This window comes from Diospyros lotus, chromosome 10 (assembly GCF_014633365.1).
Source record: "Diospyros lotus cultivar Yz01 chromosome 10, ASM1463336v1, whole genome shotgun sequence".
In the NCBI taxonomy this organism is placed as follows: Eukaryota; Viridiplantae; Streptophyta; class Magnoliopsida; order Ericales; family Ebenaceae; genus Diospyros; species Diospyros lotus.
In genome coordinates this window covers 30,859,006-31,120,793 of record NC_068347.1, presented here as the reverse complement: position 1 = coordinate 31,120,793, position 261,788 = coordinate 30,859,006, and the positions used below count along the sequence as shown (strand labels likewise).

The 261,788-nt window shown below is 36.8% G+C and overlaps 30 protein-coding genes, 1 long non-coding RNA gene and 1 pseudogene across 44 annotated transcripts; 17 read left to right on the top strand and 15 right to left on the bottom strand.

The window, feature by feature from the left end:
- Positions 1-2,495: 2,495 nt before the first annotated feature.
- On the bottom strand, positions 2,496-5,871 carry LOC127811696 (ATP sulfurylase 1, chloroplastic-like). The gene is made up of 5 exons (XM_052351820.1): positions 5,088-5,871; positions 4,157-4,562; positions 3,733-3,993; positions 3,539-3,625; positions 2,496-2,958 (listed from the first exon to the last, which is right to left on the bottom strand). The coding sequence occupies exons 1-5, from the start codon at positions 5,807-5,809 to the stop codon at positions 2,818-2,820; spliced, it is 1,617 nt and encodes a 538-aa protein (XP_052207780.1). The 5' UTR covers positions 5,810-5,871; the 3' UTR covers positions 2,496-2,817.
- A 17,083-nt stretch (positions 5,872-22,954) lies between these two features.
- Positions 22,955-26,713, top strand: LOC127812049 (meiotic recombination protein DMC1 homolog). Its single transcript, XM_052352329.1, has 14 exons — positions 22,955-23,026; positions 23,127-23,209; positions 23,843-23,934; positions 24,013-24,084; positions 24,187-24,225; positions 24,428-24,485; positions 24,581-24,626; positions 24,757-24,802; positions 25,272-25,333; positions 25,463-25,529; positions 25,614-25,706; positions 25,789-25,857; positions 25,965-26,043; positions 26,370-26,713. Exons 1-14 carry the CDS (start codon positions 23,013-23,015, stop codon positions 26,567-26,569), a joined length of 1,020 nt encoding a protein of 339 aa, XP_052208289.1. The 5' UTR covers positions 22,955-23,012; the 3' UTR covers positions 26,570-26,713.
- A 54-nt stretch (positions 26,714-26,767) lies between these two features.
- LOC127812051 (transmembrane emp24 domain-containing protein p24beta3-like) lies at positions 26,768-33,483 on the bottom strand. Its single transcript, XM_052352330.1, has 4 exons — positions 33,124-33,483; positions 29,645-29,831; positions 29,296-29,403; positions 26,768-28,500 (listed from the first exon to the last, which is right to left on the bottom strand). Exons 1-4 carry the CDS (start codon positions 33,340-33,342, stop codon positions 28,367-28,369), a joined length of 648 nt encoding a protein of 215 aa, XP_052208290.1. The 5' UTR covers positions 33,343-33,483; the 3' UTR covers positions 26,768-28,366.
- Positions 33,484-34,915: 1,432 nt separating this feature from the next.
- Positions 34,916-37,815, top strand: LOC127812284 (perakine reductase-like). The gene is made up of 7 exons (XM_052352686.1): positions 34,916-34,975; positions 35,740-35,910; positions 36,219-36,422; positions 36,479-36,651; positions 36,810-36,906; positions 37,025-37,178; positions 37,444-37,815. The coding sequence occupies exons 2-7, from the start codon at positions 35,779-35,781 to the stop codon at positions 37,620-37,622; spliced, it is 939 nt and encodes a 312-aa protein (XP_052208646.1). The 5' UTR covers positions 34,916-34,975; positions 35,740-35,778; the 3' UTR covers positions 37,623-37,815.
- Positions 37,816-39,137: 1,322 nt separating this feature from the next.
- On the top strand, positions 39,138-42,310 carry LOC127812283 (perakine reductase-like). Of its 2 annotated transcripts, none has more exons than XM_052352684.1 (7): positions 39,138-39,393; positions 39,813-40,001; positions 40,590-40,793; positions 40,976-41,148; positions 41,261-41,357; positions 41,603-41,756; positions 41,934-42,310. In XM_052352684.1, the coding sequence occupies exons 1-7, from the start codon at positions 39,334-39,336 to the stop codon at positions 42,122-42,124; spliced, it is 1,068 nt and encodes a 355-aa protein (XP_052208644.1). In that variant the 5' UTR covers positions 39,138-39,333; the 3' UTR covers positions 42,125-42,310. The 2 variants fall into 2 exon arrangements, with proteins under 2 accessions (XP_052208644.1, XP_052208645.1); XM_052352685.1 differs by having other exon boundaries at positions 39,144-39,393; positions 39,831-40,001; positions 41,934-42,308.
- Positions 42,311-48,085: 5,775 nt separating this feature from the next.
- On the top strand, positions 48,086-48,830 carry LOC127812330 (early light-induced protein 1, chloroplastic). The gene is made up of 2 exons (XM_052352758.1): positions 48,086-48,232; positions 48,317-48,830. The coding sequence occupies exons 1-2, from the start codon at positions 48,086-48,088 to the stop codon at positions 48,716-48,718; spliced, it is 549 nt and encodes a 182-aa protein (XP_052208718.1). The 3' UTR covers positions 48,719-48,830.
- LOC127812329 (heat stress transcription factor A-7a-like) lies at positions 48,777-51,112 on the bottom strand. The gene is made up of 2 exons (XM_052352757.1): positions 50,687-51,112; positions 48,777-50,030 (listed from the first exon to the last, which is right to left on the bottom strand). Exons 1-2 carry the CDS (start codon positions 50,984-50,986, stop codon positions 49,428-49,430), a joined length of 903 nt encoding a protein of 300 aa, XP_052208717.1. The 5' UTR covers positions 50,987-51,112; the 3' UTR covers positions 48,777-49,427.
- Positions 51,113-59,350: 8,238 nt separating this feature from the next.
- Positions 59,351-61,040, bottom strand: LOC127810937 (acireductone dioxygenase 1). Its single transcript, XM_052350569.1, has 5 exons — positions 60,964-61,040; positions 60,753-60,840; positions 60,542-60,636; positions 59,892-60,131; positions 59,351-59,793 (listed from the first exon to the last, which is right to left on the bottom strand). Exons 1-5 carry the CDS (start codon positions 60,973-60,975, stop codon positions 59,665-59,667), a joined length of 564 nt encoding a protein of 187 aa, XP_052206529.1. The 5' UTR covers positions 60,976-61,040; the 3' UTR covers positions 59,351-59,664.
- Positions 61,041-65,170: 4,130 nt separating this feature from the next.
- Positions 65,171-69,117, bottom strand: LOC127810920 (VAN3-binding protein-like). Its single transcript, XM_052350532.1, has 7 exons — positions 68,692-69,117; positions 68,212-68,322; positions 66,910-67,330; positions 66,426-66,656; positions 66,295-66,344; positions 65,977-66,034; positions 65,171-65,798 (listed from the first exon to the last, which is right to left on the bottom strand). The coding sequence occupies exons 1-7, from the start codon at positions 68,986-68,988 to the stop codon at positions 65,584-65,586; spliced, it is 1,383 nt and encodes a 460-aa protein (XP_052206492.1). The 5' UTR covers positions 68,989-69,117; the 3' UTR covers positions 65,171-65,583.
- A 7,782-nt stretch (positions 69,118-76,899) lies between these two features.
- LOC127812298 (uncharacterized) lies at positions 76,900-80,459 on the bottom strand. 2 transcript variants are annotated; one of them, XM_052352711.1, is made up of 6 exons: positions 80,201-80,459; positions 79,884-80,039; positions 78,040-78,123; positions 77,820-77,945; positions 77,506-77,604; positions 76,900-77,301 (listed from the first exon to the last, which is right to left on the bottom strand). In XM_052352711.1, the coding sequence occupies exons 1-6, from the start codon at positions 80,304-80,306 to the stop codon at positions 77,219-77,221; spliced, it is 654 nt and encodes a 217-aa protein (XP_052208671.1). In that variant the 5' UTR covers positions 80,307-80,459; the 3' UTR covers positions 76,900-77,218. The 2 variants fall into 2 exon arrangements, with proteins under 2 accessions (XP_052208671.1, XP_052208670.1); XM_052352710.1 differs by having other exon boundaries at positions 79,884-80,045; positions 80,201-80,458.
- Positions 80,460-88,014: 7,555 nt separating this feature from the next.
- Positions 88,015-90,599, top strand: LOC127812296 (protein IQ-DOMAIN 19). Its single transcript, XM_052352708.1, has 4 exons — positions 88,015-88,870; positions 89,051-89,287; positions 89,496-90,170; positions 90,261-90,599. The coding sequence occupies exons 1-4, from the start codon at positions 88,388-88,390 to the stop codon at positions 90,279-90,281; spliced, it is 1,416 nt and encodes a 471-aa protein (XP_052208668.1). The 5' UTR covers positions 88,015-88,387; the 3' UTR covers positions 90,282-90,599.
- LOC127812297 (uncharacterized) lies at positions 89,059-93,107 on the bottom strand. Its single transcript, XR_008025847.1, has 3 exons — positions 92,939-93,107; positions 92,729-92,827; positions 89,059-89,204 (listed from the first exon to the last, which is right to left on the bottom strand). It is a non-coding gene; the product is annotated as an uncharacterized LOC127812297 (long non-coding RNA).
- A 391-nt stretch (positions 93,108-93,498) lies between these two features.
- On the bottom strand, positions 93,499-104,175 carry LOC127811753 (hsp70-Hsp90 organizing protein 2). The gene is made up of 8 exons (XM_052351913.1): positions 103,906-104,175; positions 98,940-99,033; positions 98,812-98,862; positions 98,547-98,720; positions 98,205-98,384; positions 97,511-97,630; positions 94,633-94,766; positions 93,499-94,026 (listed from the first exon to the last, which is right to left on the bottom strand). The coding sequence occupies exons 1-8, from the start codon at positions 104,043-104,045 to the stop codon at positions 93,963-93,965; spliced, it is 957 nt and encodes a 318-aa protein (XP_052207873.1). The 5' UTR covers positions 104,046-104,175; the 3' UTR covers positions 93,499-93,962.
- Positions 104,176-108,041: 3,866 nt separating this feature from the next.
- Positions 108,042-110,217, top strand: LOC127811751 (leucine-rich repeat extensin-like protein 6). Its single transcript, XM_052351911.1, has one exon. The coding sequence runs from the start codon at positions 108,057-108,059 to the stop codon at positions 109,929-109,931; it is 1,875 nt and encodes a 624-aa protein (XP_052207871.1). The 5' UTR covers positions 108,042-108,056; the 3' UTR covers positions 109,932-110,217.
- Positions 110,218-111,308: 1,091 nt separating this feature from the next.
- LOC127811752 (40S ribosomal protein S3a-like) lies at positions 111,309-114,352 on the top strand. Its single transcript, XM_052351912.1, has 7 exons — positions 111,309-111,426; positions 111,541-111,588; positions 111,738-111,843; positions 113,005-113,142; positions 113,239-113,424; positions 113,682-113,882; positions 114,080-114,352. The coding sequence occupies exons 1-7, from the start codon at positions 111,416-111,418 to the stop codon at positions 114,173-114,175; spliced, it is 786 nt and encodes a 261-aa protein (XP_052207872.1). The 5' UTR covers positions 111,309-111,415; the 3' UTR covers positions 114,176-114,352.
- LOC127811750 (protein NETWORKED 1A-like) lies at positions 114,074-121,781 on the bottom strand. Its single transcript, XM_052351910.1, has 4 exons — positions 121,744-121,781; positions 121,365-121,627; positions 115,937-120,762; positions 114,074-115,547 (listed from the first exon to the last, which is right to left on the bottom strand). The coding sequence occupies exons 2-4, from the start codon at positions 121,465-121,467 to the stop codon at positions 114,525-114,527; spliced, it is 5,952 nt and encodes a 1,983-aa protein (XP_052207870.1). The 5' UTR covers positions 121,468-121,627; positions 121,744-121,781; the 3' UTR covers positions 114,074-114,524.
- An 8,101-nt stretch (positions 121,782-129,882) lies between these two features.
- Positions 129,883-136,686, bottom strand: LOC127811749 (protein tesmin/TSO1-like CXC 3). Of its 4 annotated transcripts, none has more exons than XM_052351905.1 (10): positions 136,402-136,686; positions 134,486-134,646; positions 133,726-134,392; positions 132,365-132,828; positions 132,200-132,268; positions 131,167-131,347; positions 130,988-131,083; positions 130,794-130,860; positions 130,539-130,608; positions 129,883-130,436 (listed from the first exon to the last, which is right to left on the bottom strand). In XM_052351905.1, the coding sequence occupies exons 1-10, from the start codon at positions 136,519-136,521 to the stop codon at positions 130,091-130,093; spliced, it is 2,241 nt and encodes a 746-aa protein (XP_052207865.1). In that variant the 5' UTR covers positions 136,522-136,686; the 3' UTR covers positions 129,883-130,090. The 4 variants fall into 4 exon arrangements, with proteins under 4 accessions (XP_052207865.1, XP_052207866.1, XP_052207868.1 ...); XM_052351906.1 differs by having other exon boundaries at positions 129,884-130,436; positions 130,539-130,605; XM_052351908.1 differs by having other exon boundaries at positions 130,172-130,436; positions 130,983-131,083.
- Positions 136,687-141,377: 4,691 nt separating this feature from the next.
- LOC127812205 (homocysteine S-methyltransferase 2-like) lies at positions 141,378-147,236 on the top strand. The gene is made up of 7 exons (XM_052352575.1): positions 141,378-141,693; positions 143,694-143,750; positions 143,853-144,082; positions 144,986-145,115; positions 146,234-146,437; positions 146,541-146,612; positions 146,885-147,236. Exons 1-7 carry the CDS (start codon positions 141,517-141,519, stop codon positions 147,059-147,061), a joined length of 1,047 nt encoding a protein of 348 aa, XP_052208535.1. The 5' UTR covers positions 141,378-141,516; the 3' UTR covers positions 147,062-147,236.
- A 355-nt stretch (positions 147,237-147,591) lies between these two features.
- On the bottom strand, positions 147,592-178,539 carry LOC127812204 (DExH-box ATP-dependent RNA helicase DExH16, mitochondrial). Of its 5 annotated transcripts, XM_052352573.1 has the most exons (16): positions 178,231-178,537; positions 177,186-177,309; positions 176,906-177,027; positions 176,592-176,782; positions 176,006-176,146; positions 174,221-174,343; positions 158,363-158,440; positions 157,772-157,940; positions 156,024-156,136; positions 155,748-155,828; positions 154,281-154,346; positions 154,091-154,155; positions 149,251-149,296; positions 149,018-149,134; positions 148,144-148,235; positions 147,592-148,062 (listed from the first exon to the last, which is right to left on the bottom strand). In XM_052352573.1, the coding sequence occupies exons 1-16, from the start codon at positions 178,346-178,348 to the stop codon at positions 147,948-147,950; spliced, it is 1,761 nt and encodes a 586-aa protein (XP_052208533.1). In that variant the 5' UTR covers positions 178,349-178,537; the 3' UTR covers positions 147,592-147,947. The 5 variants fall into 5 exon arrangements, 2 of the variants coding, with proteins under 2 accessions (XP_052208533.1, XP_052208534.1); XM_052352574.1 differs by lacking the exon at positions 148,144-148,235 and having other exon boundaries at positions 178,231-178,539; XR_008025838.1 differs by lacking the exons at positions 147,592-148,062; positions 148,144-148,235 and adding an exon at positions 149,574-150,130 and having other exon boundaries at positions 149,034-149,134; positions 178,231-178,539.
- Positions 167,799-170,249, top strand: LOC127812203 (uncharacterized). The gene is made up of 3 exons (XM_052352571.1): positions 167,799-169,506; positions 169,590-169,708; positions 169,805-170,249. Exons 1-3 carry the CDS (start codon positions 167,811-167,813, stop codon positions 170,207-170,209), a joined length of 2,220 nt encoding a protein of 739 aa, XP_052208531.1. The 5' UTR covers positions 167,799-167,810; the 3' UTR covers positions 170,210-170,249.
- A 5,839-nt stretch (positions 178,540-184,378) lies between the features above and the next one.
- LOC127810867 (type IV inositol polyphosphate 5-phosphatase 7-like) lies at positions 184,379-189,472 on the top strand. 2 transcript variants are annotated; one of them, XM_052350445.1, is made up of 14 exons: positions 184,379-184,808; positions 184,909-184,996; positions 185,331-185,399; positions 185,507-185,591; positions 185,680-185,784; positions 185,877-186,741; positions 186,850-187,043; positions 187,327-187,435; positions 187,555-187,703; positions 187,946-188,192; positions 188,305-188,352; positions 188,834-188,890; positions 188,983-189,141; positions 189,233-189,472. In XM_052350445.1, the coding sequence occupies exons 1-10, from the start codon at positions 184,779-184,781 to the stop codon at positions 188,163-188,165; spliced, it is 1,914 nt and encodes a 637-aa protein (XP_052206405.1). In that variant the 5' UTR covers positions 184,379-184,778; the 3' UTR covers positions 188,166-188,192; positions 188,305-188,352; positions 188,834-188,890; positions 188,983-189,141; positions 189,233-189,472. The 2 variants fall into 2 exon arrangements, with proteins under 2 accessions (XP_052206405.1, XP_052206404.1); XM_052350444.1 differs by having other exon boundaries at positions 188,295-188,352.
- Positions 189,473-193,543: 4,071 nt separating this feature from the next.
- On the top strand, positions 193,544-199,365 carry LOC127811953 (proteasome subunit beta type-2-A). The gene is made up of 3 exons (XM_052352174.1): positions 193,544-193,807; positions 193,927-194,050; positions 198,852-199,365. Exons 1-3 carry the CDS (start codon positions 193,650-193,652, stop codon positions 199,170-199,172), a joined length of 603 nt encoding a protein of 200 aa, XP_052208134.1. The 5' UTR covers positions 193,544-193,649; the 3' UTR covers positions 199,173-199,365.
- Positions 199,366-200,104: 739 nt separating this feature from the next.
- On the bottom strand, positions 200,105-201,237 carry LOC127811955 (non-specific lipid transfer protein GPI-anchored 20-like). Its single transcript, XM_052352175.1, has 3 exons — positions 200,802-201,237; positions 200,628-200,654; positions 200,105-200,519 (listed from the first exon to the last, which is right to left on the bottom strand). Exons 1-3 carry the CDS (start codon positions 201,133-201,135, stop codon positions 200,308-200,310), a joined length of 573 nt encoding a protein of 190 aa, XP_052208135.1. The 5' UTR covers positions 201,136-201,237; the 3' UTR covers positions 200,105-200,307.
- Positions 201,238-202,323: 1,086 nt separating this feature from the next.
- Positions 202,324-203,588, top strand: LOC127811795 (non-specific lipid transfer protein GPI-anchored 5-like). Its single transcript, XM_052351967.1, has 3 exons — positions 202,324-202,898; positions 203,055-203,116; positions 203,233-203,588. The coding sequence occupies exons 1-3, from the start codon at positions 202,574-202,576 to the stop codon at positions 203,284-203,286; spliced, it is 441 nt and encodes a 146-aa protein (XP_052207927.1). The 5' UTR covers positions 202,324-202,573; the 3' UTR covers positions 203,287-203,588.
- A 6,284-nt stretch (positions 203,589-209,872) lies between these two features.
- Positions 209,873-211,975, top strand: LOC127811018 (FCS-Like Zinc finger 8). Its single transcript, XM_052350696.1, has 3 exons — positions 209,873-210,518; positions 210,638-211,445; positions 211,744-211,975. The coding sequence occupies exons 2-3, from the start codon at positions 210,649-210,651 to the stop codon at positions 211,823-211,825; spliced, it is 879 nt and encodes a 292-aa protein (XP_052206656.1). The 5' UTR covers positions 209,873-210,518; positions 210,638-210,648; the 3' UTR covers positions 211,826-211,975.
- Positions 211,976-215,553: 3,578 nt separating this feature from the next.
- LOC127812027 (uncharacterized) lies at positions 215,554-216,522 on the top strand. The gene has a single exon (XM_052352285.1). The coding sequence runs from the start codon at positions 215,790-215,792 to the stop codon at positions 216,102-216,104; it is 315 nt and encodes a 104-aa protein (XP_052208245.1). The 5' UTR covers positions 215,554-215,789; the 3' UTR covers positions 216,105-216,522.
- Positions 216,523-220,659: 4,137 nt separating this feature from the next.
- On the top strand, positions 220,660-223,347 carry LOC127812133 (uncharacterized). The gene is made up of 4 exons (XM_052352462.1): positions 220,660-220,873; positions 220,950-221,177; positions 222,546-222,621; positions 223,136-223,347. The coding sequence occupies exons 1-4, from the start codon at positions 220,790-220,792 to the stop codon at positions 223,162-223,164; spliced, it is 417 nt and encodes a 138-aa protein (XP_052208422.1). The 5' UTR covers positions 220,660-220,789; the 3' UTR covers positions 223,165-223,347.
- Positions 223,348-223,484: 137 nt separating this feature from the next.
- LOC127812131 (late embryogenesis abundant protein D-34-like) lies at positions 223,485-227,179 on the top strand. 2 transcript variants are annotated; one of them, XM_052352459.1, is made up of 5 exons: positions 223,485-224,303; positions 225,443-225,584; positions 225,699-226,284; positions 226,415-226,705; positions 226,837-227,179. In XM_052352459.1, exons 3-5 carry the CDS (start codon positions 225,955-225,957, stop codon positions 227,008-227,010), a joined length of 795 nt encoding a protein of 264 aa, XP_052208419.1. In that variant the 5' UTR covers positions 223,485-224,303; positions 225,443-225,584; positions 225,699-225,954; the 3' UTR covers positions 227,011-227,179. The 2 variants fall into 2 exon arrangements, with proteins under 2 accessions (XP_052208419.1, XP_052208420.1); XM_052352460.1 differs by having other exon boundaries at positions 225,438-225,584.
- A 131-nt stretch (positions 227,180-227,310) lies between these two features.
- Positions 227,311-228,304, top strand: LOC127812132 (transcription repressor OFP12-like; annotated as a pseudogene).
- A 2,597-nt stretch (positions 228,305-230,901) lies between these two features.
- Positions 230,902-234,634, bottom strand: LOC127810903 (uncharacterized). Of its 2 annotated transcripts, none has more exons than XM_052350495.1 (2): positions 234,370-234,634; positions 230,902-234,275 (listed from the first exon to the last, which is right to left on the bottom strand). In XM_052350495.1, the coding sequence occupies exon 2, from the start codon at positions 234,118-234,120 to the stop codon at positions 232,903-232,905; it is 1,218 nt and encodes a 405-aa protein (XP_052206455.1). In that variant the 5' UTR covers positions 234,121-234,275; positions 234,370-234,634; the 3' UTR covers positions 230,902-232,902. The 2 variants fall into 2 exon arrangements, with proteins under 2 accessions (XP_052206455.1, XP_052206456.1); XM_052350496.1 differs by having other exon boundaries at positions 230,902-234,045.
- Positions 234,635-235,477: 843 nt separating this feature from the next.
- On the bottom strand, positions 235,478-243,267 carry LOC127811406 (FRIGIDA-like protein 4a). The gene is made up of 3 exons (XM_052351247.1): positions 242,180-243,267; positions 238,145-238,320; positions 235,478-236,186 (listed from the first exon to the last, which is right to left on the bottom strand). Exons 1-3 carry the CDS (start codon positions 243,075-243,077, stop codon positions 235,695-235,697), a joined length of 1,566 nt encoding a protein of 521 aa, XP_052207207.1. The 5' UTR covers positions 243,078-243,267; the 3' UTR covers positions 235,478-235,694.
- A 1,958-nt stretch (positions 243,268-245,225) lies between these two features.
- Positions 245,226-259,988, bottom strand: LOC127811407 (uncharacterized). 2 transcript variants are annotated; one of them, XR_008025677.1, is made up of 4 exons: positions 258,932-259,988; positions 250,803-251,110; positions 245,506-245,975; positions 245,226-245,381 (listed from the first exon to the last, which is right to left on the bottom strand). XR_008025677.1 is itself a non-coding variant. In XM_052351248.1 (3 exons), exons 1-3 carry the CDS (start codon positions 259,807-259,809, stop codon positions 245,620-245,622), a joined length of 1,542 nt encoding a protein of 513 aa, XP_052207208.1. In that variant the 5' UTR covers positions 259,810-259,988; the 3' UTR covers positions 245,445-245,619. The 2 variants fall into 2 exon arrangements, 1 of the variants encoding a protein (XP_052207208.1); XM_052351248.1 differs by lacking the exon at positions 245,226-245,381 and having other exon boundaries at positions 245,445-245,975.
- Between the last annotated feature and the right edge of the window lie 1,800 nt (positions 259,989-261,788).

The window sequence follows — 261,788 nt, the reverse complement described above, 5'->3', positions numbered from 1 at the left end:
AGAGGTCAAAAAAAGGAGTATAATTTTGTTTATCCCTTTAATGAAAATGAACATAATTTTCCTCAAAAACTTAACAAGTCTTTTTATTTTTTTTTCTCTTTCTTATTTATCATTCTCTCTTCTTACGTAGCAAATCTTTATTCTCACGGCCTGTCTCTCCTCTCACGTGCACAATCGTCGTTGCATTCTTGTCGTCATGGAGAGAGAAGATGTAACGACAATCAGCGAGACAATGTAACAATTACAATAGTGAGAGAAAAGTGATGAGAGGCTTGCTAAAAAAAAAAAAAGTACATAAAATAAAGAAGAAATTTGGTATTGAATCATGTTATGTGTATATCCATTTTGTACATTTTAAGCTACATAAGGGGGTATTATGATCAAAATACCCTGCGTCTCTATATGTCTTATGAAAAAAAATTTGTCATAATATTCCCTTATATAGCTCAAAATATACAAAATAAATATATCAATAACATTTTACTTTAATATTAACCTCACGACATGAATGGGGGTTACTTTACTCCGGGTGGACAAACAAAATGGCAGTCCCAAAAAGGTGTCAAATAAAGAGGCAGCTAATTTCAATGTACTTATTGCTTTCATGTAACACAACACGAGAGTTGTGGTTGTTTTACCATATGCACCCCACCCATTGATGTGATGTGTTATTCGAACTGCCAATGTTTTTCAAAGTCACGTGACTTTGAAAAACGAGTTTCAAAATGATTCTTTTCACCCCTCCCTCCTCCTCCTAGTATAAAACAAACAAAAGCTTCTGAATTCTGATTTTTCCTTAATTTAGGGTCCCCTCCCCTGTTGGCTTATAAACAAAAGTATTCTAAGGTTGGTTTGAGGAGGAAAGTGTGTGTGTGACAGCTCCTGCTACAAATATTTCTCTTTCATAAATACCCAAAGCTAGCTGTCAGTACCCCCACTTTCTTTTTTTCAATAGTTTGACGAGTTATATAACAGGTCGGCTGCCTATAGTTTTAAATAATGTTTATCAATTTCAACTAAACACAATAATAATACAAGAAAATAATATATTAAATTTTAATTTTATGAGTAATGATCGCAGATGTCGATGTCATCAGTCATGTACTACATATTTTTATTAGAAAATAGGCTAAACAGAAAAGACAATAATACATAATTTCCTTAACCTTCTCAATAAAGAGGTACTACATAATTAATGACACCGTCATCAATCATGATTCCTAACATTATTCTAACTTTATTATGTTGAATTCTTCGCATATGTTTTACATCGTCGTCGGTTATCTTAAAATAAGGTCAGTTATTGTAATTTTAACATTAAATAAATTGATTTCAAAATCTATTCCCAAAAAATTGTTTGAATTTTAACATTAGAGAGGGATGGAACAGTTCGGTCGGCCAGAAACAGTCTGTGATCGAAGACCCTCAATTTTTGACATTACACGAAAAAAGACTCCTCCGTACAACCTAGGTTATTAATCCTACAAAAGGAAATTAGCATGAGCCCAACAAGCTCGGTCTGTTGGGCCGTGTCATGTCTAGAGGCCCAACTACATTTAACAAATCTTAACAAAGAAATAATATTTATATTTTAAAATAAATCAACAAATTTATCTGCATTGCTTTTATTGTATTTTCATTTTTCTTCTACGTAAATTGATTTTGCAAATTTAGCGGCAAATACAAATCAGTATCATCCTGGATCGACACGTGTCTTCCCCGGGAAACACCTATATAGGCACGTGTCATCTTGGAGCAGTGAACATCTTTCTCTTTCTCTTTCTCATTCTGGTACTTGACACTTGACAGTATATTTTCGTCAAATAATCCATTTTCATGCATCGCCATGTTGAGTGTTTCGCAAATGTTAAAAGAGTCTCTCTGCAATCTCATCCAGCCTCATCGTGAAAATGACAGCGATCCCATTTTCCATGGCAGGGTCGGCCTTGGCCAGAGCTTCGTCAGCAGTTTCAGTACGGGGGCACGACCCGGCTGACTTGCCGAGGAAGACTCCGCCGCCGAGGCAACGGCCGTCTGCTCGTCCGGTACCGCCTTCAGAAGTCCCGCGGACCCCGAATTTCCACGACTTCGACCGAGATTCCCCCGGAAAGAGGGTTGATCCGCCCGATGTGGTTCCCGACCCGGTGCCCAATTTTCCTGACCCGCCGGGCCGGACATATTTCCTCTTATGCTTTCTGTGTGGTCTTTTCGTTCCTCTTATGCTTTCTGTGTGGCTATCAATAAAGTTGTTTTTCAATGAGAAAACAGAGCTTATACATTGTTTTTTTAGATGATAACTTTGAATCAATTGCTGCTGGATTGGTTCATGGGCTGGATTGCGACGTTTCAAAGACTTCTTCTTTCTCCCAAAAAGCCAAATGTGTACAGCATGCTTTTATATATTTGATTCGATAAGTTTTACGCTTACTCTTGATTATGATTACGTCCGAATCCTCTTCGAACTGTCTGGATATAACAAACGTGTAAGACATCCAAATGATGATGAGAGAGGACAAAACTAGCCTTTTAGATGCACCAGATACATATATCTTTGTGAAAACACAGTTCAGTATGATACAATGTGCACTCAAGTGCACAATTTCAAGCTGCCATGAATGGAGCTCTAATCACAGGTGGTGAGGCAGGCCAGGTCTAGTTAATCTGTTCCAGTGCCTCACATGATTTATTCAAGAGCTGGACACCGTGTCCACAACATAGAACAGCAAACCAACCACACATTGGAGATAACGCATATTTCAAGTTTGTCCCAAACTGTTATGATGGACAATACATATATTTTACTGAGCAAATCCTCCTCTAAGCAGGCACAGGTTCTGCTGGGAGCTTGCCATTCTCCACAGGTACCAAACTGTCATAGTATTCTACCAACACTTGCCAGCCACCAGGGCTCATAAATCCATCTGGCGGATTCTCGCCGTTCTTGGCAAGTGCTCTCATCTGCCAAATGCAATCAATCAATCATGTGATTTGTCATTTTACTGCATTCTCATTCCTAAATTCCCCCCCCCCCGCCCAAACGTATTTTAGCCAAACTACGGGTAGGAAAGTGTTAATTGTATTTCTAGCATAATTAGGCTACTATTAAGGCTCTGTTTGATTGCATTACCATTAATTCTAAGTAATGATTGTTTAAAAAACAAAAACCACCCCCACCCTCTTGAAAGTTTTAAATACTTATACCATGCACATATTTTCTATAAAAAAGTTAAGGGTGTTTGATTATTTTTCTAGAAAATATATATAATAATTACACATGATTATACATTTTCTATAGCAAATATATGCTATCAAACAGAGTCACCCCACATAATTACACATAATTGTTTTGAGTTCGAGAAAACTGTGATACAATACAGTTTGTGAGACATGGATACAAGTTATTTGATATTGGTCCAAACTTTTCTAAGCCTATCACCCCACGTGTTTGAGACTTAGTTAAACGGCTAATGTGGGTCAAAGCCTAGGATGAGAAGACCCTAATGACAATTGAAACACATGGCTCGGCTCAGAAACATACCTTGGTGCCCGAAATGAAGAGAAAATCTTGGGGCCTTGAAGGGTCAAAGAAGGCCATCTTACCCTGAGTCCTATCATATGCAGCCACCTGCAGTTTTAAACAACGGTAATGAATATTTGATGGTCACAGAAACTTAAATGGGAAGAGTGTAATCAAGGAGATGCGTAATAGCTATATATGAGCGGCTTGCGTACCTTGAAAGGCAGGATGTTTAGCCTCTCCAGTCCAGGAGCCATGCTCAGCACCTTCTTCCCATGGTAAGCATCATATAAATCTCTCTTCTCAACAGGATGGCTCATGCCGGCGGGATCACGACCCACAATATAGAAGTTGGCACCAGCATTTATCCGTGCTTTTGCGTGCCACTGCACCTCTGTAGGTCCGGCATAGAGCATGGGTGATGGGAATATAGAGACCACGGTTGTCTCAGGATCAAGAACACCATCCTCAAGAACCTGAGAGAATAGGCAAATGGCCGATAAAAATCAGTTGGGGCAGGAGTACAAGGCATGCCTGGCAGAGATTTCCCAGTTTCCCTAATGTGAAATAGTTTCCCAAAATGGCAGAAATCATACAAAGAGTAAGGTTTATGAGGTAAAAGATAAAGGGTGAATTAACCTTTTCGTGCTGCTTCATTCGCCAACTAAGAGGAACATCATCGGCCTTTGTGAACCCTCCCAGTGGATGAAGCAAGAGCACAGGGTTCTCATATCCCATCTGAAGAAGACGACGCCGCGTGTCTGTCATCAGTAAGGCGTGGCCATTGTGCACGGGATTCCTGAGCTGAAAAGCGAACACTGCATCGGCATTACGCCGTGTGAATTCCTGACGAAGTTCTGCAGGGGACAGCCGGAAGCGGTCAAGACCATCGTGGTACTCTATTGGCTCTAAGACCTCCAAGTCTCCTCCTATCAGCCAGTCTCCAGCACTGGCTATGGCTTCCTCAACATAAGGTAAACCAGGGGCAGTGCTACCCCAACATCTTGCTATTCGTTCTTCCTTGTTATGCCTGTAGATCTCAATACTGCAGAATACATTGCATAAAGCTTTAGGCAACTATAACCTAAATGGAAATTTGCCTGATCTAATCATAAGAATTCCAATACCATCAGCACAAGTAGAACAAGATCATTGCGCTGGAACATGTTGTTTTCTTTAGAGAGCTAAATCTTAAGCAACACAAAATCAGACAAAATCATTGCTGCCAAGCCCCAAAATCACTAGCACATGGAGAAAGCTGCCTAAAAAGAAAATTCAAATAGAAAATTGAAACAAGTCTAGGTTCTAACTTCATAGAAATTAAGACCAAATCGTGCCCTCAAAAAGATCAAAATTCAAACAGAACTGTATAGAAGCAAAGTCAAAAGTCTTCATAATTGTTTAAAAACGAAGCACCATATCACATCTAAATTAACTACCATATATATGTGTATATATACCCATTTCAGTTGCATTATGAATTGTGATATGACAATTACCATATGCCTCATATAAATATCCCAAAACTATCAGACTCTGAATAACTTTCGAATGACCGCAATGCCCTTACTTGTTAAGAATCGCCACCGGGTTATCCCCGGGGTCGAACAAAGCCACCGAGGTGGAGCCGCCAATCCAGCCCTTCTGGGAGTCGTCGACGGCGAGGACTATAGGCACCGACATGTTTATGACGGAGCCGCTGTCGAACCGGAGCGAATTGAAATGAAGTGTTTGGAGGAACTCGGACTCTCTCATGAACCCCTTGAGCGGGCTCGCCCAGCCTTCGCTGAGCACGTGGACCCACTGCAGATCGACTCGGGACAGCTTGATTCTCGGCATGGACAAAGCTCGCCTCTTCTTCTCGTCCCTCTGCGACTCCTCGACCACGAGCTCCACGAGCCTGCCTCCATCCGGCTCGATCAACCAGCAAGAAATCTGAATCTTTCGGTACGACGTAGTCCTCAGCTTGAGGGCGGGGAGAAGTGGGTTTTTGTGGGTTTGAGGGAAGGAGAAAGATGGGCTCGGGGTTTTGGCTAAAAGGGCGGCCATGGACGCCATTGGATGTGGAGAGTGAACACTGTAAGTGGAAGCTCTCTCGCTGTCAATGGACAGAGAGAGAGGGAGAGAGAGAAGGGCAACTGGCAATAAAAATGTTAGGAAGTTACATCGTGCATGACACTGGGATGGACTCTTGGCGGAAAAGTGTGTTGGGTTGGTCTTGTCTTGTTCCCCTGCACTGTGGCTGTGGCATTCCTTCATCGGTAGATAAACATGCACCAAACCAAACACCATTTGGACACAGAGATGGAAAGTGACGTAAGCCTTCACTTATTTTTTCTCCATTTTGAACTTTTGCCTCTTCCGTGGCCACATTCAGATGCAGCTATTGAAGGTCTTGAATGCAAGAGTAGCTTCTTTTTTTTTTTTTTTTTTTTTAACTCAGATTTCAAACATTGCCAACTAATTTTGATAGAAAATGTCTTTCCTCTAATTTGCCCTTCAAGTAAACCTAGATACGATCACAGCTTATATATACAGTAAAAGCAAATTTTCAAGAAGCGACTATCTTATTTGTAGATCTTCCATTACATCATATGGATGGAATCCCTAGAAAAGTGATAAGGCACACTAAGACCCTCTCTCCACAAACATTCAAATCTTCGATATCCCATTTCAACTTTCAAATATTTTACTATTGCGTCATACCAATGGGGCAAACAATAGTGGCTTCTTGAGAGGACAGTTGGATGATTCTCAACAATTGGTATTATTAGGGCAACGCAGCAGATTTTTTTTGGGGGGTATTTTATTAAAAAAACAAAGTAGAGGCTTTTTATCCAAATGGGCTGACTGCAAACCGGCCCATAATGACTGAGTAGAAGTGCATCTACATGGAACCATGAAACTTGTTCCAGTTTTTAACTGGGCCTGGCCTATCTAGGGGTGGGTTGCCAGATTGGTGCAAATGTCATATCCATCCGTGCTGTAACATGCCACGGAAACAGTCAAGAGAAGAGGGGATGGCAAAGACAACTTTGAAGTTACAAGTACATCTCAACTATGTTCACTGCTATAATTGTCTCAATTAATGATTGGTTCCACTACCAGAGGATGAAAGGATAAGGGCCCACCCCAGCCCTTCTAAGGCTTCAACAATGATGGGGTCTCTCTCCCTAGGTATAGCTAAAGTACAAAATACATTCCCCTTTGAGCTAGGAAGGCGGAAGCATGGTCTAATCAAGCATGGTCTAATCAGTCCTCCCTCAAATTGCTCTGGGTAAACCAAATTGCTTTTTTAACTTGGTCTTCCCAGCCATTCATTGTTAATGGAGCTCACACACATATTATTAGTGCTCTCGTAATCTGTTTACAGTGAAGTAACCTAACATATGTAATAATAATTTATAAATCATGTGTTAGATAAATATATAAAATTTATGTACACTCAATTAAAAAAATTGTTATATTCTCTTGCCCATAAGCCACTGCTCGAGGGTTTGCTCCCTGAATTGTAACATTCGTTAAGAGTTCGAGCTGGCTTGCAATTTTAAGAACTCAAGGTGCTTAATCCAAGCTTATTGCTTATAATTTTGTCCATATATAATCACTAACATGATTTTTGACATCACTTGTAATTGTATGAATTGGTGCTTGATGCAAGTGAATAATACACTCTTAACAGCTTCTGTGTGAAAATGAAAATTAGGGGTAATTCTATGGTGCCAAGCGGGTACTGATGATAGCCCTTCGATGTGCATCGAGCTCTCTTGAGTTGCACAGTATCCCTACACACCCCCCCCCCCCCCCCCCCCCCCCCGGGACCGAATTGCACCACGTACACCCTTTTGAGTACCGATACCCAAGGAGGTATTGTTGCAATCCTTAAAAGTTTACATGCATACCAAGCAAAAAGAAAATAAAAATTAGACATATGCATAAACATATATAGTTTAGCAGTTAAATACATATGCATAAACATGGTTTAGTAGCTTCTACTGCTTCTCAATTGAAGAACTGAAACAAAAGCAGCAAAGGGCGCTCTAAACTAGCTCTTGCTTGTGCTGTCTCCTTGAATGTTTGCCTGTACGAAGTTCACTTTCTAGCTGTTCATAGGTAGGTGTGTGAAAGAGAGTGCATGAATGTGTGTTCAATATCATGCATGCGAAAGAAAAGGACCATACAAAACCCTAGAAAACATGCACATGCTATAGACCCAGAAACACATAGATCAATTATAAAGCTGTAAACATATGCATCCATCATGACTCTTTTACTCCATCCCTCCATAAATTCTCAAATGTACTGTAAACAAGCTCAACAATCACAACCTTTCTTTCTGTATCCATGAATTATCCATATATACTAGCTAAAATATAACAAGATTTTCATGATCAAACTCTGCAAATGCACTTGAAATATACAGAATATATTGCTGCGATGAAAATATCATATATTTTTTCATCACGAAAATAAGATCATATATTTAAATTTTGTGAAAATGGTATTTTTTTTACAAGTTACGTACAGAAACAACCTTCACAAAACGAAAAATCTCGTATATTGTGTACATATTCAAGATGTGTCTGTCCTTTTGCCTACATGCTAATCAAAATTAAATTAATGATTCGATGAGGGTATTCTTCTAGAGCAAATTACATCATTGATTTTGATCATAAACAACATGCAGTTTATCTAGATAGATCAACAACCTATATATACTTTCTGAAGCAGCTGTAACCAAGTGCTTGAAAGTGAGAGAAAAAATAGGAGCTTCTGGTAAGCCTCATGGCTATATCGGACCAAAAGCTGTTCCTGTTTGATTTATGTCATTGCGGGAAAAAAATTATATCTATTTTAATGATATTTCCCTTTCAGCCATTAAACGGGAGCTGCTAGCTTGATTCACGCACGAGAAAGCCATAGCTCACAAGTGATTCTTTTACCTGATCTCATTTATGAATGAGAGTGACACACAGAGAGATGCCCAGAGAGATTTTGGAGAATGCAAGGTAACTGAACATCTTTCAAGTCCTTGGGTACTGAAGGAGCATGAAAGGTATATGGAATCTTGCCTAAATGAAACTTGCTCAAAATACAATGAAACAAAAAGAAACAGATAATTTTTTGTGCTGAATGATATGGTATGATGCTTTTGATTTTATTCAAACCAAATTAAAGATCTATAATTCTAAAATAAAATAAAATAAATCATTACTATTGATGTGGGCTCTCATGCTGTTCTTCATATTACACCAATGGATGTCCATTCCTATTTCTAGATTTTATCTCCAAATGGAACATGAAATACAATTAATTGATTCGTAAATGTTATCTCAGAGGCAATGATATTGTTTCCTTCTTTTCTTGAACCAGGACAAATTAAAAGGTATGCACATGCACAATAAAATCTACAAGATGCTCATCTGCATACGTCAGATCTTCACAAATAAGACAAGGATTCTGTTCTTACATGTATTACCCAGCCATGTTTAAATGCTTTGACATGTATATATATAAACTTTAATTTAATCTAAGAAATTTCTATTACTGTTGCATAATATGTATATATGATCTATACAAGTTGCTTAACGAAGTAAACCTTGGTTTTATGCAAGCCAAAAAAAAAGAAGAAAATAAACCTTGTTGTAATATTTTCAGTCATGAATACAACACCATAAATATCTGAATATTTGATGCAGGAAGCAAGCAAAGGCTCATCTTGATGCCTCCGTCCTCCACTATCCGTCCCCCTTACTGTGAATCCAAAGATAAAAGAAAAAGCAAAAGAAGATTTTTTCTTTCTTTTGCTCGGCAAATACAAAAGAGATCGAAATGAATGAAAAGATTAACAATAATAAAAACCCAGAAGGGAAATCAGGATTCAATCGCGGAAGACGATGAAAGTTTCTTTTATTTTTCTGTTGAATTAGAAAATAGGCAACGGTTCTGAGATCTCTCTCTCCAGATTGACATAATGTTATATTTACAGAAAGAAAACTATAACATATATATAAATATATGTATATGTATGTATGGCAGAATTCATCAGAACAACGAAGATAGAGGACGAAAGTTTGAAAACAAAATTATTGGCAAAATGGGCACCTTTGATAAATCGGCCACGTGTCTTATGACTTCGATGTCGTAAACCCTACTCAGAATCAAGCCAAGATTCAATCATTAAACAGTCTCGAGCATTAAAGGTCAATATTTCAAAACTACAGGAGCAGAAGTCCCGGAACTCATCTCCCATTTTACTGTAGATCCGGATGAAAGGAAGCATTCAACTCAAGGCCTCATAGAAATAACCTTTTTTCTTAAACACACACATAAAAAGTTTTAAGATTTTTCTGATTTTCTTCTGCGTGTTGTTCACTTCATGGAAACCTTAAACAATATGCAAATCTTTGAAGCATCATCATAATATTAAACCAGAGATGCAAGGCCTACGCATCATCAATGACAATTGCAGTACGGAAATCCGAGGTTTTCAGAGGCTCACCCCCCGAAAACATGAGGCGACGTAGGGATCTTGGAATCCCCAAACTACTCCGAGACACAAAAATCTTCTCCTTCGAAATGTACTAACAATCTGGGGATGAGTTTTAAAAAAAAAAGAAGGAAAAACCACAATATATTAACTTTAGGGTCCAAACTCTTAACCAAAAGAGAGAGAAAAAGGAAAACAAATTAAAGAAGGCAGAAGAGAAAATAGATCAAGAAGATGAACTCAACTAGGAGATTACAAGATTCGTGCATACCTAGCTTTTTGAGGGGTTTTCGAGAATCATGTAAAGAAAGAGAAAATTAGGGTTAGGCTGAAACTAGGGTTTTTCGTGGCACCAACAACAGGTGAAGCTACCACATGATCTGATCTTTCCTCACCCAAGGAGGGAGGTTGAGATCATGCTGGCAGCTTCAACTGGTAGTGGTGCACGATAAGCAGAGAATGCGCCCTTCCTTGCCAGAGTAGAGTAGTAGGTCATGGAGAAAGGGATACCTATACTCGCTCCTAGAGGAGGGGAGGATGGGGTGGGTATAAATAGAGGGTTGAGGCAGAGGAATCAGAGGCAAATTATTGAATTTTTGTTGGAGAGAATAGGTTAAGAGATACCTAAGCTATTATCCTCTTAGTTGGTATAAATTACATGAATTCTAGCTATTTGCTATTTATTTATTTTTTTTCACGTGAGATTCGATATACGAGCGATTTATTTCTCATCATTTATTTTTATTAATAATTTTTATTTTGTATAAAATCATTATAACTAATATTATACTTAAGCGAGCCGTATTATATTAAAGTGAGTCAGAGTCAAGTGTGGTCCATTGTGAAGCCAGCCATGGTGGTCCATGGTGATACAAAATTGATTATTGTCACGCCACCACCTCCACCATGCAGGTTTCAGACATGTTAATGAGAGTTTCTATATATTGTAAGAGCATTTATTAACTTTAGGGTTTGGATGGGTGGGGGACCCTTTCATCTCTCTCTCTCAGTCTCTCTCTCTCTCTCTCTTTTCTTTCATTTGAGAAAAGGGGCATCAATCAAAAACCTGAGCAAAAAGGAGAATGTTGACACTGGAAGTTAATGGGGGGACCATAGCTTCATCTTTGCATGGCTCCATAGCTGGTGCATAATAAGGGTTCGCCCAAAAAAGAAGAAATCAAAGAGCATCCCAGCAGAATCTCTCTCTCTCTCTCTCTCTCTCATTTCATGCCTTTTAAGCAACTTTTATTGGCTCAGTGAAGGTGGGGTTTTCCTCCCAGACTTGCCATTTGTTAGATACTTCTACGTCTGATTGGTGCCAGCTGCTGCACAGTGGCTAGCCAGTTATTGCAAAAATTTGGCGAAAGACATTCAGAAAACTAATGACCTGGACTCAATAAATGATCCTGATTTTCTTTTTTTCAAATCCTTTCCTTTTAATTTGATTTTATTTCCTTTAACACATCAAGATTCTATTTGACAACTCCTCAAATTTAAATTAGATAATTAAAGATAATTGAGAGCCCATTTAAGATAATAAAACCCAATTTTATTATATATATATATAAATAGAGATAGGAATAAAGGTGGGGATTTCAGATCCATTTCATTAGAAGTATCGGTTATAAATAATTAAGCAACACTAGCAAAGTTATCAGCAAATCATACCTTAGTCTATGATGTTCTTTGATTGATTTTGAACGGGAATAACTAATTATCTATAATTATGAAATCTTTTTTATTTGTTAAGTGCCAAATATATAGACAATAACCCAAGAGTTGTCAAAGTTAAGAGAGTGTTTTTTTTTTTTTTTAAATGTTTTGGAAATAGGGGCAATCTATAGCTAGGTATGACTTTTATCAAGTAGGTGAAGCATATATATATATATATATGTCTCACACAGACACGCAGAGAGGAATATTGTTTTAAGTAATTAGAGCAGATCCGCTGGCATAGCTTTTAAGATTATATTTGTGGATTAGGAGACCCAATTATTCGCTTGATCATTCATCTAATTCTTTAACTAATTAATCTCTCTCTCTTTGCTTTTACATTTCTCATTCTCTGGGAAAGTATGTATTCCGTTTGGCGATCACATTCATCATATATATATATTCCTCATCAAACAAAATATCCATATCATGCGCCCATGCATAAATTCCTTTGCATCTCACTTACGTACCTCCTCCTATATAAACAACTCCAATAATTATATATTCATCACCAAAAAAGCTTTGCCCCATATATAAAGACTCATGTTTTATGTCTTGACTTTAGCTCCCATATGATGGCGTACGTACGTATACTTTATTGTTATTATTTTTTGGGTAAATTTCAATTAATATTTCTGAGATTTGATAAAAAAAAATAATAATAATAAAGACACTTACTTTATAACTCGAATTATATTTTTCTCTCTACTGTTACTTTATAGGTGTTAAAAGTTTTAATATGACAAAAATTCGCGAAACATTTAAGGAGAGTACCGTCAAATATTAGAAATATCTCTATTTTTTGTTGAATTTCAGAAATATTAGGTATAATTTATCTTATTTTTTATGTGTATTGAATTGGGCCTTTAGTTTGATCTAGTGGTAGTGCATATATTTAGCTTTTTTGTTTAGTCTTGGGCCTTTATTCTCTAAAATCAACCAAAAAAAAATTAAAGAAATCGAATTATCCCATTATATGGGCATACGCACGTTGTGTTAGTACTATTACTGTTATTATTATTTTATTTTGTTAAAGCACGGTGCATAGGTACATGACAATCACAATCCCTCTCTACCAATATCACATTACGTCTTATTTCTCTTTAAACTTCAAGACCTTAGTTATCTGTATTTGCTAATTAAGGAACATGATATGAAGATACGATGATCCGAGATGAAACTGATGAAAATGGTCACCAAACACAAGCTAAGCTAGCTATAGCTGCACCAATTTTGAAGGAAGTAATATTATATTCTCTTTTAAAGCTTCCCCTGCAACAACCTTCACATTTTTGGAGAGAACGCACCAACTTTCTTGACATCATCCAGCTGCTGCATTATGCAACCATATAAGCTTTGTCATCACTGCCTTTGTGGGTACGTACGCATAGCATGGACGAGCTGATGATACTTGGAGCGATGGCGATCAGAGCGCCGGTTGGACAGGATGACGGAAGCGGCACCCCTCCCTCCATCCGAAAGAGACAGTTCGCAACTAATAATTAAGATGACCGACTTTAGGATTTCATACATTAAAATATGAAAGACTTTTGTCGCGTGACCCACTGACTTAAATCTCCTCTAATTACTTGTTAAATTTTTTATTTTATTTTTATTTGACAAGTTGTTAAGAGGGACAAAACCTGTCCTATAATGATACTTATATATACCTCGAATGGTTGTTTTGCGAGGTCAATAGAGGTTACTTGCAACCCATGCCATGCACCAAGATTATAGCTCAGGAATGTTCCCCTAAGCTAGTAGCGATTTGCAACCAAACCATGGCCGACAGTGACGGCATGAGGCAAAACTCGCTGCAATTCACCTCAAGAATCCCAATCTCTTTAATTAGTCTTTACCCCCAGCTTTTGCCAAAAACTCATCAATAGCTCCAAAAATCACCATCTCTGCGTTGAGACTTGAGTCGAATCCGAGTAGTGGGATGAGGAAGAAGTATAATTAATGACTGAGATCAAGTGGTGATAGATGACTTTCATATTCAAAGTAATTAGGGAGAGGATACCGAAATTGTAAAGTTGATTTGTTAGGTAAGTGGGGTGTTTGATTTATAAGGGAAATGTTGGGGCTGAATTGAGATTGTGAAATGATTTTGTATACGGAAGAAGAACGAATCAAATATGGTATTGGCATGCAAGTAACTAAGTAAGATCTGCATATCATTTAGAAAACTGGGTACGTAATGCCTCTATATATATATAAAGTATAAACAATTCTTTCAAAACCCATGAGATTGAGAGTAGTCATTTGAAGGCATGGATGGACACTTGTGGTAGAAAGAACACAAAACAAAAACACTATTTGTCTTTGCATAAAAGGGAAGATGTGATAATGCAACCATACTTTCTTTTTAGGGCTTTATTTTCCAATATTTGCTTCACTACTCTTTCATCTTGTCCACTTGTAAGTGGGGGGAAATTAAATACGATTAAGATATATATATATACACATACACACTATACTAATTATATTAATTAATATTATATTTCAAACTTTATATATCATAACAAATTCGTTATTGTATTTTCCAATTTTTCATTAAATACATTTAAGAAACTTATGTGTCATACATTAATATAAGGGCAAATAGCAAATAAAAAAAAAACTCAAACATTTTCGCGAATTTACAAATTTATTCAAATGTTTCAATTTTGTCAATTGTATCCTGTTGGCTCAATTGAAAGCAATTTTATCCAACACCTTAAATCAATATAGAATACGCGTATGTGACAAGTTACCTATCATAAATATATATATATATAAGTGGGATCCATATGTATAATTTTATTTTTATTTTTTTTATATGTGTATATATGAGTCTCACTTTTAGATATATATATATATATATATTATAGATGACATGTTACATTAGTAATGACACAAGTCTCTTAAATTAATTTTAAGTGTTGGATAAAATTATATCTATTTGAGTCAATTGAAATATAATTGTCCGAATTGAAACGTTTGCATAAATTTGCAAATTCACAAAAACGTTTGGGTTTTTTTTGTTATTTTCCCTTAATATAAACTTTAAAATTATTTAATGTTAAAATTAAATTAATTGCATAATTAAATAATTTTTCATGGTAATTTATGTTAATAGAATTTGATAAAAAAATTAAAATAGTAATTGAATTTTAACAAATATTAAAATTTAATGTTTATAACAACTCCCATCAACCCTTTTAAACCTCAATAATGTAACCCATTTAAACCTATATTGGGAAAAATTGATACATTCAAAGAATTTGTCAGTAAAATGATAATGTCAATGTAATGTGAGTATATATGTGACACTGGTGTCATTTTTGGAGTTACATATACTTTATTTTGATATTTAGAGTGATATTGTACATTGACATATTATATTGCATTTTGTATCAATATAAATATATATTACATTAATAGAGAGTGTCACTTCAAATATCAAAAATAAGTATCTAAATAATATTTCTATTATATAAACATATATTTTGTAGTTATATCTTAACCCTTTTAAGGATCCCATATTCTTAAGTATTACTTTGACGATTTGTTCTAACAAAGAAAAAGTACTTTTTGTTTTTTCTTGGATTTGTATACTTATCGTGTTGTTTATCAAAAAAAAGGGTTAAAGAAATATAATTTGCTTTAAAAGTATATCGGGAAAATTGATATATTTATAGATAACACTTTGATGGGAGCGTTTGGTACAGGAGAAATTTTAAAATTCTTGAGAATGTTAGGTTGAGAATCTGTATTCTCATATTTGGTATAAATTTTTTATAAAAAGAATCTTAAAAAATAAGATTCTCGAAAATAATTTTTAAACAACTTTCCCACAAAAATATTTCTATAGGGGGGTTGGAAATAGGGTTGGCAATGGTTCGGTTTGGTTTCAGTTTTTGCCAAAACCATAATCAAACCAAACTTAAAAAATTAAACCGAAACCAAACCAAACTTAAACTACTGAAACCAAAACCAAACCATTATCCATTTGGTTTTGAAAATTAAAAACCATAACCAAATTATTCGGTTTCGGTTCAATTTCAGTTTTAACCATGATTTTTTTAATTTAATCCATACCAACAAACAAAAACAAATAGCATTCATAAATTTTTTTGATAATTTCACAACAAACAAAGATAAATTCTAATAAAGTTACCTTATTCTTGCATAAAGTTATAAAACTTCTTGGATATAAAATCACATCTCCAAACCTACAATCGTTAAAATCAATAAATTAATATCTGCATAATTAAATTGTAATTTAAACTAAAAAAATTTAGCTAGGAAAGTTAATACCTTCATCAACAACATTAATATCTTCTTATTAAATTAATGTATATCCATCTGAAATAAATGAGCCAACTCCATCTAACAAAAATATAAATATAAAAAATAAATTAATATAAAAATGTTAAAGTCTTAACAATGAAAAAATAACTAGTAAATGAAATAAATTCACCTTTTTCCACTTCACTTGACAACCAACTTTGGGCACACATCAATGCTTCTATTGTCTTTGGATGAAGTCGATTACGATGAGGACTCACCAGTCTCCCACTAGAACTGAATGCCGACTCCGAAGCAACAGTAGATACAGGAATAGCTAATATATCTCTTGCAATAATTTGCAAGGTAGGATACTTCACCCCATTCACTTTCCATCAAAGTAAAATATCAAACTGACCATTATCAACTATAACATCTTCATCCAAGTAAAGGTCCAATTCAGTTCTGAAACTAGTAACTTTAGTAGTTTTCCTCTTTTTTGGAAAAGATTGATATTCATAATCAAAAGAAATGAAATTCTCTCTTGGAGTGACACTGACACTCCCATCCAATGTACATTCTTGGTTATTCACGTCATTCACTTTGTTCTTTTTAATGTAATATTCCTCCATCAAATCATAACAAAGGTACTTGATACTGCTAATTTGTTCATCATAGTCATAAGGATAGACCTTAGGAGAGTAAAAGTTAAGAAAAGTCATCTTATACCTAGGATCTAACACTGCAGCAACACTCATCAACTTATGAATCACATTCCAATATGCATTAAACTCATCTGACATGCTTTTTGCCATTGTACTAATCACTTCATTAGGAGACTTGACCCATTCATTCAATGTCAACTTAACCTTACAAATTATTGGAAAGTACATATTAGCAGTTGGATATTTTGTCCCAGAAAACAACTCAGTTACATTATAAAACAACTCTAATCTATCACAAACATCTTTTGCAGTTTCCCAATCCTTGTCACTTGGCACATTCTTATACTGTGATTCAAACAATTTAAGTCGAGGAAATACAGATTTATAAACCAAAGCAGTTTTAAGCATCAAATAAGTATAGTTCCATCTAGTAGGACAATCCAAACCCAACCTTTTAGCATAAGGCACTTTCATTTGTCGACAAACGTCCTCAAACTTTTCTATTCTTTTTGGAGATGCTGTCCAAAAAATCACACTTTCCCTCACATTATCAATGGCATGCTTAATCACATCTAAACCAATCTTAACAATAAGATTTAAGATATGGGCAGAACAACGCATATGCAATAAAGATCCACCATTCAAAAGACATCCAACATTCAATTTTGCTTTAATCTTACCAATCATACTATCATTGGTAGAGCAATTATCCACTGTAATTGTGGATAATCTTGAGTCCACATTCCACCCAAGCATAGCATCAATTAACACATCCGTCAACACATCACTTGTATGAGGGCAAGGGACATAGATAAACCTAAATGACATACAATTATAAATTATTAGTAAACTTAAAGTTTAGAACTACAATTATCAAATTTAACAACAATAAAACAATATACTAAGTTAAAAAATACTTGTCATACCTCAAAATTTTACTATGCAATGTCCAAGACTTATCAATGAAATGTCTTGTAACAGCCATAAAACCCCTTTTTTGGTTACTAGAAGTCCACATATCCGTTGTAATAGCCACTCTACTGTCAATGTTTTCAATCAAACTCATCACTTTATCCCTTTCTTCACTATAAATCCTCATGATATCATTCTTCAAAGTATTACGAGAAGGACACTTGAAAAGAGGTTGAATGGTACTTGTGAAATCTTTGAATCCACTATGCTCCACCATCGAAAGAGGATAATCATGCATAATGATCATCTTTCCTAATTTCTCTCTTCCTTTTTTTTCATCATATGGACCGAAAGAGATCTCTCCTTTCAAATCAGATTTTATAAACATTTGCCTTATATCTCCTACCAATCTTCTCTTAGGACACCTATTGAGATGTTGCTTCATAGTTAATGTACCATTTGTTGATTTATCCGCAAGTAATTTCTTACAATAGTTGCATTGAGACTTAATTTCTTTATTAATGACCACTCTTTGAAAATGTTTCCATACATCACTTCTAGTCCTATCACCAATTTCCTTATCAAAAACATTTACCTCTTGAGAATTCTCCACCGGTATTGATTGATGAGTTTGTTCAACGGACGAAGATCCGCTCACAAAACATTGTTGTGTGCTGCCACTTTGCGAACATGCCATATTCTGTAAAAATTTGCACAAAAAATACAACAACCTCAACAACAAATCAAGCATAAATAAGTAAAAAAAATATGACCAAAAAATAAAAAAAAAACATACCAGTTATATGAGAGCCGAGAGGTAAAAGGCGAGCAAGAGGGTGAGCGAGGGCGAGCAAGATGGCGAGAGCCAGAGGGCAAGCGAGGGCGAGCGAGAGCAAGAAAGGCAGAGTGCGAGGGCGAGCGGGAGCAAGAAGGGCTGAGCCCTAGTACGAGCCGATAGGCAGCAAGGGCGAACAAGAGGGCGAGAGTCGAGAGGCAGCAAGGGCCAGCGAGAACGAGAGGGGTCGAGCAAGAGCCAGAGTCGAGAGGCAGCGAGGGTAAGCGAGGGCGAGGGCGAGCAAGAGGGGTCGAGCCCTAGCACGAGCCAATAGGCAGCGAGGGCCGGCGAGAGCGAGAAGGGTCGAGCGAGAGTAAAGGCAGCAAGGGTCGGAGGGCAAGTGAGGATAAGCTAGAGGAAGAGAGGGAGAGAGAGAGAGGGCGAGCGCGAGCAAAAGGGGTCGAGCCCTAGCAAGAGAAAGAGATAGCCAGCGAGGGCGAGCGACGGAGAGAGAGGGCGAGCGAAGGCGAGACTGCAAGAGCAGAGAACAAGGGCGAGCACGATCGGACGAGGCAAAGAGCGAGAGGCAGTAAGGGTGAGAGAAAGCTAGAAATGAGAAGAGAAGGGTTTGTGCGGGGAAGGAGAAGAGAAGGGCTTGGGTGGGTTCGCGGGTTTATGGGCTGGGGTGGGTTCGTGGGCTGGGCTGGGTTTCCCACTGCCCCTCTAATATTATATATATTATATATATTATTATATATTCGGTTCGATTTGGTTCGGTTATCCACACAACGGTTCGGTTTCGATTCGGGTTTTGGTTTGGTTTTAGTGAAAACCATAACCAAACCATACCCAGTGAAACAATGTTCGATTTTTCCTCAAACCAAACCATTACCCAGTCAAACGATTTTTAACCGCGTTGACCGGTTCGGTTTCGGTTCGGTTCCCCACGATTTCAGTTGCAATTGCCATCTCTAGTTGGAAATTCAAGTTTCCCATGAACTTGAGAATATTTTTAATAAATAAAAAAATTAAAGCACCCATTACCCTTTTATAACCCCATACAAATATATTATATATATGTAATATATTTATATTAAATATATTATATATACATATATGTATATATTTATATATTATATATTATATATTATATATTAAATATAAAAATATATTATAATATATTTATATTAGTTATTATAAAATATTATATATATTAAAGTACATATTCATACAAACATATATATTATGTATATATATTATATATATATACATGCATATATATAAATAATGTGTAAAAAAAATGATATTTTTTTGACTTTCTAAATATATTGTAGGTCTCAATATTTTATATAATAGAAAAAAATTATCATTTTTATATAAAAAATTAAATAAGGATAATTTTAGAAAAAGAACATGAATTCTCAAGAATATTATATTTAAATCAAACATAAGAATATAACATTATCAAAAAAGAATACTGAACATTCTTGAGAATGTTTAAATCTAACCAAACATAAAATTGCATAAATCCTGAGAATTAAAGATTTTCAAGAACATTTTCAAGAATCATGAATTCTAAAAATTTAAAAACTCCTCCCGTACCAAACACCCCCTCAAAGTAATGTGAGTATGTCACTATCAATTTTGTCATTATCAACCCTTTTAAAGATTATTAATATATACCTTAAGCGATGACTTTGGCTATTCAATTTGATAAAGAAAAAGAGTTTGTATATATATATATATATACACTTTCACATTTTTATTCTTATATTTTCATATTTTTTCATATAATTATTTAAATTTTTTATTATTTTAATTATACACATGTATTTACATTTTTAAATTAATTTTTATTTTTATTTTTTTATAATAACTCAAATTTTTCGTTATTTTAATTACACCATTGTACTTATTTTTTGAGTTAATTTAATCCATATACTTTGCATGTAAAAAAAGGGGGGGTAAAATGAGATGAGTTAATAGTTTATAGGCGAGAACTTTGACTGATTTGTTAAGTTAAAAATATTGTCAGCAACTAAGTTCTCGTATTATTTTATTTTTTTATCAGACATATTATGATCTTTTAGACATGATCAAACATGAGAGCATCAACCTATTGAAAAATATTGCAAGCATTACATGTTTGCATTTTTTTACATGATTACAAGCAAGGGAGAATCAATGGTTGCCAAATACAACTTCAGGTTAATAAAGCTACTACTTTAATACTCCAAAAAATAGATGAAAAAGTGAGAATAAGTAGAAAAAACCAAAGAGAGATAAAGAGATAAAGTGCTTACTTATCTCATTTTATTTTTTTATTTTTTTACACTTCAAAGTATAAAATGTTAAATTAATTCAAAAATATAGATATAGGGATATAATTAAAATAATGAAAACTTTTAGTTCCCACATGAAAAAAAAAATAATTAAAACATAGAGGTTAAATTGATTCAAAAATATAAATTCAAGAAAATAATTGAAATAACGAAAAATTTGAGTAGCTACACAAAAAACAAAAAAAATATAAAAGTATAGAGATAAAAATATGAATTTGTCGTATATATATTTATTCAAATAATCATCAAACATTTTGAATTATTGTTTTAAATTATTATAACGAGTCACATTAATTTGTCACATTTTCTATTGGTAATTATTTTTTTTATTAATATCTTAGAAAATATCTTTAGGATTTAGGATTATAGTGGAAATATTAAAATACATATCTTAATCTTTGTTCTTACTATTGAGTAGGCCTTTAATTACCATTAATTATTCGAATAATATTAGAAATCATGACTGATAATATGTCATTAGTTATGTGGTGCATTTTGAAGAGACTAACGAGTTTATGTGTCATTATTTTCTCTATCTAACACCTTTTATAATAAAGATGTGACACATGATTGATGACATTATTATTAGTCATGACTCATAAGATTACCCTAATCATTAAAGATTTATTTTTATAATATCACTTGTGTAATTTTAAGCTTAAGATAGTTTTTTTATTTTTATCTTAAAATAAAAATTAAATACAACCTTTGATAATATAATTTTTCCTATTTTAAAACCTTGAAAATAAAATTTAAAAATGATATTTGATAAAAAAAAATGTTATTATTTATCATATTATTTGTCGATGTTTAGAATTAGTCGACCATGATTTGTAGGCCCGCAATAAAAAAATAAGTCAAAAAGCAAAGAGGAGGAACAAAATATAACGTACATGGAAAGTTTTTACGTGGTTCGGCCAAAACGATGCCTACTCCATGACTGTTCTCTAAATATTCCGGCAGAGTAATAGTATATCATTCTTGTTATTTTACAATGATATTTTGACCCCTATTTATAGCGATGGGTGTTTATATTTGCATAAAATCTCAAAGTTGAAGGATAACATCATGGAGACAAGATGTCCTTATCAATTTCATAAAACTAGGAGTGAATTGCTCATTACTAAGGATCCGGTTTGCATTAGATAAATTAGGTGAGTCTCTGCTTCCAATTGTTTTGTAGCAATATTATTGCACAAACTAAACGGTTAGTTTAGCGAGCTGGAAGTATCGTTGGGAGTTCGCTTGGTTGGGCCTGGGAGTTTGCTGAAGCTCGCTTGGTTCCAAGATCTGAGCTCAGATTTCAACGATGTGCAAACTTGTTCTAATGAGCTCGACTTTGGGCCTATTGACTTCAGGTGATTGGGATAGCTTGTTGGGTTAAGTCCAACTTATAATAAGTGATACGAAAAATATCCATAACATTATTAAATATATTATAGTTAAAAATTAGTTAATAAAGAATTTTGTTTTATACTTTCGTATCAATAAAAAGATTAACTAGTGTGTTAGCTAGTGAGGTAACAATTGAATAAATATAAAAATATGGCTGGATGAACGAGTTTTAGAGACAACGTTAAGTCAATTCGTTTATTGAATCAAAAGAATTGTTCAAATTGAATAGATCAAATTTATATAAAAGATTGAATCAAATTAATTGAATAGATATTTAAACCGAATAAACTGAAAAAACCTAGAAGAAATCGGAAAAAACCTAACCAACTGAAGGAATTGATAAAAATAAAAAACTCAAAAAATCAAACTGTTCAATTGGAACAACTTCTATTCTTCTTCTGTTTTTGCCGACCGATTGGTCAAAAATGTTGTCGTTTTTAACATTTTGGCCAAATTAATTATTTTTATTTTTTAATATAAAAATTGAATCGATTCAAAATAATTAAAATTATCAAATTTAAAAATTAAACCAAATCAACTCACACCTAACCAAATTAAATCGATAATTTCAATCAATTTAATTCAATTATTTCGATTTAAGTAAAGTATTACTCACACTTAACGAGTTTTACGGTGATTTTGAAACGTTGGAAATTATATTTTAGCATTTCCCTTATTTTCATATTTATGATCATTTGCAAATGCATCTTACTGTTGAGTAATGCTATTCAACCAATGAATGTCTGCCACATCATGTTGCTACGCAGGAAATAAACACGGAAACGGACTCCACGCACAGATTAAACCGATTGATAAAAAATTCACTCCCGCCCTATATAAACTCCCCATGCCTCGGAATTCAAATTCTCGCTCCAGAACTCGCCAAACCGAATTCCCCTTCTCTCTCTATCTGCACCGTGAAGTACTGAAAATGCTTGCGCTCAAGTAAGCTCATCTGTCAAATTCACCTCTTAGTTTCATAATCGCATTGTATTGCAATTTGGATATAACAATTTTTTGATTCTCTGTTTGTAATTGAACTCAGGTCGGAAGAGCATAGCCAGTTACAGCTCGTCGAGCGGGAGGAGATAGACGATGAAGAGGACTTGTTCGAAGCGATAGACAAGCGTAACTAAGAAACGATTATCACTTTGTTTCTGTTTTTAATTCTTGAAATTTTCGATTACTTCTCCTTCTCACATTGTTTTTGTTACACTATTTGCGCTTGGAATGAAGTTCGGCGAGTTTTGCACATGAAATTGTTGTTCGATCGTTTAGACATTATTCAACATTCTTTTCTCTCCCTTGCAAATTCTTCTGTGACTCTGTGTTAGTCCGAAATTCAATTATTACACAAGCTCTTCATCGTTAGATTGATCTACACATTTTTGAGATTTGAACTTAAAATACTTTTTGTTCACAATTTGACTATTATTTCATGGATGCTTATCTTTCGTGATACTTGGATTTCTATCGAGACTAGAATAACCTTCTGAGCAGCTTTCTTTTTTGTCCATATTAATATGTCGCTCTCGTTTTACATGTTCAAAAAATTTGGATCTGCGTGATCTCTTTTTATGCTTATTCCTTAATGACTTCGCTTTTTACACGCATCTGGTCTTGTCTTGTATATTCTTACTGTAAAATCAACAGCCGTGATTAACTGACTGCTCTTGTTCTGCAAGCATAAACATGGATTTGTTTTAATCAAATAAAATTTAGCATATAACTCTGTCTGTTTGCATCCTTACCGGTTTGTAGTGATTTCTCATGGAATCAATGCTGGGGATGTCAAGAAGCTTCAAGATGCCGGTATCTACACCTGCAATGGATTGATGATGCATACTAAGAAGGTACAATTGACTTCAGTCTACTTTATGCAAGGTTTAGAAAGTTTTGAGCGCTTTGGTTACGATCAATTCTATTTGCAGAATTTGACCGGGATTAGAGGGTTATCTGAGGCCAAAGTTGATAAAATATGCGAAGCTGCTGAGAAAATAGTGGTAAGAACTTCAATTGGCGAACACAACAATCCTATTTTAGTTAATTATCGCATTCTTTGATTGTTACAGCTTATAATAGTTTTCTCCATCTCATTTTATCAGAATTTTGGCTATATTACAGGAAGCGATGCTCTACTTAGAGTAAGATTTTAATCCTCTCTTGCATTCGAAGATAAAGTTCACAAGTGAATATGCGCCTTGAAATGAGCAAGTTTAATAAAATTTCTGTGAAAAGAAAAAAGGAATATGGGAACAATGGCACACGTTATTGACTTTCACGAGTTGTTGGATAAGTTTTTTGTTGTACGGCTGACCTGATTCATGTCTCTCTTTTGTTATACAGAGAAAGTCAGTGGTCCGCATCACCACTGGAAGCCAGGCTCTGGATGAACTCCTGGGTGGTAATTTGCGATCTTATTGCTAATTGATTGGCTATTTTATGTTTCTGTAATTAGTAATATTTGTTTTGACAATTTGTGCCGTTGGATTTGCAAAGGCGGTATAGAAACTTCGGCAATTACAGAAGCTTTTGGGGAATTCAGGTAAGCAACACTCTCGCTGCCTCACATTCACACGTTATTGCCTTTGCCTAAAGGCAATCATATTCAGTCTCCAGGGAATTGATATCTATTAATTTGGTTCTAACTGTTTGGTTATCTATGATTGGATCAGATCTGGGAAGACACAACTAGCGCACACACTCTGCGTTTCTACACAGGTTCCTTTCTAGACCTGTTGGGTTTGATGTTTGCAAATTTTGAGTCGGTCTGTCTTACAGTCCATTTGGTATTTCTGCTGGAAATTTTGCTCATATGTAGGCCTACCTTCTCTTCTCTTCAAGCATCTAAAATTACTCTCTGCTTCCTTGGTATCGTAGTGGATAATCGAGATAAGCTAAGTATATTGCTTGTAACATTAATCTGGCTCTTCTGTAACCCAAAATATCTACGGCATTAGAATTAAGGAGGAGCATTACATACAAAATAACCTTCTTCTAATTGTACATAGACTTGAGGTGAAAATTTTGTTCCACAAAGACTTTGGGATCCTTTCAGCAACTTCGTTTTGCAAAAGCAGCGGGAAAAGTGGGATGTAACCGTTCCTTACCAAATTATTTACTGTGTTAAGGCTAGTATTGGACAGTCGAGAGTGGTAATTAAATTTAATCATTTTAATTGCTTTTGCAGCTTCCAACTAGCATGCGAGGAGGAAATGGAAAAGTTGCATACATTGACACTGAAGGAACTTTGTATCCCTTCTGATTGTTCCCCAATATTATAGTGGCCTACTCTACCATAAGAGAAAGGACCGGATCAGTTATTCTAGAATCTCTCCACGTAGTTATCGTGCGTTCCCCTTAACGAAATTCACCTTGCAGCCGGCCTGACCGAATAGTTCCAATAGCTGCAAGGTTTGGCATGGATGCTGGAGCTGTCCTTGATAATGTAAGCTCCATATTTCCATTTCCAAATCAAAAATTGGAGTGCTGAATACTTGAAAACATAATGTGAACTTTTTACACGTTACAGATCATTTATGCCCGTGCATACACGTATGAACATCAGTACAACCTACTTGTTGGTCTGGCTGCCAAAATGTCCGAGGAACCTTTCAGACTACTGGTGAAAATTATCCATGTGATTCCATTACTGAATTTGATCCCCGGTGGATTCTTGTGATGTTCATTTATGTTGATCCTTCCAGGTTGTGGATTCAGTAATTGCTCTGTTTCGAGTGGATTTCACTGGAAGAGGAGAGCTTGCAGAGCGCCAGGTTAACACCGTTTGTTCCATCTGATGTCACTATAATTTGCAAATGTATTCTAATCTTTCTATTCAAGCTAAGCCCCATCGGTGACACAAGGTGATTACCACTTACAGCAAAAGCTGGCTCAAATGCTTTCCCGATTAACAAAGATTGCTGAAGAGTTCAATGTTGCAGTCTACATGACCAACCAAGGTATTTCTTCCTGCTATGGTCCATGAGTCATGTCATAGACCTGCCACAAGAAAAAAAATTTAGGACCCCGACTTTTAGGATATCTGCTCGATTTAACATGGCTAAATGGATTTATTATTGTATGAGTTGACAAAATAATTGAGCAATTTTAACCCCATAATTCTGCCATCAGTGCAAAAGCCTTTGAACAAAGGATTCGTTTAAACTATATGGTCCCTCTGGATAACAACAGCAATCTATGTGTTCTCTCTAAGCATCCACATATTTCTGCGCCTTGATTGCCATTGTCCACAAGAAGCTTGATACGAAGGAATTGGTGGCTGCAGTTATTGCTGATCCAGGAGGCGGGGTCTTCATATCAGATCCAAAGAAGCCAGCAGGAGGTCATGTGCTTGCTCATGCTGCCACAATCAGGTTGATGTTCAGAAAGGGCAAAGGTGAACAGCGTGTCTGCAAGGTATTCGATGCCCCTAATCTGCCGGAAGCTGAAGCAATATCCTTCGCCTGTTTCTCCATTCTTGCTTAATTTTATCTTTCATCATATAAAGATCTTTTTAATCATTTGCATCTGTCCTTCAGCAGTGACCATTCTGTTTTATGAGCAAACAGGCAACCTAGAATCATGCACTGCCTAGTGCCATTTTAGGTATTGGTCATAAGCAAAACAATCACTTCACTTCCACAATCAATATCCATTTCTACAATTACAGTGGATGATTCTGCAGCTTCTTTACAAAGTTGTTCTTGACAAAAGCAAGTCTTTCAGATAACGCCAGGAGGAATTGCGGATGCGAAGGACTGAAATTCTCCTTTTTGTTCTTTAATACCACCAAATGTTAGTAATTTTTTTTTCCCACTTCCTGAATCTATTCAGAATTTAAACGTTTTCTATTTGCTTTCTGCTCGTAGTTGAGATTAGAGTACCGTACAAGATTTACAAGCTTTAAATGTCAGCTGCATAAAAACGAGCTGTAACGAGCTGTTACTGGTAATTCTAAAGGATGTTGAGTTAACAAATCCATTCCCTTTGACCATTTTAAAATAACAAGATGTCATACAGAAAAAAAAAAGTAATTTCCCATCTACAACCCCATTGGTCCAGGTGAAAATTACCCGACAAATTTCCACACATTCATTTGAAACGTTCCAGCTGGACTTGGTTCTTTGCATATAGCACCGAATTTCTTTGCAGCATAAACATAAAATATTCTTTAAAGCAGCAGTCATCCGACACGAACATAACAAGAAAATGGCAGTGGAAAACCACTACTAACAATAGCATCCACTGATAATAAGTGTCACGGCCTTGAATATATTTACCACTCCTATGCAGCACTTAAACCATTTTTCCATGTCAATTTAATTTTTACATCTAGTTAACATACAAATGAAAACTAAAAAGCTTGAAAATAAAAATGGATAAGAGAATGCTCCGTCATTTCCCTTAATTCAAATGACAATAATTGAACTAGGGCAAAAGCTTTCTCTCGGGCAACATACAGCTTTCTTCCCCTATCATTTGCCCGGTTAAACCCAAGTGGCCTACCTCTCTTTTTGGTGGGCATTTTTTGGTGATCTCTTCCCTGTTTTGCCGTGCATTAGGATTGGTGTATTTCTCTCAACCAGCATGCTTCGCGGTAATATTGGGCTTTGTTGCCATCTCTAGATCAAAGGAACTTCAGATTGACATTAATTGCCATACGTTTGAATCTATTGCTAAATGAAGAATCAACAAAAAAGAAGAATCTAAGGCAACCCTAACAAGAATGGTGCAACCATATGTCAGATGCTACCATCGGAGTCCAGATCTTTGGTATTGAAACACCCGGAATCCAAAATCATTCAAGAATTATCAGCGAACTCCAGGGCGGATGGGGATCAGAAATGGCTGAACCCCAGAAGGCATAATTAACTACGGTGAAAATACAACAATAATAAAGTGTTTCATGACTGATACTTCATACTGGGCACAGCAAATTCATGACTGATCCAAAAAGATTTTGTGCGAAAGCTTGAATCCACTGCCATTCCTTACTAACAAAGACACATTATCTGAATCACCCAGAGTATTCCACGAATTAGATAACATGCTTATAGAAACATTCTGCCAATAATAATAAAATAAAAAAAGAATGAAATCATATGCTTCTCTTTTAACTGCAGATGATACTTCAATTCTATCAACTAAAAAACCTGCGGCTGTGAACAAATGGTACTAGTCAGCATGTGGATTGCGACTCTGAGCCGTGTTTCACTAAATTATCAAACTTTCCAAATACTAAATGGTTAATAAACAGTAACCCTGAAGATTCATCCCAATGCCTCACACCCTGTTGTAAGCAACTGACTTACTGAATAGCTGACGTATATATGCTGCTTGAAGCGTACTCACAAAGGCCAGTAAAACGTACTCTCCAAATGTGTAAAAAATGACACGCTGCCGAGTGCTCTCATTCGCTGCAGCAGAAACAGACTTGCAAGATAAGTAATCACACAAGACAAGAACATGTGGTTATTAACCATCAGCGGATCAAAAACAAAGAATTTTATTAATGCAACTTGGTGGTGATCAAAAGCCCCAAACGGCAGGAAGCCCTTAGTTTCTATTGCATGTGAGTCAGAAGAAAGTATAAAATATGCTTACAGCATACTGCCGACCAACATAACGCAGTGAATCTAGTATAAACTTAAAACCTCCAATCTGTCAAGCTTGGGGCAAAAGAAGATTTCTTTTGTGTGTGTGTGTGTGTGTGTGTATATATATATATGCATGTAGTATTTCCCTTTTTTTCCCTTGAATAGCAGTCTTGCCACATTACCAGCATTTCAGCCGAATGATATAGTTTACTTAAGTCTTGGCTCTTGACAGTTCTTTCTTCTGATGTAAACTAGTTCGAATAAACCATCTCAACTAAACCTTTTCCCAGCGACAAACTAAGAAACCATAACATCAATGTTTTTGCAATCCTTCCTCTATATATAAGTAGGCATATGGTAAATAAAATATCACTCTGCAATCAGATGAAGGGTTCATATAACCACATGACTAAACCCAAATGCCATGCATACAGAAAATAGAAGATAATATGACTTTTAGGAAGACTTCTAGCGACTGACGACAAGGTCCTGAAAGTTGAAAAATTCCATGAATGCATTACAGTACGTAAAATTCCAAAATAATATCCACAGAATTCCAAAACCAAATCAATTCAAGTGGACCGTTCAAAATTTTCAAGAGGAAGAACAGCTTACTGCGACGGTGACGATCATCACGTGCTTTCAAATATTTCTGCTCTGCTGTTACAGTTTCCAATGCCTCCCTCAGCTCAGCAATCTTAACATTAACAGAGCTCAAATGTTCTGCAACAAATCAGCATGTAAAGATTAAAACAGAACGTGACAAACAGCTCCTTGTGTGCTAACTTATCATAAAAATATGAACCTCAAACATGTTTCCTTGAGAACATGGTTCAATGAGCAGCCAAAAATTTTATAACCACAGGTGTAATACTATTCTGCAGTCCATAAGTAGTTACCATGAATGAATATGCAATATCAGAATATCTTGGCAATAATATAATTACAGAAGAAGTGGACTGACCATCTTTTGCAAGGTTATGTTCATCAGGAATGTGGCCAACATGTATGTAGAACGTGACAGTCTCTGGTGTTGCATGAGGATTATGAAAACAAAATTTATACATTCCACCTCGTGGGGCCTTGAACTCAAATTTGTCCTCACCTGTCCCTTTCAAAGTGTACACCACATTACCTGCAGGAGATGTCACCTGTCAATGAAAACCAGAGATTAAAGAAATTTCAACAACTACTTCAATAATACTCAATACCAAAATATAACTCACCACCAAATAGTGCTGTTTCCATAAAGTCTGAACTATGCTCATGTCAATACGAGATAAATGCTCACATAAAGTTGTTTGTACAATGTGCCAAGGACCAGTGACCAGCCTTGGTGAAATGGATTTTCAGTCCCATGTATATATGCATTGAACTGGATGTTGGCAAATGGTCAACAAAATTACTAGTGAAACAACCACTGTATCTTCCAGGATCAAAATAAAGTTAAATGGTCTGCATCATTTCTATTAAAAGGGTAATAATGAGACACTGTAGCTTTCTGATTGATTGGTAACCCAGGATTTTTGGAGTGTTGTTTCATCTGGTGGGTGTGCATTGGGTGATGCCCACCTCAGTTCTAGATCAATTGCATGATTTTGGCAAGTTACTCCTTTCCATGTCATGTCTCCTCTAAGGAGGGATTGATTCATTATGCCTAACTACACACCAAAACTTCCCATAAGATTTTTTTTCTCCATGACATCCAATATCTTCCAAAACTAACAAATCGACCAGCTACATTTTCCACCTACAACCGCCTCTAGCTTCCTCAATCTTTGATTGAAATCTGAATGAGAATGAAAGCTTTGCCAAATTGCACTCATCAAGATGTCAATGCTTGGTGCAGCAGTAGCAAATTTTTGCTTCTTTCCTGCAGACCACACAAAATGTGTATGAAGATACCCTTTATTATCTTTCTTCCATGCTTTTGCTCATATTTTAACATGGGAATCCAAGATTCCCTCAGCAGACTGAACAACCATCTTGAAGCTCAATTCTTTTATACTGCAAGAGGACAAGCTAGCTGCAGTCTCCCCAGATCTTTGCACTTCATCTTGTCACCTTCGTAGAGCAAGTCCTCTTAGACACAGTCTTCATGTTCCACTGAAATCGGGAGCACCAAGATGTCCCACACAAAGCTTAGCAGAGGAACAAAGCCTGAGTCCAATAGGTCCACCAATAAGAATACTTATTGGCAAGATTATTCTTATTGGCAAGATAACCAAATCAGAGTTTCCCTTGAAAGAAGATAAACAATCTGAATTGGCATCTGATGAGACATATGCTCTTGGCATCTACTCTAGGCTAGATGGAGGTCAGGTTTCAGCCATTGTGGAACCTGCAGAACTTTCTCACCTCTTCCCATGCAAGTCGGATGCCAAGAAAGGAATGGCAATTGCCGAAAAAATCAATGTGACAGCATTGGCAGAGAAATCTGTTGAAGATGAACCTAAGGTATAAGATAGCAAGCTGGAAGCAAAAGATGCGTTTAAGGAAAGAGCTCAAGAGGAGCAAAGAAGGATGCAGAAGGAACAATTGAAGCGGACTGAACAGAAAAATCATGATGCATTGTAGAAGAAGATGAATCAGATAGTTAAAACAGGGATTGGATGAAAAATATTGGTCAATCTACTGAGATTTCTTGGGGACAAGAAATCTTTTAAGGGCGAGCGAATGTTATCATAGTTGTGAAAGGCGTGCCTCAAGCGCAGGGGGTGCTAGCCCCTGTGCCTTAGACCCCCCAAGGCGAGGCTGTCTTAAAGAGGCGCATGCCTATCTGTTGAGGCACTCATCTCAACAGAGGTGAGAGGCGTGTCTCAGCAAAGGCTCTCATATCTTTAATATATATATTTTTTTAAAAAGTAAAAAACATGAAAGAACCCAACCCTAAATACACAATGGAGGCAGACCCAAAGCCTTGAAAGCCTCTCTTCCTTCTTGCGACACCAGAAAGTAGTTCACACTTTTTCTTTTGACAAGATTGGCCAGCCGGCAATGGAAAAGGACCAGCTACCACTGAAATAGGTATGTTTTTTCTTTTTCTCTCTCATCTCATCCTTCTCTTTCCTTTTTTCTTCTATTTCGACTCTGCCTCCCTCTCTTGCTCTTTTTTTTTTCCTTAAAAATTAAAGATTATCACTATTATTAAGGGGAAATGCTGCCAATTTTTTTTTACCTTTTGTTTTTTTTTTTCTTCAACATTTTTCCTTTTACAATTGTGGGTATTAGTTCATCTGAGTTCTTATTTTTTTTCAAAATTATACATTTTAATTTTCAGGTTTCTTTTTATAATCAAAATTTTATAATCTTCTTCTCAGTCAAAGATTAGTACTCCTCTAACACTTAGAGATGAGGAGGAAGATATTGATTTTGAAGAAAAATATGAAGAAGAGGAAGACTTAGCAAGTGACCAATATAATTTAGATGATGATGATGATCAAGAAGATCATCTTATGATTGATGATGGATGTTATTATTGTTGTGCTTATTTTATTGAACTTTTTTGTTTGATCATGAATTGTTTATGTTTGAATTTGATGATGAATACTTGTTAATATATTATATTTTGTTTTTATCCTTTTAATTTATCTATATTTTATTAAATTATATTTTCTTCTCCATGCGCCTCGCCTTGTGCTTCATGCCTCAAGCTCCAAGACCCCGTTGCACCTTAGTGCGCCTTGTGCCTTTAATAACTATGAATGTCATGACCCCAAGGATATAATAGTAAATATAATAGAAATTGGTGTCGGGTAACAAAGATTGAGAGCAGTTGTTGAATTATTTACAGTTATGGGCTAAATTACGGTTATAGGGTAGTGGGGAAGTAGTGGATTAGTGGTAACTGCTGTGAAAGAAACCTGGATAGCCTATATATATTAAGGTATGCCAGATTACCGAAATTATGAATGAATTATCAAGAATATTATTGAAGTCTTCCGGTTTCTCCCTACTTTCTGTCATATTTCCCCTCCCCCATCATTTCTGTCCGTTCTGCCTATTACCCTGTCTGTTCTCCCACATTTCTGTCAGTTTTCTTCCTCAATTGCAATTCTATCTTCAAAGGAAACATCAAGTTAGGGCTAGGATCCTGACATAAATCTTGCGGTGAGATTGGTTGGTTATCTTGCCTTTAATTCCCATAATATTGACAGCAACAAAACCCATCTAATAAGAACCTTCAAGCACAACACATGGAACTAGGGTTCATCAACTACATAAGCATATATTTTTTTATACGCTTTTAATGTCCATCCTTTCTCCTTTTCCTGCCTTTCCCCATTCCCTCAAATTCAAAAACACAAAAACAGATCTGGCCAATTTTACAGAAAACAGACAGAAAAACAAAGATCCAATCAAATAAACCAAGAAGCAAGGAGTCAAATTACTTGAAGGTCACGAATAGGAGGAGATAAAAGAGAGAGAAGGGAGGGGGATTACGGTGAAGTCGAGGCCGGGCTGGCCGGAGACCCAGAAGATTTCGTGGTCGACGACGACGAAGTTGCCGGAGATGATGTCGCCTTCGTAGATAACGTACTCGTAGACGCACTCCTCGCGTTCCACTGAAATCGAGAGCGCCGAGAGGTCTCGCACGAAGCTCAGCAGCAGCAGCAGAAGAAGCCCTATCAGTGCCCGATCCTGAGTTTTGGTGACTCTCATTCTCAATCCACTGTCAATTCCTCTTCGTCGTCTTCGAAGAGAATTGGTTTATTTGGGTTAAAGCCCCTCTCCCCTGTGAAGAGAATGTGAAAGCTCGGGTGTGGCGTGGGAACTGCCAAAGGAGACAGTAATACGGGTGTGAAGTTGAAACTTGAACCGATGCCGCGAGTTAGGACGAGACAGTAATACGTTGCCATTGTAAAATTCTATTCGCAGCCATTTGTGTGCAGTTACTTTTTAATATATTTAAAATAATCTTAAATAAAAATTTAATTTTAATTTCGATCCTCAACTATCCACTATTATGCAATCACCTAGCATTGCACTTTCTTTTCATTAGTCAAATTTTATAATTTATTTCATATTATTTCATTTTCACAATCACAAAGTCATTTTCTTCCCACCATAATAGAGAAGTCACTTATTCTTTGTTGTTTTACATTCATCGTTACTTAATCATTTTTTCTTCAATATATCAGTCAATCAAAGTTCTATTATAGATGATTACATTCAAATGTTGAGAACATAAGCAGACTTTAACAAGAAAAAAAATAAACTACATAAAAGAATTACACTACAAATCATTCGTTGGACAAGTAAATACACGAGTTATAGATTATATTTAATATAAATTACGATAATTCTCCTTTAATTTGCCATAACTATAGAAACACCCCCTCACGTTTTTTAAATGACATTTACCTTTGTCTGTAATTAAAAAGTGGTGACAAAATTATTTTTCTCTCTTAATTTGGAAAAAAATATAAAAAAAATCACCGAAGCTTAACCCTAAAGCATCTTTAGGGCTTAAAGCCAAAGCTCTTGATTTGCAGAGGAGGCATGGAGTAGAAGCTAGAGGTGTCAAAAGGGCCGGGCTTTGGCCCGGCCCGTTACTGTTCAAACGGGCCAGGTTGGGCCAAAGAAATTGGGTCCACGGCCCGGCTGGTGGCCCGTTGGGCCCTTATGGGCCAGTAAGGCCCTTACTCGTTTTTTTTTTTTAATTTTGTTATTCTTTAGTAATTATTGATATTGGATACTAAAAAATTTAATTTCACAATATATATAAATAATAACTATCAATTTATTTAAATTTTTTAAGTTAAATTTTTTATATATTTAAATTATAAATAAACATTCTCCTTTTTATATGTACATTAGTTTTCATATCAATTCACAAGAAAATTTATAAGACATATAGAATTTTGAAATATAAAATGATGAAATAATATTTAAAACTTAAGAATTAAGATAGAAAATATTTTAAAAAGAAAAAAACTAAATTTTATATATGTATTATTTTGATATTTATATATGTATATATTATATGTATTATTTTTAAAAAATTATTTAAAAAAAAAAAGAAAAAAAAATGGTCGGGCCCACTGGGCCCGGCCCGCTAGGCCCTATGGGCTAAGGGCCCGGCCCAGCCCTCTAGCCCACGAGTTGGCCCGGCCTGGCCCCTTTGTAGGGGGGCCGTGGGCCGGGCCGAGCCCTATCCATGGCAAAAAGGCTTAGACCCGTTTAAAAAGTCCGTGGATCGACTCGGGTCAGACCGGGCGGCCCTTTTGACATCTCTAGCAAAAGCCACGTATCCCAAATCCCAAGAGTGAAATTGGGCACTCAAGGCTTGGAGGTAGAAACTAGAACCCTTTTGTTTAGAAGATGGGTTTTCTCTCAATCTTTTGCCCAACAACTATCAAGATGACAACTTTGAAACACATTACCCACCGATTTAGTTTCGGCAGATGAATTGTGCCCTTTCTGTGAGTCTAGATCGCAAGAAACATGGCAACACCATATGGGTTTTTGCTCGTTAAATTTGGGAAATGGAGTTTTGAAGCTTGCAGCCTCTCGTCTGCAAGCTCTAAGAATTTGTACTGAGATTTCTTTGCCTGTAGGATTTTGGTTTAGTGTGATTGGGAATTCACAGTTTTGAGATTTTTTCAAAGTAGATTGGATGGGAAAACCGCTCTTCCCTGCTCTTTGGTAATTCAATTCCTCTTTGATTTCAACGAACTAAAAGAATAACTGTTTGATAGAAAAGCAGATTCTCAGTTTAGTTTCCATGAATACAGTTGGAATAAGAAGCAAAAAAGTTGTTTTCAGAACATGAAGTACAAGTGTGTTTTTAAGCTTTAAGTTATGGATCATGTGTTTATCAAAACTCCCCTTCAGTTTCAACTAGAAGCCCTGTGGTTCAAATACTTTATATATACAGGGATCACAATAGTTTCTCAGATGAGCCTTATCTGGGTTTTTGCTCAGACCTAAGAGATCATATGATAATCAAAGGTAGTAGTTAGTACTGTAGCAAATTTTACCTCATTGAAGTGGGGCTAAAAATAGATAGAGAACAAAGAAATATTTCCATGTAATGGTCTCCCTTTTGTCCTCCAGGTTTCTAGATTAGGCTTTGGATGTATTGGGCTTTCTGGAATGCTAAATGCTCCTCTCTCCCATGAAGCCCGATGTGAAATTATAAAGGAGGCGTTCCACAAGGGCATCACCTTCTTCGATACAGCAGATGTCTATGGAGATGACCATGACAATGAGATTGTGGTCGGTAAGGTAGTTTCCTTTCTTCCTTTCTCTTATTTTCCTAGCTGTATGGTGCCTGATTTTCTTGACCTGCATTAAGGATTTGTAGTACGAGAAGGTGAAAAGCAGAAGGAAGCATAAACCAATGTTGGAATTGGCAAACCAAAGCTGCTAATTAACTCTCTGTAATTGGCATAGATTAGATTCTGAGTTTGCAATATGCTTGATTTGGTTAGACCTTGGTGGCTGTATTGAGACATTCATCTCCTGAGCAAAATGTCCTCTTGCTTGCATTGTATTCCTGAATTATCCAAAAAATACATTTTTCCCCCTTTCAGGCACTGAAGCAGCTTCCTCGAGAACAGATTCAAGTAGCCACAAAATTTGGCTTTTCAATGTCTGATGGGAATCGTTTTGTGATCAAGGGTACCCCTGACTATGTGCGGCAATGCTGTGAAGCAAGTCTTAAGTGGCTTGGCGTGGATTATATTGATCTTTACTTCCAGCATCGCGTGGACTTGTCTGTGCCAATAGAGGATACTGTAAGCTTGAGTGAAAATATATTTTTTTACCTCTTTTACTTTGAAATGTGAGAAAGATGGGGGAGCTGAAAAAGCTTGTCGAGGAGGGAAAAATAAGATACATTGGGTTATCAGAAGCCAGTGCAGACACAATAAAGAGAGCAAACGTGGTTCATCCTATTACTGCTGTGCAAATGGAGTATTCCCCGTGGACTCGGGAAGTCAAAGAGGATATAATCCCACTTTGTAGGTGAGTTTGCTTTATACTCTTTTTGTGGCAATATAAAAGAAAGTCAGCACTAGTTCATTGTGACCTTAAGATCGATTACTGACTTGAAGATGTTGAGAACATATCAGATCGGCTATCCAAACACAACTTTTTAACTTCTCTTGTTTTCCCAACCACAGGGAGCTTGGAATTGGGATAGTGGCATATAGTCCCCTTGGTCATGGGCTCTTTGGTGGGAAGGGAGTTGTGGAAAATTTATGCAAAGAAAGTGTTTTGGTATGTCTCTCTTTCTTTCATTCTTTCTCTTGTTTGCATTCAGTTGTATTGTCATAGACACAGATGATTCCATTGTTGACGTATGCTTCTCATACTTCATTTAACGTCTTCTCCACAGGCTATGAATCCGAGGTTCATGGGTGAGAATTTAGAGAGAAACAAAGGTATATACATTCGTGTTGCAGACCTGGCAGCAAAATGTGGCTGCAGCCCTCCTCAGCTCGCTCTGGCATGGCTTCTACATCAAGGAAATGATGTAGTTCCCATCCCTGGTATGATAAGCTCTCTTTAAAAATCATCTAAAATCATCTATTTTTCCTGAAATCAGTTTATATAGGAAATTCAATGTCTCCAGAAACTGGCACATTTCTGTATGCCAGCATTTAATAATTATTTCGACATCTTCTTCTTGATAGTTTTAACTGAAGAGAGTAATTCGAGAGAAATTACTTGTTGGTCGCCTACCTTACAAATGTTTTGCAGAAAACTAAGCATATGGAAACATTTATCATTTTGACTGTGATTATATTTATACAGGGACAACTAAAATTAATAATCTCAATGCCAACATTGGATCTCTGGAAGTGAAGCTTACACCAGGAGATTTGAAAGAAATTTCTGATGCTATTCCCATGGACAAAGTGGCTGGAGAAAGGGTGCCCGAAGAATTCTCTAAGTACTCTTATAGGTCTGCCAATACCCCAGTAAAAACATAACTTGTAAGAACTCGTGTTACATACATGTTTTCATTACTTAGGGTTGGTGTTTGGCACGGCAATAAGGTTGTTCCATGATAGTATGAACATCACAGACTCGAGAAGAAAATGGTGGTAGTGTGTATGCTTGTAGTTTATTTAATGCACAGAGTTTGGTTATTTGTGGTAGTGTGTATGCTTATAAGTTTATTTAATGCACATTCGAAAGATAACACTTCCGGGATTTTTTTTAAAAAAATGGTGGTATGGGCAGCCCTTTGGTGTTGCAAACATCCAAAATCAGAATTGGAAGGAGGACAAACAACTTTTTGGTTTACTTCAGCCAAGCAAATTGATTGTCTTCAAACTGTTCATGCTTTCTACAAGGCATGCGTAGAACAAGAACAAAAGATGGCAATAAACCAGAGGGTATCTGGACAAAAGACCTAAATTTTTTTTGGGGTGTTAAATTATTTTTGTTTTACTTTATTTAGTCAAGGGTTAGCCGGTGAGAGACGAAAATAGTTAGTAGATGCCACCATTGACACATCCATATATTCATATACATATACGTATATATATATATATTATAAGAAAAAAAGTTTGATTATAGAGATAAACTTTAGATTTTACTTGGTATTTGTTTTTTTTTATTAGATTTACCACACTTTTTAAGAATTTATATGAAAATTTACAAATTACCTAACATTCAAAATCTCTCCTTTTTTTTTTTTTATAAAATCTCACTAAGAACTAATAAGTAACATGTTTGCAACCCTAATAAATAACATATTGAGATTACTGTTCTTGCATGGTCCTCCATCGTTCGTGCCCTCAATTTCAACAAAGGAGATAAATCACAAGTTGAGATTTTGTTTCAATGTACAGAATAAGCAATTGAACTCACAATCTACTAAGATTAATCTTACCTTATCTTGGTCCAACCACTTGACTTGTGTTGTAAGGGCAAGTAACATATTTTTAATTATAAATTCTTTCAACGGGACCATCCAAAAATTGTGATTTAGTCAACTTTTTACTAGTTAAAATTTTTTAAAATTTAAAATAAATTAAAATAAAAGTATAAAATTATTTTTTTGAAAAAGATATTCCCACAAAAATTTATACAGATCATACACCAAAATGATGCGACAGTGTTGTAATTATCCACCATTCTAATGGGTGTTTTTCTTTGCAAAACAAAAATATAGTCATTAGTCGGTAGTATTATTTTTCATTGAATTTTTGTATAAAATTTTTATTCTCACTGGTTTTGTATTTAAGATAAAAAGAAAGAACGAAGCCTAAAATCAACCCAAGTGATAGAGCGATTGGATTTATAAATAAGTATCCTTTTTGTTGTGAAAAAAAGGCCAACTCTTAGAAACCTGAGAAGCTTGGAAGCTTCTAGTATAGTTAAATAGAAACAGACAAATAATTTGGGGTTTGGTGGGTTTTGTTGGAGTTGGTTAAAGTTCCTTTTCCATACCAAAAGATGCTCCTTCTCCAATTCTGTATCGCATAAAGATATAATATATATGCACAAAACCAAATTCACAAAGCAACAATTTTGAAGAGTGGGAACCTTTCAAATGATGTTGAATTAGCTATATGTCTATTCTGAAAAGAAGAAATTAAGCCTGAAAGAGCTAATTCCCGCTTCTCTTGGTAAGGTTCTCAGTTCCCTTTTACTGTTGAATTTTCAAATAAGCTCTGGTTCCTGTGTGAAGGAATGGGAGACACAAACAATATCCAGATGCCAAGAGTGAAGCTGGGATCTCAAGGGCTTGAGGTAGCTTTGTTCTTAATTTCTCTCACATCCCATTTCAAGAAAGCATTTTCTGATTATTATTATTGTCAATGAACCTGAAATGGACAATTTAGCCTAGAACAGGACTTGACTCTTGCATATCTTCAATTTATTGGAAAAACTGGTCGATCTACCACCACCTCTCTATGAGGAAATGTTAATAGAAGAATTTGGGAAATTAGGAATGCCAATTAGAAGATACTTGGGATGTTTCAATCATATCAAAAGAAAGAAAACACCCTGGAATAAGAAGAAAAAAAAATTGCCTTCAGAGTTGAGAAAACAGTTAATTTACAGTTTTCATTCAGAGAAATTGTGGGTTTCTAGTTTCAAAGAAATATCAATTTGGGGAATGCTATTTTTAGAGATTTGTCACCAAGAAAAAAAAAATCCAGTGATAGTGTTTTATTTTTGTACAGGTTTCCAGATTAGGATTTGGATGTGGAGGACTTTCTGGAATATACAATGATCCCCTCTCACATGAAGCTGGATGTTCAATAATAAAAGAAGCTTTCAGTAAGGGTGTCACCTTCTTTGATACTTCAGACCTTTATGGAAAAGATCATCACAACGAGATCATGGTGGGCAAGGTACTGCTTCAAATCTTTAAAGGGACAATAGGTAATGGGAGAAAGTAATTTCTATCATCTCTCTACACAGGATCCGGGTTTCTCGGAAGATAAAAAGCATGGATAAAAATAATTGACGAGTTAGAATTCATGTACCTGACTCCATATGGTGTGGGATAAATGTTTTGATACTTCATTGTTGTTGTTGTTCTCTACCTCTGTTCTCTTATCTATTGCATTTACACATCAAAGTTCATAGTATTGCTGCACACTAACAGTGCTGTGGATGCTGTCCGCTACAAGAAAAGGTGAACAGAACTGAAAGCCCAAAATTCGGAGCTAGAAATAGCTCAACTTCCACTTCATACTGTTACAGCTCTGTTCATGCTTATTACAGTCTATTTCTGAAGTGTGATAGATTCAGTAAAATGAAGCTAATATCTGTTTCATTGTCAGACTTGATTCGGTTATACTTTAGGATCTGAAGCAGGTCACTTGAGTTGAGCAAACCTCAGTTTCAGTAAAATGCATGTTTGCCTTGAAGTATGCCTGTATCGCATCGCATCCACAATGTTGAACGGTTAAGACGACTGACTCAGTGTTTCTTAGGCCCTGAAGCAGCTTCCTAGAGAAAAGATTCAATTAGCATCAAAATTTGGGGTTACTATATTGGGCGGTGGTCAATTTGGGGCCAAGGGCACCCCTGAGTACGTACGAAAATGCTGCGAAGCTAGTCTAAAACGACTTGGCCTGGACTATATTGATCTCTACTATCAGCACCGGATAGATGTCTCAGTGCCTATAGAGGATACAGTAAGTGCCCAAAAGTTGACACGTTCTTAATCTGAGCTGAAACAAAGTTACACAAATTCTAATTCAAGTCGAAACAGTTGTCTAATTTCTGTTGTGTACAGCCACACCCACGCCTAGTGAGAGAAAGGATTGTGGTTGTTGTTGTTGTTGTAACAGAGTAGTAACGGATAATTTGGTTTTAGATGGGCGAGCTCAAAAAGCTGGTGGAGGAGGGGAAGATCAAGTATATCGGATTATGCGAAGCTAGTGCAGACACAATAAGGAGAGCCCACGTGGTTCATCCTATCACTGCAGTTCAAATGGAGTATTCTCTGTGGACTCGTGAAATTGAAGAAGATATAATCCCACTTTGCCGGTCAGTTCTTCCTATTAATAACAAAAATTTTGTAACTTTAATTTGGATCAAAGCCAGAAGCACCAAATCTAATTATCACTTTAAGTGAATCTCTTTAATTATCACTCTGCAGAGAGCTGGGTATTGGCATAGTGGCTTACAGCCCTCTAGGCCGAGGCTTCTTCGGCGGAAAGGCAGTTGTTGAGAAAGTACCCAGTGTTAGTATATTGGTATGTGTCTGTATTAACTAATAATCCAGTTTCATGCATGCCAATTAGAACCCCAGTGTTAGTATATCATGCCTGTATGAACTAATAATTAATCCAGTTTCTTGCATGCCAATTAGAACGATAACAACATATCAAGCCTTAATCTCACAATGTTGGCTTGCCTTTCTTGGCATGCTAGTGAATTTCCAAAATCCAGACTATCCAGGTTGGCATAGGTTTTGAAACTCATGTCTGATCTGCAACAGGCCAACTTTCCGAGGTATAATGGAGAGAATTTGGAGAAGAACAAACTACTATATGCCCGAGTAGCTGAGCTTGCTGCAACCCATAATTCTACACCTCCTCAACTGGCATTGGCAAGGCTTCTTCATCAAGGAGATGATGTTGTCCCAATCCCTGGTAAATTAATTTGCCTCTTGCATCTTCCTCACCCCATTGATCTTCTGCTCATGTTATCAACTCTCCTGCCCTGTAAAGCCGTGAATCGCTTGACGACTGAGCACCCAAATAATGCTTTATTTTTGCCTAACTAAACAATTCTTTGTTCGTTTCTGTCTTTATCTTGCAATTACACAGGGACAACCAAAGTTGAGAACCTCCACAACAACGTTGGATCAGTGGCACTAAAGCTCAATGAAGAAGAGTTGAAAGAAATATCTGATGCAGTTCCAGTGGATGAGGTTGCTGGGCACAGAGAATGGGATGTGTTCAGAAAGTACTGTTACAAGTCTGCAGTCACACCCGCCAAACCCATCAAACATTATTGAATTCATTGCATCTTCTTTCTCATGCCCTCAGCTACTCTTAAAAAGTCTAAACTGCATATTTGTAATTCTGGCGGTGAATGGTAACATTTGTAATCAACTCCCCTCCCTATCTCCTTTTATTATATTATAAATAATTTACTCCATATTTTAATTTTACTTAAAAATGTGTGCGTGTTCCACTTCCAACCATAGTCTCTATTATTCTTTCTATTTGATTCTCTATTCTATTTATTTATTAATAAATTTTAATTCTATTTATTTTACCTTACTTATAATTTTTATTATTATAAAAAAATTATTATTTATTTAATAATTTAATAATAAAGATGACAATATTAGATTTTTATAATATTTAATATATTTGTAAATAAATGTACTAATATTTTTTAAAAACGATTATTTAACAAAATTATTTGAAATATTGCCATAATTCAAAATTTAATATTTTAATATGTTAAAATTAAAATATATACACACACAAAATTTATAATCAAATACACAAAATAATCAAATATTAGCATACAAAGAAATGTATAATCAAATATTCACATAAAAAAATGTATAATTAAAATATAATTAGCTCAATACTTTAATATATACAAAATACAAAATATAAATAATAAACCCAGTTTGAAGGAGAAGGGAGTCGTCGTCGCCGTCACTGGAGCCGCGACTTCTACTCTGTTGCCGTTGTTGGTAGCCGGATCTGCTTATTCTCTACCGTTAGTAAGCGGATTTGGTCGCCGCTATTCCTTCTCGTTGCTGTCACCGCTCTTGCTGGTCGCTGTCGCTGCTGCTGCTCATCGTCGGCGTTTTTTTCAAATCTCAGATACAACAAAGACCCGTTGGAGAAATGTAAGGAGCAAAAAATCACTCCTCAACTATAGGGAGCCTTTTGAAGCTCCATAAAAATTTGGAGAGGAAATCGTTGAATAGAAAGGCCCGTTGGAGATGGTTTTCAACAATTTCTTCATCAAATTTTGACTTAGCAAGGATACGAAGCCCGCGTTGGAGATGGCCTAACTACTTATTACCATCCAAAGAATTGGCTATGGTATGAGATTATAGTGATTTGTTAAGATTACTGTCACGACCCAAAATCAAGAGTTGTGACCAGCACAACCCTCTAAGAAGTCAAAGACTAAAATAAGGGATAGTAAGCCTGCAATACACATATTCCTCTAACATTTGAACATCTAAATAAATTACAAAAACATTGCCATCATCTTAATACAGAAATTGAGGTGCCCATCAACTAAGGGGGTTCAAAAAAATCGGTGCACCGTGGAAACCGGCCAAACCAAACCAAACCGAATCGATCATTTTTTTTTTTTTTTTTTGCGGTCTAAAACAGTTTTGTGGTTGTACAAACTGCACGGTTTGCAGTTTGTATGGTTGGCGGTTTGGTTTAAAACCAAACCGCCCAAGAAAATATAAAAAATATATTATTATAAAAATCACCCCTACAACCTTTATTATTATAAAAATCACCTTATATTTTTATAATAATATATAACAAGTTTATAATAATATATAACTATTATAATTGCCAACAGATTATAATAATTTATAATAATATATAATCATTCTTTTCAATATTTTTATAATATATTATATATTGTCAATAGTTATTTTCAAACCGCGGTAAATCGCACCAAATCAGACCGCAAATGCGGTGCGGTTTGGCCACACCCAAATCAGACCGCGGTCTGGTTTTATCAAAAAATCGCACTAGCAGTTTGGCTTGCTAAAAATGGTTCAGACCGGCTAAACCGCACCGTGAACACCCCTACCATCGGCCCATAATTCATCACATGCTTACAATATTCAAAAATTTTCAATTCATATACCAAAGAAACATTAAACCTCCATATATTCAAACCCATGAGATGTAGTCGGAGCGTGATTAGAGTAAATGTAGTAGAATCGTTTACCACAACTTATATCGTCAAAATTAATGCCAACTTACAAAATCTAAAATATTAAGGGGTAAACTATCACTGGCTTAGTGAGGGGTAAACAACATTATAATGGGAGAAATATAGAATCAATGCAACGAATATAAATCATCATGTCATGACATTCCAAGTAATATTTGATATGGAATGCAAGATGATGAATAAATATGCACATTGAGAGTAAATAATTTAGAACCAAAATTCACATGTTTCATTCTCTTGACGAGGACTATCTCTACGCCACCAAGATCCACTTTGGTAGACTATCTCATGTCAGATATAAACATAAATGGTGGACTGTAACGCCCCACTTTTTAGATACACAACGAAGCAATAAAATATTCGTTATATGCTAATAATAACCTCGAGCGTTATTGGAAACCCTTAATTTACAGAGCGCTGGATCAAACCTACAAGCTTAACTAAACTTATTAAAAGAGGTTTCCATTAAATTTCCTTCACAAGCACAAGTACTATATATAACCTTCAATACTCTAGGTACAACAACTGTAGGACACTCACACATACCTCTTACAACCTTGAGTATCCTAGCTATTATTCACAATGCATCATTTGAAGACTTCCAAAATCCAACAAACAACTCTTACCATGTTCATAGTACATAGTAACCTCGACTCACACCCTCAACAATATATAAGGTGAATCTAAGCCTTACATAACCCCTGTTTATACAACTGCAGTACATAATGCTCAAACAAAACCAAAGGTTACATAGGATCCATAGTACATGAAGTTAAACTAAACATCAGCCTCCTCGTAGCCTTTTCTCCTGCTTGTCTCCGAGGTACCTAGCATGCTAATATACTTGGAACGTTAAATGTCCCAGAGGTATGAAACACTCTAGTTAGATAATGACATCTAAGTGAGTGACTCAGAAAATAAGAGAACATGCGTGCAAATGCAATAATGCCATTATGAAATCCACCCATGTGGTAGCAATGCCAAGGTGTTCCAATCACCCCCGCGGGCATCATAGTTACTCCTGACTCATCACCAGAGCACGAGATCTTCCATGATGTCCCAACAACTAGTCCCAGTCTCCAACATGAACACGATATATGACAAAGCAGAAGAAATATGCATAACCAATGAAAAATATGACATGTAAGCCACAAAGGCATGATATGCAAGCCAACATCCACACACAAGTGAAGCAACAAATGCTTAAAGTGTCACAAAATATGTAGGAATCACTCACCTTGACCGATTACCTTAGGAAGCACGGTTTACAACAAGCGGAATGAGTTTTCTCGCAGTTTTTCTTACTGCTTGGCACGAACTTCAAGAAAGACCCAAAAATTCTATCAAGGCTCATTCTCCCTCGACTTTCTCCCTTCTTTTCGACAGTGTTTCCTCTCTCAAACTCCCTTCATTTTCCTCCTTGCTTGGTGCCCAAAATGAATAACCCCAAAGCTCTTATTTATAGGAAACTTCGGCGAACCAAATTGCCCACGTGTCATGTCATCATTCCATCCATGAGCATCCAATTAAAATATGCCACGTGTCCCTAGAGATTTGTGTCTCCACATGTTTAATTAGATTTTCAAGATTCCCCATCATTACATCCCACACGGTAAATTACTTTTTCTACATTTCTCATCATTACACCTTTAATTAACAACTACATCCCACATGGTTAATTGCATTTTCCATATTTCTCATCATAACACTTCAAATCCTATCTCCAAGTGGCCAATGAATGCTTGCCACATGTCCTTAAGGATAAGGTTTGGAAACTAGGTAAGCTTTTCCTTGGCCAATCACGCAATGCCACCTCAAAGGGTCATTATGAGCCATCATGTGACCTTATCTTATCTTCCAAATGGCCAATAGTTGATTGCCATGTGTCCTTTTGGATAAGGTTTGAAGACTTTTGGAAGCTAAGTCTTGAATTTCAAAATAATCCAACAATTGATTAAATATTATTTGAGATCTGCAATCATGACTTAACTATATTGGAATAAGTTTGGAATCCGCAATCATTACTCCCAAATAGTTTAGTTGGCCTAGTTCATTATTCCAATGATCTAGCTACAAGTTTCAAGAACTACACCTTGGCCCAAACTTTTTGGATAATTTGCATTTAGGCCCTTGCAACTTGGTCCTCGGGCCATTTTTAATTACACTTTTTGATCCTTGGAAAATAAATAAATTACACTTAACACCCCAAGATTTTAGGCAAATTACACTTTTACCCGAACTTTAGTATTTACAATTTTGCCACTAATTCAGAAACTAAACCTTTGTCTCAAGACTTCTATAATCCATTGAAATGACTCATTTCCTTCAGTAGTAGAACCTAATAACCTCAGGTATTACATCATATTTGAGTTGAAAATTTGGGATGTTACACGAACTATCTCACGTTCATCTAGAGTGGACTATCTCACACCATAACGTATACATGGTGCACTAACGGTTAGCTCTTATTGTGGTTAGTGATATAGGGTTCTAATTGCTACTCTATTTAACACACATTTCATATCATCATTTAGTATTATCAAATGCCGCATGCAATATATCACATATAAATATCACCATCCACAATCCACATTAATAGAAATGCGATCAACTACAAGTGTTAATATATGCAAAACAGATAATATGAATTCTAATTTTCCATATGCAATTTACGAACAAAATCATGAATAGTATATGTAGAATACCAAAATAATAAGATATATGAATGCAATAATTCCTCTCATAATACAATTTACGCACTCACAATGTAATGAAAGATTCGTGATTCCCTCGAACGTCCATTGGCTAGGTCGTGTCAATGTCATCTAAAAAAATTATCAAATTATATGAGAATTAAATAAATATAAAATTAAGCCTTTTAAGAATTTAATCGACCCAAGGTTGCCACAATTGACCAACCCCTCCCCCCCAAAAAAAAACCTAAACCAGCCATAACTATCGTCGTCGACCACTGCCGACGTCCACTTTCGGTCACCGCCAACTAAATATTCACACGATCATAACCTACCATCAGAACCACCAAACCAAAGAGGTTAATATAAAAAAATGGGTCAGATCTAACTGCTGAATTTCCATATATCTAGTTTTTAATTTTTGGCCAAATTTGAAAAGCACGTTGCCAATCATTGCCGCCCACCCTTACCTCTATCGACCAACATATTCAAAAATCAGTAAGATCCAATGACTTAATCTTCGTAAATTTAAGCGTAAACATTTTGACCAACACAACCACACATATATACATAGATATCATACGAATCTATGATAAAAATAAAGCTAAAAGAATTATTTTCTTATAAATTAGGATTACTTTCACAGTAAAAGTGTGATCAAATCTAATATCAAACGATTGAATTTTACAAAAATCAATGACTCTTGAAAGAGAAAAAGAGAGTAACATGCATAAAGGAGAGAGGAAGAAGCTGGGAGCCCTAATGGCTTTCTAGAGCCATACGGGCCTAACTCCTCCCTCCTCCTCACAATAAGGTCCAAATGTTGTGCCTTACAATTATCATGTAATTTTTTTTTAATGAATTTATACGTAAATTTCTGTATATTTTTAAATTGAATTAGGCAGAAATATGAAATATATATCAATTTTGGCTTGGTGAATAATGAATGCTACTGTGCTGTCTCTCTGGAAAGACCCACTCACCAACCCAACTCAATAAAAGCAAACCTCGAACAGCCATGGCCACACAACTCAACAGAGATATCTGCTGGATCAGTATCGGCCACGTCGCCCAACACCATAGAGTTTTGGTTAGCGAGGCCACGTGACCCAATGCCCTTTTGGGGTCCAGACACGACGACGTGGAACTTAAATATCCACCGACTTGAAACCCTTTCTCGCCTCCTCCGCCTATATATTTTTGCTTCTCCCTCACTTTACTGAACCACCGATCTTCAAGCTCGAGCATTGCTTCTCTTGCAAACCCATATTTTCTTTCTTCTCCTGCATACTGCTTGTGAAGTTATTTTTTCTATTCTCTTAGGGAAGATGGCCATGTCAGCTACTGTGCAGTCCATCCTGGGAAGTCCAGTCACGGGTCTGGCCAATAGGGGGGGCTCAGGTCACCTTGTGCTCGGCGGCTACGTGCCAGGTCGGCAGAGGAATGCTAGCCGGCAAGTGCGGTGCTCCGCTAAGGTAGGACTTTTGCTCTTTGCAACCGTTCATTAATTATTCCATCGATGATCATGAACCGTTCATTACTCTTGATTGACCGTGCAGGATGGAGAGAAAGAGGAATCGACGCCGGCCGCCACTCCGCCTCCACCGAAGGCAAGGGTTAGCACCAAGTTTTCTGACGTGTTCGCGTTCAGCGGCCCGGCGCCGGAGAGAATCAACGGGAGGCTGGCGATGATAGGCTTCACGGCGGCGATGGCGGTGGAGGCATTGAACGGGGAGGATCTGTTCTCCCAGATATCGAACGGCGGGATAGCGTGGTTTGTGGGGACGAGCGCCGTGCTGTCGCTGGCATCTCTGGTGCCGCTGTTGCAAGGAGTGACCGTCGAGGGGAAGAACGGCCGCTTCATGACGGCGGACGCCGAGCTCTGGAACGGGAGGTTCGCCATGTTGGGTCTGGTGGCCTTGGCGTTCACCGAGTATGTCAAAGGCGGAGCCCTTGTGTAAATCATATGTATATTTACCGGGTGAAATAGTGGAAGAAGAAGAAGAAGAAGAAGACTAGTAAGTAGAACCAGAAGTTGCCGTTTTCATGAGAATCTAATAAGTTTTCTGTAAATGCGATGAAGATACACACACACACTGCATTCTCAGTCGTCAAACTACTATATATCAAATATTATGTGTTGACGAGGTGGGAAGGTTATAAAAATGTGTTAAATAACAAAGTCACTCGGATTCGGCAAAAACCTGGTTTCAAATTCTCTCTCAGAAACGTCCAGGCTTAGTGGGAATTAACAAAGAGACAAATATAAAAAGAAGAATTAAGTGAAGCCACCGACCGGCTTAGTGGGAATTTATTGATTATTCTCAGTACTACAAGCCTCTAAACGTGTTTTCATTAGCTTACTTCTCATAAAACTTTAGACATTCTTGGGGGTAAGGGGCAGTCTGGCTAGTTTTGAAATCTCGAATTTCATGAAAATTGAGTGTCCGACCCTCCACCCACCACAAGAAAGAGATTCTCAATTAAAATACAATTTTTTTAAAACTATAGTGCACAACTCATTTACATAACCCAATTTCACATCATTGTTAAACATATTACTTATCCGTATGTCTTAACAAAACTAGTAGTAGTCTAAGTTCGAACCACCCATGACCCATCCTTGTCTTTTCAGTTTCACCCACCCGGTAAGCTCCCCTGTCTTTACTTTCACTCCCCTTCATTCAACAAATCTACCCAGAACCTCTGATCAACCGTCTTCTCTCCACATTCCTGCCTTTCTTCTCCACCCACATCTTCTTCCTCGAACTTCTCCGATCGGTTCAGCCCCTGAATCTCCTCTGCAACTCGCTCAACCTTCAAATCTCTGAACCCATAAACACCCATAGCCATAGGCATCCGCTTTCCAAGCTTTTCTTCTTCCTCCTCAGTTTCTTCTCTTCTCTTCTTCTGCAGAATCAATTGACTTGAACTTGCCACGAAACTCATCATTCGTCGCTGATTCATCTCTGTCCCACTGAATCTTTCCTCCATTGTTTTGAGACGAGCTCTGGTGCTCTGGTGCTGCTCCCGGAGACTCGCCAGCTCCGCCATCAAAGCATGCTTGTCCCGTCTCAGTATATCCACTTCTGAAACCAATCCAAATGCACCCATTTCATCAAGGCGAGGGTGGACACCGAGAACTTGCAGTGAAGACTGATGAGAACTAGAGTTTGTCTTCCTCCTCTTGATATTCCTCAGCAGATGTTTCTGCCCTCTTCGAAAGTCTTCGTTGGCAAACTCCCATTTATCCGGATCAACCTTTCCAAATCCCTGCACATTTGACCATATACTTGGCTTTCATATCATATACTTGGCAAACTCTCCTAATGGCCATACAAAGACTCTGCTACGAGTCCTATCTACACAATTAATGAATTATCTTATTATCCTCGAATCCTAGAATTAGACATATCTACATAAACTGAACGACAAATTTAACGAAATTGAGTCTTCAAAAACCTATTTCTCCCCCTTGGGTATTATCCAAGGGACTCGATGCATATCAAATTTAAAATTTTGAGTTATCCAACCATTTTAATTTTTGCAAAACAACCATTAAATTGCATTTTAAAGCTGATGAATAATGTTAAAACAGATAGACATCCACATTTGGTAACCCACTGAATAAAGAAAGAAGTTATCTTACTTAACAAAAAAGAAAAAGAATAAAGAGATTAAAGAGAAGCGCCAAAGCAGTCCACCATCACCATGACAGATAAGAGGGAGGAAAAAGGAAGAGAAGTATAAAATTCAAACTCTGCAACTCTTTCCTGAATGAGCATGGAACTTGGGAATTCTGAAAAACCCACAAAAAGACTATGACATTAGACCAAAATAAACTTGTCCTACTTATTGACTGTAAGCCTGTAACCTTATTGAAATGTCAGAGAAAGAGATGGAAATGTTAGTGGAGAACCAATACTTACGTAAGTGTTGAGCTGCCTCACGAAGCTTGAGAAATTGCTGTGCTTGAAGAACCTAGGAAGCAGATTCATGGCGAATGAATGGGGATCCCAAACAACAAAACTGTTGCCACCATTGCTCCAAGAGATTACGTGATCAGTGTTCAGATCATCGACGAGATAATAGGTTTTGGTGAGGAAAGGAGGAGGGAAAGAATCAAGAAGCCCCTCCCTTGGTTGAGGAGCCATGGATGGATCACCATGGTTGTATGGTGAACTAAACCCTTGAAACTCTTCTTTCACAAAGCCTGGAGAAATATTCATTATGATTGAGCTGAAACTCTTCTTTCTATTAGATGAGATTCAGTTGAATACTTTCCTGGAGGAAAATGCAATATTCATGAGCAGTTTTCTCCTAAGATGGTTCTACAATGGAGACCATGAACCAGAATGAACCTATGAATGAGATTAGCAAAGTGAACATTGTTGCCATATATACATGTGATGGTTCAAGTATGCTCTGTCTTTTTGTGATGGCTCCTGGTTTTGCAAGAATGGTTTTGTCTGTTGCTTTCAGCTGAAAGGCTGAGTTGAAAGCTGAAAGGTTGAATTGAAACAAGCTCGTGCCCTGGTGACATGAAACACGATATTAATTATGTGAAGATGACATGATATTAATATTATTAACATTATCTTTAAGGATGTTTAAATTTTGATTTGAATCGACCAAACCTCAATCCTTAATAGATTTCAACTGATTCTTAATTCAGTCGAGTCGGGGACAGATTTAAAATTAAAAATTAGTTGTAATTAATATAATATTATTATTTATTAACAATATATATAACAAATAATATTTTAACTTTTAATATTTTAAATATGCACATATTTTTTTAAAAATATATATATATGAAAAAATAAAAAAAATCATTCAAGACTATTTAAAAGAGAACTAAACTGAACTAATCCAGTCTTCCATACAAAAATTTTAAGAATACGGTTCTAGCTGGATCCCTAGTTGACTTTGAGTAATAATATTATTTAATTTAATAATTTATATTTTTTCATTCAAATGTAAGATAATTACAATAAAAAATAAATAATTATTAATTGGCAGTGATTTTGCAAGAAACTCCACCTTTGTGAAGATATTGATATTTCAATATGATTTGAAACAAGTTTAATAAAAGGACAGACACATACATAATAAGTAACCATATATCAATTATATATCAAAGAGATAGTTTCTTTTTCAATTAATACCTGTAATGCTAAAGGTTGTCTCCTGAACAGTACATTAAGTAGGTACTTGCAAATGAAATCTAGCTGCGATGGCTTAGGTTGGTTGAAAGGAAGGAAAGACTAATGCTTTGAGAGGGAAATATCAAGGAAGCAATAAGCTTGTACATTATTAATTAAAGCATTAGTCAAATGAAGTCTCATATAAGAAAGATGTGGTGCAAACTGAGTGAGAGGATTGGATTTTCTTTGAAGCCAGGAGGAGGGACATGTGAAAGTATGAAACCACAAAGATCTGATTTGACTCTTGACTAGATTTTCTCAAGCTTTAAACTTATCATAATGACATATAATAAAGAGCTATAATATTATATAAAATGATACAATCTATTAATAGTAATGCTAGTGTAGTTGGAATGCGGCATTCATAAAGGGTTTACCAAACTCCACATTCATATGCATATATAAGAGATCATATCTAAAATGAACACTAATTATAATAATTATATCAACATCTCATTTCAGATCTTATTACCACTGTTTGGTGAGATTGTCTCAGGCTTCACTGGCATTCTCATGTGGCATGCCACAGGTGGATGATTTCCATTGGTCCAAGCATGATGAGTCATCATATATATATTCCATGATGTATTAGTGAGAAATCATTTCGAATAATTCCCAATTAATCATATGAAAAATAGGGCATGAATCTATCTTTACAAAGTGAAAGGGAAAAACAAATTTGTTAAGCTGCCATTGTATATAATTAGCAAAAACAGAAGCACACGAACGTGACTGTTTGACTCCAAAGGAATCTGCCAAAAATGTCCTATCCACAGGGATCACGTCAAACCAAGGTCTCAAAGAAACTATTACAATAACTTGGAAGAGTGTAGAGAAGTACCAGCTTTCACGCATATATACCCTGGGCAGCAGAACAAATGCCTAATGAAGAGCAAATTAAGTAATTTGTGGAGTTCTTAAATTTATATGACTTAAATAATTTATCTATTAAATAGTAGTTTTTGTGAGAATTCGTAGTATTATACTGCATAACTTCTATATGATTCTTATGTTACAATCATAATTTATAAATTACAACAATAACAATTATGGCAAGACTAAATCTTACTAGTGCTACACAAATTCTAAACTCTAAATTATCTCCATCCATAATCATATATACCTCTGCAAAGCCATTATAAAGCTAGAGATTCAATTGCGTTCATTGACAAGAAATTTAATGGTTTGGATGATTGGATCTAATGGAAGCATAAGCACAATATAGGACTTAAAATCAGATGCAAACAAGGAGGAGGACAATGAAGTGAAGGACATGATGATAATTTACACAAGGGCCTGAATAAGATGGTGAAAATCATGAACAGTTTTAGAACTACCAAACATTTTTCATACCTACCCACATTTGTTCACATGTGATGGATTCGTTTCTCTGTGTGAACTTTTTGTCCCCACAAGTACGTGTGTAACGTTTGAAAGCATGACATCGCAGTTGGCTTAGGCCTTGTAAGCTAAATTCGCTGAATTTGGAATAACAGGTAAAAGACCAAGGATTATTATAAACCAAAGGGATAATATATTTAAACAAACTGCAAAGGTGTCCTAGAACACGTGTTATCACAAATTGGCATCCAAACAAAACGGGGATTAAACTAATAGCGAATAAGAAATGATTAACTACGAACAGTGCAAGAAGAATCAAATCCAAGGAGAATTTTAAAAGTGATACAGGAGTGAAAGGTAGTGTACACATCTGACTTTAATGAACACCAATTATACTTTGCTGCTTGTGTCTTGAGAAACAAATTATTGCCTCCAAGACACGCAAACAACCATAATTTTGTATTACTGCAAATGCACCCATTGTAGATAGCGGACAAAAAACAAAATGCAGTGTTGGGAAGAACTAGAAATGGAACCATAACTGACACAAGTGTCAATCTCTTGTTATGGCGCGTGATGACATTTCTTGAGGATACTCGGCGCCTCCCACAATGTAAGGGATCCAACAATTCTATCTCCAAGATTCAACTTAACTCGGACAGGAACCCACGTTCTTAAAATTTTGCACTAACCGATGGAAATTAATCAGTTTTCGATCTTAATCTGGATGCAAAAATATATATTATTGTTATGAATGCTTTAGTATTTCAAAGTCCAATCTGTTAAGACGTCTTATTAATTTATGAATGTCTTTTCTAGTTCTAGTTCTAGTTGATGCAAGTCCCTTGGGTGGCCAAGCCTGTTGGGTTTTCTGCCTTAAGGAAGCTGAAGAGGTACAACTATCAATTACAGACTACTCGTTAATGTAAACTAAATAACTAATTTGCTTAATTTAAATAATCTTCCAACATACATGAGAAGTAAAAAAGGTCATAAACACACCCAAAAAAAAAAAGCTCGTAAAATAACAGTGATTAGAGACTGGTAGTCAAGGATCCCTTCTGTAACGGGACACAATCAGCCATCAATGAAAAAACCAAGAAGCCATGCAACAAGTATAAGCTTTTACAAGGCTTTGTACCCATATTTTCAAGATGCTACTAACAGATAGGATTCGATGCCTTGAATTTCATCAATATATATGCCATGGCATAGCAAGTCTAAAAGAAATTCCGGGCCTTCGATAAAGGTACGCGTTTTAATAGGGCCAGAACTCTTTTTTTCCCTTGTACTTTTTATGAGAATCGATCTACAATAGTTCTTGCATTTTTTGAGCCAAAAAAAAATCCTGAAGAGGCCGTATCAACAGCATTGAGGCAGCTTCGATTCTACCCAAAAAGCTTATTAGTAACCTTTCCTTGAAATAACAAACAAAATCATTGAAGCTAAAGCCGAGGCTGTTTGGCTTACCCTTTTTTTTTTTTTTTTTTTAGCGTATAAGTCTTTCTACTTATAAATTATGTAAACTTTAAAAGTTGAAGTACTATTTAAGTTGATAACATGTTTAGATAAATGAGATTTAAGTTGTTATTCATATAGTTATGTGTTTAGTTTGAAAAAATTAATAAACTCTCAAAACTTAACAAAAAGACTAAATGGAGATGTTACTGAATAATATAAATAAAATACATAAAAATATTAATTTTTAATAAAAATAAATTATAAATTGATGTCCTTGATAAAATTTTACTATTAAATAATAAATTATATATAATTATTAAAAAATATATTAATACAATAGACATTAAAATATATATATATATATAGTGAAGGGCGGACGAGGAGGGTGAGAGGAGGCGACGAAGAAGGAGATGGACAATGGAAAGAGGCGATGATGGACGCGAAAAGCGAAGATCCAAGCAATTGTGAAGGCGCTAGGCTAGAGGCGACGATAAAACAATTGGCCATAGAGGAGACAACCAAAGAAATAGATGAGAAAGTATGAGAGAGTGTAAATATTTGAAACAATTTTGTAATTGACTTAGTCAATTAAATAAGCTACGAAGAATTTATTTGAAAAAGTTAGAGGAGTAGAGGGCTATTTGGCTAAGCGATTTGACCACTTATAAGCTATTAAGATAACTCATAAGTTGTCAAGCTTGTTTGGTTGTTCAAAAAGTTTAAAAGTTATATAGCTTAAACGCAAATCCAATAGCGTTTAGAAAAAGCTCCCATCTTTTGCAGAACGCTACTAGATTACAAGCTGCATTGACCAACTAAATTACCTATTTACCCTCAAACAAAAACCAATTTTTTACGTATATCCTTCTTCTTCAACCCTCTGCAATCTATCCTTCTTGTTGCCTTCGAAGATTTTCGGCTACCACTATCACCATCGTCCGTCTTCGTCCCCCTCACCGTTGCCCCAGCCATCACCCCCATTGTCACCCTAACTGTTCACGTCTCATCAAATCTCCTCCATCGCCAAACCTCCACCGTTGCCCCAACCATCATCATTTTAATTTATATTTCTAGTAATTTCTCCATCTTCCCATCATCGCTTCGACTTCAAGCCTTTTCTTCATCGTGCTTTTGGGCTATCGCTATGTATGTATTATATAACAGGTTAAATACACCAATAATTATTGAACTTTGCATTCTATTACTATTTGATCACTGAACTTTAAAATATTACCCGTTACTCACTCATATTTCAAAATCGTTTCTCATCCATCACTTGTTAACTCTCCGTTAGTTAGGCTAACTGTTATACACATGTGTCAAACAGAAAACACATGTGCCGATGACGTGGGTTGATTGTGTATTAACTGCCAATCATAATCTGTCACGTGTACTACCCCCATTCCCCACCTCCTTATCTTTTCTCTCCTCTCCGCTGTTGTTGCTCATTTCTCTTCCACCCACCTACTCTTTGTCTCTCACACTCACTTGGACTAACCCCCATTTGCTTCCTAATTTCGCCACCATCAAACCCACATCCTCTTCCTCCTTCCCCATCCCTCATTTCTCTCCTGCTTCTGGTTTCGCCGGCATTAGTAAGCCCACCGTTTGCCATTGCTGCACCCGTCGCTACTACCATCGACTTTCACCGTCATTGAAGCTGTCGCGAAATTAGGCAGCAAAGGGGGCCCCGGTCCTAGTATATGAGAGAGAAAAAGATAGGACATGCACACACACGCACACACAAAGAGTAGGCAAGGGGTGGGTGGAGGAGACTCCTACAATAGCAGCAGGAGGAGAAAGATGAAGGGGAAGAAGGGAGGAAGAGGTGGGTTTGGTAGGGATTGGGGATAGTACATGTGGTAGATTATGATTGGCAGTTAATGCACAATCATCCCATGTCAGCGCCACATGTGTTTTTCGTTTGACACGTGTGCATAACCGTTAGCCCAACTAATGGAGAGTTAACAAGTGATGGATGAGAAACAACTTTAAAAGTTGAGTGAGTAACGGGTAACATTTTAATGTTCAGTGATCAAGTAGTAATAGAATGCAAAGTTAAGTGATTATTGATGTATTTAACTCTATATATAACAAGAATATATAACATATATATGTATTAATATAATTTTTAATAATTGTGTATAATTTATCAATGTGTAATGATAAAATTTTATCACTTGGATATTAATTTATAATTTATTTTTATTAAAAAATAATATTTTATGCATTTTTTTATATTATTCAATAACATGTATATTTTCGTATTTTTCTCAAGTGCAGATAGTTTATCAGATTTTTCAAACCAAACATATAACTATTAATTGATAACTTAAAAGTACATTTATTAAAACACCTTATTAGCTTAAACACAACCTAATTTAAAAATTTTAAACTATTTAAAAGTTGAACAACTTAAAAGTTTCCTAAAAAAATGCATAGCCAAACGGAAATAAGCTGTTAAAATAGCTTATAAGCTTAATAGCGTTTAAATCTTAAATCTTAAATTTTTAATAAATGCATAATAAAATAAATCATGAAACTTATAAGCTAAAAGATTAGCTTAAAAGTGGTAAGCCAAACACCCTCTAAAACACTAAGCAAGACTCCTAAACCTTGGACTCTAATCAAATGGATTACATGGTCAAGATGGACCTTGCTGGTCAAAGATCATGGAAATGAATCTAATGTGTCCATATTGGATCACCAACACAGCCACAGTACTCCTAAAAGTAAATTTCAGAAACAGCCTTTACTTCTTTTTTTTCTTGGTTATTTTGACCATTTCTCAGACATGGGCCTTTTTGCAAATAGTCTTTCTATTTGCTAAGTTTTGCAGATGGTCTTAGTCCATATGACTTCTAGCTGGAATGGACATCAACATGTCCCAAAGCAATATCAACTAAACAAGAATGCAACTGACCAACAGAGCTACAGGTTAGCAAGTAGGTAATCGGGTAGAACTCCACAGATTTCAATTAGGGTTTTTCTATCTTGTGCTCTACCAGGATAAGAACTAACAAATAAACCTTATCCGGTGCCCTAATAGAACAATTTTTATCCAATCCTTTCTGCTATGCAAGTCATAGGCTAGAGTCCATACACAGATACAACTAGCGTTGTCAACAAGTGAAAGTGGAACCAAATCAAATAGTGGGTTGTCCAACAAATATTTGTTATTTGATCACAAGCTAAAGTCAAGATGGTTGTCATGGCCTCAGTATATTACAACACCCCCCCCCCCCCCCCCCCCCCCTTTCCCAAAAAAGAAAAAAAGAAAAAAGAGAAAAGGGAAGAAAGAAAAGAAAAGCAAATGAATAAATGATTGAATCATCCACCAGCCAAAAATGACAGTGTACAATAATCTTCCCTTAGGGCCTTGATCTCCAAATACTAAGAAAGTAACATCTCAACAATTCTCAGAGACTGGAATCAGTTGGAGAAATACATTTGCCATTACTTTGATGTAAGAACAAGTGAAGAGAAAGAAAGGTAAGAATATGTACCGCTACCATCTCTCCAATCGCCTCTGTTTTGAACCACATAAGTGGTTCAAGAATGGTCATTTTCTCACAGCCCCTTGCTTTTGCTTTTTTGCAAGAAAGCTTGTTCCAGTAAAAAGTTTCTCTCAGGGATATCAGGAAATCAGAGCTGGAACTAAAAGTTCTACACCAATACACCAAGATCACTCGTTCTACACCTACATCTGCGGGGGAGATCCAAAACCATGTTTTTCTACATTTTCAACATTTTGGTTAAGAACGTAGAAAAGCTTAGAGTTCTCAGTTAGACATACTAGAGAGGTGTCGGTGGAATAGGCCTAGAGATCACTCGTTCTCACAGCCCCTAGGGTTGTTCAAAATGAACAAAGAAGTTGCAAGTATGAATAAGCTTGGAAGGACCCTCTCTTGTGGGTTGCAAGCAATTTGAGTCCATCGAGAACAAGAGGACAAACAATAGATTAAAACTGTTGCCCAGGTAAACCCGTGCATAATGTATTCTGAAGAAGAGGGTGGAAATAAAAGAGAACAAAAGCCAGCCTGCCAATTATGAATGAGCAGGATTACTAAGCAGGAAAAAAAAAAGAGCAGAATTGAAATACAGGCTTGAGCCACATCACCACTTTTTCATCTCTCCTATGCTCGTTTTCTAGATCCTCCATCCCTCCCAGAAAATGGATACTTGTGGATACCTCATCTACTCATATTTGACAATTTTTTTAGCACTGAAGACATCAACTAGTTTACCTGAAACTTTATGAGAAAGACAAGAGTTCTCCTTTTAACAGAACAAAGTTCCAAAATTTGCACAGCCAAATGCCATAATTTCTTCTTTAAGATGGCTGTAAACCACAGTTCTTTTCTAAGATCAAGCACATAGGCTTGGAGTTTTTAGTTAAGTCATTGAACAATAGGGAATCGTGTGGCTGTACAAAATTAAGAACTTCTTGCGATAATATAAAAAAATCTGCAATGCTACCAAGCAAAAAAAAAAAAAAACAGTGCACCATAAAGAATTTCAATAAATAATTTATGCAAAATTATCCCGCATTTCTCCATTACTTACAAAATGAAGCATCCACCATTTAAGTTCACATTTCCAAAATTCCATTGCCACATCTAATTGTGTTTCCTATGTAACGATCAATAGTAGTATTTTCAGTATCAACCCAAAGGTTGCAAGCCATGAGGCAAGCATGAGGGCCATTATATGTATAATAGTACACGGACTTCACATGAGGGTACACATATAGATATCCAAAAGATAAGATGCACATAAATATTGTTTTGATACTACCAAAATATGATACAGTCCCACACGGTCACAGGTGATCCAGAAAGACCATAAGAGACTTAACTCTTGAAGGGAGTGATTAGGACATTTGTTGGACCTCAAATTCAATGAGCTTCAACAGGGAACCCAATCTTCTCGGTAACGCTCTTGATATACTCCTTCCTAGCTGGATGGTTCTCCTGTGGACGATTGAATGGTGTCCACACTGGCTCTCCCACGAACAGCCTCATCAACTACACACACACATACATGAATGATTAAACAATCGAACAGGTATCACATAATAGTAAAAGTAACCTTTCTTATTCCTTTTTTGTTTATATATATATACCTTGATGTAGTTATCTGTGTCAAGCGTGAACCGGTGATAAATCCCAGCAGGTAAAACAATGAGATCACCAGGTCTGATCCAAATGCGAATCCAACGGTCATCCTTGTCACGGACATCAAAGTAACCACTGCCTTCCAAACAGTAGCGTATCTCCTCATCGGCATGGATGTGCTCTGTGTAGAAGTTCCTCAGCTTCTGCTCATAATTCTCCACCTTCTCTGGACACAAATCCAGCATATCCTATATTCCACCAAAACAACTAAGTTCATTAATACAAACAACGTTGCATTCATGAACATATATATACAACTAGGGCTATAAATGAGCCTACTCGAACTTAGAAGGGGTCAACATATGACCAGGTTTTAATCAAATTCAAGGAATTGATAATAGGTCAGCCATTAAAATTAGGCATACATATATTACAGCAGTGCTAAAAACTAGAACATACAGAAGATATATACAAAAGACAGAGAAAAAACATGTTCTTGTGTACAAAAACTCTAGAAGGTTAACATCTTCCTCAATCTCATGGATCCGAGATTGAAGAATTAATGAGTTTCAATCGTTTACATACACGTCGCAGAATACAGGGAGAAGAAAAAGTGAAAATAGATTTAATAGAGCGAAAAGGAGGATGGTAAAAATACCATGTAACTGTAGCCTCTAGCTTCTCTAATCTTTTGCAACTCCTTGTCGTTCTCGTAGTCCGATGGGTCCAAATGCCAGTACAAGACTCCAAGTTCTAGGGAATCCATGCAGATTTTTAAAGAGAGAAAACGCATATTCGATAGATATCTCCCTGTATACAACCATAGTACCTAGAAATATGGAGAGAGAGAGAGAGAGAGAGAGAGAGACCTGCTAAGTGGTCGAGCGAAACGAACTCCTTGGGGTTGCGATGGTGAGGAAGCCTCTGATCCTCATCGTTCTCTTCCATGAACCATGCCTGCTCAGTAGTATTATCCATTCACACAAGTCTACTTTATCAGCAATTCAACTTGTACCAATTAAGATTGTACATTTGCAATTGAGAGAGAGAGAGAGAGAGAGAGAGGTGTTTGGAACTGACCTCGATCACCATGGATGGAGCTTCCGCTTGTGCAGTCGTGCTTGTGCTCTCTGATACTGATTCTGCGACCTTATTAATCTCGATGTTGCGGCACAAAAATCAGCGGTTGATCAGCCAAGGGATGCCACGTGTAAGGTTGGAAATGAATGGGCTATTTGTGGCGCGCGTTTCGTTGTTTGTATTTGTATTTGGATTATTATTATTATAGGTTAACTTGGATTTTTTCCACCCTTTCTATTTCTCCAGAGAACAGAAGATTCATCTTCGCCTTTTGGCATTTAGAAGAAGATGTGGGCTTCTTGTTTCAGCCCAACCAAAACAAGGCCGTCAAAAGGGTAAGGGGGGTGTAGGAGACCAAAATATTCTTATTATTTATAATGATAATAATCTTTAGGAGCACAATTAAATTTTGGTCATATAATCTGGTGGGGTGGGCCAATGGACTCTTTGATTAAATCGAATATCATTACTCAAATAGAACCAACAGGAATTAGGAAGAAGAAAGAGATTTTTTTAATGTAGCAGGCACATTTCTGATTCATCCATAATAGCCCTCCAGTTCAGAGGGTGCTTGCTTGCTAGCTACGAGACCAAGGCAAGAATTGTAGTGGGATGGGGATCCCTACCAGCACCCTCTGGGCCTTAGAAAATCAAGCACTTCGAAATTGGCAAGTGCCCCCCCCAGCATTGGCTCGTAGCAGCCTGCACTCGCATTGTTAAAGTTTATATAATCCAAACTGAAGTAAAACCCACTAGTAAGCATTCTTCAAGTTTATATAATAGAACGAAACTAACGATAACAATTGAAGATTAAATTACCCTAAACTGAGTTCATTAGTAATCTTCAAATCTAACTCGATGTCTAGCCTTGTTAATCCTACTCACCCCACAAATGTTTGGAAATCATGTATCTCAATACATACCCACAACCCTCCTTAAACCCCTTCTGGACGCACGCAAGCAAAATACATAGCCCTTCAGAGATTGGAATGTTAAATTCAGAGTTATCATCTCAAAATCTACCTTGATCAAAGCTACGTGAATCGATTTTCTAATTTCAACTGCATAGGAAGGTAGCATAGCATCATAATCAGCACAAGCACGCTACCATACGTTGCCTCACATTACAACTTAAAATCCTTTTTAGCAATCTAATTGCAGTTTGTCGGACTACCCATTCTTAGGTCATCTCCAACAACTTTCCCATCTCCAATCGCCAAGCCATTTATAGCGGTCTAAATCCAAAATCGGCCCTCCAACACTGCTTGCCATCGCCAAAAAATTGGCGAAGCACAAAACTATCGCCAAATCTGTTGACCCAAATCCACGCGTCAACCTTCACTATTTCTTCCCACCACAACAGTCATCAACATTGGAAGAGGGATGCAAGGATGGCGAAATCGGCCATCGACAGAAGTTGTAGACGTGACAAAAGTAGATTCGGCAAAGACGAACGATCGGCAAAAGTGGTGGTGGCGACAAGCAGAAGTACGTCAGCGGCGACGAGCAGAACAACTACGAGTCTTCTTCGGTGATTTTGGGGAATTTTTCAGCGTCTTCTTCTAACAGAATAAGGAGCAGATCAAGTAGAGTTTTCTTATGATTTTGGGGAAAAAAATATTTATTTTTTATTAATTAGATGATTGATATTGTGTATTTGATTATTAACTTATATATTTAATTATTAATTTTGTGTATGTATGTATTTGATTATTTTATGTATTTAATTATTAATTTTATTTACAAGTATATCTAATTATTTTGTGTATTTAGTTATTAATTTATATATTTGATTATTAATTTTATGTATGTGCGTATTTAATTATTAATTTTATTTACTGGTATATCTAATTATTTTTTGTATTTGGTTATTAATTTGTATATTTGATTATTGATTTTGTGTATGTGTAAAAATTATAGATAAAGTAAAATAAATAAAATTAAAGTTTATTTTAATAAATAAATAAAATAGAGAATGAAATAAAGAAGAGAAAAAGAGTATGGTTGAAGTATTTATAATTTTCGAGATAAAATTAGAATAAGAAATAAATTATTTATAATATAATTAAAATAGAAATAGAAAAAGAAAAGTGGGATGAAGATGGTCACATTTGTTGAGGACCCAATAACTTAAAAAACCTTGGATGGCGCACAATCATGGAGGAATAATGCACATATCCTCCCCTACAACTACAATTCACACCATTGGAGTGAAAGTGAGTTGTTGTGATTAAGTTCGTGTCTTGTTTATTAACAATGAAAATTAAGTTATTGTGAATAAACACCCCTAATTTACTAACAAATCGATAAATCATGCATCCTACTAACTTATTACTATCGTAATTGATATTTTTAACTCATATATCTCAAATCTTGACCCATCCACAAAAGACTATACCCAAGAAATAAAAAGGCCAAGGAAAACACGAGAGCACCACCCCCCCAAAAAAAAAAAAAAAAAACAAAAGAAGTAATAAGGGTTCGGGAAATCCCCTCAACAAAGTCTCACGAGGACCTTTTTAAAACCCTCTTTCAATTCCAAACTTGAAGATGGACTCTTTGGTTCGGGAGACCTTCTGTTATGGGTATTTTTCAAATCACACTATATGTGTTGAAATTAATCTAATAGGCCGGCCCAATCCTTCGATAAATCCCGAGTTGAGAACATCAGGGCTAGGTCACAAGTCGCTTTGACTGAAAGCAAATCACAGAATGTCTTAAGCTGTGAAATGCACTATCAAACTATTCAACTAGCATCTCAAAGAGATAGCAGATCTATCGAAAACAATTAGAGAAGAAGTCAACATTCCTAATCTAAAGAATTAGATCCCTGCAAATGCGGAATCCGTTCCTGATTATGTGAAGCTAATAAGAAAATATTATCTTCATGATATTAGTCTCATATTTTGGATTTTATTCAAAATGTAAACACCTTAAACTATAAATAGGGATTGAAAATTATTGTATGGACACAAGAAATAATATACTGTTATTCTGTCAAAATAATTAGAGGAACAGTTATGGACTAGGCACCGTTTAGGCCAAACCACATAAAAGGTTCTTTGCGTACTTCTTCTTCTTTCTTTTTTCATTGAAATCGTGTTTATTTTCTCAATACGAGCAAACGAATCATAATGGACTGATTCCCAAGGTCGACACCTTCCAAAAGAAGTTTGAGCTAAGGCACATGCACTAACCTCTGAAGTCTTTACTTTGAATGCTAAAACTAATGGTGAGAATTACAACTCCAAAAAAAGAAAAGGAACTCATTTGTCAGTGATCACCTCTATAAATATTGATTCCTTAACTTTAGATAAATGAAAAACTTTATTAAAAATATACTTCACTGCATACTTTTTAGTTTCTAATTGAGTTGACTTAAGTATTGAAGGAACCACAATAGAGACACTTCATTCAATATTACTTACTGTGTATTATCTCACATATCTCTCAAAAATTTCCTAATTCATAAATCATGATATATTAATAACACATGAATTAAGTCAATTGTAGCATCAAATAATAGAATGAACGATAAGACTGCCGAGATATAATTTAAATGGTAAATGACAGATCTTGATATGTCAGTGTCATTCTGATAAATTATGAATTCAAACTCTGACATTTTCAAAACACATCCCGTAATTTACCTCCTACAATAAAATTAAAAGACCGAGCACTAAGGCCCCTTAGAGGGAAAGATCATGCTAAGAGAATGAACGATATACATTATGTTATTTCATTATTCATGGACCATTACAAATGTACAGCAACATAGTACAGTAATTTCAAATGCAAAACCAGAAACAAATGGACAACAAGAAGAAATTAGGCTTTTCAATTTCTGTTTTTTCTTCTGTAAATTAGGGTTTTCAGATTCAAACCAGCAAGGAGGGCTTCAACTGTGACAACCATTAGTTATGATTTAAGTTTCTTTTTATTACTGTCTAATAAACCACCTTTTTTTATTATCCCAATAAATTAGTTTATAATAGATAGACATGTTAAATCATACCTAAAACTTAACTACTTGACAAAATGTGGTACTTAAGACTCGAGTAGGCCAGCCATTGCAGTAATTCTTAATTATTCTTAATCAACCAGAAGCGACAACTAATGTCCAACATAAAACTACTAGACGAAGTGAAGGATCATACATCAAGACAAATGATTAAGAAACCTTAATTCAACCAAACAATATGTCAATCCCACCACAAGAAAGAATAAACAAAGCCAAACAGAGCAAAGTGTAAGTCCTTATCTCCTCTTTATATCATTCTTACTTAAAATGGGGCATCTGTCCTTCCCTTTTTGACTACCTCAGTCCAAGATCCTTCTTTTTCTTCCTCTTATCTGAGAACAGAGGCTTGGATCACGTGGTTCCCTTGCTTTAACAGTTCAAAGACAATAACAAAAGCGATTGCATTATGCTGCTATTTAATAAGAAGCTTCTCCTTTATACAAAAGCAAAGCCCAAGAAAGAAGCAAATCCCACAAACACCAAAACCATATCGGTTTTGTAGTCCAAAAGCAGCCCTGTAGCATTGGCTTGAAATTTGAAATCCTATACCAAATTCCCCATTCTAGCAAATTCTACAACTAGTTTCCTCTACTCATACTTCAAATTCTATGTCTGCTGGTCCTCTCCCCTGCAATGGAGAGGAGCCTGGAGACACCCTGAGTCCAGATGTCGTAGTCCCTCTGGTTTCGACACTCAAACTCGACGACCCCTCGAAGTAGAGTCCTCAGGCCGAAGTAACGGCAGTGCTCGCCGCCCTCGAGGAGGTGACGGCCAGGCCAAGCCGGCATGTTTTTACAGACCTCCAGCACCACATCTGTGAATTCAAAAAGAGAGGAGATTAGAGGTGGCTCCCTTTAGACCCCCCCACCACCCCCCTTTTTAGCTTTAATGAATTGAATGGAACCTTTCCCAAATCCCTATATGGAAGAAGAGACATCTCTCGATTCTCCATTTGGGATTTTCACACTGAGAGACAAAAGCGATGGACTTACTCTTTTTCTTTTTTGTGATGGTCCCAGCAACGTGCCTGCTTTTCATCTTGAGTACCACCTGCAATCCAATATTAGGTTTTAGATACTAAAGTCTTGTCAAAGACTAGGCTACATTCATCTTCATTATAATTTTGTGTTTTTTAGGACCACTTCGTCGTTTTCGAAATCAATGCAGCCCTCGACAAAAGCCTAGCCTTCAGGCAAGTATACATGAAAAATCCAAGAAGTAAAACCACACAGTAAAAAGGCGGCGCTTTTGGCATTCTTAACTGTTAAACACTCAAAAATTAAAGGTGAAGGAGAAGGCAAGCCACCAACCTGATTCGTTCTGTTGATATAGACAGATACTATTTTCCAATGCAAATCACCTAGAAAAACAATGAAATAAGCATTGTTCTTGCAAATTAGAGAGTTACTTTGGAAAACAAGGAGTCGTGTAGAAGAGATACCTTTGCGAGTTCGCTTAAGGAGCTCACAGCCACGAGCCAGTAATTCACGGCTACAGATGCCAAGGAAATTCTCTTCGGGCACAAGCTCACCACTTCCACTCGAACTGCTATTACTACCATTTCCGCTACCACCACCACCACCAGCCATACCTCTCTCCACAGGAATTACGGCCGCTATGTTCCACACTTCCTTTAACGCCCTGGCCTTTAAGGTAGCCACTCCACGCAGTGCTATGTCCCCACAACACAGACAACAATTCCACAACAAAAAGCATTCATAAGCCTAAGGGCAGTACGATCAACACAAGCACTTAACACTAACAAGAAGATGTTGGGTTGGGGACACGTACAGACATAACTCCGGAAGATCCTAAATCTTTATCTTACTAACAATTAACAAAACATGGCTCAATAACGAATAATGACGTCTTATTTGCATCAATATAGCCATAATTGCTAAACAAAATAAAATTGCTCCACATACCAGTGGCTGCAGCTGCAGTCAGAGTCATGATATCTCCGGCCGACCGGACATTAACAGCTGAACTAACAACAGAAGTAAGGTGTTCACGCTCAGCGCCCATAGCCTCAGCTGTTTCAACACACTGTGCTGCCACCAACGTGGCAGCAGAAGCAACTGCCATGTCTGTCTTCGCCATTTGCTCATCCTTCCCTGACCCTGAAGAGGCAGCTGTCGCAGCTGCAATTGCGGCCACAGCAGCAGCCACCCCAGCAACGGAAACGGCTGCGTGCAGCTGCGCATTCTGAGCTCTTGCCTCTTCCTTCTTCTTCTCTCTCCGGTCCTTCAACCACCTCCCCACCGTCTTGCCGCCTCCACCAGTCACAGTGTTGCCGCCAGCAGCCCAACCGTACTGGGAGTTCACTTGCGTGTTCAGCCTAGAAAACTGCAAACAATCAAATTTATCAGGTATAGTATAAGTAGCAAGCTAAAATTCATTCTTGCCGACCACACTGGTGTTAAAAACTTAATATGTTGCTATAGTTACATAACCTCAATGACAGCAACAATTCACATTAAAACGTTAAGCATGGAATTTCAAGCCAGTGGATGTGATGCTGTGCTATGAATGCCCCCATCTGTCCTGTTTTCAGGGTGCCCATAATTCATTAATGTGCTACCAATTTGACACCACTAGATAGAATTGCAAACAGCAAAGGTCTAATGAAACATCCAGTTAACACGATTAAGATATCGGGAGAAGGTATCACTACAGATAAATCCATTTGTTCAGTTATTCATAAGAAAAATGGGCACTCAACAAGTATTGCACACAAATATTTGCAGAACATGTGAGTATTCGAGTACAGTTAGATTTTCAATGTTTTCATCTTTTTAGATTTAAAACAAAAGGGTACAGTCCAGTATATGCATAGATACATGTAAATATACACCAACCAGGTGATGCAGCTTTATGTACGGTACCAAGGAAGCATGCACACAGAGCACAATATATCTGTTTGTGTTGTATATATAATAATCAAAGACATTTTTGGGTGCAGAAAAGGCTGAAATGCTCTCTCTCTCTCTCTCTTTCTCTCTCTCTGTCTCTGGGGTTAAGGAGAGCGTGGAAAATGATTTTGTTCGCAGCTTTCATTCACTTTCTGTACTTCTCTTTCTTCCATGTGCTATTTCTGTTTCATCTTTAATCAATGATTTAAATTTATTTTCCTTCTATTTCTTTGGTTTTCTTGGCAAAACCAGGCACTGCTGCATACAAATAAGCAAAGTAACGTAAAGAGAGAGGAAACGTAAAGAGAGAGGAACCTTGTCATCGAGCTCTGATGGAGAGATTGGAGGGCTGTCACTGAGAGAGCCACCATTGAGAGGGCCACTGCTGTGAGAGAGCCTTCCAGAGGTGCGTGGTGAGACCTCTTGCTGTAAAGCACAAGCCGTAAAAGGGCAATTAGTCATCAAGATAAATGAATGACTTTGAAAACGGGAGAACGAACTGTAAAAGAATGAAGAATGAAGCATACAGAACCAAGAGCAAGAGTGCCCTGTTTCTGTATGTTTCTCGAGAAAATATAAAGACACAACGCAGTAAAACTGTTGTTTTCAAGAAACTCTACGGCTGCCCAACCATGTGACTTGAAAACAAAGCAACGCAAAAAATCAGAACAAGATAGGAACACCAAAATGACGAAAAAACTGCCAGGAACAAAGGAAGCCACTTCAGAAGCATGACAACAAAACACACAAACTTTGTCCACACATGGGTTCGGGTTTGGCATTTATAGAACTTACGGACTGTGACATAATGCGTTCCATGACGAGCTGCGAGGTCTCCGAAGAAGCAAAAGAAAACGGGTTTCCAGAGACCGTGGCAGCATCCTCGGCCTCGGCGGCGAGGTCCTCCAGGATGATGTCGGCGGCGGCGGCATTGCCGGCAGGGAAAGCTTTGGGGAGAAGCTGAGGAGGAGGCGGGGGGGCCAGGGCCTTGGAGACCTCGAGAGCGGAGACGCTCCAGGAGCGGGAGAGAAACTCCATCGGCTCTCTGGGAGTCTCCGGCGGCCGGAAAAAGGCGTGCTGAATGGGGTCCATGTCGGATAGAGAAGGAGGCAGATGGAGAGAAGGCACAAAGGGACAGTGACAGAGAGAGTATATGGAGCGGCAATTGGCCGATGGCTGGCTATATGTAGTGGAAAATGAAAATAAAGGGTAGGGAAGGGAGGTTGAGATCACGCGCCTGCCGCATCGCTTGTTTGGGACACAGTTTCATTCTTGGGCCCTTAAGGGTACTGAGTGTACCTACGTCCACTTGTCGAATGAAACGGACCACCGTCGCCCTGGTTTTTGTGGGTTTTTTTTTTTTTTTTTCTAGTTCTTATTCTTAATTTTAAAAATTATATAATGTAATAAAATTAAAGTGATATTTAAATTTTTAACAATTATTCACACCATGAATACATATTAGAGGTGGCACACGAATAGGAAACCATTAAAGTACCCAACCGTGACGTGGGCGGGGCCCCGCAAAGCTGAGAAATGCAGGTCGGCACGCGTCATCCATGGTCGCACTTCCGCCGTCCGGCAGCCGCAGGCCGGGATCTCGACGACAACCAGACCTATCACACGATGCGTAGGTTAGGTTCCCGCGTATGTGTCGCGACTTAAATTTGACATATGTAATATTACTTAAGCCTATATTAGTATTTTATATATAATATATACCTTGGAATGGCATTTTGGCATGCACACACACACACATATATATATATGTATTCACAATTCACTCGGTGCTAAAATGCGCGTGCACTGACGACGTCATCATCTGCCTCTTTTCTTTTGTTACTTCTCGTCTCAGTGTAGTCTGTAGAGTCCAAAAGCTTCAAAACAAAACAAAAGGCGAAAGCTCCCGAGATGAAACACCGCACCACACGACACGGCACCAGCAGCTTTTGCTTTTCTTTTTGCCTCCTCCAACTCCTCTGTTGCTTCTTCTTCATCAATGGCAATGGCAATGGCAATGGCAATGGCAACGCCACAGACGCCAGCGGCCAGAGCCCAGAGCCCAGAGAGTTGCTTCGCTTTCAATGTTCCCCCGTCTCCTAACCTCCATCAGCCAATGGTTCCTCGCTTGCTCGGGTCAAATAAGATGGGGACAAATTCAGGGGAATGAATGTTTTCTACTTCTTAAAATCATGCTCTTGGGGTCTCAAATAGTGATTTAAGTAGATCCGTTACTCATACGGGTTGTTATAATTAGGAGGAGTGACAGCCCCCTTAAACAAGATTTAATCGTACTCTTTACACTATCACAAATGCTGGTATAACATACAACCAAAAATAATAATAATAATAATATAATTGAAAGAATAAAGAAAGAACAATCAAACTACAAGAATAATGCCAACCATTTATCTTAGTTCAAATCGATTAAAATTGTTCTTACATCCTGTTGCTTTTAAAGAGAGCAATCTATTAGAACTTGATAAAAAACAATACAAAAATCACACTTGCATAATTCATTTTTCCTCATTGATACACAAGAACTCTCACTATAAGACTATCTTTCTAGGTTTTCTCTCACATTACAACTCTCGTATACTCTTGATAAGAATGATCACAATACAAGATATTAACAGTCTACCCTCACCCTTTTTATTTATAGATTAAAAGGCGTGAATTACAACATGAGAAATAATCGAGATAATTTTCCCTATCTACCCATCACATAATAAAACCATATAGTTAGCCTATTTATCTAACTATCACCATTACACACAAATACCTCAAATAGACATATTCGAATCCCTTTAATCTTCCAATCACTCAAAGGAAAATTGAATAACACAGGTTATCAGGTGTGATCTTATGATACACTTAGTTTACATATATGTGTATTCAAAATAAAAAATAAGAATGACTTACGACTCAACGTGTGTGAAAGGAAATTTCGTAATTGGTATATATCATAATCTTAAATAAAATACAAGTATTTAAAATGTGCCAATGCACCAGCAGCCATCTTGACCAGTGGGTAGAAAGATACTTCAATCTTACTTGCCTTAAAAAAGGGGGTATGTATTGATCAGGGCACCTTGACATGTAAATGGTACATCACATGATGCAGTGTAATGATAAATAAACAATAATGTCATCCTCGCATGAAATAACAGAAAGGGTAAAGGGTATTAACTTTAGCTTATAATCATATTCAAATTATGAAGCTCCATCACAACAAACAACAATGCTCATCATCGGCCATAATAATAAGACTATAATGTGAGGTAGAAAGATTATCGCTCATATTTGTATAAGTAGATTTATATATTGAGAAAGTATTATAACATTTCATCAAATTACAAAAAATTTGTTACAGGTATTTTCTGGATCATACTATATGAACTGGAAATGGTCCAGTGGATCAGCCCATTCCTTCGAAGCCCATTAAGTCCCGAGTTGAGAACATTAGGATTAGGTCATATGTCGCTTCAACTAAATGTAGATCGCAGAATATCTTAAGTTGTGAGACGCACCATTAGGCTATTCAACTCGCATCGCAAAGAGATAGTGAATTTATCGGAAACGGTTAGAAAAGAAGTCAAGCTTTCTAATCTAAGACAAATCATATCCCTGCAACAGATCCTTGCAAATGCGAAATTCATTCCTGATTATGTGAAGCTGATAAGAAAATATTATCTTCATGATATTATCTTTCCATTTTAAATTTTATTCAAATTGTAAATACCACATCTTATAAATAGGAGTCGAAAACCATTATATGGAAACGAAAAATAATATATTGTTACTCTGTCGAAATAATAAGAAAAAAAGTCATGGATTAGACACCGTTCAAACCAAACCACTTAAAAATTTCTTTGCGTACTTTCTCTTCCTTTTTTTTATTGAAATCGTGTTTAGTTTTTTAGTACAGACAAATAAATCACGATCGACTAATTCACAACGTCTACAAAATCCAAATTTGCTCTGTAATAATTTGATAATTTACTAAGAGAGATTAGGAGTTGGTGGCTTTGCAACATATATATATATATATATATAATTCATCTGTACACACTATCTAAGTTTGTTCACTCATAGTCATAATATTCTTATTCTGGGTTGTAATCTTGAGAATCAAAAGAAATTGTGCTAATGATTCCTCCCTATTGTAATTTACAATGGAAAAAGGAAACAGAGATTGGCAGGGACATGATTGAAAGAAAAGTTGCTAGAAAATTAGCATTAGGCCCACTCAAACGGGGAGTTAACAGGTTTGCATTCAATGTGATATAAGGGAGGGAGTGGCGCAGAGAAAAATGAGTCCATTCTCATGATTAAGTTTTGGTACTAAGTGCATCATTTTAGTCCCCACCAGGCCTACAAAAGTTGAAGCCTCTTGAAATTATTAAAACCCACTCTGAGATCACCATCTGCTAGCCTTGGGGCCCATAGCTCTCCACTAGGCCCCAATAGTGACCTATTGCAAAGTTCAATTTTGCTACTTGTATATATACGATTATACTTATACATATACGGTTATGATAACTTCACATATATATATATATGTTCAAATGATAAAAATATTTCTCACTCAATTATAAAATTATTTTTCTTTCTTTTGGTCGTGTTCTCTTTTTTCTTTCTCTTTCTTTTCTATAGCTGTCTCCAACAATCGCCTCTCTTCGTCTCACTTCTTGCACGTTGATCATCGTTACATCCTCTCTCTTTGCGACGAAAAAGAAGGATGCAGTGGCAGTCTGTGCGCAAGAGGCGAAGCAATGAGAGGGAGGCGGTGAGAGGCATTTGCTCAAAGCAGCAATGGGAAAAGGAAATAGGAGGTGACCAAAGGAAGGAAAAATAATTTTGTAATTGAGTAAAGGGTATTTTCGTTGTTTGAATGTATGCCTATGAAGCTGTCAGTAGCTGTGTATGTACAAGTAGCAAAATTGTTGCCAAATTTTATTAACATATTGTCATGTTTACAGTTAAGAAGACCATTGTGTGGAATTTTTTTTATTATTTTATTAAGATAATATTTGTTAACTAATATATGAGATGGAAAAGGTAAGATATGAGAAGTATTTTGAATATTTGTCATTTTCAACGTATTTGTTAAACTTATTTAGTGACCTTTGAAAAAGAAGTCATGCGACTTTTTATCTTAATTTTTCAAGATATGCTTATTTTTTCTCTCCCTCAAAATAAACATATTTTGATTCTTATATATAAGGGGGGAAAATTACGTTTATGTCCTCTAGTGCATTTTAAAATATTTAACAAATAATTTGATAAAAATTTTAAAATAATTTTCAATCAAATCTTAAAGCATTCCGACTTGAGCTTATACCTAAGTGGACAATGCACAATTATTGGTTTAATTCATATGATGATTTTTTAATATTAAAAAATATAACATTTAATTCATAAAGTGATAAAAGACAAAATTCAATAAATCAACTATTAAAAATTATTACTTTAAATAGTTAATTACACCACGTAAAAAAAGTCACATAAGTGAGACACATCAAAATAGATTTAATGCATAAATATAACATTTGATTATCTAACAATTAAAAATTTTGACATTTCGTCCATGAAAACAAGACCAAATTTGATATATATAAAAAAAACCTAATTTTTCATAAAAAAATGACCTAAAAATTCATTAAACAAAGACTTAAAAATATTTAAGAAATACTTAAATTCCATAAAAAAATACCTAAAAATAATCCAAAAAAGACATAAATTTCATTAAAAAAACCTAAAATTTTCATAAAAAGACATAAAAATAATAAAAGGAGCTAAATTTCATAAAAGACCTAGATTTTATATGTTTTATTTTTAGATTTTTTTTATGAAATCTAGGTCCTTTTTTGAATATTTCTAAGTCTTTTATGAAAATTATTTTTTTATTAAATTCAGTATTTTTTTATACCAATGATCAAATGTTAAATTTTTTAATTATTGAGTGCTCAAATATCATATTTATGCATTAAAACTAATCTATATATTTCGTTGATATTTTTTTTTATATGACGTACTATCTTACATTGCATAAATAACAATTTTGATTACTTTAAATTCTAGTAAAGAATTAAATTAATAATTTTTAATAATTAACCTATCAAATCTTGATATTTTATATTTCAAGAATAAATCGTTATATATTTTAACCATCAAAGCATATATATTAAGCCATAATTATTTGAATGGGGGGAAGGCCATGGATTTGGAGGGTTCACGTATGAGGCAGTGAGGTTGGTCCACAGAGGGCGCGTTTTGTTTCGTGGAGGACAAAGGAATCTTAACTAGTTTTGAGATCTGAGATTTGAGATCTGAGAGTTGAGAGAAGAAGCATCCACCAGCCAAATCCCCTTTGATTCCCATTCATTCTTATTGGAATCTTTGATTAGCGCCACCACGCCCACGCCCGCGCCCGCGCCCTGGTCAACCGCAACGCTCAATGCCAACATTATTAACAACCACTGTCGACTGCTTCCTTCCGTGAAAACCCAACCAATTTCCTACCACTAACGCTATACCTCGAACTTCTTCCATTCATTTCTCTTCGTCTTATGTGTAATAGAATAAGACAAAGAGTTTATAGTACTTGTTCTTCAGAAGAGCTGACGAGTCGTTTATAGCCATGTCATGATGGCATGAAATTGAAGTGGGGACACGTCATGGGTACGATGAGGATGAAATCAATGATGGGTTAAATAATCCAAAGGAATGGAATGGAAGGGAATGAAGTTAGAATTTTTATGAGGTTGGCAACTTGGCATGATGTGCCGCATGCAATCATTCCATACACAACACAATGGACATGGACATGGACCCTCTGATGCACCCCCATTAGTTAACCGGTTCATCAGATAGACCCAATCTTATCCCACTTTTTTTATATTTTCTGCAATAAAAAATGGTTAGGTCACTCCCAAATCCAACTCTACTTTTCAAAATGAATTTATACAAATTTATTTATATAAATATAAATTTTAAATAATAATAATAATAATAATAATAATAATTATAGATAGATCTAATAAAAAGGCTATAAATTAAATGTTGGAACATCAAAATCAGTCAGTGTGAGAGACATTAATAAGCAAAATAATGAAGGCTTCGTTTTCCAAAGACTCTGCACTCTGCAGCGGGTTTCAAATCACCTGTCACTTCCACGTTCATCTCAAGATTCAACCCAAAACCGAGATCAATAAAACGCTTGATCAAAATGTTATACTGTACCAATATTTTCAGCACCCACAGAATGGCCCCCCTTCTCTCACAGCCAGGGCGGAGAGGGAGAATCTCATGTGGTGTTTTTTTTTATTTTAATTTTAAATTTTGAATTTTAAATTTATTTTGAGTTTTGTGTTTTGAGTGTTTATTTTGAAATTTTTAAAAATGTGTTCTTTTTGTTATTCTGAAAAATTGTTTCTTAAAATAGAAAACTAGAAAATGCATTTACTTCGAAATTTTTTAGAAAATTTATTTTAGAATATTTTATTTAATAAATTTGATTGAAAGTTATAAATATTTATTAATAAATTATAAATTTAATTCAAAAAAATTTAAAATATAACATAATAATCTAAACATATATAATATATTAAAATTATAAATTATATTTAAAATTATGATCTAACAGTCTGTTTTGAAATTATAAATTATTTTTTACATTAATTTTGAGATTTAAATTACTCATAACATAAATATTAAAAATAATAATAAATCATAAAATAACAAAATGTTGATTTATTCAAAATTTTAAAAATATAATTAAAAATAAAAATTAAAATAAAAAATTGGGAGTAGAGATAGGGCTATGGCGGAGGAAGAAATCGCTGAAGAAAGAAGGAAGAAATGGAAAGGCAGGAGGCGATGGCGGCAAGTGATGGCGGATCTAGGCATGGCGGTAGCGGCGATGGCGATTATGGCGGATCTGTGCATGGTGAGCGGCGACGATGGCAGATCTGGAAGAGGAACGACGCAGGTGAACGACGAAGCGCGACGGATCTGGAAAGGATAACGACTTGCAGCGGCGGCATAGGCGAACGACGTAGGCTGCGGTGGCAGGCGCTGCGATGGCCGACAAGGAAGAGATGGCGTCTGGAAGGGAAGAGGCGGCGACGAAGAAGATGATTGGGACAGTCGCAGTGTTTTGGGTGAGGCGAGAGAGAGAGAGAACGAGACTGGAGGGTTGCTGGGGGTGGGGGGGACTGTTTTCCGTGTTTTGTGTTTTTGATAAGTTTTCACTGAAAACACCCAAAATAACAAAATATTATTTGGGGTTTCCTTTACAAATTTTTTCCTTATTTTTGAAAATACGTTTTTGAAAATAATAAAGAGAACACGTTTTTAATATTTTAAAAAATTAAAAACTCAAAACATTTGAAAACAGTAAAGAGAACATCCCTTTATTATTTTACCTTTTGGCTCAAATCCCAAAGGCGCTGCGAGTCTTCTTCGCGTGGCGCAGCGCCGTATGGCGCCGGCGACGGCGAGGGGCCGGACATCGATTTTATTAAGGACATGACCATCTGTTTTTCACACACGGAATGCTAATTATAGCCTTCACTTCAATTTTTTGATTAGCGACCGATTGGCGGCGGTAGTGGAAGAACGAGCCACCAATTCCCAACCCATCATAACTTCCCAATTTGCAGTTTTTCGGGTACACGGTATCCGAGGAACTTCTCAGTGGGCCGGGAGGATTTTATTGGAGCCCGTTTATTCATGGGCTGGGAATATATGGGCCGGGGCGTATTGGGCCTTTCGAGTTGTGTGCAATTGATAAAAGTTGTTCAATTTAGGATTATTCATTTAAATATGTTAGTTTTTATACAAATCTGCACGAGAAGATAAGATAAAATGTATTTCAATTTAGGAACATATATTTATTTCTATAAAATAAAATTATTTACATTTAGATTTGTAACCAGATAGTAAAAATAAACCACATAAATGTAACCATTTTTTCCCTTGTTCTTGTTACTAAAATAATGAGACAATACCATTTTGAATTAAATATGATGAGACAAGACAAACAAGTGTGAACTCTGTATATATATAAAGCTGGACCCAGTGAAAGGGCAGCCACTGTATATAACACAATAACAAGCTGTGGTATCACGTCCCTCCATCTATGCCTATGCCTAATCAAATTTATTCACCCAAACCTGTAGATTTTGTACAAATGAAACTAAACAAATAACTACACGGCATATCGTGATCGGGCAATGAGTAGAAATGCAAGCCACCAAATGTCTACAAGAATCCCAAACCTATCAGATGGAACCCTAAATTCACCTTCATAGTTGTTCTATTTCCATTGCACTGAAGCTAAGATGGTAGAGACAACAAGAATCAACCAATTGATTCCACCTAGTTGTATTGAGCCGCCAGCTGCAAGCATATGGGCCGAAAAGAAAAAGGGGGGGGAAAAGAGACAAAAATGGTTAAATTTAATGTATTATGAACTGAAAGTAGTGCTTGATTTTGTGTTCTATCATCTATAACATGGAAACATAACTCAAGAAAATGAACAAAAGAACTGACGGCAAAATCAGACAGACCCTGATTAAGTTGATTTAAAAGCCAAAATCTTACCTCGGTTTGTACCATTATCAGCCAGACTGGATCTCGGAGTACTTGATGTGTCGTTCTTTGCAGTAATCCCAAGGCTTGAGCAGTCCATTCCAAGTGAACCTTTAAGTCATATATAGCAAGGCTGAGCTCTTGGTTCATCACAAACACTAACAGGTTGCATCTTGTAATAAACTTTATAATCTATGGATTAGGATTGCTCTTATTTTTGCTTAGTCTTTGGTGGTAAGTTCAACACAGAGGGAAGTCAACTTTGAGGATCCCGCCTGTCACAACACCCAAAAAAAGTATAGCAACTGGTGGGGTTGGGAACTTACAGTCTCTCAAGCATGGGAAAGCGGTGTGATTGAACAAATTGTAGCAACCTTCTTCGCATTTGCATGTGTGTGTGAATGGTGATGTCTTACTGCAGGTCCCTCTTCCACAATCAATCCAGTGACAAGCTAAAAGGCCACAAGAAACAAATCTTAGCATTTATTATTCAGAAAAAACAATTGTTTGAAAATGAGAAGTGTTATTTATTAGTGTGGCAATTACGGTTAAAGAATGACTTGTTGGCTGGAAGTTCTTTATCCTGAACTGGGCCAGGGGCGGCTTTCGTGCAAGAGTAGTCAAGGGAACCTGGAAAAAGACAAACCACAAGTGTCAAACAGAGCTGCTATAATCTTTAAACAATCACCATCAAATAAGAAGAATCCAGATAAAAACATGATGAATCATCTCCTTAGATTTTAAAAGAAAACTTAAAGATCTTAATCTTAGTATCAAGCTACATAGTTGGCATTAATGTTTGACGCGTGTCTATTGGTCCTGTTTTAAGAAACCTCGAACTCTCAAGAACATCTTGACTTTAGGCATTCAATACGGCGGCGGGTGATTAAGATGTTTCACTAACTATAACTAGGTATTAAATAAACCTCATTTTCCTTGGGTGCGAAAGGTGAAATACCCCACCTTAAAGGCCCTCCCACACTGTTCCACGCACGTGGGAGGGGTTAATCATGGTACACGACGGTCTCCAAAGTAGGAGACATAGTGCATAGTGCCCACAAGAAGCCACCCCCACAAGAGGATGAAACTCCCACACTGCGACTGTCATGACTCGAACCTACATCTTTGGGTGCAATCTTCTACCCTGTGAATCATCCGTGCTATGCCTGTGAGGGCAAACCTCATTTTTCTACTCTTATTTTGTAGTGTGTTCTAATGAGCATAAATGTATTAGCAGAGCAGTGTGGAACACCTTAATTTATATGCCTAATCAACATTCTTATGTGCATCAAAATCAGTGAAGACACATTATGACTCCTTTTAGCCTTTTGGGGGAAGTTCAAAAGATCAAGAGGCATCATCCCTGGTACATGATGCTTCCAGCTTTGCAAGGATCAGGAAAAGGTCACATTTGTATGCAGCCTTTCCCTTACTTATTTGCAAAGACGTTAAAACATAATCTGAGTTTCACCTGAATAATCCCCTTTGAAAAAGTTTTCGCTTATTTTGATGATTAATGAAACAAAAAAACTATTACGTATAATCTCCCCGTCAACTCAAACTAACCATTAGATTACCTTCACAAGGCAGTTTCATCTACAGAATAAAATCCTGCAACCCGCCAAAAGAGACTCAACCAAGTTGAGTTGAGACAGATTCTTCCAAGGCACTAATGCCTATAAGACATAGAGCAATTTGAATTACAAAATGGCTTTAGATGTAACCGTGTAAGCATCATTGGGAAATTACATCACACAATTGGCATGCTAGCAACAAAACTAATCCACTGAAATTATTAAATATGGATGGAAAGATCAATCAAACTTCTAAGCTTCTTCCAGGTCATGCATGATTTCATGCCCACAAACAACCCACTAAACAACGCAGTAGATAGTTGATACAATAATCAACTCTGATATCACTTGTTAGGATCCGATCGCATACATCAGGCAAGTGCACCCTCAATACCAACATATACTTTCCCACAACAATTGGATAATCTATTAAATCAATTAGCATATAGTTTTTGCACGGAGAAAACAGAAAATCCTTCCATGCTCTTTACTCCTGATACTAGTCACGTACACACTCCAAGAACTTTGCTTATTTAGTTGTGTCGCTCACTCTGCATCCAACTCTAGTGGGGTACGATTATACTACTACTATTTTTAGATAATAGGCAGCAACCTCAATGATTTTGAGTGTCCTACCTCTACTCAAAACATGATTACTGAGATAAAACTCTATCAGGTTGTGTTTATTAGATGAAGTAACATTAATCTAGTTTGGATTTGATGAGCTATCTAACACAATCTACAGATTGTTCAATGAAACAGAAGATCCACATATGTGTGTGTGTGTAGAGAGAGAGAAAGAGAGAAAGAGCTCACAGTTGGGAACAACACAAGGGATAAACTTGAGAGCAGAGCCATGAGCGGGGCGAGTCTGCTTCCAGCCAGGATCACATTCACACACAAACAAGTAAGTGGCGTTTGGCGAAGGCTTGCAAGTCCCCTTCCCACATTCCACTCCTTTGCACACATCATCTGCGCCTATCCAAAAAAACAAACAAACTCTCTGAAAAATCCAAATTCACAGCACCCCCCCAAAAAAAGACTAGAGAAATCAATCGCAAATCCGTGAGTTTGGGAGCCCAAAATGCCCAACAAAGAGGAAAAACGATCGAGAAACTGAAGGAAGAACAAACCAAGGTGAGGGGAGAAAACGGGAGACAGAATGTTGGAATCGCCAGTCCATGGCTGCACACCAAGAAAGACTGCAAAAAGAAGGGGAATGATCCCAGCAGAGGCCATGGTTACAGAGTTGAAAGAGAGAGATATCGAATGATATATTGGGAAAGCTCAGAGCTTTCTGAAAGTAGAAGCTTCTATGGGATACGGGAAGAAGATGAAACGTTAACATGGGTGAGCTGGGCTCTAAAAATAGCTTGAAAAGGTCAGAGGTCAGGTGGGATATTCACTTGAATTTGTATTCTTCCTTAATTTGTAATCCTACAAGTAATCAATTTTAGCTAAAAATTAAGTCATAATCTTAAATTGTTGTATTGGAGCCGTGACAATGACATGTTTATTCGAATTATATTACACGTAATCTTAACTTTCTATATACTCCACTTAGAGAAAATATTGCAAATATCTTTTATGTGCATAGATATATGCCTTATCAAATTGGGATAGGGATGAACAGTTAACAGTTAAGAATATTAAAACCCCAACTGATATTTAACATTTTTAATGATATTTATTTATTAATGTATTATTTAATTAAAATATTATAATTAAGTGTTACAATGCTATTTGCTGACACTTTATTATGCTACTGCTACCTATAATATTTATAAATTTCACCTATTAATTATTAAGGTTTTAAAAAAGGCCTCTCACAAATAAGTATATTCAATTACACAAATATGGTACCATAATACATGAATATTATAAAAGTGTCACATGTAAGCCTCAAATAATATTTTCATACTCAAAACCCATAATATTTTATCAAACTTTTCTTAAATGTCATTGTAATTAATAATATGACAATAATTAATAAACAATTAATCCTGATATTATATTATTTTGAATACAAATTTTAGTGGAATAAGTTTTTTTACATAATATTCTAGATTACCCCCACCCCATAGGGTCGCCTCTTGGCATAAGTTGTCTAGGCAGTCGCTTGGGTCCATGTCCATTTCAAATCACTTGGGGTTTCATGTTTATTTTAATTTTTAGATTTTAAATTAATTAAAAAAATAAAATTAATTAAAAACAATAAATTTAAAAATTGAAAGAGACATTAGCCCCATGTCCATTTTAAGTCATTGTAAAATTTTAATTAATCTCAATTTTTCAACTTCCTTTTATCAATAATTAATTTTATGCACATCACTATAATTTTTAATTAATTTTAATCTCCCACGTTTCTTTATTAATAATCAATCTCATTCTCATGCGTCTTGTATGATTGTATCACAACTATTTTTATGTACTTAACAATGGCCGCAACTCCAACATTTTCATCAGTTCCTCTTATTTTCATTTTTTTATTCATTTATTGTCACTAGCATCAACCATTAATCTGTGCAAGAATAGGTCCTTAATCCAATCAATTTTACAACTACGCTTTATCTTCATTGATTCTATTTTCATCATCATCATCCCCTTATGTGACTTATCAGGTATATCTTTTGATTTTTTTTATTAGTTTTTAAATTATTAATTAATTTTTGTGTATACATTTCAATATTTGTGATCCCTTAGTTATTAGTAAATCTATACTAATGAATTGTCAATGGTGTCTATTAACAAATATATGTTAAAATAAATTAATTGTAATAGTGAAATATTTAAAGTGAAATATTGTGAATTTTATATAATAAAAAATTATTTTTATTATTTTTAAATATAATGGTAGAGAAGCTTGTAAAAAATTTTGCTTAGAGTCCTTAAAATCTAATAGTCGACTCAGCACCCCCACCAAGCCATGCCATTGCATAGATTTGGCATAATAGCTAATGCCAATGGTTCACACCCCAAAAAATATTATATGTTATTTATTTTTCACAAAATAAGATATTTAATTGATTCTGTAATTCATTATGAGAGTCGATTGAATAATTGAACCGAACCAGATAAAACATGTAAGTGTAAAGTAGAAATGAAATGGGATAAATTTAATCAAATAACATATGTTGATTCTTTAACAAAATATAGAATTTGAAAAGTTCTGTTCTTTTTGTTGTTTTCAAGTCGTTATTAGTTTTTTAAAATAGTAAAATATATTTACTTTCATATTTTTAAAAATAAAGAATTTTTTTATAAAAAAACACTCAAAACAATAAAAATATTATTTTAACTATTTTCATCACAAATAAATTCAAAATTTTTAAAACGCGAAAAACACTACATATAAAAAGAATACGTTTTCAGTAATTTCAAAACAAACACTCAAAATATAAAATTAAAAATAAATTCAAAATTTAAAACTAAAACATAAAGAGAATAACTCCTAAAATTTTAAATTTAAATCGTATCATTTATAAGAAGCTTTTTAAGTAGAGATAAGTTTGTAACTAATTTGAAATTGATGTAAGTTTGAGCTTGAGTGATTATATTCTAGTACTTCATCATACGTAATATTGATTTGAAATATAGGTCAAAACAGTCCCAATAAGACCAGATTAAATAGGTCTCTGTAGTGGGAAGAGTAAGTCCCTTCATCACATAATCGAGTTTAGGCCTGCACATTGCCTTCTGGACTGGGCCAAGATGGATGGATTGGGAAGAAATGGACCTTAAACGAAGTGGGCCTTTCAATAAAAGAGCACTTGGGTGGGCCTTTCTGGACCGGGCCTACAAGGGTAATGCCCATTCACCAACTCACCCAAACTGGCAAAAGCATGGGACCAAACTCCCTAACGTCGAACACATGCACGCCTACCTTTGCTAGCAACCAAAGGTCCAAATGGTAGTTCCGTTTAATGTCTCACTAAATAATTCAACTTCTTGTTGTTTCTATTATATATATATATATGTATATATATATATATATTTCATTTAGGGCAAAATCCGACATGATCCTAAAGCATCGGTGATACAAATTAGACACATGGAAGGTACAAAATGGGCCATTATTCACATAAATTATAAAATACAAAAGCTAAAAGATAATAGTCTCTTTTGTTTCTTTCAAAGCCCTTCCAACTGATTTGAGTCCAACATGACCAAACACAATCCAATGATAGTGTTATCTCATCTTGTCAAATCAGCACACAATGTGGTGGTTTTATTACTCATATTTGTTTTGTCAAGAGATAAAATTTTAAATTTGAATTTAACGATTATAGTGATTATCTCAGCAGGACTTTGTTATGTTATCTACTGCTAGGCAACATAGCATTTGCCCAACAGTGAGGGGGCGAGAGCCCCATGCACGTGGGGTCCATGTGTAGGCGTGGGTCCCATATACATGGGGTCCGCACCCCCTCATTGCCAGGCAAATGCTATGTTGCCCGACAGTGGGCAACATAGCATTGCCGTATCTCAGCATGTGATTAAGAAATTTAAAAATAGAATTTGATGAATAATTACTTATCATATGAAGTGTATTGACGTTGTCAAATTAAAAGGTAATAATAATTTTAAGGTTTAATACATCTTAAAGTCTCTCAACTATTACAAAATATGACATTGAGTCCTTCACCTAAAAAATCTCAAGATCCGATCTTTAAACAATTAAAAATGTACAGTTTTAGTTCTTATCGTTCACATCTGTTTGTGCGTGACATCACACACCGTTTAAGATGCGTGACATAACAAATTCATGTATATAATATTGTTAAGATTTCTTTGAGAGCTTTCTTGTTGATCGACGATTTGGGAGAATATGCGAAGTTGTGATCAGGGAACTGCAGCCGAGTCTGGTGGCGGCTTCAGGGGCTTGATCTTGCCGCCGTCGAAAAGCTCATCGACGGCGGAGACCGAGGCTCGCTCCGATGGCCCGTTGAACTTGAACTCGAAATCGTTGTCATTCTCTTCATTATTATCTCTCTTGGTTTTCGAAATTCTGGGCTTCTCTTCCCATTTGAAGGGGATTGTGGAAGGGAGATCGCCACTGGACACCGCGATGGAGTCGGGGAAGAAAAAGGAAGAGCGGGTAGGGGCACTAAAGAAGAAGTTGCCGAAGCTTTAGGGACTGGACGACACGGTTATGTATGGAGAAGTGCATGCGTTGTCGAAGTTGAAATCCCCCGCCGACAATGGTATCATCACCTCCATCTCCATTTCTTGGATTTAGAAGAAAGAACCGAAAACCAATGAATCTTAAAGACTTCACAACAGTTGACAATTGAAGTTGGGTGCAGAGAAAGAAAGAAATAAGGAGGAGAAGAAGGAAACAATAGCGAAGCAGAGAAAGCAGAGTAGAAGCTGTAGAGCCGCCTTTTGAATTGTCATTAGTGTGGTGTGACCTATTTTGAAGGCTTTACACAAGCTAGCTCTCTCTCTCTCTCACTTGCAACGATGGCCGCGTTCATGGCGAGTGGGTGACGTCTGAGTTCATAGCGACTATATGTGTGCGTGTATTTGTGTATATTAGGGGGTGGGTGATGGCCGCGACCATGGTTAGGGGGATGAGTGATGGCCGCAGCCATGGTGGCTGGTAGTGACTGCCACTGCTACAACCTTGTGTGTGTTTGTATATTTGTATATATATATGTATACAGAGCTAGGTGTATATATATATGTGTGTATATATAGGTTTGGGACAAACATAACGAAACCGTTTACTCGCATTGACGGCAAGAACTAAAAGAGTAGCTTTTTAATTGTTTAAAGACCTAATCTTGAAGTTTTTTAGGTGAGGGATTGAATGTCTTATCTTGTAATAGTTTATGAATTTTCGGATGTATTAAGCCTAATTTTAATCCCAAGTTAAAACTATTAAGATAAAATAGTGTGAGGTTTAATAACAATGGTAAAATTACTCATTTGTAAATGAAAAGTCATGAATTTGAGTTGTCAAACATAGCCTTTTTGTCAAAAAAAAAAAAAGGATCGGTTATATTAAAATATGTAAAACGGGAAGTCTTGTGCATTAAAAATATCTTTTCAGCCTATATTTTAAACTTTACTAATATATCGCTTTGTATATTTTGGACCTTAATAACATGAAGGATTTGTTTGTTTTTTTCTCTTTTTCTTTTTAAGATGATTGTGAAGCAAGGAATATTCAGTCTCCTCAAGGAACACTCCACATCAAGAGAACAAAAAAAAAAGTCTTAAACAAGGGCAATTGCTGATCAAAAAGAGCAAAAGCATGGGCTTTAGACACACGGAATTGCAAATAGAGGCATACACATACATACAAACAAAAAGGTGAAGGCTAATTTGTCTTCAACCATGCAACATCACACAATTCTCTGTTCCAACATCACAGAAGCCAACTCTTGTTCTTTATGCGCGCGCCTACACACACACATATATATATATGTTTATATGTTTAATCCATGTGGGCAAAGTAAATTAGAGTTAAATTTCAGGGCATCACTGAGTTCAGCTGTAAAAATGATATTATAGTCTGAAGAACAGAATGTTTCTGAAGGGATATTGACTTGTACCCCACATGATCAAGGTACATTCAACTAGATGCAAGAAGACACAGAGAGATCTCATGGCCTTCTGATTGAAGATCTCCAAATCAGAATCCAAATAATTTGGCTGATCACAGCCATTAATTTCATTTCCCACTTGAATTATTGCTAAATGTTGCATTATAAATGTTAAGAGACAGATATGGCGAATCTGTCCAATTATATTGACCAGTTGGCTAATGGTAGATCAGATACATGAAGAAAGGAGACTAAGTGAAGCCCTCAAATGTTTCTCTAAGTTGGACAACAAGTCAAAGATGGGGCATGTAAACAACCCATGTGATTGCCAACTAATGGTACAAAGATAGAGTGATCACCCAATGGTGAATCATATTTAGTGTCCTACATTAGGGAGGCCCAGTGTCACATATTTATAGGACGATGTTATATATATAAAAATAAACTATTGGATTACTACTGATCATTAAAAGAAATATCCATTAAAAAGGGTGTTCCCAGTATATAAAAGTTAGTTGGCTAATAAAAATGGCTTATAATTGGAAAAAATAAAAAAAATAATGCTACTATCATATTATTCTAGTAAACATGTTTTGTACAAAGATTCTGTAAAACATCAATTTTCTTTACTTGAATCAAGATAGGACTTAATAGAAAAAAATAATAATAAAGAATCAAGATAGGGGACTTCCCTGCATTTGAATAAACTGCATCATCTTCCCCACTCACAATACCACCCAATATGCAATAAAATAACATGTGTTCTCCACAGAACTTCCTGGATAATTCAATAATAAATAGATATTATTTTATACAACTGCTACCTTTTAGGTGTGCATCAAGTAAATACCAAGAAATTTATATATAGAGAAATGCACAAGATCGGTAATCTCAAGAAATTTATGTGTAAACTTGTATTTAACATGATTTAAACCTTACTTATAGAAAAAAAAAAAATCACTGTAACTTCTTACCAACGTGCTAAATTTGGGATTATGAGCATTTTTTTCTTTTTTCTTTATTGCATCTCCAACCCTTTACCCCAAATTTGGGGTAAAACTTACACCAAATTTGGAATAAGACCCAATTCCTCTCCAACCCTTTACCCCAAATTTGGGGTAAAGGGATAGTTTATTATTTTTTTCTTTATTTTTTTGATTCTAAACATTTTTTTATAATGTAAATTATTTACTTATTTATTATATATTAATTTAAATTATTACCTAAAAATTACATAATTAACTAAAAAAAATTAATTATCAATAATATTAAAAAGTAAAAGCATTACATTTACTATCTCAATTAACAAAACATTATATTGAACATGATAAAATTAAAAAAATATTATTACATATAAGGTAAAAATATTATTAATCAATTATTATTTAGTAATTTCTAATTTAGTGCATTTATTAATTATTATTCATTATTTGATTATAATTTAGTAATATTATTTAAATATTATTAATACTAATAATAAGTAAATAAAAATGTAAAAATATATAAAGGTTAGATACAAAAAGAATTAAATTTTGTTATAGTTAAAATGAGAGGAACAAAATAAAAATAAACATATTACCCTAAATGTGGGGTGCAACCCCAAATTTCCAAATCTGGGGTTGGGTTGGAGATGGTATTACCATCTCAATCGTACACCACATTGATTTCCGCATAGTATGGGCCCTGATAATACATCCATTGACAGCAATGCATCTCCCAAACAAAACCATGAACTATACTCCCACAGCCCTCATTAATAACCTGTCTGCCTAACAACTGCTCTCTCATTCCCTCCTCCCCCCATCCCCAAAACACTGTCTGACTCTACTCCTTTATAAATAGCTGCAGAAGGGCCCCAAAACTCTAATTGGGATATCATAAGTAAATAATAAATAAAGAGAGGGATGACACCATCCTTGGGATCTTTAATATTGACCTCTAGTCTCTAGCTTAAAGGCTACAGCTAAAAAAGAGCCCTAGCTTAAGGTAAGACGCCAACTTGCAGAGCCCCAGTGGACAACCGTCCCCTTCAAAGGGTCATTACCCTAAAATGTGAGCCCATCTCTTGTTTTCCTTGTTGCCACATACTAATTAGTGGAGGCAAAATATTCGATAAAAGGTTAAAATTTATGTAATTAACCACCTAGTAAAAATTGTTGGAATTTTTAGGTAAGAAACCCATCCAAAGAGACCATTCCTTTATGGGTCCCCACCCCACACCTGGGGACAAGTCCTCCAATCCTAACATGAGTATTTTACAAGGATTCAGCATGTTCTTTGAGTCAATCTCACATGGCTTCTGATCTCACCCCACCCAACAGTGACCTCTAACATGAATTACCAAAGCACCCTTCCTTAGGCATATCAAGTTAGGGTCCTTCAAAGGGAAAAATGCATAAAACCAAAATACTGCAACGAGGGGTAAGGAATATGCTCCATTTATCTTGTAGGAGGGGGTGGCAAGCAAGTGGTTTATGCTTATCTGGGGAGCTTCCTCCCAGCTTCTCCCTTTTCCGCTTTCACTCCCAGCCCCTTAGCCAATAAACAACCATCACCGTGACCAGATCACATTGGCTATTTACAAGGCAGAGATGACAAGGAAACAGTTCTAGAACAATGGTAAAGAACCATTTTCAGGGTTGAAATTGTTACTGTCTGATGATTGGTTGGGGAGGGGGGGGAGGAAGAGAAGTAGAGAGAGAGAGAGATTTATTGGCGATTACATATGAGTTGTTGCTATCTCTCCTCCTTTCTTCTTTTTGAGAAGCAATGAAAGATTGGAAGGTGGTGAAAGAGATGGGGAAGACAAGCAAGTGGATTAGAAACATGTTGACGGGCAAGAAAGACAAAGATAAGGAAAACAATGCAGGCAATGAGCCAGCTTCGCGTGGCACTGAGAACCCCAGTACCACCCCAATTCTGATCCCACCGACCACTCCGAAAGAGAAGAGGAGATGGAGTTTCAGGAGATCATCGGCGACGGCCGCGACTCAGAGGGACTCAAATGGTGTGGTGGACACAATTGCCACGACCCCCCCTGCAGTGCAGGCATTGCTGGAAACAGAAAATGAGCAGAAGAAGCATGCACTGGCAGTCGCTGCAGCCACTGCTGCGGCCGCAGACGCTGCTGTGGCGGCCGCACAGGCCGCTGCTGCAGTGATCCGGCTCACTGCCGCTGCCACCACCGGGAGATCTAGTGCCATAGAAGAGGCTGCTGCCATAAAAATCCAATCTGTTTTTCGTGGTTATTTAGTAAGTACGCAATGCACAGGCTGTTGGTGCAAAAATAGAAAATTCCTTTTCTTTTCCCAAATTATCAGATAAGAATTACATTATGTCATCAATCTCTCATCTATTGGTAATATTTTCTTTGAAAAGAAAATGTTTGATTTCCTCGCGTATGTATCAACTGTTCCATTGATAATATTTCAGGCAAGGAAGGCACTGTGTGCATTGAAAGGGCTAGTGAAGTTGCAGGCTCTGGTGAGGGGTCACCTGGTCAGGAAACGAGCTGCCGCAACCCTCCGGTGCATGCACGCTTTGTTGACTGTTCAGGGCAGAGCTCGAGCTCAGAGGATGAAGATGGCTGAAGAATCAAAGCCTAATAATCAGAGGCAGTTCAATCCCAGAAAAAGCATACAGGAGAATAGGTTCAGGAACACATATCAGGTAACCCTCTTATTCTCTTCCATAATATTGTTTAGGAGTACATAGAAATAAGATGAGAAACAAGGTGTATCTGATAATTTGAATAAAAATTTAATTCATGAAATCACATTTGGAATCTTGGACTCATGATGGTTGCATTTTTTTGGGTGACAGGACTTGTCAATGGATTTTTCTAACCAGTGATCTGTATTATGAATTTTTCATGTAGGAGATGGAAGAGAACATCAAGATTGTGGAGATGGATCTTGGAGAATCAAAGGGAAGCACAAAGGGGAGGAACAGCTACTCAAATCACACACAAACAGAACGAACAGAGCATCGATTTTCAACATATTCTTTGCCAAATCACACATACTCAAAGCAAGATCACAGCGACTTGTCACCAGCACCATCGGCACTGACCGACATGAGCCCAAGAGCTTGCAGTGGGCATTTCGAGGACCACTCCTTTGGCACAGCACAGAGCAGCCCTCAGTACTACTCTGCAGCATCCAAACCCGATCCCTCTAGAGTTCCTTTTGCCTTCCCCAAGCAAGATTATGCAGAGTCCCTCTCATATGACTACCCTTTCTTCCCAAACTACATGGCTAATACTGAATCCTCAAAGGCAAAAGTGCGATCACAGAGTGCACCAAAGTCCCGGCCTGATTCGTTTGAGAGGCAGCCAAGCAGGCGGAGGCCATCACTCGAAGGGAGGAATGTGCCACGGGCTGTGAGGATGCAGAGATCATCTTCACATGTTGGTTCCACGGCTCAGAATTATCAGTACCCATGGTCGATCAAGCTTGACAGGTCGAGTGTTTCCCTCAAGGACAGTGAATCTGGATCAACCAGCACAGTTCTCACCAACACTAACTACTGCAGATCCCTAGCTGGATTCGATGTGAGTAAAAACTGTAACAATTCGATGCTTATGAATGGAAATACAAAACCCAAATTATTTTCATTTTACAATTCCATTTTGGCAATGCAGGTCAAAGGAAATAGGTACTGAAACCGCTTTCTGTGGCAGAACTAGAAAGGATTTCAGAGGCTAGACAATTGACATCAAAGCTTGTGGTTGAGAGGTGATGGCTGAAGGCAATAAGGTGTTTGATCCAGTAGCTGCTAGAAGTTTCTGACAGCTGTTCGTCCTAATTTTCCAGTGTGTAGAGTTTTCATTTTGTCTCTTCTCTGGTTACATTGTTTGGTTGTTGAACTTCAAATGTGTTTCCTGAGGCCAAAGCTAAGTCCTCTGTACTGTAAGAACTACAAGTTGTTCATAGAAATCCATTGCGTGTGAATTTTTAATCCTATGAACAGACGTGTTCCCAGATCACATCAGAAGAGTTTGAATAATTAGGGAGAAGCATTTAACAAATTTCTCTTAGCTTGGGGAATGCTTCTCCCACTGAAATGGTTGAAATTTAACCAAACCAACCATATAAAAGATGTAATACCCAAAAATTTCCTTGAGGACTTAAGTGTAATTATTTTGGGGCATAAGTGAGATTTTCTAAAACTTTGGAGCTAAAGTGCAATTTCTCAAAGTTGAGGGTAACCAAGTATAATTTTTTGGAACTCGAGGACTTGAAGGAAAGGGGGTGGAAGTGTAAGAAACTGAAAGATGGAGGGCAAAATAGCAAGGGCAAGTGTGAAACTTGCAAATGGCTGTTGGTTGCCAGCCATAGGATTGAATGGCCGATCAAAGAAGAGGATAAGGCCATCAAGGCCTAGGCCCTAGGCCGAGGCCTTGCGGTGTAAGGTAGGCCGTGATTGGTTGGCAACGCAGCCGAAAAAGGCTATAAAGAATCAAAGATGTGCCGAGGTTTTATCAAAAAATTAAATCATGTTATCGATGTGTTTGGGAAGAAATTGAAAGTCTTGAATAATAGGCTTTTGTTCTTGAGGCATTAAGGAGCATTTCTGTAAATTTTGGTGAATTTTGAAGTCAATTTAAGGGTGTTTCGAAGCTTATCAGAAAGTTGGGAGCTCAGCTGGAGTCGAGGCTTAAATGGCTAAAATGAGGATACTCGGTCAGTTATTTCGAGCCAATGGTAGTACCATGGTGTTTGGAAGGTCGAGTAGGCCAAGAAGGAGGAGAAAAACCAAAGAAATCAAGTTGGACCAGTCATCGGTGGTGAATGAACCAACTAGAGAAGATGATCGGCTCGGACGTGTGGGAACATGTGCCTGTAGTGCATGGTAGGCACGTGAGAGGTAAGAAAATGAGGAAAAATAAGGGGAAAAAAAGTGAAAAAAATTTAGAAAATTTTGGAAAAGAGGTAATTATATTTTATTAATTTTCCTAAAAATTTGACCAAAAAATTATCTAGACACACGTTTCAAGGTCAGGGTACACATACCGAGAAAATCTGAAAGTCTAAGTCAAGATGAGTGGTTTTCCCCTAAAACCCATGTGTTTTATATGCATCTCTCGGTCCATATGCACATTCATTTAATGTGCATGTTATTTATATTTTTGATGCATTGGTATTTGTGATATTTCACTTGACATGATATTATTGGCATATCATTATTTGTGTTGGGGTGGAATGTTATCCTGATAGTGTAGCTGCATTTCCCCAATGGTGTTTGTCGAATACCTCAGGAATCTCCCGTGCCATGAAAATTGCCGAGTTAACTACCTAAGGTTCCGTGCCGGGGCTAGAATGCTGGTGAAAGCTTTACAAGGGTGAATGTATATTCATGTATTTGCATCATTCATTCATAAAACTTATTTAAACCCTTACTTAGAAGATTCATCTTCTAATATTAGACTTTTGTCTCTAGAATATTCAACATTTCAGGCGAGATAAGCAGGTGAAAAGGTAAAGGGGTTGCTGAAGTCTGACTGTGCTAGTAGTCGTGTGATAAATCCTATGCCAAGGTTAGGACTAGTTGTTTCAATTATTTTATGTTTAATATGTTTGACGAAAATTGTAATATCGTAGTTGTTAACGATTTTTTATGGATTTATTTTATTTGAAATTACAATATTTCGTTAGGTTTTGATTCTAGTTTTTGCAAGTATTTGGTTTACCATTCATTAGCCTATCGTTTGGAATATTAAACATGTGTATGTTGGGGATTTTGTATCGAGAAAATTGTGATCTATTTATGGAGATATTTTTTGTATTGAGAAGTGTTTACTCGAGGCATTAAAAGGTGATATTGTGAGAAGAGAATACATAAGATAAAAGAAAAATCACAGTATAATGACACGCCTATGGAAAAGCGGGGTTATACAAAAGATACATTTTCTCATATGAATACCCATGTTATAAAGCTTCTGGACATTGCTTCAAACATCTGGGCTGCATGGATATATTTCCAGAGGCAGTTTTGGTTATAACTCAATGGAAAGTTCAAATGTATCAAGTGATCACTGTGTTCAATTTTCATAGCTAGAAAAACACACACACACAAAAATAATAATAATAATAATAATAAATCAATTACCAATTCCTTCTGGCTAGGTGGTTGGTTGAATTAGTAAATGTGAGAGTGCAACCATTCTGGAAACCTTTTTTCAGCAGCTTGGAATCGCCCATCAATTTTCTGCAACAAAACCCAACTCTTTAACATTAACGTTTCCATGGTCCCGAGCTTGATTTCATAGCAAGCATAAATATATATATATATATATATGTGTGTGTGTATGGGTTGTACCAGGTTTTAAAGCTTTTATACAACCCAATTTTACAGCAATCAAGAATCACAACCACCCTGCCTGCAGATTTTGATATGAGAAGCGCAAAAGCTTGGATGATCTGACTGCCGTAGAGCCTCTTAAATCAATGGTAAACTCAGAAGTTTCTGCTATGGCCCACCTTCTCACATTCACGCCTTTTAAACAACTACTACTAGTGAAGAAGGTCAATGCTTAAATAAAAGATTTAGTGATAAAGTTTGTTTAAAACTGTGTCCACCCAAAAGTTTTAAATCATTCTACAGATGATCGCTTCACTTGTCCAATAAGAGAATTTAAAAATAATAATAATAATATCCCTAAAATAGGATTTTGAGCTGTTTCGTTAAGAAAAAAAAAATGTATTGTCTAGACAAAAATGCTAATAACATAACAGTTTCCAGTTTCCTCAGCCAAAAGCAATTACTTTTTAGTTCTTTCACGATGATTTAACAAGACTTCGTTTTCCTCGTTTACTTTGCAAGTAAAATGTGACAACACAGAGGAAAAATTGGAAAGATAGAGAAATATGCCAATCATATGCCACAAAATCATCTCCTCCTTTTCAAAACCTTTGGTGTAACAAAGCAACTTAGACACACAAAATTAAAACAACATTTACTTGGCCAAAAAATAAATAAATAAAACACATTCCAAGAGTACGAAATCAGCCGGTGAAGAAACAGATTTTCTTCTACCAGTCCCTGAACATCATGACACGATTGTACAGATGAAAATTTCCAAAAACAGGCAACCACCAACAGAACATCTATTGCCAAAACCTGAGACCATCAATGGTTCAAAGGAGAGACTTGGAAGTTGGAAGCATTCAATCTCACGCATTTTGCAAAGGCCACCCATGAAGGAACAAAAACTTGCTCAAGCCGAAACTTAGGTACAATGTGCTCTGTTCTCTCTCAGAAACAGGCCTGTAATTTGGCAAGCCGCTGGAGATCGATCCTCTGATGGATTTCAGCTGAAGATAAAGCGGCATCTGAAATTGAACTAGGATTGTTTGAACAGACGGGGAAGCACTTCATGTGCACCTACGTCCAAAGTCACCGGATCCCTGAACATCAAGTAAGTAGTATCAAACAAATGATGCAGCACTTAAGGAAGATAAAACCCTGTATAACTGGGATTTTCATATGGGTAATGCGTGTTATACCAATGTTAGCATTGTAAGTGAAATAACAACATGCATAGCCTGCATAACAAATAGATTTCAAATATTATTACAGAAAATCTTCTTAGACATCCCAGAGACTTGTAGGACACGATAAAGCTTGCGGTAGTTGTTGCGAGCAATAAAAAAACTAACAGAATTTGCTGCTGTCGGGTAAGAGCAAGAGTGACAGACCACCTTCAGTTTTTGAACAACTAGAAAATGTCGTTGACCATAGAACATGATCAATTGGACTTAGTTTTTACCTTCTTGTTATGGTTACTGACACAAAATATTCATGTTGCACTAGACCATCAGAATTAAGATATATGCCACCTAAGCATAATCACTTCAACAGTCTAATTATCGACTCAATGTTAGTCAGATTGTGAAATATGAATGTTGCACTTAAACCATGATGGTTATAATTTGTGCGTATGCATGCTTCCTTGCTTACAAGCAAGCTTGTACATGGGCGTGTGTGCCAGCGCATGAGAGAGAGAGAGAGACCTGCACAGTACTTTCCCCTTCTCTGTGGAACTGGGAACGAACCACAATTTTCTCAAGGAAGGTGATTCAAATTGAACAAAGAAGCCATCGTGCTGTCCATGCTTCCATTTCCTTGATCCCTGACCTTTCCAGACCTGCACGGAACAAAACAATATGTAAATTCAAAGCCAAAATCATCCTAAAAAGGTACATTATTAACTTAAATTTATGACAACAAATAAAACCACTTTTGCTAGAATTTCGATTAGACATTTTAGATTACTCAGATTTTGAAATTGGTATGTAATTACCAAAAAGAAATAAGAATTGCTATATTCCTTAACCAGGACTCTGTAACAAATCAGAGTGGAGCAAGTGATAATGAGAATCCTGATTATTTCATCGTAATGAGAAATCTCATCTGTGGAGAATTTACCGTGGATAACTAGTTAATCATTCCTTCATTCAAAGCCCAAGACCATGTCAATCTCAAAAAGAGATTCCAGGTTTCATTTTTTAATGGCCAATATCTACAATGATATGATATTCCATAAAGTTAATTGCACCAAGAAGTACATTTCTTCTGCTGTATATCCCCAGTTAGAAATCCATTCAACAGCTAGCCAATGAAAGGTAATAATTTATACAGGTTCAACAATAAAAACAAGAAATCTCTATTTCACCGCACTGAATCCACAAAAACAAGATTGAGCACATGCTAATGCTTTCTTGTTTTTTATGTGACAAGCTGACACCTCTCAGTTGACTGTAACAGTATGCCAAAACATATGCAGACCCATGAATTCAGGGAATTTTCCAAGGTTTTGTTGGGATAGGGAGGTTTAAAATTATATCATTTCCAATTCTGTCATTTTATATAGTTGCATTTCAAATTTTTACATTTGAAATGACACCTATGTAGGTGTCACTACAAATCCTTCTATTTCTTGAGTCCAAATCCAAATGCTTCGAAAAATTATTAACCAAATGACGGAATTAAAATTTCAAATTCCAAATAAAAAAATGATAGGGCCAAATGATCAATATCTTAACGCAACCCAAAACATTTTCAGAAGAGACCTATCACACAAACTCGTGTATGAGTAATCAGTACTATGGATGGGTGGGACACCCACTAGAAGGGATGCAATTTAACCGGCCCAGCACCACAGTTGGGGTGGAATCAACAATAGTTGACAGGGATTAGGCCTCCAGGAACCAATTTAAAGGGGGATGCAGTGAGATGGGATTTGTATGCCCTGGTCCAACTCATCAATAAAATATTTAATTACATTTATGTCCTGCCCAAACCCAACACCACAACCCAATTAAACCACCTAACCCACTGCACATAGTTCATTACCTGATACCCAAACCCAAACAACAAAAGCTGGCCCACCTCACTACATCTCACATCAAGTCTCACTTCTCACTTTCTCAGGCAATCTGAAAATTGAAGGCAGCAAAATCATCTAGGGCTCAAAGTTGAAACTCATCTAGGGCTTCTTGCTTTGGTGAATCACTGCCTCCATTTGCGGCTTCTTGCATACAATATGCTGCTTGTGCTTCCAGCCTTCCATTCCATTCCAAACACATCTAGGGTTCTTATCTGAAAGCTAAAATCACACCACCAGTACACCTTGCATGACTCACTGGCCAGAAAGTCTCCACCTCTCTTCGATTTTTAGTTGAGTCTTTCATTCCTTTTCCTCCATTAGAATTTAACATTTGAGATTGAATTTTTCTCTTTTTTCCTTATTTTAGTAAATATGGATTGCTGTTTGATACTAATCTTCTATCTCTAAATCCTTAAAACTGTTTTCCAACTACAGTAAACATTAGAGATTGGTTTCCATTCAGTAAAATGAGAATTTGATAAACACTATTTTTCTCTAAAGCTTTGCAGTAAACATGGCTGCAAATATTTTTGGTAATACAGCAGAGCAGATGGTCTTCTATCTCATTTTCTTATTTCAGTTTATCTTTTGAAAAAATAAATAGAGCTTATAACTGGTTTCTGGAGATGCCATTTTTCTATTTTCATTTATTTCAATCACATGGCTAATTCAACGCATGGGCCGGGTTCGGGGATCCACGCTCCCAACTTAAGATTTATTCCGCACTAGGCACGGGGAGAGAAAAATCCAGCCCCATCCTGCCCCGTTGCCATTTCAACCTGACAGACCTCTTAAACACTTAATCTCAAAATGTTGAGACATGCATCCAAATAAGGAGTATTGGTACATGAAATTAAATGTGCTGTATATTATATTCTAAAATAAGTCGATGTTATTATCTATCTAGAGAAAGATGAGAATTCTATTTCCTATCCATGTGAGGGCATTGAAATGTTTCCTCACCTGCCCTCCCCCCCCCCCCCCCCCCAATAAAAAAAAAAAAAAAAAGGGAGTATCATTAGAAAATTGATGGTCCAAGCATCCACTCCAGGTCTAGGTGTTAGAAGCACGTACAACATCCTTTTGGTTGTTATATCCGGTGGGCACATGTACATGAGGGAATAGAAGAATCCATATAACACAGGAAGAATCACCTGAGTTAGACTTTCTCAATAATAGACAACAAGCAAATGTAAACCCAACTATTCAGATGGTATCTGTGTCCTTTCTTCTGTTGAACCCCATTTAATCATATTGTGCAAAATCACATGCCAAAGGTTTACCACTTGATTCATGTTACTTCAGCATTATTGTTATTAATGAGACCGCAATTAGAGTAATCACTTACAACCAAACTATTTTGGACAACTGTCCTTGGCCTTATCTTATACAGTGCACCATTTTATTTTGCATGAGAATGCTCATTTCTCAACTACTCTTCCATCTAATATAATCATTATTTGTATCTAGTACTGAGAATAATTCAAAGGGTTATAACATACCTGTGGGTAAGATATAATACTTTTGGGTGCCACTAAGCAAGCTGCATGAGAGAAAGAACCCTCAGCATACTGCCTGAGAAACTGAGAACAATTGCTGTGTGTATGGGGTGATTCAAATGCCTGAAATGATGGAAATATAAAATATAGTTAGATGTCACATGTCATAGAAATAAATTAGAAAAACTAATGTAATTGAAGCCAGAAGCTCTAGACAAGACAATGGTTTGCTGAATTCAGAATTACAATAAACAAAAAGCAGCATTCTGAAGATCATATGTATAATGGAAATTAACATTTGATATTATATCCATAAGAAGAATATCAGAGTATTGAAGACAAGATGTGAGAAACAAGATTAGGATAGTTTCGACATGTGAGAAATATATGTGAGACAAGTGGATGGAAATAGAAGAAATTTGTAACAAAGGGGGAGGAAGACCAAAGAAAACTTTGGTGGGAAATCCTTAGACATGATATGCATATAATGGCATAACAAAGAATATGACCACTGATAGAGATGACTAGAGGTTTAGAAACTCCATCTAGTAGGATAAAACTTGTGATTGTTTGTTGTTGTTGTATGGAGAATAGTATAGCACAGCAAAGAAGTATGACAAGGAGCTTTCTCTCATTACAATAACCTGAGGAAAGAGGGGGGGGGGGGGGGGGGGGGGGGGGGGGCTGTTGTGATTACCTTATCAATATTGACTGCTGGAGCATATTTGTCGGTTTCTGTCTTCTCCTTGTCAAGAAGAAAATAAACTCTAGCATCAACATTAGAAGTTTCATGCCATGATTTTACAGCTGCCTCCATAGTTCCAACAAGGAAAGAGAAGATCTCTCTCCAACATTCTTCGGCTACATATTTCTCAGACTGTAAATATAGATCTAGTTAATTTTCCTTATATGGAATTCATGGACAGAGGCCACCTCCAGATAGTTCTTTAAGCTATCCTCAAACACAAGCTATCACTTATCTAGAAAAGAGAACTAGTTATGCCAGTAGCAATTGGAAATCATCACTCAAAACACTCACCAGTTCAGTTTTCATTCCATCCAAGTGTTTTGCCATATCAATGTTGGATCTCATGTTTTCCACTTCTAGAGCTCGTTTTTTATCTTTTGCCAACTGGGAAAGCCTCTTGATCTTTTTTGACACTTCTGAACTTTGTGGATTGTACTGCAAAGCTATTCGAAAGGCAGCTAAGGCCTAGATTATGTAGGCAGAAGGGACATCAGTACAATAACTTTTACGCTCAGGAAAAGGCTATGAAACATAATTGAATTACTTGTCTGCTTACATCATCATACCGCTCCATCGCTTCTAATACACATCCTTTCCTAAAATAGCCCTGCAAGACCAATCAGTGGGATCACATATTAAAACATTATCACAAGATAAGCCGAAGAAATTAAGGGTGACATGTACCTTCTCCCACGCAGGGTTCAAAGAGATTGTTGTCTCAGCATCAGCAAGAGCTTTGTTAAGTTTAACTAGATGCAGGAATGCTGCAGCTCGATTGCTGGCAAGAAGAAAACAAATAGATCAAAAATATATCTAAAATAAATATTTCCATGATTTAGACATCATGACGAAACTAAATGTACAATAACAAACACAAAAGACAAAACCCAAGTGACATACTTTTCATGCTTATTCCTATGATGCTATTGATCACTGATAATCCACCATCAAAAACATGTGATCATTTTAGAACTCAAAAATGAAAAACAAAAGCCAAATAGAATTTGAAAAGACTACATGAGCATCCACCACGCTAAGCATCTTCTCAATTTGATTGGCACTACATTTTAGTTTAAAGAATTAGAAGAGGAAGAGTTTTTAAAGTTACAAAGTAAACTTTACTGCTTCACCACAATAAAACTATACAAGGCCAGAACATCAAGGAAATTTAGTGTTTGGTCCCTATTCAAATAGGGAGTCAAGAATAATGGCCTGTGTCCTAACCTAACTCCAAATTTATTTGCACAGCACCACTATCCTCATAATGAAAGTCCTGTTCTAAACTTTTAACCAATTTTTTTCTGAAGAGATACATCAGTAACTCTTTTGAGTACCATAAGGTGTTGTACTCAATTTGTACAAGGATTCAAAAAACAATTATAGTAAAAATAATATTTTGCATGGATAAAACAATGGGAGGGACCAGAGGAAGATTGCAAAGGAAAATTTTTGGAAATTTTTTTTCTTTATGATTGTTCAGAGTATGCGACGGAGATCTCACAATCCCTAAGCCATGATTGTGGTGGTCCTGCGGTGCAACACCTTGCAAAACTAGACCTGTTTTTTGAATCCATTGGAACATCAGAGACAGTAGTTCCATGCATCCAATAGGTCTTGGAAACTGGTTTCTTAGGAAGTGGAGTGCATTTAGAGGGGACAAGAAATATCCATGTTGGATGAGGAGTTCCGAAGGAGATTTAAAATTAAAAGAAAGAGATCGAGTCAATGGATGTTGCTCACGAGAAGAATCTGATAATGTTGATATTTAAAAGTTTGTATTTTTAAGTTATAAAGTTTGTTGTAGAGTTTAAATTTATTTCCTAAGTTTTAGAGATAGGTTACCTAGTTTCTAGGAGTTTGATAATCCAAATCTTCTCCTAAATTATAGGAGAACTTTTAGGAGATAACTTGTATATATTTTCCCACTGATTTCATAGAATTCAATCAAGCCTTTAGATTATTTCCGGCTTGTTTTAATCCAAATAAAAAATAAAGAACAACAAGGATGTGATTGAGAGAGCTTGATTGCTTATGGTGGTGATTTTTTAATAGTTGATTCTGCTAGAGGTACACAGGATCCTAGGACGAGGCAATGTGCTTCTCTGTTATCAGAGTTCATAAGCAATGAACTTAATGATTTGCAAACTACACAATGCGAATCAGAAAATCCTTCCTCTTGACCAGGAGAAGAAGTTCAAGTGAATAAAATAATGGAAACTGGAAAAGCCCATGCTAGTACTTCTCTAGAAAAAATGATGGATGGGGAGCCAAGTGATACTGCGGTAAGGCAATTCACTCCATTGTTGTTTGCAAACAGGGTAAAAGAAGGAAGACACAGAACTTGAGCTATAACCCAAATGCTTTATGCAAGCTCCTGTTATCTCATAAACAAGCCTCATCCTAGGATCATTTGTACACTGTTTTCTCACTTGGATTATAGCTCAAGTTCTGCCTCTTCCTTCTTTACCCTGTTAGCAAACAACAAATGGACTGAATTGCCTCACTTCAATATCAGTTTGCTCACTTGGCTCCCAACCATGAGTTTATCTGCAGAATTACTAGCATGGGCATCTCCAGTTTCCATTATTTCCTTCATTTGAACATCTTCTCCAATTCAAGAGGAAGGATTTTCTGATTCGCATTGTGTAGTTTGCAAGTCATTAACATCATTCACAAAGTCTGATAACAGAGAAGTACATAACCTCGTCCTAGGATCCTCTATACCACTAGCAGAATCAAATATTAAGAAATCACCACCTTCAGAAAACAAGCTCTCCCACTCACATCCTTGCTGTTCTTTATTTTTCTTGATATTTCTTGTCCACTCTAACCCACTCCACTTCCTAAGAAACCAGTTTCCAAGGCCTCTTGGTTGTATGGGACTACTGCCACTGATGTTCCTGCTGATTCCGAGACATATCTAGTTTTGCAAGGTGTTGCACTGAAGTCAAGACCACCACAATCATGGCTTAGGGATCGTGAGATCTCACAAAAAATTTCTACAAAGTGCTCAAGGAGCCATTTGTTGACTCAAGAGCATGGTCAAATATGGAAAAAAAGATCATCATTGCTGGGTTCGACCTAGTTAGGTATAACTGTATCTTTGTCTTCATTTAATTATTTTTTTTTTACATTCAGCTAAATAATCCTTTGTTAAGTTTAGGAGCTCTTAGATAACTCAATCAATGATTCTTGTTGGCAATTCACTCACATTCCTCATCCGAAATCAATCTCAAACAACAGAAAATATGCAACTGTAATGAAAGACGGAATTAAAGGAATGAAACAATCAAACCACAATCACAAGAGGCTATGGAAATGACCCTACATCCAGCCACCGAGAACGAGAGCAATTTCACTAGAAATTGAGTGTAGAACAGTTACAAGAAGTCCCTCTCTTCTTCCTCTCTGACCCACAAGTTCACTGCACTCAAGAGATTACAAATACTCTTCTTTACACAAAGTATTTCCTCTCTTCTTTACAGCAGTCTCACTCATATTCAGAGACTTTTGGAATGATCAATATCTCACTCTTCCATCTCTATTCCACCCGAGTACAATCTTCTTGGAGATTACAAAGACTTTTTTGGACACAAGCCTTTCCTCTCACACACATTGCACTCGATCATAGAGAATGAATGATCATCTTTGACTGCCCTGCCCTATGTCTCCTATTTATAGACATTATGGGCGGTAATTACAAGGTTTTTATTTAGCCTATACAAAGACCGAAATACCCCTTATAATAAAACACCTAAGCTAGACTCTTCTAACTTAGAATAAAACCAGCCGCTTCAAACACTCGAGACATCTCCTGTTCTTCTTAACCTTCTGGACTGTTTTCTCAATGCAAAACATCAACATCCTTCCTTCTCCCTCCACCAGAGGTACCATCCTTAGATTTCTTCACCATCTCAAAACTATGACCCTCAATTCCTAGTAAATGAGAATCCCTTCTCCTGCCACTTGGACCTTTGGCTTAATGCCTGAAGCTACAACAAATCCTGTCCAGAAAACCTGTGTAACTAATTCTATTAATTGCGCAGTCCACCTTTTAAAAAATCAAACCCTCCCTCCCTGGTTTTTCTTTTTTGTAATCACCAAATCTGGTTTCATTACAATTCAACTAACTGTTCCAAAAGCATTTGCACCAGCACCAAAAACAGTTCATGAAATTGTTTTTAGACCTCAGACTAGAAGCAATATTTTCTACAAATCAACACAGAAAAATTGTTTTAACGCTTTAAAAAAGCTTGTACACTTGTTCATGATGCTTGTCCTGAGGAACTTCAGTAGAATTTTAAACACCACAAAGCATCCATGAAGCCCAATCATTTTGGTTGAGAATCCAGTAAAAAAAAATTATATTTGTTTACACAACTGAACCTCTTTGACACAGGATGCACATCATAAGTTTTAATCTCAATTTTAATACTTTAGAAGTAAATCTAATTTTAGTGATTATCTTGTTGAATGAGAATATAGCATTGATTGTCTTACTAGATAAATCCTACAAAATAAAATGTGAAATTATTTAGTTGTTTTACTAGACATGTTAGGGTTTCCCTGTAAATACCCCCTACGTATGATAAATTTTTTCATCAAATACAATTTAATTCTTTAAGGTCCTTTCTTCTCTTTGGTATTACCAGAACACCTTTCTCCTTGCTTTTTCAAGACTGGGGGTCTAGCCATGTACTGACCCTTTTCATGCTTCCCTGGCACATCACTCTTAGGCAAAAAGTATCCCCCATCAACCTAGGGCAAATATGTCCACATATGAAAACATAACCCCGTACTTCTCCGACATGCTTCCTCCTTATAGATAGGTCACATGCATGCGGGAACTGAAATAACGGCACACTCATAGGATATAATTGAAACTTTTTCTTCCTTTTTCTTTGTTATTGATTTGTCCTGTACTCAAAGCACTTGTATCTCATGTCCTTCCAGGATTCAAAGTTCATTATTTTTCCTCATTCCCTACAGTTTCTTGCAAACCAGCCAATGGAAAAGATAATCCTTTCTCAATTTAGCAAATCTCCATTTCAGTCAAGCCACACAAAAATCACACGATCTCAATACAAGCAAATAATAAACAATATTACAAGCACTAATAGTAATAATAATAAACAATGTCGGATGCCAAAAAAAAAAAAAAAAGATAACACAAAGATTTAAACTTTAACTACAAGAGAATTACAGGCTCTCAGGTACATTAACACACCGTATCTATAGAATTACTTAGCCATATGCATGCTTCCGTGCATGGATATAAAATTGCTTCATCGCCAACCAAACAGTGAGAGAGACTTTCCCGAAATTCAGACATCCCATTTTGAAATTTGAGTGAAACCACAATGTGGCTTAACCCACACAGAATCATATTATTACCAATTCTGGAGACAGGTGTGAGTGAGCTTGAACTACAACTGAAATGGAGGTAATTAAATTTACAATACCTGCAAATCGCCCTACGCAGATAGAAATTTCTGACCCATATAAAGTACAAATAAAAAATTACGGCAAATGATGGACAAAGATTTGAACATGAATTACAAGTAAAATTTGAGCACACCAACAAAAAGTCATAAACCCACTACACACTCGAACTTCTTAATCATATATATGGATGTAACGGAAGTACTACCTGTAAAGGGCGTAATTAGAAGGGTCTTGCTTAATGGCCTGGGTGTAGAGAGCAGCGGCTTTGAGATAGTTTCCAGATTTGAAGAATTCGTTGCCCTGATCTTTCAAGGAGGGCTCTGATTTGGCTTCTGATTCCGCCATTTTCTTCCAGAAGTTTCCGAGATGATGTGCTGTTTCTGCGTAAGTTGGTATATTTGAGGGGTTTTGGCTGTTAGGGTTTTCTGCGAAGCGAAGCGTTCTCCAGTGCTGGTTCTACTGTCAAATGAACGTCTGCCTCGAGGACTTGAATAAACGGGTGGGCTCTTGCTCGAACCTACTGTCCATTGCCCGACCCGAATTGGTCCGGTTTACCAAAATTTTGGACACCGCTTATGACTCAAGATCTTTTAATGCCTATGGTAAAATGATTCAATCTTAATCGCAAGGGAGTAAAATTGAGCAAAATTTCATGTTAAATTTATGTGATGGTATTGTTAGTCTATTTAATTTTTATATAATATTTGAATAGAAGATATACAAAAAAAATAAGATAATACAAAAATTATTAATCTGTGTATAAAAATCAGATAAAATTTCATTTAAAGAATAATGATCGTATTTTTAATAAATAATCTCACTTGATATTTTTATAAAAAGATAAACATAATATGTTGTGGGACAATAACAAATTTTATGTTAATTATTTTATTCTTTCATTTTGTTCTTTTATGTACCATTCCATCATGTATCTTGTCTCTCTCCCTAATAGGTTTAAACTCATATAACAATAGAAAAAGATCACATAAGATTTAGAAGAGTTTTCAAGTTAATAAACTTAAACTCAATAGTTCAAACTTATAAGTGCTTACTATGTATCATTAGACTACTATAATGATATCGGTGTAATGATATAACTCAAATATTTTTAGTAAATTATATCAATTGGCTAAGTTAATTTGGATAAGGCTAAACAAATAAGTAATAAAATTGTTATTATTCAAATAGAATATTATTTATTTATTTATTTTTGTGCAGGAGAGTGTCTTGATCAAGGTTTGCGAGTGATCTATAAGGAGCGAATGACTTGTAAGGAAAAAATCAATCAGAGGTGCAGGTGACCTCTTGGACGGAGTCTCTAGTACTTAAGTTAATTTTTAAATGAAATTGTAGAATGCAAAGAAAGACGTAATATGTGTAAAGTTGTGAGCATATTTTTGTTAAACAAGGAGTTTTATTTATAGGAAGGAGGAGTCTGACAAGTGGAGGAAAAACCACAATCTTCGGTATGTATTTTAGGTTTTTTTCTAAATTTGTTGACAAGCACATTGAAGATAATCTTGGTTTGATATTCTCAATCTCTCAATCATACAAGTCCCTAGGTTTCCTTACCGGCCTATCACCCACATTGATCTCTTAGCCAATTTCTCACAATTATCTCATATGGGTCTCTTATTTCGATCACTCGAATTAATGTCCCTCAATCTCTATTATTTGACAACCTCTTGCGTTTGTAATTTATTCCTATAAGTTTAGTCTTTTGATAGGTTTTTGACTTTCTCTCTTTAGATTTGGATCCACTTTCTCAAACATACAAAAATTAATACTATAAGAATTTATTAAACATATCTACAAACTCATGCAAAAGATAAAGATATATATATTTTTTGTTGTGCACAATCTAATATATTATTATGAATATATTTTATTGCATCAAATATATACCCATATCTATTATAATATTACAATTTAGGCCACAAAAAATAAAACTAAATTGAATTAAATCATGTATACCAAATTAATTCTTTTCATTTATTTCAATATTAATTTTAAACTAGGTTATGAAAAGAAAAAAAGGGAGAGAAAAACTCATTACAATATCAATGAATTGAATAAACTATAAAATAAAATAAGCCAAATTGACCACTGTATATAATATTAATATGTTACACAAGAAATCAATGGCGTCTAGTAGACGAAAATAATATGATTTGTTTGAGTAGAATGTGTCCTCCTCCCAAGTCTCAACTCAACCACTCTCATTGTCACCAGACAGCTAATTAAGCATTATATAATTAATTAACAGTAGCCCAAAGCCTTGTAATTTTTCCATGTCTACTACACTAACGCACACAAGAAGCTCGATCGCTCTAGTGCTTTGCAGCTTTAATTTCTATGCGTTAATGGTTATTATACCAATTTAAAATTGTGTGTTGCGTTTTCATATGTGTCCGAAGATAGCGACACTAAATTTTCATCTTTATTGAAAAAAAACTTCTGTCGTGGGGTGAATTTTGTTTTCATAAAATGAGGTGTCTTTTTTTGTTTTAAAATTATTTGGGTGAGGGTGAATAATATTTTAGTTAAATTGAAATAATTGAATTGAATCGATCGAAATTATTTGTTGATTCAGTTTTGTTCAAGGTATAAGTCAATTCGATTTGATTTTTAAATTTAATAATTTTAATTATTTTAGTGCAGTTCGATTTTCGTATTAGAAAGAAAAAATTGAAATAACGGAACCTGTCTAAATATTAAAAACGACATTAGTTTTTTTTTTTTGGGGGGGGGGGGTTGGGGGTTTGGTTGCTTCAAATTTTTTTTTTTTTCAATTTTGTTGGTTTTTCAGCTTGAGCATCTACTTGGTCAGTTTGATTTTTGACACAAATTGATCTATTCAGTTTGAATAATTTAGTCGATTTGATGATTGAATCGATCAAATGTCTATCTCTATAAGTAAGATAACTCGCTTGAGAATTAATAAAGAGCCAATAAAGTTTGGGAGACGAAAATTTGGGATCTCCAATTCACTAACACTATTATTTATAAATAGTTTTGATATCTTAAATAACATTATTTTGTTAATGCTAATGTGACTACTCAAATATAATGATGTTATGGAACTCACTCATTTAATTCTTTTAACATAACAACTTGATAAGATAGTTTTCATATCATTATATTTGAATTGTCATATTAGCGTTATTTAATATAAAATAAATAACGTTACTTAGAAGATTAAAACTCTATTTATAAATATCAAGGTGAAGAGCCTAAATATAGCTTTTTTGGTAATTAAAGCTTGGTAAAATTGAAAGAATTGCGTTTTATTTGGTCCATTGGTGTCACGTCTCATGTGCTTGGTAGTTGAGTTGATGAATTCCGACATTCTAGAACATTAGATTATACGGACAGCAAAGTTAACTTCTATTAATTGCCCATGTGTGTTCATGAATCATGAGTGTGAATAATATTATATATAATAATAATTCATAAAAGATAATTATTTTTCTATAACTATAATGTTTTCCATGAATCATTAAGATTACTTGTTCCTTTGACTATTTCATACATAACTATATACTTAATAAGTTAATTAATTGCAATCTTTTTTCCTTTTATTTTTCTATATCTTTCCATCCAAATTTTGTTCCTTGACTTTAACACAGTTTAATTTCCTTGTCCACATGCAAGTGGGTTCATAAAAAATAAACAAAAAATTAGCATCACATCACAAGTAACGAATATTCAAACTAAGCCTATCCTCTCTTTCAAAGCTTTAAAATCAACTGATTGGCCACTACCAGCTAAGTTTTGTTACTTAATTACCTTATAATCAAGGGTGGATCGAGAGTTCTTTAATTTCATTCCGGGGGGGTGTCCTTAATAATGTAAGCTAGCAAGCTGATGCAAGCTGCTTGATGGAGCTCTTTATTGATCAAATACTTGCCTTCTGCTAGCTAGCTACCTTAATTAATTTAAATCATATATATGAAAATTAATTAAGGTCGCCAAATTGGAGCCCCCAGCTCTGTGCTGTCCACAGCTCATCGATCCACTTCTAATAGGACTGTTATTTTAACACCATGCTGCAGGAGTATAATCTTGACCTCAAGCCAACGTACAAAACCGTGTTTTTGGTGAGATCGATCATTAAGCTGATTATTTTCGCATTGCCATAAGGGATGTTAAAAAAACAATGGACGAACTTTCAGTGTCATCTTCCTCAAATCATATGCATTGAGTAGTCAAAACCCAGTTCAAATTTAATATTGAAATGGATCAACAACTCCATTTTCTTATGGCAAAATGATTTTTATGCCATGAACAACCAAAGCAATATTGTTGACCTTCTGCAGTGAGTCAGCTTTATATATATAGCCAAACCCTGCCTCCATGATCAAACCAATCAACAGATCAGAAACACCACAACGTTTCATCAATGGCGTCTTCTTCCTCTTCAAAATGAAGATCAACCCATATCTCAGTCCAGCCCTCTGGGCCTTCTTCTCTGTCCTTTCCTTCTCTGCGTCCGTACTCTCTCATTCCCAACTTCATCATTTTCCTCCCCAGAACCCCAGGCTCCTCAATGCTTACAGAGCTCTCCAGGCATGGAAACACGCCATTATCTCTGACCCTTCGGGCTTTACTTCGAATTGGCATGGACCAAACGTCTGCAACTACACTGGAGTCTACTGTGCGGCAGCCCCAGACGAACCCCACCTCACCACGGTCGCTGGAATAGACCTCAACCACGCCGACATCGCCGGCCACTTGCCGGAACAGCTCGGCCTCCTTTCCGACCTCGCTCTCTTCCACATCAACTCCAACCGCTTTTGCGGCCGGCTGCCGGAAACTTTTTCCAAGCTCCGCCTCCTCTTCGAGCTCGATATCAGTAACAACCGCTTAGCCGGGAAGTTTCCCGACGTTGTTCTCTCTCTTCCTTCTCTCAAATTCCTTGACATCCGATTCAACGAGTTTGAAGGCAAGATTCCTCCGGCTCTTTTCGAGTTGCAACTTGATGCTTTGTTCATTAACAACAACAGGTTTCGGTCTTCGTTGCCGGAAAACTTCGGCGATTCGCCGGTTTCGGTGGTCGTTCTGGCGAATAATAAGATTAAGGGTTGTTTGCCGAATAGTATAGGGAAAATGGGGGAAACCCTAAATGAGATTATCCTGATAGATGTTGGGTTATCGACGTGTTTGCCGCCGGAGATAGGGTTGTTAAAGAGCGCCACGGTGTTCGATGTGAGCTTTAATTCGTTGGTTGGGTCCTTGCCGGAGTCGATGGGAGGGATGAAGAGCTTGGAGCAGCTGAATGTGGCGCACAACAAACTTTCCGGCAGAATTCCTGCGAGTATTTGTGCATTGCCGAGGTTGCAGAACTTCACGTATTCTTATAACTACTTTTATGATGAACCGCCGATGTGCCTCAGGCTTGAGGGTAGAGATGACCGGGAAAATTGTATTCCCGGTAGGCCAGAGCAGCGGTCGCCGGAGACGTGTAAAGCGTTCTATTCCTCAGGTCCTGTGGATTGCGGTGCATTTGGTTGTTTGCCTAGAAGCCCCCCGCCGCCGCCGCCATCGCCACCACCGCCGTCACCACCTCCTCCGCCTTCCTCACCTCCGCCATCACTACCACCGCCACCTCCTCCGTCACCGCCTCCTCCATCACTGCCCCCACCACCTCCACCTTCGCCACCTCCGCCGCCGCCGCCACCTCCGCCGCCGCCGCCACCGCCTCCTCCATCATTGCCCCCACCACCTCCGCCGTCACCGCCTCCTCCATCACTGTCCCCACCTCCACCTCCACCTCCTCCGCCTCCGCCGTCACCATCACCGCCACCTCCGCCATCTCCACCCCCACCCTCACCTCCTCCTCCATCACCATCTTGTCCGCCACTTGCTCCTCACCTTCCAACGGCGCCACCAAAGCCCCACAAACAATATTACCATTACCCGCCAACGCTGCCGCCGCCAAAGCCCGAACAGAATTACCATCACCCACCGCTACCGTCTACACCAAAACCTGAACAAAATTACCACCTCCCCCCGCTACCTTCTACACCAAAGCCTGGCCTGCATTACAACCATTACCCACAAATGCCGCCACAAAAGCCTTATTACCATCACCCACCGCTACCGTCTTCACCAAAACCTGAACAGAATTACCAATATCACCCCCCGCTACCTTCTACACCAATCCCTGGCCTGCATTATAACCAGTACCCACAAATGCCGCCACAAAAGCCTTATTACCATCACCCGTGATCAGTCGACTGCTCGAGCCTTTTTTCCTTGAATTTTAGTTTTTTCTTTCAAAATAAAAGATAACAATGGAACATATGATATATATATGTATACATCTAAACATAATCAGAGAAAGAAAGACGAACATTGTTCTTCCATTCCTAGCCATGTATCTTCTTTCCACAGTTTCTGGTTCGATGGAACTTCGTTTGTATCTATCTATTTTACCTTCTCCAATTCTTTGGTGTAAGCAACGATAATTGATGTCATGATATATATAATCTGAGATTTCTGATGTTTTCACCTTTCTTTGATTGTTCTTCACTTCTCTTGCCTAATTCTCAATAACAATATACTTAATTATACAAACAAATCTAAGGATCTTATTTGAGAGCCACAGATCGATAGCCCCAAGAGGTACCCACAATTGATAAGTGGTGTTTTAATATTGTATTTGATATTTATAAAATTATAAGTATTTTTTAAAATTTATAAATTAAAATTACTTCTAATTTTTTGAAAATTATAAATAATTTTACATTCTACAAATTTTTTATTTTTTAAAGACTAAAAATATTTTTTTACCCATAACAAAGATATTTATAATTTTTAAAGTGTTGTCTAGTTTTTAAAAAAAGTACGGATAATTTTGTGAGTATCAAAATATGGTATTAAATGCTTTACATACAAATAGCATTATCAATTAATTATAGCTTGTATGATTGCACTTCTTTTACTAATATTAATATTCAATGACCATTACTCATCTCAGGGTGGATCCGGTGATGGATTTGGGGGAAGGTTGGCCCCCAGATCCAGAAACCATTTTAGTCTCCAATGGTCCAAATCCCATGACAGATTTGGGGGAGGGTTGGAGCGGGCACAGGCTCTGCAGCCCGTGCCTACCCCCTAGATCCGCCCCTGACTCATCTACTTCTTCTTAAATATGTTGATCACGCTAACTTAATCCAACCAAAACCAACCTATAACTCGACTGAGTATATGAACTTGAAAATAAAAATTGATTGTGTCATCCAATAAAAATTTAAATATTGTGGTTCCAAGACATAGGTCGAGTAATCTGACAAGTAATATGTCAGTGTCAGTTTAGTAGGTCGTGAGTTTGATCCTCGTCCTGTGTAGTGAGGCGAAACTTCACATTTACGATTTAATTCCTCTGACATAATCGATAGCACAAACACAAGGGCCACGCAAGGGCCATTGTTCCAAGAATTTAAATATTGTGTATCTGCATTTTTAAAATTTAAATATTCTATGTTTTAAGAAAAATAAAAAAAAGAGAGCCCCGTCTAAACTGTCCAATTATTTTTGGGCTTGGGCCTGGTTCAAATGGGGTAGTTCAGCCAGGTCGAAGCCCGGCCTATTACCTATATAACCCAAACTAGGGTTTCAGTATTGGTGAATTAAGCTCGCCCGCGAGAGGCACAGAGGCAGAGGGAGAGAGAGAGAGAGAGAGCCTTCACTTAGCTCCTAGCTACTCAACAATGGCCGTCGGGTACTTTCTCATACACTCACGCTCTGTATATGTTTTCATCTATATCTTAGATTAGTACCTCTCTACATTTGCATATCCACAGCTACCGATCTATGCAGTTTTTGCACGTCGCAGGAAAAACAAGAGGATTTCAAAGGGAAAGAAGGGTGGGAAGAAGAAAGCGTGAGTTTCGGTAACCTTAATCTTGTATATATTACATATATGTAATGTATACCTACGTGGATTTACGTATCCGTTTGTATTTTGGTGCCATCGATCTGAAACATTAATTTCATTCTGTTTATTAATGAACGTTTTCGTGGTGTGTATAGAACTGATCCATTCGCCAAGAAGGATTGGTATGATATCAAGGCCCCATCAGTCTTCACTGTCCGTAATGTTGGGAAAACCCTCGTCACCAGGACTCAGGGTACCAAGGTAATTTTTTTTTTAATTTTTTAGGATATAATTATCGTGTATTGGATGCATGAGCTCAATTGGAAGGAGTTTGGTATCCAAATATTTGTAATTGGTCTCTCTTCTACGTGTTTTCTGATACATTTAGCTCTTTATCCCTTTGCAAAGTACTTGGAATTGGATTTATGTTACAGCTGTATCGATTGGTCAGTTAGTACATGAGTTGTTTGAGTTTGCTTTAGAACAATTTGTACTTGAATCTTTATTTGCTCGATTATATGATTTTAAGAAAGATAGTACCAAAAGCATTATCAGTAATGAGGAAAATTTTTATTTGCGTCTTGTGATGTTTTCTTTTTCCAAATTGATAGTGTTCTCCAATTCAATCCTCTTTTTTGTTTCGTGCTGGTTAAGTAATGTATTGAAATTCTCAGTTCTTTCAGGGTATCTGATATCAATTTATTGATTTTCCTTGAGCAGCCAAAATATGTGTGAGCATAATCTGTGGTGGGTTGTATACATGGCACTGCAGCATTTCAGCATTGTATTATTAATGTTTAGGCTTGCTTCCTGATGTTATTTTATTCATTTACGTGCCTGTTTTGGGAGATGCAGTCAAAAGTGGTGAACAATCACTTTTTCCCTATGTGTTTTGAATATCTGCATGCATATGTTGATGTGCTGTTTCAAAGTGACGAGAACCTCTACTAAGTTTTACAACACTATGCAGTTGCATTCTCTCTGCTGTTGGAGTCTCAAAGTGTGAAATTTCAGAAGTGAATAACTTTTGATTTGCCTTGTATTGCCATCAACATCTTGTAAAAGCAGAAATGACCAACTTAAATATATTAAGATCTGATTAGTAACCATATTCAGCCTACAAAACCAGTCACTATAAAGTAACAAAATGGTCTAGTAATGAATGAAATAAGCAGGTATTATTGGGATTGACCCTTTCTTAATTTTATTTTTTCTTAACTCTCCTGTCTTGAAATCTTCTGTATGCGCATTTTGGATTTTGATAAAATTTTGAAATTTTATGCACGTTCAAGATAAATAAAGCATTAAAAGGATTTATGCAATGAGGCTCACAAAGGTTGCACCTTTTCCTAGGAGTAGATTCTCCAAATTGCACTGTTAGATTCTGGAACTAAACTAAAATTTGAGTGATTTCTCTATCAGATTGCTTCAGAAGGACTCAAACATCGTGTGTTTGAGGTCTCCTTGGCTGATCTTCAGGGTGATGAGGACCATGCCTACAGAAAGATCAGATTGAGGGCTGAGGACGTTCAAGGAAAAAATGTTTTGACAAATTTTTGGGTATGATACAAATGAAAATATTGGCAAGAATTTTTCTGATACTCCTTTCATGCCTATAGTGATTATTTAACTAATGCCTGGCTTTGGAGATCGCAGGGAATGAATTTTACCACAGACAAGCTAAGGTCCCTTGTACGTAAGTGGCAAACATTGATTGAGGCTCATGTGGATGTGAAAACAACGGACAACTACACCCTAAGGATGTTCTGCATTGGATTTACTAAGAAACGTCCAAACCAGCAGAAGAGGACCTGTTATGCACAATCAAGCCAGATTCGGCAGGTAGAATTGCTACAGATTTCTGCCTTCTTTATTCTGTCCGTAAGATCTGTTTTTCATCAATCATTCATCCAGTGACGCATTAGTATGAGATTTATCATGATATTTTATTATTCTTGTAAATGCGCGGGTGTCCACTGAAATCTTATGTTTTGGAAAATTTGTTCTTATGTGGGTTCACTGTTAGCTTGTTTTTTTCTTTTTATTTCTTGGTTCCCAGAATTTGATCAAGTATTACTTCTTTCTATCTCTTTTTCCAGATCCGGCGGAAAATGAGGGAAATCATGGTAAATCAGGCACAATCCTGTGATCTGAAGGATTTGGTCCAGAAATTCATTCCTGAATCAATTGGCAGAGAGATTGAGAAGGCAACTTCAAGCATCTATCCTCTGCAAAACGTTTTCATCCGTAAAGTGAAGATCCTGAAAGCTCCTAAGTTTGATCTTGGGAAATTGATGGAGGTACATCTCTTACGATTTTCATTTTTATGTATGTGTTTCAGTGCCCCCCCCCCCCCCCCCCCCCCCTTTTTTTTTTGTCGTGTTTTTCAAATTCTCCTACCCTGGGAAAAGCTGCGGAGATGCTTTTCCAAGCCGATCTTGGTACATTCACATGATATGAATTTCATTACGTTGTTTATCATCGAATGATAATGCAGGTCCATGGTGACTATTCAACGGAGGATGTTGGGGTGAAATTGGACAGGCCTGCTGAGGAGCCTGTGACAGTAGAAGCGGAGGTGATTGGAGCTTAGATGAACGATCCGGGGATTTCCTTTTTTTTTTTTTAAATTGATGTATGGATTTCTGAATGGAGGAATTGTACTTGGCATCTTAATTAGTGTTTTGGTGAAATTTGAGAGAGAGAGAGAAGTGGAGTTTTGACTTGCAAGGCAATTTCTAATTTTTAAACATTATAATATTATCTTAAAGTCGCCGCTAAGCCATCATTGCTATAGTAGGATTTTGCACTTGATGTAGGGTTTTGCATGTTTCTATTTCTCTTGTTCATTATGGCATATCCCTTAAATATCTGGCACTTAAAAAAAACATTATTTGATGAAAGTTTCAAAGAGTAGATACATGTAGCTACCATCATCCTAATTAAACTCTAGCTGGAAGCCTGAAACACTTACAGGGGCAAGCTCTCCCACTCCTCCCTCTGAAGATGAATCTGCTGAGGATAAAGCTTGTTCTGCTCCTGAAAATTTGGATCTTCCCTCCGCTTCTCGCTTCATCCTCTTCCTCTAACTTGGACAGGACGGACTCGATCTTTTGAACCTCTGATTGCAACTCTCTGATCCTCTCAGATTCTTCTCGCGCCTGTTCAAACACGCCCTCTTCCAACTCCGTGTGACCCATTTCATCAGAAGACAAGGAGCTGTCCTCCACTTCTCTCATCTGCTGGCCATTCTCCTCCGCCAGCTGCACAATGGTCTCCTCGGCTCCATGCAACTGTTCCTTCATCCTCTCGAAGTCAACATTCTTTGCCTTCTTCCTCTTCTTCTTGCTCGCCAGTTTCCTTCTGAGCTCTTGCACTGTTTTCTTAAGGCTCTTCAACTTCTGGGCATCAGAATCAAGTCTCTCCAAGAGCATTCTCCTGTCCAACTCCTGGTTTGTCTCGGACTTGTCAATACCCAGATCCTCGTCTGCTTGTAACTGTGGAGGAGGAGGAGGAGCTTCTCTTTTCTGCTCGGGTGACTCTTTGAATGCGCGATCGAGGCTACCATTGTCCTTGGCAGTTTCCCATTGCTCAATCATCCGGCCTTCTGCCCCATGATGCCGCCGCCTCCTCTTCTGATTTATTCCAAGCAATGAACCATCGGAGCCTTGATCAAGCGGAATATCCTTCATTAATATCCCTTTCCTTTCTTCAGATATTTCAGGCTGTGTTTTCTGCAACTTGAGATTGTCACCGACACTGAACTCAGCCCCCAGCTCCATCTCTTCCTTCTGCATTGCAAGCCTCCTCTTTTCTTCTCTTACTTGCTTCTCAATTTCTTTAATCCTTGTCTGCAGATCCTGCAACTCTGGAATCCGATTCGATGTCACAGACATGTTATCTTCCGCCGCTTCCTGTGAGCTTATTATCCCTTGAACATGAACATGAACATCCAATTCCACATCCTACAAGTATTTGCACACAATATAAGGAACAAGTTTCAGTTAATAGCCTTTATGTAAAAAAAGGGGGCGTTCTCATCGCGAAATTCCTTGTGTGTTAAGCAGCAGATAAATGAAGTCATTCACTAAAACCTAGAACTTAACGACAATTCAAAGGAACAACACAGCAGATGCCATGAACATATAGGATTGTTAATGAAGCTAAAAAGAAAAATGGAGCTTCTGATTTCCCATGTACACTGACTATCACTAGCTTATTGCAACTTGGCTTCTCTTAATGGAGTAATTGCTCAATCAACTACCTACTAAAGCCTGAAATAAGGCCGAAACAAAAAATTGTGCCATTATTCACGATTAGAATACCTCTTGGAGTAAAATTACAAGAGAGTTACCTTTGGGTCCTGATTGTCAGCTTTGTTGGGCTCAGTCTGAGAGAGGATATTGTGCTCAAGTGATGCTACATTGTCTTTCAGAGTCTCTATGAAAGAAGCATATGCAAATAACTGGGCTTTGAGGCTTCCAATTTCTGTTCCCATGAGACTAACCCTTTCTTTCACCTGTTCAATCTCAACTGTCTTAGAAGCACCTAGATTTTCAAGAGTAGCACATTCTCCAGCAAGTTCATAAACCTTGTTCTCAAAGAGTACTTCCCGAACAGTGGAGATTTGTAGATCAAAATGGAATTTCGCAGCCTGAGATTCCCAAAGCTGACACTCATTGCTAATCTCTTGCAGTGCTGATCTTAAGCTCTCTTCTTTGATTATATGCTCTTCAATCTCTTCATGTAACATGCCCAATTCAGACTCAAAGCTTCCATTAACTTTCTGAAGACATTCTATATCCTTGTTCCGGCTCATAATCTCTTCAGATAATTCATGAATATGCCTGTTTAAGTTCTCTTTAATGAGTCTCAATTCCTCATGTTGCATTTTCAATCTCACCACCGCTGTGCACAACTCTGAAATTTCTGTTTCCTTTCGACAAAGGAAATCGTTTCCAGTCGAAATTTCCTGTCTCAACTGGCTATTTAGATTTCTGATCTCGAGGAGCTCCTCATCCAATTTCTCCACAGAATCTTCAAGAAGAAAACATTCTGTTTCTTTGATTATCAACTTTCCTATCAAAAAACCAACCTCCTCTACAAGGACATCATTGACCGTTTGAAGGTTGTGTAGATCTTCAGAAAGTGATTTTAGTTCCGCAGCTTTCTCAATACCAAAGTTCTCAAAAACAAATGAAAGGTTTTGGAGAACTAATGCTTCCTGGAGGAAAAAATCATTTTCCCGCCTCAGCTGATTACTTAGATCTGTGACCTGAAGGAGCTGCTTATCTAGCTTCTCCCTAGCTTCTTTTAGTAGTAAATTTTCTGTTTCTTTCAATTCCAACTTCCCTCTCAATAAACCAACCTCATCTACAAGGACATCATTGACCGCTTGAAGGTTGTGTAGATCTTCAGAAAGTGATTTTAGTTCCGCAGCTTTCTCAGTACCGAAGTTCTCAAAAACAAATGAAAGGTTTTGGAGAACTAATGCTTCCTGGAGGAAAAAATCATTTTCTCGCCTCAGCTGATTACTTAGATCTGTGACCTGAAGGAGCTGCTTATCTAGCTTCTCCCCAGTATCTTTAAGTAGTAAATTTTCTGTTCCTTTCAGTTCCAACTTTCCTCTCAATAAACCAACCTCCTCTACAAGGACATCATTGACCGCTTGAAGGTTGTGTAGATCTTCAGCAAGTGATTTTAGTTCCGCAGCTTTCTCAACACCGAAGTTCTCAAAAACAAATGAAAGGTTTTGGAGAACTAATGTTTCCTGGAGAAAAAAATCGTTTTCCTGCCTCAGCTGATTACTTAGATCTGTGACCTGGAGGAGCTGCTTATCTAGCTTCTCCCCAGAATCTTTTAGTAGTAAATTTTCTGTTTCTTTCAATTCCAACTTTCCTCTCAATAAACCAACCTCATCTGAAAGTTCACCATTGAGCCCTTGAAGATTGCTATGATCTTCCAAAAGTAATTTCAGTTCCTTGGCTTTCTCAGTACCAAAGTTCTTCAAAATCAAGGAAAGGTTATTGAGAACTAAGTTTTCAAGGAAGAGAGAAGTGTTTTGCTCTTCCACTGTGTACTTCTCCTCCTTCAAGTCCGAGAGATTTTTTGCCACAGACCTGTTTTCTTCAACTGCTTCAGAATATTCTTCCTGCAACTTGAGGTAAGCCCTGTGCAGATCTTCCTGTTGCACCCGAAGCCTTGCCATTTCAGTCTCAAGTGCATTTGCCTGTTGCTGTCCCTTAATCACCTCTGAGTTCAGCTGCCTGTTCATCTCTAGAAGTCCATGCTTCTCCTTTTGCATCATCAAGAGCTGCTCGTTTGAAATTTTGAGTTCCCGATCTAGGAGACTCTTTTCTGACACAATTTCCACTCCCTTTATTCTCATTTGCTCGAGCAGGGTTTGAAGAATGTCTTTTTCAACCAACAACCGCTGTCTATCATCTTCGTAATTTGAGAGAGACCTCTTCATATCCTCAATTTTCTCTATAACGTGATGCACAACTATTTGCTCATTTCCCATCTTATCATCTGAATCATGATCCTGACCAGCTTCAAGAGCCTTGAACACTTGATACATATCTAGCCTCATCTTTTCAGTTTCATCTAACAGATGTTGCGCTTCCACTTTTTGTTCAAGATTTTCGTGCTTCAGCTCCAAAATCAGTTTTTCTGCCAATTTGGACACCTCAGCATTTTTTTGGCACTCGACCAACAGAGAGTAATTCTTATGTTCCATATCTTGCATGAACTTCTGTAAGATGAAGATCTCAAATTGGGTATTGATAGTTTTATCAAATCCTTCTTCAAATTCTCTTGTCCTCTGCCTGATTTCTTCTTGCAGGACTTGGATGATGTTTTCCAGACTAGACAATTGAGAGCCACCAGACAGTGCAAAACTAGCCAGCTCTTGCTTTTCTACACCTAGAGAAACCTTTAGTTCTTCAACTTGGGAGGGTGTGGAGTCTTTGTCTCTTTCCAGGACAATACATTTTTGTTCAAATTCTGCAAATCTCTTTTCCAGTGTCTCCAGCATCTGTTCAACATTATCTGACTGAAAAGCGAGGGCACTACCCTGGGGAAGAAGGTTAGACTTCTCGGTTTTCAAAGGCTTGGGCAGCTCTTCTAGGCTCCTTGATTTGGCCGTCAAACCTTCAAGTTTGACATTAACACCACAGAGGGAATTCTCAAGAATGGTGCTTTTGTCTAGGAGCTTTTCCGTGTTCTGAGTAACAATTTGTAACTGAGACAGAAAGGCAGTTTTCTCAGCAACAAGAGCAGATTTTTCTCCATTAAGCAATTGGCAAGACTCTAGCAATTCTTTGATCTTTTCCCGTGAACCTTGCAACTCGCTACTCAAATCTGAAAGCGATCTCTCCAGGAAAGCGTTTTTGGCTAAAAGTTGCTCCATGCTGTCCAATTTCTTCAATAGAGCTTGTTTCTCGTCTCTGTCCTCCTTGCATATCTGTCTCAGCTTCGAGTTTTCATCCTGCAAATCCTTTAGCAATGACCCAAGGCTTTCCAGGTTCAAACCTGCTGGCTCCACTTGATCCATTAAAGCATGATATCGTTTGTTCAAATGCTTGCTATCCTCTTTTAGATGATGAATTTCTTGCTGAAGGGAATTAGTATGATCCATATGAAATCTAACCTCCTCCTCGAGTTTCTTCTTCATCTCCTGCAGGCCAAGCAGTTCATTTTGCAGCTTCTTTATCGAAATGCTGGATGTTGAATTACGTTCATTCAGGATCCTGTTTTCATTCTTAACCTGCCGAATTTCTTCCTCCAATCCACGCTTACTTGCATGCGAGTCCTTCAACATTTGAAGTCCGTTTTTAAGCTCCATCGCTAAAGATCTCTGTTGTTCTTGACATTGAAAGTGCACGCTCTGCAAAGTATGCAAAGTGGCTTCAGCTTGCACGAAACGCAGACGCTCATCCTGCACAAGAGCCTGGAGTTTCTCCAAGTCCTGGTGCTTCTTGGCAAGTTCATCATCTTTCACCGCAATCTTCTTAGCTAGGTTGTCGGCCTCTAACTGCAACTTCTGTTCGACACTCTTTAGTTTTGCAGTCTCCATCACAACCGTATTGTTAAGCCGTCCAATTTCCTCTCGGGTACAAGAGAGTTCATTCTGCAGCTTGGATATTTCCTTCAAGCACTGTTCATACCGAAGAGCTGCAGCTTCTTTCTCTTCATTAAGTTCAGCAAGAGATTTTTCCAGGCTTCTTACTTCAGTTTCAGCCCTATCTGCCCTCTCACTTTGCAGTCTAGCTTCCTCCTGGGCAATTGAGAGCTTCTTTTCCAAATCAGATGTTTCTTTGAGACCATGGCTATCCTGGAGAATAGGGGCATCTTTCTCTGTTTCCAATCTAGAGAGTTCTTTCGCTAAATATTTCGATTGAACTTCAGCTCTAACTGCTCTCTCTGTTAGCCTTTTTGCATCCTCTTGAGCTTGAGATATTGCAGACTCCAAATTAGACATCCTTCTCAAAGACTCGCTGTGTAGAAGAAAACCGGCATCCCTTTCAACCTCCAACTTAACAAGCGCTAACTTCAGCGATTGAACTTCTGTCATGGCATTGCTTGCTTGTTCATCAAACCCCATGGGAGTTGGTTGTGCTCGACTCAGTTCCACGTCCAGATTGGACAACTTTTCCATACTCTGACGATATTGATGAAGGATAGCCTCTTTCTCAGCATATAAATCAGCAACTGTTTTCCTCAAATTCTGAATCTCAGAATTTCCTTCTTTCTCCTCCTTTTCAAGCTTCAGGCCTTCCCTCATCCTTTGTTTGGCAAGCTTTGAATGATCTAGTTTTTCTTCTTCCCCAAGCATGTCACTTGGATTTTTCAAACCCTTTTTGCTTACACTGGGGTCTGATGCTTCATTATGAAAATCATCTGGCTCAAGCTCGTGTGTTGAAGATCCTGAAGATGAATCTTCTGCCAGTTCAAAAGGGACTCGGTTGGGAAACACTTCTGCCATGGTTCGGTGAGCCTGATGAAGCTCGCCTGTTGCATGATTGTATCGCTCAGCTAAAGCCCGGTATGCTCGGTAGAACTCCTCGACCAATTTAATTAGCTCTGGCCGTTTTTCATAGTACATTTCTGCTCTTCTTGCAAAGGAATCCGCATCTTCTTCAATAAGCTTGATCATTGCCTTAACTTTGGAGTCCATATCTGTATGAACAAATACGTGGAAGAGTCAATTTTAGAAGCCTCAAAGAATGCTTTCTGACAGACCAAACTGGTATAGTTCAAACTATTTTCCATGAATGATTAAGCATCTTTTACATTTGCAGAGAGATAACACCGTGGCAGAAGAACACATTTAAACAGGGGGAACTATTTTTCTACTTCGATCATGTGTAGCATTTTAGATAGCTCAAGGCCTAGAATTTATGTAGCCGACCCCATAGAATCCGTTGCCAAAACATGAACACAATCACTGGTAGCTACCGACATTTACCAGATAACCCACAGAAAAATCAAACCATTCTGTACTGATTGATCAACAAGAATTCCTTTCTGTCAGCAGGAGTTTTTTTTTTTTTTCTTTCACATAAACCGGGAATCAAGGCAGAAAACTCTTGAGCAGAACTACACACTAGAGAACATGTAAAAACTTAGGCTCCAGTTTAGAAGAAAACTTTATTATGGAGTCTGCTAGTTGGAGGTTTCTCTTCTAAATTAGTTGCCAACAAGAAGGAAGGAAACAGTATGCTTAAGCCATAATTCCTTAAAATCCACAAAGTACAAAGAATTAAGGGCAAAGCCAAGACCTGTAAGGTTCTCTTGAAGCCATTTCGAGTTCTTCGGGCTGATATGGCTGTCCCACCACCAAGAATACAGCCGCCTGGAATCACAGTGAAGCAGCGCTGCCATGGCTGCAGCAATGAAGCAAAAGTAGAACTGATTTTGGCCTTCTCTATGACACCAATAAGAACCCAGTTAGTGGCAGGCCAGGATCAAAATTCCATGTTTTTTCTATCTCCCGGCCAAATTGCAGGACGCTTTGTGCCTTCTCCTCTTCTATTCACCTCACCTACCAAGAAAATAGTAAAAGAAAGCGTAGAAGTAAGTAATTGCAAGAAAGATGATCTTCAGAAGGATTTGACGAAGAGAGTTTTGGGTGGCTTGAAAGCCAGTTTATCAGAGGACCTGATGGATGAGGAAATGAAAAGAAAAATCAGATCTTGATCGCCTGACAATTAAGCATAAAACGTGAAGAAATGTCAAGTTTTTGTGGCACTGTATTAATTTATGCGTAAGACTATCAGGTAAACGCTATTGGAGTTGAGGACTCGATTTCCCGGAAAATACAGAATGAGAGCTCCCCAACTAAGAAAACCCAGAACGAAGAAAAATAAATAGAACACGATGAAATGGTTGATTGAGAATGGAACCCAGAAAACAGGAACGGATTGCACAATGAAAAAACTGGAAAAACTCACTGGATCATGCATTCTATGCTAGTGGGTGATCATAAAAACAGCTAAAGATCAAGAACTTGCCATAAATAACTAAATTTGGAAATGGGGTTGTCTTCACCAGCCGTGATAGCTGACCACCAGCTGCAACTTTACCCCATCCCCTCTCTCTCTCTCTCTCTCTCACACACACACACACACACACAGAGACTAAGTTTCCAGCCCTGCTCTATTTTCTCTCAAGTGGGTTTTCTCTCTCCATTTTATTCTATAAGTTGGTACTTTGTCAGCACTCAGCATGTCAAATGGCACACCGTAAAAGGACACAAATAGATAGAGAAAGTGAGAATTTCAGTTTTCCGGAAAATCCGACACATAAGCATACATTTTCTATGCATACGCTATACAGCACACAGTTACACTGAAGATACGGTTATGAATTTGCGGTAATGATTTAAACATTTAATTAATTGGGATAAGAAAACAAACATTTTATTTAACCGTTACTTTCCTCAAGCATCTGTCTTTTAACCATCTGAATAATAAACTAATTAATGTTACATGGTTAAAAAAATCAATGGACAAACCTTAACGACTGTCATGTAACTCGATTTTATACAGTTATTGGTGAAAAAGAAGTTCATGATTCGAATTTATAATTACAAAAATACTATCATTTTACAAGGTATACAAATATGTCATATATGGGGAACATTTTTTCTTTAATTATATACAGTCTTGTTTAAGATTTCATAAATATTTTTCCGGGTCCATTTTCTCTCTCACATTTATGATAATTTACTACCTTAGGATAAGCTTGTGGTCCATTTTTCCCTTTCAGATTATGCCCAGTGGCTTTATTAATTTGATTCATTTATACATTTAATCTTTGTAATTTGAAGTTTAATTTGTCAACTGAAGATTTTCAATTTAATTTGAGGGTACTTAAATGATTAAATAATCTTTTCCTTGTACAATTATTACTTGGCTACAATTTTGATGGATGAATTAAATAAAGCACAATTATTACAAGAATCTTTCATTCATCTTAATAAATATCTGTCTCTAACTTTAGCTATGATTATGACTGCATGATTGGTAATGACTAAGGCAGTCTTAATAAATATTAGCACTATCTCTAGTGTAGAGGAACTGTCTCTTCCCTCGTGAACTTTTAATTAAAGATTGAAAATAATACATTAGAGATGATTTTTAGCCATTAATTGATCGAAACCCCTTGTTCTGGAGATGATATATAAATGGTGAAACCCTCTTTTCAATCGTCCAAATGAAGTAAAAGTTAATGCACTTTTATTAAGCAAGACCCACTAAAGTGTGCCTTTTAGTCCAAGTTCTCAATAGCTTGGTTAGAGCTTTAAAGGTAATCATTTAAAGATATCAATAGTGTTAAATAATTGATATCCAAATTATGGATGCAACAAACTATCATTCCAATCTCTCTAAGATCTAAATCTCTAAATTCTATTTATATTTACATACTATATAATTACAAAAAACAATTTCAAATAGAAAAATATTGAATCTTTTATTCTCTTACATATTATAATTCAAAAAAGATTTTCTCCTTGAGACTTAATCATCTAATAACCTTTTCAAATATATTTTCAAATAATTTTTTTATCTGTAATTTTAACTGACAATTAATAAACAATAACTTGATTGCCATTTGAATGAACATTAATATTAGCTCAACTTGAAGTTATTATTGGTAATTTTTAATAAATTTAAATTTCATCATAAAAAATAATTTATCACAATAAATTGCGTTCCTAGATGATTTCTACCAGGTTATTTTGTGTCACATTGTTGCCATGATTTTTCATTAAAAAGTTGAGTAAAACAATATTTAATTCCCTCCGACATGGTTTGTCCAGGAATGGTGAAAGGTCTTGGCATCAAATCAACTCATCCAAAGACAACTTAGGTTGGCAGTTCCTTTCTTCATTGTCCCCATTAGTTTAAGTTTACCAAAACATTTAGGTGCCAAAATTATGTATTTATGTCAGTATTGTATTCTTCTTCTTCTTCTTCTAATGTAATTTTCTAGTTACAGTTAGGATTAGGAATACATCGTAATCATGGTGGATGACTAAGGTAGAGATGATGTACACAAATCCCAGGTTTCAAAGCAGAAGAAATACACATGGCAAACACTTGATTCGACTGCTGTACAAGGAGGGTAATTAAGATTAATTATTATCCTAATTAATATATTCTATTCTTGTCAAAACTTAGGGAGGGGAACTTCAAGATATCTTTAGTCAGAATATTTCTTTTTTATTCTTTGATGATGATTGAATCTATTTATCATGTCGTCGTCTAGTGTTACAGGTGGCATTCACTATTTAATGCCTGAAAATGACCGTTGACCCATTTGTGATAGAGAAAGACTATTTTAACAGTGATTATTTTAACCTTAATTATCACAATACTAATACTACATTTCTTGCTTTATTTAGTTTAACCCAACAAACTAACATGATGTTTTTATACTTATGAATCATTTTGATAGTTTCCCTTTTCATTTTATATGAATATTAGCGGACTTATATATCGTTTTATATAGAATATAAGATAAAATACAATGTATAGCATAGTAAAATTGGCTCTCTCTTGCACTTTGAAAAACTACAATCTACACTCATGCGATTAAAAAATTAAGCAATTTACTCTGTTGTTAGGCAAATGAAAATGATGATGGTGTTGGAAAAATTGGACAGAGATTTGATAAACTACATAAATTTTTTAGAATTGTTTTTTCCCATCACGTAATAGAATACAAGTAAAAATACAAGAAATAAAATTTTAACATGAAAAACTCTTCGATATTGAGGGAAAAATCACGGGACAAACTTTGAGAAATATTCCACTATAATAAGAATAATTACAAATATACTCACACACTCTATTCTCTTTTAAGTGATACAAAAATATAGTGACACATTCTCAAATATCCTCACTTTAAAGCCCTACCTTGAAACTTGTTCTTGCTTCTTGGATCCTTAAATTTGGATGCCTAAACCTTATGGAGAGGGGGGTTATTTATACTTGAAGCTTACCTCCCTCTTCTAAAGAGCAATTAATGGCTACCTAATTTAGGCACAATTAGGTTTGAATCCAACTATATATTCTCCCCCTTCAGCCTATGTGTAAGGAGAATAATGATGGGAACAATTAAACGAAGTTCATGCTGGCCAACCCGACACTTAGTTGAAGCTTTTCCCGAGTTATAATCTTTGTCATCATGTCAGCAGGATTTTTATCAATGTGGATCTTTTCTAATATGAATTGATGTTACTCCACTACTAACCTCAACGATGGTATCTTACATCAGTGTGCTTTGTGCATGAGTGATACATCGTGTTCTTGCTTAAATCTAGAGCACTCTGACTGTCACTGTAAATTACAGTCTTTTTTGACTGCATTCCTAATTGTTGAAGAAATTTTGTTAACCAAGCATTTCTTTTCTTGCTTTGGTTATGGCAACGTATTCCGCCTCTGTTGTAGATAAGGTAACACACTTATACAATTTAGACTGCCGTGATACAGCTTCTCTTACAAAAGTAAATAAGAATCTTGTTGTAATAGATTTCCTACTGTCCAAGTCACCTGCCATATTTGCATCTGTATATCCCTTTAAAATTGGTTCAGACCCTTTAAAACACAAGCACAATTTTGTACTACCTTTGAAATATTTCAAGATCCACTTCACAGCTTCCCAATGGTCTCTAATTGGGTTGGAAAAAAACCTGCTAACTACTCTTACAGCGTGAGCGATATCCAAACGGATACTAACCATGATGTACATCAAACTTCCGACTACAAAGGAATAAGGAATTCTAGACATGTCTTCATTTTCTTCTTGATTGGTGGAGCAACTCTTTCTACTGAGTTTAAAGTGACTGGCCAACGATGTATTAACTAGTTTAGCACTTTGTATGTTGAATCTTTCTAAAACCTATTCCACATATTTTTCCTGTGACAACCATAGCTTTTTAGATTTTCGATCTCATAAAATTTGCATTTCCAGAATGTGTCTTGTAGGTCTTAGATCTTTCATGTCAAACACTTTTGACAACTCATTTTTTTAGATTGCCAATCATCTTCCTATCCTACCCTACTATCAACATATCATTTACATATAGCAAAAGGATAATGAATTTGCCACCTGGGAAACTTTTAAAATACACATAGTGATCTGTGTCAATTCTAGTATATCTGTGACTCATCATGAAAGAGTTAAATTTCTTATACCACTACCTCAGAGCTTACTTCAGTCCATACAATCTCTTCTTCAATCTGCAAACCATGTGTTCCTTCCCTTTCTTTTCAAATCCTTTTGGTTAAACCATTTAGATTTCTTCCTCCAAATCACCATGGAAATGCAATCTTCACATCAAGTTGCTCAATCTCTAAATCCAAGCTAGTTGTCAAACCCAGTACTATTTTAATAGAGCTGATTTTGACAACTGGAGAGAAAATCTCATCAAAATCGATCTATCGCTTTTATTCAAAACCTTTCACAACTAAGCGAGCTTTAAACTTCACTAGCTTGTTACAATCTCTCTTAAGCTTGAACACCCATTTGTTCTTTAAGGCTTTCTTGCCTTTCGAAAGTTCCATAAGCTCATAAATATTATTTTTTTTGCAGGGAATCCATCTCGTCTTATATGGCTCTTATCCACTGGGTTCTATCCTTATGAGTTTGAACTTCATCAAAACTCTTTAATTGACAACCCCTCATCAGTAAGAAGGATGTACTCTGAACTAGGGTACCTAGAAGAAAGTCGTCGTTCTCTTTCTGATTTTCTGAACGGTGGTGGATGAGGCTGCTCCTCCTACTCAACAACCTTATCATCATTTCCTGCATCATCTGTCCTTAATTGGCCATCAATCTGATTATCACCATGAGTATCATTGTTATTTGGATAAGGCAAGTTCACCATAGGAATTTGATTTAGATCAATCAAGCCCTTACTGCCACTTGACACTTTCTTCTTATCTTTAACGTTGCCATTTTTTCATGGCTTTCTTGAATTGGAAACATTTCCTTTTAATGTGTCCTAGTTTGCCACAATAGTGAGACTCTACATTATTGTAATTAGGCCTTGACTTGCTTCGACCTTTATCTTTACCTTTTGGACCTCTACTTTTTCTTCTCTCATATCTTTGGTGATGAAAACCTCAGATTGTGAAGACGAATCTTGAGATCTTCTCCTCATTTGTTTGTTCAAAACATCACCCTTAACAAGTTACTTCGTCACTACACCATTAAGAGCAGAGTTACAAAGAGATATTCTGAATGTCTCCCAAGAGTCTAGTAAAGTATCGAGTAGCCATAAAGCTTGAATCTTATCGTCAAACTTTACACCCATAGAAGACAACTGCTGCAAAACTTATTGAAAATCACTCAAGTGATTGGAGATAATAGTATCCTCCTTATAGTGTAAATTCATCATCTTCTTAATCAAGAAGAGATTGTTGTTGCTAGTCTTTCGAGCATATAAAGATTCAAGTTTCTCCTACAACGATTTGACATACGTCTCATCACAAATATGATTAAGCACATTGTCATCTACCCATTGTTGAATAAAACCACATACTTGGGCATGTTCAAATTCCCACTCTTCATCAATTTTTGATTCAGGCTTTTGTGCAACAAATACTGGTAGATGCCAACTTTTCACATAAAGGAGATTTTTCATTTTTCCCCTCCATACGTGATAGTTGGTTCCGTTTAGACTAATCATTCTGCTTGTATTGACCTCTATCAAATTTGAACTAGGTTTTAATTATTTACTATGAATAGTAACCATATACTGGAATAGTATCTATACGTGAATAGTACATCAGGTAAGTTCTTAGGAAAGAGATGCGGGTCACAAATAGACACACTTAAATATCAAATTTTTGAACTTTTCCTAAACATGCACTTCCACACACCACACTTAAATCCAGTCATCGAATGTACAGGAAATATGCTTTTAGCTAAGACAATTTTTTTCTAACGTGGAAAATCAAACAATGTTGTGACTAGAGAGCATACTAAGAATTTCCTGAAAAGACTTGACACTTTCATAACCAAGAGCTTTGATACCATTTGTTGGGAAAATTAGACAGAAATTTAATAAACCATGGAAGCTTCTCAGAATCACATTTTCCCACCACATAATTATTCATAAGCAGAAATACAAGAGACAAAATTTTAAAGTGGAAAACCCTTCAATATTGAGCGAAAAATTATGGGGCAAGTTCTGAGAAATATTCCACTATAATAAGAATAATTATAAATATCTTCACACATTCTATTATCTTTCAAGTGATATAAGAATATAGTGGAATATTTCTCGGAACTTGTCCCGTGATTTTTCTCTTAATGTTGGAGGATTTTCTATATTAAAATTATGTCTCTTGTATTTTTACTTATCTTCCATTATGTGCTAGGAAAAGAAAATTATGATAAGTTTTCGTAATTTATCAAATCCCTATCTAATTTTCTCAACAAATGATTGGTAGCTAAGAAATGAATGGAATGACAAAAATGCCCTTATTGTGCATTAAATGTCCACAAAATGTCAACTTTAATATCATTATTCTAACTCAATCGATTTTAATATTATTATTTATATCCTTAATTTTTTATAGCTAAGATATAGCGACCTATTACCAAATTAATCTTATATATTTTCTATCATTTTGGGTACAATAATTTTATTAGTAAGGGAGCTAAGGGAACGATGACTGTTGTTCAATAGTGGGCAAGAAAGAAAAATGAGCATGAAATTTGAAGGAGAAAATTGTCCAAATGATGAAGAAAAATAAGGTAAAAAATTCAAAATAATGGTAATATTTGTTATTTTCATTGAAGAGGGTAGATAAAATGTTCTGTCCTCTTGCTTCTTGCAAGAGGCATGATCATGGAAGTATTGGTGACAAATGAGTCTTGTCAAGGCATGATAGCCTAAAAAGTGACAAATTAGAAAAAAAAGAGGTGCCCTGGGACCTTGTGAAAAGTAAGATCCAAATAAAATTTTTGTTTCATAGTGGAGAAGTCAAGCAAAAGGGGCACAAATCCCTCGTCTGTGGCCAAAGGATTCTGTGAAAAAGTGATTGGATTTGCATCATAATGGTGCTAGAAGTGAGATATAGGAGCTCCAGCCCATACAAGAACTGTTGGACTTTTCACTAAAGTCTTGGGGCCTACGTGTCCCATGGGACATGCCCATGTGAAGAATGCACCATTTTGTTGTTACATGGCTCATTTTAGATCTCGGAGGTTGTGAGTTGTGTGCCCTAAATAGCACTTGGCCTTTATGAAGATAGTCAAGTATTTGAGTAATTGAAATATGAAGATTGAGAGAATTAATAATTTAGAAGTTATTTAGTCTTATATTTATGTATTAGTGAAGTTTAAATTTTGACACTAATCAATGTTCACCAAAATTCTGGATAATTTCTCCTTTACTCATACTTGATAAGTGTTGGCTTACTTCTTATTTTGTAACGTTATTATCTTATCTATTCGAGATCATCTTGCGAGCAATTTCTCTCTTTCACTCTATGTTTCCCAAATGTCTAATTGATTAGTGTCACATGAAAGCAATAAGACTACATAAATAAATATTTTTGTATGTCTAGTTAATTATGTAAATTTAATTAAGAAGTGAGCTGTACAATAACCCATTATATAATTAAAAACAAATAATTTTAGCTGTATCAACCATGTCCCCATTCCTCACACTACAAGTTTGTTTATTCGCCATCTTTATGTGACTTAGCAACTCCTAATTCATCATCAAATGTGGGAAAAGAAAACACCCTCTGGGTCTGGGAGAGACAAGTCATGTTGAGAACCAATTCAATTCCCAATGGACAATATTTATGCTCCAAGCTGTTGATGTGAAAACATATCATTTACTAAGCTCATGAGTTATGAGAACAAAGATATTATTATACAAGCACACAAGGCAATATGAACAGCAAACTACAAAGCAAAACAACTGAATGCCTAGAGTGAAGATTTAAAGAACTTCCATCTGTAGTTCATTGATGAACTACTAATCCTTTGGAGTGAGAGAAGGGAATGAAGGAATTGACCGCAAAATCAACTTCCGGCTGCTCTTCCGGCCAGAGGAGGATCCAGAGTCACAATGTGGAGGGGAGACTCTCTTTCTGTTTGGAGAAACAGATTTGATGCCACAGCTAGAAGAGGAGTTGCCTCTGAGAATATCAGGCGTTTCAGCTTCTTGAACAGCTTGGATTCGGTTCTCAAACTTGGGTTGGGGTTTCAGAAAGTTCGGCTTTCCATACCTTTGGCTACCATAAATCCCAGAAATTGATCTGATGGATAGAGAAGATCGTGGCGGTTTGCTTGTGGAGGGAAATGGTAGCTGAACCGGTGGTCTGGAAAATCAAGAGTAAATGCACAAAGATAGAATCAACATCTGATAACAATAAGTGACAACATTATGGACAGAGAATATGCTGGACTCATATCAACTGTACCGTGGAGGGGCTGAAGGAGGAGTAGAATCTGGATTCTGCTCTTGACTATGCTCTTTGAGTTCTGCTTCTGCTGCAATAAAAGCAGATTCCAAATCCAGTTAAGAGAATATCTGTAACTAAAAATACAGCCAGCGTGCATGGTTGCATTGCATAGTGAAGAGCAGAAGGTAAGTAAAAAGGACTCAGACCTAGGAGGGGGAATAAGGGATTTAAGTAGCAAGGAGAACAAAGAGTTCTAATTAAAAGCACACTCACCATCCTTTCTACCGAATACATTTTTACATCCTTCGCATCTACAGGTAATGGAGCACCCGACGCCACCCTTCAAAGATAACCATCACTCGTGCATTAGTAACAAAAAGGAGCCCCGGGGGGGGGGGGGGGGGGGGGGTTGGGTTTCAAGAAATGTAGAGGCAGGGGGTCAACAAAGAAGAAAAGACAGACCAAACCTGGTAGCATTCACAGTATTTCTTTAGGCAACCAGATTTCTTACAATTGCATCCTCTTTTATGTCTTGCTGAAGCCGGAGTGCTGCTGGAGTCATCCTGATAGAGCAACAGCAGTTAAATGCAAGCAGCTGAAAATTCACCAGGTAAGTAAAATCTAGGCCCGGGTATGGTTTTCTAACCCCACTTTCTGGTATAGAATCAAAGCTCCTAATCACTTTAGGAGCAAATGCAAGAGGGTTGCGAGATTCAATCTGCTTGCGGGTTGCAAGGACTGTATCTTCATGTATAAGCTTGTTGAAGCAATCTTGACACGAACATGGCTCCACACAATAGACACCAGCGGCAAAGCATTCACAATACCTGCATTCAGAAACTCAACAGGTGAATCAAGAGCGCAGCTTTAACATAAGGCTTCTTGTCTACATATTCTCCTAGTATAATATCAAAGCTTTATACATGGACAGGGATGAGGTTCCTATTTAGCTTTTCAAATTTGGTTAATTCATTACTTCAAGTGATCCACTTTTCATCTCTAAATTTAGTTACATCCGCAAGGTGGTTGATTTCTCAGATCAACAATCTATAACCTTCGACAATGCAGACTTACACAGAAATTTATAGTTGGTTTAGAATTTTCATCCTTCACCATTAAATAAGATAACCATATGTTCCTTTTGAGTTTGGGGTATCCAAAGCTTGCAATTGGCATTAAATTGCATTTATTTCCTAGAAGTTATACCAAAAAGGTATAGCCCAAATACACATGAAATCACAAGTAACTTAGCATCAAACGAAGAAGAAATCACAAGCAACAAAGCATATCAACTAAAAGACTTAGCAGCTTACAGCAAAGATAGCACATGCACCACTTTTTTAACGGCCAGACAAAAGAATATATCATGTACAAACTATGTAGTGGCGTGTGAAAGGGAAAATTTTTCACCATTTTCTGTCACACACCACCCATTTCTCCCATATTTTGCTCTAATCCTTCAATGGATGTCTTCATTTTCTCCAACATTTAGACACCAATTACAGGAAACAACTGCATTGAATTGATCAAATGCTATCAACTAAACATTCTAATAGATAGCTTTATATGCCAATCAAAAGTGCATGTCATAATTGAGTATGCGAAAATAAAATCATGGGCAAGCATCAGAAAAGCATAAACCAACACAATGGAAACTTAAAAGAAATTCAAGAACTTACAGTTTCAAGCATTTGGATTTCTTACAGTTACACCGCTTACAGCCCTCACCCTCTCCAGCATTTTCCAGCCTATGCCTGAAAACAGAAATGTATGCGAAAATAATGCAACCAAAGGCAAACATGTCTTGTAATGATTATCCGAAACATAGAATGAGTTAACTGCACACGTGCCTCTTATTTTTTGGACTACTCTGATTGAATGCCTGAGAAGCATCTTCTATACCCTGAACTCCATTTTCAGCAGGACCCAAATTTGTTCCAGTAGAGGTTGCTGCCAAGGATATATTTAGAAGCTCTTGACCAGAAGGCAAAGAATGGAAGGAGACAGTCGGGGCAGGATCATTTATGAATGGTCCAGGAGCCGAAGTCTCATGACTGACAATGCTGTAATCCTCAGAATTTCTTGCAAGCGCATTCAAATGCAAACCAATTCCTGGTAGAATGCAGGATGAAGAATCATTGCCAGGCTTTACAGATTCCAGGTTCTTGTCATTGGACTCCACATTGACATAAGATTGTAACATGGAAGAGGCAGAACTTGAGCTATAATCCAAATGCTTTATGCAAGCTCCTGTCATCTCAAAAACAAGGCAGCGCCTTCTTATACCATAGTGTGAACTAGAAAGAGGCTGCATAGAGAAAAGAGAACACAATTTGGAGTTAGTCAAAAGTTGTGAAGTATCACCTTTCATTAAAGAAAGGGTTGACCTCAGTGCATAAGACTCCTTATTTTGCGAGGGTAGAGGGAGGATTGTATTTGTACACCTCCTTCCCCTTACTTTCTTGCAAAGTAGCTGTTTCCGCCTTTCCACAACTCGAACTCATGACCTTCTATTCACAAAGGAGCAACTTTACCATTGCATTGCTACAAAGGATCGCCCTCAGGATACTCTTTGTTAATGAATTAAATGGTAAACAAGAATAACAGAACATTAACAAATTTAACTTAACAAAGACTTCTAAGATTCAATGTGAGAGATTGAGCACCTGTGGTAGGATGTAAACTGCAGGGACGGTATCTTAAATGGTGGCTAAACAATGATGGTCTCATATAACCTTAGCAGTAAACACAAATTGAAGCAGTCATTCAAGGTTATAGAGTTATCCAACACATGATTGATCCATCCTTTACTCAACTCTCTCACATAGAAAAATCTGGACAATTTAAGTTCCTGACATTCTAATTAATGATCATATAATGTACATATTCCTAGCACCATGTTAGGCCTCCCATGTTGTCTAAACCATGATTTGCATGTTTAAAGAGTGTCCCTAGTGCACAAAGCTCCCTGCTTTGTGAGGGTTGGGGAAGGCTTGGTTTTGTACGTAACCTTACCCTTGTTTTCTAAAGAGTCCATTTTTCCAAACTTGTGATCTTTCAGTTATAGCAGTACGTTTAAGAAGGAAAGGAAAAATAAATAAATCATTGCATGCAACCAATAGTGTTGGTAAATGGATGAGAAGTCCTTTTCAGGACTTCCGACTTTTACCCTGATAGCCAACAACAAATGACTGAATTGCCTCACCTCAATATCAGTTTGCTCACTTGGCTCCCCATCCATGAGTTTATGTAGAGAAGAACTAGCATGGGATTCTCCAGTTTCCATTGCCTCCTTCATTTGAACTTTTTCCCTAATTCGGGAGAAAGGATTTTCGGCTTCACATTGTGTAGTTTGCAAGTCATTAACTTCATCACTCATGAACTCTGATAACAGAGAAGTGCATGGCCTCATCCTAGTATCTTCTGTACCAGTGGCAGAATCAACTATTAAGAAATCACCACCATCAGAAATCAAGCTCTCCCAATCACATCCTTGTTGTTCTTTGTTTTTCTCAATGTTACTTGTCCCCTCTAAATGCACTCCACTCCCTACTAAACCAGTTTCCAAGGTCTCTTGGATGTATGGAACTACTGTCTCCGATGTTCCAGCTGATTCCATGGTACATCTAGTGTTGCAAGGTGATGCACAGTCAGGACCACTACAATCGTGGCTTAGGGATTGTGAGATCTCAGTGGCAAGCTTTGAACAATCATAAGTCGGCTCAACACAAGCTTCACGAATGAAACTCGCAGGATCAAAACTTTCTTGCTCATAGGACTTATTAACAACAGCCATAACCCTTTCAATGCCTCCAACATTGTTCTCATTCTCAGAAGAAAACTCAGGTTTTGAAGGATCTGAGAGTTGATGCCTGAAAAAAGACTTTAACCATCAACATAACAAAAGGTCAACGTAAACTATTGAATTTTTGTGTGCACTTACTGAGGAAAGAAAGGTAACTTGCCTTTTTAAGAATCTAGATTCTTTGAGAGAGTTGGCATGGGGTGAAGTGAAAATAGACGGGAGGGGTGCAAAATTTAATGAGGTAAATGTCTGACTAATGCGTATAGATTTAACCATTTTGATTGGAGAAAGACTGTTGATATAGTTAAAGACAGGAGAGTCCTGCAAGAGGCCAAAAGAGCAAAAAAAAAAAAAAAAAGAAAAGAAAAGAAAAGGCTTCAGTACAGAAGAGAGGGAAGAAAGAACAATGTCTGGCACGAATCTGTGAAATTGCATCCAACATGTAAATCAAATTATTTGGAAGTGATTGTGCTTAAAAACCTAATACTTCTCTGTCCCATATATCTCTGAACAGATCAATACAAAATGAAGAATGGCAGTTATACTGAGCAAGGTCGCTATAGTAGATTATTGTATTCTAAGTTTTTTTTCTGTAAATGAAGACTAAATCTGACAATATGAAAATGGAAAAAAGAGGGGAGAACCAAAATAAATTCAACAAAATACTTTATTTTGGTTCATTTAATCAGGAGTTGATTGTTGCATGATTAACGCAATGATGTTAATTAGTTGAAATTTGTAGTTAAATCAGAAATTTTAGTGTATTATAAGGCATTTAAAATTTCCAAGAGTGAATCAATAGACAAGGACGGATGCAATAAAAATCAAATTTCCCAAAGAATGTTCATGATAATCTTAGTTTTGAATCCCATTTAAAACAACATAGAAATGCAAACAAAATTTTATATAAAAAACTTCAATTATTAGTTGATTTTAAAGAATCCAAATAAACAAAACTCGACCCAATTTCTACTGAATAAGGAGATCACACAACAAAATTCAAGCCTCAACCATCAAAATGACAATCCTATTTAACTAAGATTGAACGATGAAATTCAAGTTTCAACAGCTTTGATATGAACCAAAGCCAAAGAATGGCTTTCAATCACCAACCAAAACACAAATCAAGATAATCAGAGCACTAAAAAAGCACAAGCTAGGAGTAAATTACAAAAGAAAAAAGAAAATGGAGACTAGAGAGATGAAATCATCACACAAGCACAAAAATTTATTCATACAAGCATCAAATCCACTAATCAAACCCCTAATACACTAAATAAGCAAAAATATTAAACAACTTCCACCAAAATAAACCAAATCCAGTACAAAAACCATCATGTGAACATCAAAAGTTCTAACAATAAAGCACTTGTAGGTACATATCAAACCGGTAATTGACCAAGACTGAAGAACAAATTTCATTGGCTTGCACCAAAATGAACCAAACCCAGGATGCAAAATTTTGAGTCAGTATTAAAGCCTCAGACTCCCAATCAAAAACTTAATTCACAATGCAAACAAGAAAAATTCAACAGCTTTCACCAAAATGAATCAAATCCAGAAACACTTAACACCAAAAATTCATGACACGAGCCTGGTCCGTCAATCAAAACTCACCATGATTAAACAACAAAATTCAGCAGTTTTGACCAAAATCAACCAAACCCCGAAAGAAAAACTTTCAACAGAGTTGACAACTAGAGAACTAAGAAAAGATTAACCAAATTAATGCAAGTACTACCCATTAGACTCAGATCCCAGAAAAGTGGGAGACCGAATCATCGCACAAACACCAAAAAACAAAATACAGCCTCTGTCTTGCAATCAAACCCTAATTCATTACAATTAAACAACAAAAACCAAACACCAAACACGAAAAATTCACTATACAAGCCTCCCCTGCCAATCAAAACCCTAATTCACCGAGAATGAATAAAATTCAACAAATTTCACCAGAACAAACAAAACCCAGTACATATAGAAACCAACAAATTCAAAACCCGTTAAGGCACTGCACGCACGATCCATCCACTGAACAAAGATCACCAAAATTCTCCGTTTTGAGGATCAAATCACCTCAAATTTAGATGTTGGGGTAGTGATCTGCTTCCGGACTGGAGTGTCCATCGGAGGACCTTCTACTCCACGTGCCTCGTTCTCGCTTTCTCTGTCTAATTTCGGTCCCTCTTCATCCATATCTCTCTATCCCTGCAATTGTTTTGAGGGTTTCTCTATTGTGGCTATGAAAGTCTGTTCTGTATATAGACAGAGAGAGATGAGATTCAAGAAGAAGCGGGAAAGTGGCATCAGAAGAGAGTATTTTCTCCGCTGATGGAAAGCCGCTGCCCCCCCAACCCCACAACACACCCACCCATACATTTCCGTTGAAATCTTTATTGAAAAATAAATAAATAAAAAACAACACCGTATAAAAAAGTAACGTACACTTGAGTTTGAGCGGTTAAAACTCCTTTTCAAATATTAGAAAAAAAAATTCTTAACATTTAATAAATTTTAATATTTAATATTTATAAAATCAATCAAAATATCAAACGTAACCACCGCACTGCTCTTAACTGTTGGTAAAATTGTTAAAATTTAAGAAATTGTTCTATTTGTCTATCAAAATTTTATTATAAATTTAATATATACTAAAAATAAAAAATTAATATATTATTCTTGTCAAGTAATATTACACTGACTAGTAGAAGTGTGGGTGTATGGGTCCTAATACTCTTCCATGAGACTCACACCCGCTCTCTCTCTCTCAAATTGTCGTCTGATAATTATTATGTTATTCGACAAAAATAACATAATAATAATTTTATATAAAAATATTTATATGTGTATTTATATAAAATGATAAGCGACAATAGTAAATAATCACAATTTGTTTATTTTTATATTTTTATTTTATATATCTAAAATTTGATAATTTTGAAAGAGACTAAGTTATAATAAAATTAGAATTTAATAATTACTTTAAAATAAAATACAAAAATTATTTTATTACATAACGTAAAATTAAAAGACGAATTAACTTATTTACCCTACTTAAATTGCAATAATTTAAATGCGCACACATGAGAAATGTGACAAATCTAAATGCGTGGCAGTGTGGGCCCCGCCCGGGGCTGTCAATAAATAATTCCTTTCAGAAGGTCATGCGATGCAAATCTGACGCTGATTCGGGGTTCCTGGTTTAATCGAACGGACCAAGTTAACTCAATGGCTGATAGATGGGGATCTATGCTGTTATCGGTCGCAGCTGATTACATCTTCTGCCGGTTCCCTATGCAGAAGGAAACGTCAGAAAAAGAGATTTGGATCAGATTATTGACGAGTCATGTGCCACGTGTACGACTGCCAACGTCCTCTACTCAATTTATTAATTAATAATAATAATAATCTATATTTATTAATAATCATCTATATTTTTATGTATTTTGTATAGCACGTTATATATGGTATAACACGCTGACGCATTATATATCAAATGTTACATAAATATTGATCCAAGTTATTTATGAGTGGTTCGGTATTCAACTCGATAAAAATTTGTTTGTTAAAATAAACAAATCGAGATTGACTTTTAACGTTAAAACTCAATTTATAAAAAAGTTAAATTTAAATTCAATAAAACTCGAATCATTAACGTATAAGGTGACTCGACTAGAGATTCGCAAAGAGACCCGATTAGAAGTTCACGGTTAATATAAAAGGATATATTTTTTACTTTTTTGGTTACTTCGTTTTTTATCATATTTGTTCGATTTAAGCATTTATTTAGTTAGTTTAATTTAATATTTTTTTACACAATTTCAGTGTCTTGGGTTTCAATACCGAACGGACTAAATATCCACCCAATGCTTTGTCGTGGGATATGTAAAATTGGAAGGTTTCATGTAATTTCTCTGGGCAGAGGTCCAACCTGCACAATTTTGTTTCCTTGCTGGATGCAGCTATGAATGGGAAACTTCTGGGAAACACGCATACATACAGGAGCAAGTTTTCTGTCAATTTCTGGTTGCTTGCTGTTGTTGAGGGGAAGATATATATAAATATATATATAGTAAATTCAGAGCAAAATTATATTGCTTGGACTGTTTAAGATTAAATTTTATGGTTATTAAATGGAGTCATCAAAGTAAGAATATAAGATGTTAAATAATGATCTCCATCCACTCCATTAATTAATTAGATAGAGCCTATATATAGATATATGAGATGAGACGTGACACATGGATAACAAGGTAACAGTGGAGATGGCCCAGATGGGGTGATTCTTTTCTTACGGATCCCACTCCCAGGCTTTGTTGAAGTGCCATCTGCTGTTGCTCCACAGGCCAGTTCCATCAATTTCAGCTAATGCTCTTGACATGTACATATATGCATATGAAACCCACATGATATGATTCTTTTCCCTTGTAAATCCAAAACTGAATGTCTCATGTGTTCGAGTTGTTGGTGCATGTGGGAATGGGATTGACCCCATCCCCATCACATATTTTCCCAAAAATATGATATCTTGTCATAAATAATGGGGGATCTCTTCGGTGCTAATGCAGTGATGAGTCAAGGTAGCACTGATCACTGACTCTATAACTTGGAGCCCATTTGGGGCTTTAAGTTATTAAAAACAGGGCTGGCTCAGTGTGGAGTGTGCAATGTGATTGGTGGACTATTACCCTGAATTCATGATAATATATATTGCATATGTAGTCCAGATGAGGCCTTAGGCCTACTCTACCACTGTTGCTTGTCCAACCCTTTCTTATCTACTTGTAGTAAAATGGCCAAATATTGGCCACTCTGTCCCTGCATTTGCCGATTGCTATTGCTAGCTACCAGGATTGGGATGGGATGGGATTGGCTTGGCTTAGTCATAAAATGGCTTGTTTCACTTGCCAAAATTACTTGGAATTGGAATAATATATGCAAAGAATCCATCAAAGTAATTCCAATGTATAAATCAAACTAAGAGAAGAAGAACAAAGAGAGGAAGAAGAACGAGCCACCAAAACTAAGGCAAAATAATACAACACAAAGAGAATATATATATTACGCTAAACAAAAGATTAAACTACTCTTAAACTATCGAAAATGCAATAATAATTATAAAATACTAATTATGCTAACATCCCCTCTCAAACTCATGATATTATAGTAAGAAGCAGCGAGAGTTTGTCATACAAGAAACAAAAACGATGAACCGAATGTGACTTCGTAAAGAAGTCAGCAAGCTGCAACGCTCCGCCTCGAACCACAACTAGAATAATTTACACAGTATACATATAACGAAAATAACACTACCAAATGATCAAAAACTTTCCATAGAACACACGTCTCTTTGAAAGCAGTCCAAACGAAGCCTTCACATGCTCTCATGCGTCGACTATGTCCCTGCGTGTGGTGGTTCATGCACAACCGAAATTCTGTCCCATGCACCGGCTAAGTCTGATCACCTTGTTGTCGCGAATCGAAATATGGTACCATTCTCCAATTTGAGGTCACTTGGAACGGGAAATGATGATTTTTAGTTATAGCTTCAAGTAAAAATTAGGGTTTTTAATGTGTAAACAGTTTGAGAATGAATAAAAATGAAGAATCAACTTTAATACAAAGATTGGGCTCATATACCATATGAATAATCTAAATCAAACTAAGAAAAATAACAAAGAGAGGAAGAAGAACAAGATTATCATTGAGACACCAAAACTAAGATAAAATAATAGAACACAAAAAGAATATATAGATGTATATATATATATATATTACAATAATCAAAAGACTAAACTACCCTTAAACTATCAAAGATACAATAATAATTACAAAATGCTAATTATCCTAACAATATCAAAATTACGATGAAGATTATGTAATTAGAACAAGTCTTTAACAATATGTGATCAAATACTTAATAAAAAAATATAAATAAGATGTGTTTATATACAAACGTACGTCTTAAACTAACAACATTTTAAATAATAATGATGTTCTCATTACTTATATATATTTCACAAGTTGTGGGTGGGTACTTTATTGTAAACTAATTTTGCCTCATTTTCAATTGCACACATCTTTTATCTTCTAGTGCCAGTGGCTTTCTTTTTCTTTGATTAATTTTCAAACCCTCAATTCATTATCTCCTTGGAAAGATCATATTACACGACAAGTCCCCAATCTTTAGAAGAAAGAAGAAATAGAAAAAACAAACTCCTCTTAAATTTGCCACCTACCCTTCAATTTCACAATTATCCTCTTCTCCAAGTGTTACAAGACAACGCGTAACTGCATAAATTGAGTGGTCCACTTAAATTGCCTTTTTAATGTGCTTGTCTTCTGTCTTCAATCACCATGCAAAGCCTTGGAACCTAGACGCAATTAGCTTCATGTTCAAACCAAATTCTATAAGCTTTACTTGTATTGGGTCAAGAGTTAAGAGTAGCTTCATTCGTCTTTCCTAATCTATAAAAAATTTGGAGAACACAATTTTAAATAATAATAACAATACATCAAGCCCCACAAATATGGTATAGTAATAAAGTGCTTGAAGTTTTACATGAAATATCGGAGTTCAAATCAGTGCGGCGACTTAAAAGACAAATTTATTACTGAAAAACAGCATTCAGTTAAAAGGTAACAATAAGGTTAAAAGATAAATTTCACATGAACTGTGTCGAATATCTAGTTTTGAGTGTATATAGACTGTGTTCGCATCTAAATTTACTCGAGAAGTGCATTAAGGGGAAGCTCACCTGCCCATGAAAATTAGCCGGGTAAAATTCAGACATCCCAAATGAATAAAAAAAAAAAAAAAATCAAGTCTTAGTCCCTTTTTTTTAAATTTTATTTTCCTATTTTGCAAATGGGTGAAATTTCAACATCACAAGGCGAAGTGAGTGAGTCCAATTCTTGATGCCCATCCTTTTTCTGATATAGACATTGAAAGCAGAGTTGCCAAAATGACTCAAAAAACAGGGGAGTTGCAGCAAGGGCATTACTGTAATTGTACATCCGTTTTCCTCGTATATATAATATGAAGGTTTTGGAACAAGCGTGGCAGACGAACGTTTCAGATTAGAGAAGACTTCCGTTGCGGCATTTGCCATTTGCCAGCTTTGCTTGCTGAAACCGCCGCCTCACACTCGACGGAGAGAGTCCTGAAACCATTCGCAACGGCCGCCGGAAATGGGACGCGGCGCCGTCCCGCCGTCCACTCTAATGTCAGATTTCCTCCACCAGTGCGGCGGCTATGCCGTCGTCGATGGCGGCCTCGCCACCGAGCTGGAACGCCACGGCGCCGACCTCAACGATCCTCTGTGGAGCGCCAAATGCCTCATTACTACTCCCCATCTCATCAAAAGGGTAACCCATCTCTCTCTTTTTGCTAATTGTCGATTTTACTTTCCATTTCTGTGTTGAATTATTGATTCTTTTTTTCTTATACGAAAAAGAAATTTTTCCTTTCGATTTTTCCGAGCTTGAATTTGTTTGTTTTTTGTTTTTTTATTTGATACCCATATGAATAGCTTTGATTCTGCTCTGTATCTAGGAAGAACAAGCTGAGAGGAATATGAAAAACTTGAATTATGACAAAACGACTTGCTCTGATTTCGGCCCAAGATATTCTCTTTCATATTCCACCAACAGCCAACTCTCTCTCTCTCTCTCTCTGAGCTAATCAGTGAGAAAAGTTCTGAAGGACCTAAAGAGAATCCTATGATTTTGGTTTCTTTGCGTTATGTACATGTACTGCTCTGTGGATTTTCCTTGGGGTGTTTTAGTTTATATTTTTTGTTCTATGACAATTAGACGGTAAGTTTTTCATGGCAAATGAAACGTTAATCTTACACTATATTTAGAACTTTACTAATAAACAAAAGAAAAACATAGTATTATGGCTGACTTGAAATTAGATGCTCTTGTCTTTTAAGTATGTATATCTTATACGTCAGATGCAGCGGCCAACTGAGAGAAAGAAAGAATACATATTATAATCTGAAAGCGACGTGGTCTAGCTTATCCTGTCCTCTCCACTGCACACGTTTCTTCTGAAAGACTCCTGTTTTTTGACAGTTGTCCACTTCATCCAATGTATATGTTTGTGCCTCTATATCTATACAATATATATTATATTATGCCAAGAATAACACTTAATCCTAAATACAAAATAAAAATAATAACAATAACACTTAATCCCATCAGTTGAATTTATACCTTCAGTCATCTCTATTTATGGTTATGGTCATATCCTTTACATACTTTATGTATGAATATTGTATATTATTGAACATAGTAAATCATTATAATACAGACTAAAGTAAAACAATTAGATGGGATTAAGAAACTGCCGGAGTCCTATTTATTTTGTCCTTTACTGCTTATGGAACAGCCATTCCAATTTGAAATGTTCAACGTATTGTTGAATCCATGGCATTGAATTTAGTTATAGGCCCGTGTGACATTTGTGAATGCTGGTCCCTCCTCTTCTGGCTCTTTCCCAATTCTATCACTGAAGTCCTAATGCCCCAGAGAACATTACCTTTGAGCTGTCCATGAATCTGAAAGATTTTTAGTACAGCAAGCTGCAAGGTCAAGTGGTAGAAGGGTAAAACTGAGGTTTAATACTTGAGAAGGGTCCAGTGTTGAAGCTGTGTATATGTTGTGTTCTTTCGGAAATTATTGCCCCCTTGAAATTATCTGGAGTTTGCAGGTCATAATCTGTGGTGTGTGGAGACAAATTCAAGGCAGAACAAGTTCTTGTTGCCACAACTGGATCGTGTATAATTTCCTTGGTGATTATTAGTTGGATTTACCAAAGATTAATCTTTGGACACTTAACGGATAAACTTAGGTGACAACTTCTTTTTAGTGGTCAAATACGTCCTCTTGAATGTTACAACATGTTTCCTGCAAATTACATGAACAAACACTAGCATCACATTCTCATCTCAACTTGTCTTACTTAAATTAAATGTTCCCTGGAGACTGGGGATTCATCATGTGGCATTTACATTTATGTTATTACCTCGTGAGATATATTTGCAGATTAGATGTAGTTCGACAAGATTGTTCATTTTTGGACAGAATGAACTAGAGAAGCTTTTGACAATAGACAATGTTTTGTTTATGCAATGGATTGCAACATAAATAGTTCTTCTATCCAGTGAATGAATTTATTACTCTAGCTAGTCATGGAACATCCTGAAACAGCTATTTGATGTTCATGCCTAATGTTGTACCCTTACCAAACAGGACTGAAAAGTTAAATCACATTTTTGTTGCGATGTTATAGTATCTGTCTTTGTTTTTGTCTTCAATTTCAACACCCCTTATGGTTGTAATTGACCTGCTTTTTATGACAGGTGCACCTTGATTATCTTGAAGCTGGTGCAAATATCATAATATCTGCATCTTATCAGGTGATTGTACCGCCCCTTTTCTTATCTCCATCAAGGTTTAATCTGAATAACCAGTGTGTCCAATGTAAATAAAAGTCTTAAAATGCTTTATGCTTGCCACAGGCTACTCTTCAGGGATTTGAGGGTAAAGGCTTATCTAGAGAAGAAGCTGAAGCTTTTCTTAGAAGAAGTGTTGAAATAGCCCGTGAGGCAAGGGAGATATATCACAGCAAAGGATCCAAAGGTTCCCGGGATGCCATAGGGAGTGAAGAGACTTCTAAACAACGTCCAATCTTAGTTGCAGCATCTGTGGGAAGTTATGGAGCTTATCTTGCTGATGGTTCTGAATATAGGTGCGTGGTGTAGGTGTTTGTGGGTTTAATCTTTCTAAATGTCTAGCTTTTCACATCTGGTCAAAATATATACCTAGTGCACTGCAGCTGTAGGGCTTGATGTTTGCTGCAGTTATAGATCTTGGTTTCTAGCTTGCAGATTGTAAATTTCTAGCTGCAAGATTATCGTCATGTTCTAATCATATAGGAGTTTATGCAAAATAAGCTGTCCTGAATTGCACTGAGGTATAAATGTGTTTATATGGGGAGAAAGAGGAGAGTAGGGGTAGGTCAATAGTGGTGCACTACCCATGTTTGTGATGAGGGATTGTGCTCACGCATCTTCCCCTCCCCAAGTACCATAGGAGATCATTTACTCAAATAATTATTGTCATCTGCATGGTGGACCTTTGAATACATCAACCATATGCATTATATCCTAATACGTCAGCATGGTGAATGAGTTGACATGACGACAGACTTAAGTTGTTGCCATGGATTTCAAGGGTTACAGAACTGTTATAAGGGGAAAAATAGTTGGTGCAAAAGATAGAATTATTTCAGAAGTTGCCTTGGTATCATCTACAAATGATGCATTTGTTTACTAGCTATGTGTAACCACATGATCTGTGGACAAGTTTTTGGTTATAAATATCTTGTTAGTTAGAGCAGTGTCAAGAGTTGCATGTGTTGCACTATACAGAAATGTTTGTTAGATGATTGCAATCTCTTTTCAACAAGGTTGTCCAAGTTGCTTGGGCTAAAAAGATTTGTCAGAGTTCAACTGGAAGTGATTTTCTGCTGGTTGGATCTATTAGTTAGATTAGGATTAATGGCAATGACACTGCTGCAAAATTTTAATTTATCCTTATCTTGATTGATTTTATTCTTGGTAAGATGTTTAGTTATTGTATTCTTTTACAGTGGTGTCTATGGTGATGCTGTTACCTTGGAGACTCTAAAGGATTTCCACAGGAGAAGGGTTCAGGTTCTAGCCAAATCAGGTGCTGACCTAATTGCATTTGAAACCATTCCAAATAAATTGGAAGCCAAGGTACTGTGCGGTGCTCATGGTTATAAAGTAGCTTTTCAAGCCTTCGTGTACTTATTTTTAGTCCATCATTAGCTGTCATTACATGTTTATGAAGGGAGACGGACTCAAGGTTTTGCTCTTTCTATATTAAATGATTTCGGCTGTGTTCTTTTTGTTTTTTAATTTTTAGTTTTGAGTTTTGAATTCATTTTTAGTTTTCTATTTTGGTAGTCTGTTTTTAGAAAATTGAAAACATGTTCTATTTGTCATTTTGAAAAATTATTTCTCAAAACTGAAAATTAGAAAACACGTTCTATTTGAAATTTTAAAAATAATTTTTTAATGATATTTTATTTAATAAATTTGATTATTCAGTAAATTAGAAATATTTAATGGTAATATAGTATTAAAAAAATATATACATTTTAAAGTTAATGAATTTTGTAATATTTTTTCCCATTACAATAATAAAATATGAATAAATAAATAAATATGTTTTGAGTTTAGAGTTTGTTTTGGATGAAAGCACTCAAAATAATTTTTTGTTGTTTTGAGTTTTCTTTACAAATTTTTTTGTTTTCAAAAATACATTTTTAAAAATAGCAAAGAGAACGCGTTTTCATTATTTTAGAAAATTGAAAACTAAAAATGACTTGAAAACAACAAAGAGAATGTAGCCTTCTTTTTTGATAGTATATTGTGTTGATGTTCTCTTTTTAATTCCATATGCAAGCTACCTTTTGGTCTTCGCACATCATGCAACTACTGGCCATGTAGATTCCTATAAGAATATAGTTGTAGCATGACTAATTGTAGCAGGAAATTTTCAATTGCATTATATGGTGCTTTAATATTACCTTTATTAATGGAACCGATTATATATTTCATATTTTAAATATTCTGCATTCGGGTAAGAGTTAGCTGGTGCAATGGTCATCATACAATTCTTGGTGGTATGGCTTATTGCAAATGATAATTCCTAATGTTTTTTTGGCTGAACTACCGATCTAGATCAATGCTTCTGTTAACATAAAACTCGTCACGCTAAATGGATATGTTGGAGGATGTTCTGTATTTTGTTAAACATTGTCGGTCTTAGCCTTAGTTGTTTGTCCTGATTTCTTTTGATTTAAATGCAGGCCTATGCCGAGATTCTAGAGGAAGAAGACATAAGCATTCCAGCCTGGTTCTCTTTCAATTCCAAGGACGGTGTTAACGTGGTTAGTGGTGATTCCATTTCAGAGTGCGCCTCAATAGCCAGTTCATGTGAACGCGTTGTTGCTGTTGGAATCAACTGCACCCCTCCTAGATTTATTCATGGATTGATTCAAGCAATTCAGGAGGTATTTGATCATTTAGAAAGTTGCACTCCGTTTTCTTTCATTTTTCCGGCATCTTTCACAAATTCTGCTTTTACATGCCTAACGAACATATCTTGCCTTGCAGGTAACCAGCAAACCAGTAATCATATATCCCAATAGTGGCGAGACTTACGATCCTGACAGGAAGGAGTGGGTGGTGAGTCATGTCCTTTCCTTCTTAATGCTCCGAAAATGGCAGTTGCTTCTGTTGTCAGGCCTCTTGAATTTGTCTTCTACAGAGTCCCACATTTCAGACCATTAACCTGTAGCTTGAAGGATGAAATCTATCGGTTTTTTGTTTTGCTGGAAAGTCATGGCATAGTTCCTAGAAGATACGGCTGTAGATAGAGATGTTTTTTCAAGTTGTAAACCATGTAGACAACCTAACATAGCGGGATTAAACCTTTATGCCATGTTTTTGCATTGCAGCCATCAACCGGAGTTGCAGATGAAGATTTTGTGTCATATGTAGGCAAGTGGTGTGAAGATGGGGCTTCTCTCATTGGAGGTTGCTGCAGGACAACCCCATATACAATCAGAGCCATTTCAAAGGCTCTTTGGGCTCTTTCTCGTAGATCTTCTTCTGCTACTAGCCTGCAGTTGTAGGGGTGATTTTGAAAGAGAGATTTTGGGGGAAGAATCAATCTCAAGTAATTCTCTCCCCCCCACTCTGTATTCCCGCTGTTAATTGCCCTTTCTTTGTTCTTTCATCTTCTCTGGTTGGGACTTTTTATGTATTTTGCTCTCCAAGAACTTCCAGTGCAAATCCTTTTTCAGTTCACTGTCAACTTAACTTTCTGGGATGAATTATACCTCTTATCAGTGGATCTCAAGGGAGTTTTAGTAAAAGGTCCATGATAACAATTACAAAATGATTAATTAATTAGTTGATTTCGTGTTTCAAGATACTAAATAGTTCATTTCTCCATGAATTGAAAGTTGAGTCATCTCATGGCTTAACTAGGGATGACAATTTGTACTTGTCCTAGTCGAAGTAGGTGGCACCCCGCCCCTGACCCAACCCATCGCTATTCATGGGTAAAATAATTTTTTTGCTCGGAACACAAAATTAGCTTTTATTATTTCATTAAAAAATCATTATCCTTGGTAAAAATTAAACATTGATTGAACTCAACTAGATCTAATGGATTCCCAGATAACATTGCAAAAAGACAATTTCCAATGTAGTCATAAATTTGCTGCCAATATACGTATGGTTAACCCAACAGCTGCTTACAAAGGCAACTGCAAGTGATATTTTTTGGGTCACTGAAACTATCCTGTTGCCTCAAAGAATAATAATTGGTTTGGTTGAGTAAACAGTTCAAAGTTATAAAACAGATGGAATTTACACTCAGAAGCAAAGAGAGCAGCAGCAGCAAATCGCCATTAATAAACTTCTGAGTTGCTGAAAAACTGGCATTGGAATGGAGAGCAAGCAAAAAACTGCAACTAGGTTGAATCAACATTTCCTAGTTATTGAGAGATGCTTTTAAAGGTGCAGTCCGAGATCCCGGGATGAGAGGCTTAAGCTTTTGCGACGATGAGTTAACCTTCTTGCCTCCGGCTTCTGCCACCCGAGACTTTCCAGAAATTCCTCTATCAACCTGCAAAAAGTTTTAAACGCGTTAAGATATCAAGTTAGGCAGAGAAAGAACACAGCGCCGGTGTTTTTTAACTGTGCTCACATGCTGCAGATTGCTCTCTGTTGAGATGCCAGCTCCCGGTCTGGGAAGGAATCTTCCAATCGAAAACTCAACCAAACATAGAGATCTAAGACCTTCAGTCAGATGCCAAAATAGAACCTCATGAGCAAATGAGCATGAAGTTATGAGGGGAATGGAACCATTCTAACAAAACTATCATTGGCATAATAATATTACTTGTTCTAGAAACCCGAAAAAAGTGAGGAAAGTAAATGAAGTTCATTAGAAACGATGAAGCAGATCATACTTTGAAAAACATTACTTTTTGCTGCAAGGGGAGAGACTACAGGTGAACAAACTTCAGCTGAGATATAAATGACGAGACAAAACAGAGAAAGCGCGAGTGAATTGGTAACTTGAACATCACTTTGGTATTCAATAAACTATAAAAATATATGTGTGTGTGTGTGTGCATCTTCACGAAATCACAAGGCTCTGTTATCATTCAGGCAAAATTTAAACAACTAAATTAATACTTCAGCAGCTTAAAATAACGCAATTATTATCCAGATTCTGCAGCAACGTGAAAGAAAAAAACCTATTCTGGACTACTATTCCAAATTTGCTATGAAACCCTTAAACATAGATATGATAAAATAGCCTTAAAGAGGATATGGTTATGAATAGAGATGGCTAGATGTCTATAATTCATGTAGCCGACCTCAACTAGTGGGATTAAGGCTTATGAGTTTTGTTATTATTCAACATCCCAACAATTTCTCACTATTAACTGAGTGAAATTTACTTTAAATTCTTTGACCAATAAAATCAAATCTTAATATTACTCATCAAAAAGATAGATCTATTAGGCAACCCTTAAAATCCAATAAGCATGAAGAAAGAAAATAAACCAAACCTTGTGAATGGATTCAAGCTCCTTTAAGGCTGTTTGTGTTTCTGGAACTTGAAGTGTCCCAGGCGTAAATATTTCCCGAAGCCGGACAATACCCTTCTTTGCATAGGTTTGTGCAAACTAACCAATACACAATCAATTGTATTAATTAAATCATTACAACAAGCATCTAGAAACATACACAAATATATATACATATATATACACATAGAAAAATATTAGTAGAACCATGATACCTGAGTGAGGCCCTGAGATAAAATATAATCATCCATCTCAACAGGACTGCAATGGAGATAATATCAATCAAAATATCTGGCAAGTTAGGGATCAAAATCAAACCATACCAACTAACCAGTCATAAGGATTAGTTTCAATCATTCATCAAGCAAAAGTTCTGCAAGTTTGGCTTATTATACACTTTTTTTTTGGTGTTTATCATACGCTTTTAATATTAAATATCAAAGACAATATTTTTCCATGCTCTCTTGCTGGTTACTTGTGTCATAACTTCTCATATTGCCAATTTCAAAAATTTCTGAAAAGATATACCAAATAATACCAGTCAACACAAAGGGTGCATCTGCTCCCCCCACCCCAACATAAACCGCGGATCTAGCCACAGCAGCCCCCATAGCATGGATCAGGTAAGTCACTGCCCTAGAGGGCAGGGGCCGTGGCCCAACGCACAGCACAGCAACACAGCAAATCACAAGTCCCTGCCCAAGTCTCAAACACAAGACCCAGCGTCACACCAGCAACACCATAACCACATGTGCTACGCGTCAGGTTAAAGGGTGCATCAGCTCATGACTGACAGAAACAGTGATACAACGACAACGGTATAATCATGCTTTGGAACCCAAACCACAAGTATAAATAACAGCAACCAAAACATATTTCCCCCAGAGTCAATCCAATTTACCTTTAAGCTGGTTTAAGATCCATGTTCATAATCTGCATAGGTCCTTTAATAATTTTTTTTTTTTAAAAAAAACTTTGGCCTCTTGACACTGCACGTGTGTGTATGCACATAGGAACATCTGGGTCAGCCTCTTTTTCTCCTCCATCAAAATTCTCAACATTTCTCACCCTTCATCATGTAAGTTTGTATATTTTCTGTGTAGCATGGTTATAAAGATATTTTGTTTAGCATGATAAAATGGCTATTCCTAAAAAAGATCAATTTAGATGCTATCAATTGTTCAAAGAGAAACGGATATAATTGAGGATGTTATCCACAAAATCAAGATACAATGGTTAAAAGTGGAGATTTTATGTAATCGTATGATAAACTGTTATTGTTTCATGGCTTGGAATGTTGGGACAATTAAGTACTAATACATGCAAAATATGAAGTGGAATAAAGACTGGATATGTTGTTGTTTCCATGCAAAATATGAGTGTAACAAACATAAAGATATTATGATAAATGTGCAGGTATACAAGAAAAGACAAAATTAAAAATAAGATTATTCATAAATTGCGCAAAATGGTTTGGACATATGAGAATAAGACAAATGGATGCACTTGGGGGGTGAGTGGGCAGAATGAAAGGAGTTTGTAGCAAAGTAGATAGAGGAAGACTGAAAAACCTTGGTGAAAACCTTAGAAATGAAATGAGATATAATGGACTTACAGAAGACATGGTTATAAATATAATGATTAAAGAGCTAGAGTCATATAGATGACCCACCTAGTGGGATTAAAACTTGTGATGATGATGAGGATATATTGGCTACTATTTGCATGATCTGCTTCATGAGGAGAATTCACAAGAAAAAACAAGCTAGATATTTACATCTTATGCAAGCTCACACCAAGTCGATATGTGCTCAAGGATTCCCAACATTTGGCATATAATAACCTTTAGTCTCCACTCTATGGTCATAAGAATACAGCATTTGACTAAGCAACATCAACATATAACACAGAAAGTCTTAATTTTTCCAACAAAATGTCACGACCCCAAGGCTGTAATTGTAATTATAATAGTAGTTAGTTTACATGCAGTTATTATGTTGTACTCTAGGTTGTTGTTCATGTTTGTACCATTTAGTTGTAAAGCCAATAAATAGGCTGGATTAGTTAGAGAATGATATAGTGAAATGAGATTTGAATTCTGATTTTCCTATCAATTGCTCTTATCTCTCTCATTTCCCTCTGATCTCTCTCCCTTTCTCTGTTCTGACAGCATTTGTCCCTCTACTCTTGCTGTTATCTCTCTCTTTTTATCTAATTCTCCCTCCATTTCAATTCTATCTTTCACGGTTCTAACCAAATCCCTCAGTAATTTCCTATTCAAACCCTAGGTTCATGTCAAATGGTATCAAAGCCAATCGCTACTTGGCTGTGAGCAAAGAAATTTCCAGTTAAGATTCAGGCGAATTCCAACAATCTAAGCTCGGATTTGATGGCGAAGCAGAGCAAAGCAGTTCTTGGTTCAGAATTGAAGGTGAAGTAGGCCAGGTGAGTTCCGAGTGAATTTGAAGGCAGATCAGAGTGGCGCGGTCGGAAGCGGATCTTGAATGATCGTCGAACATCAGCAAGTGCGATTCAGTAAGACAATCTTGACTGTGATTGAAATGGAGTCAAGACTACTGAAGTCCGATCTAGGTCGCGAGGCAAGCAAGCAACTCTCGGTTGTTGAAGTGTGATTGAGGCAAAGCAGGAAGGCAAGTGCTGGAAGCTGATAGCCAAGCATAGTCAGGCTATCCTCAGAAGCTTATTAAAGGTGATTTTCAAGAAGCTGCAACAGAGGCGATCATTTGTAGGAGGTGCTACCAGAGTCAAGCCTGTTTCAGGTGATTGTTTTGTAAATTTTGGCGGTTTCAGCAGGACAGATTGATTGAGTCAGGAAGGCGCGTATTGGAAGCAGAGAGCAATTGCGATCATCGGCAATAGGTCACACTAGATCATCGGCAATTGCTGAAGCAGAACAGGTTTGCTGAACTGGAAGCAACAATTGAGGCGGCTTAGGTTTGCTAAATTAAGTTTCAGTGAATTTAGGTTTGCTGAATTTTAGTATCGGAATCAGTTTCTGAAGAGGTCCGTAGAAGTTGATCAAGAGGCTGTTACAACGGTGACTTTTCAAGGCATTGAACTGTGGAGATGGCCAAAGGACTTCTTGAAAGTGCACAGTCATGTGGGAAAACATTCAAGGAAGAATGTGTTGCAACAAGAAAAGGAATCAAGAACCTCAATAGAAAGCTAGACAATTTTTTGATTCTATTTTCATAGAAATTTCAGGTTAGTATTTCGGCTAAATGTTTTTCTAAGAAATCTTATGCTTCCTTAAATCATATTGGAGATGAGAGTTGCAACGAAAAGTTTGATAAACTAAAATAAGAAGGATCAGTTACGAATTATCAGGTTAGGTTTGAGGAATTGAGATTACTGATGCTCAATTCCCATCCGATTTTGAATGAATCTTATTTTGTATTGAACTTCATCCATGGTCTAAAAGATAAACTAAGGTTTACTGTGAAAATGATGCCTCCTGCCACGGTAAATCAAGCAGCTGAGAAGGCTAGGCAGCAAGAATGGGTGCTGGAAGCCATTTACAAAAAGCATGGGCTGCAGCCTAAAAGTTATACTAAGAATAGCCAGCAGATTGAAGGTACTCCTAAGGTTGTTGAGTTTCTAAGATTAGGAATGGATGATGCAGGAAGTGAGGAAAGACCTGAATTGGAGCAGACAATTCAGGATGACAAAGAAGGAAAGGCAGCTACAGGAGAGGTTATTGAGGCTCCACTGGGGAAGAAATTTGTTGCAATGAATTCAGTTACAACTATCAATAAACTAGAAGAAGAGTGGACGAATCAAGATGTGCCTATTGAGAGGTAGCAGGAGGAAAATGAGGCATTATTCGATGGACTAACAGAGGAAGCAAAGTCCATTGCATTACCCTGGTGCCCAGTCCAATATCTGAAGAACCGGCTAAAGTCTAGGAACAGAACCTTGAGAGGAATGGTTCTGAGAACGAAGATTCTACGAGTACTGTTTCTTTGCCTTTGGTTTCGGAGAAAGTTGAGGACAATATGAATGTTTTTTATCTTGGACAATATGATAGTATTGTTGTCATATCAAATGATGTAGACCAGATTTGGCAGATGAAGGTTGCTGCCATCAAGTTTGAGAGTTTTGACATTGGAGAAGGAAGCCTTGACATGGCGATCCATTTTATCTTTGCAGGAAAAGCAAAAGCAGCAGACCGTAAGAGAAGAAAGGAAAAAGCTTAGAAGGAGGAAGAAAGAAAGGAAATAGAGAAGAAGAATATATCAAATCGTGAAGGCTGGGATTGGATGAAAAGCAGGGCTAGTAGCTGTGAGTTCTTGTGGACAAGAACTTTCTCAAGGAGGGGGGAATTGCCATGACCCCAAGAATCCCCAAGACTGTAATTGTAATTATAATAGTAGTTAGTTTATATGCAATTATTATGTTGTACTCTAAGTTACTGTTCATGTTTGTACCTTTCAGTTGTGAAGCCTATAAATAGGTTGGATTAGTTAGAGAATGAAACAGTGAAATGACATTTGAATTCTGATCTCCCTCTCAATAGCTCTGATACCATTTGTCACAAACCGAGGGTTTGAATAGGAAATTACCGAGGAATTTGGTAGGAACTGGGAAAGATAGAACATAAATGGAGGGAGAATTAGACAAAAAGAGGGAGATAACAACAAGATTAGAGAGAGAAATGCAGTCAGACCAGAGAAAGAGAGAGATCAGAGCAATTGATAGGGAAATCAGAATTCAAAATGTCACTTCACTATATCATTTTCTAACTAATCCAGTCTATTTATAGGCTTTACAATTGAAAGGTACAAACATGAACAGGAACCTAGAGTACAACATAATAATTGCATGTAAACTAACTACTATTATAATTACAATTACAGCATTAGGGATCCTTGGGGTCGTGACACAAAAGAATCGGGATGATCTCCTACAGTCTCCTTAAGGCATAATTGAAAAAAAGGAATAGTAACATTACCTCACACAATGACACGTGACAAATATGCCAAGTAAATAGAAGTTGGGTAGCAGTTTCTCGTAAGTAAGAAAGAAAGATGTTACCTAATGCAGAAAAGATACTTATCATGCAGGCCAAGAGGCAGCTCATCAATTATAGCTGCAACTTTCTGTTATACAAAAATGACAAAAGAGGGGAAAAAAATAAAATGATATAACCATTCATCACTTAAACCAAGAAAAACTTCATGAAGCAGAGAAAAAAATAAAATAAAATAAAAAGGAAAGAGCATACCAACATTTCTTCACAATTAGCAATAAAATAATTTTCAGATAACTTGGCATTCTCCACAAAATGCTCCTGGGTAGAAAAAAGAGGAATGGTATAAACAGGACTCCAATCATATGGGCAATGGAAAAAGAAAAACCAAACTCGAGGGCTCAATAATCACAATTTAAAGTAATAAATCCTTTTAAGTTCTATAAATGTAACCTGCTCCAATTATGGCATGCAATGCATTCCAAAAGGGCGAAATGGTTACACTGTAAGAACTCTATAGCAGCAAAAGGTAAGCTCATCTTCCTAAATCCAAATGCACCAAACTTTCATGATCCACTATTGCGTGGCATGAGCTTCTTTTCAATGCTGGTTAAAGTAAGGTTAAATATCAAGTAAATCAAGCATAAGTATATAAAGATTAATAAGGTTTCAAACAAATAAAATTTAAATGATTACATGCATATCAATAATTATGATATTAATAGCAAACAAAACCACTTATCAGAAAATAATAATAATAATAATAATAATAATAATAATAATAATAATTATTATTATTATTATTATTATTATTATTATTATAAACAAAAGCCAAAGTGATTCCCAATATGTGGGATGCCCTTGACTCTTGTTTATTTATCCATTTATTCTTTCCTATAGCAATATCAAGTTAAATGAAGGAAAATGAATGAAAAAAACCTAGAGTGAAAAGGTTTATGTTTAACTGTGAAGGAGGTTCATAAAACTGTTAGGTTCCATAAACACACACACACACACACACACACACACAGAGATCCATTGATAAAACATCCATGTTAGCAATATCATATTGCCTTCATCTCTCATGCATTTTCATGCTTCTATCAAAATATTATTTATCTAATTGTTTTAATATTCTTTACCTCTTTTTTGACTTTCTTCACTATTTTTACTGAGTAAATACACCTATAAAACATGCAATTCACATCTTTTTCAAAATTATCAAGATGTTCCAATTTAATATTTGTTTCTCTACATTCAATTAAAACTTGAAAATACTCCTGTCATTCCTTGATTGCCCCCTCATTTACCAACACCTTTTAGTCTTTGTCATTTTTGCAGTTCACTTGGCTCAAGTCTGTTCTTTTTCCTTCTCACTTTAGTTCTCTTGTACGTATCTCCCATCTTTCACGTCAAGTCATCAATAATGATTTTCAAAAACTTTTGTCCCTAATTCATCAAATACCTTCTTTGCTTCCTTTTTAGCCAAAATATATATTTCATATTTTCCTCATTAAATCATGGATGCTAAGTCTTGTAGTAAGCTCTTTTAGGCTTTATTTTTTCTTATACCTCCTCACTGCACCACATGCATGCTTATGAAATTCCTAGTGTATGTGGAAGAGGATATGAACCACTAGAGATGCACATAAACCAGTAAATGCATAGAGATAAATACAAAGGCATTCATAAATATGCTTTGGCAGATTAATGTTAACCTACCAATATCTGATGAAGCCCAGTCTTTGGATGTAATAGTGAATGCATGTACAAGAGGTCAAAAGTTGGAAATAATCCAGCATGCTGCATTATAGGATTCAACTTGTATTAGAAAACAATATAAGAAAATAGAAGCATGGCATAAGAAACATTTTTATTCCACTATGCGGTAGCAATAAATAAGTTTTGAAGTTCACATTTCAAAATATTCAATCAAGATTAACAACCACCAGATGCACTCAAGTGATTCTTTAATAGTTGAAGGATTAATTCCATCACCTCCAGAATGTCAGACGGGGAATTCAATGCTGAATGAAGCAAAGGTATATCTTCGGCATCCATACAAGTCACATGACCAACTGGAAATTTAGATCCATACCTGCCAGCTCTTCCTACAAATAAAGCCCCCCAAAACAGGTAAAACTCTTATGAGAGGGGGGAAAAAACTAATAAAGGACCACATAAATACATGTACAACAGATATTGACACCATAGAACTTTCACCAATTGCAAAAAAAAAAAAAAAAAAATGTGAAACTTGTACCTACCACCTATTTTGATGACATTTTAGCAATTTAATTAGAAACCACTTGTGTTACCAACAACATGAGATGCCTTTGGGAGCAGCTAAATGCAGTTTGTGTTTGTCTAACAATCTTGACCAAGAACAGATGAGCCTTGAATATTGTGGTATATCTTTCCCTCACATCCTGCAAATTGTGATGGTCACTAATGATGCTTTTGGGTGAACATCCAAGACAAAAAATGGTGCTTTCAGCTTGTATCTTTTCAATTCAACAGAATTACAATTTAGCTTTTACAATGCAATATGCCACCTGTATGTCATAATCTCCTCTATATACTTACTGCTCCAAATGTCTAACAATTTGAACCCTACTTTGAATGCACATGACCTCTCCCCATCGATAAAATTCATAGATAAGTCCTAAAGCTCCATAGAATGGAAATTGAGGTTTTCTTTATCAAGTCATATTGCTTCATGAAACTGATTTATTTTCATAACTGTAATTGAAATGGGATAAGGCAGGGAAAAATGCAAACAGCACTATCAATCTAATGGGTCCCACCATTGGATTCACATCAGAAGGTTACATTTAAGATCCCTTAAACTTGGAAACTCTAATAGGAATCTATAGGGTTTTATATAATTAAACAGATGGTAAAAAATCGGCAATTTTTGTTCCAAAGATAACCACAGTTTGCCACAGAACTCCTCGACCCTACCTCAGATTTTCTGTTTGTCACGTACCTCTAATTTGTCGAAGTCCTTACCCCATCCTACCAAAAGTTCAATGGTTGGTATTGCAAATGATTCCTGTCTTCAATCATAATAATGAGCTTTCCTCAGGTCAACACCCAACAGGCCTTAGTAAGGCTCAAAAGTAAATCTCTAACCACCTCCACCACATAGAACAACAACTGTAAATCTTAGTGAGCATATTAATTACACCATGGTGCTTAATAAAAATCTTAAAATAAATATTAGTTTAGCTTGGTAATTCTACATAGACTAGACATTGATGTGGGCATATTCAACCATTCTGATTTTGCCTCCTCAATAACAAGGTTATGAAATTTTAGCTACAAAATAACCAATTAATACTTAGCTGTAATTAAAATCTCTTCTTTTGCACAGAGAGTTCACTCCCCCAACTTCCCAAATTGGGACATGGTCTAGGAAGGAATCCCTAGTCCAATCCTTAATCCTAATGATAATCTAAAAAATTATTAACATTTTCCATCATAAAGGCTGAAATGCTTCTCCTTCCTAAGAGAGAGAAACAAAAAACTAGCGGAAGATACATACAAGTGCATGGGAGAGTGTTTACTATAGAAGATACAAATGCATCTAAAGGCGAAATTTTAAAGAGTACACAATAATTCTCAGTCTTAAATCAAGGCAACTCAATAATTCCCCCCACAAAGACATGATTAATATGAGTGAATTTTTCCCGGAATTGGAACTGAAGCTGTTTATGAAAGTAGTCCAAATGGATAATAAGTACCAGCAATCTGTTTTATCTCAGAGATGGTGAGCTGGCGCCTTTCAATACCATCAAATTTCTGCATTGTTGAAAATATGATTCTAGAAATGTTGAGGTTGAGACCCATCCCAATGGCATCACTTGCCACAAGAACATCAAACTCACTGCTTGCATCATTAAACATTGTTGCCTGCAATCCTAGGAAAAAATTAACTCAACTAAACCTTGTTTACCAAGCATAACAAATACAAAAAATAGATATTTAAGAGATAATAATGGATCAAATAAAATCCCAAAGTATAATTAGGAAATTGCATATGGATTTTTGTTTTACACACACACACACACATGCAAGAGAGAGAGAGAGAGAGAGAGAGAGACTAAGCTTATTCAATATAAAAAAGTTCACAAGAAAAGACCTGACAACAATAGTCAACCTGAGTAAAATGAGTTATTATTCCCTTAGCACACCAATTATTTTGCTCAAAAAAAATAGAAAAATGTTGCAAAAACAAAAATTACAAAGACGCCAATTGAGAGAATCATCATGCAAAAAGGGTACACTAAAATTTAAGGTTAAAAAGAGATTCTTAAGAGGAGCAGGCCTAATACCTGTCTTGTTCGAGTTTCAGGCGGCAATGAACCATAAACGACAGAGCAAAGATGCTTTCTTCCACTTTCAATTTGTTTCTGAGAAATTTTTTAAAAAAAGGCAGGCAAGATTAGAATAGTTTATGAAGGGAAGCAATATTGCATCATTCTGAACAATGCAGAAAATTACACAAAGTCCCACATCTCACACCAGTGCAAATTTCATAGTCATTGTCTAGGGCACAGGAATGGCATGTCACATAGGTTAAATACCATTTTTGGATAGAAGTGAAGATAAGAAAAAATTATAATTCTAGTATTCTACTACTACTCTTCACAAGTATAAATCCTTTTCTCTATTTGCCGAAGGATAAACATACCTCCTGTTCTCTATTTGGGAAAGTAATCTTCTCATGGAATTAATTTAAAATTAAAACATATTAAATTACCCAGGAAAGCAACAACCCTCTACTTTCCACCCAAGTAACCTGAATATAACAAGAACAATTTGAATGAATGTTTAATGGAGTAAAGACTTACCTTGGGTTCGATGACAGAGTTTGACTAAATATAAAGCTTTAAGGAGTAACATGTGTAAAAGAAATTTCAGAGCAAACAACACCAAATAACTTCTAGAAATTAGCCTAGCATAGGTTTAATCCTCTCTGAGACCTAGCCACAGAAAGAGACCTCCCCCCCCCCCCCCCCCCCCCCCAAAAAAAAAAAAAAACACACACACACACAAACACAGAGATAAAATGATATTCAACTTTTAGCATTGCTCCATATATTGAAAAGTTCTCCTTCCAAGAGGCATACTGAACAAGTGGAGAAGATAGTCAGTGACAAAGCAGGGAGCTAATAGCACAGAAGAAAATGAGATTCAGAATCATCATCTTGCTTAAACCAGCAGAATCTGCTAACCAGCATTGCATAGCTTTTCCACAGATTATCAGCAATGACAAATCTATCATGCACCCGAGCCATAAGGAAAACACCACCTTGCTCTGAGTCTTAGAAAAGAAATCCTGCCCTATAGAAATAGACAGTCACCTTCCAAAAGCTTCATGAACAAAGATTTCACTTCAAGATTCCATTACATGAAACTATCCAACTTAGGTATACCTTGTTCTTCTGAACTACTTTGTCAGGGGATGCCTCATTTAATAGCTCCACAAACCCCACGACTTCCTGGACCTTTAAACTCCTCTTGAGACAAAATCAAAGTGCCCTTTTTATGTGTTGTCAGAACTAATATATGGTTGTAGCCTCTTGAGACACAGGATAAAGATAAAATAGTAAGGAAAATCATCTTTCAACTTAACCTCCCTCAGGCCATTGAGGTCACCAGAATTTATCCTATCTAAACCCACTGCCAATCCAATGCAATTGCAAATTCATCCCAAAACACTAGACTGTTACCACAGCCCTTTACTCTAAGACAAGCAAAACCTTTTAGTTACCTAGTTACCCCAAGAAGGCATGAACTTGAGTACCATGACTATCAACCTCCAAAATCAAATTTGCTCACACATGAATCTGCACATTTATTTCCAATAAAGAATGTGAAGATACAAAATCCTCCAATGGGTGTGTTGATAATGACCAAATCTTCTAGGTCATATTTTAACTTCTCTTGAACTGTCACCATAAAAAATATACTCAATGTCTAAAGCTGTCTAACTGGTAGGGTTTCCAAAGTAAGCCAGACAAGTAGCATATCTGGACAAAATATTTTCCATACCAGAAAAACTGGCCTCTTTGGGTTATTCTCTTCCACAAAACTAGTGACGTAGCAGGAAGAGTCATTTTTATGCATAGCCTTACATTTCTTTTTAAAAAGTTATAAAAGTACATACAAACTTATAATTTAGAAAATATAATGTACAAAATTAAAAATAATGTGTTAAAACAATGTATATGTTAAATTATACCTTAATATACTTATTTATACCAAGCCCTTGGTTCATGCCTAAGCACAGCCCAACCCGTTTTACCCCTTTAATACATGTACACATAAGTTGCTGGCCAACCAAATTCTAAATTCCTTTTACTCAGCAAAAAATATATTATATATACCTCAATTCTCTCCAGACCTTAAGATTTTTTCCCTTAAGTCTTCATCTTTCCTAGTTAGGGATCTGCCAGGAGTCAACTCTTACCTGTTTCCTTTGGCATTTCCATTTTGATTCACCAAATGTTAGTTCCATCAGTTCTCTCACTCTTAATGTTCAATTTTTGCATCAGCCATCAGTCAAGCACATATGTTACAAGCTTGAATAAGTTTAAAATATATTATGCAAAATTAACATTATCTTGCATCAAACATGACGCAGAAGCCCTAGCTACTAAATTTATGGACCAGGCTGACAAGAGAAAGCCCAAGAGTAAAGCCAGGAAGTATCTATTGGCAGGAAAGAATGGGCCTAAATTTTCTTTACAGTTAGACAAGCGATATCCAGCAGTCAATAAATCAAATCTGATTTCTTTCCTTAGTGTTTCTTAGACCTAGGCGAAAACTATCCTAAGGTTTTTGTTTTGTCACGGTGTCAGGGGGTATCAGAGCAGGTTGGTTTTTCTGATCTGATGGCAACTGGCAGCAACGGTTCTCATGACGGTGATCAGGGAACTGGGGTCCTGAATCAAGGGGACGCATTTAAGGGCTTTGGAGCAGCAGATGAATCTCAGGATTCAGCATTTAGATCAACGTTTCGATGAAATTGCAGATCATCTTGATGCCCTAAGCCTAGGCGCAAACAGGAACCAGGATGAAGATAGACCCCATGGGTACAGGGATGCTCACGGCCAACCTATCTGCAGACCAGTTGCTGCAAATTTACATCAGAATCCAGCCTATGAGGAAGATTCTGATGATGGCGAGTACTTCATGGACGAACCAGTCAGATGCTTTGGGTGTGGTAGGAATGCCGAATATGACATCAGCGAATTCCGGTTGAAGGTAGATATTCCATGTTTTAATGGAAGTTTAAATATTGAAGGATTCCTGGATTAGATTGCATAGATCAAAAGATTCTTTGATTATATGGAGATTCCAAAAGAAAAATGAGTACGTTTAGTAGCCTGCAGACTAAAAGGAGGAGCTTCTGCATGGTGGGAGGGAATACAAACCCGCAGAGAATGTGAAGGAAGGCACCTATCAGGACATCCATGGTATCGGATGAAACAGTTACTGCAGCAAGATTTTCTTCCCCCTGACTACAAGAAAATCTTGTTTCAGCAGTACCAAATATGTTATCAGGGTCAGAAAACCGTTCATGAATAGACAGCAGAGTCCATGCGGTTGGCCGAATGCAATGATCTTCGAGAAAGTGAGGGCCAGCAGGTGGCAAGGTATTTGGAGGGGCTGAAACCAGCCATAAGGGATAAAATAGGGGTTCAGGTGCTGCAAACCTTGTCTGAAGCAAAGAACATGGCTTTAAAGGCAGAATTTATGATGCAGGAGAAGCAGTCCAGATTTGAATTTCCCAGAAGTAATTATAGCAATTACCAAAATTGCAGTGACAGGACAGAACGTAACAAATCAGTCTGGAATTCTAATGTTCGCGGTGATAGGCATGCTGAAGAGAAGGTCACAGGGAAGCAGAAAGTAGTTGATGGAAATATGGCACAGAAATCGGTCCAATTCTGGTGCTAAACCAGTGACAATAAAGTGCTGTAAATGCAATGAGCTTGGTCAGCATTCTAGTGACTGTCCTAGAAGGAAAGCCGCAGTGAATATTGCGGAGAAGGGCAATGAAGAAGAAGAGTATTACTGCAAACCAGATGGAGAAGATGATGAGTATGAGCAAGAAGAGGAGGATGATATACAGAATTATGTGGTGTGTCGAATGATGTTGGCACCAAAACAGAATGGGGACACACAGTGACACCAATTGTTTTGAACCAGGTGCACTATTAATAATTGTTTATTTGATATTATTATTGATAGTGGAAGCTGTGAAAATATTATAGGTAGGGAAGCTGTGAAAAGTTTGAAACTACCTGTGGAGAAACATCCAAATCCTTACACCATTGGATGGATCAAGGCAGCTGAAAAATCCAGGTCACAAAAAGATGCAAGGTACCCTTTTCGGTTGGTCAGTATCATGATGAAGTGTATTGTCACATAGTAGTTATGGATGCTTGTCATGTGCTGTTTGGTAGGCCTTTGCAGTATGATGTAAATGCACACGCTGGAAGGGACAATACTTATAAGCTGGAGAAGGGAGGTGTGAAATTTACACTGTTGCCTCTGAAGAGAGTCTGTCCTAAGATCTCAAAGGCAGAGGGGCGAATAGTCTTTACCCTTACACATTCAAGGCGTGAGATGGAGATTGAGATTAGGGAATCCAAGGAAGTTCATGCTTTGATAGTGAAGCAAGAAATCAAGGCAGAAAAGGACTCAAGGGAAGAGTATCCAGACACAGTAAAGGCATTGCTTGGGGAGTTTCGCGAGGTGATGCCAGATGAGTTACCACCTATACAAGATATTGAACATCATATTGATCTAATTCCCAGGGTGAGCTTGCCAAACTTACCCTATTACCGGATGAGTCCTAAGGAAATTGAGATCCTGAAGGAAAAGGTGGAGGAGCTACTTCGGAAAGGGCATATCCAAGAAAGCATGAGCCCATGTGCAATTCCAGCACTACTAACACCGAAGAAGAATGGGAATTGGAGGATGTGTGTAGATAGAGATAGTCGAGCCATAAACAAGATTACTGTGGGGTACAAATTTCCCATTCCAAGGTTGGATGATATGCTAGACAGGTTGCATGGTGCCACGGTGTTTTCAAAAATTGATCTTTGTAGTGGGTACCATCAAATTCGTATTATATGCTAGACAGGTTGCAGGGTGCCACAGTGTTTTCAAAAATTGATCTTTGCAATGGGTACCATCAAATTCATATTAGACCTGGAAATGAATGGAGGACCGCTTTCAAGACAAGGGAAGGGTTGTATGAGTGGCTTGTAATGCCTTTTGGGTTAACTACTACCCCCAATACCTTCATGCGGTTGATGAACCAAGTATTAAAACCTTTTATAGACAGATTTGATTGTATGTTAATATTGTTTGTATGTTAATATTATATATTATATTGTATGTTTGTTTGCTTTCCTATAAGTATTTAACATTGTTTATTTTTTATATAAATAGCAAACATTTGTTACATAACTTATATTTTGTGCTTTAATGTTATATATTATATTGTATCTTTTTCATAGTAAACATATTTTTTATTTCATAGCGCCTTAAGGGTGCCTTTCACTCCCTGACTACCTTGATATAAGGAAACACCACATTTGGTGTTACCAAATATTGAAGCCCTGTCAAACTTTCTAAATTCCAATAATGCCCCTTCAATATTCCTAAAAACCAAAAATAATTTTCTCAACATGTTTTGAACCCATGACCTCCAACTTAAAATAAACCTATTTTACCACCACACTGAATCTTATTGTTGTCAAATTTTGCCTACAAAACTAAAAAACCTGCAACATCCAATCACCATCAAATAAATCTTCATTTGAAATCTATTTCAATATTTTTTTTGAACAGAAACAAAACAGAGAGTCTATTTGTACAAGAAAAAATATATTTTATTTTGGGACATTTGGGGGGGGGGGGGGGGTGTTGGTGCTTTGACGGTGTGTGCTAGAGTTGTATATGTACAAGAAAAAATAAATAAATAAATAAGTAACACCACGTATGTTGGAGTAGTTTAAATATCAAGATTGTTGCTGTGCTTCTTTATGTTATATATATATATGTCTTTCTTTATATTTTTAGTTAGTGGTTGTAGCTGTATTGTGTGTTATGTTTTCATTTCATGGTATCAGAGCCATAGCTCTAACCTGATGGCCTCTAATCGAGCTCTTGATTTGTCCTCGTCTCCCTCTCCTCGTTCTTCCTCCTCTTTATCAACTGCATTTCAGTCAGATTTTTCAGCAGTTGCTAAGGCGTTCAATTTTATTCCAATTAAACTCAATTCTGGCAACTATATCTTTTGGAAGGCATAAGTCCTCGCTACGGTGCGAGCCTTCGACTTGGTGTTGTTTCTCAATAAAACAACACCTTCGACAAAATTTCTGGCTGCGTCCGATGGTGAAGAAACGAAAGTCAATCCAACGTATTTGAGCTAGATTCGATCTGATCAGCTTCTACTGGGATAGTTGTTCTCAACTATCGATCAAGAGGTACTTGTACAGGTGATCCACAGTGAGTCATCGGCTGAGGTATGGAGTATTTTAGAAAATTTAAACTCTCGCCAGACTATAGCAAAATCCTTTCAATTAAAACAATAGCTACGATTTATGAAAAATGATTCTCTGTCTATAAACGATTACATCCTTAAGATTAAAACAATAGGACATGCTTTGACAGCTATAGGTGAACCACTGAATGATAAAGAATTGCTACTTGCAATTCTTAATAGACTAGATCAAGAGTATGAAACAGTTGTCAGCCTCATTACATATCAAATGGATGAAAAAAATTTGGAAAATGTACAATACTTATTGTTGATGCATGAACAGAGACTTTCAGTCAAAAATCCTGCCATAAATTTTGATTCAGTTTCTATTATGCATGTCAATGTGGCGTCAGTGCCTTTTGTCCAGAATTATAATTTCAGTAATAATCGAGGAAGATCTTCTCAACGAGGGAATGGATATGGTAATAGAGGAGGAGGGGGGAGAGGCCGAGGTAGGACTTCTAATAGGAGAGTCTACTGTCAGTTATGCGGAAAGCCAGGGCATTTTGTGGATTGGTGTTATCACCGTTTTGATAAAAATTTCCAGCGAGCATCCAATTCAGGTTTTGGCAAATATGATGGTGGTAATCAGCCTCAGTTTGATCAGCCTCCCTCTAGAGCTTATTTGGCCTCATTTAGTGATTTTAACGGGGTCTACACTAGTGACATGGTGTCAATGCAAGGTTCTCACTATGGTAGTCATTCTAACTCTTTCACACCTGACAGTTTTGCAGCCTACCCTTCTCTTCCAGATCCAACTTGGTTTGTTGACTCAGAAGCAACTAATCACATCACCTCAAACCTGAATAACCTTTCTTTACATACTCCCTATACTGGTGGAGACAAAGTTGTTGTTGGTAATGGTAAGCAACTTCCTATTGCTCATGTTGGCACCAGTCATTTGCAAGCTAAATCTAAACCGAATCTCATTCTTTCCTTACCTAATGTCCTTCATGTTCCTAGTATGAAGAAAAATTTAATTAGTGTGTCGCAGCTTACTCATGACCATAATGTTGTGGCTGAGTTTGATTCGAATGTTTGTTTGATTAAGGACAAAGCTTCTGGATTGGTGCTGCTATGGCGACACCTTAACGATGGGCTCTATCGGTTGACTCTAGCTTTTTGTTCTGCTGTTGGCACCACTCGTGCTCCATCCCTAGAAACTTCTTTTGTTCCTTTTGTGTTTTCTTCAACTACATGTAATAAGCTAGGTAAATGTAAATGGCCAAACTCATTCTGTCATGAGTTGCCACAAGATGTAAATGTTGTTCAATAATGGCATGATAGATTGGGACATCCTTCTATGAATGTACTCAGATCTCTCTTGAATAAAATGGGAATTTCTTGTTCAGTTTCCAATTTGTCATTTTGTGATTCTTGTAAGATTGGAAAGTTAAGTCAGCTTCCTTTTTCTAATCATGCTATTACTGTTATTAAACCTTGGAATTGGTCTATTTTGATATTTAGGGACCTGCCCCTGTTTTATCTGTGGAAGGTTATAGATACTACATCATCTTTGTGGATGCATTCACTCAGTATACCTGGTTCTACCCCCTAAAGCTTAAATTTGATGCATTGTCTATCTTTGCTATTTTTCACAAGTTTGCTGAACTTCAATACAACACTAAGCTTAAAGCTTTACAAACTAATAATGGGGGGGAATTTAGAGCTTTCTTACCTTATCTTCAAGCCCATGGGATTCAATCTCGGTTTACTTGTCCCCACACTCATCAACAAAATGGTGTAGCTGAGCGCAAACATAGACATATAGCTAAAATGGATTTAACTTTATTGTCCCATGCTTATATGCCTCTTCGATTTTGGGTAGAATCTTTTCAAATAGTAGTTCATCTTATTAATTTTCTTCCTTCTTCATCTCTAAAGTCTATGACACCTTTGTCGCAGTCGTTGGGACTGTGATCAACTTCCGTCCGAAGAGTATTAGAATGGGTAGGGAATGGTAGTAGAAGAGAAAGGTTTAGAGAGAAGAAGAAGGTTGAGGGAGAGATAGAGAGAAAGCAGGGAGTAAATCTGAATTTGTTGATTGATTCTCGATAATGATTCTTAGGAACCGTTTGGGCTTATGTAGCTATCCTAGGTGCTGCCACAGCAGATTGCAGCTCCCATAACCAACTATTTTGTCTTATCCCAAACACCTTTACAGCTGGATATTCTCTCTAACTAACTAGCAGCTGGAATAAAAGAGAATTCTATGGAATAATAAAAGAACGTAGCAAGCAATGTAAAGACATAGCAGAAAAAAATAAATCCGCAGCAAAACTTGGCATGGTTCCGTAACAACCTTTTGAACTGCTGTATCATAAGCAACCTAATTACTTAATTCTTCAACCATTTGGTTGTGCTCGTTTCCTTTTCTCCGTCCATATAATACACACAAATTTGATTTTCATTCTGCCAAGTGTGTTTTGCTTGGCTATAGTCATACTCAGTGTTCGAAAATTCGGCCTAGGCGGCCGCCTAAGCGCCGCCTAGGCGCTGAGCGGCAACCGGCCGCATCGATTTAGGGCTACTCGGTAGCCCTATGCGCCATGGCCGACTAATCGGTCCGCGGCGCCGCCTAGGCGGACCAGGCGGCGCCTAACCTCCTGGGCGGCCGCCTGGGTCGCGCACGACCTGGGCCACCTAGGTCGTGCGCGTCTTGGGCCAACCTTTTTTCCCCCTCCCTTTCTCTATTTCCCGATCCCCTTTCCCTTTCTCTCTCTGGTTGTGTTCATCGCGGCTCCTCTCTCTCTCTCTCTCGCCTTCGATCTCTTCTCTTGGTCTTGCTCTCTCGTTGCTGCCGACCTCACCTGTTGCCTGTTGGTCGTTCTCTCTCGTCGCCGTTCGCGTCTTGCTGCGGTATGTATCCAACCATCCATCTTCCTCCGCCAACGCAAGCTTGCCTTTCTGCAGCAACTCAGCAGCAAGCAGCAACGCAAAGCTACTCATGGCTCGCTTGCATATTGCTTGCTTGCTGCTTCAAGCAGCAAGCTTGCTGCGTCAGCTTGCTGCTTCAAGCAGCAGCTGATTTCATTTCATTTGATGAGTTTTAGTTAAATTTTAATGTATATTATTGAAATTATTCAATACTCAGGGAAAAACAGGAGTCAGGAAGTGAAATGAATGATTCGGATAGGACTGGAAGTACGGGAGCATCGTCCGAGGCCTCCTCAATTCTTAAAAGGAAGTCAAATAATGTCGGATGGGAGTATGGAATGTTAATTGATCCGAAAAATATGGATAAAATTAAATGTAAGTTGTGTGGTAAAATTATGTCTGGAGGTGTTTACAGAGTAAAAGAACACATTGGCCACATTTCTGGAAATGTTTCTGCATGTCCAAAATCTTCTCCAACTGATCAAGCCAAATGTAAGAATGCTATTGCCGAGGCAAAGAATAAGAGGAAAAATAAGAAGAAGGAGGAAGATTTGATGAGATCAACTGTTAATATCTCCGAAAGAGTGGAAGGGGATGATGATGATGAATTGCAAGAGTTAGGTAGCAGAAAAACGTCCTGTACTCTTGGCCCTATCGATAAGTTTGCAAGCTCCATCAGCCCTGAAACTTGTTTGAGTGCGAGAATGAGCCAAAGGCAACAAACTATTAGTGAAGCACTATTTAAAGAGAGAACACAGTCTGTTCGTGAATATTGTGCTAGATGGGTGTATGAAGCTGGTATACCTTTCAATGCGATTGACAATGATAGCTTCAAATTGTTTGTTGAGGCGGTTGGTCAATTTGGGCCGGGCTTCAAACCTCCCAGTCAATACCAATTGAAGGAACCACTATTAAAGGGGGAAGTTGACAGAATAAAAGAGTTATTGAAGAAGCATGAAGAAGAGTGGGCACGAACTGGGTGCTCCATTATGACAGATGCTTGGACAGATAGAAAAAGGAGGAGCATCATGAACCTATGTGTTAATTCTAATGCAGGTACTGCTTTCCTTTCTTCTAGAGAGTCTTCAGATGAAGCACATACAAGTGAACTTATCTTTGAGTATGTGGATAAATGCATTGAGCAAGTTGGGCCACAAAACGTCATCCAAGTAGTAACCGACAATGCTGCCAATATTATGGGAGCGGGAAAATTATTGAAGGTGAAGAGGCCAAATATCTTTTGGACCTCATGTGCTACTCACACCATCAATTTGATGCTTGAAAGTATTGGAAAACTGCCGAAGTATAAGAAAGTCATTGATCAGGCCAAGAGTTTCACAATCTTCATTTATGCACACCATAAGACCTTGTCCTTAATGAGGTCATTTACGAAGAAGAGGGATATAGTGAGACCAGGAGTTACTAGATTCGCTTCTGCTTTCTTGACTTTACAGAGTTTGATGGAGAAAAAGGCCCAATTGAGGGCAATGTTTACCAGCTCCGAATGGGAGGAGTGCAAATGGTCAAAGATTGTTAAAGGGAAAGCAGCCTATGCTACTGTGATGAGCATTGCTTTTTGGAATGGTGTGACTATATGCCTTAAAGTTTTTGCACCTTTGGTGAAGGTGCTTCGAATTGTTGATGCGGATAGAAAGCCTTCTATGGGCTTTTTATGTGGAGAGATTAAGCAAGCAAAGGAAGATATTAAGGAGGCCTTAAATAATCTTGAAAAGAACTATAAGCCTATTATGGAGATTATTGAAGCAAGGGTAAAAGATAGGCTAGATAGTCCACTACATTTTGCAGCTTACCTTTTGACTCCCTACTACTTTTTCAAGGATATGGATATACAACTTGATAATGAAGTGATGGATGGGCTTTTTAACTGTGTGGAGATGTTTTATCATTATGATGGTGAATTGCAAGGCCATGTTATAAATGTTGAGTTGCCAAAGTATACTCGTAAAGATGGAGCTTTTGGAAAATCGTGGGCAACTCAAGGGTGTGCGAAAAATGATGACAATTATAATCCAGGTATAAAATTCTTTTAATCCTTTCTATTGTGTATTAGTGTATAAATTAAATTTGTTTACTTTATACTTGTTTGACCTATGTAGTTACATGGTGGATGACTTATGGAAATCAAACTCCAAACTTGCAACGAATGGCGAGAAAGATTCTCTCGTTAACCACTAGTTCATCCGGTTGTGAAAGAAATTGGAGCACTTTTGAAGGGGTTAGTGTATATATGAATTATATTTATTTACTACCAATTAGTTATCCTTATTCAGTTATCATTTATATTGATATTGCTTTCATTTTATTTATGTAGATACATACGAAGAAAAGAAATAGACTAGACGTGAATCGATTGAACAATCTAGTCTATGTTCAATTTAATGCGAAATTGATGAACAAGCACAAAAGGGAGAAGGAAAGGAATGTTGATGTGCTACTTGCTAGTGATGCTAGTAATGCACAAGGATGGATCGTTGATGGAGAAGATGATGAAGAAGTTGAGCCTGGTACGGGGCTCACTTGGGAAGTGGTTGGTGAAGCATCGGGAGCAAACGAGATGCTTCAAGCTCGAAGAAGTTCTAGGATGAGAGAGCTTCATGAAGATGATTTTCAATCAGAAGAAGAAGATGAGCAAGAAATCAATGAATTTGATTTTGAGTCCGATGAAGATCGTGTATTGGAAGAATATGGAGAGGAAGAAGACCAATTAGATAGTTAGACTTAGATTCTTCGGATATGGTTTATGTTGTATTATTGCTACTTCTATCTTCTTGAACTTATAACTAATATAATAGTTTATTTTTTGAGTCTTAATTCCATTATCTCACTTGTCTTTTCAACTTTGATTTACCTGAAAATAATATCAAATTACATCAAAAGGTTTTTAGAAAAAAAAAAAAAAAATCATTTTTCCTAGTCGCCGCCTAAGCCCCGCCTAGGCGCCCTAGGCGCTAGGCCCCAGCCTGGCGCCCGACTAGCGCCTAGCGCGTTTTTGAACACTGGTCATACTTAAGCTGGATACAAGTGTTTGCATCCATTCAGGAGAGTGTATGTGTCTCAACATGTTCAATTTAATCCTAGTGATTTTCCTTATCTTTCTTTGTTTTCTCCTTCTTTTTCTTCTTTACCAAAGTCATCAGAACACCAAGGGTATTCTACTGCCTATTTGGAACCTACTTTCTCTCACTCTAATCCTTCATGGTGTCCTTCAGTTGCTCTAGTTCCAATTTCCACACAGTCTGGTGGTTAAAGTAACGTTTTAGCTCTGTTATAGAGCATTTACAAGAGCTGCAATCTCCTTCAGCTTCTTCATTTGCATCTGTACCTCACAATACCCCTATTCCAGCACCTCAATCTAAACCTAAGCTATCTAAACCTATTCTTGCTCCTTCTCTTCATCCTATGGTCACAAGATTCAAGTCCAAACAATTAGTTGCCCATTCTCCTCATGCCTTAGTGAGTTCCATTGAGCCTAGTTTAGTTAGTGAGGCCTTTTTAGACTCACGATGGGTTCAGGCCATGAATGAGGAGTATATAGCCTTGCAGAAAAATCACACTTGAGATTTGGTTCTCTTGTCTAAGGATATGAATTTAATTGGCTGTAAATGAGTGTTTCGGGTGAAATACAATACTGATGGTTCTGTTCTCAAGTATAAAGCCAGGTTGGTTGCTAAGGGCTTTCTTTAAACTCCGGGTGTAGACTATGCTGAAACCTTTAGTCCGATTGTTAAGGCACCAACAATTCGTGTTCTATTTTCTTTGGCAGCTACCTATGGTTGGGACATTCAACAAGTTGATGTCAATAATACATTTCTTAATGGAGACTGTTGCGTCATTTGTATTAGATTAGATTAAATGTAAACAAGTTTATTTTATTCTGCTGCATGGTTTGGTGTAACATTAGAATTAATTTTCTCTTCTAAAAGGTCTATTTCTAGAAGGGGCAGCTGACCTATTAAGTTAGTTAAGTCATTTGGGCAGGCGGTTTTGTCTTGTAATCCCCGCCCCTATGTCTTATAAATAGGGGTCATGGGATAAGGAAAAGATAGAGGTTTTTAGCGCATCTATTCTCGGAAAGATTAGTTTTCCGGTTGTTGTCTTGTATTTGGGATTGAGTGCGAGAGGTAGAGAGTGGCTGGTTTATAGCTTGTATTCTCTAGGATCCTTATAGCTTTTAGTGTATATGGGCGGGAGAGGATTCGGTTCTCGTTGTAATCATCCCATGGATGTTTCAAGATAGTGGATTGAAGAGGTGCCTAGCAGTCTGGATGTAGGTCTTGTTTTCAAGACCGAACCAGGATAACTCTTGTGTGTTCTTGGTGTGTGTTTGTCTATTTGTGTTTCTCTTATATGTGTTTCCATTATCGGTGTGTTCTTGAGTTGATAGTAAGCTAGTTGAGTTGAGAAAATCAATAGAGTGTTGTGCGACTACTCTAACAGAGACTTAAACAATTTATATAGCTCAACCTGAGGGATTTGTAAGTTCATAGTTTCTTACACATGTCTTCCAGTTAAGGAAGTCTTTGTATGGGTTGAAGCAGGCTCCTAGAGCCTGGTATATGAAGCTGAAAACAGTGTTACAATCTTGGGGTTTTGTCCGGGCTGTATCAGATGCGTCTTTGTTTATTAAGAAGACTGTTTGTTGTGTGCTTTATGTTTTGATCTATGTTGATGATATTTTAATTACTGGTTCTGATAATGTTGCTTTTAAATCATGTATTCATGACTTGGACACTCATTTCGCTCTTAAGACTCTTGGTTCTGTGAACTACTTTTTGGGGTTTGAATCTTATAGAGATAGCAGTGGTATATATCTAACTCAATCTAAGTATGTGATTGACTTACTGAAAAAGGTTGCTATGCAAGATAGCGAACCTTGTGACACTCCTATGGCTGCTGGGGTTTCATTAATAGATGAAGGAGAGTAGTTTCTCAATCCCTCTTTGTATAGAATTCTCATTGGTTCATTGTAGTATTTAACATATACTCGCCCAGACATAGCATTTACAGTTAACAAATTGAGTCAATTTCTCTCTAGTCCTAAGGTTCAACATTGGATAGCTCGTAAGCGCTTACTTCAGTATCTAAAAGGCACAGTTGGCATGGGGTTGGTCTTCTCTCTCTCCCGAGATGATTTGTCTTTGCAAGTATACACTAATGCAGACCATGCTGGCTGCAAAGTGACTCGGCGTTCCACCAGTGGATTTTGTGTCTATTTTGGCAAGAATCTTATTGTTTGGGGGTCCAAGAAACAAACTATTGTTGCTAGGTCTATGGGAGAGGCCAAATATCGTGCTATTGCTTTGGGTGTGACTGAATTAATGTGGCTGAAATCATTATTTTAGGAGTTAGGGTATCCATGTGCTGATGTCCCTATTGTGTGGACTCTGGAGTGATAATTTAGTTGCCAAAAGCATGTCCGAAAATCCAGTTTTCCATTCTCAAACCAAACATATTGAGGTTGATGTTCATTTTGTTCGAGAGAAAGTAGAGAATGGTGAAGTTGAGATTAGATATGTTCCTACATCTAATCAGGTGGCTCATGTTCTTACAAAAGGGCTGCCCAGAGACAGGTTTAAGTTTCTGCGAACAAGGCTTGGTTTGGTGTTGACTCCTGTGCATGCTGGTTCTACAGTTGCTGGAAGATTATCCAAGGATGAACACTCAACCTCTATGGAGTCTGATTTGAGGGGTGGTGTTGGAGTAGTTTAAATATCAAGATTGTTGTTGTGCTTCTTTCTGTTATATATATGTCTTTCTTTATATTTTTAGTTAGTGGTTGTAGTTGTATTGTTTGTTATGAGCTGTCTATTTAAAGCAGCCCGTCCTCAGAATCTAATTCACTGGTTATTCATTTGCTGAAAATTTCATTCTTCTTTTCTCTACTTCAGTTTGTGTTCTGTATCTTTTCGTGCCCTAGGATTTTCATTTCAACATATGTGTGTGCAAAACTTCTAGTAAATTCATAAGCCAAGAAAGAAAAATTCAGAATGCATCTTCAATTCAAACACCAATCAATATCCAATATCCAATATCCAAAAAAAAAAAAAAGAAAACAACAACAAAAGAGTAAAAAAAGTGACGAGCACCTCCGCTTTAACCAATTCAACCCCTTTTAACAAGCCACATGGTGTTCTTGGCACATACTTTAATGTTTCCAATGAGTCATCACCATTGGACCAACAAAAATCTGTGCTGGATGCATTTCAGATCATGGTTGTTAAACTCCCGATTTTATGGGTACGATTTTACGATTTTTTGCACCAAAAACCCTTACGATTTTACGATTTTGAAGTTGAATCACACTCGATTTTACAATTTTACATGTCAAAAACCCTCTTACGATTTTACGATTTTAACAACCTTGTTTCAGATTCAGATATTGTGCCCTTTTAAGCGTCCATGCATCATAGCCAAACGAAATCAAAGTGACATCTAACCTCTATAATTAATTGCTTACCTCTAGAACCACATCCAAACACAAATTTGTGTAGCTAGCTTATACGTACAACATAAAACATCTTAATGCAACTTGGGTTCAAGCATGGACATGTAGCAAAAAATAAAAAGCAAGGTTCACAGAATAATTGCATTAGACAGGACAACTAGTTAGGTAGCATGATAGTTAGGTATGATGACTCAAAATTAGAGACAAAATTGTTATGCGCACATGTGAAGGAAAGAATGAAAATGGAAAACGTAAGAAGAACAAATTCCAAGTAATCCTGACCTTTAATTTGTATATTTTTTGACGTGAAAAGGTAACAATGCAATCACCAGTTTGAATATTAGCAAAAGAACCAAGAGGAACCTTCAGCGGGACTAGGGGTGAAAGCCTCTCATAGTGTTGAACCTAAGAAAAGCACATGACATAGAAAGTTAAACTATAAGGTCAAAGAAAAAGAACATAATACAAAAGCAGCCACTAAGTAAAACACAGCGAATTCTTTATCCACAATAAGTAGATAACCATTGCTTAAATTCAGTTTTCTTTAAGAAAAAAAAAAAAAAAGAGTTTTGAGAGGAAAATATTTTAAGTATCCAACATAGGAAATATATAAGACAAAACATGGATTCCAGCCACAAGTCCTTGTTCTAAATTTTAAGAAACAAAGATGTGCTTGTTATATTAACATCATAGGCAGTCAGGTCACCCGAAAATAAATAAATAAACAAGCATGCTTTACAGCATAATTGAAGGGAAGCAATTCAATCTCAAAACTACCAGTACTCAAGATCAGCAGGACAAAGTGGTCCCAGAACGAGAGTGACAATAGACTTTCATTAAGGATGTGTTCTAATCTTGGCATTCACCCACACACAACAATGGTCTATATCAAATAAACATTCTACTGCACAAGAACATAAGACAACATGGAAGATTAAAATTTCTACACTAGAATGCATGAAATTCATCCGAAGAAAAGAATTAAACATTACTCAGTGGAAATACAAACTGAAAAAGCTGCCTATGAAGCATCATACAATAAGAAGCATAAATGCAAACACAATAATGGAAATGGGCACTTGTACAAGTACAAGACATGTAAACAAATTAACCTAGAAAAAGCTGTTCAATTTATAAATTTAATTTCATTCAACAGAAAAGAGTAATGCTATCATTTCAGTTAATAAATACCATTATGACCCAAATATAAAGTTATAAACAGTGTTTGTATAATCATCAATAAATCATACAACAAAAACTTATCAAACCTGAATTTGGAGTCAGCTACATGGATTCTATCCCGTTAATCATCTTTATCCATTGTCATATCTTCTACAAGGCCATACCACATATCATGCCTAAGAGTTTCCCACTAAGTTTTTCTAGGTCTTCCTCTACCTCTTTCGTTAAAAGCTTCTCCCACTCCAACCACTCCCCTCACAAGAGCATCTATCGATCTTCTTTTCACGCATCTAAACCATTTTAATTGTTTCACACAACTTATGACATATAACCTTATATTCAATTCTATCCTTTCTTTCTCCACATCCACCATAATATCCTCATCTTTGTTACACCCATAGTCTGCATATGTTGGTGCTTAACCACCCAACATTCCATGCCATACAACAAAATTGATCTTATAGTAATCTAATAAAAATTTTCAATTAGCTTTAACGGAATAATCAATAAATCATCCACTAAAAAGAATATCAAGCATCAAATTGAAGAAGATCATTGTCAAATTCATCATTGCAATCTTAAAAAAATCATCCATTAACATTCAACTTTCATAAAGAATGGCCCCCAAACAAAATGAGAAAAACAAATAAACAAACAAACACACACATTTCCAGCTTCCAAGTAGACCTAACTTCAAGTTTTTGACCAACTCCTCACCATTGGACATTCTATATATTGTATACAACACGTATTTTATCTAACTAGTAATCATACTGATTTATTACTATCAAATATGGATTCCGCATTGATTATCCAAGTGCTCATACCTCATAAGCAATAGCCATACAAACACAAAAGCAGAAATTCTGAGAGCAATTTAATTACCATGACATTGTCACCCGTCACTTTAAGTAGTTCTTGAATCAGAGGAACAGCTGCCGCATCTCCACAAAGGTGAAGCTCACTAGCAGAAATTCCTAATAGAGCACGAGTAAATGAGAAGCCCCTTGTCCTACAACCTATCATCTGCAAGAAAGAAAGGAAAATAATGATCAACTATGACAATGACAGACAAAAGTATGGTAGAGCTATTTTCCCAAAAGGCAAAGGGAAGAATTTGGACAAATTTTGATATAAGCCGTAGAATTATCTGAATGTTGTTTCATTGAAGAAAAAAAGAAAAACATGAATCTGCAATGTCCACAATTCTACTGGTGAAGCAAGACAGACATCAAAATTTCTATGGCAGAGATAAGAAGACTCAAAATGGTGATTTGTACTGTGAATGAAATTTAGTCATGTTATAATGACGCATGCAATGCATGCAGATAATGTTCAAATTCTGCATCTCTTTCTTCTTTTCCCTCTTTCTTTTCCTCTAATTTAGCATCTCCATTAGTTCATAGACCTGAGTTCCAATAATAGCTACACTTATTGTAAATAAATTGCTCCTAATAAAACATTGACATGCCTGAATTTCATCAACAATAGCACAATCATAGTCATGGGCTACATCAGCCATCTCTACAGTGACAGCCTTGTGCTTTGCACCATCAACTTCCTCTCTTTCTTGTCCCGTGATCAGATCACAAGGAACTTTTGCCTTATTCAATCTTTTTGCTACCTCCCATGCCAACAGTCTTAATGGCCCACAATAAATGCCTGCAGGATGACAAATCAAATCCATATTTAACTGATTCATTAGCATCTTGACACTTATTTAGTTTTATGGATAATGTAAAACGCAAACTGAAAACTCAGGTTAAGTTAACATTTAACACGCACCAGAAGAACTGGACTCTAGTTGCTTCAGAGCCTGATGTGTTTTCCCACTGTTAGTGGGACCCACATGTAGAACAACATTCCTTTTTTTCCTTCGAGCATTCAGGTACCATGTATGAGGATGACTAAAATTCAAACCACAGAAAAATGTTGATTTAGCATCAGATGATTCAGATTAACATAAAAAATGACACGGAAGATTATGCATCATACAGATCAGCCATGATGGTGGGTTGGGGTGGGTTCAAATTAGAAACTAGTAGAAAGGTTATGACATTCTTACGTGAGGTCTGTAAAGTCAATTTTTGTAGCACCAGTGGAACTGACAAAGTGCCTTGTGCAACAACAAATACTGAATGAAGTTCCAAATTTCGTGTCCCTAGGCAACCAATAGGAACTGGTGTAATCTGCCAATGGAAGGGAATCCAGAAAAGAGGTGTGAGAGAGAGATCACAAGAAATAACATTGGCCAAATGAAATATCACAACTGAGCAAATTTTCACGTTCTAGTGACAAAACCAGTTCAAAACTTTAGATCCATAATTGTAATCAACTTTGATTATTAGAATATACGAAAAATCATTTCCGTTGTAGAAACCAAAGACATCCAATGTGAATGCTGTGTCAGAGCACTATGCATGATCACGTGCCACTTTAGTACAACACTACAGGAACACAATATCATCCGCAACAAGCTTTAAGATTTATCTGTGGCATAATTTCTCATATTATGCACATACCAATCGGCAATTCTGCAATGTATACAAGTCACAAGATTTGGTCACTAAAAGCATCCTCTCACAACTCAGAGCAGCACATCACATGGATTCCAGAGTCCAAGTAACAAAAAATGCCTATCACTACTTTGCTGTCCAAATCACTAGCCCATTTATCAACAATATCTACTTATCTCAAATACCCTTCTCCTAATTGTAGATTAATCATAGGGTGAACCCAGTGCACGAGGCTCCTGCATTTCGGGCTCTGGGGAAGATTAATCATATCACAGCAAATTTCAATCTCCCCCTTTTTCTTACACAAATAACCATACTTGTAAGCAAAACCTACTAGGTGTAATCTTACCCAATTAATGTAATAACCTCAGTTCATCTGTGCACATTACAGGTAAGAACACATGAGAGGAACATCGCAGCACTGACCATAACACTGTGCAATTGATTTTGATGGGACCGAAATCAATATGATAAGCCCACTGCTCGCCCATTCGGTAATTCGACTTTAGATTAGACAATAGAGTTGATGCAACAAAATCAAACATTATTCTCGAGAGAAACATAACGATAAAATCAGGGTTTTGAAGGCAGTACCGTGAAGGACAGTACGAGAAACGACTGGAGGTACGAGTCTTCGCCGACGAAACAAAGAGGCCATTTTCTTTGAGGAAACAAAGACTTTAGGTTCGACAATTCCTAAATAAGCTGACATGAGACAACAACGTATTCGAAGGGAAACGAGCGGTGCGTGGAGATTTGCGTTCCGGAGGAACCCATATTCGGTGTGTTGTGCCGTGTAATTCGCGGCCGACTTCGGTTCTGGACTCGGAGAAGATGGTGGCCGTAAAATACTGCGTGTTCGGCGAAACTGAGGGAAGAATACAATATTTCATAATGCTGTTAGCACCCCAAGTTTTAGGATATTTACTTTGGATGGAAGATAATGTTTTTCTTAAGATAGGGCTTTTGCTGGCTATCACATGGGCTTTGGGGCCTTTTGAGGGCCTTACGTGGGCTCTGTTGGGCCATTTTCCTGGGCTTGGAAGCCCGATTGATTGTATCCTACTACTATCAGTAGTTGCCCTTTCACTTTTTTTTTTTTTTTTTCAAATTAAATGAATATGTAAGCTAAAAGCGAATCTAATCTAATCGGTCATAATAAGATTTTTCTTATAGATGTACATTGTCGAAATAATCTCTTTACCCAAAAAATAATAATAATTATATATAAATACGAGCTTTCATGAATTCTTACAATAATAAATACCGTATATTAAAAATATCATTTTTTTACAAATAAATTTACTCTTTACCATTTTGGGATAGAATAACATGGACCACCTTAAGAAAACAAACAAGTCAACATGTGGTTGGATTTGAGGTAGCCTCCCCCCTGCTATTGTAATTGTTTAGATGATGATTGAATTCCTTTAATGCATGGAGAGGGACATGTCCTTGAGAATAGACAACAATGATCCCTCATAATTATGAGGGTTTTTTTTTTTTTTTTAAGATCGGGCATGTGTCGCTTTCATTTCTACATCAAATCCTAATAAATGAAAATTTTAAATTATTAGTAAAAAAAAAAATATCATCCTCGATTAAATATTTCGTCGTCACTTCTACTATGGAAGGTATTTTTTTTATTTATAGTTGATCTAGAATGTAAACTAAATAAAATTGTGCTAGATAGGTTGATAACTAACATAAAAATTATTAAAAATTTTATTATGTATTCTATATACAAAAAAAATGATTAAAAAATTAAAATTTATATGTCACCCAATCAGATTAAAGCGGTGGTTATTGCATAACAAAGTTCTATGAAGTGAGTGGAGATGCCTTGAGTCTAATGGGTAGCCACTAACTTAGTATTTCATTCAATTTAGGGCATTTAAGAATAAAAAAATTTGAAGATATTTGAGGTCCTTAGAGGTACATTAGTGGTCGCATGTTGAGATTCAATTCATACCTACTTTATAAGACTTTGAATGGAATATAAAAGAATGTAATAAAATAGAATATTTCATTTGGATAGAGAAGATTTAAATAATATTATTTCAAATGCTCAAATTTCAAATTATTACATCTAAAATTCAATTATATAAACAAATATCTTACTTTTTGTGTTTAAAGCTTCCCCATAAAGTGATTTTCTGAAATGCCCTCTATATATTTTACTTAAAAAATTAAAATTTTGAAATTAAGACCTTTTAACTAGAATGAATTTTCATTTAAAATTTTTTATTTCTTACTTTAGCATGAGCCACACCACTAGCGATTCGACATGTATATCTCAATTAATTGACAATAGGTTATTGTAATTATTCATTAGGTGATCTTATTTATCTAATAAATACTTATTAAACAATTAAAATCAATCTCTTATATTTCTTCATTAGTTAAGAAAATGATAACTGTTTTAAAAAAAATTAAAACTAATTTAGTGGGATTAGTTTTGAAAAAGATTGACGTGTAGTCAATTTATAATAGAGGGGTTATTCTCTTAAAAAGGATATACAAGTTCTTGTCTTAGTGATCAGTAAAGAGTGGTGAGTGACCTAAATTCTTATGTTTGAATTCACTCTTTACGTAAGCATTGTGGATCAAACTCAAATTTACTTCTCTTGTTGAAAATCATGAAATTGTTGTAAGAAATGGCATCCAAATAATATAAAATAATAATAATTTGGGTCATCAAGAGCAATTTTGAGGGTATATACAACAATGTACAATTAGCTCATTCATCAGAAGCATCCATTCAACTTACAACTTAGTTGGTTCTTTTACATTCAAGTAATGGCTTGAGATACAGATGCACACTAAATTTCTTACAGTTGCTAAGAACAGTTGTATATCATCATCATTTGCCATCACAATGCATACAAGATACAGATGCACACTAAATGTGCCAGATGGTAGGACAGAGACATGTGAAGAAAGCCTTGGCAAGGCTTTTTGAATATCAAAAGCCTTGCCATTTGGCAAAGCCCCATCTATATATATATATATATATATATATGTTTGTTTGTATTGGAAAATGTTTTTTTGGGCATAGTTTTGATGACACTATATGTGTCACACTTAATATAATTATTTTACATTAAATAATTAAATGGAGCAGCAAAGACAAAAAGAAAAAGAAGAGTCAGGCATTGAGATGGGGCCTTAAAGCAGAGTAAAGCAAAGAGGATCTAACAGCCAAAATCAAAAATCCCATCCTTTGACTGCCTCCTCGTGATCATCATTTTCAGCAGTTAAAGGCTGGTTTTGACACCATCAAAGTGAGCTAATAAATCTTCTTTGCATATGCTTATACTCCCTGTTTCCTCACCCTTTCTCGTGCTTCTTGAATCTACGGATGGTGATGCATTGAATGAGAGAATCGGGTGTATATCTTCTCTGATATTTGTATTTATGACCCTAGCCTTCTGTCCACATCAGCTGGTATATTGTTACAACACAATTTATATTGATTATATATATATATATATAGTTGGGGTCTTATATTTATTCTCTTGTGGGTATTTTTTTTCCTTCATTCATCCTGTTTTGATCAAATAAAACTTTAAGTTTATAGTCACTTTAAGTGATAGAATAAATGTATGTTATTCAGGTTTGTGGTCGTTCGAATATAATAATAAATTTATTTACTGGAGACGTCATCGTCAACCCATTTAAACTTTGTAAGAGAAAGAACAATTAGATGAGACAATACAATATACATGCAATCACTTCGATACTTAAATTAGACACTAAACTTCACTAGAAACTCAAATACAATATTAAAATTAGTATAAGATGAAAACATTTTTTGAAATAAAGACTCATTTATTTATAGAGGAGTATAGAATTTTATATATGCTTGATATTATGAAATTCACTAGAATTAAGATTTTTATGAATAATGTTTACCCTTTTCACGAAACTCTTAAAAAGATTTTTAAATATCAGAATTATCATATTTTATTTGAAACCCTAAAAGAAGAAAAAATTATATGACAAGCTTCGAGATGTTATAGCCTCTCGAAGCTTGGTCATGGTCTTCAGAGGACACTAATAATTTTCATGATAGGTCTTCAAGAGATAGTAATGGTCTCTCAATTTTTCAATTTTTGAAAGGCTGTAATGCTCTCCTAGCCTTTCGGTTTCTAGGAGATCATATTTTTTAGAAATATTTCGCATGATACCACTTTAAATCCAAAAAAATATTTTGAGCTTTTGGGATTGTTTTTTCCTTTTAATAAATTTTTATCAAGATTGATCTATAGAATGATATTCATATAAATATTATTAAAAAATTGAACTTCATCTATTAAATATATTTTTAACTTCCTTAATGTCTTATAAAAAAATTGAGGAAAAGGAAAGAAAGTTGTCAAAGGGGCGGGGGTAACTGTAGTTTGATATGGTAGGGGCCAATAGTGGTGCACTTTAGATAATGATTTGCCATTTATGGCCCATTATTCTTTAGTTTTTGATACAACTCATCACTTTTATAAAACTTCTTTACACTATTCAATGTTTACTTTTATTCTGCTTGATGATTCCCAACTCCCACGACATCAGAATTATCAAAAACAAACTCACCTAGCCTTTGAATTTCCACAAAAATTGCAAAAGGTTGGGGGGTGGGCTATGCTGCCCTATCACCCACTTCTTGTGGACCCACCCTGCCTTTGTGCTGATGATTAGATTACCTTGATTTGAACAAATTGGAAGCCCACTCATCATACATGTTCATAAATTTGAGAGTATATGAATTTTAATCTTATAATTAAACATGTTGTAATATTTCGACAACTCAGCAGACCCATAAATTTTTTTTATGTAAAATTGAGTTGTGATAATTTTTTTTTAATTTTTGACATTTTTATATATAAATTTCATATTTTAATAAGATTAATTATACCAATAATAACTCAACTTTGTATTCTATTATTGTTTGGTCACTAAATTTTGAAATGTTACCTAACACTAATTTTTCAAAACTGTTACACTTAGTCACTGAATTTTAAAATATTATCTATTAGTCACTGATATTTCAAAATTATTACTGCTTAATCACTGAACTTTAAAATATTATATGTTAGTCAGTAATATTTCAAAACTGTTTCTCATCTGTCACTTGTGAACTTAAAGTTCAGTGACTAACGAGTGACGGGTGAAAAACGATTTTAAAATATTAATGACTAACAGATAATATTTTAAAGTTTAGTGACTTAGTAGTAATAATTTTGAAATATCCATGACTAATAGATAATATTTGAAACTTCAGTGATTAAGTAGTAACAATTTTAAAATATCAGTGACTAACATATAACATTTCAAAATTCAGTGATCAAACAGTAATAGAATGCAAAATTAAGTTATTATTGGTGTAATTAACCCTATTTTAATATAATAAGTTAATTTCAATAATAATTTTAAATTTATTCTCATATATATCACATATAAAACTAAGACTATGAGTCGAGTCGTTATTTAAAAGTGACTTATTTAATTCAAAATAATATATATATATATATATGTATCCAGGATCTTCCTAATAAACTATTAATGCAGAGATTGGACTGTGTGTGACAAGAAGAGAAGAGTTCAAATGAAACTCCTCCATCTCTTTTGGATTTAGCTCAGCTTCTGTGTTTGACGTTATACATTACATGGCCTCTACTTTGCTGACAGAAGGAACCATGACAAAGGCAGAAGCTCATGGGACAGCTAGATTTATAATTTCCTTTCCCATATGAAGATAACTCCACTTGAAAACATTTGGCTAGGGCAAGAAAAATGGCTTTTTCACAAGCCCTACTGACCACTGATTTGTACTTAAAAAGGGCTTCATGCTGGTGGAAGATACAGTTGATTAGTGAGGGGATTAGGAGGTACTTTTATTAAGAAATAGTAATTTATTCTGGGAATCAACACGGACCGGAACTATAGAAATTTTTTATTGGGTTGATTCAGTATTAACACATAATATGATCACAACTGCGAGTCATGAAAATGGGCTGCTCTATTTGAATTACAATCTCAATCATTCTTGAAAAAACATAACATAGACCGAGAAAGAAGAAAGGAAAAGATGGAGGGAAATTGAATGACAGAAGGGTACTCCTGTCGCTGTTGCACGGATCCTCTTTATCTTTTCTTCGTGCTTCTTTGTTTGAACTGCTTTTCTTAACTTTGATGGAGGAGACCAAGCGGCAACGAGAAAATGCAACTAAAGAGGCCTATGTGATCTCACGTTCTGCACTTTGCTGACCAATGGGCAGCTGTAAATAACATAAAATGTCCATATGTATATAATTTGTTTGTAAAATGATATGATTTGTTAAAATTTATGTTCTAAAACCATAGAACACTAAAATGATATCATGGTTGCTTAGAGCAAAGGCAGATTGATATAGTTCTAAGACATACTTGGTAGATTCTTATGAATATGGTATAGCAATTGTAGAATTACACAGACTCAAAGTTCATTTTATTGGATTTTATAGACTCTGTTTCACAATATCTAACCGGTGTCGACTCAAAGACTAGTAACTACAAATTTCGACAGTTAAAGAAAAAAAAAACATTGTACATAAGTGGTTCACACAATTACCAAACAATTGCTTGTAAATTTGGGGTTTATTCATAAAAGATTAATCTTGTAACAAAAGAAATCAAGGAGAGGCACTTTATTCTATTCAAATTTGACACTCTGCTGGTAGCCTGCTGGCCGGTTTTCGAGAAAGGGAAACCCCCGTGTCTCTCTCTCTCTCTCTCTCTACATTTGTTGCATTCTTCTGTTTATAAGCTTCAAAAACTAATCTCACTTACCTGCATTAAAGTCCTACCTCGCTCCTGCTGTGGTCATCATTTCTAATTTTATTGGGTTTCAGGTCTATATTCTTCTTCTTTCCTTCTCACAGAGAGTGAACTCATATAGCCGAAAGGGTCCCCCATCAGAGGAGAAAAAAGAGCCTTGTTTTGGGCAAATTTCCCACAAATCAGAATGCTGAGAAGCTGAGATTTCTTTGCAATCTAAGGGAAGTAGAGGGATTCATTTTGCAATGTTGTTGACTGGAAGAAAAACCCAGAAAAATTGGAACTAGCAGCGAAGGAAAACAGTCCTAGCTGTATGAAGTAGTGAAACAATGAGAGATGGAAGCACAAAGAAAAGCAAGGTTTTTGCTCTGTGCCCTTCATTTTCTTGGATTGAAACATGATGAATTTCTCTTCGTAGTTTTATGTAGTTGCTGAATGTTCTTTTTCTGCTTGGCAAAGCTTTCCTGGTCAAAATCACTAGTTAGGAAATGGTTCAATATCAAGAGCAAAACTGAGGAGTTTCAGGGAGGTGGAGCTGTTCATGGGGGTGAGTGCATTTTATGCTGTCTAGGTCTTTCTTACTCCTTCGATACGTGATATGTTATTACTAATTAGTGTCGTTCCGTTTATCGTACTTTGTTCGCTTTAATGTTATATACTAGATTCTTAATTTCTGAGAAAACATAGGGAAAGAAAGAGTAGAACTAATATTAAATGCTAACTGTTGTTCCCTTTGAGTTTGTTTTCTTTCTCAATCACTTCTTAGCACCCAAATAGATGTTTCTTCTTTAAATTCTAAACAGCTTTTAACTTTGTTGTGCTATGTGTACATAAAATTCAAGTTGTGAATTGGTGCATATATGTTGATTTTGTCTTTTCAGGTCCTGATGTGGAATGGAGGAATAGCTTCTCAGATAGAGAGCCAAGTAGAATTAAGAAAAGCAGAACAGGTTCAGTATGCTCACGCAACCAAACTCTCTCTTTCGGCGGAATTGGGGTTTTATATTCCCTTTTCATGCTATTACTGCTAATAGTGTCCTCTCACTTGGATGCGCAGAAAAGATAGGCAAGAATGTAGAGCGGGTTCGTCGGAGGAGAGTTGATCTCAATCATCCCCAAATTATAAACGTGCATAACTATAGGTTTGTGTCTTTATGCTTTATAATTTTTACCTAATCCATGGTGTAAGTTACTTTATTCTAAACAATATTTCTTTTTCTGGGTAAGCAGCATGTTTGTGGCTACATGGAATGTGGGTGGAAAATCACCAGAGAGTAATTTGAATCTGGATAATTTTCTGCATTCCTCCCCTCCTGCAGACATTTATGTCCTAGGGTAATGATTTTGTTTGTTTCCATCTTCATTCTTCCTTCAAGTTAGTTCTCTTCTATACTAATAGAAGCATGCACTCTGGTTTAATGTTCTAGATTCCAAGAAATAGTTCCTTTGAATGCTGGCAACATTCTGGGTGCTGAAGATAATGGCCCTGCAAAAAAATGGCTAGCTCTAATAAGCAAAACACTAAACAATCTTCCAGGAAGTAGTGGAGGTAGTGGGCGGTATACGCCTTCTCCTATCCCCAATCCAATTGCCGAATCAGATGCAGATTTTGGGGGATCAATGAGGCAGAAGGCATCCTTTTTCCCTCGTAGATCATTCCAAACAGCATGCAGCTGGAGAACTGAAAATGATTCATCAACCTCGCAGCCTCGCCTTGATCGGCGATACAGTGTATGCGATCGGGTTATATTTGGTCACAGGCCAAGTGACTATGACCCCAATTTCAGATGGGGTCACAGGCCAAGCGATTCATCCTGGGGCCACAGGCCAAGCGACTCATCCTGGAGTCACAGACCAAGTGACTCGTCTTGGGGTCACAGGCCAAGTGATTCTTCTTTGGGTCACAGGCCCAGTGACTCTTCTTGGGGTCACCGGCCGAGCGATTCTTCTTGGTGTCACAGACCTAGCGACTCTTCTTCAGGTCACAGACTAAGTGATATTTCCTGTGGTCACAGGCCTAGCGACTATTCAAGATGGGGTTCATCAGATGATGATTATGGACCTTGGGATTCTCATAGCAACATGTTGTTCTCACCAATATCTAATACTGGTTCTGCGCCAATGGAGGATGGTTACAGATTTCCAGGGCACTCAAGGTACTGCTTGATGCTGAGTAAGCAAATGGTTGGCATTTTCCTCACGATATGGGTTAAAAGTAATCTGAAGGAACATGTTCGCAACATAAAAGTATCTCGTGTTGGAAGAGGATTGATGGGGTACCTTGGCAATAAGGTACCTTTGAGAAAATCATTGTGGTTTTTTTTTTTTATTATTGTTCGTATTCTTGGCATTGGAAATATAAATTAAGCACACAAGTAATACCAAAATTGGCTTTTGTAGGGATCCATTTCAGTCAGCCTGATGTTGCATCAAACAAGCTTTTGCTTTGTATGTAGTCATTTGAGTTCAGGACAGAAGCCGGGAGATGAACTACGGAGGAATGCTGATGTTATGGAAATCCTAAAGAAGACAAGGTTTCCACGAGTTCATAATGAGGGCCAAGATAAATCCCCAGAAACAATCCTTGAGCACGAGTAATACTCTCACCCTGCTACAATCAGTTGACCTCTTGTTAAATATGATGAAACTAAAATAAATATGATATGCAACTATTTCATTTATTTCATGGTCCTGTTATAGCATTCATAGTAGATCGTTTTCACTAAGAAATTCTATGCTTTCACACTCTAGACACTTTTGACTAATTTGAGTTAGTATCTGCACACATCTCCCATGGCCACTTGTCATTATTACTCCCTAGTCACATACAAATCCTGTTGCCCACTGTTTTAACGATTTTCCCTTTCTTTGATCTAGTCGGATTATTTGGCTTGGTGATCTGAATTATCGAATTGCCCTATCTTATCGGTCTGCAAAGGCGCTTGTTGAAATGCAAAACTGGAGGACATTGTTACAACATGACCAGGCATGATAAATATTGATTGCACAGCTACTTCCATCTCTTTGTGTCTATATACTTGGTTTTCATTTCTTGTTCTTACTAAGATAACTATAAACTGAATCAATAATGCTATTGTCCAGCAGCTACGGATAGAGCAGAGACTGGGTCGTGTTTTCCATGGATGGAATGAAGGAAAAATATATTTCCCACCAACATACAAATATTCAAATAATTCGGATAGATATGCAGGGGATGACATGCACCCAAAGGAGAAGCGGCGCACACCTGCATGGTAAGAACATTTGTCAAACCACTACGTGTGAGGAAATTAGCATTTGTACACCTCAACTTGAATATTTACCAATGAATAACGAAGATTAAATGCCAGAGACTAGTATGTTTGTGTTTTATAGTTGTTTATGATATTAATGATATTATACCTTTTTTGTTATAGGGGGCGGGGGATGTTAATGGGAAGTGCCCAAATTCTCCTTAGTCAAGGCATTGATGTAGCTATGTTTTCATGTCTTTTAGGTGTGATAGAATTTTATGGTATGGAGGTGGCCTTCATCAATTATCCTATGTCCGTGGGGAATCTAGATTCTCAGACCATAGACCAGTTTATAGTATATTTTGGGCTGAGGTGGAGTCATACCAAGGTCGCTTGAGGCGAAGCATGAGTTGTTCCAGTTCCAGGGTTGTGGAGGAGCTGTTGCCATACTCTCACGGATATACTGATCTCTGTTTTTTCTGAAAGACTGGGAATTAATTCTGTATTTGAGTACGTTTTCTCTTTCTTTGTCTCTAGGTTAACATGCATTCAATAGTTTTTGCCTTTTTACTGTGATATAACTCTTTCTGACTACTCTCTCTCTCTCTGAAGAACTGTACAGTTATGCTTGGGGATCCATCACGATGGGCTGTCTTCATTAATGGGTTAGGTAAGATGATTGACAAATGTAATATCTGATTTCCAAGCACAACCTGCAACCAGTGATCCACATGGTCTTTGATGGAGTCAACATCCTGTGAAATTTCTATGTTCTTTTTAAAAACTTGAAGTGTCGTATTATGTATGCTCTTGATTATTCTGCTAATCACACGTTTGACCTTTCTCTTTCACACCTACCTTCACTAATGGATTTTGCTGCTGAAAAATGCACAAAAATTCAAGTATAATTGGAGCTCTCACTCCATGGATTCTGGAACCAATTTTTACCTATAAAATACCTCACAAGGAGGTCATGTTTGTTGATTCAGCAACTGTATTGTCCGAATCTATTTGAAATCCATTTGATATGTACTAGGCAAATTGCCTGAATGTGTTATGCAAACTGCTTTCTCTTTTTGGTCAAAATAAATCTTGACCAGATCTCTTGGATGTTCTTATTCTTAACTTCTTTTCTTGGTCTCTTCTTCCAGAAGGAATTCAAGTTTGAAGCCTGATGGAGACATGTCTATTGCTCACTAACCAAAAAAGTTGGTCCTTGTCTTTTTCCATTTTCTTTTTGTCTTGCTCTGGTTTTTGTTCTTTTCTCTGATTTTTTCCCACTATTTTTCTCTCTTTTCAGGTGTATATATTTGCATTTTGCTAGCTATATAACTTCACATGATCCAATTTGGCATTACTGAATGATCAACATTTGTTCGTTGCTGAGCAACATACATTTTGAAGCACAATTTGGCAATCTGATTGGTGTTTTCAATTTCCTCGCAAGCATTTAAATTTGGTAAAATTTCCGCTCCCCCTCTCTTATTGTAATGAGAACACATCTTCACAAAAACGTTGTAGTTACCGAATGAACTGTTTCTGTCTTGCAGGATGAACTCCAACCAATCAAGACAGAATTTCCAAGTTGGTAAATCAGGATTGTTTTATTCTTTATTTGTTTCTGTAGAACAAAAAGAGAGAGCCTAAATAATTATTTGAATTGTCACCTTTCTCTTTTAAATGAAAGGACAAGAGCTGATTCTACTTGTTGAGTGATGGAAGGATACAAACTGGAAATGCTTCTCTTGTTCTGTTGTTGTTAATGATTTTACTGAAAAGGTGTTTTTTTTCTTCTCATCTCACCATCAAGACTTGTCTGCTTTTCTTTTTCTCTTGAGGTAAATTCAAAAGCCAAAAACAATGTTGTGAAACTTCTTTTATTGTTTCCATCTCTCTCTTTTGCTTTGTGCATTGTTGTCGGGTACACGAGTCATTTTTATCTATGGCCTTATACCTAATTGTCTCACACCAAATTATCCTTTCCAATTTGGCACTGGAAAAGAACCTACAAATTGACAAGAAAACAAAGGCAACTGTGAACCATTTTCTTCTTAGTTTGTCAAAGAAAAGAAAGAGGAGCTCAGAAAGGTACTTATTGCCCATGTGATGGAAAGAACATGATGGAATGTGGGTGAAAATACAGATACCTGCAGCTTCTTTGCTCTCTGCTGCTAATGATTCTACTGGTAAAGGCTGTGCTCTTGGTTAGTACCGTTGCTTGCTTTCCTTTTTGCTGTGAGGTGGATTCAAAACCACGAGGCTCAGGCCTTGCAGCTGTAACGGTTGGTCATCAATCATCATATGCAAACTCTTCTGCTTTTCTGGGTCATGTCTTTTTCTGCTTTGTAAATGGCTCTGAACAAGACAAGAATGAATGTGGGAATCATTTGCTTCCTTGGGGGGGAAGAAGAAAAGAACATTAAAAGCTGTGAGGCCAACACATTTTGTTATTTTCTAGTTCTGATGAGTGGACCTCTGTTGCTATGCTAGGACAGACACATGGTGTGTTGTTAGGTACTGTTCTTTAGAACCCGCAAATGACAGTGTTGGTCGCAACAATAAAGTTATTTTTGTGACTGACAGATTATATGTTTGAGTTCTGAATATCAATTCTTTATAAAGAAAATGTAAAATTCTTATCGATCTATAAACACAACTTAATCCAACTAATATAAAATTCTTATCTCTAAATTGCATTTCTGTCCTAACTTAAATCCATTTGCTCAGCAAACAACAAATAGTTGCTTGTTGTGATAGGTGTTACTTTTGAGTGCTACAAGTCTACAACTTATTTTTTGACATCCTAAGTTCTATATATTTTAGTAGTTTTGGTGTGTTATAGGTTTTAAATTACAAAAAACAAAAAAAAAAAAGATCTAATTTTATTTATAGACCTTAAAAACTAAAGGTCAGTTCTCTTTATTGTTTTCAACCCGATTTGAGTTTTCAATTTTTCAAAACATTGAAAGCGAGTTCTCTTTTCTATTTTCAAAAACAAGAAAAAAATTTGTAAAGAAAACCCAAAATAACAAAATTATTGTTTTGGACGTTTTCAGTGAAAACACATTGAAAATGTCAAAACACGAAAAATGGATCCAACACCCTTCTACCCACCCACGGACTGCAGAAACCCACATCTTTTCTCTTTCTCATCTCTTCTCCACTTTTTCCTCTCCTCTTCTAGCCGTCGACTACCATCATTGAGCTTTTGGCCCGTCATCTCCTTTTTCTTCTCTGAGCTTCTGGCCCGCCACCACCGTCGCTTACCGCTTTGGCCGCCACCACCGCAACCGCTGTTGTCGACCGCCCCCCATCGCAAACCCTTGCATCGCGATCGACGCCACCGCCATTGATCGCCCCCCGTTTCCTTTCTCCTCTCCTCTCTTCTCTTCTCTTCTGGCCTGCCACCACCCACTGCCGTTGACCGAAATCCTAGCATTGCGCCCCACCATCGCCGAATGGCCGAGCATCTTCTCCCCTTCACCATGGTTTCTTCCTACTTGCTGCTACGACCTTTTTCTCTTCCCTTTTGCGATTTGATTTGTTGGTTGTTTTGTTTTGTTTTGTTTTATTTAAATATTAAATTAAATATGTAATATAATTTTTTTGTATTATTTTTTTAAATTTTTTTGGATTATACCCGTGACAATGTTATGTTATTTTGTAATTTATAATTACTTTATTTCATTTTTAAAATTAAATTATCCATTATCTCTTGAATTATAATTTAAATCTTTGAATCAAATTAATAATGTATTAATAAATATTTATAATTTTTGAAATCAAATTTATTTAACAAAATATTATAAAATAAATTTTCTCAAAATTTTAAAATAAACATGTTTTCTAATTTTCTATTTTAAGAAACAGTTTTTCAGAATAACAAAAAGAACGCGTTTTTAAAATTTTTAAAATAGACACTCAAAACACAAAACTAAAAATAAATTTAAAACTCAAAACTGAAATACAAAAAGAACACCACCTAAGGGTTTGAAATCAACCATATCTAACCTCGAATTAATTGGGTTAAGTTGATTATGTTTTACTTTAAAATTTTAAATTTGATCACAATTAATTTTCATTTGAATTTATATAAAACTTAAACGGTGAATATTTCTAATAAGATCCTACATCATCGTCTCTTAAATAAGATGTGATTGTAGTTTACTAATTATTTATTATTCAAGGATGAACTCTAGTTATTTTGTCTATACATTTCTTGAATTTTAAAATTGTCTAAGTAGTCCCAAATATTTTTAAAAATTAGTTATGAGTGTGAGTGCTAAATATTTCACAACATGGGGTGAATTGAAAAATAAAAAATAATATCCTCTTTTAAGAAGTTATGATAAAATTTTACAATATTGTAGAGGTTGTAAGACAAAGTATCGAAACTTATGTTTTATTTTTTTTAATAGAGATGTAAGATCCTGTAATTTAGAGTTTTAATTTATATTATGTCTTAAGTTACTTAGTAATATAATAGATATTTTGGTAAAATAAAATATATAAAATAGACACAATAATTTTATAGTAGTTCGACTTCGGCCCACTCCACTTATTCCAAACTTCCTTTGTGGTAGTATTTTTCACTATGAATTAAAACAAAAAAGAAACACGAAAGAGGTTTTCATGAGGTGATTTTGAAACTTTCTAACAAATTCAATAATTTTTCAAACTTAGGTAAAATCAAATAAAAAAAATTTGAAATACAAAAAAAAAGTGATACATTTTAAATGTATCTTAGGTTAATTACAAACCTTTTATTGTAAAATATACAATTGAAAAACAACATTAAGGATAGATATGAAATAATGATGAATAGTTTTGGGAAGCCTTACAAAGTTTGAAAGATCGAAGAGTTTGTATGCTTTTGAGTGTTTTGAAAAAATGTCTTAAAAGTGTAAGTTTATTAACATTTAAAACGTTTTCAAAATCTATTATTTATGAGATTGAAAAACACTAATAGTAAAGATAGTTATTTAGAGTGAAAATAAGTGACACACAATAATTTTTTTATCATATGTTTCAAAACATTAAAAAGTATGTTTCGAAACATTTGCCCATATTTTGAAACATTGCTTTGAAATCGTCTGTTCGAGATAGGTTTTAACATGAAATGATAAGACTTGTGAATTTTTCGTAAACGAGATTAAATATATTAATAAAAAACACTCATATTTGCATAATTTGGTTTCAAAATAAGAAAAAAAATTAAAATTAAATAAATATATAAAATTATATAAAACTTTTTCAAGAGAATTCAAATATTTTTTATAATACTCGATGTATGTTTTGAAATATTTAAAGTAGGTTTTGCAACATGTTTAAAATATACATCAAAGCAAAGACTCAAAACTTTGATCAAAATTTAAAAAAAAAAACATTTTTGTCCATGATTAAAAAATATATTACAAGTCTACAATAATGATATCCTCTTTATTACTAAAGAGCTTAAATAAATTGACTGTACATTATATAAATTTTAGATTTTTGCTTCAAACACCTCATAATTTTTATTTTTGTATCAAATTAGTCTTTAAATTTTTTTGAAAAAATTAAAATTAATTTAATAAAAATTAAAAATTTAACAAGTTCTCATACTAAATACTTAAAATTTAAAAGTCTAATGAGTTAATATTGAGGAAGAATTGAAACTATGAAACAAAATAACAAAGCAAAAATAGTTGAGCAAAAATAACTCAAAAGTCTTTAGGAGTTAATATTGAGGAAGAATTGAAATTATGAAACAAAATGAGGGTCACAAGTGCAAGGGGAGAAACGTGAGGGGGTGACCCCGTAATTTCCCAATATTTATCCACTCCCCAGTTTGGGAATCGGGTGTCTTCTTCCCCAAGTCGGCTCGTGGCCTTTTTACAGTTGAAATCAGAAATCCGGAGAGAAGCTAAACCCTCGTTACATTTATCGTTGGATACACAACAAATCTAGAGAGAGAGAAAGAGAGAGATGGAGTGTGTCTTCGGATTGGTGGGGAAGGGTTACGCTCTGGTTGTGGCCGATACATCGGCGGTGCACAGCATTTTGGTTCACAAATCCAACGAAGACAAAATCATGATCCTCGATTCTCACAAGCTCATGGGCGTTAGCGGCGAAGCCGGTGACAGGTCTTCTCCATTAAAACCCTATTTTTCACTCAAGTTTCTCCAAATCTATCCCCTGAATTTTCGCTTTTGATTTTCTTTCTTTTTCTCCTTAATGATTTTAGAATGTTGTATGTGATCAGAGCTCAATTTACGGAGTACATACAGAAGAACGTGGCGCTGTACCACTTTCGCAACGGCATCCCGTTGACCACTGCCGCTGCCGCGAACTTCACCCGAGGCGAGCTTGCCACTGCCTTGCGCAAGGTATGTAATCTTCTTAGGGTTCTTGCTCAGGTTTTACGTTTTTCTGGTTTAATTTGGATTTTACCATTTTCTTCCCTGTGCAGTTAACGTTAGAGTTCGTTTTATGATCCAATCATTTTGCACTGTGGGAATATTAGTCTGGAAAGCAGTTGCAAGAAATTTACTAGGAATGTATAGGGAGCAAATGAACAGTTGAATACATGTTAAGCAACTTAGGTCTAGCATGACCCAGTATTAGGTTTTGAATTGAAATAATTATAAGCAAATGTTCTGGGTGTTGCTTGAAATCGCAGGGTACAGTTTGTGAAGAGGAAACAGTGAGGGTGAGATCTTCTAAGTGAATACTAAAAACGCAGTGATAATAATTTAGGGCAATTGTTGTACCTGAAGAGAGATACAGTGATAATTTGGTAAACAAACTCTTTTTTGTTACAGAAATTCCTTTAATCCTCTATGTAACATGAGTATAGTGATGGATAGTATAGAACCTTTGGCTTTCCTATCATGTTACTGATTAAGATACTTGTATTTAGTCATTCTTGTTGAAAAAAATACGGGGTGGGTGGGTTTGGGGGCAGGGGAGAGATCGCTCATCCACAGTTGAAAGTTTCGAGATGCAGTTGAATTTTCTGTAGCACTCAATGAGGTAGCGATCTATTTTGTCCCTAGCATGAGTACAAACTAAATAGTTGTTGAATATCTATTCGCACTAGACATTAATTTTGGAATCATGTTTCCATGTTGTATGGGGTCACAATATTGACTATGTGGTGGAAGCCAACCATACCAGTTTTTTTTTCATTCACTGCCATCTCATGAAACTTTACCATATGAAGATGGTGTTGACATTTTATCTCATCATTCTTTCACTGGAGGGTTGTGCCAAGAAGAGTATTTGGCGTAAAATTTTGCCGCATTGTTCTTTTGCATGGATTTGAATTTTCTCTTCCAAATTTTTTATGATTAATTTTTTGTTAATCTATTTTCATAAATCTGAAACAAACATGATTAATGGACACTAAGTAGAATCTATTCAGATCAGTTTAGTTTTTTTCTGCTGTTTTATACATAATATCTCTTCTAAAAACTTCTACGGATTGCTTTGAAAGTGACAGATGGAGATGCATGGTGTATATCCTTTTGATAAGCAAAGTAATATTAAGGGAGCATGTGCTTTGAGGCAGATGAGCTCAATACAAAAACTACAGCAAATTAACAACTATACGAAGGAAACTTATCTACAAAGGCCATGAAAGAGGAATTTCACCACCAAAAAAAAAAAAGAAATTCTCCTTCAACCACAAAAAAGGGAAACAAGGGGCTGTTTAGTTTTGGAAAACAGCCTCAGTTTTCTTGAAAGTTACTCCACAGAAATCGGAAAATTAGAAAATTTGTTTAAATATTAAAACTTTCCAAGTAGAAAATGGACATTTGGAAAATGCAGTTTTTCAAAATTGAACTGCAATTGGAAAACACCTAAAATGAGTTTTTTAAGTTCTCCTTATTAATTTGGAGATTTGGGAAATACAATTTTTCTCAAACCATCCCCATCTCCTTCTCAAACACAAGTTATGTAAGAGAAATTAAAAAACCTCTCTTTTGTGAACATATGTTCAATTTCTAGATTGGAAATGAGTTTTCTGTATTTCTAAAATTTGAATGTGTTTTCTGAATTTCCTGTGGAAAATGAAAAGTAGAGATTTTATAGAAAATTGGAGATAGAAAATTGGAAATCATTTTCTACAACTAAACAGCCCCCAAGTGTTCTCTATTCCAAAATGCAAAAGACTCTTCACAACTTCACTCCTCTGGATGCTCTATTATTTCTATTTTTTCGTAAACACCACCTCATGGAAGGGGGAGTAATGTTGCAAAATTGTTTCTTATTTCTTTTAGTACAACTCTTCATCCAAGCTAAGAAAAGATCTGTTGTTAGCATCATCCAAGTAGCATTGAACAAAGAAAAGCCAAAATCCCACAACCTTGCAGCAGTTGGGCAATGTAGTAACAAATGATATATTTTCTCCTCGCATTCCTTGCACAAGGAGCGCCAATCTTCCATAACAAGCCTGTGTTCTCTCAAGTCATCTTATTGTCACGACCATAGTTGTCAGGCACACCTAGGTATGTGTCACAACCCTAGGGTTAGTTAGAGTTGTGATAGGAATTGGGGGAAGAAATCAGAATTGTAGGAAGGGGGAAATCAGTAGAAAGAGGGAGAGAAATTGAGAGAAAGAGGGAAGAAACTTGACGGAGATTGGAGAGAAATCTTAGAGAGAGAATTAGAGTTTATTTCATTCAATTCAAGCATAAAATCTCTCCACTTACAATTGGCCTTTTTAAAGGCATAGCTAGATGCTTAACTAATTTCTAACAACATCCTAACAGCACCCATGTGCTTCTAACAACTCGTAAAATATCCCTAACTAACTATTATACCCTATTACAATAATGCCCCTTTATTGCTCCTAGGGTCATGACAGTATGAGGCAAAGCGTTTGCCTCATGCCAAGGTGCAAGGCACGTGCCTCATATCATAGCTTCGGCTGGGTTGCTTTTGGCTGTTCGGTCTTGCACATTTGCTCTTTCTTATTTTCTTCTCCTCCTAATCCCTTGATAAGTCTTCTTTTATAATGTTGTGTGATTAATATTCACTGTTCATAGAATTAACTTTCTTTCTTTGTTATCCTAATCTCCGGTTTTGTAACTTTTTTTTTTTGGGATAAATTCTATTCTTTTTTGTTTTTTGGGTTTATGCTGTGTTGTTTTTCTTTTGAGTAGTGTATGAATTGAGAAGTTAGACAATGATTAAAAAATTACTTGTTATTTGTTATGTTTGTAAGTTGTATTTCATTTTACTTTGCTCTTCATTTTATGAATTTGTGCTTGTGTTGAAAACTGAAGTAATGCTTATTGTTGATGTTCTTTACTTCTAATACTTTTACTGAAATAATGTTTCATCGTAGTGATGGTCACTTGTCATTCATAATTTATTGAGTCTGATTATATATGCAGCTGAAAATAACTTGGTTATTGACTTTGGAGATATTTTTAGATTATGATTTGTGAAGGGGATAAAATGATTTTTTGGCCAGGACATTGTGAGCAAATGATTGCAAGATAACTTATAGAGGTCAATTGCCGGAAAAAAGAAAAAATGATGGTGGACTTAGTGATGATGTTTAAAAAGTGGAGATAGTGGTGGGAGAAATGTTGGTCGAACTAGTTTGCTAAAATTAGCAGTGTACATCTTTATATGAGAAGTGCGTGTTCTGATGATAAACCAGGGCAGAAGTTGTTTTATAGGTTTTGTTATAATTAAGATTGGTGCCTTTTCTTGTCTTCATATTGTATTTTCTGTCCCTTCATATTCTCTTTCCATGTTAACTGAAGGACATGCTCATAAAAATTCAATAGGAACAGTAGGCCATGTATGTTCCGCAAGTGAAGCTATTTAAACTAAGAGTTTCCTGTGGACTTAAAGTTCTAGAGAGATTTTTTTGAAAAAGGGTGGCTGTATTTAGGTTGAAGAGCTGGTTAATGTGCTTAGTTTTGGGTCCTCTTTTGGAAATTTTGCCTTCCATATGACTGGGAATTTGGCATTGAGTGTTCTTTTCAGTTGTTATTGCTAAACCTTTTCTTCCAGCAATTGTTGAGTAAACTAATATTATCTGGGTCATGGTATGAGGCATGAGTATGGGAACACAATTCAATATTTGCCCTAGTATGTTGTATGGGGGGTAGGCTTAGTTGGAAACTTGGAATGCTATTTGTGATCACAGTTTGCTTCTAAGTGGGTCGTGTATTCAGTAGTTATTAGCATATTTGAGCAAACTTAAATTTCTAGCCATGCAACAAGCATTACAAGAGGAAAAGGAAGATTTAGTAATTTAGTTAGTTTTTTTGTTAGATGATTATAGTGATTTTATATGTATCAGTTTGGTGGATTAATTAGTTGTCTTGAAGATTTGAGTTCTAAACTGCTTATTGGATTACATTATGACTTATGAGATTTATGTTTATTTTTAGTTACTCTATTATTATTATTGGACTTGTGAGAGTGAGCCTTGGTAGCACTGGTAAGGTTGTTGTTTTATGACTAAAAGGTTGAGGGTTTGAGTTATGGAAAAAAATCTCTTTACAAGTTTTTTTTTTGAAAGTAAGGGTAAGACTGTATACAAAACAACCCAGGGAGCCTTGTGTACTAGGGATGCCACTGGGATTGTATTTGAAAATACATATGGACATATGACAGACTTTAAATTTTAAGTGACCTGCAACCCAAACAGCATTCCAACTAAGCCTACCCCCTCGTACCACGTACCCATGAAAATATATTTATGCATGCCCTGCACTCATACCATGTACTATTTAGTAGATGCAGGTGCTCATCTGTTTTATCACCAATACTTGCCTAACTTTGTCTTTCTTTATATGTGATTGTACACTAATCTTTCTAATCTATTGAATCAATGATCATTGCTCCTTTCATAGCACAATTTAATAGGTGAACTGTGATTGCATAAAAAGATATCATGAGCCCTCATCAAAAAGGGGTCCTAATTATATGTGGAACACTGATATGGAATATTGATATTCTATCTTTATACGTATGAAACATATGTTTTTTGTGTGAATGCATTAAGTATGAAATATCCATATTTTCTTTGGCCTGCTTTGTCTCAGTTAAGAGATTATTTTTAGAATGAGTTGTGAGACAACTCTTCCTGTGGATGGGAGATGCTATGATGTTAGAAATTGGGTTTATTTATCACTTGAAATTGTCTATTTTGGTTTTCAGAGTCCATATTTTGTGAATATTATTCTGGCTGGCTACGACAAGGAGACAGGCCCCTCCCTATACTACATTGACTATATTGCTACACTTCACAAGGTTGACAAGGCAGCATTTGGTTATGGATCCTACTTCTCACTCGCCATGATGGACAGACACTACCACAAGGACATGTCATTGGAAGAAGCAATTGATCTGGTTGACAAGTGCATAATGGAAATTCGGTCCAGGCTGGTTGTGGCCCCGCCAAATTTTGTTATCAAGATTGTTGACCAAGATGGAGCTAGGGAGTATGCCTGGCGCGAATCTATTAAGGATGTCATATAGGTTCAGCCTAATGTGTTTTGGCGCTTGGAGGCTTGCCTGTTCTTTATTTTCCTTTTCACTTTGATGGACCGGCTTGGAGAAATTTTATTGTTGTGGAACTATATTCAAATATCTGAAGCTACTCTTGTTTAATTTGCTTAGATACTATGGTTGTAGTATTTTGGAAACCCTCAATGGAGTGCCCTTTCCTGAATCTCTAAAGTGAGTTGAACCGCAATTCTTGGACAAAATCAAAGAAACATACAGAGCAAAACTATCAGGAATTGGGGAGAATCCGTAAAAGGAGGGAAAGTTAGATGCTATAATTTACTATACCAAATAGAGTCCCAAGTGGTTATGATGTTTTGACATGTATTAGAATGAAAGGGTGTTTTCGGTGCACAAAGCTCCCTCTTTTTCTGAGGGTCTAAAAAGGCTTGTTTTTATAATTTACCGCTTTGCAAAGGGGGTTAATTGTTATTATGGCAGAATTTACCCCGACATTACGAAGGTGGTGTTTGTATATCTCAAGCACATGACCTACTAATTACAAAAGCACAAGTTTAGTATTGTTACCAAACTGGCTCCCTTTCGCATATGTTAGTATTGAGCTATAAAAATATAATCCTTGTAGGCGACTTTTTAAGTTTTATGCTATGGTACAAGTGTTGTGTTGATATTTCATTCAGATGATGTATGTTATCCTGTTCACTAGGCCAGGTTACATCAATTACTTGACGCTCGTGTAATGGTTTTATATTGACACAAGTTTTTGATACTCAAAAGGTTCGTTCAATTTTTTTGATGGGATAAAGTTCAAGCCAAGGCAGCTACAGAGTACACAAATGAGCCTTTTCATATTTTCTCTGGCTGCCTGGAGCATTCCTTACAAGATGAGTCAGTCTAGGAAATAGGAACTCATATTCCAATCTTAAGGAATGGTGTAATGCCATATATACTCTCTAGTACCAAAAAAAATGTTTTATTCATGGTAAAGACTTATTATTCTACAGGAATTCGGCAATACCTCTCTCAATAATGTGAACAAGAAGCCCAAATAAATTTCACAACCTCGAAAAGAATCTTTCCCTAAAAGAAAACTTCCCACAGACAGACAAACGCTCGCAATTACATGTGTGGAGAGACACAGAGCAAATTAATAATAGTACTTCAGAACCATAGCTCCTAGCAGAGCAAGAGTCAGAGATGGCGAAAAGCTGCGGGAGGGCCTGGCGGATGACGGTGTCAGAACTGGCCGGCTTCCTGCACTGGCAGCCGGAACTTCTGAGTCTGCTGGTGTGAGGGCCGGAGTTGTGTCAGCCTCCGGTGCAGCTTCGGGAGACAGAGCCGGAGTAAGGGCGATAGGACCTGTCAGGGTTATCGGGGAAAATGTACAGTTTATACCAACTCGCGGACAGTTAAAACTGTAGCTTATGCAAAATCATAGGACAAGAATAACTCAAATAGATGTGGTACCTGGAGCTGGGATAGGAGCAGAAGAGGCTGCAATGAGTACACAAGACAAAAGAGGAGAAGAGATGTTAGTTTGAGGCAGCCTAAGGAAGTTGATGAACAAAAGAGAAGGAACAGAATGAACAAGGGGCGTTTGATTTTGCTGTCAGTTTTCAGTTTTGTGCTCGAGAATCTCACCTTTGCACTGGACAGGCACACTCATATTACAGGCGCGAGGTAGGGAGATGGCCAGGGTCCTGTTGATGGGCATTTGAAAGGGAACATTCCCGGTTGCAATAAGGCACAGACAATCTGTGCCATTGCTTATAACAGTCTTGACTGCACTGCAGCAGTCGGATGTTGGTGAAGTGGTATTTGAGCCACTGGTGATGAACCTGAGGCAAGGAGTGAAGCCATTGAGCATGGAAGCTGAGCAAGCGGTGCTGATTTGAGCATGAACTGGCAGAACTAGGGCTGTTAAAGCCAGTGCTAAAGCTGGAACTAGGCCCAAAAATGGCACGAGACTTGCCATGTCGCTGTGCAGTTCAAGCTGGAGAGAACTGTTTGCTGAAGTTGGAACTAGATTTTGAGGGAGGGTTTGGAAGAATGGATTTGGTTTGAGGATTTGGTGTTTGGAAGAGAATATAAAGATGGAAAAAGTGGAGGGAAGAAACACATAAGGCTTGAGTTGGGTATGGGGCTCAACTACCTTAACTAACTAGCTTAAAGATAAGGTGCTTAGGTGAACCCTGGCTTCTTCTCATCACCAATCAAGTTATTCATTTACAATTTATTATTCTAATTAGTTATTGTTTGGCTGCTAACAAGTTCTTTTTCTTTGACTTCTCTGTCAAGACCTAGTGCGCCTGTCAAAGCAAATAAGAACAGAGTAACAAGTGAGTAGCCCATTGTCAAAAATGAGAAAATCAAGGAACTTTATTCAACTGTTTCCTCATGTGACTTAATAAATCATTCTCTTTGTCATTCAATCCCAAGATGTAATTATTTTGTAAACATTAATCTAATTGTTGGGAGGGTAGAGCTCGCTTTTATACATTGAAATTAGATGATCTGTCTGTTCCTATCCTATGTGTCCTAATGATCCATGCTAGTAGAACTAAATTCTCAAGAAATTTGTCACTTTGATAATTTTTGATTTGTATAATTCTTATTCTAAATGAAATAGATTTTAGATTTTATTTTTCAGTGACTGTTTTTACCACTTAAAGTAGATCTCATCTTAGATTAGATATCTCTATTTTTGTTATTTTTTTTTTATGTTGAAAGGAAGAGTTTGTGATGTACTTGTATATATGGCATGTATTTTAAATTTATGATTAATGAAGAAAAATATCATTTGGGTTAAGAGTATTTTATGTTATGTTTTTGTGAATTTTGAGAAAAAATCTTGATGACGACCAAAAAATTATTATTTTTCATTAAAAAATTATGATTTCAAATAATAAAAACAAGCTCTTTATATTAACAAAAATGTAAAGAAGAGTTTCGTAAATGCACCAAAGACAACTTTTCTCTTGCATTAGCTTGAATTTACTCACAAAATTAAACAAGCACAGTGAGAAGCTCTAGAAAAAAAGGTAGGACTCGGCCACACGCTATGCTTTATTCTTGAGAAAAAGTTGAAGAAAGTCTCCCCCTTAAGATAAAAAACCACAGCCTGAACCACCACCAAACTATTGAAGTTGGCCACCCACACCCACAAAAACAATCCTCAGAAAGCATCAAAGCACCCTTCAAACTTAGTTTTGGATCCTGAAGAGGAATAATTTGGAAGCAAATTAGGAGAAGCTGGCCACCCAGAGCTGGCCAATTCCATTGACTCTTCCTTCGCAAACTCCCTATATAATATAATGCACATTGATCAACTAGCACACTAAATCACATTCACATACATTGGTTAAGGCTAGGTAGTAGGCAGTGTTTCCTTCTGCTATACATAAATATATACTATGGCACATCAAGGGGTAGCTGGGGTGGTGGCTATGGTGGTTGTGATCTGGGCTGGAGCGGTCTCTGCTCAGTCCTCGTCGAGTTGCTCGAATGCGTTAATCAGTTTGTCACCGTGCCTGAACTACATCACCGGGAACACCTCCACGCCGTCCTCTGGATGCTGCTCGCAGCTGGCCAACGTCGTTCGCTCGCAGCCACAGTGCTTGTGTGAGGCCATAAATGGCGGCGGCGGATCGTCCCTGGGCATCAATGTCAACCAGACTCAGGCTCTGGCCCTTCCTTCGGCCTGCAATGTCCAGACTCCTCCCATCAGCCGATGTAAAGGTAAGAATTCACCTATTTCATTATTCTCTTTCGGCTTAGCCTTACAACATTCAACCACTGATCCAACCAATGAAACCAGTTCTATGTCCAATTAGATCATCATTACAAGAACAGTTTACGTGTTGTACTAACCTGTAACAAATTCTACCTCTGCAGCTGCTTCCCCGCCCAGTTCGCCGGCGGGCACACCGGAATATGAATCTCAAGCCCCCCTTCAGGTACAGCTTTTTATTCTTTGTTCTTTAATTAATCCGTGAGAACCTGCAGCTACTACTGTTCGAGAATAAGAATGCTCATATGAAAGCATTCATATCGGTGGTGTCATGGTTTGCAGGAGGAACAGGGTCTAAAACTGTGCCATCAACTGACAGCGGCTTTCCGGCAGTGAGCTCGACCGGGGGGACGGCGACTTCTCTGCTCATCCCCCTGTTGTTCATTGCATCTTATGCTTCAATCTCCATTTCATACATAGACTGGCGCTTCTGCTTCTGACTCTTTTCATGGCCCCCCAGAGGCTGATTTGGTTAATTTGAACTCTCTATCAAACATAATAGTGTTACTATTATATATTATTTGTGGGTCTAGTAAAAGTGTTAGGTTTTAGGCATCTATATATGTAAATTGTTTCTTCTCGAGATGAATGCATAATGGATACTTTCATTGGCTAAAAACAAATTGATAATATCGTTATATTACTTCGAGGTACGAATAATTTTTTTTATGCATGGATTTTTGCTAAGTTAAGAAGAATTAAAATAATATCCAATATTATTTTGAGCTCAATTATATCAAATCATCTTGAGCTACTCTAAATTATCTTGAGCTCGATTATATCAAATTAACAAAGATAGAATCTATCAAAACATGTAGACTTAGTTATCTTGGTTTGATGGCAAATTTGTCAAACCAAAGTTCTCTCGATATCTTTCAAGTTTGATTATCTCATACAAGATAGCACGGAAACAGAAAATGAAACGTTTTTGATATAAAATGAAAACACTGAAATGACATTTTTTTAAAAATATAGAAAACAAGAATGAGGGATAAATTGTAAATTTAAAAAATGTAAGAGTTTTTTTGTAAATATAATTTTTTATATAAAAAAATTATTCAAATTAACTTTAAGATATTCATATGCCATATTCCAAATTGATATGCAATATGCTATTAATATTCATATAATCATATGCCATATTCCAAATTAGCCAAAACCAAAATTTCAGCAATATTACTGAATTTTTTTATTTATTTAAAATTAATTTAGTTTTAATATAAATAGATTAGAAACAAAATACCAAATAGATCAACGGGTGACCCAAAAGCGATGGATCGACGATTGGTGGCAAGGAAACACTCGAAGTAGCAATGTGAGTGAGCGATGGAATTGAAATGACCGATGGATCGACAATCGACGATGCGTGAGTGACAATGGATTTGGAGAAAAAAGGCAAAAGAAAAAGAAGAATAAGAAAGAAAAAGAAGAAAAGAAAAGAGAAAATAGGTGGGGGGTTGGCGGCTAGCTTCGGGATGCGTGTGATGTGCAATGGATTGACGATTGGCGGCGAGGAAGCACCCAAAGTAGCAACGTAAATGAGTGACAGAACCGAAACAATTGAAGGATCGACAATCGGCAATGCGTGAGTGACAGTAGATTCGGAAAAACAAGGCGAAAAAAGAAGAAGAAAATAAGGGCTTTGGCTGACTTGGGGATCCATGTGACGTGGGCAATTATTGCTAAAAATGCGATTTTATTTCATTTCAGTAAATCGCGAAACAATCCCAATACGTTTCGTAATTTACAGAAATGACCCAAAAATGAGTTCGAATGTCTTCGTCATCTCTAAAACGTGAAACGATTCAAAAATGTCGAAATGGCATCCCAAACGCGTTTACATGCAACTTAGATCTCATGTTGTGTCAATATAGGTTGGATTCTTTAGAATTAAAATTTGATTTTTGATGTGGCACTACCAAAAATTACAAGAATACCCCTACGCGCTAGTGGCCTCACTCGCCACATGGATTGCCCGAGAGGCTGACACGTGGCAAGTCAACAATCTGGTGCGGAGTCCGAAAGATCCGAGCCGGTCCTCATCAGGTATAAAAAGCTCTACAAGTCTCACATTTATTACTACTCGCATTTACTCTACTAATTTGAGCGTCAGAGTCCACCCCGGGAGACTCTAGCCCCGCCACTCTGTTGTCTTGCAGGTTCTATCACCGATGTCTAACATCACTAAGTCCGAGGTTCTATTCTCGAGGTCCATTCGCAGAGGTGGCACGTGGTGGTCGGTCCCAAAAATCATCATCATTTGGCACCCACCGTGGGGCCGACGTCTAGACTCACCAGCCTCTTCTTTCCTTACCTCACGTTTTGGACTTCCACTCCTTACCTCGGACCTCGGTCTTTCCATAAGTGTCAAACAACTTTTGCCCCTCGCCATAACTAACTACATGGCTCCCCAAAGAGACGTGACTCGTAGCCAAGCTAATGCCAATCTAGAGGCCCTGCCACATGGGGAGAATCCACCATCTTTGGCCAATCCAATGCCAGATGACCGACTTACCAGGTTGAAAAATCATGTCCAACAGTTAACTGAGTTGTTGACTGGTTATCTACACCAGAATGAACAAAATCGTCCGCATGTGCCCTTTCAGCGAGAGGAGCACCAGTCACCTCCTCCTACTCAGGAGCCTCGTCAATCCCGCCAGTCGGGCCAGGAAATCCATCCCTCTGAAGCTGCAGGATCTACTTCTTCCCCCTCACAAGAAGGAGGGACTCCGTAGGAGAGGCAATTGCGTTTCCTGGAGAGGCAAGTCTAAGAACTCAAGAGGGGAAAGGAAGAGCCGCCTCATCTCGGCTCTAACCAACCCCTGAGTAAGCGCTAAGGCGCAACTTGGATTTGATGGATGAGCTCTGAGGCCTTACGTGAATTCGACAAGTCACGTATAATCAACACATTGCTAGATACTACAATCGACAAATCCACGCTAGGAGTTTCATGCTAGGAGATCTTGTACTGCGACGGTTCGACGTGAGTCATCCTCGGGAAGCGAATAAAATAACTCCAAATTGGGAAAGACCATACCAGGTGGTGAAATCCTTAAGTCTGGGGGCATATCGACTAGAAGACATGGAAGGCAACCCTTGAAGCATACCTGGAATGTGCAAAACTTAAGAAAGTTTTATTATTGAGTAGGGAAATTCTCCGAACCTCTTTGTACTCTTTTTACGACTAATGACAAGATTTCGGATTCTCTCCATCTAATAGCAATCTCACAAAGGCCAACACTTCGCTAAAGAAAAATCCAAGGGTCACGAGCCCTAAGCCGTCCCCAAAGATGGACTAATGGCCACGGAAAAACTCATCCAAGGGTCACGAGCCCTAGGCCTTCCCCAAATGTGGACTAATGGCCACGAAAAAACTTATCCAAGGGTCAAGTGCCCTAGGCCGTCCCCAAAAGTGGACTAATGGCCAAGGAAAAACTCTAGCCTAACACCTTCCTTTGCAAGGGAGTGGCTAAAATCAAGGGTCACGAGCCCTAGGCCGTCCACAAGCCGAAGATGGACTAATGGCCGGAAGAAACTCAACACCCTTCTTCGCATGGGAGTGGCAAAAATCTAAGGGTCAAGTGCCCTTGGCTATCCATAAGCTGAAGGTGGACTAATGGCCAAGGAAAAAATTCAGAGCCCAACACCCTCATTTGTGTGAGAGTGGCAAAAATCCAAGGGTCAAGTGTCCTAGGCCGTCCCTAAATGTGGACTAATGGCCAAAGAAAAACTCTAGCGCAACACCCTTCTCTGCGAGGGAGTGGCTAAAATCCAAGGGTCATAAACCCTAGGCCGTCCACATGCCGAAGATGGACTAATGGCCGGAAGAAACTGAATACCCTCATTCGCGTGGGAGTGACAACAATCCAAGGGTCAAGTGCCCTAGGCCGTCCCCAAAAGTGGATTAATGCCCAAGGAAAAACTCTAGCCCAACACTCTTCTCTACGAGAGAGTGGCTAAAATCTAAGGGTCACGAGCTCTAAGCCGTCCACAAGCCGAATATGGACTAATGGCCGAAAAAAACTCAACACCCTCATTCGTGTGGGAGTAACAACAATCCAAGGGTTAAGTGCCCTAGGCCGTCCCCAAAAGCCAAGGAAAAACTCTAACTCAACACCCTCATCAACGAAGGAGTGGCTAAAATTCAAGGGTCACGAGCCCTAGGTCGTCCACAAGCTGAAGATGGACTAATGGCCGGAAGAAACTCAACACCTTCTTCGCGTGGGAGTGACAACAATCCAAGGATTAAGTGTCCTAGGCCGTCCCCAAATGTAGACTAATAGCCAAGGAAAAACTCTAGCCCAACACCCTCCTTCGCAAGGGAGTGGCTAAAATTCAAGGGTCATGAGCCCTAGGCCGTCCACAAGCCGAAGATGGACTAATGGCTAGAAGAAACTCAACACCCTTCTTCGCATGGGAGTGGCAAAAATCCAAGGGTCAAGTGCCCTTGGCCATCCACAAGCTAAATATAGACTAATGGCCATGGAAAAAATTCAGAGCCTAACACCCTCGTTCACGTGAGAGTGGCAAAAATCCAAGAGTCAAGTACCCTAGGTCGTCCACAAGCCGAATATGGACTAATGGCCAAAAAAAATTCAGAACCCAACACCATTTTTTGCGTGGGAGTGACTGAAATCCATAGGTCAAGAGCCCAAGGGATCCCAACCTGACCAAATGATATCCCAGCCTGATCAGCCAGACCAAGGGATTCCAGCTTGACTAGGGAAAATCCCAACCTGATTAGGGGAAATCCTAACCTGATCAGAGGATATCCTAGCCTGATCAACCAGGCCAAGGGATCCCAACCTGACTAGGGGAAATCCCAACCAAACCAGGGAATCCCATCCTAACCAGGAAAAATCCCAACCTGACCAGAGGATATCCCAACTTGATCAGCCAGAGCAAGGAATCCCAGCCTAACCAGGGGAAATCCCAACCAGACCAAGGAATCCCAGGCTAACCAGGGGATCCCAGCCAGACCAACCTGACCAGGGAATCCCAGCCTTATTGCTTCGTTGTCTTATAGGCTACATCCCCACAAACAGCGCCAGGTATAACCAAGTTCGAAGTGCAGGCTACAGATCCGAGGCCAAGAATACCCAAGTCTGAAGCTTCCACTCCCGAGGTCCATTTGTCAAGGCAGCGCGTGGTGGGTGGTCTCATAGATCATCATCATCATTTGCCGAGCTAAAAATACTCTTATGCACCTTGGAAAAAATCTACTGTTAAATAACCTCAGAAATTAAGTTACTCCTCTACCCAACGTAATTCTCAGCTTAGCTCAAGGAGTGGGGGGCAAGTAATGTGGCACTACCTAAAATTACAAGAATACCCCTACACGCTAGTGGCCTCGCTCACCACATGGATTGCTCGAGAGGCTGACACGTGGCAAGTCAACAATCTGGTGCGGAGTCCAAAAAATTTGGGTCGATTCTCATCAGGTATAAAAAGCTCTACAGCTCTTACATTTATTACTACTCGCATTTACTCTACTAATTTGAGCGTCGGAGTCCACCCAGGGGACCATAGCCCTGCCATTCTATTGTCTTGCAGGTTCTATCACCGATGTCCGATATCATTAACTCCGAGGTTTTATTCTCGAGTTGGCACATGGTGGTCGGTTCCAAAAATCATCATCAATTTTAATATTTATACTCTAAATTTAAACTTTTTTGGTACCCCTCATGAATAATTATTATAGTATTATTATTGTGGTTAATAATTGTGTGAAAAGTTATATAATAATTAGATTATATTTAAAGGACATTTGGGTAGGTTTGATAAGTTTGTAAACTATTCATTTGCCCCAAGTCCAAAGTACTTAAAAAGTCAGATCACATTATTAGGGATGATGCTAATTTGTATTAGCTCGAGTTTATTGTTGTTTTGTTAAGAGACATGTGGCCCATTTCTCTTTGTCGGACACAGCTTCAGCCATCATTCATTTCATTGCTCTTTTGGACCTCAAATACTACTACTACTACTACTACTTTAAATATATAATTTATTAAAATAATTACCATTTAAATTTCTCTAACACTAAGATACCACTAAAACATCCACATCTTAGCAAAAATAAAAAATAAAAAAAACTAAACTGTATTTAATCAAAAAGATTATCTTCTAATGAACTACTAATTAAGCTAATTCAACAATATTTAATCATTTTCTCTAAATACTAAAATATAATTAGTACGTGGTTGAATTGGAGGGATTTCACGTCATTCAAACATTAAAAATTTTACAATTTTTGCTTAAAATATATAAACAAAACAACTGTTTAGTCTACGAAAATACGCTTCGCTTCGATGATGACACGTTACTATATTTTTATTGTGGTCTTGATTATTATGCTCTTCAAATATATATATATATATATTTTAGAGAAAATAATTAAATAATAATAAAATAAAATAATTTATATTTTTTCTGCTACGACACCTATGGTAATATATATGGGCAGTGCTACTTTGCCCGAGAGATTAACAAAGGGAGTTATCGAAGAAAGGCAAAAAGATCGAAATGTCCTCATCTTCCTTCTATGGTCGCTAGTGCAATCGTTGTTTCGTCGTTGCTATCGTCTCGTCGATTGCCATTACATTTTCAATGGAGGAAAAATACGACGATGATTGGCGAGGCGATGTCAATGAGGTGAAAGCAACGACAAGGCGAAGGTAACAATGAAGTGGCGGGTGCATCAACTGTCATGGAAAGAGAGAGAAAAAAGCAGCACCTAGTGGCACACTTTACAAATTGAGTGAGAGTATTTTGATTTTTTTTGTTTACTTTCGATAAAAAAAAATTGTGTATCTTCCAGGTAAAATAGATTACTCGGGTATAAATTGAAGTGAAGAAAAAATAAAGGAAGGTGTCGTCAGCCAGCATAGGGGTTAGTGTGATACTGCCACAACTGTGCGCATGGCGGATAGGGAGAGAGAAAGAGAGAGAGAGAATCTGTACTGTACTTGGTGGCAGAAACCGCCGCGAATGAATAAGACTTAAATGAATTCAGGGCTGGTGATGAAGAAGAAGAAGGAGGCAAGCGTATTAAGCGTTGGTGCTTTTACCAAAGCCAAAGCCCAAAGCCGCTGGTGTTCCCATCCCATGCTCCTGCAATTGCAAACCAAACCCGATCTCATCATCCCCAACCGGACCCCTCCTCCTCATCATTTCAATCGAGAGAGACAGAAAGAGAGAGAGAGAGAGAGAGACTCTGAAGAAGAGAAACATTGAATGGAGGAGCAGTTTTAATTTCGGTGGTTGTCTCCTTTCTCTGGCCCTTTTGATTTATTGGTCTTGTCTCCATCTGAGAAGCCTTTTAAATAAAAAAGAAACCCATTTTTCCTCAAAATCATCCTAATCCTCCTCCTCCTCCTCCTGGCTCAAACAAAATCATATATATATATATATATATATAAAGTATTCGATACCCCAAAACATCACCTTATTTTCCCTCTCTTTCGTCGCTTCCTCTTCTGAGAGCTAATTAAAAGGTTTTCTTTTCTGATCTTAGAGCTTAAACCTTCTCTAGAAATGGAGTTTTCTCGCTAAAATGCGCCACATTTGAGGTGCCAAATCTCTCTCTCTCTCTCTGAGTTTGGATTCTTTGTGGGCTTTGTTTATCATTGCTTTAACTTCTACGTTTTAGTTACTCATCGGAGTGTTTATTTGGCGGGCTGATTTCTAGGCTATTACGCTATGCTGAAGAAGAGATCAAGAGCAACCACCAAGCAAGCTCCAATGGCGGATTGCAGCTCTCTATCTTCGCCAACCGGAAAATACACCAGGCTCACTACTTCCATTTTCAGCTCTCTTGCTTCGAAAAGCTTCACTGAAACCGAATCTGTTCTGAGCCCAACTTCCATCGTCGACACCATACCATTCCCCGCCCTGAAAAACCCCTTCTGGTCAGATAAACAAACTCTAAAATTCCCAAAACCAGAGACCAGAACCCAATGGGAAAGATTGGATTACTCCCGACGGGTTGGTCTCGGCATTGTCGACGCTCTCGCCGATGAAAATTCCGACCCAATATTGCCCAAATCTAATAGCCGAATGGTTCTGTTCGGATCACAGTTGAAGATCCAGATTCCCTCCTCTATTCTTTCCACCGTTCAATCTCCCAAATCGCCGGCCGATTTCGGGATCAAGACGAGGACTTCTCAGCTGGGTTCCTTCTCGCCGTCTCTTGGGACGAAGTCGCCGTTTGGCTCTGCGAATTCCGGCCCAGAAACCCCCAATTCTCCGGCGACTTTCACCGTCCCTGCTTCTGAAATGGAGCTCTCCGAGGATTACACTCGCGTGATTTCTCGCGGCCCCAATCCGAGAACAACCCATATTTTCGATGATTGCGTTGTTGAGATCTCTGCTGCTTCCAAAATGGAAAATGGGTTTTACTATAATCGGTCATTGAGCTTTCCATCGGAGAGTTTCCTCAGCTTCTGTCACACTTGCAGGAAGAATCTCGGCCAAGGAAAAGACATCTACATTTATAGGTTAGCTCAAGTTTCTTTACTTTAGGGATTCTAATTATGGAATGAAACACAATCATATTAATTATTTTCATTTGCTCTACTTTCACGAAACGTATTAGAACTGTATCTGGCCGATATCTAGGAGTTGTGTTAGGAAAGACACATTAATATCATGTCACCGGTTGAATTAAGCTTCACATCCTCTATTCAAATTCAAAATTAAGTTTCATCACAGGGACTCATCTCAATCAAATTTGGATTTGAGGAATTAAACTACCAGTTCTATACGTTTGCTCATCATCCTCCATTGTTGTTGCAGGGGTGAGAAAGCTTTCTGCAGCAGCGAGTGCCGGCACAAGGAAATGATGCTGGAAGAGAAGATGGGAAAGTTGGAGTCTTGACGACGTTTATGGGCTTTTCCCTGAAAATTCCTTCAATTTTCTTTCTTTCTTTCTTGGCTTCAAAGATCTGTCATTATGTAAATTCATCATGTTCATTGGGTGGAAATCAAAATCAGCAGTTTTCTGCACATGGTTGTCAATCAATGGAGTTGCTTTTGGGACATTGCTTTGCTGTTGGCTTTTGCCAAAGCTGGTGATCATGATGATGCAATTGAAGCTCGCTCTATCTTTGTTTTCTATAATTAATGGTTATTATTTATTGCTACTATTATTGATAGAATTATGTAAAAGGTTAGGCTCATATTATACGCAAATAATCTGATTTGGGAAGATTCTTTTCTTTTTCTTATCATTTTCTTTCCATGATTTGATTTCCCTCTTTGGAGGCCATTTTTAGCCATCTTGTTAAGGTTTCTTGGAATAAATTAGGAATTTCACGCGAATCTCTCCATTTACAGGGAGACAAACTCCTGACAAGACCTCTGTTTGTTTCTCAGGAAAATTATGCATCGAAATCTGGTTTCTGATTACTGATGTCTTCAGAAGACAATTTGCTGAATATTTTTATAACAGTGTGATATCATCCATAGCTTCACCTGCCAATTCTGTTTTTAGATCTGATCCTGAATTAACAAATTCACATCAAAGCCCAATCAGAGTCCATTTGAGGACCCAAAACAGCTAGCCCATTGTAGTCAGGCCCAACCGGAGTTCAAAACAATAACTGGCCCAACCCACTGAACCAAGGCCAATTTAGAAATGAAGATGTGAAAGCTCAGCACGTGGAATTTTAATTTATTTTCTTCAACTGTATATAGTAGGGTAAAATAAATAATATTCCCTCAATTTTAAAATTCCACTATTAGGGTTCAGTTATTTTCTAAAATTGGATACAGATAAGACTCTAAAATGATAAAAACCAAGCAAAGAAAGAAAACTTTGTATTAGAACAACAATAATCGCAAGTCCATGTTTAATCTCACTAAGTAAAGTTAACAGCAAGAATTCTATCTCGTCAATTATATTTATTTATGATAATTTATTTTGAAAGCATTGCGTTAATACACAAACCCTTTTAAAAAACAAAAGGTTGTCTAAAGCAAGCTTTGAGCAAACAAGAAGCATGCGGTGTATGGTAGTATCCAAGCAAGAAGATGAATCTAGAGGGCCCAAGTGAAGAGGGTAGGGCAAGTCTAAGGCACCCCTCAGAGTCTCCACATGGGTGGGTCCTAAGAATTCCATGCAAATGTTCATGCAATTTGTCTAAGTTGACCAACTTTCTTTTCTTGAAGTTGGAAGTATAAGGCCCAAATACTAGTTATAAAAATGGCTTATATAATAATTATAAAATTATTATTCTTTTGAAGTCATGGGCACTTTTTTTTCCAAACAAAACAATCAGGGTTTGCTTAAAAAATTGAAGAAAAATCATCCTAATTGACAACCCGTTATGCTGGCACTGGGGACTGTTACTAGCACATGCCACAAGCACAATATATAATTGAATCATATGATGATAAGAAGGAGAAGTATATATTAATATTGATATGTAACGAACAAAGTATTTTGGCTATAATCTTGTTATCTAATAGAACAAGAAGTTATAACTCTTTTTTTGGTTTCTCATTGAAGGATATAAAGCAGCTAAGTTCAATTGATGAATCTAAATGATTGAGGACTTTGGTAAGGGCAAGAGGGTGCATGTGGATGTCATGTGAAGGGCATTAATTAAATTAATACAAACTCTAAAAATATTCACTAATGTCAATTGCTTATGAGAATGGAGGAACAGAAATATGGCCCCATGCTAAAGGCCTTTTGATGGATCAGTGGTTGCTCGTGAAATTTTTTTGTTCCTTTGTACGTTTCTTTGTAAGACTATTTAAATTTGAATTTAATTCATTGTGAGAGGATTCTAGTTAATTCTCGATTTTAGTATTGGAGATGACTAGTTTTTTGTTTGATTTAGTTTGATCTCGGGTTTAATATATACCAAAAACTTTTTGAAGGTTTTTAATAAAAAATTATAATTCGTAATAAATAATAATATTAAATATTAATAAAAAATATACACACATATTCATATATGTATGTATTCGGTTATTGTTTAATTTGTTTTTTATGAAGCTAGGAATTACATTTAGAATATTGTATTATGTTGATTCGGTGCAATAAAATTATGTTCATAAAATATATTTTTAAAATATTATCTAATAAACTTTCATTTAAAGTTTTTAATTGTTTTTACAAATGCATAGCATGAATCACCCTCGTGCATGATCAGACAAACGAGAGGCCCCTACAGAAGCCAATAGATAATGGGTAACAAAGCATAATGCTTTAATTTATGTGCTTTGATCTTTTGCTTTTCACTTTGTGTATCAATATATATGTATTATAGGGAATTTACAGAAGTTGATTGGATATAATGAGCCCTCAATCTCATGGCATTGACCATATACTTGACTACAACTTTGCAGCTCACAGTCAGTCACATGGAGGAAGAAGGAAGAAGAAAACGATTTAGATTTTTTAAATAGATCGGAGATATCTCTTGACTCTATTAGGCCTTAATTGGGAACAGTTCTTAGAGAGCAATTGCCTTGAATTAAGAAATTAAGAAAGAAAAGAAGAACACACACACACACACACACATATATATATGTGAAGATGCAGTAGTTGTGGGCGCAGATAATTAGTTTAGAGTCCTCAAAAGCTACAAAAAGACAGTGAGAAGATTGATAAAAGTAACTGATAAAACACATTACTTTCGATCTCTACAAATCCATTCCGGTGTGCCACTAAGGGGATTGTCTGGAAAGCCTTTTAACTAATTGATTGATGATACTGCTCAGCTCATGAGACGTGGCCAATCATAATTAATTACCTCTGTAATCTCATCTTTTCCGACTCTTTACTGTAATCCTCACATTTTGGTTTGTCTCTAATAATTGAGGGAGGAACATTTGCGAACGTACGTACAAATCAATTAAATTATATGAAAGCTCCTCACTCCTCACTCCTCAGTAATTGTACCGGTTTCTATGGTTTGTCAACAGTCCAACTGCCGACAACAAAACTTAATTCCCAAATGTGGCTTAAATGGGGTGGTTTTAAATTTGAAATTAAACTCAAATTCAAAACAGAAATTTAATGATAGTTAAAGGAGAAATCAACGATCAAAATTGTTTTAAAACTTGATTTTGTAACCCAAATTGGTTTTGAAACTTTTGTAATGGAACTAATTAAGAAATGAGAAGGTGAGGGTTTTTGGAATAAGCTTATGTTTACAACACGTAATTTGTATGTAATTTTATGGTATGATTACCCTAAATTTTCTTGGATCAATTATTATGGCCCTTGAAGCACGGAAGACCGCCATATATATATTAGTCAATTTAATGGTGTCCGGTTGAGGTGTTGTTTCTATATGGTTAGGTTAGGTGAGCCCTAAACTTGAAACCATGGAAGTTCTGAAAAGTGGAGCTATAATATATTTAAAAGCAATTATTAATTCAACTATCTCATTGCCAACCGAAAGTAACTGTCAATCAAACAAAACCCAAAACTAAATACAAGAGAAGGTGACAAAACGGGGGGAAGTAGATAGAATCGAATCCATCACCCACTCGAATTTATTAATTATGAGTTTTAATAATATATAAAATTAATGAATGGCAAAAGAGAGAGGACCCCCAGTCCAGACAATCTTGGCTCATTTCCCCCACTGCCCACCTCATGTCCCCTTGGAACATGGAGAGAAAATTATGCAGCTCTCTCTCTCTTGATTTTCTCTCAAACCAAACATGCATGTATAAAAGCCAGCTCCCCCCACACCCCCCGGTCCTTCCCGGTGACTACTACTGCTACTGCTTTCTTTACAACTTTTGAGGTTTGAAGAAAGGGGGCGCGTTTATTATGAATTTGTTGATGATTGTTGAAGAAGAACATATTTAACTAAGAAATGGATCGTGAGATTGAGTCTGCAAAGTGTGAGTGTTGTGGGCTGAAGGAAGACTGCACCCAAGACTATATTAGTGAGGTGAAGGCAAAATTTGACGACAAATGGCTATGTGGGCTGTGCTCAGAAGCTGTGAGAGATGAAGTCGAGAGAGGCAAGTCTGTGATGAAGGAGGCTGTCAAGGCTCACATGTCCTTTTGTCGAAAATATAAATCCAATCCAGCCACTCGGGTTGCTGATGGGATGAGGCAGATGCTGCTGAGGAGAAGGTCCACTGATTCCAAATCATCTCCCTCTCCATCTCCATCCAACAAGTAGTACCATTCAAGATCACCAGGTACATGACAACCACAGCTAGCTAGAATAACAAGGAGAGGAATAAGATGCTGATGATGGATAATTGAAAACATTAAAATTAATTAATTAAGGAGGCCTCAAACTTTGGTTTATTAATGGGGTAAGGCTTGGCTGCCTGTCTTATAGCCAGGATCAATTCTTGTCTTGTAAATTAATGGATGCTGTTTCAATTAACAGAGGCTTCTTATAATTATTAATTAGTTTCCTTTGCTGTGTTAATCTTTCCTTTTCTTCTCTGGAAACACAATAATCTTAATTTCATGGCAGCTCCATCACCATGTCTTCCAATTTGCAGATGAGGGAAACGAAATCCTTTCTTCATTTTCTTGCAACTATGTAGAGTTTATGCTTTCCAGATTTTCAGAATGTTAGAAAGAACTTTGGTTTTGGTTTTAGAACATAAAGCCCTAATTATTTCTTTATGCTAAATTAATATATATTCCTTTCCAAGCTCACTTGATTTGTCATATTTTAAAGAGTAATTAATGCTATGAGTGATGACTGATGGTGGTGTCATCAATTATGTATCGCAACATATTAGGTAGAGATGATAATAACATATGATCTCCTTAATCTTTTTCAATAAAAAGACACACATAACTTATGACATTAATATGACTTCTAGTATCCTATAATCTAAATATACAAGTGAAGAACACAACACAGAGTAGTAATATGTTAGTAGCATCTATTATTAATACATATGCAAGTGTCAACTTCCACATTAATTACAAGTGGAATGACAAATTAAAGCAATATCCTATATATCTTATGCTTCAATTATTCAAGCTAATGAATTATTTTTTTAACCACCCACTAGAATTAGTGGTTGACAAGGGGGTTTAAATATATATTTATCATCTTAAGCTTTGGTTTAATCTGTCAATTAAAGTGAAAGATGAGTGTGTATTAACTAAGCTTTTAATTATATATATGGTTTATAAGCGGATACTACTTGATGATATCTTTGGATTATAATCACCAACATGGCCACCTCATTTCTAACTCTCAATACTAATTAGACCACTGTATTAACCACTACTCCTAAGTTGAATTGATTAACCTAAATTAAACATATTAAAATTAAATTATAAGGAGCTAAACTATTCCATATCTATGCACCAACGCGTTTTGATGATTTGAGCAATCTTTTGTCCTAAATAAACCTTCAAATTGCATTCTAGGAGAAGATAATTAAAGATAATCAAGAAATGTGCACATATGTCAATTAAGTAAGAGTGCCACCTATCTTCTTCACCCATGACTTGGAAGTCAAGATGACAACAACTTTCTTTTTTATTTAGTGTTTTCAACAACTTTTTTCTTTTTTGACATAATATATGATAGATAATCCAATCAAAGTGATGGATATTAACCCTTGGACTCTCCAATGAATTATTTAGAGACCATATAATAATAACCTAAAATTATATTTGGACATAAAGTTTTGATATTTCGTGCGATATTTAAGTAATATGTGAGTAAGTTATTTAGTGCAAAAGTAACTTAGACGAGGAGACTCACTAGACACACATATTATTAATATTGATACAATAATACACAATAAGTAACTCACAAGTGAATTACTCGAATGTGATATGAAATATTAAAATTTTATGTTCAAATAACATTACCTTATAATCAATTAATTGATGAAGGACATCTTCAAAGACTTCTAACACTCCACGTTGGTGACTATTATGGTTTTTCCACGCGTTCACAAGGTTAGTTAATATATAGACATGTGGGCTATTAGGAGAGATGTAACACCAAGTGATTAGACACACATATAATAAATTATTATATTAAATTTTTTAAATTATTTTACTAAAAGATCATATATAAAATTACATAACAATATACAGTTTCTTCTATTGAATAATATTTCAAATTATTTTCATTGTCTCAAAATATTGACAAAATAAAAAAGTTATAAATTACGTACAAAATTATATCTCGGCATATATATTTATAATTACAAGGTTTAAAAATATATTTCTATTTAATCGGGCGAACATCTTTTTATTTTTAAAAATATAGGGTTATCTTGAAATTTAGCTAACAAATCTAATGAATAGACAGATAACATATATGTGATGGAGTTTATTTTTGTGGCAAACTAATCTTACCATTATTAGTGTTATTGTGAACTAGGGTTTGTGAGGCTTCTATGTGTTTGGTCAAGGTAATGCTTCCTTGCTTGCTATGCCACTCCTGGCAGGCTGCACAATTCAATGATTTGGGTACTTTATCTTGAAGATCTCCATCACAATCTCTCTTCACCATATGTAATAGATTTTATGATTTGACTTCTTTATCATAATTGATGTTAGTTTGACCTCTCATATATGGAAAAATCTTGGGGGATAATTGATGTTAGTTTGACCTCTCATATATGGAAAAATCTTTTTTTTTTTTTTTGGGGGGGGGGGGGGGTTTCAAGAGGGTTATCTTTACAGAGAAAGGGCAAAAGACAAAATCATCCCTTTAAACTTTACAAATTTGCAAGGCCCTGCCCTTGCCTTGCTCTCTGCGCTCGCTCCCTTCCTATGGTTGTCCCTCCGCTGCCTTCGTCTTTTCGCAGCGCCTCGTTGCCATCGCCGCATGCCCTCACCTCGTCGATGAGACGAGAAAAGGCAGGGATGGCAGCGATGCAATGGAGGTGAGGTGACTACAACGAGACGACGAGACATCGCGAAGAGGCGAAGGCGCAGCCATGAGAGGGGAGCGAGCAGAGAGCAGGGCAGGGGCAGGGTTTTGCAAATTTGCAAAATTTGAGGGGACAATTTTATCTTTTTACTCCCTTTCTGTAAGGCCCTTGATAATTCTCTCGGACTCTGTAGTAAGGCTCTTCATATAAATACAAACATAAATTTTTTACTTTGGATTATATTAATGATGATGCTATTAGAATTGGCTTAAATTCCCCTAAGACATGAATTGGGAACTTTTATTTATTTATTTTTTTGATGAGAGAGAATGGTAAAATTGTTTTGTGGTTGTGTGACTAACGGATGACTAAACACCCAACTTCTTTGGGGTAGCTGTGGGTGTGTGTTGGTCGATTGTTCAATTAGGCTAATTTTATTTATTTTTTTCATTTGCATATTTGTTCTTCCTATTTTATGGCTATGTTTGTGAGAAATAAGAGATAGAGAATGAAATGGAATATAAGGGTAAAATAAGTGATGTAAGGTTTATTAACTTTCTATTATTTGAAAAAATAAAAAAGAAAAACTATTCTTTCCATTCCCCTACCTTCTCTCCTGGACCATCATTTGGACATAATTTAAAAATTTTATATATGAATATTTGGTTGGTTCGATTATTAAATTTATAGAAATGTTAAAATTGAATAAACTGAAATTATGTAAAAAATTGAATGAACCGATTGAACAAACTAAAAGGTTAAACAAACCAAAAATTGAATAAATTCGAAAAAACTGAACCAATTGAAAAAAATCAAAAAAGACAAAATAAATTAAAATAATTTGTGACCTTATTGTTGTGGTGCAATCGAGTCGACCCGTGATTTTAATGATTTAAATTGATTATCAGATTCTTTTAACTGCAATAGTTCATCTATCTAAAAATAAATTTGATGTTACTTATACAGTGAAGCTTACACACCCAGACGTTCAAATGATCAAAATACCCTCACAAAAATTACAAATTTGCTTCCCCTGCCCTTGGCTACCTCCCATCTCATCTTTCTCCCATTTTTTCCACGATTGTCGCCTTTCTTTCACCGCCTCACCTTGCGTAGATTGCTGCATCACCTTGCGTTGACCATCGCAGAGAAAGAGGATTCTCAGCGGTCAACGTGAGGCGAGGTGGTGAGATGAAAACGGCGAGAGAAAAGCGATGACCGACGACTGCAACAAGTGGCCATGGAAAGAAAGAGAGAAAGAGGAAAGATGAGGCACTCAAGGACAGAGAAAATAAATTTATAGTTTTTGGAAGAATATTTTAATCATTTATGCATCTAAGAGTGAGTTTGATAGCATTTAGTTAGAAAAGAAATATTTTTCAACTTGCATGGAAAACAAAAATCATCTCCTCTTAGATGGAATTTTTCATACAAAAGAGGCAAAAACATGTTTTAATGATTGTATCATGAAATTTAATTCTATGAAAAATATAATGTGTTAAATACAAAAGATAGAATTCAATTCATTAGATGTGACATTTTTTATGTATTTTTTATATTATCAAACACGTCATAGCACTTATGATGATACCCTCACTATACAAAAAGTATTTTTCTTAAAATTAAGACGTCTTTAATTGTATTATTTAGAATTTAATTTTAGATAATAATTATCTAGAAAATAAAAATCATATTACTCATTTGAAAATGAATTTTATAATAAGAAGTTTTAAATGTATCCTATATATATTTTTTATAAAAAATTAAAAATATTTAACTATTTGTATAAAAAATATGTGTAATAATTATAATTTTTTTTTATGATAAATGTGTGGAATCACAATTTAATTATTTTCGTTCTTGCGTTGCGTGATGGATTTGGCATTTGGGAATTTGTGACATTGGCGGAGGCAAGAGGTAGATTTGCAGCGGACTCCAGTAGGAGATAAGCGAACGTACCTACCACAAACGTGAAGCAGCAAACGAAGCTCCGAAAATGGCTGCAGCGGAAGGGGCGACCCTCAACCACGTATCCAGAGAGTCCTCCGACATACACCGGCTTGCCAATTTCTATCAGGAGGCAATTGGACCCATCAACACCCATCTCCCGTTAATCCTGTTTATTTCTTAAAATTAGTTGTTGGTTTTGGTTGCAGATTTTTGGGTTTGAGCGAGTGGAGAGCCCCAAGTTTGAATTCAACGTGATATGGCTGAAATTGGGCGGCTCTTTCTTTCTGCACCTCATAGAAAGAAACCCAGAGACCAACCTTCCTGAAGGGCCTTGGAGCTCCACCTCTGCCGTAGCTGACCCCAAGAATCTCCGCCGAGGCCACCATATCTGCTTCTCCGTCTCCAATTTCGATTCCTTTGTTCAAACCCTCAAGGTATTTATGTTTTCTCCTCCTTGTTTCTCTGCCTCTATAAGATGTATGTTATGGAGGCGACAGGTGATGATTACCTGTGTTGTGTAATTTTTTTGGGCTCTGGGGTTCTTGGATGTTTCAGTAAGCTTTTGTTGGATAACTCAAACTCATTTCTAATACAGACAAGGGTCTTCAGATAAAGTTCAGATAAAGTTCCGTATGTAGATATGTATTGAAGAATTAATCCCTTTAGAATTGTCGGCTATGATTAGGCACCCCTAGTTAAGTTGTTGATAAACTGCTGATCAGTAATCCGATGGATGATGTAGTCCGATTATTGAATTTGGGTGTTTAGAGTGTGCCCTACACTTTGATAACCGGAGTCACAGGTGTGATTGATTAGTTATATGGAATTGTGAGAATTGAGATGGTTTTCAGTTTTATTCATGCAAAACGATATTGTATGAGGGTTTTGTTTGTTTTTTATGTTTTTTTGTGTAGAAAACTCCATATTGAGTTGATTATGCTGTTTTTGTTGGATCATGGAGGTAGGCATTGTGGCCAAACTATGTTAAATTTTGTCTCTAGTTTTCTCTTGATTGATGTGTTTGATGTGCATGGTCCAATCCTAAGAGTTTTAAAGTAAGGATTTGGCCAATACCCATCCAGCTCAACTCTATATGATTGTTGCAAGACTTTGTTGTTGAAATCTTGAGTTTGACTTGCAAACAGAGGTTTCCTTTGTTAACTTTACAGAAAAGGGTGTGAATTTGGGTAAATTTTATATGAGTTTTTGCCGATGGTTGTTATAACTTTACATGTCCCATTTGTTGCCATTATTTCATGTCCCATTTGGGTAGTCCTTGTTGCAGCATTATGGTAATGTGTACTAGAAGTGCAATAGCTGCTGCAGCCTAGATGAAAATTTTTAGTTGGAAGGCTTTATTCTTAAGAACCGGGATTGGAAATGAGCTTTTAAGGGAAACCTTGGGGAGCTTTAACTTGTGGTAATGATGATATTGAGGACAGTGGCGGAGCCACATGTTGGCCAGCTGGGGCCTTGGCCCCAGCTGGTTTTTTTATTTTTTCAATTTTTTATATATATTAGTATGAATAATTATAATTTTTATAATTTGGCCAGGACTAAAATTAGCCCTTGGCCCGGACTAAAATTCTTCCTTGGCTCCGCCACTGATTGAGGATATGATATCTGCAGGCGGTTGCCTGATTGTCTTCCGTGTATTGCACATCTTCCAGGGGAAGAGAATGGACTGCAAATTATTGAACTACTGCAAACGGTTATGCCTCCTGTAGTTAGGACCACCAATTTGCATTGGGTTGGAGAATTTTCATTGCCTCTCTGTATAAAACAGAGGTTCTCTTGTGCAGGAAAAGGGAATTGAAACGCACCAGGTGACTCAGCCAAATGGAAAGACCAAGCAAGTATTCTTCTTTGATCCAGATGGTAAGCTCTCGACACCACCTCCCCCATTTTTGTTTCTTTCACATAGCTTCTTCACTGCCAAATGCCATGGCGTCAGACTGAAGCTATGTAATGTAGACCCTCCTGCAATGCGTTGCCACGTGGACCCTCCTGCGACCCTCACAATGCAGTTGCCCTGTGCAGTCTGGTGACGCCTTTTAACTGTTTATGTGCTGAATTGATAAAAAGAAATCAGTAGTACAGAACTATTTCATCGAAAGCATGCCCAACGAGTATATTGGTCAGATATCCCATGTCCTATCTAAAATGTCAAGTGTGAGGTACATGTAAAAGGGTGTTCACTATGCACTAGGTTCTCCTAACCTTTCTGAGGGTTAGGGGAGGGTATCCCAAGTGTTGGATAACATAGAGTCAGAGATGGGTATTCAAGCCCCCCGGGAGGGGGTTGAGAAATTCAGAGCTCTTCTTGATGTTCTTCGATATAGACATCTGTCCCTGCATATATTCATCACACTCTTGTTATGTTCACTTGCAGGTAATGGTTTGGAGGTTGCTAGCATGTAAGCTTCAGAACAATAAGCTGGGCTCTTCACCGTAGGCGTGGAACAACAAAAATTATACATATATATATATATATAAATTTAAATATAAGGGCAGGAAAACCAGATGTCCCTGAATTTGGATGTGAAATGGTATGCAACTGTGCTGCCCCGTAGTGCTTATATAATGCTGGTTCAGTTTTGTGCCTTTCTGCTGCATGCATATGCTTTATAGCCTAAAAAGCATTAATTAGATATGCGGCCATGCTCAATGCAACGTACTTGGTGATTTTGGTTTGCAGATTCAGGGAAGGGAATGATTAAACAAAAGAGATTGCAATTTCTTGTTTGTTTACATGAGTAATGTTACAAGAAGAAAGAAAAGACAAATATAGGATGTGATGACAACAACTCATTTCTCTTGATTTCTAATCATTAACATTAATTATTTAGGAAGTATGTTTAATTTGGTGACGTCTTTCCTAAATGAGGAGGAGTACATTGGTTTATTTAGAGGCCTTTTATCTCATTAAATTGATGGTTTATATTGTGGAGGTACCATCAAATTATATGAAATAGTGAATGTGGCGTATTTAGAAATTGATTGATCTCTTAGCCTTAAAAATTTTTATCAATTTTTAATTTTATGTTCTTTCCGTTTCTAGGTAATACAGGTTACAGTTGATTCAAATTGATGTCATGAGAATGGAAAATAGGGCATTAGGATTCAAATCGATATTTTAAACATTATAGGCCCAGATTGTCCTACCTTTTCTAAGAAGTATTTTTTTTAAATTATTTTTAATTTTTAATTTTTTTAAATAATAAAAATATGTTCACTTTGTTATTTTTAAAAATAAAAAAAATTATAAAAAAATCCAAAGTGTTTTATCCAAAACGAAGTCCATACTTGAAAAACTCGTGTATTCTCTTCTCGGCAGGACATGTGAGAACAATTAGAGAGAGAGATAAGAGAGAGTGGGGCACGACTATTGAAGAAGAGTTGCGAAGATGGCTGAGCACGGTGGCGGAGGAGGCTGTTGTCCTCTGATGGATCTGCTCCGTTCCGATTCGATGCAACTAATTCAGCTCATCATCCCCATCGAGTTTGCCCATGACACTGTCGCCTATCTCGGCGACCTCGGCCTCATCCAGTTCAAAGACGTTCGCTCTCTCTCTCTCTCTCTCTCTCTCTCTCTCTCTCTCTCTATATATATATATATATATACATATGCATATACATGAATTGTTCACTCCGATAGTGGTTTTGAGCCAGACATTATAGGTTTTTGATATACTGGAGCCCTATGTGAGGAATTGTTTGACTTGAGTTCTCAATTTAAATTTCAAGTCCTGTACTGTAGTTAGGGTTTTGGTCTTGTTTTGTCTGGTTTGAGTTGTAGTATGCACGATTGAAGTCTGATTGATCGGAATTTCGAGCTGATTTCAGTTCGTTCGCTAGGTTTTTTTCAAGTTAATTTATTTATTTATTCAAAATTAAATAGTTTTAATTTTTTGAATAATTAAATTTATTTAATAAAATATTATTAAAAAATTATTTTCAAAATTTAAAAAAGAATACATTTTTTAGTTTTTTGTTTTGAAAAATAATTTTACAAAAAGAATGCGTTTTTAATTTTTTAAAAACAGTTTACTAAAATAAAATATTAAAAATGAATTTAAAAATTAAAATTAAAAATTAAAAAATAAAGAGAACGTAACTTTAATTACTAAGATAGACATAAATTTTGTATGAAGATCGAATTAAATCTACTACTTTGTGATATTCTAAGCTCTTGAACGAGTATGACAGGTTATCTATGTTACCTTTAGGGTAAAATTGTGTTATTTTTATTGATTCTCTTACTTCAAATGAGTGAATTTTATAACTTGAGAGTATTTGTCAACTATTTACATGTCGCTCGAATTTTACTAAGATCGCTTTAGTAATGTGACCTATACCTTTAAATTTTATAACACAAGTTTATTCATGTGTTGTGTTGTGCGATTAAGAGTCTTATCGTCTCGCTGACCGTTGCTATATCATCAATAGAAGGAGAATGAAAGGGTTATCAAAAGTATCAAAAAAATAAAAATATTTTCACTCAAATTATAAATTTACAAATTTTGTCATTGCCTTACCCGCTTACTCTCTCATCTCTCTTATCTTCCCACCTCTCTCTTCTCTTTTCATAGTTGTTGATGTAATCACCAATTAGCACTGTCTTTACCTTGTCGTTGTTGTCTTATTATTATTGTCTTATCATCTCGCTGATCAGTGTTGTATCATTAATGAAGAGAAGATGTAATGACAATCGATGAGCGACAACAAGAAGGCAATAAAAGACAACAACAGTTAACAATTACATAATCTGCCATGGAAAGAGAGGAGAGAGGGAAGAGGCAAAGCGATGGAGGATTTGCAAATTTACAATTTAAATGAAGGTATTTTTGCCTTTTTGGAGCCCTTCAATCAGCAGATGTGTCGGGCACTGTAGATTAATTCTCGTCAAAATTACATTCGAAGCGATTGATGACCAATTGTTGTCATTCTGATAGCATATCCACCTTTCAAACTGCCACGTGTAAGAGAGTTACACAGCCCACTGTAAAACAACTCAGCTCTCGAGTTGCCACGTGTGATGCAGCTGACCTACTTAAGAACGGAAACGTGTCACCGCATACCCACGCGTCAAAACCTGTTTCTCAGCTATAATAAACCCCCTCCCTCAACTTCTCGTCATCACCAACTTAAACGCACAATCCAGCGATCCTCATATCTTGCCGGAACCCTACCAACATCGCCGCCATAGACATGAGCCAGCCACAGCCCCGTCGACCGCAGGACTACGTCGAACAAGAGCCCATCAAGTATGGTGACGTTTTCTCGGTCACCGGCGACCTCGCCGAGAAGCCTATTGCACCGCAAGATGCTGCCGTGATGCAGACGGCGGAGACCACTATGTTTGGGGAGGTCCAGAGGGGCGGACCAGCAGCAGTCATGCAGAGTGCAGCTGCAGTTAATGAAAGAGCTGGGCTGGTTCGCCCCCGCGACGCAGCCGCAGTCACCGGCGATAGGGAAATGAACGTCACGGCCACGGACTACCAGGGAACCCGCGTCATAACTGAATCGGTCTCCGGACAGGTATCACCTTACGTTTTTTTTATATGATTTCGTCATATAAGAAGACGATTGGGGGCACTAGGAATTGGTTTAAATGAATGGGGTATTTAACAAAAAAACAAAATTAAAAACGGGCTGCTTCTATGTATAGGTTGTGGGGCAATACTACGACGCCACGCCGCTGCAACAGGGGACCGCTCCAGCAACCGCTTTGCAGTCGCAAATAACCATGGGCGAAGCTCTGGAAGCAGCGGCAAGTGTGGTGGGCGACAAGCCGGTGAACCAGAGCGATGCCGCCGCCTTACGGGCGGCGGAGGCGAGAGCCACCGGCATCAATATCATAACTCCCGGCGGCGTTGCGGCCGCGGCGCAGTCGGCGGCTTCGTATAACACCGCCGTGGACAGCGACGAGGACAAGGTCAAGCTCGCTGATGTTCTCAAGGTACCATAATCGGCAACACTTAATAAAGTTTTTTTCTAAACTATCCGGTCAACAAGATTAGTAAGTGTAATTAAGAATTTGTTGGATTTATGATCAAAATTTCATGTTTAATTAATGGGGGGTGAGTTCAGGATGCGACGGCGAAGCTGCCGGGGAATAAGGTGGTGACGAGAGAGGACGCGCGGGCGGTGAGCAGCGCGGAGAGGAGGAGCAACCCGAATCTGACGACGTATCCGGGGGGAGTGGCGGAATCGGTGGCTACAGCTGCTAGGTTCAACGAGCAGGCCAAGGCCACTGCCATGTGAACTCTGATGGATAGAGGACTTGATTAAGAGCGACACTACGTTGTATGCTATATATTTATATAATAATGCTTGTTTGTCCATGGTCTTGTCATTTTCTTCTTCCGTGTTGGGTAACAAAAAGTGACTTTGTTTTTGGCTGGGTTTTGTATGAAAACTACTGTTGTGTATATATATATGTTTTTTGTTTTCTTTCAAGTATGCCATTTTAGCATTAATTTGGGTACAAACACATTCAAAGTGGGGAGAAGATTAATTACCAAATGGGCTCATGCATGCATATGGACAAATGGAAGATATGTAATAATTAAAAATCTAATCTTGATACATAACGCAGATACTATTCACATGGTCCGTATATAACAATAATATTTATACTCTTTTCTTATCATCATACTTGTACCATTTACAATGTACAAAAAGCCTGATAATGCGCATGCATGCATATATAGACAGCCAACACTAAATATAGAACAGATACAGACACAGATGCAGATACCCCCCTCCCCCTCTCTCTCTCTCTCTCTCTCAAAATGGGGAGCATATTTTGGAAGCGATTCCAGGTCTGCTGCAACAAGTTGAAGTGCTTCTCCACAAATTTCAGCACCTGCAGCAGCTCACAACAAGATCATGAATATCACCGCCAATATCCATCAGCATCTACCCTAATCAGCACCACCTCCGGCGACTTCTTCTCTTCCTCCGACGCCGCCGCAGATGACTCCGACTCCCCTCTGGATCTCGCCACCGTCTTCGCCTCCCAACGCTTCTTCTTCTCCTCCCCCGGCCACTCCAACTCCATCCTCCAGTCGCCGGAGACACTCCAACCCTTCTTCGACTACCCACCACTCGCCGGCTGCGTCGCCGTCCACACGGAGACGCCGGACCCGTACCGGGACTTCAGACAATCCATGCTGGAGATGGTGGAGGCCCGTCGGTTAACGGACGTCACAGCTAAATTGAGATATCTCATGAGCTTCTCTTGTGTTACCTGACCCTAAACCCCAAGTCTAGCCACAAGTTCATTGCTAGTGCTTTCTCTGACCTTGTCATGTCCCTGATGTCGGCCGACGGCCGCCGGAGGTCAGATGTTCGACGAAGGTTATTAATGTAATAAGGTCGTTTCGTTTATTTAGTTTTATTTTGTCTATGGGCTACTGTTTGTCTAATTCGGAGGGGGAAAATGTCTCATCTTTGAAGACAAAAAGCGAAGAAAAACAAATTGTTGAATAAAAAAACCAAGGGAAGCGTGGCGGCATATTATCATGTCTTGAATCTTCATGTATGCGTTCCTATTTTCTGATCTTTCTGCTTGATTTCTCCACAAAACTCCTTGGGGGAATGAACCATTGGATCTTATTTTTTTGTTTTAAGTCTGATGGGATATACATAAAATTGGTAATTAAGCCCGGAGAGATTCCTGTTCATGTTCAGGTTTCATGAGTCTTAAATATTTTTTATTACATCCTAAAAACACTTGTGGGCTCTTGTAATGTGTTTATTGGGCAAATTAAGGATTGATGATGACATTGTTATACATGAAAGCTCACGATCACCTCATGATTTTCAGTTATAGTTGTTAATATTAAGTTTTTTTGTCAAACCTGGTAAACAGAGAACAGGGAATTGGATAGGATCTTATGTCCCTTGCGTAGTATGTAATCTTGCCCCTTCACTCAAGGGAAAAGAAATTTCTTCTTTGTTATTTGAACAGTTTTGGCATCATTTTCATGTTTGTTTCGAGAATCTTGTAAACAAATATTTTCAGAACCAAACCAAATGCATATGCCTCAATGCTTTCAGATATCTTTTTTCATTGTCCTGATAATAAGACAAATATACAAACATGGAGAATATACATACATATATATATATATATATACAAGCACACTATATACACGAACCACAGCCCATGTTTCTTAATTAATTGGCGAAAGTACAAAATTATTGGGAACTTTGTCTTGTGGGACGGACTTTAAGATAACTTTTTGGGTCCTATTGACATGTCTGGTAGCTTCTCCTACAGACTAATAAGTAGCGCCCTAACCCTATATATATATATATAATTATATGCACGGTTATGGCGGAGCTGTTAATTATTATTACAACAAACTACATGCACCTTCTTTTCTGCGTCAATTGCCATGTTGTCCCAAGAAGCAGGGGCAACATAATTGATAATATGGCGCTCATGGGTTTGGATATCATGGTATAAGATTGCTAGCTAGCTATATAGCTATGAAAAATAACAAATTTGCGAAGTGGACTGGGCCCTTCCTACCCAATCAACTCATCGCAATATTATTAGTTTGCTGGTATATGCTGGATCGAACCCTGGATTAACAACTATATGTATATATGGGAAATGATATTAGTTAAAAGTGCGTGTGTGTGTTCATCAATAGTTGACGGCATATATATATGCTGGAACAGACAAGAATATATGTTTGGATGAATTAAACATATTAACTATTAACCCTCGTATCTAAGTGATAATGACACTAAAATCTGTGAGATCCTTTGCATTGACATTCAGGGCAACCCTTTTTCAACGTTTCAAGAGGCAGCTGCCACATTTCATGGGTAATTTAACGTGCATGAACCAAATCTGACTTTTTCCTTTATTTGTTTGTTTGAACACAATCTTACTTGCCACTACTGTATCACCTGCTATGCGACAAAAAGACCTGTGAGTTTACTATACATATAAAGTTGTGTATTTCCTTTCCCATTCAGGGAAGCCCTCTTAATTGTCCTTTTTCTCTTGTTCGGTTTTAATATAGAATTAATTATTTAGTTAAGGGTCAATTCATTAGCCTGCTTCACATATATAATAAGATTAATGGTTTCCTTAATACAAATACATATATATATATAGATAATGGTGGTGTTTTATGTAAAAAGGTTCAAGCTTTTGCTTCACTTAATCTATAAGTAATAAACACGTAAAGTGGTCTAAATTAAACCATTAATTAAATACGAAAGATTACATTAATTGGTCAGAGATGCCCCACCATGGGAAGAAGGAATCCCAATGCTGAAAGAAACCTACTGGCCCAGCTAGCTAGCTAACCCAGATACTGGCTAGCACTGCTGCAAGCAGTATTAAAGCTTGTAGTACTAATGTGATTCAAACTCTCTGCAAATCAAACGAAGGACTGCTACAACAGGACAGGACTATCAATTATCTATCCATCTATTTATATATATATACACACACACACACGCATACATAAGTCCAAGTAAAAAAAATAAAGAAAGAAAGATAAAGATTGTCAAATCTTCAATGATGGGTCATAGCAAAGCAAATCAAATCAAATATGACCCATTATTAATGAAGAAGCTCTTGATGCACACATTCTTTCCACAGACGCCTCTGCTGCGGATATCATCAAGGGTACTGCGAAATAGTGAAAATCGCACTCCATTACAGCCCAATCACAGCTCATTTGCGTAAGGTAGCTTCTATGACTCAACAGTCTACCCAATTAAAGACCATAGGTGCCTTATATGCCCAAATTACACTGTCTCTCGTTTATTTTTTCTTCGCATTTTATTATATTTTTTGTTATGATTACACCACCCTTTTATTATTATATCAGAACCCTTTGGTACGTAAATTCAAGAAATACCATACTAGAGACTGTTGTGCTGTTTTGACCATACTTTCGCAAATGAGTCAAATTGTTCATGAATTATATGTTGGATTCAATAAAAATGTTTTAACTTTGTTAAGATAAATGAGTTTAATTTGAGATTAATTTTAAAAGTTAATTTGTAAATAAATTGAAATAAAATTCAGTAAAACTCTACTCATTAAGTCTCATAAATTAGCTTGATTAGATATTTATAAATATACTCGATTAAAAATTTATGAATAAACTCACTTATAAATATATTAAATTTTAAATTTATTTTTTTAATAGAAAAAGAAATAAAGATGAAATAGTCTCTACACAAGATTGGGGTTTAATCCCCATTCTCTTCCTTCATTCTCCATTTTTCTTAAATCTCAACTGTCTTCTTTACCTTCACCGTTGTTTGTCCCCTTGCCGTCGACATTGCCGATCGCCTTTGTCTCCACTACCTCTGTTGACACTGCCATCCTTCTCCGTAGCCTTCGTAGCCTCTGCCATTTGCCATTGCCTTCCTCACCTCCAGCACTGTCTCTGCTACCGCCTCCTCTACCATTCGCCACTGTTAGCATTGTCATTGTTCTCCCTTTCTCTTGTTATTCTCTTACTTCTCTTGCAATTTCCAAAATCTTGTCTTGAGCTTGAGCTCGAACTCAAACTCAACTCACCAGAAGTTAAACAAGCTACTTGCTAGCCAAGCTCAAATTTGACTATTATAAATCAAGCTCGGGCTTGAACAGATTTTCAAACTCTATTCAAGTTCGAGCTTAGTATTTTTTTGTCTTTATGAATTGAGTCGGAGCTCAATAAAGTTCAGCTCAATTCGACTCAATTGCATCCCTACTTGATACATGAGATATGTAAGTTATTATATGTATTCACAAATTTATCTAAGAAAGAAAAATAGTGACTGTAAATTTTAAAAGAAAAAGAAATAGAAAGAAAAACAGCTTCAACATGAAACTAGGTTCGTCTAAACAGTTGCTTAAAGGAAGACAAATTATCCGTAGCCCTTTTCGACTGTAGACAGTAAATTCTGTGTCAGATATGCTTGGATTTGCTGAACGTTGGGACTGGCTTCAGTTCAGTCCCAATAACATCTTCTCAACTATTGATGCAAAATGACAAATGATTGAAGCCAAAAAAAAAAAAGAAAAAAAAAAAACCTCTCAACTACAAAAATATGCTGTTAAACCACACTCAGTGTAAGGCCCAACAAGGCCCACCAAGCAGGCCTATAGGTAAATCAACGGCCCAGGGTTGGCCCTTTAGGGCTAATATGATAAACGATTATGCAATCCCTTTGTTTGAGGAGTTTTTAACCATTGAAAGTACTCACCTTTTTAGTGAATATATGTCCCCTTATTAATAGGATTTGATTTAAAAAATGTTTAAAAAAATCAAATATTTACAAAAATTAAAATTTAATGACTAAATGTTAAAATTTCACATCTAAATAATATTTTCGGATATAAACATTTCCCATATCCCTGATCCTACAAACCTTTAGTTTATGGAACCAGGAAAAAAAAAAAAGTCCCCTTTAATATAGCATCTAATTAACTAAACAGACATAACTAGGTAGTAGGTAGAGATGAAAAATGGGCAGGACCGGGCCAGCCAGGCCCACCTTTCGCTTGGCCCACCCATTTTGTGGGCTGGACCGAATTTGACCTGCAGGGAGGCGGGCTGGGCTAGGCAATGGAAAATGGAGGCCCGGCACGGCCCTATGGCCCTTAATAAACAAGCCAGGGCGGGCCGGGCCATTTTGATGAACCACCTCTATTTTAGTAGACTATTTTGGTGGGCCAGCCCATTTTTGGTGGGTTGGGCTGTGGGCCACAAAGCACTAGCCTACACAGCCTGTTGCTACAGTACCGGGCCGGATTGGGCTGGGAGGTGGGCCAGCCGCCCGGGCCCATGGGCCACCCAGCCATTTGCCAACTCTAGTAGTAGGTAACCCAGCCAGTAAATGGATTTGTGACCATGAAAAATTCATCTTGTTATGACATTATTAGTATGCCCTCTTCCTTTCTAGAGTCCCTTTTGTTCTTACTTCTTGGCAGGTCACTTCCTAGCAGAACTTCAGACTGAAATTGGGCAATTCCTAGTTGTTTTCTTCTCTCCTACTTTTAAACAAAGTTGTCCACACTAACGATTCCAATAACACAATGAGAACCACAACTTTCAAATGAAATATGAAACTGTGGCAGGTTTTTGAACCGGATCAAGCTGAGAAGTAGGACACTGACCCTAAGGGCTAAGGCAGAGGTGAACGAGTACCTTTCTTTACTTTTCTTTGCTTGATCTTAACCTTCACATTAACACCATTATCAATGATGGATTGAAGTACTATCTGAAGCTTCCCTTCCAATTTTTCCCCTTTCCTTGGTGTGTAAACCACATTATGGATGTCATCAGCCAATGCTCTCTGGGCTAAAACATGTCCCACTGCAGCACAAGCAGTTGCGTTCCTCACTGATGACAGGTCAAACTTCATGTCCTTGGATATTGAATGAGCCACAGCAACAACCTTGCTAGTCGCCCGGTGAATGATGCAGGCACGAACAGATCCCTTCGTTAGGTAAATGTCTAAGCAAAATGGTTCATGGTAAGGAGCCGTAAGTTGATTGAAGGTGAGAGCCCTTTCCCTTTTCCCACCACAAGAACTGTCCATTTCATGTAGTGAAGAATTAAGAACGTCATTCTTAAGAAGTTTGGGCAAGCCCTTACCTTCAGTAACGGAATCATAACTTGCATTTTCCCTCTTTCTGGTTTCCTTTTGCTCTTCTTTGTTCTTAGAGGATTTTTCAGCCTCAGATGCCAACTTACCTTTTGAGTTCTCTCTTTCTTTCCTGTTTTGCTTGTTCTTTGTCTGTTTTTTGCCATGGAAGTCAAAACTGTATTCCTCAAATTCTTTGGAATCTCTATCAATCTTATAGAAAAGGCTTCCTCTGATTCTCATATCATCAATCTCATCAAAGTTTGGATCATCCTCGCTAGGCAAGCTGGAAGTAACCATCTCCTCATCAACAGCTTCAGTAACCAGACCAGTTCCTTCAGGTGCCCTATTTCTTCCTCTCCATGCCTCAGCTAAACCTGATGAAAGCTGCCACGCCTCGTCATCTACAAGTTCAATTCTGCAACCCTGCAGATGAGCTGTACCTCGCGAAAACAAAGTCGAAAGATGAGCCCCACTGCTGGCAATTCCAATTCCCTCATTATTGATCAATGGTGATTGTGTTGCTCCACCTCCATTTTCATTGTCAAAAAATGTCCGCGAACTAGAAGAAAAACAAAGCATTCTTGAAAGAGAATGAAAATTCACCGCTGGCGTGAAGTTGGCGATTCTTCTCAAAGACATTAATGCCATTTGGGTTCTTAACAGAAGATCTTTCACCTGCTGGAGGACACGAAAGAACGGCAAGACTAAGGTGCGGTATGACTGAAGCGGGCGTAACTCAGAGGAGCATTTCATCAAATAGTTGATATGCGACAGCGTTTTGTCCACCCAGAGCCATTTCTATTTTGGATTCAACGAGATGATATCATACGAATCCAGCTAAGGGAACAAAAAGGGCCAACTAAAGACACGAAATTTGTTCTTACAACCAATTGAATAAGTGATTTATCCTGACACCAAATTTGTTCTCATTCAGAACAGGAACTACCAGAAAAAATAAAAAATAATAAAAAAAAGAACAAGAATTAACGGAGCTAGACATACCAGCATGGATGCAGACGAGAGCGAAGGATAGAGCACATCCGTTGTGCTTAAAGCAGAGGCAGAGACGAACGGCGAAGGCACCGGAGCTGGCTGGATGTCTATCTCAGTTGCAGGCGATCTCCGTCAGCAACAATACATTGTCTTCACGATGCACCATTCCTTATCAGTAGTGTAGCTAACGCAAGAGCGACGAGACACAGAATGACCGATTGAAGAAGAAGAAGAACAGAGAAGGAGAAACAGTGGCGGTTGTTCTCACTTCTCAATATATAAAGTTTTTTTTATTATTAATTTTGGTTTTTTCCCAATTTCTATTTTCATTTAGAAATAAAAATTGATAACTTTAATTTGTTTCTAATTCAGTAATTCTCCTCCCCTTTAATAACTCTTAGTTAGCTTTTACTTTAGTTACCGCTGCAGCCTGCTAGGCTGCTACACTAGAGGGTTAAGAAAAAATATATATATTATTCATCTTTAGTAGATTATTAATGACGTGGCAATCCAAAAGGTGACAACATTTTGATTGTTTTCACCAAGTTTGAAAATACAGCCACAGGGCATTCTTCTGTTCTGGGGATTTGAAAAGCATATCGTAACATGTTTCCCACAAGCATCCAACTAAACAGTAACTGTGGCTCAATCAATCACAGAACTGAAAATTGCACCCTTTCTTGACCAAACAAGAGCAGGAGCAGCTCTTAACCCATCCCACAATCCCCCCAGATTCTATGAGAAAGATACCATCTTTTCTAACAAAAACATAATAGAGATCCAACCATTATGCTGGAACACACATTTCTATTGCCATACAAGACCTCAAACTGGAGACCAAATAGGATGGACGATCATGCTCCTCTAATAATAGGGGCTAAAAAACCACCAGCACGTACTCTATCAGACGCAAGGCATCAAACAGATTCTTTTGCTTTTGGTCTGATCACAGAACCTACTCAACTTTGCTGACTGACAATCAAGATTCTCATGATAGAGCATTTGCAACTTGAGGTTAAGAGAGCGGAAGAAGGAAGAAGAGAATGCATCTTCCATGCAATGACACGGCATCAAATGCAGTAGTACTCAAGAGACTTTGTTAAGGAAGCTCTCTTAATTAATTTGCACAAACACCTAGTACTACAAGTTTAATAAACATTAGAAACATGAGAACCTGTCCTTGACAAGTCAAGATGCAGGATGAAGATCAGGATTACAGATTAACAACACACAGACGATACCGCTACCATTAAAAGGTTAGTGATTACAAACCATTTAGACAACATTTAGAAATTAGAGTCATCATATCAGTGTCACCATTTCCGGAAGTTAATCTATCGGTAGTAGGCCTGCTGATACGCTGGTGCGACACCATTGGCATAACCTGCATAAGGAGTATAGCTTATTGGAGCACATGGATATGACCCAGTGAGGGGAGGAGAGGCCGCTTCTGGTGAGTAAGCATAGTGGCTGGCTGGAGGGCTCCGGCTGCCATACATGGCAGGGCCTGCAGGATACACAGGAACCCCGGCAGGGTATTGAGCGTGTGAGGGGGACCTGATGTATGTGGGAGCCGCAGGAAAAGATGACACATAGGCATTTGTCGAGCGGCCAGCCTTTGCAGGCGGCATTGGGCCACCATTGTTTGCCCGTGTTCTTTTGTTGGCAGGGACAGCTGCTGGCTTTTTCTTGTCACTCTTGACTTTATCCAATTGTTCAAGGCGCTTCCTAAGATTTTGAGGAGGGAACTCTGCATCGAGTTTGTACTCTTCAATGCACTTGATAACAGCCCGAAGTGCTGACTGCTCCTTGCGGGCAGCAAGATGCTGCAGGAAAACATAGAATTACATGCGGCCTAGAGCGTAAGAATCCCTTTAATCAAAGAGAAACAGATCAATATAGAATTCTACTGCTTCACCATCAAACTTCTGTAGAGCAAGACAGATCCACAGCAAAAAGGTCACTACATGCGGAAATGAATGACAGCCTGCTTAAAGGGGGTAAATATTATACAACTTTCAGAAAACAAAAGTACCATCTAAACCTGTAAGTGTGGGCATGTACAACACCCAAAATATTGACAAAAGAAGATAAATTAAAATGAGAAGGCTTCTAACATTACATCCCAAAAAAGCAAGCAAAGTAGAATGGTTCCCTTAATCATCTTAGATTTTTATTCTTTGAACAAAGCTAAGAAAGAACAAAATTTGGAAACAATAAAAGAAATCCACTTCCTATGGGCCCATTTGAATTTGTGAACGTTTCAATTGTGACCTTATTACCATTAATTTGTGAATGATGCCATATAAAAACATTTTTAGTAAAAATATGCATGATGCAAGCAAGTTAGAATTAAGAATGAGATTATTCGTAATAAGGTTAAAGTAGCTCCTGTGGAAGATGCATGATAGATGATTAAGATGGTTTGGTCATGTGAGAAAAAAACCAAGGGGACTCATGTGAGGAAATTGGATAGAAATGAACAAGTTTTTAGCAAAAGAAATAGGTACGACCAAGAAAAAACTTGATAGGAAACTCTTAGGTATTTAGTTATAAAGACCTTTCACAAGATATAGCCTAGATAGAAATGATTAGCAAGCTCAAGTTCACTTGTTTTCAGAAAATGTCACCATTTGAAAAAAATGTGCTTACATTGCCACTATTAATAATATTGAAACACTAGTATCATAATAGTACAACAATAAGATATCAAATCTTTATCCTACTATGTAGGGTTGGCTACATAAAATATAACTTGTCAATCACTTTTCATCTGACTTTATCTTTTATATATCACACCAAATTTTTCTTAGTCTTCCTCCACTTCTTTCGCTATATACTTAAGTCCATTCGATCTCTTCACTAGTATTATTAAATGTATTATGAAGATTTTATTGTAATATATAATTAATATCATGTTATTAACAAAATTATTATATTTACCAGTAATAATTAGATAACATCATCATTATTACTATTATAATAAAGATGTTAATTATAATGTTGTAAGATTCATACTAGCAATACTATATTCATCATGATGCTAATAGAATAAAAATGGATGATAATACTTAAATTGTATGAAAAATTGGTTATCTAAAATTTATTTTAAAATTTGACACAAATAATCTTGATAAATATAAGAGTAATGTTAAGAGTCAGTCATGTGTCGCATCCTCGTTGGAGGATTTTGCTAGGTAGATAAAACAATGGCACATGGTCTCCTTAGCCTCTTCCAATGAAAATGTGCCACATAACTGATGACACTGCCATCAGTCATGACTCCTAGCATTATTCTAAACATAAACTAGCTAACTAAAATTTATTTTAAAATTGTCATTAATGATATAATTCAAAATCATTTTAAAATATTCTAATACAATTGAAATTGTTTATCATAAATAATAATTTATCATAATAATATAACAAGGCAAGTGATTGATGCATTGAAATGGTGGGGAATTTCCAATTTTACCGCCCTTTGTTTCTTTTTTTAATGGGAAATTACCACCCTCAATAGATGGTTAATTTAACAAATATATAGATGAATGTAACAAATATCTTTTCATGTTTTTGTTTTTTAATTTCCATAAGATATAATAAGTTATCAAATATCATGCAATTTTCATTTTTCTGGCAAAAACAAAAATTGAACACAAAAAACTAAAAATGAACACGATAAATGAAAACATGAAAATGGTTTGCGTTGTCAACCAACCCCTACAACTGAGAAGATATAAGCTAGCGAAACAAAAATATCATGAGGGATAAAATAGATAAATACCGCAGCCCGGCCAGTATTGTTAGGATCCTCAGAAATAGAATCTGCAGCTTTTCTGGCATCCTTCAGGAAAGCCTTGAGCAATGGAACAGGAGGGAACTTGTCTTGGAGGCCAACTTCAAAAGTAAAATGCACAGCATCAACCTGCTGACCTCTGCTGATTAATTCTTCAATCATATCTGCACACAAGCATTCCAACTTGGTCACAAATCCCCCAGCATTAACCTTAAATTACATCCAAAAGTATCCAGTAGGCCATAAGAAAGGCATTAGACATGCTTTGGGAAGTAAATTTCACAAAAAAACACACCAGCAATAAGTCAGCCAGGCCATTTCCGTTAAAACCCATAAAAGGCCAGGAAATGAACAATTTTAATTAGCATGGCATTGAAGCTGATACAAACCAGTAACATTACACCACATTTAGACAAACAAGCTCACATGGACAAATTATATCATCATCCTCACAAGCCTCGATACCATCATGTAAGGTGGTCAGCCACATGAATTCTAACTCTTTAATCATCTCTATCTATGACTGTATCTTCTACAAGTTCATTATATCCCATATTACGCCTTAAGAGTTTTCACCAAATTTTGTTTTATCCTACTTTACCTTTTCTACTACAACTTTCTCCTATTCTGTCCACTTTCTTGCAGGCGTGTCTTTTAGCCGCCTTCTCCCATGTTCAAACATTTTTAATCACATTTTATCTTTAATTGGAACACTCCCAACTTCACTATAGATAATCTCGTATCTTGAATATGTTATCACTTTACCCAACATTTCATGCATAGAATAAAATTAATCTTATAGCCATCTAATAAAATTTCTCGTTCAATTTAAAAGAGATCTTACAATTGCATAATATATTCGAAGCACCTCTCCACTTTAATCATTCAATCTTGATGCTGTCATTAACATCCTCAATAATCTCTCACTCTCTTTGAACAAACAATTAATCTGCACCATCATCACGAATTTTGTTTATATTAAACTTACATTTCATATATTCGGTTTCGAACTTGCTTAATTTAAAGCCTTTGAATTTTAAGTTATCATTCTATAATTTGAACTTAGTATTCAAGACTTCTTTAACCTCATCTATTAAGAGAATATCACTTGCAAATAAAAACACCAAGAAAACTCTTCTTATGTGTGCTATGAGAATTCTTCCATCACTAGACAAAAGGTAAGAGCTTAGTGCAAATCCTTGATTACAATTCAATTATAATCACAAAAATCCCAATATCTCCACCACAAGTCTTAATGCATAACTCTCTTCTCTAAAACTCAAACTCCATGTATGTAAGCCTCACATGCAAATTAAAGCACAAGCTCATTTGGTTGATTGCTTTTAGACTTTGTGAAAGCCATATCTTCCCCAAGGTTGTGCTAGCAACTCAATTTCAAAGACACAAAAAAATTACTCAAATCATCAACCTCACATGAATAAAAGTACATAGTCATTTTAGGACTATCATCCTATCCACCTCAGTCAAAGTTTAATGATCCCTTTCTTATGATTTTCATTTTTCACAAACTGATGCTATGCCCTATCTTATTAACATCTAATGGTAATAAGCTTTATTGCAGGCTTCCAGTGACTTCAATAATTGGGAGGAACATAATTCCACTTTTAACCACTCATTTTTATGGATCCTATTGGATCAAACAAGTTCTGCAATAACTTTTAAGGAATTACTTCATACTTCTCTGGAAACTAAGAGTTAAAAAAAAATTGCCAAGCAATTTTAAATGTCAATTCTGCATGCCACTAGATTTATGCATCTGTTTCAAATGCAGAAGCTCATTCAAATTAGCAGCAAGCTCCATTGTTAGAAACTGAAAGAGGCTGTAGGAAGAACACAGAGAGGCCACAATGAAAAATCAACTGGCAAAATCAAAGGCACAGTCCCTAGCAAATATAGATTGACAAAAAAAAAAATCATTATATCAGCTCTGTTTGTTAGACAATTCTTAGCTGAGTCACCTTTTGTTCCAGTGCCAATACAAGATCATGCTAGTAGATGTAGGTGCACTGAAAAAAAAATACAAAAACTAAGCTAATAAACAGCCTGACTTCCATGGTCACTTTCTCATCTGTCACATGGACAGTACTTGAGAGGCTGAAGCAACAAAATTTTGTTTAAAAAGTAAAGCATCCTGAAACAGCAGAAAGCCATAAAATAGAAAGGCACAAACGCACTATTTATGTCAAAGAAAGTAGGTAATTTCTATCTGAAGACCAATCTTAAGATTTCACACCCCAAGCAGGGAAACTCAGCATTCCTGCTTCGAAGGTCAGGAAACTAAAAAGAAAAAGGAAAGCTGTAATTTATACTATTTTGAGACTTCAACTCTGTTGAAAGACGCTTATTTAAAAATGCTTTGTGCATGAACAATATTGGGTCATGACAGCAACATGCACAGGACAAGAAAGACTCAAATAGACTTTTCACACACTAAAAGAAGTAAGGGTCAATATTCTTTAGCCACTAACCAAGGAAGGCCTAATTCACTTCTATTTTCCAATCGACAAGATGCCTTGTTGTGGCCTTTCTCCATTGACAAGTACAAGGATATAGAATTTTACAATAACTACTAAGGGATGGAAACTAAAATATGTTTCTTATACCAGAACCCTTAAAAACAGTTTAGTTGATCAATATTCATGATATACTATACAACCCACAAGAGGAAGAAATGAACGGAAACCAAAGAAAAATCAATCCATCCAATGCCAGCGCAATGTGTCACCCACAATGAACAAACAAAGAAGAGGCAACACTCTAAAGCTGTAGATCCAAAATCATATAACTAAAGAAGTACATTAAAGTACACAACTTCGCCAAACAGGAATGAAACCAAGTGGAGCCTGTCACTGACCATGTGCCCATCTAGTAGCATACATTCACATTTTTATGTAAATAGAGTATGTAACAGTGAGATCATTTTTAATCAAGAAATTCTAAGCAGATTGAAAACCGAAGACATGGACTGTAATTTTAGTAAACATACAAGCAATGAAGGTGCAACAGTAAAACAAGAAGATCAAGTTATTACCAAGAAAAGATTAGTTTATATATTTTGGGTCAACCATCCAAAAAGATGGTGAGATTAATGAGGATGTTACCATAGAATTAAAGTAGGATGGTTAAAATGAAAACATCCCACATTTTCTGTGATAGCAAGATTCACTATTTGTCATACGGATCTTTTGTAATCAATTTTATACATAGTAAACAAATATTAGAAATTTCATTATTAATTTATTTTAAGTGAGTTAATAAAATATTGTGGATGGTTTCATGTACAATTTCCCTGAAAGAATCTTAGACCCATGGCATAAATGCCGAAGTCACAAGCACTTAAACTTTAAGCCCATTTGGATTTAGCTGTTCTTTCTTGCCCCAAGCCCGAAGTCATCAAATTAGTTCGACTTTGTTTGGGGGAGAGAGAGTAATGGAATGGAAAACACGTTCTCCTTTTGGGAGAGTATAATAAAAAGTAATGGAAAATGTTTCTTCTTGTTTGGGAGAGCAATGGAAATCAATATAATGGAAGAATATTAAACAACAAACGACAATTGATCCTTCTAAATTTATTAAGTTACAAGTTTGAACTTTTGAAAAACTATTGATGTTATAAATAGACATAAGTTTTCCATCCATTCTTCCCTGATTGCGAGGAGACAAAAAAACGAGGTTTCGGAGGAGAATAAATGAAAAGTTTTTCCATTCCATTACTATGGTCTCTACCAAAAGAGAAGCCTTTCCATCCATTCTTATTGCATTCTATTACTATCGTTTCTCCCAAAGAAAGAAAAACCTCTCCATCCATTTTCATTCCATCCCCCTCCCAAAGCATTAAACAACACAAAGTAGGAAAATTCATACTAATAAGCATCTATTTTCCGCCAAAGATTGGTGATAAGAAGCACTAAACTACACGAGACATTGGTTCTACTTGGAGCACAAAAGCAAAGGCAAAACAAAATTGAATAAAAAAAGACAAAGCTCAAAGTTAAAACTTACCAGGCATTTTATCACCGAGTCCTACGGATACAGCAAGCTTCGGCATTTGCTTGCGCCAAGCCGACCCGACCACAAGCTTCCTATACAAATCAACATCTTCCTTCTTAAAAATCCCAAATGTCACTAGGTGCTGCAAAAAAGTATGCACGTCGGGAGTCTTGATATTCTCGATTCCACCACGGCTGTCCAAGCTCGCCTTCCACGTCTCCGCCATCTCCGCCGCCCGTTTCCTCATGTTCGGCGTCACCAGCAGCCTCGAATCCCCTAAAATTGGGTCCACCACCACCGGAATCAACGACTCCAGCAACAAAACGCACGCCCAGCCCAAATCGTTCCCTCTTTCACCACCCTTCTCCTCCCTCTTGTCCACAGGAAACACCTCCGAGATCGCCTCCAGCACAAACCTCGGCGGATCAACACATTCACTCAACGCCACCGGAAATTGAACCCTCAACGAGTCCAATTCCTTCTTCTTCCCAACCAAGAACCTCCAAAGCCCCTCGGAATTCATCTTAACACAGTAAGATCGCAGCTTCAGCAACAAGCCTTGGAGATCATCCACTTCGCCTTCACAAACGGCCTCCTTCTTGTCCTGGAGAGCAGTGAGAGCCGTCTCCACCTTCTTCAGCGCGATCGAGACCGAGCCGTCGATCGTGACCTCCCGAGTCTCCAGAACCTGCAGGGACTGCTCGGTTTGGGAGTCCAGGGTCTGGATCTTGCGCTTGAGCGCGTCGGACTTGTCCTGGAGGTTTCGTTCGAGCGAGGAGAAGTGATCAGAAAGCTCCTTCCAGAGAAGAGTACAGCTCGTCATCAGAGAGGTCTGCCTCTGAAATTCATCGAAGCCCGGAGCCGGTAGTAACTCGTCTAACTCGCCGTCCGGATCGGGGATAGAACCCATTGCGAAAGTTCAGATTCGTAACAGAAAGAGCAGTAGGAAGGAAACCCTAGAACTAGAAGTTGAAGAGAAAGAGAAAACAGGTAATGGCGGTGACGATAAACCAAAAGGGCTGAAGGAAGAGGACGAGCGATGACGCGGCGAGGCGGCGAGGCGACACGCGTTGCGGTGTCTAACAGAAAGGGCTGCTGCTGCTAACGTGCGCACGACTTATAATTGCGCGTAGGATAAGATTCAAGACTCGACCGTGAACTGCCGTCGAATCTGCCATTATTCGTTCACGGCTGTCTGCTCCTGATTTTTAATGCATGTTTAGAATTATACATTTAAAGATATTCTTATATATTATTTTTTTTAGATAAATTACTAAAATTAGCTAACGTGGTTTAGCTTATTTATTTATACTCATCGCATCTTTGTAATTTTATTTTATTTTTTTTATTTATTTCAAATGGTCTTTTTCATTAATTTAGATTTTAATAATGTTAAATAATTTCACTTTTAATCAGCAATAAGTATTAAATTTATATCGCCGGATATGATATTTTTATAAAAATGATCTTAAATTATAAATAGCTTATTTTGAATTTCATCTTTTTCTAAATAATTTTACGATAAATAAAAATATGTAATAAGAATAGTCTGATACAATTTTTAAATAATAAAAAATAATTAATTTCATTTTTAAAACTTAAAAGATAGAGATACACTCTATTTATGGAAACCTACAAAATTCATGGCGTATCTTATCTTAGAATTCAGCCCACCATCCTGCAGGAACAGGAGGTGCTGTTTGGATGGATGGAATAATGGAGGGTGGGTGGGGGTATACTTTCCCGGAAACCGAAGCTGGATCGAGAAAAAAGCAAAGAAAATAGTAGGGAGGAAGGAAGAGGGCTGGCTGAAAAGCTGGGGAAAGTGGGTCGGGTGAGTGGTGGCCCATTTCACTATCCACCACATGAATACAGTCAGATAAAGTAAAGACATTGCCGGCCTTCTTAAACACCACCACATCCATGATACACATCATACATCATACATACACTCATATTATAAAATAAACCAAAAATTATCATAATAATCAAATTAATATATATATATATATATAAGAGTGCACACTGGTGCAGAGACTGAGAGGTTTGAGGCATGCGCATATATTTATTATTAAAAAAAAAAAACGAAGATCAATATGTACAGACATACAGAAATTTATACAAGAAGATTTGAAGCCTAATTTATAACAACACCCCCAAACAATTTGAACAAACAGATAGTAGATAATGCAAGCCTGAAACCTTTTCATTGAATATGATATGTGCTGGAGTGGCTGATGAATTTAGGTCTAAAAGAAGACTGTACTGGCTCACTTCTTTTCAGAAATGGGTAGTGGCAAAGATGATGAAGCAAGCAAGAAAAGGAGGATGGGGTTGCAGATTCAAAATCAATAAAGCAGCCTACCCATAAGAATATATTAAACTGCAACTGTGCATGGACATAATTGCAAGCATAAACAATCTTAAAAGAGTTTAATACAAGAGTAGTTAGGCCATAATCTTTTTTAACTTACCAACTAGTTATGAAGAGAAGAGCTTGAGTGTTGGTCGAGTTATCATGTGCACAAAAAAGAGTAAACACCCCCAAGACATATGGTTGCAGCTTTCTTCAATGAAAGGGCAAATTCTATTCTCCAACAGTAATTAGCACTTGCACTTTGCAGTGCTTTTCAAAGTCTAATCAACTTTGAAGACTCTGATAGCCAACAATCTGATCTATAAATTATGGACTATAATAATAGAGTCTAAAAATACTTCACGTTAAGAACCACTCAACACGGCTCATTATCCACATGTTCCACTAGGCATGATACACCCTTAGTAGGTAATACATTGAGCCATTGTTGTATAATACTATTCAAGTTACATAAAACACTCTATATTAACACACAGTATTGGTGTCTTTGGATACGGATAAACTTTTCTGAAAATTAGCAAAAGCGGAAGATGCCTGTAAAATTTTATCCACCAAGACAAACAAATTCTTTCCTACTCATCGCAAGAGAGGCTAAACCCCATGATGATGATCTAGCAACTAAACTACAACTTGACAAGCTTGTCAAGAAGAAAAAACGACACAGACGGCGCTCCGTTAAGGTAACAAATACAGGCATCTGTCTGCAAGGTAACATTTAATCAGATGAAAAAGTGTGCTGGTAGAGTATTTGTGGTTGAGGATACTGGATCTGAGACCAAGACAAAGGGAGACAACTATCTATAGTTAGTGCAGCATAAGACCTTTGTGAGAACCTACCTGAAAATAGAAAAAAAAAAAATCAAAATATAGAAATGGCCCGAAATGGGGAAGCAACACAGATGCAGTACACAAGCTGACTACTTTGATAACATAAAAAAGGTTAACAGTAACATAAAACAACCTTCAAATTTCTGTCTACTCCATAATGCATATAAGCAAACAGTTCAAGTTCCGTAGAAAAAACAAGAGCACGGATCCAATTACTGGTCTCCTAGAGTGTTTTTGCTCTTAGGCGCTACTTGGATGACTTGTATTCCCTCCTGCTCTCAATTACAACCTTCTTCTTCATCTCATAATTCAACTTGTCCAAATCAAAAGCAGTTCCAAGATAGCCATAAAAGATTCTCTGCTTCTCCCCAGTCTTCTCATCCACCTTGACAAGGTTTGGATTATTCTCATCATCAATACCTGATGTTAAGGACTGTACACGGGTCCAAGCCCTTCGGCCACGGCTCTCTTTCTCAAAGAACTCCGCAAGCCTCATTGCCTCCTTTAAGCCTGATTCATCGCCAGCAAACTTAACCGTAGTAATGCCAAGGTGACCCTCTCTTCCGTATACAGACATTGCCTTGCCACTCCCAAATCCAAGCTCTGAAAGCAACAATTAGAATAGAGACAAAGAGATTGTAAGAACTTGATTGCATATGCTAAGGGCATAATGAAATAAGAAGGGTATAATTAGAGGGTTATATTATCTTCATTAACCTGTGTCTCCAAATGGCCAAATAGAGAAGTTTCAGACCCTTAATCCACAAATCCTGGGTCACGTCAAGCAGAAATCCCAGGCAAGTCTAATGATTTCTATGAACATGTGACAGTCCAAAGTAATACTCAAGCTTGCATACTATTATACACAGCCTAACTATAATGTGTTACAAGCTCACGCTTGATTCAGTAAAGACCTGAGATGAGAAAACAGCCACCTACTTCTGGATCTAGTGAATACATATTTCCTCTGGAAAATAAATAATGCTAACAGGCAGAGAAGGGAAAGGAGAAGCATCAAAAGCTTCCACCAATAGAAATAATGCTATCAGGCATACCAGAGAAAACTTGTTTTCCGCAAGAATATGATGCAACAAAGAGAAAAGGAATTACTCCTTTAATGCAGCAAGGCATATTTACAGGCCTTTTAAGAACAGAATTCCCATCAAACACGTGTTCAGAATCACAGCCCTCATTTTAGTATAATAAGGACTGAAAAAGATGGATTTCCAAAGCATTAATATGCTGAACAACCTCAAAGCATCTAAACAAATAAAAAGCCAGAAAACAGAACAAAATAAATCCACTAAAAATAACTCCAGAATTAATTTTCAAACATCTGAAAACTAAGCCAAATGTTAGAAAAGGGAAATCAGAAAAAAAAAAAAGAATGGAGCAGAAACCTAAAGGCTTCGCTTGATTTCCAAAGAGAAAGGAAATAAATTAGGACCCATTCTTCTATGTAGTTGCTGAATCCACAATCTGTAACCAATGCTACGAACATTTTATGTTCAGGGGTTTTGGAAAGGGGCTTATGAATTTTCACCAAGGCTACATTCGACTTCAGTAAGAGGAAGCCAAAACAAGGATCCAATTTCATGCCCCCATTCCATATTAGAATAGAAATTTGTAACTTGGAAATAAATTCAACACCTCAACCACTTTTGTTGATTACTTAAAACAGTGGTCCGAGCTCATAAAATAGAGAAAGTTAGCCTACTCAACCCCCCCCCCCCCCCTCCTCCAAGTGAAAAAGTTAGAAAAAAAATAAAAGAGACTAAGAAAAGGCATCTGGAAGCCCTAAAGTGTACATCAAAGCTATTGTTTTAACGCATGTAATTTGATCCCATTTGAAGTACACCAGAATGATGCAATGTTGTTGCTCCCCTCCAAGATGAGCCCAGTACCAATATTAAGATGACAAAAACTTCAAGAAACAACACCAAGCAAAATCACCAATAATTGTATGCATTTCTACCCCAAAATGGGAAAACCTAACTTCACAACATGTGTTAATCACATGAATTCTGGGTAATAATCAATCACATCACTACAATTTAAAATCATTCAACAAACAAGCAACTTTCATTCATAAGGTTACCTCGCAGCTGAAAACCCTCCACAATTTTCTAACCAGAGTGTTAGTGCATGTACATAAGTTACAACCATGTGAAAGAATAAACAATTTATTACAGTAAATAAATAGATTCAGCATATAATTTGCTCCCCCCCCCCCCAAAAAAAAAAAAAGAGATTCAGCATATATTAGGCATGCTAACAGATAGTGAAGGGACATGTTTAAAGTTTTAAAGAAAATAACGGTCCTATAAGAAATAGAATAACATAACAGAACACACAAGCTGTACTTAGAATAATTTTAACCTTGCTTTTGCAATAATTCCAAACTATGTAAAGTGATGTAATAATCCGGGGGGACGGGCAAAGAGCTCTTCCAAATATTTTTCCCTATTCTCATGCTAACTAAATGCCTCCACATCCCCTAACCAGTCTTTTATAACCCTTAAAAACCCATAAACTGAACACAAATCATATACTATGAAACCAATTCTATCTGGAACCTACGCTGCGGATAACTCATAGAAAAACAGTGCTAGAAAACTCAAGTTCGAATGCCTGAGCTAATAAATGTCCTAAAACATGAATATACAGCCACACAAAAAGAAAAAAAAGGAAGACTCTTAGTAAGACGAACTAAAATTATCAACCCACATAACTGCTTCCTCCACCCCTCATCATCCAGTTTGCATCAAGGATGACAGAAAAGGTTAACAAGATACTTTGAGAGTCTAACATTATGATGATCTGCATAATATTTACGGAGAAAATGATGAAATAGCAAAAAAAGGACATCTGCATTGAAAGCAGAAACACTGAAAGAAATAATAGCATGAAATCACAGGACAGTGTCAAGCCTCGAGGAAGAGGCTTGAATTCGACTATTTTAGAAGAGAAAGAAGGAAGGATCTGAGAGAGAATTTAGGAGGGAAATAGAGAGAAAATAGAGGAAAAGAATTCAATTCTCATTTCACAATGAATTCCCATCCTCCCACTTAACAGCCATATATAGGCTGTCCCTCGTGGTTACATGCAATGGTAAGAGCTACTTAACAGAATCGGTTAGCTCCCTCCAATTCTACAACTGAAAATTTAAAATGCAAATGAAAATTACAAAGCAACCCTTGGGGTCATGACAGATAGGTCAGCCATTATCTTGCTTATCACCTACAGTGATGAAACACAAATTATCTCCCACAGGAAAATATAAAACTACAAGTAATAATTAAAATTAAAGCAAGGTAACTTTTCAAGCTTATTCGCACAACTGTATTCCCAGTCCATAAAAGGAAGGAATCTGTGTTTCTCAAGTAATAATCAGGACATTAAAACTCAAGAGTAGTTACTAGAACCATAGATTAGAATTACCGAGTGTGTTGAATTCCGTGAGAAAAGAAACTGCTAGTCCTAATAAACCAGGCAGGAAAATATCGTGCATAATGAGAAGCCTAGCAAAAAGAAGTCCTATGCACAAGGACAGCCAACGAGAAACAGTATGACCACGTTTGGCATCTCAAAAGAGGAGGGATAACTTAGGCCATGTATAAATTTATCCCACAGCAGTGGGATAAATACATAACATATACCATCCCCACCCCCCCCCCCCCAAACAAAAGGCTACTAAATAATCCCATCCCACTTTGGCAGGATTAAATTTCTCTGTGGCATGCACAATTTTCCCCCTCAACTGGAAAACCCTTTTAACAATCTCTAGGCTCCATTAAACCCTTGGAAATCTCTTTCATCTTCTATCTCTCTCACTCACCCAAAACAAAACCAGAAGAACAGCTACAATGAATCTGGCCCAGAAGCTTGAATCAAGTCTTACTGCTTACTTATCTCACCTGCTTTTTGAATAGGATTACAGTTTGTATTGATTTGGTTTGAAAATGCATTATTTTCAAGGACAGAAGGAATGTTGTATCAAGGAATTGAAAAATAAATTGGAAAATAACATACACGAATGAAAAGAAATCAATAGCTGCCAGTACAGTGAAATAAATCACTGAGAAGTTAAATAATGAAGCAAGATGTTGCAGTCAAGCAGAATCCTTTTAGTGGCCAACTTTATCAGCAATTTCACATGGCCGAGAGAAGAGGATGGCAATTCATTAAAGTGACAGTTGCTGGATGTAGTTATCTTTTTATGTCAGTTTGTGTCTTCAGTTTTCTTGTCTGTATTTAAGTTTTTCTTTTCCTCTGGAATCTCCATGTGAGATATAAACATGGAAGTAGTAGGTGAGGTTAGTGGGTAGTTATTTGCTCTTATTGGATTTTTGGATTTCCAGATGATATCTAAGAAGGGGGAAAAATAAAAAAAGGAAGCTCCTGGAATTCCGTCAAATCCTCTGTGATAATTGAGATTGTCAGATTCTCTCTTAAACGAGCCCTTATAATTTCATATAAAATAGGGTGCAATGGAAGGAAGACTCTCAAGCACAATCTGGCTTCTAACCCTTCCTTTGGCATTCAACTGAATCACCTTGCAACTCGATCTCTAACCTGGAACCCTAACACAAGAAGAATGAAATCATTGGAGAGGGAAAGTGAACACCACCGTTCTGAACTCATGATGAACACAAGGGAATGAAGTTGTCTCCTGTGTTGGTTTATATATTATTAGGGCAATGGGTAAAATAGTCATTTAACAATTAATGTCCAGCCATACCTCATTCAAATTATACCATACCAAGCATGGGATAGGATTAGTTAAAGGTCATATCTCCTTTAAACTTAGGACTACCAAACATAGGACAGGATTATTTAATCCCATCACAACTTTATCCAGTCCTTAACTTAATCCCATCACTAATTTAATCCAGATACCAATAGGCCAAAAGGGTATAAGTGCCAACAAGCTGCATGCAGACAATGGTGAGACTACCATAACAAGGACTAAGTTCATGGTGACAAAACAACATAATATTAAAATTCTATGCACATGGAAAAGCGAAAACAAAAATCAAAATAGCTAGAGAGTAAAAAGAACAAGAACTTCATCCCTCAAAAGAATATTGCTATTCTGGTGCCAGATATAGACCTCCAAGTTGAAATATGGTCAACTGCCATTAGTGTTAATTATTCACAGGCCAAATAATAACAATAAGAACAATAATAATCTATTCAAGCACTTCCTAAGTCCTATAAGAGATGAAATATGGTCAACTGCCATTAGTGTTAATTATTCACAGGCCAAATAATAACAATAAGAACAATAATAATCTATTCAAGCACTTCCTAAGTCCTATAAGAGATGCCCACGGACCCACAGGTGGAATCACCATGGCCAAATGGAAACATCAGAAATGCATCTTATGAATAAATAGCTTGAAAAATGATACAGGGAAAAAACTATACCTCTAAGTTTATTATCCATTGCTTTGTTTCCCAAACCTTCTTGGCGGCCATCTCTTCCCTTTCCCGTGTTTGTATTAAGAATAATCACCATAGGAGGCCACATAATCAGATCATCCTGGTTAGCCGCTGCTTCATCAGGAGGCAGCAACTGATATGCTTTTGAGTTATCAGGAGATTTCAAATAATTCCAGCCCATCAGAACACACAGAGCTTTGTGCAAGCCCAAATGATCCACAAGCAAATCAGCTTTGTCTGGGTTGTACATATGCATGATAAGACTATGCATGTCTGGAAATTCTTTAGATGATCTGTAATTTTGCATGCCAAAGATGTCGAGTAACTCAGATATATAATTTAGAGGCACCACCACATGTTTGACCCCAAAAGGATTTAAAAAAAAAAAAAAAACAGTACAAGAAGTCATGAATTAACTGCTCAGAATTCAAAAAGTAAGGCACAAACATATAGCATAGAAAATTAAGTATCTATACACAACCAGAAGTTGCCTGCAAAGCAAGCATTGGCTGATGCATGTCTGAAGCTGTAAATGGCATCTAAAATGAATACAACTAACTTATTTTGCAACTCTAATCATATTTATAGCCACCCTGGACCAATATATACTTTAAAATATAAAATTTAGCTTTAAATGTCTAACAGGACTATGCCCCCAGACTCCCATTTTCCATTACAACTACACTATAAAAGGGAGCAAATCAAGTAACTTCTACACTCACGGATGAGATTTCAAATTAATCATCATCCAACAACATATAAATAGACACCAGAAAAAAGATTTCAATCTTAGTTCCTTATAAAACCAGCCACAAGTGGTTCTCACCTCAACCTTAGATTGTCATGAAACACCCAGAAATCAGTAAAACAACTACCAACACACATCCATACACTAGAAATAAATAAATATTTTAGAATAAATCTCCTGATAAGGATGCATTCAGGTATATAAACCAATAATCAACATATCAGTCAGCTTTTCATAAGTTGCATTGAATGTTAAAGCTCCAACAACCTTCAGCTGGGACGAAAGAAAACCAGTTGGTAGAACTAGTGAACCCAAAAAATAATAATAATAATGAAAGGAAAGCATGCAGAAAAGGCATATCATAGGATTCAAGTAAAACAAAATTAGCAGCAAAGCCTGTAACAAATAGAAAATGGAGCCACTCCAACCAAGTATCCTGGCAATTCACAAGAGTCCTGAAACTCCACTATCAGAGAAGCAGCACATACCAGCAAATTGGCTCAAACCACAAAATGATGAGGCCCCAGTCCAACTGGATTGTCAAAACTACAAATTAGAAAGAGCAAGGCACAAACACACACAGCTGCTTCCCTCATCAAGCAACAAAAACTAGCATAAGTTTCCTTCAAAAAAAAAACAATAAGTGTCCTGAACCTCCAACTAATATTCACAATATGTCAGCGCATGGTTTGGTCCCACTTTCACCCATCAGGTACAAAAGCTAAGGATTCAAGAAACTGAAGAGGAGAAGATTGCATTCACGCAAAACAGTAAAATAAGCTAACATATTCATGAATGCATGCTTTACACCACCCAGAAACATATGGCTCGTCACACAACTGCGGCACACAGTGAACTGAGTTCATAGTTTAAAAGCACTATGATCAAACAAATTTATATACTTATGTGTCATGTCACATTTTTCCTGAAAAAGAGATGGATTTCGGAATCATCTGCCCCATGCAAGTAAATCTAGACCAAACTGGGATTACAATCTACTTCATTCAACAAATAGATACTGGCATGAGCTATTGCTAACTTCTGAAACAAAAGGGAGTGTTGTCACCACGTTATTCTTAAAGAAAATTGAATCTTACGACACTTTAACCTAAAAATCAAATTTGAAACTAAATCATTACTAACCATCATAAACATAGATAACAACCACAGGTCGTTTCAGCATTAATTGCCTACAGAAGAAAGGGGGAGAGGGGGGGGTTTGCAAATAACACAGAAAAAAGTCTCAGGCAACAAAGCTTCTGATATTATTCCAACATATTCAGAAGGATCACCAACAACATGATAAGATGCAGGCAAGAGCAAAAGATAAACTGTAAAGGCAAAGGCCCAAAAGTTGTGTGAACAAAGCAGTAGGACAAGATGAAGAAATCCCTAAAGTGTTGTTCTACACTGTCACAACCCCAAGGATATATTAGTAATTATATATTAGATGTATTTCTTTTGGTTGTACTATGCAGCTGCAGTTGTTTGTACCTTCCAGTTGTATTGTAACTGAAAGGACAGAGCACCTATAAATAGGCTAGATTAGTTAGAGAATAGGGTTGTTGGATGATAATAGAAATATGTTTCTCTCTCAACTTCTCTGATCTCTCTCCCAATTTGCTCTGATTCTCTCCCAATTCTCCCTATTCTTCTCTCTTTCTCTGTTCTGTCTGATTTCCCCCTCATTTCTTCTGATTTCTCGCTCCATTTCTGCTCTCTCTCCCTCGGTTTCTTCCAAATTCCATTCTAAACCCTAGGTCAAACCTAGGTCCATGACATACACTGACATGGGTGCTGGATTTAGGTGTCCAAACCATTGCACAGACATCAGCAGACTGCATATCATTTCATGATAGGATGAATTTGGATTAGATTGAACACATTCACAGATTCAATTCCTTCTGGAGGATTACGACTGAGAAGATCCGCACCCTCTTGCATTTCTGCTTCCTAAGGAACTGGACTTTAAACTCTTGCAAATAGAAATGTAGGAATTGCCAACATAATGCAGCACATTTATTTGACCAAAAAATTATTTCCATTTTCTTAATAAAGAATTTAAACAACAACAACAATATGAGAATACATAGCTATAAAAAGATTTGAACTCTCACTACACTAAAAGCAAAATATGATTACTCAGCAAAACAGTAATGTATAATTTGTGTCTCTTAGAACTAATATTAGTTCATTAAAAGTTGGTCTTCCGCATGTAAAAACATATAACACCACATGTTGTAATGTAATTATTGCCAAAGCCAAAGAAACTCTTGGAAGGCTTAATCCTTCCCAAAGCCCAAAGAAGAGACTAAAAATCAAATTTCATTTTAGAGAGTCTGGAGGCTCTCCACTTCACATGAAACAACAGTAGGTCCAGCCCAGCAGCACCATCCCCTCCTCTTACTCAAGTTGTCTGTGGTGAGAAATGAGCTTAAGGAAATCATCAAAAGAAAGCCATCCAAGTGATGTGCCTCAGCTTTCCAAATGGCTTCCCATCAAATAGTTCTTCTATAAAAGAAGATCAACTGATCCAACTCGATATATAGAACTGATGTAGACCTGACAAGGCCTTTACCCTTTTCCAGTGAAAGGTTTCCTTTCATTCCACCAAAAGGTAGCACCAATGAGCATTGGAGGTAAAGTAAAATAAGGAATAGAATGAGTACCAGTAAGAGGGGTGCATGGCAAGGGAGTGCTGCCATTCATGTGTAGAAGACAAAGAGAGTACCTAATATCATTCCCTTTTTCCCAAAATTAATGGGTACGTTATGCTATCCTGTCACATTCCTGGTACCGAAAGCTAAACATTTCAATAGCAGCAATGGTTAATTCTTATACCTGAATCATTGTCTCAAACATGACACTCCATAATGGCAAATGTTGGTTCTATGAACTATGAGAACAAGTAATGATCTAATGACTAAAGTAACCTATTGCAACCACGTGCCTCCTTTCCAACACATTCTCTCCCATCCTAGTTGGATCTACTTCGAATTCCGATGATCCAGCATTCCGATTGCTAGTTCCAATTCCCGGTAGAAGGTTCCAACCGATCCTTAGGAGGGAAATTAGGTGAAATTCTTACCTGGTGTTGATTAGAGACCATAAGCATTAATTGTTGCAATTGATTGCACAACAAATTGCCCACTTCTCGCATCTCCTCCTTGATCTGATCGCGCATATCCCCTCGAAGCTTCTCTGCAACCACCTCCAACTTCCGATCACCACTGATCCAATCTTCTCCTCCATCGTCTCCACACGATTCTAAATTTCCACCATTGACGTTGTCACTTGCTGTAGTTGTGTCTCCATCTGCCTCATTCGGGTACCGTCAGCCACGGTCAGCTTCAAGATCGCTAGCCAAGAACTTGCTATGATGTCAAATCCTAAATCTGATGGGGGAATTCTCTTCTATTTGAGAGAGAATTAGGCACGAATTTGAGAGGGAAGGGTAAGAATTAGAGAATTGAGGGGGGAAATCCAAGAGAGAGAATTGAGGGAAATGACTTATTCAATTACTATTTTCCGTGAGTTTCAAATGGTTGGGTTAGTTCTTTTATATTGCCTCAGCTTGGATTTGGCGCCAAAAGCGATCGCCAAATCCTTCTAGAATCAGCACAACTTGCATTACTAGAAAATTCCTCCAATAAGCTAATTCCCCTGCTCCAATGGTTTCCCCCAATGCGATTCTTGATGCAAGTCCTCCTCTTGCCATTCAAAAAGGTACTCGTTCCACACATGAACCTCATCCCATCTACCATTTTCTAAGCTATCATCGTTTATCTTTGCCCTATTATGCACTTGTCTCGTCCTTGCCTTCTATTTCCAATCCTAAAACTACAAGTGAAGCTATTTCCCATCCAAGGTGGCATCAGGCAATGCTTGATGAAATAGCTGTTTTACACTCTAGTGGCACTCGGGAACTTGTTCTATTATCGTCTAGGAAATCTATTGTTGGTTGTCACTAGTTTTATATTGCCAAAGTTGGCCCTATTGGTCAAATTGATCGTCGCCTCAAAGCTTGCTTGGTTGCAAAAGGGTATACCCAAATCTTTGGCCTTGATTATGGAAATACTTTCTCGCCAGTGGCCAAGATTGCTTATGTTCACCTCTTTCTCACCATGGTTGCCATTAACCACTAGCCTCTCCATTGGTTGGATTAAAATGCCTTGCTCCATGGAGACTTACAGATGAAGTTTATATGAGGTAACCTCCAAGTATTGTTGGGAGTCTAAATTGGTAGGTTGGCTATGCAAATCTCTCTATGGCCAAAAGCAATATCCACTAGCATGGTTTGGACAATTCAACCCTATTGTACAATAGTTTAGCATGACTCATAGTGAGGGCGATCACTCAAAATTTTATCATGGGTAATGACAGAAAGGGCATCCAAAAGCTAAAACAACACCTTGTTCATCACTTTCAAACCAAAGGCTTGGGTAAACTTAAGTATTTTTTGGGCATTAAGGTGGCCCAATCAAGTGTTGGTATTGCCATTTCACAAAGAAAGTATGCCTTATACATTCTCAAAGAGATAGGCATGATGGATGCTAAGGTTATTGATACTCCAATAGATCCAAACGTTAAACTCCTACCAAGACAAAGGGTGCATTTAGCAAACTTGGGTAGGTATCATAAGCATGTTGGGAAATTTAATTATATCACAATAACACAACCCGATATTTCCTTTATTGTGAGTGTTGTTAGTCAATTTCTAGATTCTCCTTGTGATAGTCATTGGAATGTTATGACTCGCATCATGCGATACATCAAAAGTGCACTATGTAAGGGTTTACTGAATGAAGATAAAGGACACTCAAGTTGTTCGCTATTCAAATGTTGATTGGGCAAGACTGCCATCGGATAAGCACTCCACTTTTGGGTATTTTGGGGGCAACTTAGTATCATGGAAAAGTAAGAAACAAATTGTGGTTGCCAGATCTAGTGCAGAGGCTTAATATTGAGCTATGACTATAGCAACCTATGAACTCATAGAGTTCAAGCAATTGCTCCAAAAACTTAAATTTGGAGACAAGGTAAATCAAGCTGCTCTATGATAATCAAGAAAACTCTTCACATTGCCCCTAATCCAGTTTTTCATTAAAGAATTAAACATAGAAGTAGATTGTCACTTTGTTAGAGAGAAGGTTCTTTCACAAGATATTGCTATTGCATTTGTGAACTCTAATGACCAACTAGCCAATATCTTCACTAAATCCCTCCGTGGGCCAAAGGTAACTTACATATGTACCAAGCTGGAAGCTGGTGCATAGGACATGTATACTCCAGCTTGAGGGGGAGTGGTGAATATTGTATAGTTGACCCAGCTGATTAGCTAATCTATAGGCTGATGTATAGCTGATTTGGTAGACTTCTTTATAGCTGATAGACTGATTTAATAGGCTGCATCTCAGCCTTCTCAGGCATAAGTCTTTGCCTAATTTTCTGCTGTAAATACGTTCCACATTACTATAAATAGTGATTAAGAACTGAGACTCATGCTCTCAGTCAGCCAATTCTCTCTTCTCACACCAACAATATTCAATGTTCAATCATGTAAACATTTGTTGCTTCTCAATGTTTCTAAATCATTACCAGCATCTTAGGCAATAAATACCAAACTGTAGCATATAGCAGACAGTTCATAAAACTACCACAAAAGCTGGCAGAGAGCACAATGTAATTCCTAGACCTTAAACTATCTACTGAATTGTTCCACATAGAAGCCCTACGAGAGTAGCCTTTAAGGCAAGCAGCAGATCACATCTTAACTCCTAGCTAAATAAATATGGTTATTTCTAAAAACATATAGAAGGCCTCCAAGAACTGAGCAGTTTTCATGTGTAGATAAGAGTTAAAAAAGAAAGGAAATTGCTCGACCCCAACTTCACACAAAAAGCTTTAGCAAGCTCAAAGAAACAGATAAACAATCCAAACGTTTAAAATTTCCAACCAAAAGCATCACAAATAAATCCTTTCCTTTTCTTCCTTTTTTTATTTTCCAAAGCTAAGAAAGCCTACCATTCATGCTGGTTAACATTAAGACCTATTGCACACAACAATGAAACAAAGATATGGGAGCTTAACTGCCAAGAAGAAAGATATGGAAAAGGAGGAGCAGGGGGAAGGGTCTCAATTTAATACCAGATTAGTAAAGGCTTATTGATAAATGCTAGACTAATAGAAGTTATTGCATTTATCAATTTCGGCAAACACAAGATTAGTAGGGCATCAATTATGAGCATCGACCCAAGGGTTTTGGTGCGTGTGGGTGTGGGGGATAAAAATAATGAAATTGTCAACCATTAAATATATTGCGGAATTACTAGAATCAGGATTTGCAGCATAATCAGCCTCGGGGAGGAAATTTTATGCCACTCATCTTGTACAGCCACATGGCATGGAAAATAAATCCAGAAGGTAATATTAAAGAATCATTAACCTGATAAACAGTAGCTTTCCTCATCTTGATAACTGATGAAGACTACTAAAGAAACAGATTACAATTTTACAGCAGCAAAGAGAATTAAAATCAAAGTGAATGCTAAATCCCAATACATCCTTGGCAAAGATCACAGCTGTTTCATGTCTAAATCATGAATCTTCCACTCCCAGATACTTACCAACTTGAGCAACAAAGAAAAGTATCCAAGAGCTTTTGAGCAACTGACATTTTAATAAATAACAAATAGTCCCCTGCCCTTCATAATTCAGTCAAAACACGCTATTCAAACTGCATAGCAATTTTTTAGCAACTAATTACAAGGCTGTAGATGAGGCCTTTCTGCCTTACACGCATAACAGTTTCAGCAGAAATAATCAAAAGCTTTAGAGCAACTGAAACTTGTCACTTGTGTGGGCAACAAAAATTCACCCACACTATAATCTCTCAAACACAAACTAGTTAAATTTTATTATTATTTTCTAGCAAGCACTGTCACAGGATAGAATATCAAACTTCTCACCCTTCAATATAATCACCTATTAAGAAATATTTTATTCAAAAGCTTTTGAGAAAATCAAACTTATATAGACATCAAAAACTCCCACTGCTCCCTATATTCTCTCAAAAATATTCCACTTAAACTGTGTTATAGTTTCTAGCATTACAATAGCAAGACATAACAGAATGAATCTTTGCCCTTCCCTCAGTCTCTCAGAAACATCTACCCCGCCCCTCTCTATACTATCTCTAAAACACTCTCTTGAAACCATTTAAATTCAATGCAGCACGTAAAAGGGGGCACCTAAAAATTTTGACCAAACCCGAGGTGGACCTTCAAAATCACACCTAAGTAGAAGCACAAAAATCAGCAAAAACAACTCCAACCAAACATATTTTTCCAACAAAATTTCATCAAACCTGCCACAGATGACGCACTGAAGGGGAGCCTGCTTCCCATTTTCCAAGTAATTCCTCTTCTGATTGACATTCTCATTAATGAGCTTCACAAAATGCAAAAAGGCCCTTTTCAAGGCACCCTGGTCAACATCATTGTGCTTGAGACCCACATGGTCATCACCACCGCCACCACCAAGTCTCATATACTTCGATGCCCTAAATTCATCACCTCGGCCTAAATCCAATCCGTCCCGAGGAAAATGGGCGCTGGTTCCCGCCGGAAGCTCGCCCCTATCACCCGGATTCACCGGATACCCATTCGGATTCAAACCCGCATTCGCATACTGCAAAAGCTGTTGTCTATGTCTAGCTAATTCGACATCATCACCGTACTTCCTCTTTAATGAATTCTCTGGATTCCAGAACTCGCGGTCCCGAAAATCGGGACTCATCGGACCGAGCCGCCTGTCGAACCCTAGCCCTGAACCGGGAACTTCCGGTCCGCGAGGCAGAACCTGGCGAGCAAAGTCCTGGTAGTCCGGCGGCAAGGCGAAGTATGACCTCACGCTGCTGTCGGCCAGCACGATGGTCCTCCGGTCCAGCATGTGGAACCCGTACGCGGGCGGCGGAGGTCCAGGATGCATCGGGTCAAGAACCGAACGGGACGGATCGGGCGGCGGATTGGGGAAAGCGGGGCTGAGAGCAGGACCAGCAGGTTTAGGGTTAGGGTTTTGGTGACGGTCAGGGGTGGGTTTGGAGGAGGGCTTGGGAGGCGGGGGCCGAGATTCGCCGGCGGCGGAGGGTTTCTTGTCAGTGGACTCCCACCGGGGCTTGCGGTGGGAAGAGGAGGGTTTTTGCGAAGAAGAAGAAGAACCCTTGTGATGGCTACCTCCGGCCATCTCCCTCTCTCTGGAGAACCAGGCTGTAAAAATCAGGACAGATTAAACCCGTACAACAATCATCATACCAATATTGAACAATGGAAAAGCTATACACAGCGAGACAGAGAGAGAGACGCACGCACACACACAGAAGTTGAAATACAAGAGCGAGGAGCGAGCACGAGAGAGAGGCAGAGAGACGGAAGGGTAGCTCCACCTCTATATAAAGCAATGACAATTTTTATTTTCTAATTAATTTATTTATTTATTTCAATTTTGTGTTTTAGCTTTTAATTTTATGTGTTTAACTTTCATTTTTAATTAAACAAAAACAATTTTTGTATGTTGGTTTTAAATTTTGTATATTGCCCATTGACTCCTAAATTTGCGGACTTCCAAATAAATCTAGTGAAATAATGGCTATTTCATTATGACATCACTAATGAGTTCTTAATATAATTTAGAGATTACGGATATATTGCTAGCATTAAATTTGAAAAAAAAAATAGAGAAAAATATATTTTTATTCATCTACCTAATTGAAATATAATACAAAAAATTAAATATTCTAGTTTCCCATTTTGAAATTTATATATACTTAATTAAAAAGTTACAGATAATTTTGAAAGAGTAATTTATTCTTCACTCAAATTAAAAAGTAAGTCAATTGACTATATGAAATAAGAAAATTAGAAAACAAGACAACTAATCATGAGATTCTCCACACTTTCCCTCAAAATTGAGATGAATATGTTATTTAGATTAAATTTATAATTTAAGTATTCGAATGTTTTTCTCAGCAAAGCTTTAGTAAGCACTCCTTCAAATTTTTATTTGATAAAATATTTGTAAATTTTCACATGTTTCATTTGATCATGATGAACTGAATTTTTAGCAATATTAATAACATATTGATTATCACATAGCACCTTCATTGGCTTTTCAACATGGATAATCATTTATTGTAAAAGTTTTCTCAACCACATTTTTTCACAAAACTCATGAGTCATAGCCCTTAACTCGCCCTCTACACTATTTTGGGAACACAACATATTATCTTTTACTATGCCAAGTAACAAGGTTTTCCCACATGAATGAACAATATCTAGAAGTTGGCATTCCATCCTAAACTAATCTAACTCAATATGCATCACTATACATTTTCATATCCTTGTTAGTAGTTTTTCTAAGCATTAATCGTTTGTCTATAGTTAATTTCAAGTACCTTAGGATTCAATATACTACTTCCATGTGCTCTTCTTTAAGATCATTCATGATTTGGCTCACCACACCTACAGAGAAACATATATTAAGTCTAGTGTGACAGGTATATAAGTCTTCCTATAAGTCTTTAATATCGCCCTTTGTCAACTGAAACACTCTCTTTAACAATGTCAAGTATTGTAGTGGAATCCATAAGTGTGTTAGTTGGCTTACAACCCATCATCCCTATTTCTTTTAGGAGGTCTAAGATGTAATTCCTTTAGGAAACAAAGATCCTAGCTTTTAACCTTGCAACCTCGATGCATAAGAATTATTTTAGGTTTCCAAAGTCTTTAATGTCAAACTCTTTAGCAAGTACCTTTTTGCAACATCTCATTTTAAAATGATCATCCCCCATGACAATGATGTCACCTACATAAATAATGAGAAGAGATATTTTTTCTTTCAAAGAATATTTGACAAAGAGAGTATGATCTATTTGGCATTATACATATCCATATTTCCAAACTACCTTTGTGAACCTTTCGAACTAGGCTCTAGGTAATTGTTTGAGACCATACAATGATTTATTCAATCTACATATTTTGTTCTTTGTGGTTTCTATTTTAAATCTTAGAAGAATTTCCAAGTAGGCTTGTTCTTCTAAGCCCCCATTTAGGAAAACATTATTCATATCCAATTTGTAGAGAAGCCAATCTAATTTAGTAGTAAGAAAGAGTAGTATTCAAATTGTATTTAATTTAGCAACTGGGACAAAAGCCTCATGGTAATTA

Bases quoted from the DNA above. Each gene is read 5' to 3' on its own strand.
- LOC127811696 (XM_052351820.1), bottom strand. From the start codon at position 5,809: ATGGTGTTTGGTTTGGTGCATGTTTATCTACCGATGAAGGAATGCCAC. The intron at 3,994-4,156 runs GTTAATTCACCC...CTATTCTCTCAG, and splicing joins GAATGAAGCAGCACGAAAAG to GTTCTTGAGGATGGTGTTCT. The intron at 3,626-3,732 runs GTACGCAAGCCG...TTAAAACTGCAG, and splicing joins TAAACATCCTGCCTTTCAAG to GTGGCTGCATATGATAGGAC.
- LOC127812049 (XM_052352329.1), top strand. The intron at 25,530-25,613 runs GTAAGCTCCATA...TACACGTTACAG, and splicing joins CTGGAGCTGTCCTTGATAAT to ATCATTTATGCCCGTGCATA. The intron at 26,044-26,369 runs GTATTTCTTCCT...TGGTGGCTGCAG, and splicing joins AGTCTACATGACCAACCAAG to TTATTGCTGATCCAGGAGGC.
- LOC127812051 (XM_052352330.1), bottom strand. From the start codon at position 33,342: ATGAGAGTCACCAAAACTCAGGATCGGGCACTGATAGGGCTTCTTCTG. The intron at 29,404-29,644 runs GTCAGTCCACTT...GATTTGTTGCAG, and splicing joins ACATAACCTTGCAAAAGATG to AACATTTGAGCTCTGTTAAT. The intron at 28,501-29,295 runs GTAAGCTGTTCT...TTTCTGCTGCAG, and splicing joins TGATGATCGTCACCGTCGCA to CGAATGAGAGCACTCGGCAG.
- LOC127812284 (XM_052352686.1), top strand. From the start codon at position 35,779: ATGCTAAATGCTCCTCTCTCCCATGAAGCCCGATGTGAAATTATAAAG. The intron at 36,423-36,478 runs GTAAGCTTGAGT...AATGTGAGAAAG, and splicing joins CTGTGCCAATAGAGGATACT to ATGGGGGAGCTGAAAAAGCT. The intron at 36,907-37,024 runs GTATGTCTCTCT...TCTTCTCCACAG, and splicing joins TATGCAAAGAAAGTGTTTTG to GCTATGAATCCGAGGTTCAT.
- LOC127812283 (XM_052352684.1), top strand. From the start codon at position 39,334: ATGGGAGACACAAACAATATCCAGATGCCAAGAGTGAAGCTGGGATCT. The intron at 39,394-39,812 runs GTAGCTTTGTTC...ATCCAGTGATAG, and splicing joins TGGGATCTCAAGGGCTTGAG to TGTTTTATTTTTGTACAGGT. The intron at 41,757-41,933 runs GTAAATTAATTT...GCAATTACACAG, and splicing joins TGATGTTGTCCCAATCCCTG to GGACAACCAAAGTTGAGAAC.
- LOC127812330 (XM_052352758.1), top strand. From the start codon at position 48,086: ATGGCCATGTCAGCTACTGTGCAGTCCATCCTGGGAAGTCCAGTCACG. The intron at 48,233-48,316 runs GTAGGACTTTTG...TTGACCGTGCAG, and splicing joins AAGTGCGGTGCTCCGCTAAG to GATGGAGAGAAAGAGGAATC.
- LOC127812329 (XM_052352757.1), bottom strand. From the start codon at position 50,986: ATGAATATTTCTCCAGGCTTTGTGAAAGAAGAGTTTCAAGGGTTTAGT. The intron at 50,031-50,686 runs GTAAGTATTGGT...TCAAATGTGCAG, and splicing joins TGAGGCAGCTCAACACTTAC to GGATTTGGAAAGGTTGATCC.
- LOC127810937 (XM_052350569.1), bottom strand. The intron at 60,132-60,541 runs GTATTTTTACCA...GGTGGAATATAG, and splicing joins CTAGAGGCTACAGTTACATG to GATATGCTGGATTTGTGTCC. The intron at 59,794-59,891 runs GTATATATATAT...GTGTGTGTGTAG, and splicing joins ACACAGATAACTACATCAAG to TTGATGAGGCTGTTCGTGGG.
- LOC127810920 (XM_052350532.1), bottom strand. From the start codon at position 68,988: ATGGACCCCATTCAGCACGCCTTTTTCCGGCCGCCGGAGACTCCCAGA. The intron at 66,345-66,425 runs GTATCTCTTCTA...TTGTTTTTCTAG, and splicing joins CCTTAAGCGAACTCGCAAAG to GTGATTTGCATTGGAAAATA. The intron at 65,799-65,976 runs GTAAGTCCATCG...TTGAATTCACAG, and splicing joins CATCACAAAAAAGAAAAAGA to ATGTGGTGCTGGAGGTCTGT.
- LOC127812298 (XM_052352710.1), bottom strand. From the start codon at position 80,306: ATGGCCTCTGCTGGGATCATTCCCCTTCTTTTTGCAGTCTTTCTTGGT. The intron at 78,124-79,883 runs GTGAGCTCTTTC...GTCTTTTTCCAG, and splicing joins CCCTTGTGTTGTTCCCAACT to GTTCCCTTGACTACTCTTGC. The intron at 77,605-77,819 runs GTAAGTTCCCAA...TATGACTTAAAG, and splicing joins TTTCCCATGCTTGAGAGACT to GTTCACTTGGAATGGACTGC.
- LOC127812296 (XM_052352708.1), top strand. From the start codon at position 88,388: ATGAAAGATTGGAAGGTGGTGAAAGAGATGGGGAAGACAAGCAAGTGG. The intron at 88,871-89,050 runs GTAAGTACGCAA...ATAATATTTCAG, and splicing joins CTGTTTTTCGTGGTTATTTA to GCAAGGAAGGCACTGTGTGC. The intron at 89,288-89,495 runs GTAACCCTCTTA...TTTTTCATGTAG, and splicing joins GGTTCAGGAACACATATCAG to GAGATGGAAGAGAACATCAA.
- LOC127811753 (XM_052351913.1), bottom strand. From the start codon at position 104,045: ATGGCGGAATCAGAAGCCAAATCAGAGCCCTCCTTGAAAGATCAGGGC. The intron at 98,721-98,811 runs GTAAGCAGACAA...TACATAATCTAG, and splicing joins CGATGGAGCGGTATGATGAT to GCCTTAGCTGCCTTTCGAAT. The intron at 94,767-97,510 runs GTATGTTATAAC...TGTTCCGTGCAG, and splicing joins GTATTATATCTTACCCACAG to GTCTGGAAAGGTCAGGGATC.
- LOC127811751 (XM_052351911.1), top strand. From the start codon at position 108,057: ATGATCAAACCAATCAACAGATCAGAAACACCACAACGTTTCATCAAT.
- LOC127811752 (XM_052351912.1), top strand. The intron at 111,589-111,737 runs GTGAGTTTCGGT...TGGTGTGTATAG, and splicing joins AAGGGTGGGAAGAAGAAAGC to AACTGATCCATTCGCCAAGA. The intron at 113,425-113,681 runs GTAGAATTGCTA...CTCTTTTTCCAG, and splicing joins AATCAAGCCAGATTCGGCAG to ATCCGGCGGAAAATGAGGGA.
- LOC127811750 (XM_052351910.1), bottom strand. From the start codon at position 121,467: ATGGCAGCGCTGCTTCACTGTGATTCCAGGCGGCTGTATTCTTGGTGG. The intron at 120,763-121,364 runs GTCTTGGCTTTG...TTGTTCATACAG, and splicing joins GCTTCAAGAGAACCTTACAG to ATATGGACTCCAAAGTTAAG. The intron at 115,548-115,936 runs GTAACTCTCTTG...AAATACTTGTAG, and splicing joins CTGACAATCAGGACCCAAAG to GATGTGGAATTGGATGTTCA.
- LOC127811749 (XM_052351905.1), bottom strand. From the start codon at position 136,521: ATGGATGAAGAGGGACCGAAATTAGACAGAGAAAGCGAGAACGAGGCA. The intron at 130,609-130,793 runs GTGAGTGTGCTT...CTTTTATTGCAG, and splicing joins TGTATTCGGTAGAAAGGATG to CAGAAGCAGAACTCAAAGAG. The intron at 130,437-130,538 runs GTACAGTTGATA...TTGATTTTCCAG, and splicing joins CCTCCTTCAGCCCCTCCACG to ACCACCGGTTCAGCTACCAT.
- LOC127812205 (XM_052352575.1), top strand. From the start codon at position 141,517: ATGGGACGCGGCGCCGTCCCGCCGTCCACTCTAATGTCAGATTTCCTC. The intron at 143,751-143,852 runs GTGATTGTACCG...TGCTTGCCACAG, and splicing joins TAATATCTGCATCTTATCAG to GCTACTCTTCAGGGATTTGA. The intron at 145,116-146,233 runs GTACTGTGCGGT...ATTTAAATGCAG, and splicing joins CAAATAAATTGGAAGCCAAG to GCCTATGCCGAGATTCTAGA.
- LOC127812203 (XM_052352571.1), top strand. From the start codon at position 167,811: ATGTTAATTGATCCGAAAAATATGGATAAAATTAAATGTAAGTTGTGT. The intron at 169,507-169,589 runs GTATAAAATTCT...TGACCTATGTAG, and splicing joins TGATGACAATTATAATCCAG to TTACATGGTGGATGACTTAT. The intron at 169,709-169,804 runs GTTAGTGTATAT...TTATTTATGTAG, and splicing joins ATTGGAGCACTTTTGAAGGG to ATACATACGAAGAAAAGAAA.
- LOC127812204 (XM_052352573.1), bottom strand. From the start codon at position 178,348: ATGTCAGCTTATTTAGGAATTGTCGAACCTAAAGTCTTTGTTTCCTCA. The intron at 156,137-157,771 runs GTACTTATTATC...CTTTATTTGTAG, and splicing joins TGAGATAAAACAGATTGCTG to GAAGAGCTGGCAGGTATGGA. The intron at 148,236-149,017 runs GTTTGGTTTATT...ATCTGACTGAAG, and splicing joins AGCTTGAATCCATTCACAAG to GTCTTAGATCTCTATGTTTG.
- LOC127810867 (XM_052350445.1), top strand. From the start codon at position 184,779: ATGAGAGATGGAAGCACAAAGAAAAGCAAG. The intron at 187,044-187,326 runs GTAATACTCTCA...TCTTTGATCTAG, and splicing joins GAAACAATCCTTGAGCACGA to TCGGATTATTTGGCTTGGTG. The intron at 187,704-187,945 runs GTAAGAACATTT...CATGTCTTTTAG, and splicing joins AAGCGGCGCACACCTGCATG to GTGTGATAGAATTTTATGGT.
- LOC127811953 (XM_052352174.1), top strand. From the start codon at position 193,650: ATGGAGTGTGTCTTCGGATTGGTGGGGAAGGGTTACGCTCTGGTTGTG. The intron at 193,808-193,926 runs GTCTTCTCCATT...GTATGTGATCAG, and splicing joins AGCGGCGAAGCCGGTGACAG to AGCTCAATTTACGGAGTACA. The intron at 194,051-198,851 runs GTATGTAATCTT...TTTGGTTTTCAG, and splicing joins TTGCCACTGCCTTGCGCAAG to AGTCCATATTTTGTGAATAT.
- LOC127811955 (XM_052352175.1), bottom strand. From the start codon at position 201,135: ATGGCAAGTCTCGTGCCATTTTTGGGCCTAGTTCCAGCTTTAGCACTG. The intron at 200,655-200,801 runs GTGAGATTCTCG...TACTCATTGCAG, and splicing joins TGTGCCTGTCCAGTGCAAAG to CCTCTTCTGCTCCTATCCCA. The intron at 200,520-200,627 runs GTACCACATCTA...TAACCCTGACAG, and splicing joins TGCTCCTATCCCAGCTCCAG to GTCCTATCGCCCTTACTCCG.
- LOC127811795 (XM_052351967.1), top strand. From the start codon at position 202,574: ATGGCACATCAAGGGGTAGCTGGGGTGGTGGCTATGGTGGTTGTGATC. The intron at 202,899-203,054 runs GTAAGAATTCAC...CTACCTCTGCAG, and splicing joins TCCCATCAGCCGATGTAAAG to CTGCTTCCCCGCCCAGTTCG. The intron at 203,117-203,232 runs GTACAGCTTTTT...CATGGTTTGCAG, and splicing joins AATCTCAAGCCCCCCTTCAG to GAGGAACAGGGTCTAAAACT.
- LOC127811018 (XM_052350696.1), top strand. From the start codon at position 210,649: ATGCTGAAGAAGAGATCAAGAGCAACCACCAAGCAAGCTCCAATGGCG. The intron at 211,446-211,743 runs GTTAGCTCAAGT...TTGTTGTTGCAG, and splicing joins AAAGACATCTACATTTATAG to GGGTGAGAAAGCTTTCTGCA.
- LOC127812027 (XM_052352285.1), top strand. From the start codon at position 215,790: ATGGATCGTGAGATTGAGTCTGCAAAGTGTGAGTGTTGTGGGCTGAAG.
- LOC127812133 (XM_052352462.1), top strand. From the start codon at position 220,790: ATGGCTGCAGCGGAAGGGGCGACCCTCAACCACGTATCCAGAGAGTCC. The intron at 220,874-220,949 runs GCAATTGGACCC...TTTTGGTTGCAG, and splicing joins TTGCCAATTTCTATCAGGAG to ATTTTTGGGTTTGAGCGAGT. The intron at 222,622-223,135 runs GTAAGCTCTCGA...GTTCACTTGCAG, and splicing joins ATTCTTCTTTGATCCAGATG to GTAATGGTTTGGAGGTTGCT.
- LOC127812131 (XM_052352459.1), top strand. From the start codon at position 225,955: ATGAGCCAGCCACAGCCCCGTCGACCGCAGGACTACGTCGAACAAGAG. The intron at 226,285-226,414 runs GTATCACCTTAC...TTCTATGTATAG, and splicing joins CTGAATCGGTCTCCGGACAG to GTTGTGGGGCAATACTACGA. The intron at 226,706-226,836 runs GTACCATAATCG...GGGTGAGTTCAG, and splicing joins AGCTCGCTGATGTTCTCAAG to GATGCGACGGCGAAGCTGCC.
- LOC127810903 (XM_052350495.1), bottom strand. From the start codon at position 234,120: ATGAAATGCTCCTCTGAGTTACGCCCGCTTCAGTCATACCGCACCTTA.
- LOC127811406 (XM_052351247.1), bottom strand. From the start codon at position 243,077: ATGGGTTCTATCCCCGATCCGGACGGCGAGTTAGACGAGTTACTACCG. The intron at 238,321-242,179 runs GTAAGTTTTAAC...GCTTGTGTGCAG, and splicing joins ACTCGGTGATAAAATGCCTG to ATATGATTGAAGAATTAATC. The intron at 236,187-238,144 runs GTATTTATCTAT...GTTTTCCTGCAG, and splicing joins ACAATACTGGCCGGGCTGCG to CATCTTGCTGCCCGCAAGGA.
- LOC127811407 (XM_052351248.1), bottom strand. From the start codon at position 259,809: ATGGCCGGAGGTAGCCATCACAAGGGTTCTTCTTCTTCTTCGCAAAAA. The intron at 251,111-258,931 runs GTTTGATGAAAT...GCAAAATTACAG, and splicing joins CAGTGCGTCATCTGTGGCAG to ATCATCTAAAGAATTTCCAG. The intron at 245,976-250,802 runs GTATAGTTTTTT...TGTTGCTTTCAG, and splicing joins AATGGATAATAAACTTAGAG to AGCTTGGATTTGGGAGTGGC.